Source organism: Oncorhynchus mykiss, chromosome 13 (genome assembly GCF_013265735.2).
Source record: "Oncorhynchus mykiss isolate Arlee chromosome 13, USDA_OmykA_1.1, whole genome shotgun sequence".
Taxonomy (NCBI): Eukaryota; Metazoa; Chordata; class Actinopteri; order Salmoniformes; family Salmonidae; genus Oncorhynchus; species Oncorhynchus mykiss.
In genome coordinates this window covers 57,244,152-57,498,337 of record NC_048577.1, presented here as the reverse complement: position 1 = coordinate 57,498,337, position 254,186 = coordinate 57,244,152, and the positions used below count along the sequence as shown (strand labels likewise).

The window sequence follows — 254,186 nt, the reverse complement described above, 5'->3', positions numbered from 1 at the left end:
TCTAAATCAGGAACACGATAAACAGTTAAACTGTCTCCATCAGGAACACTATGAACAGTTAAACTGTCTCCATCAGGAACACAATAAACAGTTAAACTGTCTCCATCAGGAACACTATGAACAGTTAAACTGTCTCCATCAGGAACACAATAAACAGTTAAACTGTCTCCATCAGGAACATGATAAACAGTTAAACTGTCTCCATCAGGAACACAATAAACAGTTAAACTGTCTCCATCAGGAACACTATGAAGAGTTAAACTGTCTCCATCAGGAACACTATGAAGAGTTAAACTGTCTCCATCAGGAACACTGTGAAGAGTTAAACTGTCTCCATCAGGAACACTATGAACAGTTAAACTGTCTCCATCAGGAACATGATAAACAGTTGAACTGTCTCCATCAGGAACATGATAAGCAGTTAAACTGTCTCCATCAGGAACACTATGAACAGTTAAACTGTCTCCATCAGGAACACGATAAACAGTTCAACTGTCTCCATCAGGAACACTATGAACAGTTAAACTGTCTCCATCAGGAACACTATGAAGAGTTAAACTGTCTCCATCAGGAACACTATGAAGAGTTAAACTGTCTCCATCAGGAACACTGTGAAGAGTTAAACTGTCTCCATCAGGAACACTATGAACAGTTAAACTGTCTCCATCAGGAACATGATAAACAGTTGAACTGTCTCCATCAGGAACATGATAAGCAGTTAAACTGTCTCCATCAGGAACACTATGAACAGTTAAACTGTCTCCATCAGGAACACTATGAACAGTTAAACTGTCTCCATCAGGAACACGATAAACAGTTAAACTGTCTCCATCAGGAACACTATGAACAGTTAAACTGTCTCCATCAGGAACACGATAAACAGTTAAACTGTCTCCATCAGGAACACTATGAACAGTTAAACTGTCTCCATCAGGAACACAATAAACAGTTAAACTGTCTCCATCAGGAACACTATGAACAGTTAAACTGTCTCCATCAGGAACACAATAAACAGTTAAACTGTCTCCATCAGGAACATGATAAACAGTTAAACTGTCTCCATCAGGAACACAATAAACAGTTAAACTGTCTCCATCAGGAACACTATGAAGAGTTAAACTGTCTCCATCAGGAACACTATGAAGAGTTAAACTGTCTCCATCAGGAACACTGTGAAGAGTTAAACTGTCTCCATCAGGAACACTATGAACAGTTAAACTGTCTCCATCAGGAACATGATAAACAGTTGAACTGTCTCCATCAGGAACATGATAAGCAGTTAAACTGTCTCCATCAGGAACACTATGAACAGTTAAACTGTCTCCATCAGGAACACGATAAACAGTTCAACTGTCTCCATCAGGAACACTATGAACAGTTAAACTGTCTCCATCAGGAACACTATGAACAGTTAAACTGTCTCCATCAGGAACACTATGAAGAGTTAAACTGTCTCCATCAGGAACACTGTGAAGAGTTAAACTGTCTCCATCAGGAACACTATGAACAGTTAAACTGTCTCCATCAGGAACATGATAAACAGTTGAACTGTCTCCATCAGGAACATGATAAGCAGTTAAACTGTCTCCATCAGGAACACTATGAACAGTTAAACTGTCTCCATCAGGAACACTATGAACAGTTAAACTGTCTCCATCAGGAACACGATAAACAGTTAAACTGTCTCAATCAGGAACACAATAAACAGTTAAACTGTCTCAATCAGGAACACGATAAACAGTTAAACTGTCTCCATCAGGAACACGATGGACAGTTAAACTGTCTCCATCAGGAACATGATAAACAGTTAAACTGTCTCCATCAGGAACACGATAAACAGTTAAACTGTCTCAATCAGGAACACGATAAACAGTTAAACTGTCTCCATCAGGAACACTATGAACAGTTAAACTGTCTCCATCAGGAACACGATGAACAGTTAAACTGTCTCCATCAGGAACATGATAAACAGTTAAACTGTCTCCATCAGGAACACAATAAACAGTTAAACTGTCTCCATCAGGAACACTATGAACAGTTAAACTGTCTCCATCAGGAACACGATGAACAGTTAAACTGTCTCCATACGGAACATGATAAACAGTTAAACTGTCTCCATCAGGAACACAATAAACAGTTAAACTGTCTCCATCAGGAACACTATGAACAGTTAAACTGTCTCCATCAGGAACACGATAAACAGTTCAACTGTCTCCATCAGGAACACTATGAAGAGTTAAACTGTCTCCATCAGGAACACGATAAACAGTTAAACTGTCTCCATCAGGAACACTATGAACAGTTAAACTGTCTCCATCAGGAACACTATGAACAGTTAAACTGTCTCCATCAGGAACACGATAAACACTTAAACTTTCTCCATCAGGAACACGATAAACACTTAAACTTTCTCCATCAGGAACACGATAAACAGTTAAACTGTCTCCATCAGGAACACGATAAACAGTTAAACTGTCTCAATCAGGAACACAATAAACAGTTAAACTGTCTCCACCAGGAACACGATAAACAGATAAACTGTCTCCACTCGGAACACGATAAACAGTTAAACTGTCTCCATCAGGAACACGATAAACAGTTAAACTGTCTCAATCAGGAACACAATAAACAGTTAAACTGTCTCCACCAGGAACACGATAAACAGATAAACTGTCTCCACTCGGAACACGATAAACAGTTAAACTGTCTCCATCAGGAACACTATGAACAGTTAAACTGTATCCATCAGGAACACAATAAAAACAGTTAAACACAGGAGGTCTCCCATTCATTAACCTTCAGCCCACTCAATACCACTCAAAGTGGATCTAATTCAGCTAAAACAAAAGATGGCAAAGATTTCACTTGAAGAGGAGGGAAGTGGGAGAAGATTGTAAAAACAAAATAAGATATTCATTTAATAACCATTAAAATATCTCATTAGAATAACCATTTGCCTAAAATAACAGTAAACAGATGTATTGTAGCAAGAACTGAATATTTTGGTATTTGCATATTTTTGTTCACCGCTCAGTGGCTCACCGGGCAATAATGAATGAATCCCAAATTGAATTAAGGCGTTATTACTGGCTACGGGCGATCTGATTATGTGGCTTATTAAATCTGCTGTAAAAGGCCCACTGTGCTTCTGTCAGGCTTGGAGCGGGCAGCCGACTAGACGGCCCGGCCCACAGGGCAACTCGCTCACTCCACCAGCTGAGGCCCGCACCGATCGTTACCAAGGCAACGGCATAGCAAGAAGATATAGGGCCTGCCAAATGGAAAATGTCAATGACAGTAGATATGTTGATAGAGTGTTGTAGTGTTAAGGCAGGGGGCAAACAGGCTGGGAAAGAGGAGGAGGGGGGGAGAAAGGGGGATAGGAGAGGGGAGGGGAGAGGAGGGTGTTCAGTGTGTGTGTGTATGAGTGCGTGTGTGTGTGTGAGACAAGTTAAATGCGAGGCTGACTGTAATCCGGCAGAGCTGACAGGGAGAGACTGTCTGCCTTCATTAGAGTACAATTCCTTTGGACGCAGTCAGTGTGTGATGGACACTCGACACCTCTCCCAACCTCCCTTCACACCAGTCATCCAACCCCTAGTCTCCCCTGGTAGACAGTGTGATTGTGGTTAGGTGATATTGGGGAGGAGTGAGACATGGAGTGTAGTGGAGGTAGTGGTGAGAGGTACTCTGTTCTAATCCACATATTGATCCCCCTGCACGGGCAGACTGACGATCGATGCAGGCAATAAAACCAAGCTGTACCGCCTCTAGGGAGAGGTAGAGCTCTGACCCGCAGGCAGACTGATAGGCTTGAAGAGTTTGTGGGAGGGAGGGGGGAGGGTGGGTGGGTCTGTCTGTCTGTCTCTGTCTCTCTCTGTGTGTGTGTGTGTGTGTGTGTGTGTGTGTGTGTGTGTGTGTGTGTGTGTGTGTGTGGTAGAGCCAAAGTGAGGGGTAGAGGGAGATCAGACAAAATCAGTGTGGACATCCCCATGGCTGTCATACACACCTCCCTTCAGGGACTCTGTACCATTGAACTAATGTTGCCATTCATGATCTCAAATAGTACATTGACCAGTCATATTAAAAGTACATCTACAGTACACTAACTGTACGCAGGCAGAAAGACAGACAGACAAACAGAAGGAGGATGGGTCTACATGCAGCAGTAGAGTAGAGAATGGCGGAGTGGTACAGGGGAGGGTCTACATGCAGCAGTAGAGTAGAGAATGGTGGAGTGGTGCAGGGGAGGGTCTACATGCAGCAGTAGAGTAGAGAATGGTGGAGTGGTACAGGGGAGGGTCTACATGCAGCAGTAGAGTAGAGAATGGTGGAGTGGTGCAGGGGAGGGTCTACATGCAGCAGTAGAGGAGAGAATGGTGGAGTGGTACAGGGGAGGGTCTACATGCAGCAGTAGAGTAGAGAATGGCGGAGTGGTACAGGGGAGGGTCTACATGCAGCAGTAGAGTAGAGAATGGTGGAGTGGTACAGGGAGGGTCTACATGCAGCAGTAGAGTAGAGAATGGTGGAGTGGTACAGAGGAGGGTCTACATGCAGCAGTAGAGTAGAGAATGGCGGAGTGGTACAGGGGAGGGTCTACACGTAGCAGTCAAGCCAGGGTGAATAAATCTCATTCAGTATGAGGGAGAGAGTGGGTGATGCCAACCACCGCAGGCAGACAGGCCAGCCCCAATCTTTCAGTTTTAGGAAGAGTAGGCGATGCCAACCACCGCAGGCAGACAGGCCAGCCCCAATCTTTCAGTTTTAGGAAGAGTAGGCGATGCCAACCACCGCAGGCAGACAGGCCAGCCCCGATCGTTTAATCACATCCCAATATGTATAATTCCAGTGTATGATTCACAAGTTGGTTTATATGAGTAGGGATGTTAAGCTACTGCTAAAGAAGTCTCTAGATTTTGCTCGCCTGAAGTAGAGTACATTGTGATAAATTGCAGGCCACACTATTTGCCTAGAGAGTTTTCAGCTATACTTTTCGTGGCTGTTTATTTACCACCTCAGAAAGATGCTGGCACTAAGACCGGACTCAGTCAGCTGTATAAGGGAATAAGCAAACAGTAAACCACTCACCCAGAGGCGCCGCTCCTAGTGGCCGGAGACTTTAATGCAGGAAAACTTATATCAGTTCTACCAAATTTCCATCAACATGTTAAATGTGCAACCAGAAAAATTCTAGATCACCTTTACTCCACACACAGAGACGCGTACAAAGCTCTCCCTCGCCCTCCATTTGGTAAATCCGCCCACAACTCTATCCTCCTGATTCCTGCTTACAAGCAAAAATTAAAGCAGGAAGCACCAGTGATTCGGTCAATAAAAAAGTGATCAGATGAAGCAGATGCTCAACTACCAGACTGTTTTGCTAGCACAGACTGGAACATGTTCCGGGATTCTTCCGATGACATTGAGGAATACACCACATCAGTCACTGGCTTTATCAATAAGTGCATCGAGGACGTCGTCCCAACAGTGACTGTACGTACATACCCCAACCAGAAGCCATGGATTACAGGCAACATTCGCACTGAGCTAAAGGGTAGAGCTGCCGCATTCAAGGTGCGGGACTCTAACCCGGAAGCTTACAAGGAATCCTGCTATGCCCTTAGACGAACCATCAAACAGGCAAAGCGTCAATACAGGGCTATGATTGAATCATACTACACCGGCTCCGAAGCTCGTCTTATGTGGCAGGGCTTGCAAATTATTACAGACTACAAAGGGAAGCACAGCTGAGAGCTGCCCAGTGACACAAGCCTACCAGACGAGCTAAATCACTTCTATGCTCGCTTCGAGGCAAGCAACACTGAGGCATGCATGAGCATCATCTGTTCCAGGCAACTGTGTGATCACGCTCTCTGTAGCCGATGTGAGTAAGACTTTTAAACAGGTACACAAGGCTGCGGGGCCAGACGGATTTCCAGGATGTGTGCTCCGGGCATGTGCTGACCAACTGGCAGGTGTCTTCACTGACATTTTCAACATGTCCCTGATTAAGTCTGTAATACCAACATGTTTCAAGCAGACCACCATAGTCCCTGTGCCCAAGAACACAAAGGCAACCTGCATAAATGACTATAGACCCGTAGCACTCACGTCTGTAGCCATGAAGTGCTTTGAAAGGTTGGTAATGGCTCACATCAACTCCATTATCCCAGAAACCCTAGACCCACTCTAATTTGCATACCACCCCAAACAGATCCACAGATGATGGAATCTCTATTGCACTCCACACCCTTTCCCACCTGGACAAAAGGAACACTTACGTGAGAATGCTATTCATTGACTACAGCTCAGCGTTCAACACCATAGTACCCTCAAAGCTCATCACTAAGCTAAGGATCCTGGGACGAAACTCCTCCCTCTGCAACTGGATCCTGGACTTCCTGACGGGCCGCCCCCAGGTTGTGAGGGTAGGTAGCAACACATCTGCCACGCTGATCCTCAACACTGGAGCTCCCCAGGGGTGCGTGCTCAGTCCCCTCCTGTTCACCCACGACTGCATGGCCAGGCACGACTCCAACACCATCATTAAGTTTGCAGACGACACAACAGTGGTAGGCCTGATCACCGACAACGACGACACAGCCTATAGGGAGGAAGTCAGAGACCTGGCCGGGTGATGCCAGAATAACAACCAATCCCTCAACGTAACCAAGACTAAGGAGATTATTGTGGACTATAGGAAAAGGAGGACCAAGCATGCCCCCATTCTCATCGACGAGGCTGTAGTGGAGCAGGTTGAGAGCGTCAAGTTCCTTGGTGTCCACATCACCAACAAACTAGAATGGTCCAAACACACCAAGACAGACGTGAAGCGGGCACGACAAAGCCTATTCCCCCTGAGGAAACTAAAAAGATTTGGCATGGGTCCTGAGATCCTCAAAAGGTTCTACAGCTGCAACATCGAGAGCATCACTGCCTGGTACGGCAACTGCTCGTCCTCTGACTGCAAGGCACTACAGATGGTAGTGCGTACGGCCCAGTACATCACTGGGGTTAAGCTGCCTGCCATCCAGGACCTCTATACCAGGTGGTGTTAGATGCCCTAAACATTGTCAAAGACCCCAGACACCCCAGTCATAGACTGTTCTCTCTACTACTGCATGGCAAGCGGTACCAGAGTGCCAAGTCTAGGTCCAAGAGGCTTTTAAACAGTTTTTACCCCCAAGCCATAAGACTGGCTACCCGGACAATTGCATTGTGTGCCCCCCCCCCCAACCCCTATTTTTACGCTGCTGCTACTCTCTGTCTATCATATATGCATAGTCACTTTAACTATACATTCATGTACATACTACCTCAATTGGGCCGACCAACCAGTGCTCCCGCACATTGGCTACCCGCACTATCTGCATTGTGTCCCGCCACCCACCACCCGCCAACCCCTCTTTTATGCTACTGCTACTCTCTGTTCATCATATATGCATAGTCACTTTAACCATATCTACATGTGCATACTACCTCAATCAGCCCGACCAACCGGTGTCTGTATTTAGCCTCGCTACTTTTATAGCCGCACTACTGTATATAACCTGTCTTTCTACTGTTGTTTTATTTCTTTACATACCTATTGTTCAGCTAATACCTTTTTTGCACTACTGGTTAGAGCCTGTAAGTAGGCATTTCACTGTAAGGTCTACTACACCTGTTGTATACGGCGCACGTGACAAATAAACTTGGATTTGATTTGAAGTAAATCTAATCAGCATCACATAAGATTCAGTAGGCCCCCAGGTGTGTGAGTGAGTATTCTAGCCAGATCCCAGATCAGTTTGTGTTCTCAGTTTGTGTTCTCTTGTCACCAACAGATCTGGGATCAGGCTAGCTACAGTGTCATCCATCTGCCATGTGTGAACAATATAGACACAAGGGGTGTGTTCTATTGGAGTGAATAGAACCTTGAGCACAACAACGTGTATCTTTCCAACAAGAACTAACTAACCTGATAGTGTGGTCCACTCCTTCAAAAGTGACTCTCACATGTGGTAACTGCAGAGAGGGAGAGGGGGAAAGAGAGAGAGATAGATTAAGAGAGAATGAAAGAAAGAAAGAAAGAATGAATGAAAGAGGAGAGAAGAAAGAATGAATGAACGAAAGAAAGAGGAGAGAGAGAGAAGATAGAAAGAGGGGACGAAAAAACATAAAAAGAGAAGTGTTTAGATAAATGAAAAGGTCTTTGGGACTCCGTACTTCACAGACACTAGGCTAGGTAGTAACACATGCTCAGGCTTCTGCTCTTAAGAGGATTTGAGTTCATTAATAGATAAGGACAGTGGGAGACGGGGGAGAGAGATAAAAGCAATGGTGGCCCTTCACTCTTTCTTCTCTGGGATAAAGGTATGGAGTCATTCAACAGCAGGGACTCTTTTCTTTAGGCTGCTTGTTACCAGACATGGTGGCATCGCTTCAAATCATTCGAGGACAATAATAATTTGACCTAAAACATCAGTTTGAGCACAATGCATCTAAATTAAATATACTTTTTTCCATCCTTCTCCCTGTCACCTCACACACTGTCCATGAGTCACTGTCCACACTGTATTCCACATGGCCACAGAGAGCTTATGCTAACGATGTCCAACAATCCATTTAGCAGAGAATCTGGCGAACGAGATAAGACTAGCTAGCTAACTGCGGCGATAGAGAGGGGATGAGGCCTGAGAGGATAATCGGACCACTTCCTTAACACATTTTCTCTTAACCCTTGTGTAGTCTTAACATTCTGTATACTCCCCTTGTCCTAAGGGTCAAAAATGACCGCCTTCACTAAACCCCTAAAGTAAAGAAGCGTAATTGAATTTTAAACCCCAAATCTATTTTGCATTTATAAACAACCTGTCATTCATCACAAACTTTGTGAATATCTGGGTTTTCCCTCTTCACAATGCAGAAAGACTGCATTTAATCAGTGGACACCACTCATTTTATTACAACACACCTGTCATAGTTGTTTTCTTTACTAAAATAGAGGTTTGTTATTATTTTTGCTAAAAGGTACTACATTGGTGTAAGCATACATTTTTTTTAGCAAGAGATAGCACTTGTATAGCCTAAGAAAGTAGCAGAAAAGTGCAGAAAGTAGTTTTGAATGCCTTTTATTGAAGGGAAACAATGACATTCTTGAACGTTTTTGGCAGCATAGGGATATATTCTTATATACTGTACAATGAAGAATTCAACTACAAAATACTAGACTTCTCCCATTTTTTTTTAAACCATTGCCCCCACCCACAAGGTGTATGAACAACAACAATAAATAAGAATAAAATAAGATAATAGATACAAAACAAAAATGTGAAGAACATAAATAAATTAACTCTAATTAGCAGATGTAGGACAGTATGTAAGTGTGTGTGCATGGACGGACTTTACAGATGTATTTCTCACATGTGCAGCACATCGTATTTGTTTTACAGTCCTTCTTTGGAGGGCAGAATTGGCATCTCCTCCTCTTGCCTGCCCCAGGTACAGCCTCAGGTGGATCAGGACAAGATTCAGCCCCCTGAACAGCTTTCACAAGCGCTGCAGAGGCTGCTGTGCGGGGGAGGTGCTCCCTTCTTTGAATGTGTGGGGTTACAAGTGCCTTTCCCGTCTCTTGTTCCGCTTATCAGGCATCCAGGTAGGGTTGATCTTGTTCCATATCACAAAGGCATTGTATGAGGACACATCAATTATGTTATGGAAGATGACCAGGGGCCAGCGGGCAGTCAATCTCCTGCAGCTGTAAGTTCCAATCACCTTGTCCAGGTTGTCCACACCTCCTTTGTTGTGGTTGTAGTCCAGGATGATGACTGGCTTCCTGTCCTCATGATCACTGATCTCAGCCGTTTTGCGCAATGTGCTCAGGAGGACCACATTCTTGTTTCTCTTTGGGAGGTAAGAAAATAGAGTGGTGGTGGGGGTGAAGGCAAACTTTGATGAGAAGGCCTCTCTCCCCCTTGTTGTGAGGAGTGTAGGGTTGAGAACTCAGGCTTGTTTTTTCTAACTGTGCCAACCATGGTGATCTTCCTCTTCAGGAGCTGCTGGCTGAGTTCAATCAGTAGCACACATAATCTCAATTTCCCATTGTATGTGTGTGTGTTTTAGTGTTTTTTGTGGTGTGTAAATTATTTTATAACTGCCAGGTCAAAAATGACCCTAAGACAATCTTTGTACCCTGGTGGTGTAAGGCTTTCATGGAAATATGAACAAAGGCGATGTTTCACTTTTCATCAAATTTCAAGTTGAAAAAATATAATTTAGGCGGTTTTCTCTGCTAAACAGTGGCGGGTCATTTTTTACCCTTAAGACAACACAAGGGTTAATATCTTTCCTCCCCCTTCTTGTCTCTCCCCAGCGCTCTGTTCCCCCACCCCCCCCCTCCCTCTCTGACAGTCCAGTCGTTAGCTTCTATCGCTGACACGTCTCACCTCCAACACAGACTCCCCAGGGAGTACTAACAGATGTCAGAGATTAGGGGTCATGGTCTCAGGCAGGCCAACCCAGACAGGGCTTATCACCGTTTCACCCCATCAATGACTGCATTCTGACCAATAACCAGCCAACAGATAGAACTTTAATGGTAGAAGGCTGATGTGGCCTCTAGAAAACTGATTCAGGGTCAGTATTGTTTTCAGGTTCAGCTTCTCTGCCCTTATAGGAAAACAGATCTTTCAAAATACAGAAATCATTCCCGTATGATGTGTTGTGCAAGATGTGGTGCAAAACACAGAATAATATCATGCAAAATGCATCACATGCAGTTGATTTCTGCATTTTGAAAGTTACTTGTCTTGAAAACTTGATTGCTGACAAGCAAAACATTTTTGGGACTATGTCCAAAACCAATGAAACAAATACCAAAAGTTAGTTTTTGGGTGAAGTTTTCCTTTAATGTTATGGTTAGTATTTGGGGAAAGTAGGCTATGCAAAACTGACTTTAGAGCAGTGTGATGCTGTCCTTTAATACTGATATGACACCCAGACAATGCACCGGGTGGAAGGAAAAGGATGGAGGACATTTAAAATAGACAATACCATCTTCTCTTCTGTACACGTAGAGGCTGCAGAGAAGACAAATGGACTGGCCTGAAGAAGCAGTCCAAGCTTCAATGATTTCATTAAATATATAAAGCTGTATTTAAAAACACATTTATGAGAAGGCACACTATTTGATCTCACCAGCAAACATGTTTTGATTACTTCAAGCCAAGGAAAGCACATTCAACTTTGACAACCAAGTCTTCTTTTATTTTGCAAGGATAAAGCATGCTGTGTTGCTTAATTCTTCTCCTCATGGGTCCATGTGTGTGTGAGAGAGAGAGAGAATACACACGCCACCCTCTGTGTTAATGAGCAGCATGGCTGAGGCTGTACAGCCCTTATTGATAGGGATTAATGGGAGGTTGAGGCCCTTTATTAAATCAGACCTGAGATGAATTAGAGCTCGAAAGAGGAGATTTAGATTTATATCACAGCTCTGCCATTAGGGGACTGGAGCACAGTCACATCTGCTAAGTCACTCTCTACAGGCAAGTCACTGACGGTCCTCTTCTATTCTCTCCATTTATCTCAAACTCTCTCCTTCTCTCCACCTGGATTTACCGTTCTCTGTGACAGGGTCTATTCCCTCCTCATCACAGAGGTGTAAAATAGTTTCTGTGAGGTTCAGAGAGAGATTCATAAAGATTTGTTTCCAGAACCTGTTGTTGTGACACCAATAGAGTGGCATTGGTAGCATGATCCAAGGAGAGGAGGATGAGTGAAAGGAGAGACAGAGGGATGAAGAGAGACGGAATGAGATGGGGACAGAAATATGATCAACAAAACTCATACGCACGCACACACGACAACACACACACACGACAACACGCACACACACACACAACAACACGCACACACGACAACACGCACACACGACAACACACACACATGACAACACGCACACACGACAACAGACACACACGACAACACACACACACGACAACACGCACACACGACAACACACACACACGACAACACACACACACGACAACACACACACACGACAACACACACACACGACAACACACACACACACACAACAGCACATATTCACATAATGTTCTCCTCAGGAATCTAATTTCAAATGTAAATCATTAGAGCACAGGGGTCTGACATTGGAATGATTCCTCTGTGTCTAAATCCACCATTAAAACCACATTCCCCCTGCCAACACTGTGCAACACAAAGACAGACCCCCAGAAACAAGATTAGGAACCAACGAGTTCTCAGACGCCCATGATCCTCTCTGCTCCATCAAACCTCCAGTGAGATGTATTTGTGGTCGAGCTGAGGAAGGGACTGTTTCCAGGGCAACCAGCCTTGCCAGTACACACGGTCAGTTGTCCTGGGCAGGGCTGAGTTTTCCAAAACTTTTATTACCACTTAGATCATCTGAAGTCCATTGGTAGGCAATGGATGAACAACAGGTTTGGGCTGTTCGATGTGTTACATGTTTGTTATCTTTCAATTGTCCCTGATGGGCGTAACAACTGCTACGCATCTTGTGGTTGGAAAGAACCTAGCAGTCTGAGGCCCTCAGCTCCCCAGTGGTTTACACTCAGTGAGATAGAATTTGTGACAGACAGTTGTTATCTAGTAGGCAGAGAGAGTGACTGACAGCTACAGTGTATATAGTGTTTATCACTGAACCCTCCTCTCTCTCTCTCTCTCTCTCTCTCTCTCTCTCTCTCTATTTATTTATTTTATTTTACCTTTATTTAACTAGGTAAGTCAGTTAAGAACAAAATTCTTATTTTCAATGACGGCCTAGGAACAGTGTGTTAACTACCTTGTTCAGGGACAGAACGACAGATAACACTGTCCTATAGTCAGAATACAACAATGACTTATAACACTGTCCTATAGTCAGAATACAACAATGACTTATAACACTGTCCTATAGTCAGAATACAACAATGACTTATAACACTGTCCTATAGTCAGAATACAACAATGACTTATAACACTGTCCTATAGTCAGAATACAACAATGACTTATAACACTGTCCTATAGTCAAATTACAACAATGACTTATAACGCTGTCCTACTGTTAGAATACAACACTGTCCTACTGTCAGAATACAACACTGTCCTATAGTCAGAATACAACAATGACTTATAACACTGTCCTATAGTCAGAATACAACGCTGTCCTACAGTCAGAATACAACAATGACTTATAACACTGTCCTATAGTCAGAATACAACACTGTCCTATGATCAGAATACAACAATGACTTATAACACTGTCCTATAGTCAGAATACAACAATGACTTATAACACTGTCCTATAGTCAGAATACAACAATGACTTATGACTTATAACACTGTCCTATAGTCAGAATACAACAATGACTTATAACACTGTCCTATAGTCAGAATACAACAATGACTTATAACACTGTCCTATAGTCAGAATACAACAATGACTTATAACACTGTCCTATAGTCAAATTACAACAATGACTTATAACGCTGTCCTACTGTTAGAATACAACACTGTCCTACTGTCAGAATACAACACTGTCCTATAGTCAGAATACAACAATGACTTATAACACTGTCCTATAGTCAGAATACAACGCTGTCCTACAGTCAGAATACAACAATGACTTATAACACTGTCCTATAGTCAGAATACAACACTGTCCTATGATCAGAATACAACAATGACTTATAACACTGTCCTATAGTCAGAATACAACAATGACTTATAACACTGTCCTATAGTCAGAATACAACAATGACTTATAACACTGTCCTATGGTCAGAACACAACAATGACTTATAACACTGTCCTATAGTCAGAATACAACAATGACTTATAACACTGTCCTAGAGTCAGAATACAACAATGACTTATAACACTGTCCTATAGTCAGAATACAACAATGACTTATAACGCTGTCCTACTGTCAGAATACAACAATGACTTATAACACTGTCCTATAGTCAGAATACAACAATGACTTATAACACTGTCCTATAGTCAGAATACAACAATGACTTATAACACTGTCCTATAGTCAGAATACAACAATGACTTATAACACTGTCCTATGGTCAGAACACAACAATGACTTATAACACTGTCCTAGAGTCAGAATACAACAATGACTTATAACACCGTCCTACTGTCAGAATACAACACGGTCCTACTGTCAGAATACAACAATGACTTATAACACTGTCCTATAGTCAGAATACAACAATGACTTATAACACTGTCCTATAGTCAAATTACAACAATGACTTATAACGCTGTCCTACTGTCAGAATACAACACTGTCCTATAGTCAGAATACAACAATGACTTATAACACTGTCCTACAGTCAGAATACAACAATGACTTATAACACTGTCCTATAGTCAGAATACAACACTGTCCTATGATCAGAATACAACAATGACTTATAACACTGTCCTATAGTCAGAATACAACAATGACTTATAACACTGTCCTATAGTCAGAATACAACACTGTCCTATGATCAGAATACAACAATGACTTATAACACTGTCCTATGGTCAGAACACAACAATGACTTATAACACTGTCCTATAGTCAGAATACAACAATGACTTATAACACTGTCCTAGAGTCAGAATACAACAATGACTTATAACACTGTCCTATAGTCAGAATACAACAATGACTTATAACGCTGTCCTATAGTCAGAATACAACACTGTCCTACTGTAAGAATACAACACTGTCCTATAGTCAGAATACAACAATGACTTATAACACTGTCCTATAGTCAGAATACAACAATGACTTATAACACTGTCCTATAGTCAGAATACAACAATGACTTATAACACTGTCCTATGGTCAGAACACAACAATGACTTATAACACTGTCCTATAGTCAGAATACAACAATGACTTATAACACTGTCCTAGAGTCAGAATACAACAATGACTTATAACACTGTCCTATAGTCAGAATACAACAATGACTTATAACGCTGTCCTATAGTCAGAATACAACACTGTCCTACTGTCAGAATACAACACTGTCCTATAGTCAGAATACAACAATGACTTTTAACACTGTCCTACAGTCAGAATACAACACTGTCCTATAGTCAGAATATAACACTGTCCTATAGTCAGAATAAAACAATGACTTATAACACTGTCCTATACTCAGAATACAACAATGACTTATAACACTGTCCTATAGTCAGAATACAACAATGACTTATAACACTGTCCTATAGTCAGAATACAACAATGACTTATAACGCTGTCCTATAGTCAGAATACAACAATGACTTATAAACACTGTCCCACTGTCAGAATACAACAATGACTTATAACACTGTCCTATAGTCAGAATACAACAATGACTTATAACACTGTCCTATAGTCAGAATACAACAATGACTTATAACACTGTCCTATAGTCAGAATACAACAATGACTTATAACGCTGTCCTATAGTCAGAATACAACAATGACTTATAAACACTGTCCCACTGTCAGAATACAACAATGACTTATAACGCTGTCCTATAGTCAGAATACAACAATGACGGACAGAGAGACCGCAAGACAGAGAGCAAAGGAATTTCTTGTCATTCCTACTACAGAGTAGACATATTGCTATTCCTACCACAGAGTAGACATATTGTCATTCCTACCACAGAGTAGACATATTGTCATTCCTACCACAGAGTAGACATATTGTCATTCCTACCACAGAGTAGACATATTGTCATTCCTACCACAGAGTAGACATATTGCTATTCCTACCACAGAGTAGACATATTGCTATTCCTACCACAGAGTAGACATATTGCTATTCCTACCACAGAGTAGACATATTGTCATTCCTACCACAGAGTAGACATATTGTCATTCCTACCACAGAGTAGACATATTGCTATTCCTACCACAGAGTAGACATATTGTCATTCCTACTACAGAGTAGACATATTGTTATTCCTACCACAGAGTAGACATATTACCATTCTTACCACAGAGTAGACATATTGTCATTCCTACCACAGAGTAGTCATATTGTCATTCCTACCACAGAGTAGACATATTGCTATTCCTACCACAGAGTAGACATATTGTCATTCCTACTACAGAGTAGACATATTGTTATTCCTACCACAGAGTAGACATATTGCTATTCCTGACACAGAGTAGACATATTGTCATTCCTACCAAAGAGTAGACATATTGTCATTCCTACCACAGAGTAGACATATTACCATTCCTACCACAGAGTAGACATATTACCATTCCTACCACAAAGTAGACATATTGCCATTCCTGCCACAGAGTAGACATAATGTCATTCCTACCACAGAGTAGACATATTACCATTCCTACCACAGTGTAGACATATTACCATTCCTACCACAGAGTAGACATATTGCAATTTTTTCACAGAGTAGACATATTGTCATTCCTACCACAGAGTAGACATATTGTTATTCCTACCACAGAGTAGACATATTGTCATTCCTACCACAGAGTAGACATATTGCTATTCCTACCACAGAGTAGACATATTGTCATTCCTACCACAGAGTAGACATATTGTCATTCCTACCACAGAGTAGACATATTGCTATTCCTGCCACAGAGTAGACATATTGTCATTCCTACCAAAGAGTAGACATATTGTCATTCCTACCACAGAGTAGACATATTACCATTCCTACCACAGAGTAGACATATTGTCATTCCTACCACAGAGTAGACATATTACCATTCCTACCACAGAGTAGACATATTACCATTCCTACCACAGAGTAGACATATTACCATTCCTACCACAGAGTAGACATATTGCAATTTTTCACAGAGTAGACATATTGCCATTCCTACCACAGATTAGACATATTGTCATTCCTATCACAGAGTAGACATATTACCATTCCTACCACAGAGTAGACATATTACCATTCCTACCACAGAGTAGACATATTGCAATTTTTTCACAGAGTAGACATATTGCCATTCCTACCACAGAGTATACATATTGCCATTCCTGCCACAGAGTAGACATAATGTCATTCCTACCACAGAGTAGACATATTACCATTCCTACCACAGAGTAGACATATTACCATTCCTACCACAGAGTAGACATATTGTCATTCCTGTGGCGTAGCAGCAGCATCCATACAGGATAGGGTCATCTGTCTCCATTTCCTCTTCCTGTCTCTCTGTCTCCAACGCCAGCTCAGCTCTAATCAATTTAATTAGTCAACCACCACAAAATAACTCCCTGTCTACCCCCTTCCCCTGAGGTAGTTAAGGGTATAGAGGGAAGGGCTAGAGAGGGGTATAGAGGGAAGGGGTATGAAGGGGTATAGAAGGAAGGGGTAGAGAGGGGTATAGAGGGAAGGGGTAGAGAGGGGTATAGAGGGAAGGGGTATGAAGGGGTATAGAAGGAAGGGGTAGAGAGGGGTATAGAGGGAAGGGGTATGAAGGGGTAAAGAGGGAAGGGGTATGAAGGGGTATAGAGGGAGGGGGTATAGATGGAAGGGGTATGAAGGGGTAGAGAGGGAAGGGGTATAGAGGGAAGGGGTATAGATGGAAGGGGTATTAAGGGGTAGAGAGGGAAGGGGTAGAGAGGGGTATAGAGGGAAGGGGTAGAGAGGGGTATAGATGGAAGGGGTATGAAGGGGTAGAGAGGGTTATAGATGGAAGGGGTATGAAGGGGTAGAGAGGGTTAAAGTGTTGCACAGCATGAAAAGACAAGAGGTCTATGAATTCTGTACATCTCTTCCACAATCCTCTCTGTCTGACAAAAGGCACCCTAATTAAAACAGCAGAATCTCTGCTTCAGGACTTCTTAGTTTAACGACAGGACAGCTTTGGAGTGGGCTGGTTACTAATTAAACACAAGCAATCAAGTAGCATCTTAGCGGTGGAAAAGGTAGCATCTTAGTGGTGAAAGTGGGGAGTGTGTCTGTGTGTGTACACATGCTACAGTATGTCTATATCTCTAAAATATGTCTAGCCTCTGTCAAATCTAGAAAATAACCCAACGAGGTCACCCTACTGTCTGTTCAGAGATGGGGAAATACAAATGCCACATTCTGCATTCACACGCACCCTCCTCTCTTTCTCCTTCCGTCTCATGTACTTAGAAGAGGAGAACAGCTTCATCTGCAACCCTGGCCAGTGTCCTGCCTCCCTGCCTCCCCCCCAGGATCAGACCTGAATGGTTGTTCAGCTCAGCTGTAGAACTGCTGTAAGTCTGGTGTGTGTAGCGAAGAGAATGTGAAGCGTTGTTTTAACTGGTCCCCCAGGCAGGACCCAATATGGCCATTAAACATGAAAGTTACTCAGCAGGCTAAACAGCCAGCTAATTAGAGGAGTGTCCCCCAGGGGCCCCAGGCCTTATATGTTTACTGGGAGAAGAGAGAAAGAAGAGCTCCCCAAGGTGAGGTTTATAGTAGCTTACCTTCAAGAGCTATGGCTCATACCTCTTTCTTTAATGGCAGCACTCACTGTCTCTCACTGTGAGCATCTTTCTTTAATGGCAGCACTCACTGTCTCTCGTTGTGAGCATCTTTCTTTAATGGCAGCACTCACTGTCTCTCGCTGTGAGCATCTTTCTTTAATGGCAGCACTCACTGTCTCTCACTGTGAGCATCTTTCTTTAATGGCAGCACTCACTTTCTCTCGCTGTGAGCATCTTTCTTTAATGGCAGCACTCACTTTCTCTATCTGTGAGCATCTTTCTTTAATGGCAGCACTCACTGTCTCTCACTGTGAGCATCTTTCTTTAATGGCAGAACTCACTGTCTCTATCTGTGAGCATCTTTCTTTAATGGCAGCACTCACTTTCTCTCGCTGTGAGCATCTTTCTTTAATGGCAGCACTCACTTTCTCTATCTGTGAGCATCTTTCTTTAATGGCAGCACTCACTGTCTCTCACTGTGAGCATCTTTCTTTAATGGCAGAACTCACTGTCTCTATCTGTGAGCATCTTTCTTTAATGGCAGCACTCACTGTCTCTATCTGTGAGCATCTTTCTTTAATGGCAGCACTCACTGTCTCTCACTGTGAGCATCTTTCTTTAATGGCAGCACTCACTGTCTCTATCTGTGAGCATCTTTCTTTAATGGCAGCACTCACTGTCTCTCACTGTGAGCATCTTTCTTTAATGGCAGCACTCACTGTCTCTATCTGTGAGCATCTTTCTTTAATGGCAGCACTCACTGTCTCTCACTGTGAGCATCTTTCTTTAATGGCAGAACTCACTTTCTCTCACTGTGAGCATCTTTCTTTAATGGCAGCACTCACTGTCTCTATCTGTGAGCATCTTTCTTTAATGGCAGCACTCACTGTCTCTCACTGTGAGCATCTTTCTTTAATGGCAGCACTCACTTTCTCTCGCTGTGAGCATCTTTCTTTAATGGCAGCACTCACTTTCTCTCACTGTGAGCATCTTTCTCAAATTGTTTGTCGATCTACCTCTCCTTTCTTCATTTCAATTAACACACTGGTCTGCCTTTCCTCCATCTTGTTGTCCCTCCCTCCCTCCCTCCCTCCCTCCCTCCCTCCCTCCCTCCCTCCCTCCCTCCCTCTTCAGATCATTGCTTATTGTATGCTAATCTGGCCATTTAATATGAGTGGGATAAATGGTCATTTGATGATTTAGTAAACCAATGAGAATTCCCCAACGGCTGGGGACGACGACTCCACTGTTATGATCTGGATGTGGATGTCTGGATATCTGTGGGAGTGTGTCTGTGTGATCTGGATGTGGATATCTGTGGGAGTGTGTCTGTGTGATCTGGATGTGGATGTCTGGATATCTGTGGGAGTGTGTCTGTGTGATCTGGATGTCTGGATATCTGTGGGAGTGTGTCTGTGTGATCTGGATGTGGATGTCTGGATATCTGTGGGAGTGTGTCTGTGTGATCTGGATGTGGATATCTGTGGGAGTGTGTCTGTGTGATCTGGATGTGGATATCTGTGGGAGTGTGTCTGTGTGATCTGGATGTGGATATCTGTGGGAGTGTGTCTGTGTGATCTGGATGTGGATGTCTGGATATCTGTGGGAGTGTGTCTGTGTGATCTGGATGTGGATGTCTGGATATCTGTGGGAGTGTGTGTGTGATCTGGATGTGGATATCTGTGGGAGTGTGTCTGTGTGATCTGGATGTGGATATCTGTGGGAGTGTGTCTGTGTGATCTGGATGTGGATATCTGTGGGAGTGTGTCTGTGTGATGTGGATGTCTGGATATCTGTGGGAGTGTGTCTGTGTGATCTGGATGTGGATATCTGTGGGAGTGTGTCTGTGTGATCTGGATGTGGATATCTGTGGGAGTGTGTCTGTGTGATCTGGATGTGGATGTCTGGATATCTGTGGGAGTGTGTCTGTGTGATCTGGATGTGGATATCTGTGGGAGTGTGTCTGTGTGATCTGGATGTGGATATCTGTGGGAGTGTGTCTGTGTGATCTGGATGTCTGGATATCTGTGGGAGTGTGTCTGTGTGATCTGGATGTGGATGTCTGGATATCTGTGGGAGTGTGTCTGTGTGATCTGGATGTGGATATCTGTGGGAGTGTGTCTGTGTGATCTGGATGTGGATATCTGTGGGAGTGTGTCTGTGTGATCTGGATGTGGATATCTGTGGGAGTGTGTCTGTGTGATCTGGATGTGGATGTCTGGATATCTGTGGGAGTGTGTCTGTGTGATCTGGATGTGGATGTCTGGATATCTGTGGGAGTGTGTGTGTGATCTGGATGTGGATATCTGTGGGAGTGTGTCTGTGTGATCTGGATGTGGATATCTGTGGGAGTGTGTCTGTGTGATCTGGATGTGGATATCTGTGGGAGTGTGTCTGTGTGATGTGGATGTCTGGATATCTGTGGGAGTGTGTCTGTGTGATCTGGATGTGGATATCTGTGGGAGTGTGTCTGTGTGATCTGGATGTGGATATCTGTGGGAGTGTGTCTGTGTGATCTGGATGTGGATGTCTGGATATCTGTGGGAGTGTGTCTGTGTGATCTGGATGTGGATATCTGTGGGAGTGTGTCTGTGTGATCTGGATGTGGATATCTGTGGGAGTGTGTCTGTGTGATCTGGATGTGGATATATGTGGGAGTGTGTCTGTGTGATCTGGATGTGGATGTCTGGATATCTGTGGGAGTGTGTCTGTGTGATCTGGATGTGGATGTCTGGATATCTTTGGGAATGTGTCTGTGTGATCTGGATGTGGATGTCTGGATATCTGTGGGAGTGTGTCTGTGTGATCTGGATGTGGATGTCTGGATATCTGTGGGAGTGTGTCTGTGTGATCTGGATGTGGATGTCTGGATATCTGTGGGAGTGTGTCTGTGTGATCTGGATGTGGATGTCTGGATATCTGTGGGAGTGTGTCTGTGTGATCTGAGTGAGGAGGGGAGAGGAAACAGGAGAAGAAAAGGGAAGAGAAGGAGAAGGGAAAGAGATGCCAGAGAGGACATGAGAACGGGGAAACTTCTAACAAACCAGATACTGCTGCTTCCCAATCCCACTCTTCCCATCTCTAATCCCACGGTAACCTAACTGGAAAATCCTCTCTCGATCCTTTCTAGATTCCCACAATCCTGATAAATCCACAGCTGAACTTGATCAGAACTTTAAAAGCATATTAAATGTCTTGTGTCTGGGTGGAAATGCTCTCACCGGAGACTCATTGTGCCCAGGGGTTTATGGGTGAGCATTGGGATCTATCTGCTAGTTCAAAGATTTTCAACATCCACACATATTGTTGACTAAATGAAGCACTGTAACAGATTGCTAACGTGACTGAATAGACTGTGAACACGGGCCTCTTCCGTGCCACACGACTGTGTTAACCCGCTCAGCGAGAGACATTAGCTATGTGGGAGCTAACGCAAGTCTTCAGGTCTCAGGCAAGATTACTTATCTAATAAGCATTGTTCACCAACCACCTCCGTTACACTAATGCCAAATTAGTCATCCACATTTTCACTATGGCTTATACCCTCGCTCTCTTTTCTCTCTGAAAAGGTCCTAAATTCAGGGCCCCACCTTAAAGGAAACATAACTTTTAAGGCTTAAAGAAGCCTTTATGAAACCTTTATCAGGGCTATATAAATAGAAGCTACAGGTTGTCAACTCCCTCTCTCTTGTTCTCTCTTAGTGAAGCACACTTGGGTTCATTCATCTCCATTTTCCTTTACAGCAGCATTCTATCCTGTTGCTCCTCTTTGAACTCAAGCCTCCTCGTTCATTTATGAAAGACAAGCATCAAGCAATGTGGGGCGTGAATTAAAACACCTACACAAGTCAATATTTTATCCTGTTCTGTTCTGATGCCCCCCCCCCCCCCCATAGTCATGGGGTAGAGGGAAGTTTTCACCATTTCCTACACCAGTCCATTACTTTAAAATCCCGGAGGGGGTGTGAACAGATATGTCAACTAGCCGTGTACATGACTGAGCATCTACAGACACCAGATTCCCACTATATGAGTACAGCTTGGGGGTTGGACTCGGTACAGGCATGAATAAAATAATATTATTATTGCAGTTCCAAACACTTCAGTCTCTTTCTCTCTCTGTGTGTTTGTGAAGGTTGCCATCCATCAGAGGGTCTGTCTGCCAGGGTCTAGTCCAGTTGTCTGCAGTAGCAGCAGAGTAATGGTTGCTGTGTTAAGATTGGCTGTCCCTACTCCCTGCAGCACATATGGGTGAGTGTCAGGCTCCATGAGAGATAATGCACACACACACACACACACTTCCGTTTGATCTCTCCAGAAGGACACCTATAAAAACAGACAGGGACAAAAAGATAAAAACACTCAAATGTCTGGATAAATACAGAATCCACAATTTCCTTGTTAATTTTCACTTTTGTTTATTATCTACTTCACTTGCTTTGGCAGTGTTAACATGTGTTTCCCATGCCAATAAAGCCTTTGAATTGAATTGAAATAGAAATAGAGGGAGGATGACTGGGTGGGTTGAAATCACCTTGTGCAGAGAGCAGTGTAATTTGCATGGTGCCTAATCTCCAAGGCTCTGCCATGCAAATGAGCTGGAAGGCAGAGATGAGAGAGATGGGCAGGAGGGAAGAGATAGAGATGGAGAGAGGAAGTAAAGAAGAGAGGGATGGGCAGGAGGGAAGAGATAAAGATGGAGAGAGGAAGCTGAGAAGAGAGAGATGGGCAGGAGGGAAGAGATAGAGATGGAGAGAGGAAGTAGAGATGAGAGAGATGGGCAGGAGGGAAGAGAGATGAGAGGGATGGGCAGGAGGGAAGAGATAGAGATGGAGAGAGGAAGCAGAGAAGAGAGGAAGGGTGGGAGAAAGGGAGACAGAGAGAGAAAAGGGGGGTAGAGGGAGAAGTGGAGACTTGGGGAATGGATGGCTGTCAGAGGAGGATGTATTCGTGGACAACCAGGTGGCACAGATCCAGTAAATCACTTAACACCACCAGACACTTCCAATCCAAGTTACAGAGCCCCGACTGAGAGCTCTACCAGTCTACCAATCAAGACCCTCACAGTTACAGACACACACAGAGAGCTCAGCCTGTCTGATAGGGAGTTGGAATACAAACTGTTTCAGGGACACATAAGGCTGTGTTTTACAGGCAGCCCAAGTCAGATCTTTTTTTCAACGAAGTCTGATCTTTTGACAAATCAGATCAGCTTTTTTTGCTTTGACAATAATTGGGCAAAATATCAGAATTGTGCTGCCTGTGTAAAGTAGAGTGTATGACCCTGATATCATCCTTTACCCTCCTTTCTTGGATTACTTCAACCTTCCACCCACACACTGTGGAAATAGCTCTTTCTGACCCGAGAGAATGAGGGTTTTCCACATGCCCACACAGATCAGGCGTTCACCAAAAGCTCTAGAGAGCGCTCTCTATTGTTGAGATTGAGAACATTGACAATTGAAATCCAACACAGCTTCAAAGCTTTCTAGGAATCAGGAAACATACTGCTCTTCAGAAATATTCAATATGTATCATATATGTTGTGCAGCTCCTTTATACAGTTGAAGTCAGAAGTTTACATACACCTTAGCCAAACACATTTAACTCAGTTTTTCACAATTCCTGACAATTAATCCAGGTAAAAATTCCCTCTCTCTTAGATCAGTTAGGATCATCACTTTATTTTAAGAATGTGAAATGTCAGAATATTAGTAGAGAGAATTATTTATTTCAGCTTTTATTTCTTTCATCACATTCCCAGTGGGTCAGAAGTTTACATACACTCAATTAATATTTGGTAGCATTGCCTTCAAATTGTTTAACTTGGGTCAAACGTTGCAAACCGTAGTCTGGCTTTTTATTATGGCGGTTTTGGAGCAGTGGCTTCTTCCTTGCTGAGTGGCCTTTCAGGTTATGTCGTTATAGGACTTGTTTTACTGTGGATATAGATACTTTTGTACCTGTTTCTTCCAGCATCTTCACAAGGTCCTTTGCTGTTGTTCTGGGACTGATTTGCACTTTTCGCACCAAAGTACAAACATCTCTAGGAGGCAGAACGCATCTCCTTCCTGAGCGGTATGACGGCTGCGTGGTCCCATGGTGTTTATACTTGTGTACTATTGTTTGTACAGATGAACGTGGTACCTTCAGGTGTTTGGAAATTGCTCCCATGGAAGAACCAGACTTGTGGAGGTCTTGGCTGATTTCTTTAGATTTTTCCACGATGTCAAGCAAAGTGGCACTGAGTTTGAGGGTAGGCCTTGAAATACATCCACAGGTACACCTCCAATTGACTCAAATGATGTCAATTAGCCTATAAGAAGCTTCTAAAGCATTTTCTGGAATTTTCCAAGCTGTTTAAAGGCACAGTCAATTTAGTGTATGTACACTTCTGACTCACTGGAATTGTGATACAGTGAATTATAAATGAAATAATCTGTCTGTAAACAATTTTTGGAAAAATGACTTGTGTCATGCACGAAGTAGATGTCCTAACCGACTTGTCAAAACTATAGTTTGTTAACAAGACATTTGTGGAGTGGTTGAAAAACAAGTTATAATGATTCCAACCTAACTGTATGTTAACTTCCGACTTCAACTGTATATCAGGAGACTAGTGGGTTAACTTCTTTGGGGTACCCCCCCTTCTTCTCAATTTCCACCTAAAGACATACCCTAATCTAACTGCCTGTGGCTCAGGCCCAGAGGCAAGGATATGCATATTCTTGGAATAATTTGAAAGGAAACACTCTGAATGTTGTGGAAATGTGAATTGAATGTAGGATAATATAACACAAAAGATCTGGTAGAAGAAAATACAAGGAAATAAAATTGCTGCATCATCTTTCAAATGACCAAGAACATCCAAACATACAGATAGGATGCTGGGGATGATTTGAATGAAGAACATAAGATGGAAACAATAGCTGAGCAAAGTTTTAGACAGATAACTTCAAAAATGAGCGAGCTACATGACATTGAGCATGAAGTCACTCAGGTGTCCCACACAAATGTACCCACATGTACCCAAGTGGCCGAATTGGTTCAGTGATACATTTTGAAGGAAAGAACTATATGCAAAATACATAAGTGCTATTCTAACACCCCCCCCCCCCCCCCCCCCAAAAAATATATATACATTTTTTTTTCTTAAAACAAAAAAACAAGGGTAACTATTTACTCGGTCTTGCTTTCTCTATCAATTTCCTCTATAATGTGGGTTAAATCTGTATACCTAGACTTTGTTTTAGCTTTTCCTGATTTATTTGCCATAATTTAAATATATAAACTTGCTGAAAATGTTATTGACTATGTACTGCTATGGGTAACACTTGTGGCTCCGTCAAGTAGGATTTGCAATGGCGAATTAACCTCTTTTACGCCAGAGTTTACGACAAAGGCTGGTCTTCAAACGTATAACCATTACATATTGCCATTTACCTCAGCTCATTGGCTATCTTCCAAGCTAGATTTCAAGATGATCAGTGGTCATTGGGCCAAAATACAGTCAATCAACAATAGACCGATCCTACCATTGGTGCGCAATGAGGTCATTGATTGGAAAAGAACCATCACGTATGGTTGTGTTAGTAACAACCAGAGGATTGCAATGAAACCAACCATGACTGGATAAACGTTTGTTTAGTGTGTGTAATTACCATGAACGCTTCGTCCAAAGTTGAATGAGACAGAAATCACGACGCAAGCGGTTTACAAATGTTTCGTGTTAGGCTATAAAAATTGATTTTATCAAACAAAATGAACATTTACTGTGTAGTTAGGACACTTGGCATTGCCACCAGAAGAAGATCTTCAAAGGTAAGCCATTTTTTTTTCTTTTTTTTTCTGACTTTCGTGATGCTAATGCTTGGTTGGAAAATGCTAGTAATACTTGTGTGTGTGTGGGGAGCTGTCCTCAGAAAATCACATGGTTTGCTTTCGCAGTAAAGCCTTTTTGAAATCTGACAGCGGCTGGATTAATAAGATGTTAATCTTTTAAATGATGGAAGATACATGTATTTACAAGAATGTTTACTATAACAAATGGTGTATTTAGAATGTTAGCGCTCTGCAGTTTCACCGGATGTTGGCCTGGTGGGACGTTAGCGTCTCACCTACCCTAGAGAGGTTAATAATATACACTGAGTATATCAAACATTTACAACACCTTCTCTTTCCATGACATAGACTGAACAGGTGAAAGCTCTGATCACTTATTGATGTCAATTGTTAAATCAACTTCAATCAGTGTAGATGATGTTCCTACCTGGACAAAAGGAACACCTTTGTGAGAATGCTGTTCATTGGCTACAGCTCAGCGTTTAACACCATAGTGCCCACAAAGCTCAACACTAAGCTAAGGACCCTAGGCCTAAACACCTCCCTCTGCAACTGGATCCTGGACTTCCTGACAGGCCGCCCCCAGATGGTAAGGGTAGGCAACAACACATCTGCCACCCCTCAGGGGGGCGTGCTTCGTCCCCTCCTGTACTCCCTGTTTACCCACTACTGCGTGGCAAAACACGACTCAAACACCATCATTAGGTTTGCTGTCGACACAATAGTGGTAGGCCTGATCACCAACAGCGATGAGACAGCCTACAGGGAGGAGGTCAAAAACCTGGTAGTGTGGTGCCAGGACAACAACCTCTCCCTTAATGTGAGCAAGACAAAGGAGCTGATTGTGGACTACAGTAAAAGGCAGGCCGAACAGGCCCCCATTAACATCGACGTGGCTGTAGTGAAGCGGGTCGAGAGTTTCAAGTTCCTTGGTGTCCACATCACCAAATAACTGTCATGGTCCAAACACACCTATTCCCCTCAGGAGAGTGAAAAGATTTGGCATGCTCCTCAGATCCTCAAAAAGTTCTACAGCTGCACCATCCTGACCTGTTGCATCACCGCCTGGTATGGCAACTGCTCGGCATCTGACTGTAAGGCGCTACAAAGGGTAGTGCGTACGGCCCAGTACATCACTGGGGCCAAGCTTCCTGCCATCCAGGACCTCTATACTAGGCGTGTCAGAGGATGGCCCCAAAAATTGTCAAAGAGTCCAGTCACCCAAGTCATAGACTGTTCTCTCTGCTTCCCCAAGTCATACTGTTCTCTCTGCTTCCCCAAGTCATACTGTTCTCTCTGCTTCCCCAAGTCATAGACTGTTCTCTCTGCTTCCCCAAGTCATACTGTTCTCTCTGCTTCCCCAAGTCATACTGTTCTCTCTGCTTCCCCAATTCATACTGTTTTCTCTGCTTCCCCAATTCATACTGTTCTCTGTGCTTCCCCAAGTCATAGATTGTTCTCTCTGCTTCCCCAAGTCATAGACTGTTCTCTCTGCTACTGCACGTTACCGGAGCGCCAAGTCTAGAACCAAAAGGATCCTTAACAGGTGAATGGGCAAGACAAAATATTTAAGTGCCTTTGAAAGGGTTATGGTAATAGACACACCGGGTTGAGTGTGGGTTTCCTGTGTGTATCAAGAATGGTCAACCACCCAAAGGACATCCAGCCAACTTCACACAACTGAGTCAACATGGGCCAGCATCCCTGTGGAATGCTTTTGACACCTTGCAGAGTCCATGCTCTGACGAATTGAGGCTGTTCTGAGGGCAAATGGAGAGGGGGTTCTTAACGTTTGTTATTCTCAGTGTATATCATATAGTAAATTATGTATTGCTCCTTATGTATCAGGAGACTAGTGGGTTAACTATATGGGTCAAATCAATCCTGGAAGGTTTCCTAGACAGACTCAGGACCAACGCCGACACAAACACACAGCAGGGGAAACTAGAAAAGAAAGACATTTAAACTTGCAAGGGAGAGTAAACAGAGGACAGAAATAGAGGCACAAACATACAGTAATGGAACTCAGAGAGCAGCATTTACCAAGGGACATAGCTCTCCTATTCTCCTTTAATAAACAGCAAGTCTCTGCAGGCTACAGCGGGGCTGCCTTTCTAGTTTAATATCAGGGAGCTAAAGCTGCTTGACAGATCCCAGGAGAGGAGGGAGGGAGAAAGGGAGAGAGAGGAGGAAAGAGAGAGGGACAGAGAGGGGGTGAGAGGGAGAGGAGATTCAGAGAGAGAGAGAAAGAGAATGTCAGACACAGAGAGAAAGAGATGGAGAGTCACAGGAGATTGAAAGAAGAGAGCGCAACAGAGCGACCCATCAGAAAATTCAGTTACAGATTAATTTAAAGTCCCAGTAAAAAAGTCTTAATCTTCTGAACATTCAGATATCATTAAGGCCTAGAGGGGGGCAGCAGAGTTCAGTGCTGTCCCCAATCAATACTTGTATTATCGGAATAATTTAATATAGTGGGGTTCCATATCACACCATTTATTACAATAATATAGAATGCCATTCATGACCGTCTCTTTTCATTAGGAGAGGATGCACATGGATGTACCCTAGAAATACACTGAAATAACTGAAAATACACCGTAATAACTGAAAATACACTGTAATAACTGAAAATACACCGGAATAACTGAAAATACACCGGAATAACTGAAAATACACGTCATGAAATCCCATATACTATTTCATTAGGTGGTAGGTCTTTGATTATTGCTCAATAGCTTACCTTTGTGTTCAAGGTGGTCTCTCTGTCCTCAGTGGCTTTGTAGACCCCTGATGGCAGTTCCATAGCCTGCAGATCAGACAGGAGGAGAACTGAAGCAATCAACCAGTTGGTTCCAGAATAATACATTCATAGCATCTCCGAAGGGACACATCTGTGACTATTTAAAAAAATATATTTTGATTGAAAAATTCCTATTTTGATCAAATGTTGTCATTGAAGATTAATACTACTTCCTTGATTAATTTTCAAATGATCCACAATTCAAACTCAAACAAACAGACAAGTAAATTAAGTGTATGCAACAAAACACTCACAACCCCTGCTCACTTACTGTAGGCTACAGCACTGTCTCTTTGGCGTAATTGTACTAAAAAGCATTTAAATGTAAATGAAAAATGTTCTGATTGATTCACCCCCAACATCTGCCTGGATACCATATCTCCATGGAGACCATTAGGACACCTTTCCAGTCTGTTTGTCCAATGAGTTTGTTTTCCTGTTTATGCCTGAATGACAGAGGCTATACATGTACCATTACCAGAGTGCTAGAAGAAATGGTGCAACACTACAGTACATAGAACTAAAGGGTTGGATGCAAAGCACCATTATTTCACCAGTGTAGCCGACACAATGTGTCAGTGGATCAGAAGCATGTTCACTGCTGCTGAGGTAAGAATCACAGTGGAGAAATAACGCCTCGGGAACAAAGATTGTAAATGGCAGGGAAAGGATGATGGTGTGAGAATGGTGTGTGTATATGTGGTGGTGGGAATGTGAGCAGGTAAGCATGTGTGTGTGTGTCAGTGGAGGCTCCTCAGAAGAGGAAGGGGAGGACCATCCTACTCAGTGAATACAAATAAAATGAAAAAAATTTACATAAAAAAAACAATTTTTAGATAGAACTATACAAAATACATACACATCACCAAATACTTGATTAAAACACACTGTTTTACAATGGTCTACAGTAGCTTCAACAGAACGCTCTAGGGTAGCACTATGGTGTAGCCGGAGGACAGCTAGTTTCCGTCCTCCTCGTGCTCCTCACCTCCTTCCATTAACCTACAAGGTGATTATGACAACTTCCAGAGGACGTCTTCCAACCAATCAAAGCTTTTGCGGTATGAACTTACACGTTGTCCATCCAATCAAAGGATCAGAGAATTAACCTAGTACTACACACGTGTGATTTAGAAAGTGGTTCAGACTCATAGACATCACCCCCCATCCCTCTTTCTCCTCTCTTTGGCCCCCGACCCCTCCCAAACCTATTTTCAATCATCTGAAAGTCACGCTTGAGTAGCACACAGCCAGATGACTGCTTTCAAATAAACCAGACCTGATTGAGTACATCAAGCCATCTTTAAAATCCTTCTCAATCTGACTGGTGGTCGCTGCAGGTTATGAGAAGAGGGTTCAGGAGTGTGTGTTTGTGTGTGTGGTGAGGGTCTGCAGAAATATGACTGTCCCTCGTTGCAACGCCTGGAGTCCATGTCTATAAGGTCTGGGCATTATTCAAAATCCCCTTTTCTCTAACCTCAGATAGGATTTACAGTCTGTCAAGATTGTTCAAGTGGGAAACACCAGCCTAGCATCCATGTCCCCTTTAAAGAAACACGTGTAGATTTTCCTCAGGGAGTCACAGATAAGATCTTCAGCTCAACATTAAATTCACTGTGCAGGAAAAACACATATGCAGGCAGGTAGGCACTCACACACACACAGACACAAACACACAGTGCTTGGCTCTGTGATGAGGCTCCCTCCCTCTCCAGCCCCCCAGGGGTACACCCACCCATACACCACAGCATGAAGACCCACCTGGAGAGTACGACCCCCCCGTCACACTCCTCCATCACCCACCTGGAGAGTTTTACCCCCCCGTCACACTCCTCCATCACCCACCTGGAGAGTACGACCCCCCCGTCACACTCCTCCATCACCCACCTGGAGAGTACGACCCCCCATCACACTCCTCCATCACCCACCTGGAGAGTATGACCCCCCGTCACACTCCTCCATCACCCACCTGGAGAGTACGACCCCCCCCGTCACACTCCTCCATCACCCACCTGGAGAGTACGACCCCCCCCGTCACACTCCTCCATCACCCACCTGGAGAGTACAACCCCCCCCGTCACACTCCTCCATCACCCACCTGGAGAGTACGACCCCCCATCACACTCCTCCATCACCCACCTGGAGAGTACGACCCCCCGTCACACTCCTCCATCACCCACCTGGAGAGTACGACCCCCCATCACACTCCTCCATCACCCACCTGGAGAGTACGACACCATGTCACACTTCCCCATCCCTCATTTTCTTGAGGGTGCCAGCGTAGTGCAGTATTTCCCAAACCAACCGGTCCTTAGGACCCCCAGCTGTACCACATACTGCATTGATCTGTTTGCGTAATTATGTCAATGTTTGGCATGACAAGGAGTTGGCATGATAGCACAAACAGGGACAGGGCTAAATTGATCTATTCCATTTCCAAAACCAGCACACCTGATTAAATGAGTTGTGATTAGTGGGTTAAAACCCTGCCTCGGTGGCACAAAGCAGGGGAGAACAGACAGCCCGCTTGCATTGAGGATTTCAAGTTAAAGGCCGACCGCAGTATTGCAGGCATTGTTTCCAGTAAACAGGATCCCCTGTTATACTGAATAGGGAATTGGCGATCTTCGTGGTCAATATATGTGGATATATTAATTTTTCTCAAACACAACCATGATATCAATAATTGCTTTTCTTTCACCAGATGTATGTCCTTGAACCGACTACTTTAAAATCACACACAGATGAAGTTATAAGGATAAATGAGTTGCTAATGGCAGCCTGCAATACCGCTGTCGGCATTTCAATTTGAGATACTCAGTGAGAGGGGGCAGCACTGAACTAGCCTGCAATGTCACTTCCTAGAGGAGCTGTGCAAGCAATGTTTCCAAAAACTTCTCAATGTAGCATGACTCCTTCATGTAGCAAGATGGCGACACAATGAAATGACACTTCCTGATCATCAAATGCGCAACTGAGCATTCTCATAGGAAACAATGGGGTGATGTCATCGATGGCTTTTTCACAGTTTATGGCACAAACCCTAGGTAAAACAAGTCAAATACACAATGCATACAATATACATGTATCTGCAAACTGTACTTTCACACACCCATATATGCATGATTAAACACACACATACACACACAGCATTGCTACAGACACACACACACACACACCTTCTCCCTCCCCGTCGTCCCCCTAAAGGCGGAGTCTCTGGTTGGTTTAATTACTCACAGTGATCAGCCTGATGAGAAACCATCACACCGGGGAGAACGAAAAACACCTCTCTTTCTCTCTCTGTGTCTACAGTATCTGTGTCTACAGTATCTGTATCTACAGTATCTGTGTCTACAGTATCTGTGTCTACAGTATCTCTTTCCTTTCTTTCTAGATGTCTGCTTCTCTTTCTCACAACAGTCTCTCTCTCTAGCTCCAGTGCTTTGTGATAACTGGTGTGCCCGCACAATGTTAAAGCATCACTCTCTCTCAGCCTCCCTCCTCCGTGACCATACAGACTGGCATTGTTCTATCCCCCTGAAGGAGTACCCCTCGCCCCCAAAAGTGACCCTGTACGACCTCCGTTATCTTTTCTTCTCCTAAACAGAGATCACCAGCCGCTGATCGACAGACTTCTATCCTGTGCCAAATCTCTTCCTGTGAACACATCCATCCCTCTATCCTTGTTTCCGATCTAATTGACTTTACAGCCGTCTTTTAATTAACAGAGGACCTGATTTGCATATGTCTGGGTTAATTTGCATACAGCCAGCGGAGATTTGAATATGGCTGTAGCGCCCCTCCCCTTGCATGTCTAAATACTTGACACAGAGCCAGGAGCAGCGAGGAATCTGACGTCAGAGGCTAGAGGGAGAGAGGGAGAGAGGAGACGGCAGGGAAGGAGGGAGAGAGGTGGGGAGGAGGGGGGAAGAAAGGATGGAGTTAAGGTGGCTGAAAAACAGCTAAACAATAGGGAGGATAAGAAGCAGAAGGTAGAGGAGGAGCTGGAGACAAACACCTTGAGATGTGGGGGTACACACACAAACATGCACACACACACACGCACACACACACACACACAAACATGCACACACACACACACACACACACAAACATGCACACACACACAAACAAGGCGAGTGGACAACTGGCACATAATACCTGCACAGATTTCGCCATCAAACGCTAATTAACAGCGATAACAGGATAAAGAGATGCATGCTAAATATTTGTACTCATCCTACAAACAGTCACTCATTGGAGACACATAGGCTCTATGCAGATGAGCTGGGCGGGATTGATAAATGAGACGCTGTAACGAGACGCAGTAACCTAACAAGATGCAGTAGACTAACAAGATCCAGTAACGAGATGCAGTAATGAGACCCACAGACTAACGAGATGCAGTAATGAGACTCACAGACTAACGAGATGCAGTAGACTAACAAGATCCAGTAACGAGATGCAGTAATGAGACCCACAGACTAACGAGATGCAGCAATGAGACCCACAGACTAACGAGATGCAGTAGACTAACAAGATCCAGTAACGAGATGCAGTAATGAGACCCACAGACTAACGAGATGCAGTAATGAGACCCACAGACTAACGAGATGCAGCAATGAGACCCACAGACTAACGAGATGCTATAATGAGACCCACAGACTAACGAGAAGCAGTAATGAGACCCACAGACTAACGAGATGCAGCAGCCTAACAAGATGCAGTAGACTAAGAAGATCCAGTAACGAGATGCAGTAATGAGACCCACAGACTAACGAGATGCAGTAATGAGCCCCACAGACTAACGAGATGCAGTAATGAGACCCACAGACTAACGAGATGCAGTAACCTAACGAGATGCAGTAGACTAACAAGATCCAGTAACGAGATGCAGTAATGAGACCCACAGACTGAAGAGATGCAGTAATGAGACCCACAGACTAACGAGATGCAGTAATGAGACCCACAGACTAACGAGATGCAGTAATGAGACCCGCAGACTAATGAGATGCAGCAATGAGACCCACAGACTAACGAGATGCAGTAATGAGACCCACAGACTAACGAGATGCAGCAATGAGACCCACAGACTAACGAGATGCAGCAATGAGACCCACAGACTAACGAGATGCAGTAATGAGACCCACAGACTAACGCGATGCAGTAATGAGACCCACAGACTAACGAGATGCAGCAATGAGACCCACAGACTAACGAGATGCAGTAATGAGACCCACAGACTAACGAGATGCAGTAATGAGACCCACAGACTAACGAGATGCAGCAATGAGACCCACAGACTAACGAGATGCAGTAATGAGACCCACAGACTAACGAGATGCAGTAATGAGACCCACAGACTAACGAGATGCAGTAATGAGACCCACAGACTAACGAGATGCAGTAATGAGACCCACAGACTAACGAGATGCAGTAATGAGACCCACAGACTAACGAGATGCAGCAGCCAAACAAGATGCAGTAGCGATTCAATTCCAGCCATTACATTGAGCCCGTCCTTATATAGCTCCTCCCACCAGCCTCCTCTTACATTTAGTGTATCTACATATCAACCACTGATGCTACAGAAAATGGGTTCAATATAGGGAAGTTCATCTTGATAGACACATTCTGATCAGTCACAGGAGCCAGTCTGACCAATGACATTGAGAAATGGCACCCTATTCCCTATGAAGTGCACTACTTTTGACAACCAGTGCCCACTAAGAGGTGCCAGTCCAACTAATGACATTGAGAAGTGACACCCTTTTCATTATGTGCACTACTTTTCTCTCTGCCCACTGTAATTCAGTTAATTGCCTTTAAATGGTTTAACTTGGGTCAAACGTTTCGGGTACCCATCCACAAGCTTCGCTTTTTCAGTTCTACCCACAAATTCTCTATAGGATTGAGATCAGGGCTTTGTGATGGCCACTCCAATACTTTGACTTTGTTGTCCTTAAGCCATTTTGCCACAACTTTGGAAGTATGGTTGGGGTCATTGTCCATTCGGAAGAACCATTTGCGACCAAGCTTTAACTTCCTGACTGATGTCGCTTCAATATATCCACATCATTTTCCTGCCTCATGATGCCATATATTTTGTGAAGTGCACCAGTCCCTCCTGCAGCAAAGCACCCCCACAACATGATGCTGCCACCTCCGTGCTTCACGGGTGGGATGGTGTTCTTCAGCTTGCAAGCCTCCCCCCTTTTTCCTCCAAACATAACGATGGTCATTATGGCAAAACAGTTCTATTTTTGTTTCATCAGACCAGAGGACATTTCTCCAAAAAGTACGATCTTTGTCCCCATGTGCAGTTGCAAACTGTAGTCTGGCTTTTTTTATGGCAGTTTTGGAGCAGTGGCGTCTTCCTTGCTGAGCGGCCTTTCAGGTTATGTCGATATAGGACTAGTTTTACTGTGGATATAATAGATACTTTTGTACCTGTTTCCTCCAGCATCTTCACAAGGTGCTTTGCTGTTGTTCTGGGACTGATTTGCACTTTTCGCATCAAAGTACGTTCATCTCTACGCGTCTCCTTCCTGAGCGGTATGACGGCTGCGTGGTCCCATGGTGTTTATACTTGCGTACTATTTTTTGTACAGATGAACGTGGTACCTTCAGACGTTTGGAATTGGTCACAAGGATGAACCAGACTTGTGGAGGTCTATAATATTTTTTCGGAGGTCTTGGCTGATTTCTTTTGATTTTCCCATGATGTCAAGAAAAGAGGCACTGAGTTTGAAGGTAGGCCTTGAAATACATCCACAGGTTCACCTCCAATTGACTCAAATTATGTCAATTAGCCTATCAGAAGCTTCTAAAGCCATGACATCATTTTCTGGAATTTTCCAAGCTGTTTAAAGGCACAGTGAACTTAGTGTATGTAAACTTCTGACCCACTGGAATTGTGATACAGTGAATTATAAGTGAAATAATCTGTCTGTAAACAATTGTTGGAAAAAGTACTTGTGTCATGCACAAAGTAGATGTCCTAACCGACTTGCCAAAACTATAGTTTGTTAACAAGAAATTTGTGGAGTGGTTGAAAAACGAGTTTTAATGACTTCAAACTAAGTTTATGTAAACTTCCAACTTCAACTGTACACAGCTGGCATGTTCTGGAACTAACTTACAGCACTGACACATTGTCATACTGCTCTAACACCATTATGCTGACTGCACCTATTCGATACACACAGATATTCACACACCAACCCTACACACACTCTTCCCAGGCACGTGAACCACATTCTGACCAGTAACCAAGACAGACAGTTGTGCCGTTTAGGTTGCAAAATAGTTGGGAAGAGATTTTCGATGTACTGATTTCATGGCACGTGGTTTATGACTTGACACACAAAATGACACTGGATTCAAAACGTAAAGTTTTTTTTAATTTGAATTATTATACACACACACACACACACACACACACACAGCTTCACTAGAGATTACACAGACACAGTTTCATTAGATAGTACAGAGACACGCTTGCTTCATTAGTTAGCACACAGAAACACAGCTTTATTAGATAGCACACACACACAGCTTCATTAGATAGTACACACACACACACACAGCTTCATTAGATAGTACACACACACACACAGCTTCATTAGATAGTACACACACAGCTTCATTAGATAGTACACACACACAGCTTCATTAGTTAGTACACACACACAGCTTCATTAGATAGTATGCACACACACAGCTTCATTAGATAGCACACACACACACACACACACACACACACAGCTTAATTAGTTAGCACACAGACACACAGCTTCATTAGATAGCACACAGACACACAGCTTCATTAGATAGTACACACACACACACACACACACAGCTTCATTAGTTAGCCCACAGACACACAGCTTCATTAGATAGTACAGACACACTTGCTTCATTAGATAGCACACACACAGCCTCATTAGTTAGTACACAGACACAGCTTCATTAGATAGCACACACACAGCCTCATTAGTTAGTACACCGACACAGCTTCATTAGATAGCACACACACAGCTTAATTAGTTAGTAGACAGACACACAGCTTTATTGGATAGCACAGACACACTTCATTAGAGAGTATACAGACACACTTGCTTCATTAATGAAGGTCATTTCTCATTAGACCTGGGCTGCACAATGCTGGACGTCTGCCAAGAAGACCAGTGAAGGATGAGAGAGACGAAGGGGGAAGGTTGGTGAAGGATTGCAGCTGCTCTACCCCTCTCCCTTTCACTTTATTTCTTGCTCTCTTTGCTCGTTTGCTGTTTAGGGAGAGTCTGACAGGGGTGTGTGAGTACAATACTGTATGTGGGGGTCTGGATCTTAAACTAGTGGGTCGGTTGGGGGTGGCCGGGCGAGGTTTGCAATGGTCGCGGGCAACGGGTACTGGCATGTTGCATCTGTCTGCTAATGCCAAGGGGAGGCGCCATTTTGAATAAGAAGTCTCCCTCTCTCCATTTTGAAGACTGGGGGAAAGAGGGGGAATTGCACTCACTCTCTCGTGCACACACACAATCAAATATACATATAGTGATGGAACCATGTGTTTTTTGGAGTCTCAGAAGTAGGAGATATTTACCTTGTAAACCTGGAGGAAAATAGATGTTTAGACCTATGGGTTAACATGATTTACATTCTATTTACGTTCAATTAACACCACTGTGAAACACAGCCCTGATGTAGCAGCACGGTTCACCAGCTCTCATTAGAAAGTGTGATAAATTGTGGGTGAGTTGCTGAGGGATTAGCACCTGTTACCTCTGTCCTTCTGCAGCCACTAACGCTAACATGCTAGCCACTCCTTTTCTGCCACTTCCATTAGCATCTCCTCTTAGCCTCACAGACCCGACGTCTGCAGCTCCTCTACAGATCGATCCGGGGGCAGGCTTGTCAGTAACGCTGGGCCGCTCAGTAACTGTGGGCCCTTCATTGGCTCCTTCATTTCATTGTGGGTAACATGCACTCTTAGGACTTCTGGTAATTAGTGTAAATGCAATTCAGCCCTGCAACACGAGGCAGCGACATCGCTTACTACTGGCTATCAAAAACAGGCTAATGACTTGGCAATTAAAAGGCTCCTATGTGTGAATTAAATCTGTGGCTAGATGGTACTAGATCAGTAATGCAGTCAATAGTTCTATACAACTTTTCATATAAACAACTTACCAGTTTCATCAAGTTTGAAAATCAAACTTTTTCTCACGTGTACCATGAGGAATAAGCGTGATCAGAAAATGGCTGACTGCCAGACACCTGATAGATTCTGCTATCATTCAAACCCACAACACCATAGAAGTCTCATTAAAATGTATATTGATGGTTGACATCTAGTGGAACCCCTAGGCAGTGCAACATCATTAATATCTCAAGGGGATTTCATTGGGGACTCATTGGTGAATACATACAAAGCTCAGATATCTGTTTTGATTTCTGCTCAGGATTTTGCTTGCCATATGAGTTCTCACAGACATCATTCAAACAGTTTTAGAAACTTTAGAGTGTTTTCTATCCAATACTAATAATACTATGCATATATTAGCAACTAAGACTGAGGAGCAGGCCGTTTACTTTGGGAAACTTATTCATCCAAGCTACTCAATACTGCCCCCCAGCCATAAGTTAAGAGCATAAAAATATATACAAATCTTTTAAAGTATGCAAAAAATATAAAGGTCTAATTTAACGACGTAACAGTTGGAAAAGGAGGAGAAATTGACAAGGAAATGACTATATACAACTTTCATCTTTATTTCTTGAAAATAACACGATATCAAAAGGTAAATTCTGTTATTATTAATACCAGTACAAACATGTATCTGACAATGAATATACAGGACAGAGCATGATGACGATGATGTTTGGAAGCTGAGGATTATAGTTTGAAACTGAAACACATAAAACCTTTAAACACCACATATTACTGTTACTGGTTGATATCCAAGAAACGGCAGAAGAGAAGAAGAGAAAAGAAAGTGGGAGAAAGAGAGAGAACTTAGAGTTTTTAAGGAGGACTTTAGTTTCAGGGTGCACAGTCTGATATAAAGAGACTTGATAACAATGAAATGTCTTCTGCTGTGGTGATTGGCACCAGCTAGCACATCAGTAATAGGACAAGGAGTTTTCCAGACTATTTGGCCTGACCAGGAAAAACTCAGGTCCCTGGTTATAGGCTATGGAGGTTTATCCTGGTCAGGTCACATGGTCTGGAAAAACCCAGGGACTTAATTGTCACGGTTGTCCTTCCAGTTTAAAAGCATGTGCTAGCGGACAGTCTCCAATAAATAAAAGGCAATAGTGTTGTCCAAGGCACAGAGACATGGCACATAGCTAGGACCAGGAGTTTTTCCCAAACACTTGACATGGGCAGTAGAAACTGATTTAGTGTTCTCTGCTCAGGACAACGATCATGTGTGGATGAGTGGGTGGGTGGTACACTTCTTATCTTTCTAATGTGCATAAATACTATTTATTTTAAATCACTCTTTAAACATCTGTATATAAAAACACCCCAAAATGACATCTATTATTTGGAATTGAAAAGGCACTGAGGGCATTTTGACATTTATTTTCTGACAGTAATACCTGTACGACGACGCAGCCATATAAAAATAACAATTACCACAATAGTATGAGGGATATGTATCGCTGTACTGTCACCAGCCCAAGGCTTAAAGCACTGGCTCCTCAAAGACAACAGGAGAGTGTTCCCCTCACTCTGCATCATACACGTGTAGGACCAGGAGTTTCCTGACCATGTGACTTTACCAGGAAAAACTCATGGTCCTAGTTACAGTCTATAACAACGATTCAGAGAAGACCCTAGTTACAGCCTATAACAACGACTCAAATACCCTAGTTACAGTCTATAACGACGACTCAGAGAATACTGTAGTTACAGCCGATAACAACGACTCAAAGACCCTAGTTACAGCCTATAACAACGACTCAAAAACCCTAGTTACAGTCTATAACGACGACTCAGAGAAGACTGTAGTTACAGTCTATAACGACAACTCAGAGAAGACCCTAGTTACAGTCTATAACTATGACTGAGAACGTCCTAGTTACAGGCTGTTACAAGGGCCCAAGGTTTTTTCTGGTCAGTTCAAGTTATGGGGAAAAACTCCTGGCCCTACAGATGTGTCGACGATGTCCACTAGACTCAAAACCTCCAGTCCACCCCCGACATTATGTAACCCTGACATTATGCAATCCTGACCAATCCAACAGCATTATCAACTTCCATCACAATGAAACACTCCCCATTCACCATCTTCAACTGACCCCCCTCGGACATCATCAAACAGAACTCTGACAAATGAATCAACTGACATAGAATGAATAGATTTTATTTCTGTGTGTCATACTTCTAAATACTTAGCTGAATATCTGTCCTGTGCCTCTGCTGCTGTCGCGATGGATCCAGTACCACAGCTCTGGGGCCGAGTGTATAAAGCGCCTCAGAGTAGGAGTGCTGATCTAGGCTCAGGTCTCTCTGTCCATGTAATCTTTTACCTAAAAGGTAAAACTGATCCCAAATCAGCACTCCTACTGGGAATTAGAGTCCCTGAAGGCTAAACTACTCCCTCTCAAAGGGAACAGAAATAAATGTTGTAGAACCTTCAGATAGCAGGTCAAATGAACAATGAATGAAGGATGTATTACAGGGGCTATATTAAAACGGATGAGAAATCAATATTTTACCCAAACAAAGGGCACTTCTGTCACTGCTTGTATGTAATGGGACTGAAAACAGAGCGTTATTTTGTTAACCAACCCGACAGATGAGGGAACTAAAGAACGACAGAATAACTGAAAACACACAGATTAAGGTTGCAGTACATTAATAGTGTTTACTTAGCCTGGTTAAACCTGAATGAATGCAAGTGATAGCTAGCATTTACCCCCCCACCCCCCTTCATGTAGACGTTAGTCAGAGAGACCGGGTGATCATCGAGGGGCAATGCATTGGCATCAACAGTCCATTCTATGCGTCTGTATTTGGCCATTTGGGGGCGCTAAGACTACACTCTCAGTCCCCCCAGTGTGGGTCTTCTCCCTTCTGTAGAAGGGTTTGGCATTGAGAGTGAGTGGAGGGGAGAGAGGGATGGAAGGATAACGGGATGGAAGGATCGAAGCTGCTTTGGAAGGAAGTGAGGGCTCATGGGACACGATGGGCAGGGCTCTACATCTCATGGGAGGTCATGTGGTGTTGGGGGAGGCCGTTGGCATGGGCGACGGCGGTGTTGTTTTCGTTGAGGCGGCGGACGCGGTACACCTCATAGTGGATGCTGCTGGTGATGTCCTTGATGTTCTCCATGTGGGTCCTGACAGAGGAGAGATGGGGCTAGTTAGACATCAGCTGAGGTCAACAGAGAGATAGTTAGACATCAGGTCAATATAAGGGGTTGTAATGATAAATGACACACAGACTGATTTACAGACAAACATACACACACAGACTGAAAGACACATTGTTCAGAAACACATTATCATACTCATACTCACACACATACAACACACACGTAGATATTTACCTAATCAGTAGATCCCGCAAATAGGCAAACTCACAATGAGCAATGTTCTCAACTGCAGAAAGGAGAGAGAAGACACATGGTAAGCACCTCACGAGGTCAAATCAGACACCAACACACACTGATGCAGTTCTCCACTACCCCACTACATAGAACTAGTGAAAACAGTAGAGAGAGAGAGAGAGAGAGAGAGAGAGAACTCGTGAAAACAGTGGAGAGAGAGAGAAACTAGTTAATGCTGACGACTGAACAAATCCTGTCTGTCTGACAAGACAGTCAGACGCCGCCGGCCACTGGATGATGCGTGTCTGAATTCTAGATAATATCACAGGTCTATAGGCCAACATCAGAACCTGCCACTGCAGACACTCTAGGCTTCCTTTGCAGGAAATGAAGGTTTCCTTTAGGGAGGTTTTAATAGAAGTGGAGAAGTAGTCACCTGTCTCAGTTTGATGGTGATGTAATTAAATACATGGTTGAAATTAGATCATTTGAAGTGTGTGAAGACATTTTGAAATGGTTTGCATATAGTACTGGTAGTGATGCTGGAAATCACATCTACTACTGAGAGAGACAAGTGAACATCTATGGTTCTAGAAGTATCTGTCCAATAAAAGCCACCAGACAACACCCCCACTGAGTTTTAGGATTAGGGGTGTATCTAGTTGTTGACCCCTGGTTCAGACCGATGCTAACCAGGTAACCAGGGGTGTGTGAGTGGAGCACAGTGGAACCCCTCAGACAACACGCCACCAATCCAATGAGTGGCACTTTCAGTGGGGACAGATAGATCTGTCCTGTAGCCTCCCCTCCACCCCTCTGTCACTATGAGACCAGAGGCCTGTACACACTGCAGACACATTGTAGAGCGGTAGTCTCAGCCAGCTGTATGACACAGTCTGTGTCTCTCTGTCTGTCTGGGTTGGGGACGAGTGAAATCATCCGAGGACTAGTCCTCCCCCTCTACTCCTCCCCAAAGCTTCCTTTGTAAATCGGGAGGTGTGGGAACAAAAAGTGAGAGTGAGAAGGGGCTGACCTGGGGAGCTCTGAGGTATCAGAACACACTATATATATTTGTGTAACCTTTATTATAAAGCATTGAATGCATATCATCGTATTGCATCTGCGTAGTGGCATAGAGCAGTATAGTAGATGCACTTGTTGAGTAGCCAAGGGTCCAGGAAAAATATGGTCTTTTAGAAACTTGTTTCACGCAATTCCATATCAATTTACATAGCTGCATCTTTTAACACCGCACAAATGATAGAAATGACAGGCTGTACTTTGACAGTGACTAACTGAGAATCTGATAGCAATAAAAATCAATAGCTCAGGCCTAGGTCTGTGGAGACATATATTGTCCAATACGAGGAGGAAATTATAGCCCTAAAAATTCTTTACAGTTTCAGCGACTCACCCAATGATGCACAGATCACTCACTGGTGATGACCGATGCTCTGGTGCCAAAAGCCACGCCTCTCTCTCTTGTTTTACTTGGACAGATTAGAGTCTGCTCTTTTTAGCAGGAGCCATTTGCATTCCAACCTGTGTTTTTGCAGAAGGCTTGTTTTGTCTGCATGCTGTTTATTCACTTAGATTGGCAGCGTCTTCCCAACTGTACGTTATGCTTTGTTATTGGTCTACGCACAATCCACAGCGAGGCAATAAAAAATAAAAGCTTTTCATCCTCTGTGGCTAAAGTACAGACCTTCTAATTTTATTTTATTTATTTATTTTATTTTACCTTTATTTAACCAGGTAGGCAAGTTGAGAACAAGTTCTCATTTACAATTGCGACCTGGCCAAGATAAAGCAAAGCAGTTCGACAGATACAACAACACAGAGTTACACATGGAGTAAAACAAACATACAGTCAATAATAAAGTATAAACAAGTCTATATACAATGTGAGCAAATGAGGTGAGAAGGGAGGTAAAGGCAAAAAAAGGCCTTGGTGGCAAGGTAAATACAATATAGCAAGTAAAACACTGGAATGGTAGTTTTGCAATGGAAGAATGTGCAAAGTAGAAATAAAAATAATGGGGTGCAAAGGAGCAAAATAAATAAATAAATTAAATACAGTTGGGAAAGAGGTAGTTGATAGGGCTAAATTATATGTGGGCTATGTACAGGTGCAGTAATCTGTGAGCTGCTCTGACAGTTGGTGCTTAAAGCTAGTGAGGGAGATAAGAGTTTCCAGTTTCAGAGATTTTTGTAGTTCGTTCCAGTCATTGGCAGCAGAGAACTGGAAAGAGAGGCGGCCAAAGAAAGAATTGGTTTTGGGGGTGACTAGAGAGATATACCTGCTGGAGCGTGTGCTACAGGTGGGAGATGCTATGGTGACCAGCGAGCTGAGATAAGGGGGGACTTTACCTAGCAGGGTCTTGTAGATGACATGGAGCCAGTGGGTTTGGCGACGAGTATGAAGCGAGGGCCAGCCAACGAGAGCGTACAGGTCGCAATGGTGGGTAGTGTATGGGGCTTTGGTGACAAAACGGATTGCACTGTGATAGACTGCATCCAGTTTGTTGAGTAGGGTATTGGAGGCTATTTTGTAAATTACATCGCCAAAGTCGAGGATTGGTAGGATGGTCAGTTTTACAAGGGTATGTTTGGCAGCATGAGTGAAGGATGCTTTGTTGCGAAATAGGAAGCCAATTCTAGATTTAACTTTGGATTGGAGATGTTTGATATGGGTCTGGAAGGAGAGTTTACAGTCTAACCAGACACCTAAGTATTTGTAGTTGTCCACGTATTCTAAGTCAGAGCCGTCCAGAGTAGTGATGTTGGACAGGCGGGTAGGTGCAGGTAGTGATCGGTTGAAGAGCATGCATTTAGTTTTACTTGTATTTAAGAGCAGTTGGAGGCCACGGAAGGAGAGTTGTATGGCATTGAAGCTTGCCTGGAGGGTTGTTAACACAGTGTCCAAAGAAGGGCCGGAAGTATACAGAATGGTGTCGTCTGCGTAGAGGTGGATCAGAGACTCACCAGCAGCAAGAGCGACCTCATTGATGTATACAGAGAAGAGAGTCGGTCCAAGAATTGAACCCTGTGGCACCCCCATAGAGACTGCCAGAGGTCCGGACAACAGACCCTCAGATTTGACACACTGAACTCTATCAGAGAAGTAGTTGGTGAACCAGGCGAGGCAATCATTTGAGAAACCAAGGCTGTTGAGTCTGCCGATGAGGATGTGGTGATTGACAGAGTCGAAAGCCTTGGCCAGATCAATGAATACGGCTGCACAGTAATGTTTCTTATCGATGGCGGTTAAGATATCGTTTAGGACCTTGAGCGTGGCTGAGGTGCACCCATGACCAGCTCTGAAACCAGATTGCATAGCAGAGAAGGTATGGTGAGATTCAAAATGGTCGGTAATCTGTTTGTTGACTTGGCTTTCGAAGACCTTAGAAAGGCATGGTAGGATAGATATAGGTCTGTAGCAGTTTGGGTCAAGAGTGTCCCCCCCTTTGAAGAGGGGGATGACCGCAGCTGCTTTCCAATCTTTGGGAATCTCAGACGACACGAAAGAGAGGTTGAACAGGCTAGTAATAGGGGTGGCAACAATTTCGGCAGATAATTTTAGAAAGAAAGGGTCCAGATTGTCTAGCCCGGCTGATTTGTAGGGGTCCAGATTTTGCAGCTCTTTCAGAACATCAGCTGAATGGATTTGGGAGAAGGAGAAATGGGGAAGGCTTGGGCGAGTTGCTGTTGGGGGTGCAGTGCTGTTGACAGGGGTAGGAGTAGCCAGGTGGAAAGCATGGCCAGCAGTAGAAAAATGCTTATTGAAATTTTCAATTATGGTGGATTTATCAGTGGTGACAGTGTTTCCTATCTTCAGTGCAGTGGGCAGCTGGGAGGAGGTGTTCTTATTCTCCATGGACTTTACAGTGTCCCAGAACTTTTTTGAGTTAGTGTTGCAAGAAGCAAATTTCTGCTTGAAAAAGCTAGCCTTGGCTTTTCTAACTGCCTGTGTATAATGGTTTCTAGCTTCCCTGAACAGCTGCATATCACGGGGGCTGTTCGATGCTAATGCAGAACGCCATAGGACGTTTTTGTGTTGATTAAGGGCAGTCAGGTCTGGGGAGAACCAAGGGCTATATCTGTTCCTGGTTCTAAATTTCTTGAATGGGGCATGTTTATTTAAGATGGTTAGGAAGGCATTTTTAAAAAATATCCAGGCATCCTCTACTGACGGGATGAGGTCAATATCCTTCCAGGATACCCCGGCCAGGTCGATTAGAAAGGCCTGCTCGCTGAAGTGTTTCAGGGAGCGTTTTACAGTGATGAGAGGAGGTCGTTTGACCGCTGACCCATTACGGATGCAGGCAATGAGGCAGTGATCGCTGAGATCTTGGTTGAAGACAGCAGAGGTGTATTTAGAGGGGAAGTTGGTTAGGATGATATCTATGAGGGTGCCCGTGTTTAAGGCTTTGGGGAGGTACCTGGTAGGTTCATTGATAATTTGTGTGAGATTGAGGGCATCAAGTTTCGATTGTAGGATGGCTGGGGTGTTAAGCATGTTCCAGTTTAGGTCGCCTAGCAGCACGAGCTCTGAAGATAGATGGGGGGCAATCAGTTCACATATGGTGTCCAGAGCACAGCTGGGGGCAGAGGGTGGTCTATAGCAGGCGGCAACGGTGAGAGACTTGTTTTTAGAAAGGTGGATTTTTAAAAGTAGAAGTTCAAATTGTTTGGGTACAGACCTGGATAGTAGGACAGAACTCTGCAGGCTATCTTTGCAGTAAATTGCAACACCGCCCCCTTTGGCAGTTCTATCTTGTCTGAAAATGTTGTAGTTTGGAATTAAAATGTCTGAATTTTTGGTGGTCTTCCTAAGCCAGGATTCAGACACAGCTAGAACATCCGGGTTGGCAGAGTGTGCTAAAGCAGTGAAAAGAACAAACTTAGGGAGGAGGCTTCTAATGTTAACATGCATGAAACCAAGGCTATTACGGTTACAGAAGTCGTCAAAAGAGAGCGCCTGGGGAATAGGAGTGGAGCTAGGCACTGCAGGGCCTGGATTCACCTCTACATCGCCAGAGGAACATAGGAGGAGTAGAATAAGGGTGCGACTGAAAGCAATAAGAATTGGTCGTCTAGAACGTCTGGAACAGAGAGTAAATGGAGGTTTCTGGGGGCGATAAAATAGCATCAAGGTATAATGTACAGACAAAGGTAAGGTAGGATGTGAATACAGTGGAGGTAAACCTAGGTATTGAGTGATGAAGAGAGAGATATTGTCTCTAGAAACATCATTGAAACCAGGAGATGTCATTGCATATGTGGGTGGTGGAACTAATAGGTTGGATAAGGTATAGTGAGCAGGACTAGAGGCTCTACAGTGAAATAAGCCAATAAACACTAACCAGAACAGCAATGGACAAGACATATTGACATTAAGGAGAGGCATGCTTAGTCGAGTGATCAAAAGGGTCCAGTGAGTGGAGAGGTTGGTTTAGGGTCACGGCGATTTAGACAGCTAGCCAAGCCAACCGGTAGCAAGCTAGCATAGGATGGAGTCTGTTGTTAGCCACCTCTTGCGTTCGGTCAGTAGATTAGTGGGGTTCCGTGTGGTAGAGGGGATTAATCCAAATCACACAACAACAAAAATAAGAACAATAGATATAGTTATAGAGGCCCGAGAAGAAAACATAATAATTCAAATAAATAAATTGTAATGGTGTAGTAGGCAGCAGAATTAACGAAGAGGGAACTCAAATTAACTTTGATCGGTTTTATTCACATTTTTACATTGCAAAAAATAAATAAAAAATCATGCCACAAAAAGTACAGTCCAAAACGGAGAGGTGCCACACTGCCCCTCCCCCCTCAACTCCTTCCGCTCATCTCCTCTGTCTTGTTTAGTCTTAACTGGCCGGTGTACATTAATCAAGAAAGGAAAACTAAAAGAGTTCTTCATAACGTTAGCCTTCATACTGTTAAGGAGAGAGACCACTGCTCAAAGATAAAAGACAAAAAGTGCTAAAGCAAAAATGAGAAGAGAAGCAGGAGGCCATCTACCTTCTATGGTTCCCCACTTTGTCTTCCTTCCCAGAAGCCTCCTGCCGTTGACCTGGTACTCCTGGTCGCTGCCCACCACAGCAAACGGGATCATCTCCTACAGGACAGAAAGAACAGGGACAGACAGGAGGAACAAAGAGACATACCATGAAGAGTCAAATAAACAGATATTTGATATATATTGCAGCAGAGGGACCTAAGTGTATTTAACCAGGTTATCAACATGGATCAACAGGGACCTAAGTGTAATTTAACCAGGTTATCAACATGGATCAACAGGGACCTAAGTGTATTTAACCAGGTTATCAACATGGATCAACAGGGACCTAAGTGTAATTTAACCAGGTTATCAACATGGATCAACAGGGACCTAAGTGTAATTTAACCAGGTTATCAACATGGATCAACAGGGACCTAAGTGTAATTTAACCAGGTTATCAACATGGATCAACAGGGACCTAAGTGTAATTTAACCAGGTTATCAACATGGATCAACAGGGACCTAAGTGTATTTAACCAGGTTATCAACATGGATCAACAGGGACCTAAGTGTAATTAAACCAGGTTATCAACATGGATCAACAGGGACCTAAGTGTAATTAAACCAGGTTATCAACATGGATCAACAGGGACCTAAGTGTAATTTAACCAGGTTATCAACATGGATCAACAGGGACCTAAGTGTAATTTAACCAGGTTATCAACATGGATCAACAGGGACCTAAGTGTAATTAAACCAGGTTATCAACATGGATCAACAGGGACCTAAGTGTAATTTAACCAGGTTATCAACATGGATCAACAGGGACCTAAGTGTAATTTAACCAGGTTATCAACATGGATCAACAGGGACCTAAGTGTATTTAACCAGGTTATCAACATGGATCAACAGGGACCTAAGTGTAATTTAACCAGGTTATCAACATGGATCAACAGGAACCTAAGTGTAATTTAACCAGGTTATCAACATGGATCAACAGGGACCTAAGTGTCATTTAACCAGGTTATCAACATGGATCAACAGGGACCTAAGTGTAATTTAACCAGGTTATCAACATGGATCAACAGGGACCTAAGTGTAATTTAACCAGGTTATCAACATGGATCAACAGGGACCTAAGTGTAATTTAACCAGGTTATCAACATGGATCAACAGGGACCTAAGTGTATTTAACCAGGTTATCAACATGGATCAACAGGGACCTAAGTGTAATTAAACCAGGTTATCAACATGGATCAACAGGGACCTAAGTGTAATTTAACCAGGTTATCAACATGGATCAACAGGGACCTAAGTGTAATTTAACCAGGTTATCAACATGGATCAACAGGGACCTAAGTGTAATTTAACCAGGTTATCAACATGGATCAACAGGGACCTAAGTGTAATTAAACCAGGTTATCAACATGGATCAACAGGGACCTAAGTGTAATTTAACCAGGTTATCAACATGGATCAACAGGGACCTAAGTGTAATTTAACCAGGTTATCAACATGGATCAACAGGGACCTAAGTGTATTTAACCAGGTTATCAACATGGATCAACAGGGACCTAAGTGTAATTTAACCAGGTTATCAACATGGATCAACAGGAACCTAAGTGTAATTTAACCAGGTTATCAACATGGATCAACAGGGACCTAAGTGTCATTTAACCAGGTTATCAACATGGATCAACAGGGACCTAAGTGTAATTTAACCAGGTTATCAACATGGATCAACAGGGACCTAAGTGTAATTTAACCAGGTTATCAACATGGATCAACAGGGACCTAAGTGTAATTTAACCAGGTTATCAACATGGATCAACAGGGACCTAAGTGTAATTTAACCAGGTTATCAACATGGATCAACAGGGACCTAAGTGTAATTTAACCAGGTTATCAACATGGATCAACAGGGACCTAAGTGTAATTTAACCAGGTTATCAACATGGATCAACAGGGACCTAAGTGTATTTAACCAGGTTATCAACATGGATCAACAGGGACCTAAGTGTAATTTAACCAGGTTATCAACATGGATCAACAGGGACCTAAGTGTAATTTAACCAGGTTATCAACATGGATCAACAGGGACCTAAGTGTATTTAACCAGGTTATCAACATGGATCAACAGGGACCTAAGTGTATTTAACCAGGTTATCAACATGGATCAACAGGGACCTAAGTGTAATTTAACCAGGTTATCAACATGGATCAACAGGGACCTAAGTGTAATTTAACCAGGTTATCAACATGGATCAACAGGGACCTACGTGTAATTTAACCAGGTTATCAACATGGATCAACAGGGACCTAAGTGTAATTTAACCAGGTTATCAACAGGGACCTAAGTGTATTTAACCAGGTTATCAACATGGATCAACAGGGACCTAAGTGTAATTTAACCAGGTTATCAACATGGATCAACAGGGACCTAAGTGTAATTTAACCAGGTTATCAACATGGATCAACAGGGACCTAAGTGTAATTTAACCAGGTTATCAACATGGATCAACAGGGACCTAAGTGTAATTTAACCAGGTTATCAACATGGATCAACAGGGACCTAAGTGTAATTTAACCAGGTTATCAACATGGATCAACAGGGACCTAAGTGTAATTAACCAGGTTATCAACATGGATCAACAGGGACCTAAGTGTAATTTAACCAGGTTATCAACATGGATCAACAGGGACCTAAGTGTATTTAACCAGGTTATCAACATGGATCAACAGGGACCTAAGTGTATTTAACCAGGTTATCAACATGGATCAACAGGAACCTAAGTGTAATTTAACCAGGTTATCAACATGGATCAACAGGGACCTAACTGTAATTAAACCAGGTTATCAACATGGATCAACAGGGACCTAAGTGTATTTAACCAGGTTATCAACATGGATCAACAGGGACCTAAGTGTATTTAACCAGGTTATCAACATGGATCAACAGGGACCTAAGTGTATTTAACCAGGTTATCAACATGGATCAACAGGGACCTAAGTGTAATTTAACCAGGTTATCAACATGGATGAACAGGGATGTAGCACAGGTGAGTGGAGCTATAAGCGGTAATGTGAGGGCTTATGGGTAGGGGCAAGTGGGTAAAGCTGTGGACAGATGTGTCAACTCAAATCACCCTGATCTTGTCATTAATCATCCGGTCCTCTGCGTCCTCGTCAAACTCCTTCTGGGGGTACACGTCGATCCCATTGGCCCGTAGCTCTTCCCTGATCTGGGGACACAAAAACAGTTCTGGGTGAGAGGTGAGTGTGAGACTGGCCTGGTAACACAGCCTCCCCATACAGATGGCTTCCTTCTGGAGCTGAAGGAGCAGGGTTAGGGGAGTGACCTCCATGAAGAGGGGAGAGGTTAGGGTAGCTCTGTGACTAGGGTGGAGACTGAAGAATTCACTGAAGTGTGTTTCTCATCCTCCACCGTGGAAAAGCCCCAGTCCATGGGATGTTGCTGGCTGGTCCATGAGCTGGTTAACTGACTCTCATTTAGTCACTTCTACAGTGATAGTTTTGTCGTCAGCGGCCTTACAATAAAACACCTAGCCTGCTGGTCCCTGCTGTAAAGAAAAAAGGTTGAGAAACACGACAAATGCATTATACACTCTTGCAGAGACTTGAATACATGAATTAAAAAGGTTATGGGAACACACAAGCAAAGGCCTAACAACCGCAATTAGCCAGGCATGTCTGACAAATCCTTTGGATACATCACAGTATCTTGTGAGAAATCGAGACCATCTGCACACTGCGTTACCCACAGATTTAGGTGGTGTTAACGTAAATCCCTTCACTAATCTCCCCCAAAATGTTCTGTTGAAACCAATGGCCCATCACTGCCCGTGTACACGTTTACAAACAGACAAGCACACACACACAAACACACCACCCCCTCACACACGTTAAACTTTTTCTATCCGTTCGTACAGAGCTTCCCTAATGAGAGGGACACTGGTGGGGATCTGTGAGCATGGCTGCTATAATTACCTTGAAATAAATGCCTGCCTTTTTACTACTTTTTCTACTACAACAACCTGCCATTCCCCTACTTCTAATACTACTGCTGCATCTACTACTAATACTACTACAACAACCTGCCATTCCCCTACTTCTAATACTACTGCTGCATCTACTACTAATACTACTACAACAACCTGCCATTCCCCTACTTCTAATACTACTACTGCATCTACTACTAATACTACTACAACAACCTGCCATTCCCCTACTTCTAATACTACTGCTGCATCTACTACTAATACTGCTACAACAACCTGCCATTCCCCTACTTCTAATACTACTGCTGCATCAACTACTAATACTACTACAACAACCTGCCATTCCCCTACTTCTAATACTACTTCTGCATCTACTACTACAACCTGCCATTCCCCTACTTCTAATACTGCTACAACAACCTGCCATTCCCCTACTTCTAATACTACTGCTGCATCTACTACTAATACTACTACAACCTGCCATTCCCCTACTTCTAATACTACTGCTGCATCTACTACTACAACCTGCCATTCCCCTACTTCTAATACTACTACTGCATCTACTACTAATACTACAACCTGCCATTCTCCTACTTCTAATACTACATCTACTACTAATACTACTACTACAACCTTCCATTCCCCTACTTCTAATACTGCATCTACTACTAATACTACAACCTGCCATTCTCCTACTTCTAATACTACATCTACTACTAATACTACTACTACAACCTTCCATTCCCCTACTTCTAATACTACATCTACTACTAATACTACTACAACAACCTGCCATTCCCCTACTTCTAATACTACTGCTGCATCAACTACTAATACTACTACTACAACCTGCCATTCCCCTACTTCTAATACTACTGCTGCATCTACTACTAATACTACTACTACAACCTGCCATTCCCCTACTTCTAATACTACTGCTGCATCTACTACTAATACTACTACAACAACCTGCCATTCCCCTACTTCTAATACTACTGCTGCATCTACTACTAAAACAACCTTCCATTCCCCTACTTCTAATACTACTGCTGCATCTACTACTAATACTACAACAACCTGCCATTCCCCTACTTCTAATACTACTACTGCATCTACTACTAATACTACTACTACAACCTGCCATTCTCCTACTTCTAATACTACTGCTGCATCTACTACTACAACCTGCCATTCCCCTACTTCTAATACTACTGCTGCATCTACTACTAATACTACTACAACAACCTTCCATTCCCCTACTTCTAATACTACTGCTGCATCTACTACTAATACTACTACAACAACCTGCAATTCCCCTACTTCTAATACTACTGCTGCATCTACTACTACAACCTGCCATTCCCCTACTTCTAATACTACTGCTGCATCTACTACTACAACCTGCCATTCCCCTACTTCTAATACTACTGCTGCATCTACTACTAATACTACTACAACAACCTGCCATTCCCCTACTTCTAATACTACTGCTGCATCTACTACTAATACTACTACAACAACCTTCCATTCCCCTACTTCTAATACTACTACTGCATCTACTACTAATACTACTACAACAACCTGCCATTCCCCTACTTCTAATACTACTGCTGCATCTACTACTAATACAACAACCTTCCATTCCCCTACTTCTAATACTACTGCTGCATCTACTACTAATACTACTACTACAACCTGCCATTCCCCTACTTCTAATACTACTTCTGCATCTACTACTAATACTACAACAACCTGCCATTCCCCTACTTCTAATACTACTGCTGCATCTACTACTACAACCTGCCATTCTCCTACTTCTAATACTACTACTGCATCTACTACTAATACTACTACAACAACCTGCCATTCTCCTACTTCTAATACTACTGCTGCATCTACTACTACAACCTTCCATTCCCCTACTTCTAATACTACTGCTGCATCTACTACTACTACAACAACCTGCCATTCCCCTACTTCTAATACTACTGCTGCATCTACTACTACAACCTGCCATTCCCCTACTTCTAATACTACTGCTGCATCTACTACTACAACCTGCAATTCCCCTACTTCTAATACTACTGCTGCATCTACTACTAATACTACTACAACAACCTGCCATTCCCCTACTTCTAATACTACTGCTGCATCTACTACTAATACTACTACAACAACCTTCCATTCCCCTACTTCTAATACTACTGCTGCATCTACTACTAATACTACTACAACAACCTGCCATTCCCCTACTTCTAATACTACTACTGCATCTACTACTAATGCTACAACCTGCCATTCTCCTACTTCTAATACTACTGCTGCATCTACTACTAATACTACTACAACAACCTGCCATTCCCCTACTTCTAATACTACTGCTGCATCTACTACAACAACCTGCCATTCCCCTACTTCTAATACTACTACTGCATCTACTACTAATACTACAACCTGCCATTCTCCTACTTCTAATACTACTGCTGCATCTACTACTAATACTACTACAACAACCTGCCATTCCCCTACTTCTAATACTACTGCTGCATCTACTACAACAACCTGCCATTCCCCTACTTCTAATACCACTACTGCATCTACTACTAATACTACTACAACAACCTGCCATTCCCCTACTTCTAATACTACTGCTGCATCTACTACAACAACCTGCCATTCCCCTACTTCTAATACTACTGCTGCATCTACTACTAATACTGCTACAACAACCTGCCATTCCCCTACTTCTAATACTACTGCTGCATCAACTACTAATACTACTACAACAACCTGCCATTCCCCTACTTCTAATACTACTGCTGCATCTACTACTAATACTACTACTACAACCTGCCATTCCCCTACTTCTAATACTACTGCTGCATCTACTACTACAACCTGCCATTCCCCTACTTCTAATACTACTGCTGCATCTACTACTAATACTACTACTACAACCTGCCATTCCCCTACTTCTAATACTACTGCTGCATCTACTACTACAACCTGCCATTCCCCTACTTCTAATACTACTGCTGCATCTACTACAACAACCTGCCATTCCCCTACTTCTAATACTACTGCTGCATCTACTACTAATACTACTACAACAACCTGCCATTCCCCTACTTCTAATACTACATCTACTACTAATACTACAACCTGCCATTCTCCTACATCTAATACTACTGCTGCATCTACTACAACAACCTGCCATTCTCCTACTTCTAATACTACTGCTGCATCTACTACTAATACTACAACAACCTGCTATTCCCCTACTTCTAATACTACTGCTGCATCTACTACTAATACTACTACAACAACCTGCCATTCCCCTACTTCTAATACTACTACTGCATCTACTACTACTGCATCTACTACTACTACTACTACAGCTGCATCTACTACTACTACTACTACTACTACTACTACTACTACTACTACTACTACTACTACTACTACTACTGCTGCTGCTGCTACTACTACTACTACTACTACTACTACTACTACTACTACTACTACTACTACTACTACTACTACTACTACTACTGCTGCTACTACTACTACTACTACTACTACTACTACTACTACTACTACTACTACTACTACTACTACTACTACTACTACTACTACTGCTGCTGCTACTACTACTACTACTACTACTACTACTACTACTACTACTACTACTACTACTACTGCTACTACTACTACTACTACTACTACTACTACTACTACTACTACTACTACTACTGCTGCTGCATCTACTACTACTTTCCCTCTTGGGGTCTGTGATCAAATTATTTTTTTACGTTTCAGATCCACACCACATAGGAGGAAGTGATGTAATGGAGTCCACTGTGACCACATCAGCAGTAAGGGGAGAGGGGGAAGGAGGGGAGGGAAGGAGACGGGAGAAGTTGGACAGAACTTACCTCTAGCCAATTCAAAATTGGGCGAGAGACAGAAAAGGAGAGAAAGACAGAAAAGGAGGGACAGACAGAAAAGGAGAGAAAGACAGAAAAGGAGGGAGAGACAGAAAAGGAAGGAGACAGAAAATGAGAGAGAGAGAGGATGACTCCCACAGAACTCCTCTCCAATCCAGAGCCTGGCTTTATAGGTCCTGACCTCACAAGTACTCTATACACACAAAACATCCTCAGTGTTCTCTCATTGGACAGTGACCGAACGGGCGGCAGTGGCCAAACAACTTAAGAAACATTTCCTGTTGCTGCAGAGAACACAAAATATGCGAGAGAGAGAGAGAGACAGCATGCAACAAAAAAAGAGGAATTGGAGACAGATAAAGATGGAAGAAGAGAGAGAGAGCTCACCTTCTGTTTAAAGAAGTCCCTCTCCTCCAGGGTGAGTGTGTCTGCCTTGGCAATGACAGGAACAATGTTGACCACCTTACTGAGACGCCTCATAAACTCCACATCCAGAGGTCGCAGACTGGAAGTGAGAGAAGGTGGGGGGGGGGGGGGGGGATTGAGAGAGGGGCTTCATTTCACCTGTAGCTATAGCAGACCTGGGTTCAAAATGTCTCAAATACTTTGAGTATTTGCTGAAGCGCCAGGGTTTTCACTTTTGAGACTTTATTGGTTCCGTTGCAACAGGCTAGCTCAATCAAGCCTGGCAAATGTATTATGAATGATCTCAAATAGTATTAGAACCCAGGTCTGTTTTATAGTTCTTGTTCAACGTTTTAGTGTTTATTTGGGTCGACAGTGTGATACATCCTAGAACCACCAGAGGGCGGTATCCTCCAATAAATATACCCATAGCGCAGCTGTCTGAGGGCGACAAGCAGACATACAGTACTGTAGATTCACATACATACTCTATGTACAAGCTAAACCTACTGTATATCTGAGACCCACATCAGTCAGTGCGTGTCTGTCACTGTCAATTGAACCACACTGAGCCTTGAACTGAGCTGAGCCTTATCCGCCATTGAGCAGTTGGTTGGAGAAACCCAGTCTTCCATAAGTGTGAAACTCATCCGTCTGTGGTTTGTGCAGCTGACGCTGGCTCAGATCACTGCACTATAAACAACTGCCCATTGTTGTTAAAGACCTTTGGGTCAGACAGATGAGCATGTGCATACACACACACAACACACACACGACACACAACCTCTGTTCTCATATCGCTCCCATTATAGTATTAAACATTAGATTAGAACAGTTGTTGGACATGTGACAGACATCCGCAATGCTGGAAGAACATGAAACGCTGCTCAGGCTATATCGGAGGGGGGGGCACAATATGTTAAAGCTCTCGCTCTTGTACATCACAACCACAGAAATGAGGGCAAAGCCAGCAGTCCACCACAGCACTGGACCCCAGACCATTGCAACAAATCGTAGAACCATCATGGGGTAGATGCAGAGGAGGAGCAGACATAACACAGGAGGGAAATTCAATTAAAGGGTAATAAGTTGTATACCGTAGCAACATTATTTTTTTTGGGGGGGGGGGTAGCTCTATATGAATCTCAAATCAGGCCCAGATGTGTGAGCAGCAGAAACACCAGACAGAAACTTGGAGCAGGGAGGCAAACACAGGCGTTTGTTTCAAGTCCTGGCGACAGAGAGCGAGAAATAAATTTTTTCCAGTCATGGAAAACGGGTGTTATGGGACGTGTTGCAACTCGCTGCCTGTGAAACAGGAAATGGATGGGGGTCTGGAAGAGTAAGTGTTTCCACATCTGTGTGTCCCTCTGAGCTGCAGGAGCAGAGGAGGATCCACTACAGGTCAACCCAGAGCGGTGGTGAGGTAGTAGAACATGAGCTGTACGTTCAGACAGACACTCCGAGACTAAAAAACATACTCAGAGAATCCCCATTCTGTCCGGGAATCTGGCCCATACATAGGCTGTATATGTTACACAGAAGGGCACAGTATGACGTTGGACATCATATCTGATATTTGAATGGCAGAGCACGGGGCATTAGATTGTTGTTATAACTAATGTGTATCAGAAAGTCATGCCAAACTCACTGTGTCCTCCTCCTCTGTTTTCTGTTCTGATGATTCAGGGCTATTTGAGTAGGACTCTCCCTATGACTCACTGTTTATCTAACATAAATCACTTCACTCCTTCTCTCACTCTCTCTCTCTCCTTTTTAAATCTCCCAGTTGCATATTCTCTACTGTTCAGGGACAGCAGGGGGCAGCAGCACTGTTGCACTGACACTGTGCATGTGTGTGTATGGCAATTATTGGGATTGATTACATGCCATTTTTGATCACTCAAAAGGCATGACAACTGTATAGGACGATAAAAAGTGGAAAATCCAAAGAATGAAGTTTAGCTAATAATCAGCTTGACACTCTCCCAGCCATATCTAAACATTCACCTGGAACATTCCACACATTCATACCCTTCACAAGGTGTGCGAGTGTGAGTGAGTGTGTGTGTGTGTGTGTGTGAGTGAGTGAGTGTGTGTGTGTACGCATTCCTGGCCTCACCAGTGTCCAGTAGGGGGTATGAAGTAAATACAGCAGTGAACCCTTGAGTCTGGAATCCTCTTCTTCCTGTTGATGTTGATCTCCTCCTGAAGGTACTGCTCATACTGGGCATTAATGAACTTCATGATGGGCTGCCAACTGTGGAGGGAGGGAGGGAGGGGAAGAAGACAGGAAGTGGAAGGAAGGGGAGAGGCAGATTAAAAGAGAAAGGGGGAGTTTTGGGGGATGGATAGGGGGAGACAAGTGAGAAAGACAGGAAGAGGGCGAGAAAGAGGATGGATGAGGTCATACACAGTACTGTGTACACTAGTCATCTAGATGAGATGTATGGGGTAAGCGTTTATATTAACGAGAGAGAGCGACAGTACTACTCAAAAGTTTGGACATACTTATTTATTCAAGGGCTTTTCTTTATTTACTATTTTCTACATTGTAGAATAATGGTAAAGATATCAAAACTATGAAATAACACATACGGGATCCTGTCGGAAACACAAACTTTTTAAACAAATCAAAATATATTTTATAGTTGAGATTCTTCAAAGTAGCCACCTTCTGCCTTGATGACAGCTTTACATTTATTTATTTTTTGGTTACTACATGATTCCATGTGTGCTACTACATAGTTTTGATGTCTACACTATTATTATACACTATTAATTCTTACATACACCTTAGCCAAATACATTTAAACTCCGTTTTCAACAATTCCTGACATTTAATCCTCTTAAAAATTCCCTCTCTTAGGTCAGTTAGGATCACCACTTTATTTAAGAATGTGAAAAAAACTAGTTTTAATTGGTACAACTTACGTGTATGTAAAGTTCTGACTTCAACTGTGTGTGTGGTGTCTTTTATACTGATAACAAGTTCAAACAGGTACCATTAATACAGGTAACGAGTGGAGGACAGAGGAGCCTCTTAAAGAAGAAGTTACAGGTCTGTGAGAGCCAGAAATCTTGCTTGTTTGTAGGTGACCAAATACTTATTTTCCACCATAATTTGAAAATAAATTAATTAAAAATCCTACAATATGATTTTCTGGATTTTGTACCTATGATGAAAATTACAGGCCTCTCTCATCTTTTTAAGTGGGAGAACTTGCACAATTGGTGGCGGACTAAATACTTTTTTCCCCCACTGTATATAGACCTCCACAAGTCTGGTTCATCCTTGGGAGCAATTTCCAAAAGCCTGAAGGTACCACGTTCATCTGTACAAACAATAGTACGCAGGTATAAACACCATGGGACCATGCAACCGTCATACCGCTCAGGAAGGAGACGCGTTCTAGATAGATAGGATATATCTACGCACATAGAAATATAAGCACATTATAAATATAACATTTCAGCTATGGATTGTACTGTTACTGTACCAGTTCTCGTTGTTGATCTGATCCCCGAAGCCGGGTGTGTCGATAACAGTTAGTTTCATCCTCACCCCCTTCTCCTCAATGTCTGAACAGAGACAGACACAATTAGACTGAATACAAGCACCTCAGAGGCCAAATGTACCTCAGACTGTAGTCACAACACAGGGTAGACTGAGTAGAGGGTGAGATGGATAAAGTGAAAGATGTAGCTAGAGGTGCAGAAAAGAAAGAGTGAAATTAACAGTATGAGTGATATTTTCCTCCTCTCACCGTGACTGACAGACTTGATATGGATGGTCTTGGGGATCTTCTCCTGGGACGTGGCCTGCACTGACTTACGGCTCACCTTGGACTTGAACAGAGTGTTCATCAGAGTGGACTTCCCTAGGCCGCTCTGCCCTACACACACACACACACACACACACACCTGAATGTCAAACACATTGGTAATGCAAATAAACAAAGCCACAATTGAGATTTTAGTCATCTAGCAGACCATCTTATTTAGAGTGACTTACAGTAATGAGTACATACATTTTCATACTTTTGATTGGTACTGGTCCCGTGGGAAACAAGCCCACAACCCTGGAGCTGCAAGCACCATGCTCTACCAACTGGGCTAAACACAATAACGTAGAAACTCTACAATGAAGGTAAAACAGTAGCCCAGGCCTCAATTTAAACCAATACCCTCTCATCTAGTGTGACTGTAGGGAATAGACTACTCTCACAATGGTGGACTTCCTCTCACCTTTCTCCAGAACATTCTTCCGTCACTCTTCCCACTAACAGGTTCATTCCAGTGGTGTAATGACTGACGGGCCTCATTATTTCACACTGAGACAAACAGAGTTCAACACCAGAGCTGTTCCAGCCGGTCACAGACACTCAGGGGAGAAAGAGGCTATTTCACAAGGTTTTGGCTGCAGTGGAGGAAAAGTTACAGGTGTCTTCAGTAAGGCCTCCCCGCCGAACACACACGTTACGTCAGTGCCCTTTTCACCATTCTCTCCCTCCCACTCTCTCTCCCGTCCATTAAAGTTGGCCTAAAGGAAATGCATGTCCTTTCGGGGCTCAGACCTGCAGTCTGGGGAAGAGCTCTGCTGTCAATTAAACCACACTGAGCCTTGAACTGAGCTGAGCCTTATCCGCCATTGAGCAGTTGGTTGGAGAAACCCAGTCTTCCATAAGTGTGAAACTCATCCGTCTGTGGTTTGTGCAGCTGACGCTGGCTCAGATCACTGCACTATAAAACTGGCCATTGTTGATAAAGACCTTTGGGTCAGACACGCACCATAAGTCTATGACTCACACACACCTCCCCATGTTCTCTTATCTCTCCTAATACAGCAGGGTTCCCCAACTGTAAACTATGTTTAATTATTGGACATAAGATAAAACACAGTCTTCTGTCCAGCTCCAAGTTATTTTTTTTTTGGGGGGGGGGGGGGGGGTCTGTTCCAAAGTCTTCCCACGCATAATAGAGAGATGTATGTGATCGTATACAAATGTAAGCAAGGTTTGAAATGATTCTGTTTTAGTCCAATATTATATCACTTTGGGCTTCTTGCTGTCCATTTACAGTCTACAAATGATTTATAATGATGTTCCGGACCCCATGACCATCCGCTCAAGAAACAAAAGTCCGACGGCTGAATCTAGTTGATGATCCCTGCAATAGAGTATTAAACAGACTGGAACAGCTGTTGGCAGGACATGTGACCGTCATCTGCAACGCTGGGTAGACATGTAACCCTGCAGTCTGGAGAAGAGCTCTGCTCTATCAGCACTAGAGAGGAACCAGCTGGAGAGGTGTGTGTGTGTGTGGGTCAGAAGATAGAGGACATGGGAGAGATAGATTGAAAAGCTGGACTACATTCTAGAATTAGGGAAGAACATACTGTGCATGGACCCAAAAGATTGCCTGTAGCAGCTGACTACCGCCAACATCACTTTTGGCCCCTGGGATCAACTGTGGGTTAACGAGGGAGAGTGTAGTGTTTATGACCCCTGGACAGGTAACACACACAGTTTAGTTCACTGTCTGGTTAAGTCAACACAGACTGGAGGTCAGGGCCTCTGGTGTTCTTAGTAAGTGTTCACGCACGCACGCACGCACGCACGCACACACACACACACAAAATAATGGAGGTTTATATGTTGAAACTTCATTTGGGATTTATAAGGCTTCAAACAACTGATTAATGACCGGGCCCTCAGTGTCTTGACTTCTGACCTCTAACATTATGGGAAGTAGTACAGCATCGTCCCTTTACAACACATCTGTGTTTGCTTCGGACCTGAAGAATCAAAGCTTTCCAGAGAGCCTCTCCAGTGTTTCCACCAAGTACACGAATTAACCACTTACTGTACTCCAATCAAAAACCATTGCCATACAATACATTTTTGATTATTAATCTGTTATGAAAACCCAAATTGCCCGGTCGGGGACCGATGTGATTGTTAAAGTAGAGATGTGCACTATCCAGGCCAATACCAACCCTGTGCTCATGCTGTTGAAGTCCCATACCAGAGGCACTGTATCACATTTTTTAGGGGTCTAGAATTCCCCTGAACGGTTGGTATGAGTGGCTGAGCCTGAAGAGGGGAATCCTGTGAGCTACGGGGCCAAGGTCAGGGTTCAGTGGGATGGGCTGTAGACATGCTACAGTGTTGATACCCCTAGCTGAAAGGCTGGACCCAAAGACCAGCCAGATTGTGAGAGGAAGGACAGGGTATCAATACAACAATACAGGTGTATTAAACATTAGTAACCATCTCAGAGTAGGAGTGCTGATCTAGGATACATTCTGCATTTGAGATAATGAATCAGATTGTTATAGACAGGGAGGACCTGATCCTAGATCAGCCCTTCTACTCTTAGATTCTTGTATCTTTAGATTAGTAGTGTTTGACTGAGGGTCACGGCTGGTTATCATAAGGAGTGTGGAGGTCTGCCCAGCAGAATCAGCTTCCATACACGCACACACACACACACACACCACACACACGCACACGCACACACGCACACGCACACACACTACAGTTCAAAAGTTTGGGGTCACTTAGAAATGTCCTTGTTTTCCATGAAAACACATGAAATGAGTTGCAAAATGAATAGGAAATATAGTCAAGACGTTGACAAGGTTATAAATAATGACTTTTTATTGATATAATAATTGTGCCCTTCAAAATGGAGTGATAGCCTACCTTCTTCAAGATCCCTTTTACCCTGTACAAATCTCCCACTTTATCACCCCCAGACCATCTCATTGCCTCCACCATGCTTGACAGATGGTGTTAAGCACTCCATCCAGCATCTTTTCATTTTTTCTGCGTCTCATGAATGTTCTTTGTGATCCGAACACCTCAAACTTAGATTTGTCTGATCATAACAACCTTTTCCAATCTTCCTCTGTCCAGTGTCTGTGTTCTTTTGCCTATCTTAATATTTTATTTTTATTGGCCAGTCTGAGATATGGCTTTTTCTTTGCAACTCTGCCTGGAAGGCCAGCATCCTGGAGTCACCTCTTCACTCTTGATGTTGAGACTGGTGTTTTGCAGGTACTATTTAATGAAGCTGCCAGTTGAGGATTTGTGAGGCGTCTATTACCAAAACTAGACACTCTAATGTACTTGTCCTCTTGCTCAGTTATGCACCGGGGCCTCCCACTCCTCTTTCTATTCTGGTTAGAGCCAGTTTGCGCTGTTCTGTGAAGGGAGTCGTACACAGCGTTGAACGAGATCTTCAGTTACTTGGCAATTTCTCGCATGGAATAGCCTTCATTTCTCAGAACAAGAATAGACTCACAAGTTTCAGAAGAAAGGTCTTTATTTCTGGCCATTTTGAGCCTGTAATCAAACCCACAAATGCTGATGCTCCAGACACTCAACTAGTCTAAAGAAGGCCAGTTTAATTGCTTCTTTAATCAGAACAACAGTTTTCAGCTGTGCTAACATAATTGCAAAAGGGTTTTCTAATGATCAATTAGCCTTTTAAAATGTTAAACTTGGATTAGCTAATACAACCATTGGATCACAGGAGTGATTGTTGCTGATAATGGGCCTCTGTACGCCTATGTAGATATTCCATTACAAATCTGTCATTTCCAGCTACAATAGTCATTTACAACATTAACAATGTCTACACTGTATTTCTGATCAGTTTGTTATTTTAATGGACATTTTCTTTTGGCTTTTCTTTCAAAAACAAGGACATTTCTAAGTGACTCCAAACTTTTGAACGGTAGAATATACACACACACACAGAGCTGGAGTCAGAAGTTAAAACAAGTCATTAAAACTAGTTTTTCAACCACTCCACAAATTTACATACACTAAGTTGACTGTGCCTTTAAACAGCTTGGAAAATTCCAGAAAATGTCATGGCTTTAGAATCGTCTGATAGGCTAATTAACATAATTTGAGTCAATTGGAGGTGTACCTGTGGATGTATTTCAAGGCCTACCTTCAAACTCAGTGCCTCTTTGCTTGACATCATGAGAAAATCAAAAGAAATCAGCCAAGACCTCAGAAAATAAATTGTAGATCTCTGCAAGTCTGGTTCATCCTTGGGAGCAATTTCCAAGCGCCTGAAGGTACCACGTTCATCTCTATAAATAATAGTACGCAAGTATAAACACCATGGGACCACGCAGCCGTCATACCGTTCAGGAAGGAGAGGCGTTCTGTCTCCTAGAGATTAACATACTTTGGTACGAAAAGTGCAAATCAGTCCAAGAACAGCAAAGCACCTTGTGAAGACGCTGGAGGAAACAGGTACAAAAGTATCAATACCAACAGTAAAACGAGTCCAATATCGACATAACCTGAAAGGCCGCTCAGCAAGGAAGAAGCCACTGCTCCAAAACCGCCATAAAAAAGCCAGACTACGGTTTGCAATTGCACATGGGGACAAAGATCGTACTTTTTGGAGAAATGTCCTCTGGTCTGATCAAACAAAAATAGAACTGTTTGGCCATAATGACCATCGTTATGTTTGGAGGAAAAAGGGGGAGGAAGCACGGGGGTGGCAGCATCATGTTGTGGGGTTGGCAGCATCATGTTGTGGGGGTGCTTTGTTGCAGGAGGGACTGGTGCACTTCACAAAATAGATGGCATCATGAGGCAGCAAAATTACATGGATATATTGAAGCAACATCTCAAGACATCAGTTAAAGCTTGGTCGCAAATGGGTCTTCCAAATGGACAATGACCCCAAGCATACTTCCAAAGTTGTGGCAAAATGGCTTAAGGACAACAAAGTCAAAGTATTGGAGTGGCCATCACAAAGCCCTGACCTTAATCACATAGAAAATCTGGCCTACAAACCTGACTCAGTTACACCAGCTCTGTCAGAAGGAATGGGCCAAAATTCACCCAACTTATTGTGGGAAGCTTGTGGGAGGCTACCCAAAACGTTTGACCCAAGTTAAACAATTTAAAGGCAATGCTACCAAATATGAATTGAGTGTATGTAAACGTCTGATTCTCTGGGAATGTGATGAAAGAAGTAAAAGCTGAAATAAATACATCTACAATTATTCTGACATTTCACATTCTTAAAATAAAGTGGTGATCCTAAATTACCTAAGACAGGGAATTTTTTACTTGGATTAAATGTCAGGAATTGTGAAAAACTGAGTTTAAATGTATTTGGCTAAGGTGTATGTAAACTTCCGACTTCAACTGTGTGTGTGTATATATATATATACACACACATACAGTGGGGAGAACAAGTATTTGATACACTGCCGATTTTGCAGGTTTTCCAACTTCAAAGCATGTAGAGGTCTGTAATTTTTTATCATAGGTACACTTCAACTGTATATATAGCTCAGTGGGATTTTGACAGCCCATCCCACTGAGCCCTGACCATGTATACACACACACACACACACGATGGCGTAGCCTACAGTCAGCCCTGAGCTGAATGGGTGGCAGGTTGCCGAGCTCTGTATCCAGGACACCAGGGCCAACCACAGGGGAATGTGAGAGGAATGTAGATTTTGTCAGCAGACTCCACATCACAGAGAGAGAGAACAGACACTAACCCTGGGCACTGCCTCACCCCTCAACCCCCTCATGACCCCACCCACACACCCACACACCCTCTCACCCACTTCCAGTACAGAAAAGTAGTTATTCAGACATGTAGATGTGTCCCACTCAGTGGAACTACTGTATACTGACACACCACTATATAGTATGGAGGATTATTATGAGACAGTTCTATATAGGACACACACACCACTATATAGTATGGAGGATTATTATGAGACAGTTCTATATAGGACACACCACTATACAGTATGGAGGATTATTATGAGACAGTTCTATATAGGACACACCACTATACAGTATGGAGGATTATTATGAGACAGTTCTATATAGGACACACCACTATACAGTATGGAGGATTATTATGAGACAGTTCTATATAGGACACACCACTATACAGTATGGAGGATTATTATGAGACAGTTCTATATAGGACACACCACTATACAGTATGGAGGATTATTATGAGACAGTTCTATATAGGACACACCACTATACAGTATGGAGGATTATTATGAGACAGTTCTATATAGGACACACCACTATACAGTATGGAGGATTATTATGAGACAGTTCTATATAGGACACACCACTATACAGTATGGAGGATTATTATGAGACAGTTCTATATAGGACACACCACTATACAGTATGGAGGATTATTATGAGACATGAATGATGTGAGAGGAGTGTAGTGTACTTTTCTTTTCCTTTCTATATATCCTCTGTATAAAACACACTGAACAAAAATCTAACATTTTCCATTCGCACAAAAAAGCTTATTTCTCTCAAATTTTGTGCACAAATTTGTTTACATCCCTGTTAGTGAGAATTTCTCCTTTACCAAGATAATTCATCCACCTGACAGGTGTGGCATATCAAGAAGCTGATTAAAAAGCATGATCATTACACATGTGCACCTTGTGCTGGGGACAACGAAAGGCCACTATAAAATGTGCAGTTTTGTCACACAACACAATGCCACAGATGTCTCAAGTTGAGGGGAGCGTGCCATTGGCATGCTGACTGCAGGAATGTTCACCAGAGCTGTTGCCAGAGAATTGAATGTTCATTTCTCTACCATAAGCTGCAACTGATGTCATTTTTGAGAATTTGGCAATACGTTCAACCGGTCTCACAACCACAGACCACAAGTAACCACGCCAGCCCAGAACCTCCACATCCGGCTTCTTCACCTGCGGGATTGGTGCTGAGGAGTATTTCTGTCAGTAATAAAGCCCTTTTGTGGAGAAAAACTAATTCTGATTGGCTGGGGCTGGCTCCCCAGTGAGTGGGCCTACGCCCCACAAGGCCCAACCATGGCTGTGCCCCTGCCCAGTCGTGAAATCCATAGATTAGGGCCTAATGAATTTATTTCAATTGACTGATCTCCTTATATGAACTGTAACTCAGTAAAATCGTAGAAATTGTTGCATTTATATTTTTGTTCAGTACACTTATTATATACCAGAGTAGTCTGTAGCAGAGAAATTCAAACATTAACCTAACGTCCTGTGTTCTGTCTCCTTCCCTACAGCTCTGTTCTCACAGGCAGACTTAAATGACAAATTACACCTGAGTGCACATTAACACTGCAGGAGACTAAGTGGTCGTTTTGGGGGTTTTCTTTTCCATGGATGAGTCTGCATCCTCCTTCCTTGAAGTACCCCTGTAGGCTGTAGTGTGAGCCGTTTTATCCACGGAAAGAACCCACAGAGCAGACTGACAGTCGCGACATCATCAAATGGAGACGTGGTGTGGAGACAGCATGGCAAAGGGGTTTTATAGGGGCTGGTCTCTGGTGAAGGAAGGAGTGTGTGTTGTAAAAAATATACCGTTTTAAAAAGGAGCCATCACACACTGATGAGGGAGTGTCAGTATGGTGGGAGTGTCAAAAGGCTGTGTGTGTGTGTGTGGGGGGGGTAAATGTGTGTGTGTGTGAAAATGAGAGCGTTCTTAATTAGAGAGATCCTCTTGTTAAATTAGAGATATATCCTCCTTGAATAACCCAGGAGAGGATAACATTAACTCAGCCTCTCACCGTAAACACAGCCTGGTCCCTATCACACACCACCACCTTCTGGCCTGTGTTTCTTCAGGCTGGATAACAGCAGACCAGGATCTTGAGCTCATTTGATGTAAACCTATGATCATATACAGTACACATGCATTCGTCTCTCACCATGTTAACTCACCCACTATCGTGATGTTGTGCTGTGTGCTGTGTGCTGTGTGTGTGTGTATATGTGTGTGTATGTGTGTGTATGTGTGTGTGTGTGTGTGTGTGTGTGTGTGTCTGTATGGCATTTGCATTGCTTGCTCGTTGGGGTTTTAAGCAGGGTATTTGTAAAGCACAGCTGACGTAAAAAGGGCTTTATAAAATAAATGTGATTGATTGAATTTGATCTGTTTGTGTGGGTGTGTTCTCTCTTCATGTTAACTCACCCACTACCATGATGTTGATCTGTTTGTGTGGGTGTGTTCTCTCTCTTCATGTTAACTCACCCACTACCATGATGTTGATCTGTTTGTGTGGGTGTGTTCTCTCTCTCCATGTTAACTCACCCACTACCATGATGTTGATCTGTTTGTGTGGGTGTGTTCTCTCTCTTCATGTTAACTCACCCACTACCATGATGTTGATGTGTTTGTGTGGGTGTGTTCTCTCTCTTCATGTTAACTCACCCACTACCATGATGTTGATCTGTTTGTGTGGGTGTGTTCTCTCTTCATGTTAACTCACCCACTACCATGATGTTGATCTGTTTGTGTGGGTGTGTTCTCTCTCTTCATGTTAACTCACCCACTACCATGATGTTGATGTGTTTGTGTGGGTGTGTTCTCTCTCTCCATGTTAACTCACCCACTACCATGATGTTGATCTGTTTCTGTGGGTGTGTTCTCTCTCTTCATGTTAACTCACCCACTACCATGATGTTGATCTGTTTGTGTGGGTGTGTTCTCTCTTCATGTTAACTCACCCACTACCATGATGTTGATGTGTTTGTGTGGGTGTGTTCTCTCTCTTCATGTTAACTCACCCACTACCATGATGTTGATCTGTTTGTGTGGGTGTGTTCTCTCTCTTCATGTTAACTCACCCACTACCATGATGTTGATCTGTTTGTGTGGGTGTGTTCTCTCTCTTCATGTTAACTCACCCACTACCATGATGTTGATCTGTTTGTGTGGGTGTGCTCTCTCTCTTCATGTTAACTCACCCACTACCATGATGTTGATCTGTTTGTGTGGGTGTGTTCTCTCTCTTCATGTTAACTCACCCACTACCATGATGTTGATCTGTTTGTGTGGGTGTGTTCTCTCTCTTCATGTTAACTCACCCACTACCATGATGTTGATCTGTTTGTGTGGGTGTGTTCTCTCTCTTCATGTTAACTCACCCACTACCATGATGTTGATCTGTTTGTGTGGGTGTGTTCTCTCTCTTCATGTTAACTCACCCACTACCATGATGTTGATCTGTTTGTGTGGGTGTGTTCTCTCTTCATGTTAACTCACCCACTACCATGATGTTGATCTGTTTGTGTGGGTGTGTTCTCTCTCTTCATGTTAACTCACCCACTACCATGATGTTGATCTGTTTGTGTGGGTGTGTTCTCTCTCTTCATGTTAACTCACCCACTACCATGATGTTGATCTGTTTGTGTGGGTGTGTTCTCTCTCTTCATGTTAACTCACCCACTACCATGATGTTGATCTGTTTGTGTGGGTGTGTTCTCTCTCTTCATGTTAACTCACCCACTACCATGATGTTGATCTGTTTGTGTGGGTGTGTTCTCTCTCTTCATGTTAACTCACCCACTACCATGATGTTGATGTGTTTGTGTGGGTATGTTCTCTCTTCATGTTAACTCACCCACTACCATGATGTTGATCTGTTTGTGTGGGTGTGTTCTCTCTCTTCATGTTAACTCACCCACTACCATGATGTTGATGTGTTTGTGTGGGTGTGTTCTCTCTCTCCATGTTAACTCACCCACTACCATGATGTTGATGTGTTTGTGTGGGTGTGTTCTCTCTCTCCATGTTAACTCACCCACTACCATGATGTTGATCTGTTTGTGTGGGTGTGTTCTCTCTTCATGTTAACTCACCCACTACCATGATGTTGATCTGTTTGTGTGGGTGTGTTCTCTCTTCATGTTAACTCACCCACTACCATGATGTTGATCTGTTTGTGTGGGTGTGTTCTCTCTCTTCATGTTAACTCACCCACTACCATGATGTTGATCTGTTTGTGTGGGTGTGTTCTCTCTCTCCATGTTAACTCACCCACTACCATGATGTTGATGTGTTTGTGTGTTCTCTCTCTCCATGTTAACTCACCCACTACCATGATGTTGATCTGTTTGTGTGGGTGTGTTCTCTCTCTTCATGTTAACTCACCCACTACCATGATGTTGATGTGTTTGTGTGGGTGTGTTCTCTCTCTCCATGTTAACTCACCCACTACCATGATGTTGATCTGTTTGTGTGGGTGTGTTCTCTCTCTTCATGTTAACTCACCCACTACCATGATGTTGATGTGTTTGTGTGGGTGTGTTCTCTCTCTCCATGTTAACTCACCCACTACCATGATGTTGATCTGTTTGTGTGGGTGTGTTCTCTCTCTTCATGTTAACTCACCCACTACCATGATGTTGATCTGTTTGTGTGGGTGTGTTCTCTCTCTCCATGTTAACTCACCCACTACCATGATGTTGAGCTCGAAGCCCTGTTTCATGGCCTTTCTCCGCATCTGTTCCAGGATGGCATCGATGCCCACATAGCTGAAGTCCCCCATGCCAGGACCTGGCACAGTCTTCTCCACCTGGCACGCTGCGGGCACCGCCGGGGTCGGCATCATCATCTCGGGCACAGCCACCTCAGACATGGCTCTACTGCTGTAGCTGGTAGTGACCTCTGACTCTGAGGAGAGAGGGAGAGAGAAATACATGTCAGTACAAGTGGATAAACCATTTATTTCCTCTCGTGTGATCATGTATCTTTGAAATATACTGGACACATTACATGAGCTTCCTACTGTGAAATAAAGAAAATAATTTAAAGTAGCAAGATAACAAAAACCTGACACATTCAAGTAACCAACTTATACAGTTAGTATACTACACTAAACATATAGCAGAACCATATTGCTGTGTCATCAGAAACAAGTGAAGGAGTTGGAAGGATGGTTTTCTACACAGCTGTGAGGAGCTAGTTACTAGCTAGACATAACTTAGCTAGACCCGGGCTAGAGCCACACAGTAGTCTGAACAAACCGTGTTTGTTCAACCGTGTTTCAGCCCCACCCGGGGCCTTCTGAAGTACTGAACCAACTGTGTTTCAGCACCACCCAGAGCCTTTTGAAGTACTGAACCAACTGTGTTTCAGCACCACCCAGAGCCTTTTGAAGTACTGAACCAACTGTGTTTCAGCACCACCCGGGGCCTTCTGAAGTACTGAACCAACCGTGTTTCAGCACCACCCAGAGCCTTCTGCAGTCACACACTTACTCAACAGTCATATTGAAGTAAACAGTCTCTACTGAGGGTTAGATACACAGTACATGTTTGTCTGACCACCGCAGGACTCATATACATTCATAGAATAATATTCTGTATATTTTCCTGAGTTACAGGAGGACCCCCCTGCAGATTCTAACTCAAGTTAACTATGTATGCTGGGTGGTGTCTGATCACCAGGCATATTGTTTAATATGGTGTGTCCTGCTGATGATGAGAGAGTGAAAACCTGAAACCTGACCTACTCACAACTCTGGAATCAACAGTGCTATTAAGGATGACTGACAAACACACACACACACACACACACACGAGGAGGACAGTCAGATCCTCGCTTGGAGCCACAAGGGCAGGCTGCCAAGAATTTTACAGCCATCAAGATTCCATCCCCCCTCCCTCCAGCTAGTTACAACTCCGATAACAACAACACTGAAGAGAGAAACTCAGGAAAATCCCAGAGTTCACTGTAAAGACTACTACACCAGGTTCTGGTAGGAAGATAATATGCTGGTATATCTTGTTCACGGAACACTTGATACCAGTCTGTTTTCAAAAGAAAAGTCTTGTGAATTGAGTATGATGTCAAAGTAAATGTTTCTATAGAAACGGGCAGAGTTAGAGACACACCTAGCCTATAGGGAACTAGCTCCAACTGGCCTCCACACCACTTCCCCATCCTGGTCCAGACACCAGTCACCCTCTCCTCTAGTAGTTTCCACTGCAACAGGTACAGAATAATACTGATCAACATGTCACTATTGTAACTTCCAATACCTGGCTCTACCCTGTGCTTACTGTTCTTGACTGGCGTATAGGAGTGTGGTTGGTCATAGATAGATCTGGTGACCAGAATGTTTGTGCTTCAGCCAACTCTTCTGTCATGTGTGTTGTCATGGCATACAGTAGAAGAGAGGATGACTGAGGAGTTGGCTGAAGCACAAACAGACCTGGTCACCAGGCTATCTACAGTACAGTACAGGGTTTTTCTTTATTTGGACTATTTTCTACATTGTAGAATAATAGTGAAGACATCAAAACTATGAAACACCACATACGGAATCATGTAGTAACCAAAAAAGTGTTTAACAAATCAGAATATATTTGAGATTCTTCAAAGTAGCCACCCTTTGCCTTGATGACAGCTTTGTGCACTCTGGGCACTCTCAACCAGGAACCAATTCTTCACCTGGAATGCTTTTCCAACAGTCTTGAAGGAGTTCCCACATATGCTGAGCACTTGTTGGCTGCTTTTCCTTCACTCCGCGGTCCAACCCATTCCAAACCATCTCAATTGGGTTGAGGTCGGGTGATTGTGGAGGCCAGGTCATCTGATGCAGCACTCCATCACTCCCCTTCTTGGTCAAATAGCACGTACACAGCCTGGAGGTGTGTTTTGGGTTATTGTCCTGTTGAAAATCAAATGATAGTCCCACTAAGCGCAAACCAGATGGGTTAGCTACTCTGCCTCTCACAAAGACACGGTGGTTGGAACCAAAAATCTAAAATTTGGACTCTGACCAAAGGACAGATTTCCACTGGTCTAAAGTATATTGCTCGTGTTTCTTGGCCCAAGCAAGTCTCTTCTTCTTATTGGTGTCCTTTAATAGTGGTTTCTTTGCAGCAATTCAACCATGAAGGCCTGATTCACTCAGTCTCCTCTGAACAGTTGACAATGAGTTATGTCTGTTACTTGAACTCTGTGAAGCATTTATTTGGGCTGCATTTTCTGAGGCTGGTAACTCTTATGAACTTATCCTCTGTAGCAGAGGTAACTCTGGGTCTTCCTTTCCTGTGGCGGTCCTCATGAGAGCCAGTTTCATCATAGCGCCTGATGGTTTTTGTGACTGCACTTAAAGAAACGTTCAAAGTTCTTGACATTTTCCGGATAGACTGACCTTAATGTCAAAGTAATGATGTACTGTCGTTTCTCTTTGCTTATTTGAGCAGTTCTTGCCATAATATGGACTTGGTCTTTTACCAAATAGGGCTATTTTCTGTATACCACCCCTACCATGTCACAACACAACTGATTGACTCAAACACATTAAGGAAAGAAATTCCACAAAATAACTTAAGGCACACCTGTTAATTGAAATGCATTCCAGGTGACTACCTCATGAAGCTGGTTGAGAGAATGCCAAGAGTGTGCAAAGCTGTCATCAAGGCAAAGGGTGGCTACTTTGAAGAATTTCAAATCTAAAATATTTGTTTAACACTTTTTTGGTTACAACATTATTGTGTTATTTGTTATTTCATAGTTTTGATGTCTTCACTATTATTCTACAATGCAGAAAATAGTGAAATAAAGAAAAACCCTTGAATGAGTAGGTGTGTCCAAACTTTTGACTGGTACTATATATCCAGCTAACCTCACATGCCAGTCACGTACTGTAAACAGAGTTACTTACAAAAGGCTCTGACTGATGTAAAAGACTCATTGAGTGAGGTGAAGTGCAATGGCTCATCTCCATGGTTACAGAGACAAGACGATGCAGTGTCCATCCCAAATAGAGTCACTGCTCAGCCCTTTCCCTTAGCATCAGGGGACACTGCAGAACCCCTTTGGAGAGGATGGGGCATAACTATCTGACCATGGTACAGAACTGCTATGATGAGTGTTACAACATGCTCTGCAAGGTGAGGAGTGAAGGATCATGGTTAACAAGGTGACAGTGTCTCGACCCTCCCTTCGTTAAATAAGAGTCACAGATTGTCTCTTTTTCCTTCCCTCTTCAGGGGACACTGCAGCACCCCTTTGGGAGGATGGGCCATACATGTGTAACGGATGTGAAACAGCTAGCTAGTTAGCGGTGGTCCGCGCTAAATAGCGTTTCAATCGGTGACGTCACTTGCTCTGAGACCTTGAAGTAGTGGTTCCCCTTGCTCTGCAAGGGCTGCAGCTTTTGTGGAGCGATGGGTAACGATGCTTCGTGGGTAACTGTTGTTGATGTGTGCAGAGGGTCCCTGGTTCGCGCTCGGGTATGGGCGAGGGGACGGTCTAAAGTTATACTGTTACACATGTACCCGTCTGTTCCCTCTACAGGGAGCCAGAGAGCTGGGTACGTCTTGGCTGTGTTTGGGCCTGTTTAACAAGAAGTAAATAGAAACACACACTAATCTCCCATTCCTGGTTGTTAAGAAACGTCTAGTTTTGAGGGTTTAGAGGGTGACACTATACGAACGATGCAGGGATTAGGGCTGGGACGATACCAGTATCACGATTCAAAGGATTCTAACAACCCTAGCTTTGTACGTTGACAGCTCATGAACCCGATGACACTAGGTACACTACCAACCAACAGCACATACAAGAGGGCCAGACAACCTTTCTGTCTGACTACACTGCTAAAACGTTGTGCAACTTTGTGAAGTAAATGTAGCCTTTTTGTTTAACCACGATCAAATCCCTAGAGGTTAAAACCTTACTACAAGGAGACCTGGAAATGAAGTAAACTAACTCTAAAAACTCGATAGCAGGGGTATTCAACTCTTACCCTATGATGTCCGGGGCCTGCTGGTTTTCTGTTCTACCTGATAATTAAATGCACATACCTGGTGTTCCAGGTCTAAATCAGTCCCTGGTTAGAGGGGAACAAAAAGCAGTGAAACTGGCTTCGAGGTCCAGAGTTGAGTTTGAGGGCTCTACAGTATGTCAGCCAATATGTCTTGCCAAAGTGCATAACATGGAACTGATTGGATGTCGTTATTATTATTCAGGGATGCCTTGGCCTGCTGTGCAGCGCCGAAACATAGGTGTCTGAGTGCTTTTTGGAAAATGACCCTATAAATCTGAAATGACCCTTGACCCTTTCATTAGTTAGAACGTCTGGTTGGCCATTTCACCTAAACAGCTGGGAGACATTAGCAGCACATTATCACACGGGGACAGGGAGAGAAGGACCAGTTAACCAGACAAGAAAAACAGAGGAATGGATGAGGGTTGTGTGTGTCTCAACTTTACAAACATGTCATTCATTGAGTATGGTTCCAGTCGGTTTCCCAGAATGTGGACAACATCCACATTATCACTGTGTTTGCTAGCTGACAACAAAACCACCTTCAGGATAAAACCAAACCTAATAAGCCACAAACTGTCAGCCAAGCAGATTGTAGATATGAGTCCAAGTGAAGATGATCCTGTTTCATCTCTACCTCTCCAATTATAAAATGGTTATGAACAGTCTATGTAGTTATTAAGCATTATGCATGGCACATGAAGCTTTATGTGATTGTAATGCATTATAAACAGGGTATTCGTAGGGAGAGTTATCAATGTTTCAGAGTAGAACAGATGTCAGTTGAATAGTAACAGTCAGCAGCAATCAGTGGGACCACAAGGTTCACTGTGGAGGCAATATGTTGTCATGGATGGATCCCTCTAATGATCATTTCCTGGAATTGAGTGGATTACATTACATAGGCTACATTCCTCTTTAGAATGGGATGTGCAGTCTTTCAGATGGCAGTCTTTCAGATGACAGTCTTTTGGATGGCAGTCTTTCGGATGGCAGTCTTTCCCGAGTGGCGCAGCAGTCTAAGGCATTGTGTCTCAGTGCTAGAGGCGTCACTACAGACACCCTGGTTCGAATCCAGGTTGTATCACAACCGGCCGTGATTGTGAATCCCATAGGGCGGCGCACAATTGGAACAGCGTCGTCCGGGTTTGGCCGGTGTAGGCCATCATTGTAAATAAGAATTTGTTCTTAACTGACTTGCCGAGATAAAGTTTTTTTTAATAAAATAAAAAATGTTAACCAGATGGCCTGACTCACTGTGGTTATTAAAGATCTCATGGCACTGCAAAGAGAAGAGGACATGTCATTAAAATGACTTTATTTAGGTGACACTCATTGTAAGAGTAAGGGTGTTAACCCTGATGTCATGGCTAAATTCCCAACCTGGCCCTCATCATTTTATCATGGAAAGGGGGATACCTAGTCAGTTGTACAACTGAATGCATTCAACTGAAATGTGTCTTCTCCATTTATGGGCATCTAATCATCCCCAGATTCCAACTCCAGTGGGCTCTCCTATCCCTTGAAACTCTTCAACCAGGTTGTTGCTGTGAAGGGGTGTGTCAACCTGAAATTAAATAGAGATTTCCTTCATTTCGATATGAAATTGGCATGAAAAATGCATTTCGTAAGAATCCACAGAAAAAGGCTTTTAGAATTCCCACAAAAAAATAAAAATACTTTTCCAGATTTACTGGAATTGTTGTGCTCCTGGTTTCAATTATGGCCCATAAAGAATGTTGTTTTGTCTGTCATTGCAGAGTATGCAGTTCCTTTGCTCTGTAAATAAAGACAGAAGTCCCAATACCAGAGAGAGGAGAGGAATAGACAGGAGAAGAGCGGAGAGGGGAATAGATGTGATTTACTCTCTCCATGCATAGCTTGGGGCATTCCCACTTAACAGCCAGCTAACTACAAACAGGCCCTAAAATATTCCCAAAAAGTGTGTTATGCCCCCCCGCAGGCCAGATCCATATGTTTGACACCTGTCCTACACCGTCTATAATCTAGCCCTGCATCTACTGCACATTGTGTCTTCAGGAGGGAGAACATGTTGTAAAACAGGAAATAACTACATTACCTAAACTAGTCCAATTGGTGCAAACACTAATTATTTCAGTTTTTAAACCCAATGTGATATGTTCACCATTTGTCAGATGATGTTAATCAAAAGGTTAGGGCTGCGGTTAGTTGATATGTTGACAGTTAGTTGAACATCAACAAACCATCTATTTGGGACTATGTAAATGAAGTGCTGACTATGCAAATTAAGTTATATGTTTATGACATCATTCCTCCCCTAACTGATATGACATGGGGGGAGGAGGGGGGGGGGGGGGGTACTCATAAAAAGTGTACTGAGTGTACTTTTTCTCCACATTCCGAGACCCATGAGAGAGAGAACAAGAGAAAGAAAGAGGGATCCATAAAGAGGGCAGAAGATAGTTCGCCTGTCGTCTACAGCTTTATGGTAATAGCCAGAGTGAGTAGCCATCTCTCAGTCTACATGTTCACAATGACATTTTGTCCATAAGCTCCTTTCTAAAGCAAATTGAATACGCTACTCCAAACTATTATTAATCAAGAAATCAGAAAACAGACTTCCTCTAACAGTCGAAAGTCCAACTAGTTGTGACCGAGTCCTGGTTTCATTCTTCCTATGAATTTCTCAGGTCAAGAACCTGGGAGGAAAGAGAGGAAAGAAGGGAAGAGATGACAATGCATGTGAAGAATAAAAGAAAGCCTGGCATCATCAACACTGCATATGAGCCATCAAATCCTGGGACAGAGAAGCCATTGTCAGGTACAGTGCACACATGATGAGTCACCGTCATATGACAGAGGCTGACACAGCAGTACGGAGGCCAGCCAGTAAGACCAGGCATTACTCTGCATTATGGTACAAATACCCCCTAGCCAGACCCAAAGCGAAGCCCCAAAATGAACCGGGGAAGTGTTGTGCTTATATGCGGGTGTGTTTGTGTAGCCAAGCCCGTTTCCCAGGGTCCTCTCCATTTCTGGTCTCCTGAGAATGTGGCCTACGACCCCACAGGGCTGTGAAAGCAGATGTTGTCACCTGATGCTGGGGATATGTACTGCTGTGTGTGTAGAGTTGTTTACCAAACACATCTGTATGCCCAAAACACGACACAATCTCAGACACTCATTTAAAAATGTATGGACAATAAAGACATAAAACGACGAAGAGAGCATGTTCTAACACTCCAACATATTTTCAAGGTGTAATCGTCTTCAGATTGTAACAATGTGCATCGACCTGATAAAACCTACATCAAAACATGTAACTTGACAAACGGCACCCCATACCTACCACAGACTCCCAGTGATAGAGTCAGAGTGTTTCAGAGGGATGTTAGACAGACAGAGGGGTTCATTCAGTCATGCTGCAGTGCTGTTATCTGTCTCATTATCTGACCCGTCACTGTTTCTGACAGAAAACAGACAACGCAACGACCCCTAACTGCCTACACAACACAGGGACATTATCTACCTGTGTAACATAAACACACATAAACACACATCGATGCAGAGTCAGGTCAGATATGCAGCATAGTCTGGTGAAAGTATGCATAGGACCATTTCCTCATTATGTTGAGCAGGATCTTTTTACACCAACTGTAGATTCCTCCTGCGACACCAGCTCTTAGCCTGTTCCCAGATCAGTCTGTGCTGTGTAGCTAACTACTATGGCCATTGTCATGCCAATCATGTTTGACTATGGGAGTTAGCAAGACAGCTTCAAATGGAAGTGAAAGAGTCCACTTCAAAATTAAAATCTTTACATTTTCAGTTAAGACGCGTCTTTAGCCCGAACCTACACAATTGTAACCTGCCTGACTGTTTACCATTCTGTTTCCACCTAGTTACCATTCTGTTTCTGCCTTTTCTGCCTAGTTACCATTCTGTTTCCACGTAGTTACCATTCTGTTTCTGCCTTTTCTGCCTAGTTACCATTCTGTTTCTGCCTCAGTCATTATTAGACTAATGTTAATTGTAACAAGGTCCATCTAATGATATTATCTATGAGCCTTTTTCAGAGAAGCTAAGAGAACGAGCCATTAGCCAGCAGCATTAACTGTGTTGACTGTGTTAACAACCCTCCAGACAAACTTCAATGCCATACAACTCTCCTTCCGTGGCCTCCAACTGCTCTTAAATGCAGGGAAAACTAAATGCATGATCTTCTACCGATCGCTGCCTGCACCTGCCCGCCTGTCCAACATCACTACTCTGGACGGCTCTGACTTAGAATATGTGGACAACTACAAATACCTAGGTGTCTGGTTAACCTGTAAACTCTCCTTCCAGACTCACATTAAGCATCTCCTATCGTAAATTAAATCTAGAATTGGCTTCCTATATCGCAACAAAGCATCCTTCACTCATGCTGCCAAACATACCCTCGTAAAACTGACCATCCTACCGATCCTCGACTTCGGTGATGTCATCTATAAAATAGCCTCCAACACTCTACTCAACAAACTGGATGCAGTCTATCACAGTGCCATCCGTTTTGACACCAAAGCCCCATATACTACCCACCATTGCAACCTGTATGCTCTCGTTGGCTGGCCCTCGCTTCATACTCGTCGCCAAATCCACTGGCTACAGGTCATCTACAAGTCTCTGCTAGGTAAAGCCCCGCCTTATCTCAGCTCACTGGTCACCATAGCAGCACCCACTCGTAGCACACGCTCCAGCAGGAATATCTCACTGGTCACCCCCAAAGCCAATTCCTCCTTTGGTCGTCTTTCCTTCCAGTTCTCTGCTGCCAATGACTGGAACGAACTGCACAAAACTCTGAAGTTGGAGACTCATATCTCCCTCACTAGCTTTAAGCACCAGCTGTCAGAGAAGCTCACAGATCACTGCACCTGTACATAGCCCATCTGTAAACAGCCCATCTATCTACCTACCTAATCCTCATACAGTATTCATTTATTTATCTTGCTCCTTTGCACCCCAGTATCTCTATTTGCACATTCATCTTCTGCACATCTACCATTCCAGTGTTTAATTGCTATATTGTAATTATTTCGCCACCATGGCCTATTTATTGCCTTAACTCCCTTATTTGACCTAATTTGCACTCACTGTATATATACTTTATGTTTTATTTTTTCGACTGTATTATTGACTATATGTTTTATTTATTCCATGTGTAACTCTGTGTTGTTGTATGTGTAGAATTGCTATGCTTTATCTTGGCCAGGTCACAGTTGCAAATGAGAACTTGTTCTCAACTAGCCTACCTGGTTAAATAAAGGTGAAAAAAATAAAAATAATTAGCAGTAGCCTATTACAGGTCATGCTATTGCCGGTTGTTTGTTTTGCTGAGGTCTTAGTGTATCAGTGTGGAATTGTTCTCTGACAGCTAGTGTTGGGGCGCAGGGTTCCAGAATCTGACCTTTGACTGACCTCTCTGCCCGAGTCACTGGTACGACTACAGAGAGAAATAACCTCGGGGAGAGAATTAGGGAGAGGACTGCTTTCAACAGAGTTGTGCTAAAACACCTTAGCAACCCAAATCATGCAGCTTGGTGTATTATGACACGCTACCTCTGGACTGGACTTTAATTTCCATCACTGATCAACACATGTTCTCATGGCTCTCTTGTCCCTCAGCAGACATATGGTGAGCAATATGTTTGGAACACGCAATCATAATTGAATCGCAATATATACTGAATGGAGAGAATCGCAATACATACTGAATGGAGAGAATCGAATACATACTGAATGGAGAGAATCGGAATACATACTGAATGGAGAGAATCGCAATATATACTGAATGGAGAGAATCGGAATACATACTGAATGGAGAGAATCGGAATACATACTGAATGGAGAGAATCGGAATACATACTGAATGGAGAGAATCAGAATACATACTGAATGGAGAGAATCAGAATACATACTGAATGGAGAGAATCGCAATACATACTGAATGGAGAGAATCGCAATACATACTGAATGGAGAGAATCGCAATACATACTGAATGGAGAGAATCAGAATACATACTGAATGGAGAGAATCGGAATACATACTGAATGGAGAGAATCAGAATACATACTGAATGGAGAGAATCAGAATACATACTGAATGGAGAGAATCAGAATACATACTGAATGGAGAGAATCAGAATACATACTGAATGGAGAGAATCAGAATACATACTGAATGGAGAGAATCAGAATACATACTGAATGGAGAGAATCAGAATACATACTGAATAGAGAGAATCAGAATACATACTGAATGGAGAGAATCAGAATACATACTGAATGGAGAGAATCAGAATACATACTGAATGGAGAGAATCGGAATACATACTGAATGGAGAGAATCAGAATACATACTGAATGGAGAGAATCGAAATACATACTGAATGGAGAGAATCAGAATACATACTGAATGGAGAGAATCAGAATACATATTGTACTGGCACATAAGTTTCATGATAATATCGTATGGTGAGGTCCCTGGCAATTCCCAGCCCTAGTATGTGTTATGGAGGTGATGTCAACGGTGAATAAATAAGGCTTCAGACAGATGTCATCTAGATGTCATCTAGATGTGTTACATGGATCTCATGACAGTCTGGTCAGAGTAAAGTGATACTGGGAAGATGTCAATACCAGTCAAAGTGACGTTGGTGCTACATGTCTACAGACACTCAGTCTCTCAGTGTGAGGACCTCTACACATCCACTGTGCTGTCGATCATTCCTTTAATACAGTGGGCCCTAGTCAACACACACACACACACACACAGCAGATCATCATTCCTTTAATACAGTGGGCCCTAGTCAACACACACACACAGCAGTTCATCATTCCATCAGCACAGTGATCAACAGTAGACCCCAATCTATCCATCACTGCAGACAGAAAGAGATGACCAACCCCTCAACTCTCCCTAAACCTGCTATTCTGCACCCCTCCTTAATCCGCATCAAGTCCCTTCTACCCCTCCTTATACACACACATATATCCCAGAAGTACTAGAGCTGGGAGAGAGACACAAATCCATATCACGCTACATTTACTGAATTATTCCGATAATGCTAAATTCATAACAATGTGCATCAGTTACTTGTTTATATTGGCCTTTAAACTACTACTATTTTTAAATGTTGTCCGGTTAGAAATCGCCCATATTTGTTGACATAATTCATTTCAAAACTTCACATTCCTCTTGTAAAGGCTATTTATAGCTGTAAAATGCCCTCGATAAATGGTTGGTTGGGTCGGTACCAGTAATGTTAGTTGCATCGTCCTTGCTCTATGAAATACACACCAGTCTGCACCCCTTCCCTTCTTCCTTCCTAGACCCACTGTCCTTCACTGGAACTAAAACCACAGACCTCATTATCTCATACATACCATTTCAGAACTAAAACCACAGACCTCATCATCTCACACATACCATTTCAGAACTAAAACCACAGACCTCATCATCTCATACATACCATTTCAGAACTAAAACCACAGACCTCATCATCTCATACATACCATTTCAGAACTAAAACCACAGACCTCATCATCTCATACATACCATTTCAGAACTAAAACCACAGACCTCATTATCTCATACATACCATTTCAGAACTAAAACCACAGACCTCATTATCTCATACATACCATTTCAGAACTAAAACCACTGACTTCATTATCTCATACATACCATTTCAGAACTAAAACCACAGACCTCATCATCTCATACATACCATTTCAGAACTAAAACCACTGACTTCATTATCTCATACATACCATTTCAGAACTAAAACCACAGACCTCATTATCTCATACATACCATTTCAGAACTAAAACCACTGACTTCATTATCTCATACATACCATTTCAGAACTAAAACCACAGACCTCATACATACCATTTCAGAACTAAAACCACAGACCTCATTATCTCATACATACCATTTCAGAACTAAAACCACAGACCTCATACATACCATTTCAGAACTAAAACCACAGACCTCATTATCTCATACATACCATTTCAGAACTATAACCACAGACCTCATTATCTCATACATACCATTTCAGAACTAAAACCACAGACCTCATTATCTCATACATACCATTTCAGAACTAAAACCACTGACTTCATTATCTCATACATACCATTTCAGAACTAAAACCACAGACCTCATTATCTCATACATACCATTTCAGAACTAAAACCACAGACCTCATCATCTCATACATACCATTTCAGAACTAAAACCACAGACCTCATCATCTCATACATACCATTTCAGAACTAAAACCACTGACTTCATTATCTCATACATACCATTTCAGAACTAAAACCACAGACCTCATCATCTCATACATACCATTTCAGAACTAAAACCACTGACCTCATACATACCATTTCAGGAGACAAGGACATACATTACATGGCTACATGTCATACTCCACCCGTCATAATGGTATGTAAACGCATGACCAAGGAGAAGTGAAGAAATAATATGTAATAGTAGATAATAGTAGACCCACTTAACGGATGACTACAGACAGAACCATACCTCTGGGGATCTAACACTCACACGAGAATGCAGAGGTAATGTCAGCAGCTGTTGAAGAGCCAAGGTGTCTGTTCTCGCCTTGCAATGCACCAGAGCCCCTAACTGTCCAGAAAACAGAGCTCCTTTGAACTAGTGTGTGTGTGAATCAGATCTGACTGACTCAAAAGGTGAAGAGCGGTTGCGTTATTCTGTTTATTTTTAACTGTCTGATATCAGTGAGCTATGCCTATGTAAAATAGCTGGGGTCAAACATATTTAAACAAAACATAGGTTGAGGGAAGCCATTGTCAGAGCAGTGCCATAGTTCTGCTTTTACTGTGACAGCCAATAAGAACAGCAATATGCAATCAAAGAAGAGCGAGAGGATGAAAGAGATAGAGTCATCCATCTCCACCTTCCAGACACATCACTCCATCATTTTAACTACAGGGACTACTTTTCATTTTGAACAGGCTGCCGGAGACGACTTCACAGCAGGTCTCACACCCTATACTAAAAGTATCTGCCTCTTTCCACATGTTTCCACGTCTGGAAATCCCTCCATGTACTGTACTGCTCTGCACTGCCTCTCTCCATGTTCTGTACCTGGTCTGCACTGCCTCTCTCCATGTTCTGTACCTGGTCTGTATGCAATACAGCAATGTCATGGATCAATGTCCAGCACTACACAGCCCCATGTGTGGATCATGTCGTTAGAGGAAAGTTAGAGAAAAGACGGAACGAGGGGAAAGGAGAGCTGAAACTAACCAGAGCAGAAACAGAGGAACATAATGAAACATGGCAGCAGCAGAGAAGCAGTGGTTTATGCAAACAGCCCCCTCACCTCCCAGGATTGATTACAGGGCCCTGGAGCTGCAGACGCCATGTTAGAGACACACACAAAATTAATATCCTCGAACCCCCCCCACGTCCCTCCACTCTGTGCTCCCCTGCTCCGCCCCCAAACCCCCAAGAGCTCAGAACAACAGAGAAAAACTAGAGGATGAACCAGCAACAATGCCGGGTTTCAGGAGTACAGTACAACAGAGAAACTTCACAAAAAGCCTATTCCCCTCTACAGTCATACCTCAGTACATCTGAGTGGAACTTTCTATCAAGACAAACAAATACACACTAACATAAACACAGAAAGAGGCACACTCACACACAGTAGTGGTGCTCCGCGGCAGCAGAGTAAAGAGCGAGCTAGTACTGTACCACAGACAAACAGGAAACTAGAAGAGACGAAGGGAGAAAAACAAAAGCAGAGAAAAAGAGAGGGGAGAACAAGGAAACCACACACACAGTACACACTGCGAGGGAGGCAGAACCGCAAACTCACCGTGTGTGTTGTCCCGTGCTGAAGAGCAGCCCCCTAGTGAGAGCCAGTCCAGTCACCGAGGAACCCCACGGCCCCTCCCACCTCACCCCGTCATGTGACACTGGACCACAGGCATGCCACACCCCCCTCTCACTCACACCACCCTCCCCTCAACATGAAACGTCTTCAGAGAGGATAAACGCTTCTCATGCTTCCCATCTGAAACAGTTGGGAATAGTTTGTGCATACAGTATCAGTCAAAAAACACACCTACTCATTCAAGGGTTTTTATTTATTTGTTTCTATTTTCTACATTGTAGAATAGTGAAGACATCAAAACTATGAAATAATGAAAATAAAGAAAAACCCTTGAATGAGTAGGTCTGTCCAAACTTTTGACTGGTACTGTATATTATGATGACATTTTGTGATGTTTTTGTTGATTTTGGTCTTTGGCAAGGTTTTTTTCTGCTGTTCGTGCACACAATATTATCTCGAGGCAAGCTGAAGGCCGTGAGCCGAAATCTACGCACATTCGTCGGTTATTGGTCAACAGTAGGGATTCTTCAATTAAGTGTTTGTTGTCATTCAACGCTAGACAACTCGTTTTCATGCTCCATTTTTTTACTTCAAATACTGTACCAAACATATTAGTTAGATGTACAAATACGCAACAAAAATCTAAATCATCTTAGATTAATTCTGACCATTTTGAGGAAGTGTATACTGGCTACGGCATCTCAAGATGGACAAACAGTACTATTGCCACTTTTTTCTTGTTTGTTTTTCAAGCAAAGTTCTTTTAAGGGAGTATGAGAGCACACTCATTCTTAAGGCTTCCACATGCTTTGGTTTGGCTGGCGCTTAGCCATTTGTGTGTGTGTGTGTGTGTGTGTGTGTGTGTGTGTGTGTGTGTAGACACACCGTCCATGCTCCTCTACCCCTCATCCTTCCCCCTAGCCTCTGGCCACAGGTTTGAGAGAAGCCAGCCTGTCCACCCCCCTGGTCCTCCTGTCTACCCCCCTGGTCCTCCTGTCTGTCCCTGATTTACAACCCTCCAATGACCTGCTCCAGCCCTTTGTTCCTGGAATTCAGAGGATCCCAATCATTCCACAACACATACCAGAGGACTAGCGGGCCCAAATAAACATGATGACACGTGTTTACTTGCTATTGTGGGAGCTACAGCCAACAATGGATGAGGAGGATTGAGAAGTAGGTTAAATATTTAGTAATGTAACTGTGTAGCAGGTTGATGTGTTGCAACACTGTGTCCATACCGAGAAAGGGATAACATCTTGTCATTCTTTTTGACCACAATTTGACCACCATAGCCCCATCGCTCAGCTTTATGGCATTGACAAACCACTCAGTGGGGCTGCTGTTCGGCTAAAACAAACATTCAGGAGTATGGCTTTAATCCTTGATCATTAAAGATTAAAGGAGATTTTCTCCCTTTAAATCCCAGTTCTACAGTGGTTCTAGTTTCTACTGCAGTGGGTCTAGTTTCTCCTGCAGTGGTTCTAGTTTCTACTGCAGTGGTTCTAGTTTCTACTGCAGTGGTTCTAGTTTCTACTGCGGTTCTAGTTTCTACTGCGGTTCTAGTTTCTATGTGGTTTCTAGTTTCTACGGGGGTTCTAGTTTCTACGGCGGTTCTAGTTTCTACGGGGGTTCTAGTTTCTACAGGGGTTCTAGTTTCTACTGCAGTGGTGTACATACTGCTCCAGGGAGAGGTATGTCTCAGTAGGTTCTAGTTTCTACTGCAGTGGTGAACATACTGCTCCAGGGAGAGGTATGTCTCAGTAGGTTCCAGTTTCTACTGCAGTGGTGTACATACTGCTCCAGGGAGAGGTATGTCTCAGTAGGTTCCAGTTTCTACTGCAGTGGTGTACATACTGCTCCAGGGAGAGGTATGTCTCAGTAGGTTCTAGTTTCTACTGCAGTGGTGTACATACTGCTCCAGGGAGAGGTATGTCTCAGTAGGTTCTAGTTTCTACTGCAGTGGTGTACATACTGCACCAGGGAGAGGTATGTCTCAGTAGGTTCTAGTTTCTACTGCAGTGGTGAACATACTGCTCCAGGGAGAGGTATGTCTCAGTAGGTTCTAGTTTCTACTGCAGTGGTGTACATACTGCTCCAGGGAGAGGTATGTCTCAGTAGGTTCTAGTTTCTACTGCAGTGGTGTACATACTGCTCCAGGGAGAGGTATGTCTCAGTAGGTTCTAGTTTCTACTGCAGTGGTGAACATACTGCTCCAGGGAGAGGTATGTCTCAGTAGGTTCTAGTTTCTACTGCAGTGGTGAACATACTGCTCCAGGGAGAGGTATGTCTCAGTAGGTTCCAGTTTCTACTGCAGTGGTGTACATACTGCACCAGGGAGAGGTATGTCTCAGTAGGTTCTAGTTTCTACTGCAGTGGTGTACATACTGCTCCAGGGAGAGGTATGTCTCAGTAGTTTCTAGTTTCTACTGCGGTGGTGTACATACTGTTCCAGGGAGAGGTATGTCTCAGTAGGTTCTAGTTTATACTGCAGTGGTGTACATACTGCTCCAGGGAGAGGTATGTCTCAGTAGGTTCTAGTTTCTACTGCAGTGGTGTACATACTGCTCCAGGGAGAGGTATGTCTCAGTAGGTTCTAGTTTCTACTGCAGTGGTGTACATACTGCTCCAGGGAGAGGTATGTCTCAGTAGGTTCTAGTTTCTACTGCAGTGGTGTACATACTGCTCCAGGGAGAGGTATGTCTCAGTAGGTTCTAGTTTCTACTGCAGTGGTGTACATACTGTTCCAGGGAGAGGTATGTCTCAGTAGGTTCTAGTTTATACTGCAGTGGTGTACATACTGCTCCAGGGAGAGGTATGTCTCAGTAGGTTCTAGTTTCTACTGCAGTGGTGAACATACTGCTCCAGGGAGAGGTATGTCTCAGTAGGTTCTAGTTTCTACTGCGGTGGTGTACATACTGCTCCAGGGAGAGGTATGTCTCAGTAGGTTCTAGTTTCTACTGCGGTGGTGTACATAATGCTCCAGGGAGAGGTATGTCTCAGTAGGTTCTAGTTTCTACTGCAGTGGTGTACATACTGCACCAGGGAGAGGTATGTCTCAGTAGGTTCTAGTTTCTACTGCAGTGGTGTACATACTGCTCCAGGGAGAGGTATGTCTCAGTAGGTTCTAGTTTCTACTGCAGTGGTGTACATACTGCTCCAGGGAGAGGTATGTCTCAGTAGGTTCTAGTTTGTACTGCAGTGGTGTACATACTGCTCCAGGGAGAGGTATGTCTCAGTAGGTTCTAGTTTCTACTGCAGTGGTGTACATACTGCTCCAGGGAGAGGTATGTCTCAGTAGGTTCTAGTTTCTACTGCAGTGGTGTACATACTGCTCCAGGGAGAGGTATGTCTCAGTAGGTTCTAGTTTCTACTGCAGTGGTGTACATACTGCTCCAGGGAGAGGTATGTCTCAGTAGGTTCTAGTTTCTACTGCAGTGGTGTACATACTGTTCCAGGGAGAGGTATGTCTCAGTAGGTTCTAGTTTATACTGCAGTGGTGTACATACTGCTCCAGGGAGAGGTATGTCTCAGTAGGTTCTAGTTTCTACTGCAGTGGTGAACATACTGCTCCAGGGAGAGGTATGTCTCAGTAGGTTCTAGTTTCTACTGCAGTGGTGTACATACTGCTCCAGGGAGAGGTATGTCTCAGTAGGTTCTAGTTTCTACTGCGGTGGTGTACATACTGCTCCAGGGAGAGGTATGTCTCAGTAGGTTCTAGTTTCTACTGCAGTGGTGTACATACTGCACCAGGGAGAGGTATGTCTCAGTAGGTTCTAGTTTCTACTGCAGTGGTGTACATACTGCTCCAGGGAGAGGTATGTCTCAGTAGGTTCTAGTTTCTACTGCAGTGGTGTACATACTGCTCCAGGGAGAGGTATGTCTCAGTAGGTTCTAGTTTCTACTGCAGTGGTGTACATACTGCTCCAGGGAGAGGTATGTCTCAGTAGGTTCTAGTTTCTACTGCAGTGGTGTACATACTGCTCCAGGGAGAGGTATGTCTCAGTAGGTTCCAGTTTCTACTGCAGTGGTGTACATACTGCTCCAGGGAGAGGTATGTCTCAGTAGGTTCTAGTTTCTACTGCAGTGGTGAACATACTGCTCCAGGGAGAGGTATGTCTCAGTAGGTTCTAGTTTCTACTGCAGTGGTGTACATACTGTTCCAGGGAGAGGTATGTCTCAGTAGGTTCTAGTTTATACTGCAGTGGTGTACATACTGCTCCAGGGAGAGGTATGTCTCAGTAGGTTCTAGTTTCTACTGCAGTGGTGAACATACTGCTCCAGGGAGAGGTATGTCTCAGTAGGTTCTAGTTTCTACTGCAGTGGTGTACATACTGCTCCAGGGAGAGGTATGTCTCAGTAGGTTCTAGTTTCTACTGCGGTGGTGTACATACTGCTCCAGGGAGAGGTATGTCTCAGTAGGTTCTAGTTTCTACTGCAGTGGTGTACATACTGCACCAGGGAGAGGTATGTCTCAGTAGGTTCTAGTTTCTACTGCAGTGGTGTACATACTGCTCCAGGGAGAGGTATGTCTCAGTAGGTTCTAGTTTCTACTGCAGTGGTGTACATACTGCTCCAGGGAGAGGTATGTCTCAGTAGGTTCTAGTTTCTACTGCAGTGGTGTACATACTGCTCCAGGGAGAGGTATGTCTCAGTAGGTTCTAGTTTCTACTGCAGTGGTGTACATACTGCTCCAGGGAGAGGTATGTCTCAGTAGGTTCCAGTTTCTACTGCAGTGGTGTACATACTGCTCCAGGGAGAGGTATGTCTCAGTAGGTTCTAGTTTCTACTGCAGTGGTGAACATACTGCTCCAGGGAGAGGTATGTCTCAGTAGGTTCTAGTTTCTACTGCAGTGGTGTACATACTGCTCCAGGGAGAGGTATGTCTCAGTAGGTTCTAGTTTCTACTGCAGTGGTGTACATACTGCTCCAGGGAGAGGTATGTCTCAGTAGGTTCTAGTTTCTACTGCAGTGGTGTACATACTGCTCCAGGGAGAGGTATGTCTCAGTAGGTTCTAGTTTCTACTGCGGTGGTGTACATACTGCTCCAGGGAGAGGTATGTCTCAGTAGGTTCTAGTTTCTACTGCAGTGGTGTACATACTGCTCCAGGGAGAGGTATGTCTCAGTAGGTTCTAGTTTCTACTGCAGTGGTGTACATACTGCACCAGGGAGAGGTATGTCTCAGTAGGTTCTAGTTTCTACTGCAGTGGTGAACATACTGCTCCAGGGAGAGGTATGTCTCAGTAGGTTCTAGTTTCTACTGCAGTGGTGTACATACTGCTCCAGGGAGAGGTATGTCTCAGTAGGTTCTAGTTTCTATTGCAGTGGTGAACATACTGCTCCAGGGAGAGGTATGTCTCAGTAGGTTCTAGTTTCTACTGCAGTGGTGTACATACTGCACCAGGGAGAGGTATGTCTCAGTAGGTTCTAGTTTCTACTGCAGTGGTGTACATACTGCTCCAGGGAGAGGTATGTCTCAGTAGGTTCTAGTTTCTACTGCAGTGGTGTACATACTGCTCCAGGGAGAGGTATGTCTCAGTAGGTTCTAGTTTCTACTGCGGTGGTGTACATACTGCTCCAGGGAGAGGTATGTCTCAGTAGGTTCTAGTTTCTACTGCAGTGGCGAACATACTGCTCCAGGGAGAGGTATGTCTCAGTAGGTTCTTTGATACAACTGGTTGTCTGTGATTAAAGAGCGAAGGAAACAGCTGTGTTTCTGGCCACACAGGAAGTGAAATTATATACCTACCAGGGGCTAAAGCACCACATGTCTAACACACACGCACACCTGCAATCCATCACCTGAGTTTTTTGGGGATGAAAGGGATCACGTTTTCACATTTACCTCATTCGTTTTTACAGCAACTACTGTTTCTGGATGGATGGCTTTATTTGGTTTCATTCGTCACAAACCTTGCTGGTCGAGGGAAATTATTGAGTCTGTACTTTGTGAAAAGTCTTTGGGTAATTTATGTAAGAAGCTCAATGTTTTCTCTGAACAGGAGGAGAAAGTGAGCAACTGGAAAAAGTAACCTTGGACAGATTACCAGAATCTCCCCCCAAAATGCCATGGTTGTAGATTCATGACAGGTCCCAGTATATGTGCAACCCTCACACACCAGCCCTGAAGAAGCCACATCCACTTAACAATTAGACAGTATGCCAAATGGCACCCAATTCCCATAGGGCTCTGGTCAAAAGTAGTGCACTACATAGGAAATAAGGTGCCATTAGGGAGGCAGATTTACACAATGCCTTACTCTAGCCTAATACTCCCTCAACACACACCCAGCCAGCTCCCCACTTCCTGCTCGGGGTCAGAGGTGCGATCACGTATCAACATCAACTGGGAGTAAAAATAAATCCTGGGTGTATTTAGTCCGTTTTACAATGTTTATAAGAAGCCCTGAATTCTCTAACTCAGGCGCCCTATTTCAAAGCCCTGTATTGTGTGTGTGTGTGTGTGTGTGTGTGTGTGTGTGTAAAATCAGTAAATGCAGAAAAACTATGTTTAAAGAGGGGACCACTAAGTAGATAAACCGTCAGAGAGTTCTGTGGTTTTCAGAGCACAAGTTTGACTTCATCACAGAGTCGCTGTCTTTTCTGAGAGTTTTAGAGCCACCTATTCGCTGAAGCTTTCCCAGCTGTGTTGCTAAGCGCTGTGCCAGATTGATCCGGTCAGTACCAGGGTAGTGTAGACTGAGCATGTGCAGATTGAAGATTCCTCCGTAACCAGAGCCGCCTGGGTCCCTCCAACACAACAGTAACTCTCATCACTATCCATTAGACAGGACAAGTCAAAGAGAGGGAGAGAGAGCACTATACAACTTTTACAGGATAACAAAAACGCTGTGGAGCGAGAGAGTACTGGAGCAAGAGGGAGAGAGAGTACTGGAGCAAGAGGGAGAGAGAGTACTGGAGCAAGAGGGAGAGAGAGTACTGGAGCAAGAGGGAGAGAGAGTACTGGAGCAAGAGGGAGAGAGTGTACTGGAGCAAGAGAGTTCTTCCCTCCCTGTCAGCCGAGAGGCCTTACTTTAGGTAAACATGGTAACATGCCATCAGAATTACAGGAAGAGTTTTGACTTGGCTCTAATGAAGACCATTTGCTAGGCAGAGTCGCACGCACAAGCACGCACAAACCCACACACACACACACACACAGGAGTACTTACAAAACTCAGTGTGTCCTGGTCTTGTTTGCCAGGAGCTGCTCCGTGTTGTCCTGCTGTAAAGTTCTGAGAAGACTGAATCTTAAAGACAAAATGTTGTACTGTACAACCCTCCCCTCACTTCTCGAAGTCTAGCTTTCCACTCAAAACTTGGCCCCTCTTTCTAGGCTTGTCTCTTTTTCATTCCTCTGTTCTCTCCCTCCATCTCTCCCCTCTCTGTCATCTCTGTCATCTCTTCATAGCTGAGCATCTAGCAGGGGTCCCTGGGGCCCAGAGGACTGTGGAAGGATTGGCTTTATTCTGTACATTACTACACCCTCAACATTGATAACACACTGTATTTCTGCAGTGGGAACAAGGCTAATGCACTGCTCTTCCACCCCCCACCACCATTCCTCCTCCGACCTCCCCAGAGATTCACCAGTCCCTAATTCACCCCAGCCAAGCCTACTGAAGTCACAGTCACTAAATATCAAACCAGCTATATCCTAACCAAACCTGGTCCAAGATCTGTTTGTGCAGTCTCGTCTACTTCAAAGGCCATAGTTGGCAAGACAGCACAAGCTGATCTGGGACCAGGCTAGCTGTATCCTGTCTGAAAGCAGATATGTCAGCAGAGAGGCCCAACTGAAGGACATAGTAGAGGGACATCATCTTATTGTATGATCAGACATTGAACGACACGTGTTTTTCTCATTGGCAAAAACTGCATCACAAAATAAGTCCAACAGTCTCTCCTAAACAACTTTGACTCCAAACTGACTGTGAACACAGAGTGATGCCAGAGCTAAAGACAACCATAATTTGTTTGATCGGCACAACTTGGCTCGTGCCTTTAGTATCGACTCCATTTGAGTGGCTGCCCTGCGGAGAACATGGGCTTTCCAAGATGAAAGATCTTCGTTTGACGGAGACGCAGTGCCAGAAACCCAATAGCAGGGGCCCTGTGGGCTGATGTTACTGGGCTAGATGGAGACAGGTCTTGGCAGGGACAGTGGAGAGCTGCTTGGCTGACCTCCCCGTGCGTGTGCAGCAGTGGGGCTTTCAGACCATAGAAACACAATGTATAGATTGAAGAAACATGGCCTTTTCAATGTTACAAATCACATTTGGTTTGTTCAACTATGGTTCCAATCAGAAATGTTCAGCTAAATATCAGATTACATGCATCTTATTACCGGTGACTGAATTTCAAGCAAATGTTCCGCAATCATACACATCTGAAATGCACAGAGAGCAGATAGAGGAACAGGGCCACATCATAGGAGTAGGAAACCAGTTCCAGACCATTTCTCCAGTCTGTGTAGGTGGGATGTACAGACAGAGAGGAGAGGAGTGTGAGAAAGCACAAAGTGAATAGCCTGATTGAGGTGTGTGTGTGTGTGTACAGGAGTGTGTGTGTTTGTGGAGAGAGATTGAGAGGAGAAAAGGACCGACGTGAATAGCCAACTTGTGTCCCACAGGTTTCCAGACTGAAGGCTGAGTATTCAGTGGGCCGCCTCAGGAGGACGGAGAGAGAAGGAGAGAAAGGAGAAGACCGAGAGACCAAACAGGACCACTATTGTTCCCATACAGTATACGGGGAAACCCAAAATAAGGGCATGTGAAGGCTGGCTCACGCAAATTTTAGTGGGAAAAGCAGTTCTGTCGAGTCCTGTCTGCATTGTAGTCATTCTACACCTTCACTACATTCTTTAACACTAACAATCCCTTTCGAAGAGAGAAGTCAAGTTCCAATGTAGTTGGGCCCGTAAGTGTCTGAGTATAAGTGCTGATCTAGCATCAGTTTTGAGTTTTAGATGATAATGAAAAAGGTTGGAGAGTTTCTAGAAAACACTAGGCCTACGTTAGAAAGTATAATGTTTAGTGTACAGTGGGAACAGAATCAGCCAATGCCCTCTATTGTCGTCAATGTGAAAGATGTGGGAGTTGAATTAATCACCAGAAATACAAAGCTTCCTGGGGTTCATTTTGAACTAAAACACTTATTTTACCTCAGCAGTATATCCTTCTGGGCCCTCCTGTCAGAAAAGACAAGAAAAGACAGGAAATCGTGTGTGTGTGCGTGTATAGGGGTGTCATATGGGCGCAGAGCTCTGGGAAAGGAGGAAGTACTTCCTCTAACATGCTGATATAAACCCAGCAGAGCACTACAGTGAATCATCCATAGAGTGGAGTTACGTAAAGCAGACCACTGAACTAGAATGACATTAACGTCAACGGGAAGGTCTGTTCTAGTTACTCCAGACCTTACCTCACTGACTTTCCCTCTGCATAAAAACACTACTGCCTGGCTCAGGCTTGCTGCTGGTCCCAAACCATCTTGCTGCTGGTCCCACACCTTTAGTCAAGTATGTATACATTACCAAAGTAGTGGAAGTAAAGAACAAACTCACAGATGCTGGGGACAAGAAACGAAACAAGAAACAAAATACTGGGTCTCCCGAGTGGCGCAGGGGTCTGAGGCACTGCAACGCAGTTCTAGAGGCGTCTCTACAGATCCGGGTTCGATCCCGGGCTGTGTTGCAGCTGGCCATGACCGGGAGACCCATGAGGCGGTACACAATAGGACCAGCGTCGTCCGGGTTAGGTGAGGGTTTGCCAGCTGGGATGTCCTTGTCCCATCTCGCTCAAGTTTTCATAACAATCGGTAATCAGCATTTTTGGACACCGATTATGGCCGATTACATTGCAATCCACGAGGAGACTGCGTGGCAGGCTGACCACTTGTTACGTGAGTGCAGCAAGGAGCCAAGGTAAGTTGCTAGCTAACATTAAACTTATCTTATAAAAAAACAATCAATCTTCACATAATTACTAGTTAACTACACATGGTTGATGATATTACTAGTTTAACTAGCTTGTTCAGCGTTGCATTTAATCAACGTGGTTTCTGTTAATTTATCAATGAATCACAGACTACATGGCCAAACGGGTGGTGATTTAACAAAAACGGATTCGCAAAAAATATCACCATCGTTGCACCAATGTACCTAACCATAAACATCAATGCCTTTCTTAAAATCAATACACAAGTATATATATATTTTTAAACCTGTATATTTAGTTAAAAGAAGTTCATGTTAGCAGGCAATATTAACTTGGGAAATTGTGTCACTTCTCTTGAGTTCAGTGCATGCAGAGTCAGGCTATATGCAGCAGTTTGGGCCGCCTGGCTCGTTGCAAACTGTGTGAAGACCATTTCTTCCTAACATACATAATTATGACATAACATTGACGGGTGTGCAATGTAACAGCAATATTTAGACTTAGGGATGCCACCCGTTAGATAAAATATGGAACGGTCGCGTATTTCACTGAAATAATAAACATTTTGTTTTCAAAATGAGTTTCCGGATTTGACCATATTAATGACCTAAGGCTCGTATTTCTGTGTATATTATATGATAATTAAGTCTATGATTTGATATTTGATAGAGCAGTCTGACTGAGCGGTGGTAGGCAGCAGCAGGCTCGTAAGCATTCATTCAAACTTTACTGCGTTTGCCAGCAGCTCTTAGCAATGCTTGAGGCACAGCGCTGTTTATGACTTCAAGCCTATCAACTCCCGAGATTAGGCTGGCAATACTATAGTGCCTATAAGAACATCCAATAGTCAAAGGAATATGAAATACAAATGATATAGAAAGAAAGTCCTATAATTCCTAAAATAACTACAACCGAAAACTTCTTACCTGGGAATATTGAAGTCTCATGTTAAAAGGAACCACCAGCTTTCAAATGTTCTCATGTTCTGAGCAAGGAACTTAAACGTTAGCTTTTTACATGGCACATATTGCACTTTTACTTTCTTCTCCAACACTGCTTTTTTGCATTATTTAAACCAAATTGAACATGTTTCATTATTTATTTGAGACTAAATGTTTTGTATTTTTGTATTATATTAAGTTAAAACAAAAAGTGTTCATTCAGTATTGCTGTAATTGTCATTATTACAAATATATATATATATATATATATATATATATATATAAACACAATAAAAAAAACACACTGATTAATCGGTATCGTCTTTTTTGGTATCGGCGCTGAAAAATCAGAATTGGTCGACCTCTACTCTCGACCTCCGCATCTTCCGAGTCTGTACGGTAGTTGCAACAATGGGACAAGACTAACAACCAATTGGATATCAAGAAATTGCGAAGAAAAAGGGTTAAACAGTACCAAAAAAGTATTATTATTATATAATAATAAATTGTAATAGAAATCCCCACACCTTGTCTGTTTGCTCCTGTATTTCTATTACCAACATAGATGAAGTATGTACTGTATGTACATAGATGAAGTATGTACCGAATGTACATAGATGAAGTATGTACTGTATGTACATAGATTATGTACTGTATGTACATAGATGAAGTATGTACTGTATGTACATAGATTATGTACTGTATATACATAGATGAAGTATGTACTGTACTGTATATACATAGCCAGCACAGTCTAATAAAAAGAATGAGCTGGCACACACCCATAGAAAATGATTTAGTGTAGAGGTGCTGACTAACTGAGAATAAACTGGAAGCTATAAAAACAAAGAGTCACACACTCCATATCTATTACCTCCCAGTCATTTATTCTGTAAAAAAAAGGCCAGCACAGTGGTATAACTGATCCACAATCTGACCACATGTTTACTGACAAAGCAGATGGAGTGGACAGGGGATGTCCTACACTGAGATATCTATACAGTGGGATGGCAATATTGTGAGCCATCTTATTTCTATGACAACATCAAGACAACAGGGCTACGCTGCGATACGATCAGGACGTCCCTAGTGAAACAAAGCTGTTGACATAAATCTAACAGGACAGGACATATACGCCTTTGTCAAGTCATGTATAAGAAGTGTAATGGAATCTCTTACAGACAGTGGGGAATACCTGCCTGGTTACCCGAGTGTGGGAGAGATAACCACCTGTGGAAAATACCTACCTAGTTACCTGAGTCTGGAAGAGATAAAGACCTGTGCGGAATACCTACCTATTTACCTGAATCTGGAAGAGATAAAGACCTGTGTGGAATACCTACCTATTTACCTGAGTCTGGAAGAGATAAAGACCTGTGTGGAATACCTACCTATTTACCTGAATCTGGAAGAGATAACCACCTGTGGAAAATACCTACCTAGTTACCTGAATCTGGAAGAGATAAAGACCTGTGTGGAATACCTACCTATTTACCTGAATCTGGAAGAGATAAAGACCTGTGTGGAATACCTACCTATTTACCTGAGTCTGGAAGAGATAAAGACCTGTGTGGAATACCTACCTATTTACCTGAATCTGGAAGAGATAAAGACCTGTGTGGAATACCTACCTATTTACCTGAGTCTGGAAGAGATAAATACCTGTGTGGAATACCTACCTATTTACCTGAGTCTGGAAGAGATAAAGACCTGTGTGGAATACCTACCTATTTACCTGAGTCTGGAAGAGATAAAGACCTGTGTGGAATACCTCCCTAGTTACCTGAGTCTGGGAGAGAACCACCTGGGTAACAGCATCTCCTACTGGTTGTTGTTAGAGCTGCACCAATGGGATGCTGTTTTGTTGAGGTGTTAATGTCACTGGAGAAACCAACAGGTACTGTATGTGGGGGGTGTATCAACAGTCTAAAGTGTTATTTTCTTCTCTACCAGTTGTCTTTGTCTGTGGCGATGCTATCTGTAGAAGTGTCTATTATTTTTCTGGTAGTGTTTTAGGTTTCATTTATTTGCACCAAAGAAAACAAGTGAAATACATAAACCGTACTACTAAAAGAAACTGGTAAAAACATGGTGCAGGTAAGGTTGGAAGCCCAAAAGGGCTTATATGAAAACCAGCACCAAAACATGTTTTTTCTTCATTAGTATACTTTGTTTATGTGTGTACATACGTGTGTGAGTTAGGCTACATGGAGGGGATTACTGGGCTGTTTGCTTCATCAGGCTGACCCCTAGTCTACTACTGGGTAGCTTGGTTTATCATGCTGAAACCTAGTCTACTACTGGGTAGCTTGGTTCATCATGCTGACCCCTAGTCTACTACTGGGTAGCTTGGTTCATCAGGCTGACCCCTAGTCTACTACTGGGTAGTTTGGTTCATCAGGCTGACCCCTAGTCTACTACTGGGTAGCTTGGTTCATCAGGCTGACCCCTAGTCTACTACTGGGTAGCTTGGTTCATCAGGCTGACCCCTAGTCTACTACTGGGTAGCTTGGTTCATCATGCTGACCCCTAGTCTACTACTGGGTAGCTTGGTTCATCAGGCTGACCCCTAGTCTACTACTGGGTAGCTTGGTTCATCAGGCTGACCCCTAGTCTACTACTGGGTAGTTTGGTTCATCAGGCTGACCCCTAGTCTACTACTGGGTAGCTTGGTTCATCAGGCTGACCCCTAGTCTACTACTGGGTAGCTTGGTTCATCATGCTGACCCCTAGTCTACTACTGGGTAGTTTGGTTCATCATGCTGACCCCTAGTCTACTACTGGGTAGCTTGGTTCATCATGCTGACCCCTAGTCTACTACTGGGTAGCTTGGTTCATCATGCTGACCCCTAGTCTACTACTGGGTAGCTTGGTTCATCAGGCTGACCCCTAGTCTACTACTGGGTAGTTTGGTTCATCAGGCTGACCCATAGTCTACTACTGGGTAGCTTGGTTCATCAGGCTGACCCCTAGTCTACTACTGGGTAGCTTGGTTCATCATGCTGACCCCTAGTCTACTACTGGGTAGCTTGGTTTATCAGGCTGACCCCTAGTCTACTACTGGGTAGCTTGGTTCATCCGGCTGACCCTCAGTCTACTACTGGGTAGCTTGGTTCATCCGGCTGACCCTTAGTCTACCACTGGGTAGTGTGGTTCATCAGGCTGACTGACCCCTAGTCTACTACTGGGTAGTGTGGTTCATCAGGCTGACCCCTAGTCTACTACTGGGTAGTGTGGTTCATCAGGCTGACCCCTAGTCTACTACTGGGTAGCTTGGTTCATCAGGCTGACCCCTAGTCTACTACTGGGTAGCTTGGTTCATCATGCTGACCCATAGTCTACTACTGGGTAGCTTGGTTCATCAGGCTGACCCCTAGTCTACTACTGGGTAGCTTGGTTCATCAGTCTGACCCCTAGTCTACTACTGGGTAGCTTGGTTCATCAGTCTGACCCCTAGTCTACTACTGGGTAGCTTGGTTCATCAGGCTGACCCCTAGTCTACTACTGGGTAGTTTGGTTAATCAAGCTGACCCCTAGTCTACTACTGGGTAGCTTGGTTCATCAGGCTGACCCCTAGTCTACTACTGGGTAGTTTGGTTCATCAGGCTGACCCCTAGTCTACTACTGGGTAGCTTGGTTCATCAGGCTGACCCCTAGTCTACTACTGGGTAGCTTGGTTCATCAGGCTGACCCCTAGTCTACTACTGGGTAGCTTGGTTCATCATGCTGACCCCTAGTCTACTACTGGGTAGCTTGGTTCATCAGGCTGACCCCTAGTCTACTACTGGGTAGCTTGGTTCATCAGGCTGACCCCTAGTCTACTACTGGGTAGTTTGGTTCATCAGGCTGACCCCTAGTCTACTACTGGGTAGCTTGGTTCATCAGGCTGACCCCTAGTCTACTACTGGGTAGCTTGGTTCATCATGCTGACCCCTAGTCTACTACTGGGTAGTTTGGTTCATCATGCTGACCCCTAGTCTACTACTGGGTATCTTGGTTCATCATGCTGACGCCTAGTCTACTACTGGGTAGCTTGGTTCATCATGCTGACCCCTAGTCTACTACTGGGTAGCTTGGTTCATCAGGCTGACCCCTAGTCTACTACTGGGTAGTTTGGTTCATCAGGCTGACCCATAGTCTACTACTGGGTAGCTTGGTTCATCAGGCTGACCCCTAGTCTACTACTGGGTAGCTTGGTTCATCATGCTGACCCCTAGTCTACTACTGGGTAGCTTGGTTCATCAGGCTGACCCCTAGTCTACTACTGGGTAGCTTGGTTCATCAGGCTGACCCCTAGTCTACTACTGGGTAGTTTGGTTCATCAGGCTGACCCATAGTCTACTACTGGGTAGCTTGGTTTATCAGGCTGACCCCTAGTCTACTACTGGGTAGCTTGGTTCATCCGGCTGACCCTCAGTCTACTACTGGGTAGCTTGGTTCATCCGGCTGACCCTTAGTCTACCACTGGGTAGTGTGGTTCATCAGGCTGACTGACCCCTAGTCTACTACTGGGTAGTGTGGTTCATCAGGCTGACCCCTAGTCTACTACTGGGTAGTGTGGTTCATCAGGCTGACCCCTAGTCTACTACTGGGTAGCTTGGTTCATCAGGCTGACCCCTAGTCTACTACTGGGTAGCTTGGTTCATCATGCTGACCCATAGTCTACTACTGGGTAGCTTGGTTCATCAGGCTGACCCCTAGTCTACTACTGGGTAGCTTGGTTCATCAGTCTGACCCCTAGTCTACTACTGGGTAGCTTGGTTCATCAGTCTGACCCCTAGTCTACTACTGGGTAGCTTGGTTCATCAGGCTGACCCCTAGTCTACTACTGGGTAGCTTGGTTCATCATGCTGACCCCTAGTCTACTACTGGGTAGCTTGGTTCATCAGTCTGACCCCTAGTCTACTACTGGGTAGCTTGGTTCATCAGGCTGACCCCTAGTCTACTACTGGGTAGCTTGGTTCATCATGCTGACCCCTAGTCTACTACTGGGTAGCTTGGTTCATCAGGCTGACCCCTAGTCTACTACTGGGTAGCTTGGTTCATCATGCTGACCCCTAGTCTACTACTGGGTAGCTTGGTTCATCATGCTGACCCCTAGTCTACTACTGGGTAGCTTGGTTCATCAGGCTGACCCCTAGTCTACTACTGGGTAGCTTGGTTCATCAGGCTGACCCCTAGTCTACTACTGGGTAGCTTGATTCATCAGGCTGACCCCTAGTCTACTACTGGGTAGCTTGGTTCATCAGGCTGACCCCTAGTCTACTACTGGGTAGCTTGGTTCATCAGGCTGACCCTAGTCTACTACTGGGTAGTTTGGTTAATCAAGCTGACCCCTAGTCTACTACTGGGTAGCTTGGTTTATCAGGCTGACCCCTAGTCTACTACTGGGTAGCTTGGTTCATCCGGCTGACCCTTAGTCTACTACTGGGTAGCTTGGTTCATCCGGCTGACCCTTAGTCTACCACTGGGTAGTGTGGTTCATCAGGCTGACTGACCCCTAGTCTACTACTGGGTAGTGTGGTTCATCAGGCTGACCCCTAGTCTACTACTGGGTAGTGTGGTTCATCAGGCTGACCCCTAGTCTACTACTGGGTAGTGTGGTTCATCAGGCTGACCCCTAGTCTACTACTGGGTAGTTTGGTTCATCAAGCTGACCCCTAGTCTACTACTGGGTAGTGTGGTTCATCAGGCTGACCCCTAGTCTACTACTGGGCTGTTTGGTTCATCAGGCTGACCCCTAGTCTACTACTGAGTAGTGTGGTTCATCAGGCTGACCCCTAGTCTACTACTGGGTAGTGTGGTTCATCAGGCTGACCCCTAGTCTACTACTGGGTAGTTTGGTTCATCAGGCTGACCCATAGTCTACTACTGGGTAGTTTGGTTCATCAGGCTGACCCTTAGTCTACTACTGGGTAGTTTGGTTCATCAGGCTGACTCATAGTCTACTACTGGGTAGTTTGGTTCATCAGGCTGACCCATAGTCTACTACTGGGTATTGTGGTTCATCAGGCTGACCCCTAGTCTACTACTGGGTAGTTTGGTTCATCAGGCTGACCCATAGTCTACTACTGGGTAGTTTGGTTCATCAGGCTGACCCATAGTCTACTACTGGGTATTGTGGTTCATCAGGCTGACCCCTAGTCTACTACTGGGTAGTTTGGTTCATCAGGCTGACCCATAGTCTACTACTGGGTAGTTTGGTTCATCAGGCTGACCCATAGTCTACTACTGGGTAGTTTGGTTCATCAGGCTGACCCTTAGTCTACACTTGAAGTTATTGAGGGATAATAAATTGACATTGTGAAGATATGAATTCCAGAGTATGGTACCTCTGTATCTGATAATATATTGACATGTGAAGATATGAATTCCAGAGTATGGTACCTCTGTATCTGATAGTAAATTGACATGTGAAGATATGAATTCCAGAGTATGGTACCTCTGTATCTGATAGTATATTGACATGTGAAGATATGAATTCCAGAGTATGGTACCTCTGTATCTGATAGTAAATTGACAATGTGAAGATATGAATTCCAGAGTATGGTACCTCTGTATCTGATAGTATATTGACATGTGAGGTGAGGCAGTGGGGAGGGTAAAAGGTAATGGCAGTATCTTGTGTTGTATGCATGGATTTAGTATCAACCAGAGTCTCTATTCAGTCCCTTTTATTACTCTTCTGAGAAACACAAAGCAAAAAAAATGGAAAAATATTTTGTGTGGCCAGAGGAATAAAAGACAGCTTTTCATTCCTGTCTTCTCTCTCAAGCCGGAGCGGAACGGCACACACACACCCGTCATAAACAACACACACACTTCCCATCTGTAAATTATTCATCACTGAAGACATTTCCGTGCCTTGTGACATGCACAAGTCCAGCTCCTCAGCCATCCCTTCTCCTTGCCATCAATAGCTCTTTATGTGGGAAAGAGGGAAATAAACACCATCTTAGGAGGTTGTGACTGCAGCCTGAGAGAACGCTCCCCCAGTCAGCACATGACCCTACTGCTCCCCTCGGGGAGATACGGAGTCACCCAGAACTATCACTAATTCTGAACAGAAGTCACCCCATTAGCCTCAAGCTAATCTTCATCAAAATGACTTTGCGGTGTTAGCATAGCCTGAAGCTAATTCCCATGATAAGCAACAATTGTACTATTCTGTACTACTCACATTAGCCTGGAGGCTAACTTCGATCTGCAGCTAAAGCTTTCCTAGCTAAAAGGGTCAATCTGCAGTTGCTACATATATTTCTTGACTTTATGATATGCACCCATTTACTCTTGAACGATCGTACCCTATCAGAACCCAACATGTAAGCCTGTGCTAGTCCACTGTATAGCCTCAAAACTTGGTTCAAACGTTGATATCATGAATGGTCAGTCACTGCATCCGTATCTCTTTTGATGCATTTCAGAGTGGTTATATTTCTCCAGCCACATCCCTCAGCTTTTTACTGAAACATAGGCAGGACGATCGTTTTGTTATTGTTTCAACTACCCCTTTAAGGTTCATTTTGAACATACAGGCCAGCTAACTAAAATGTTTCTCCACAGCAGCATAAAAGGGAGTCTGATCAATGTGTCATTAGAACTCACAAGGCTCCTGAGGGCTTTTTGCCCCGATGGCTTGACCTTTGCTCTTACAGGATGTCCATCATGTGACCAGAGAGGAATGTGAGTGGACCAAATTAATGAAAAGGACAGAAGTACTGCCTGGTCTTATTCCTCTCTCCTCTCCACAGGAATGTCCTCCTACTCGGCTAACACACAGGACACATACAGTATGTGGTGTGCGCGTGCACACAGACACACATTACCCTAGCAGACCTCTGACAATGAAAAGGCCTCACAACACAACAAGAGACTACAAGCTTGCGGTCAGACTAATGATTTCTCTTTCTTTTTCTAAATGTCTATTTGCTGTGTGTCACCCTGCATGACCACATCTCACAGTGGAGGGCTAGCCTACCAACCAAGATCCTCACCAGTCCAGTCCAGGGCTAACTAGCTACAGTCATCCACAGTGGAGGGCTATCCTACCAACCAAGATCCTCCCCAGTCTAGTTCAGGGCTAACTAGCTACAGTCATCCACAGTGGAGGGCTATCCTTCCAACCAAGATCCTCACCAGTCTAGTCCAGGGCTAACTAGCTACAGTCATCTCACAGTGGAGGGCTATCCTTCCAACCAAGATCCTCACCAGTCCAGTCCAGGGCTAACAAGCTACAGTCATCCACAGTGGATGGCTAGCCTACCAACCAAGATCCTCACCAGTCCAGAACTAACTAGTTACAGTCATCCACAGTGGAGGGCTAGCCTAACAACCAAGATCCTCACCAGTCCAGTCCAGGACTAACTAGCTACAGTCATCTCACAGTGGAGGGCTAGCCTACCAACCAAGATCCTCACCAGTCCAGTCCAGGGCTAACTAGCTACAGTCATCTCACAGTGGAGGGCTAGCCTACCAACCAAGATCCTCACCAGTCCAGTCCAGGGCTAACTAGCTACAGTCATCCACAGTGGAGGGCTATCCTTCCAACCAAGATCCTCAGCAGTCCAGTCCAGGGTTAACTAGCTACAGTCATCTCACAGTGGAGGGCTATCCTACCAACCAAGATCCTCACCAGTCCAGTCCAGGGCTAACTAGCTACAGTCATCCACAGTGGAGGGCTATCCTTCCAACCAAGATCCTCACCAGTCCAGTCCAGGGCTAACTAGCTACAGTCATCCACAGTGGAGGGCTATCCTTCCAACCAAGATCCTCACCAGTCCAGTCCAGGGCTAACTAGCTACAGTCATCCACAGAGCCCATCAGCATGTAATCAAGGCTCTACTTCCTCACTTGCAGTAAGGTACTCCTTGCCTGGCTATTTTTTCTCAAAAAGACAGTATTGTTCCAGAGCCATGTATTTAGATAATAAATACGTATATATATATATATAGGTTCTATAGCAGAGCTGTACATGTAGAAATATAGTCTATATGTGGCTCCTATCAGTTCTAGAACTAGTATTCCCACTCCATTCTCCCAATTCTTAGCTTCCATCACACAACCTCAGAGAACAGATTAAGCAACTCATGCTATAGAGAGGCTCCCATCTTCAACCAACAAAACATAAGTAAACACTTAAATGGCTTCCTGTGGTCAGGGAAAGGTCACGCTACAGTAACGAGAGGGGTCAGTGACATCAGAGGGGTGTTTACCGTCGTCCTGTCTTTGGTGTTAAGTCACCTTCTAATAGTCACCTCGTTCCTTCACTTTACGTTTCCCTCCCTCATCCATCAAACAGAGCATTAGCAGCAACAAACACCCGACAATATGGTGCCAGTTAGTTGGTCTAACAGTTGACATTCCACAGATACACAGTGAGGTCAACGGTATAAACCAGGGTCGTATACATTAGAGCACACCGTAGCAAAAGGTTTTACAATGGAAAACAAAAATGAGCGTTTCTTATTGGTTCAGTCTGTTTTCCTCCGTTTGGTGCCTAAAGAATACAAGCCAGTTCTTATGATTAGTACTACTGCACATAGACTTCATGTGTGTGGTTTTCTAAATACTTCCCTTGACACGCTCAGTAATACTGTCCTTAGGGAGGCTGTCACCACTGGCTGCTTTACCCCACCTGAGAGGCAGTGTGTGTGTTTGTGTGTTTACTGTGGCTTGGTTCTGCTCAGTCCTTCAGTTGACAGCCAAGAGAAACTTGAACAAAAGTCATACAGCTGGAAGCCAGAAGGATGGAGAGAGAGAGGGGGAGGGATGGAGAGAGAGGGGGATCAAAAGAGGGAGGGAAGGAGCGAGAGAGGGATCAAAAGAGGGAGGGATGGAGAGAGAGTGGGATTAAAAGAGCGAGGGAAGGAGCGAGAGAGGGATCAAAAGAGGGAGGGATGGAGAGAGAGGGGGATCAAAAGAGGGAGGGATGGAAAGAGAGGGGGATCAAAAGAAGGAGGGATGGAGAGAAAGAGGGATCAAAAGAGGGAGGGATGGAGAGAGAGAGGGATCAAAAGAGGGAGGGATGGAGAGAGAGAGGGATCAAAAGAGGGAGGGATGGAGAGAGAGAGGGATCAAAAGAGGGAGGGATGGAAAGAGAGGGGGATCAAAAGAGGGAGGGATGAGAGAGAGGGGGATCAAAAGAGGGAGGGATGGAGAGAGAGGGGGATCAAAAGAGGGAGGGATGGAAAGAGAGGGGGATCAAAAGAGGGAGGGATGAAAGAGAGGGGGATCAAAAGAGGGAGGGATGGAGAGAGAAGGATCAAAAGAGGGATGGATGGAGAGAGAGAGGGATCAAAAGAGGGAGGGAAGGACAGAGAGAAGGATCAAAAGAGGGAGGGATGGAGAGAGAGGGGGATCGAAAGAGGGAGGGAAGGGGAGAGAGGGGGATCGAAAGAGGGAGGGAAGGAGAGAGAGAGGGATCGAAAGAGGGAGGGAAGGAGAAAGACAAATGGAGAGCAAGAGAGAGTATGCATACAGGCTCACTATGCAGTTACGTCCAAGCCAGGCATAGTCAGCTGTGTGCGTGTGCATGAGATCATTTCCTGTGGAAGCATCAGCCCTACAGTAACGTCTTCCAACATTTTACAGCAACACATTTCAAGGCTTTGAAATCCAATTGAAAACGTTCAATCACATACTAAATGTAATGTTTCACATGTCCATGCCACACACTGACAATGAAGCATTTCACTGTGGACCTTTAAAGTTATCACACCGTAAAGTCCACTGTAACATGGAGCAGACGGACATTTGACACATTTTGTACTTGCTGTTGAATTAAAATGCCCAATGGAATAAAATTGGCCATTGCAAATAGTTAACTATTAATGGAAGATTGCAAAAACAAATCCCTCTCTACTCTGTTAAAGCATTTTTACTGTGGTAAATTAAACACACCTTAACGTAACACTGTAATACATTTGACTACCTCGTGTTTAACACCACCCCCATAAAGGTACCTTACCCTTGTAACAGTAGTTCATCTCTATCACCTGTCCCCTAGGCCAGACACCCTTAATACATGTCACAGGGGCACATAGCGTGCGCACACACACACCTGAAATACTATCCGACAGACGGTGTGGCCTGAGGCACCCAGGCAGGTTGGTAACACTCAAATAGAGGGGAGAAGGGACATGACGAAACCTACTGTCCCTGCAGGCCTCACACACACACACACACACACACACACACACACACACACACACACACACACACACACCAGGGGAAAGGAGAGAAGGTCCTACTGGACTGCCCTCTCACAGTGCTGTACACTGGGGGTGCCAGAGGTAGAAGATGTGGATGGAAACTCACTGATACTTCCCAAACATTACCTCATGTGTCTGCAAACACACTCCTCCTACACAGGGCTTAAATGTCTGAGTTCACACACTTCCCAACATTGTGGAAGTTGAATTAGCGATGCATAGCTGTGTTGAAAATAAAGCAACGTTGTCACTCAGACCAGAGAGATACATTTATCAAATAAATCTAACGTCTAAAACGTCTAATGGTTTAATCACTCTGTTTCTCAGCCCTCTAACTATCTGACAGAGGGGGGCACTAGTAGCCAACACACCTCGTTCAGAGGAATGCTTTCATCCCTAGTTCACAATGACGGTCCTCTGATTCATTTCTGGAATATGGGTTTAAACCACCGTCTTAGTCCCAAACACAATGTTAAAGCAGAGAAGTAAAACATGTAGTCAACCACAGCAGCAAGCCCCTTCAGCACGTAGTCAACCACAGCAGCTATCTACTTCAACACGTAGTCAACCACAGCAGCAAGCCCCTTCAACACGTAGTCAACCACAGCAGCTATCTACTTCAACACGTAGTCAACCACAGCAGCAAGCCCCTTCAGCATGTAGTCAACCACAGCAGCAAGCCCCTTCAACACGTAGTCAACCACAGCAGCAAGCCCCTTCAGCACGTAGTCAACCACAGCAGCAAGCCCCTTCAGCATGTAGTCAACCACAGCAGCAAGCCCCTTCAACACGTAGTCAACCACAGCAGCAAGCCCCCTTCAACACGTAGTCAACCACAGCAGCTATCCACTTCAACACGTAGTCAACCACAGCAGCTATCCACTTCAACACATAGTCAACCACAGCAGCAATCCACTTCAACACATAGTCAACCACAGCAGCAATCCCCTTCAACACGTAGTCAACCACAGCAGCAAGCCCCTTCAACACGTAGTCAACCACAGCAGCTATCTACTTCAACACGTAGTCAACAACAGCAGCAAGCCCCTCCAACACGTAGTCAACCACAGCAGCTATCCACTTCAGCATGTAGTCAACCACAGCAGCAAGCCCCTTCAACACGTAGTCAACCACAGCAGCTACCCCTTCAACACGTAGTCAACCACAGCAGCAAGCCCCTTCAACACGTAGTCAACCACAGCAGCAAGCCCCTTCAACACGTAGTCAACCACAGCAGCAAGCCCCTTCAGCACTTAGTCAACCACAGCAGCTATCCACTTCAACACGTAGTCAACCACAACAGCTATCTATTTCAACACATAGTCAACCACAGCAGCAAGCCCCTTCAACACGTAGTCAACCACAGCAGCAAGCCTCTTCAACACGTAGTCAACCACAGCAGCAATCCCCTTCAGCATGTAGTCAACCACAGCAGCTATCCACTTCAACACGTAGTCAACCACAGCAGCAAGCCCCTTCAACACGTAGTCAACCACAGCAGCAAGCCCCTCCAACAAATAGTCAACCACAGCAGCAAGCCCCTTCAACACGTAGTCAACCACAGCAGCTATCTACTTCAACACGTAGTCAACCACAGCAGCTATCTACTTCAACACGTAGTCAACCACAGCAGCTATCTACTTCAACATGTAGTCAACCACAGCAGCTATCTACTTCAACACGTAATCAACCACAGCAGCTATCTACTTCAACATGTAGTCAACCACAGCAGCTATCTACTTCAACACGTAGTCAACCACAGCAGCTATCTACTTCAACACGTAGTCAACCACAGCAGCAACCCCTTCAACACGTAGTCAACCACAGCAGCTATCTACTTCAACACGTAGTCAACCACAGCAGCTATCTACTTCAACACGTAGTCAACCACAGCAGCAAGCCCCTTCAGCACGTAGTCAACCACAGCAGCAAGCCCCTTCAGCATGTAGTCAACCACAGCAGCAATCCCCTTCAACACGTAGTCAACCACAGCAGCATTCCCCTTCAACACGTAGTCAACCACAGCAGCTATCTACTTCAACACGTAGTCAACCACAGCAGCAATCCCCTTCAACACGTAGTCAACCACAGCAGCTATCTACTTCAACACGTAGTCAACCACAGCAGCAAGCCCCTTCAACACGTAGTCAACCACAGCAGCAATTCCCTTCAACACGTAGTCAACCACAGCAGCCAACTACTTCAACACGTAGTCAACCACAGCAGCTATCTACTTCAACACGTAGTCAACCACAGCAGCAATCCCCTTCAACACGTAGTCAACCACAGCAGCTATCTACTTCAACACGTAGTCAACCACAGCAGCAATCCCCTTCAACACGTAGTCAACCACAGCAGCTATCTACTTCAACACGTAGTCAACCACAGCAGCTATCTACTTCAACACGTAGTCAACCACAGCAGCTATCTACTTCAACACGTAGTCAACAACAGCAGCAAGCCCCTCCAACACGTAGTCAACCACAGCAGCTATCCACTTCAGCATGTAGTCAACCACAGCAGCAAGCCCCTTCAACACGTAGTCAACCACAGCAGCTACCCCTTCAACACGTAGTCAACCACAGCAGCAAGCCCCTTCAACACGTAGTCAACCATAGCAGCAAGCCCCTTCAACACGTAGTCAACCACAGCAGCAAGCCCCTTCAGCACTTAGTCAACCACAGCAGCTATCCACTTCAACACGTAGTCAACCACAGCAGCTATCTATTTCAACACATAGTCAACCACAGCAGCAAGCCCCTTCAACACGTAGTCAACCACAGCAGCAAGCCTCTTCAACACGTAGTCAACCACAGCAGCAATCCCCTTCAGCATGTAGTCAACCACAGCAGCTATCCACTTCAACACGTAGTCAACCACAGCAGCAAGCCCCTTCAACACGTAGTCAACCACAGCAGCAAGCCCCTCCAACAAATAGTCAACCACAGCAGCAAGCCCCTTCAACACGTAGTCAACCACAGCAGCTATCTACTTCAACACGTAGTCAACCACAGCAGCTATCTACTTCAACATGTAGTCAACCACAGCAGCTATCTACTTCAACACGTAGTCAACCACAGCAGCTATCTACTTCAACATGTAGTCAACCACAGCAGCTATCTACTTCAACACGTAATCAACCACAGCAGCTATCTACTTCAACATGTAGTCAACCACAGCAGCTATCTACTTCAACACGTAGTCAACCACAGCAGCTATCTACTTCAACACGTAGTCAACCACAGCAGCAAACCCTTCAACACGTAGTCAACCACAGCAGCTATCTACTTCAACACGTAGTCAACCACAGCAGCTATCTACTTCAACACGTAGTCAACCACAGCAGCAAGCCCCTTCAGCACGTAGTCAACCACAGCAGCAAGCCCCTTCAGCATGTAGTCAACCACAGCAGCAATCCCCTTCAACACGTAGTCAACCACAGCAGCATTCCCCTTCAACACGTAGTCAACCACAGCAGCTATCTACTTCAACACGTAGTCAACCACAGCAGCAATCCCCTTCAACACGTAGTCAACCACAGCAGCTATCTACTTCAACACGTAGTCAACCACAGCAGCAAGCCCCTTCAACACGTAGTCAACCACAGCAGCAAGTCCCTTCAACACGTAGTCAACCACAGCAGCCAACTACTTCAACACGTAGTCAACCACAGCAGCTATCTACTTCAACACGTAGTCAACCACAGCAGCAATCCCCTTCAACACGTAGTCAACCACAGCAGCTATCTACTTCAACACGTAGTCAACCACAGCAGCAATCCCCTTCAACACGTAGTCAACCACAGCAGCTATCTACTTCAACACGTAGTCAACCACAGCAGCTATCTACTTCAACACGTAGTCAACCACAGCAGCAAGCCCCTTCAGCACGTAGTCAACCACAGCAGCAAGCCCCTTCAGCATGTAGTCAACCACAGCAGCTATCTACTTCAACACGTAGTCAACCACAGCAGCTATCTACTTCAACACGTAGTCAACCACAGCAGCTATCTACTTCAACACGTAGTCAACCACAGCAGCAATCCCCTTCAACACGTAGTCAACCACAGCAGCTATCTACTTCAACACGTAGTCAACCACAGCAGCAATCCCCTTCAACACGTAGTCAACCACAGCAGCTATCTACTTCAACACGTAGTCAACCACAGCAGCTATCTACTTCAACATGTAGTCAACCACAGCAGCAAGCCCCTTCAGCACGTAGTCAACCACAGCAGCAAGCCCCTTCAGCATGTAGTCAACCACAGCAGCTATCCCCTTCAACACGTAGTCAACCACAGCAGCAATCACCTTCAACACGTAGTCAACCACAGCAGCAAGCCCCTTCAGCACGTAGTCAACCACAGCAGCAAGCCCCTTCAACACGTAGTCAACCACAGCAGCAAGCCCCTTCAGCACGTAGTCAACCACAGCAGCAAGCCCCTTCAGCACGTAGTCAACCACAGCAGCTATCTACTTCAACACGTAGTCAACCACAGCAGCAAGCCCCTTCAACACGTAGTCAACCACAGCAGCAAGCCCCTTCAGCATGTAGTCAACCACAGCAGCAAGCCCCTTCAGCATGTAGTCAACCACAGCAGCTATCCACTTCAGCATGTAGTCAACCACAGCAGCTATCTACTTCAACATGTAGTCAACCACAGCAGCTATCTACTTCAACATGTAGTCAACCACAGCAGCAAGCCCCTTCAGCATTCAGTCAACCACAGCAGCAAGCCCCTTCAGCACTTATTCAACCACTCTTCATAACATTCTGGAGTATACGCAAATTGCCATCATACCAACGGAGGCAGCAGACTTGGTGAAAATTAATATTAGTGTCATTCTCAAAACTTTTGGCCACGACTGTATGTGTTTACTCTAAGCTGACTATAGGGGTCAAAGGTGAGTTTCCAGTTTATTCCCTCTCCCTAATAACATTTACAGGAAACCAGGGATCCATTTCGCCCACATCGGCACACTTCTCCCTTGGCTCAACGCCCCCTCTCACTCTAAAGGGGGTTTCTCTCTCGCTCACTACAGGAGGAACTTAACCCTTTTCCTATCAAAACAATCTTTGGGATTCTCTCTCTCAGTTCATGGGGCTTTATTGGCATGGGAAACGTGTTAACATTGCCAAAACAAGTGAAATAGATAATAAACTAAATCTCTCTTTCTTTCATGACCAGTCAGGTCTGCGTTCTCTCCTCTCCTCATAATACCTCCAGAGGAAAACATTAGTCAATGATGCAGGTCAAAGGTTGATTCCTGGACTGGTTCCATCTTACTTCACCACCCACACACCACTAGTCCTCAGACCACCTTTCTCAAGATGTTCTTCCCTTCTTGTGATTAGATCAGTATCAGATGTTTTTCCTCTAAACTCAAGCAAAGACTTTTGGTGCTGTGATATTCAGTACAATAACCATGATGAATACTCATAAACAGAACCAACACAAAATGCAGGACTTCCCCTGTTTGGTGCCATTCATTGGTCCCTAGGTGCAAACCCTGCCTACCTGGCGAGCTAAATCAAGTGCACCTATATATTACAGCCCTAGGAGGCCATGGTAGATTGGCAGAGAGTTATTTCAGCCATCGGAGAGGCTGTTTGTAACAGTGATGAAACAGCCAATAAGGAGCAGTCAACAAAGAAGCAACAGCAGCAGAAAAAGCTGGAAATTGAAGGGTTTCTATTTTTATGCTGCACGTTTATGGACTCCAGATTTGGAATGTCACACCTACCAGTTGCCTGCGTCTCCCTCGGACCAGACTACACAGACAGCATGAACACAACCACCTTATAGGAGCTCCACTCACAATAACACCACCATACTGCCTCACAGGAGCTTCACAATAACACCACCATACTGCCTCACAGGGGCTTCACAATAACACCACCATACTGCCTCACAGGAGCTTCACAATAACACCACCATACTGCCTCACAGGGGCTTCACAATAACACCACCATACTGCCTCACAGGAGCTTCACAATAACACCACCATACTGCCTCACAGGAGCTTCACAATAGCACCACCATACTGCCTCACAGGGGCTTCACAATAACACCACCATACTGCCTCACAGGAGCTTCACAATAACACCACCATACTGCCTCACAGGGGCTTCACAATAACACCACCATACTGCCTCACAGGGGCTTCACAATAACACCACCATACTGCCTCACAGGGGCTTCACAATAACACCACCATACTGCCTCACAGGAGCTTCACAATAACACCACCATACTGCTTCACAATAGCACCACCATACTGCCTCACAGGAGCTTCACAATAACACCACCATACTGCCTCACAGGAGCTTCACAATAACACCACCATACTGCCTCACAATAACACCACCATACTGCCTCACAGGGGCTTCACAATAACACCACCATACTGCCTCATAGGGGCTTCACAATAACACCACCATACTGCCTCATAGGGGCTTCACAATAACACCACCATACTGCCTCACAGGGGCTTCACAATAACACCACCATACTGCCTCACAGGGGCTTCACAATAACACCACCATACTGCCTCACAGGAGCTTCACAATAACACCACCATACTGCCTCACAATAACACCACCATACTGCCTCACAGGAGCTTCACAATAACACCACCATACTGCCTCACAATAACACCACAATACTGCCTCACAGGAGCTTCACAATAACACCACCATACTGCCTCACAGGGGCTTCACAATAACACCACCATACTGCCTCACAGAGGCTTCACAATAATACCACCATACTGCCTCACAGAAGCTTCACAATAACACCACCATACTGCCTCACATGGGCTTCACAATAACACCACCATACTGCCTCACAGAGGCTTCACAATAACACCACCATACTGCCTCACAGGAGCTTCACAATAACACCACCATACTGCCTCACAGGAGCTTCACAATAACACCACCATACTGCCTCACAATAACACCACCACACTGCCTCATAGGGCCCTCACAATAACACCACCACACTGCCTCACAGGAGCTTCACAATAACACCACCATACTGCCTCACAATAACACCACCACACTGCCTCACAGGGGCTTCACAATAACACCACCATACGGCCTCACAGGGGCTTCACAATAACGGCACCATACGGCCTCACAGGGGCTTCACAATAACGCCTCCATACTGCCTCACAGGAGCTTCACAATAACACCACCATACTGCCTCACAGGGGCTTCACAATAACACCACCATACGGCCTCACAGAGGCTTCACAATAATACCACCATACTGCCTCACAGGGGCTTCACAATAACACCACCATACTGCCTCACAGGAGCTTCACAATAACACCACCATACTGCCTCACAATAACACCACCATACTGCCTCACAGGAGCTTCACAATAACACCACCATACTGCCTCACAATAACACCACAATACTGCCTCACAGGAGCTTCACAATAACACCACCATACTGCCTCACAGGGGCTTCACAATAACACCACCATACTGCCTCACAGAGGCTTCACAATAATACCACCATACTGCCTCACAGAAGCTTCACAATAACACCACCATACTGCCTCACATGGGCTTCACAATAACACCACCATACTGCCTCACAGAGGCTTCACAATAACACCACCATACTGCCTCACAGGAGCTTCACAATAACACCACCATACTGCCTCACAGGAGCTTCACAATAACACCACCATACTGCCTCACAATAACACCACCACACTGCCTCATAGGGCCCTCACAATAACACCACCACACTGCCTCACAGGAGCTTCACAATAACACCACCATACTGCCTCACAATAACACCACCACACTGCCTCACAGGGGCTTCACAATAACACCACCATACGGCCTCACAGGGGCTTCACAATAACGGCACCATACGGCCTCACAGGGGCTTCACAATAACGCCTCCATACTGCCTCACAGGAGCTTCACAATAACACCACCATACTGCCTCACAGGGGCTTCACAATAACACCACCATACGGCCTCACAGGGGCTTCACAATAACACCACCATACTGCCTCACAGGGGCTTCACAATAACACCACCATACTGCCTCACAGGAGCTTCACAATAACACCACCATACTGCCTCACAGGGGCCTCACAATAACACCACCATACTGCCTCACAGGAGCTTCACAATAACACCACCATACTGCCTCATAGGAGCTTCACAATAACACCACCATACTGCCTCACAGGAGCTTCACAATAACACCACCATACTGCCTCACAGGAGCTTCCCAATAACACCACCATACTGCCTCACAGGGGCCTCACAATAACACCGCCATACTGCCTCACAGGAGCTTCACAATAACACCACCATACTGCCTCATAGGAGCTTCACAATAACACCACCATACTGCCTCACAGGAGCTTCACAATAACACCACCATACTGCCTCACAGGAGCTTCACAATAACACCACCATACTGCCTCACAGGGGCTTCACAATAACACCACCATACTGCCTCACAGGGGCTTCACAATAACACCACCATACTGCCTCACAGGAGCTTCACAATAACACCACCATACTGCCTCACAATAGCACCACCATACTGCCTCACAGGAGCTTCACAATAACACCACCATACTGCCTCACAGGAGCTTCACAATAACACCACCATACTGCCTCACAATAACACCACCATACTGCCTCACAGGGGCTTCACAATAACACCACCATACTGCCTCATAGGGGCTTCACAATAACACCACCATACTGCCTCATAGGGGCTTCACAATAACACCACCATACTGCCTCACAGGGGCTTCACAATAACACCACCATACTGCCTCACAGGGGCTTCACAATAACACCACCATACTGCCTCACAGGAGCTTCACAATAACACCACCATACTGCCTCACAATAACACCACCATACTGCCTCACAGGAGCTTCACAATAACACCACCATACTGCCTCACAATAACACCACAATACTGCCTCACAGGAGCTTCACAATAACACCACCATACTGCCTCACAGGGGCTTCACAATAACACCACCATACTGCCTCACAGAGGCTTCACAATAATACCACCATACTGCCTCACAGAAGCTTCACAATAACACCACCATACTGCCTCACATGGGCTTCACAATAACACCACCATACTGCCTCACAGAGGCTTCACAATAACACCACCATACTGCCTCACAGGAGCTTCACAATAACACCACCATACTGCCTCACAGGAGCTTCACAATAACACCACCATACTGCCTCACAATAACACCACCACACTGCCTCATAGGGCCCTCACAATAACACCACCACACTGCCTCACAGGAGCTTCACAATAACACCACCATACTGCCTCACAATAACACCACCACACTGCCTCACAGGGGCTTCACAATAACACCACCATACGGCCTCACAGGGGCTTCACAATAACGGCACCATACGGCCTCACAGGGGCTTCACAATAACGCCTCCATACTGCCTCACAGGAGCTTCACAATAACACCACCATACTGCCTCACAGGGGCTTCACAATAACACCACCATACGGCCTCACAGGGGCTTCACAATAACACCACCATACTGCCTCACAGGGGCTTCACAATAACACCACCATACTGCCTCACAGGAGCTTCACAATAACACCACCATACTGCCTCACAGGGGCCTCACAATAACACCACCATACTGCCTCACAGGAGCTTCACAATAACACCACCATACTGCCTCATAGGAGCTTCACAATAACACCACCATACTGCCTCACAGGAGCTTCACAATAACACCACCATACTGCCTCACAGGAGCTTCACAATAACACCACCATACTGCCTCACAGGGGCCTCACAATAACACCACCATACTGCCTCACAGGAGCTTCACAATAACACCACCATACTGCCTCATAGGAGCTTCACAATAACACCACCATACTGCCTCACAGGAGCTTCACAATAACACCACCATACTGCCTCACAGGAGCTTCACAATAACACCACCATACTGCCTCACAGGAGCTTCACAATAACACCACCATACTGCCTCACAGGGGCCTCACAATAACACCACCATACTGCCTCACAGGGGCTTCACAATAACGCCACCATACTGCCTCACATGAGCTTCACAATAATGCCACCATACTGCCTCATAGGGGCCTCACAATAACACCACCATACTGCCTTATAGGGGCCTCACAATAACGCCACCATACTGCCTCATAGGGGCCTCACAATAACACCACCACACTGCCTCATAGGGGCCTCACAATAACACCACCACACTGCCTCACAGGGGCCTCACAATAACACCACCAAATGTATCTAATATTCTGAATTCTGTTTTTGTAACTTTATTTTCATCATCAGTACAGTAAGGGTTCATAGTGGATGGAGTTACTATGGCATCACCTGGGTCTGTTCATTATAACAAATTATACTTCAGAATGAGGTCATCAGGTCAACGCCAAGTCTGACATCACACTTAAAGGGGCACTTCAACACTTTTGAACCTCATATTCATTACCACAACACACTGGTACAGTATATGCTGGAGATAACGAATGAGATTAAAAAGTGGTGAAGTGGCCCTTTAAACTTCCCCCACAATAAACTAAGACCTCTCTAAGACCTCTCCCACGAGGAGACAGGAATACGTCAAGGCTACTTAGACCTTTAAACTTCCCCCCACAATAAACTAAGACCTCTCCCACGAGGAGACAGGAATACGTCAAGGCTACTTAGACCTTTAATGAGAGAGGTAGGCCTACATATAGGAAGCCTTCAAGCCCCCACAATGTCAACATTGCATCATCTGTATTCATACACTCATGACCTCACTCATACCTCCCTGACCCTTCAAGTTGAAACGGTCCCATCCTTTGAGGCTTTTCTGGTGGTTTGAGAAAAGGCACATCGGAAGCCGAAATAACATTCACTCCATTGCCCTTTTCATCTTTAAAACAGATGGGCTGAAGGTTTGGCATGCCTGAATCATGAGTCATAGTTCTTACTGACAGCTCCTAGCCACCGTAGGATGACAGGTACTTTTCCAGAAAAATATACAATTATGACACATGACTTAGGAAAAAACACCACAGAATGATCTTCCTTTATCTCAAGGCTTTGCTAACCATGGCTGTGTCACAAGTGACACCCTACTATGGTCATTTGTGCACTACTTTTGAGCTGGGCCCACAGGGCTCGTCAAAACTAGTGCACTTCACAGGGAATTAGGGTGCCATTTGGGACGCACACCAACCCTTCACTCCACAGCATAGTTCCACCATTAGTCACTGTGCTTCAAAGTTCCAACTACAGCTGGGACGATAAACCAACAATGATTAACACCAACCACTTCTCGTGGGCATTTCACTAATATCGTTCATTACGATAAATAAACTACAACGTAGGGCCTTGCTAGAGAAATGTGAAGTTTGAAATAAAATCACTTGGCTAATATGGGTGATTGTTAATGGGACAATTGATGGCTACAACCATCAAACTAGTAGTAGTAGTTTAAAGGGATACTTCGGGGTTGTATCTAGTATATTGTATCTAGTATATTGTATCTAGTATGTTGTATCTAGTATATTGTATCTAGTATGTTGTATCTAGTATATTGTATCTAGTATATTGTATCTAGTATATTGTATCTAGTTCCCCAGAGTCAGATGAATTTGTGAATACCATTTTTATGCCTCTGTGTCCAATATAAAATAAGTTAGAGGTAGGTTTGCAAGAAAATGCAGATACCCATAGACTTCCAGTCATTGCGCTAGTGCCAGTTAGCAACTTCCATCAACTTACACGCAGAGACATAAAAATGTTATCCAGCATTCACCTGACTCTGGGGAAGTAGATTAAGGATCTCATTGCCAAAATCTCAAAGTCTACCGTGAAAGAGTCATTTAAAAAAGCAGTGGTTCACATTCATGTTATAAATGTATCTTTCAATGTAGCATTATCCTATTCATTCAGTCAATTTAGGGCTGGGTGGTATACCGTATTTTACTATACACACCGGGAATGATGCACGGACCGGTTTGAGTGTCTTGACTTTCTATAACAGTATGTTTGGTTTGTTAAACATGATATGCAACTCCTATGGGTATAATGTGTGTTTTTATAGTTTACTCCATCAGCTACTAGAGTCACAGTGGGGAAATTATAGTAAAAAGTGCAGAAATGGATGAAAATGCTAAAAAGTATTTTTGTTTAGAGTATAAATGGAGAAAGCCATTTAAATCACATGTATGTGTTGTCACCCTGGAGTCATGAATTACCCATGAAGCATATTTACAACTTGTATTATTCAAAAACATAAAATAGCTTCAAATACTGTCAAAAATACTGTGATGTGATATTTTGGCCATATCACCCAGCCCTAAGTCAATTTAAAGCGATATAAATGTGTCCATATCACTCATCTCTAGTTCAAACCCCAAAAAGCTCAAGGTCAGGTTAGACGGAGGAAAGGAAGGCTATCTATCACTCTGGTTTTGAATGATCCATCTTTATGGAAGAACTTTACTGTATGTTTACACAGGACACAGCTGAAGTATAGACCAGCAACTATGAAACACAACCACTACTTTACCTTATGTTTACACAGGACACAGCTGAAGGATGGACCAGCAACTATGAAACACAACCACTACTTTACCTTATGTTTACACAGGACACAGCTGAAGTATAGACCAGCAACTATGAAACACAACCACAACTTTACTGTATGTTTACACAGGACACAGCTGAAGGATGGACCAGCAACTATGAAACACAACCACTACTTTACTGTATGTTTACACAGGACACAGCTGAAGTATAGACCAGCAACTATGAAACACAACCACTACTTTACACAGGACACAGCTGAAGTATGGACCAGCCACTATGAAACACAACCACTACTTTACTGTATGTTTACACAGGACACAGCTGAAGTATGGACCAGCCACTATGAAACACAACCACTACTTTACTGCATTCTTAACACCGGAGTCGACCCTGTAAAAACATCACTTCCAGGAATATCTGAAATGAAAACCAAGAGAGTACCACATCATACATAGTTCAGTTTCACAATTCACTGCTATGTCAACCTCTGTCTGCTTCCATTAAGTCCTTCATAAGGGCCTGACGTAATGGTTAGAGTACACTCAACTTGGCTGGCTGGCTAGCTGACTGACTGGCTGGCTGACTGACTGACTGACTGGCTAGCTGACTGACTGACTGGCTGACTGACTGGCTAGCTGGCTGGCTGACTGGCTGGCTGACTGGCTGGGTGAGCCCATTCTTACTGCTGGGCCTCAGCTGGGATCCTCATCATTACTCTGACCTATATTCCCAGTCAGACATCCAGACAGCACAGCAGCAAGAGCTCATGAGAAACCATCTGTACTGGTACTGTCACTGTTGCCTTGCAGAGTTAGGCTGCACTTTGTCTGAGTGAAAGGTGACTATTCACATGTCAAATAAGACAGCTTGTGTATCTAAACTGTCTTGAAATGGTGCGAACACTGAAAACAAATGCAACTGACATTCTACAACACAAATGATTCTGATCAAAGCAAAGGATCAACCCCTGAACTTTAAAAAACAACTTTCTCTACATTCTCTCTCAGCAGAGAGCAGTTGTGAAATACTGTCCACAGACAGAGAGAGCGCACAGAGGTGAAATGAACAAGCATTAGAGACTAATGCATATGTCAGACATAGAATTAGATTGACTTACTCTCTATAGGTCTGACGACGGGCGTCTCGCTGACCGGAGGCTGTGTCCTCTCGCTCCTGGGCTCCACCAGGCTGGGCAGGGGGCCACTGGGCACTGGGGGGTGGCTGTTGTTCTCCACCACCCTGACCGGAGGTGGTGCTGCCATCTCTGGCTGTCGGAAGACAGGCATCTCGGGTCTCCTGGAAGTAAAGCCCTCCACAGGGCTGACCATGGTGGGGTCGGTCCTCCTCTGAGGGGGGTCAGGGATCCGGGTGGCTGAGGGAGGCTGGGAGTCCCCCCTCCTGGGTGCCCCGGGGGGCTCGTGGGGCCGAGAGAGGGAGATCTCTGCCCGTCTGTGTGCCGAGCTGGAGGAGCTCTCTGAGACGGCTCCGGCTCGAGAACCAAGGCTCTGGGCCTCAGGCCTCTTCAGGCCGAAGCGGGCGATACCCGGGCTGGGCGAGCTGTCAATCTGCTTGGATGACACCTCAATAGAGATCTCGGTCCGGCGGGTGGAGGCTGTATCCAGGGCACGGCCTCCTACCACTCCCCCGGACAGCTCCATGCGTCTCAGGCTGGTTTTGGGGGAGCAAGGGTTGGAGTCAGAAGGCGAGGTTCTGGAGGGGTTGTCAGAGTTGCGGGCTTCGTGGAAGCTTCGCTGGCTGGAGGTGGAGGAGCGGAGGTTGGTCCTACGGGACAGAGGGGAGGGGTTGATGGAGATGTCAGACTCCTCCACCTCAAACGACCTCTTTAGTGCTGGAAAAGAGAAGACATGTTGTGGTCAGTCAACAGATCAACACAGACGAATTGTGTTGCCTTGTACATTAATTAAGTAATATAATGAATGGATTAATAAACATCAATATATGCATCAGTATATATCACAATTTCATAATTTAGCTGAGTAGCCTACTGCTATAGCCTAACTAGGCTACCAAAATACAAGAGGGGAAAGCGTTTCAGATTTGGAATAATCTCTTGGAGAAGATTGTAGGCCTACAATTTGATTTCTAACGTGTTTGGGGAACACCATTCAAAAATCAAGTTGAAAACTATGTCACAAAAAACAAAAACCCTACGGAATCCCGATGTAACTAAAATATTAACAGGGAAAGTCCGTTCATTACCGGATTTAATACGCTTCACATATTTTTTCATCATTGCGATGTAGTTATTTCGCATTCCCTCAATGAAAACGTGAATGACTCACAACAAACCGATGCGCACAAACTGATCAAACACAACCAAAGCGCGCGCTATTGTGGTGTATTCATTATCTCTTACGACGGAAACCGTTTACAAGTTAAGAACCAAATGGAAGCAAACGGAACGAAACATGGCGGGACCTAACTGAATTTGTCCAATAGAAACTCTAGTTTTCGTTGCAAAACTTTTGGTTTCTGTTGTTAAATATTACAAAACATTTTACAACAGAATCGGCGTAATGAATACACCCCTGCGCTCGCCATGCCCATAAATTGTGACGAATTAGCATGTATCCTATAAAAAAATACTCAAATTCTGTTCAATTCTGCCCATTGAATAAAAACGCGGTTCTATCAACAAATAACATAGATAAGCAGCAACAGGTTGGCTAATGGTGTTACCTTTATATATACCTCTATGGGTGTTACCTTTATATATACCATCTATGGGTGTGACTTTTATATATACCATCTATGGGTATGATCTTTATATATACCATCTATGGGTGTTACCTTTATATATACCATCTATGGGTGTTACCTTTATATATACCATCTATGGGTGTGATCTTTATTTATACCATCTATGGGTGTGATCTTTATATATACCATCTATGGGTGTTACCTTTATATATACCATCTATGGGTGTGACCTTTATATATACCTCTATGGGTGTTACCTTTATATATACCTCTATGGGTGTGACCTTTATATATACCATCTATGGGTGTTACCTTTATATATACCATCTATGGGTGTGACCTTTATATATACCTCTATGGGTGTGACCTTTATATATACCATCTATGGGTGTTACCTTTATATATACCATCTATGGGTGTGACCTTTATATATACCTCTATGGGTGTGACCTTTATATATACCATCTATGGGTGTGACCTTTATATATACCATCTATGGGTGTGATCTTTATTTATACCATCTATGGGTGTTACCTTTATATATACATCTATGGGTGTTACCTTTATATATACCTCTTTGAGTGTGACCTTTATATATACCATCTATGGGTGTTACCTTTATATATACCTCTATGGGTGTGACCTTTATATATACCACTATGGGTGTTACCTTTATATATACCTCTATGGGTGTGACCTTTATATATACCATCTATGGGTGTTACCTTTATTTATACCATCTATGGGTGTTACCTTTATATATACCATCTATGGGTGTTACCTTTATATATACCATCTATGGGTGTTACCTTTATTTATACCATCTATGGGTGTTACCTTTATATATACCTCTATGGGTGTGGCCTTTATATATACCATCTATGGGTGTGGCCTTTATATATACCATCTATGGGTGTTACCTTTATATATACCATCTATTTCTGTGACGTGCGTCATTTGTTGATCACGTGACCCACTTACATTTATAGTAAAACCCAAGCTGATTATAATATATCTTTAGTAATTTCTTTAGTAATCTCTTTAGTAATGAAGTTTCTACAATAGAAGGACAAATATTAGTCTAGCCCAGCTCACTAGAAATAGTATCATACACACTCTTCAGCATTTTTATTTTCTAGTGAAATATCTTCAAGCTTCAAATAAATGAAGCATCATCACACACCCAACCACCCCCATTTGCACACACAGATGCACACAGACACACACAGACACACACACACACACACACACACGCATACACGCACGCATGCACACAGACGCACACAGACACACGCACGCACACAGATGCACACAGACACACGCACGCACACAGAAGCACACAGACACACACACACAGACACACACAGGGCTTTTGCCCAGACAGTTTCTTGCTATAATCTTCATAAAGTTATCCTTGAAAGCTAGCTATAGTTACAGCATTCTTATGCTATTTAAGTGTCAGCCATGTCAAATTCAATGTATTATTCCATTAGCAAACATTGAGTTCTGCAAATCACCAGGATGCCTTAACTAACCAAGGTAGACAGGGGAGTTGACAGAGGACTGGCAGATCTGGAACCAGGCTAGTAGTGCAATGAGTCCCAGGTAAAAAGATTTGGGACCTGGGGCTTATTGTTTCCAGTTGTTGTTGTTGTTATGTTTCCGTTGGGTTTCTAAGTTGGCCTTACAGCCTTACAGTCAGGGTTAGGTAGGTTACTTTCTAAATGTAATCCATTACAGTTACTAGTTACCTGTCCAAAAGTGGAATCAGTAACGTAACTTTTGGATTACCGAAAATCAGTCATGTAATCTGATTACATTACTTTTAGATTACTTTCAGATTACTTTCGCCTTAAAATGCATTAGAAGAAGACAAACATGTACGTTACCAATTGAACAACATCTATTTCAGGATAAATCAATGTTAAAGTTTACATAGCTGGCCATATATGGATGTAAAATGTTACTTTATGGGTTGGTTATGTAGGCTTCTTCTAACCCATCGCTTTCTACTACATATAATAATAATATGATTAAATGATATCCTTACATTACATTACATTAAAAACCAAAGTCTATCAGTTTAGATTAGCCACATTGTTTTACCTGAGCATAACCCCAACACTAAGGACATATTAGCCAGCTCTACTCTGTTGTTTATGATTTTGTTGTAATGAAGGACTGATTGGGCTCATTGATTCGAGTTGAATAATAAATGCTGCGCTTGTGGAATGGCATGCATTGATCAATAATAATAAGTGATATCCGTATCACCGTAGACTAAACCGCTGCTGTCATCCTTACCTCCAAGCGTTTATTCAAGTTGGATAATCTTTGGATGCCGACAACAGTCACATCATTGGAAGAGATATCTTGAACTGTAGCCTACAAAAGCCTATTTCTGCTCTTTTCCCGCGATGCATCAAACACATTTGGTGAGTCATCATAGTGGTCTCTGACTTGTGGTCAGACTCGCTCAGGTGGAACAAACTTAAATTTGCGCCTTTTTTCAATGCTGATTTGAATATCATTGTGAAAACAGAGTGTGTCAAAGTGTCAAAGATTTTCTTTCTGAATTTAAAAGTAATCCTCAAAGTAATCATCTAGTTTTTCAAAAGTATCTGTAATCTGATTACAATATTTTTGCTGGTAACGTAATGGATTACAGTTACCGTTTTTGTAATCCCTTACATGTAACGGATTACATGTAATGACTTACTCCCCAACCCTGCGTAACGTATGGGGTTCCATTGGTTCCGTGTCAGTTTGGAGGTTGCGACACCTAGCTAACCTCTGCTCTTCCAGACTAGGGCCCTGGAGCTCCCAAATAAACAACCCAGCCAGCGCCAGCATCTTCCCCGCTCAGAAGGCCCCGAGCCAGGGAGCAGCATGGGGGTAATAGACCCCCTTATGGAGCACACTATTTTCACACACTTGGTTCTTTTCATCAGGTTTTTGTGTCGTATTACTGAATAAAAGCCATGCTGGCTGCAGTTTAGGCAGGGCTACCTAAAGATTTAAAGATGTGTGAGTAGATACATGACAAATGCTGTGCTATTGAGGTGTTTGACACAGAATTCTGGGTGTAATAGCTGATCTTGGCAACAGTTCAGAAATAGTTTAGTTTCACTGAGGAAAGAGACCAAAATCAGGAGTAACATTTTTCAGGATGCATTATGGATATTTCTGTGACTGCTTAAACAAGGCTGAGTCTCACTGGCCTAATGCTCCTCTAAACTCTCTCGAATCTGCTGTACAGATACAGGAAATCTCAGCTTGGTTGACGGTTATCGACAGATTGGCATTCCAGTTCTGTCAGCACTCCGGGCCCTCTAGGTACTTTGGACCCATGGTCCTGGACAATGGCTGGCTTTATCCCAGCGCTCCCTGGCTAATAGTGGTCTGCCAGCGAGGTGAGGCCAGGTGACTGATGTCCAACTGTTACAAACAGGGATTAGGTTTCCTCCCTGAGACAGGAAGAGGGATCTGGCCCACTGTCAGCAGAACCGTGTTTACATTTACATTTGACATTTTGGTCGTTTAGCAGACGCTCTTCTCCAGTGCATTAATTCAGCCAAGACAACCACATCACAATCACTGTAAGTAAAACTCTCCTCAAGCTATCAGCAAAATCAATGCTAGTTACTATTTGTTCATTGGGGCACAGCGTTAGAATATTTTTTTTGCCATGGGGAACAAATATGAGCGCTTCATATTGGACAAGTCTAGGTAGTCCCTCAATGTTTCAATAGGTTTTCTACCGTTTGGTGATTAATGAACTCAACCCAAGATAGTGGCCTGATGATGAGTGTGATAGAGAGTGCTGTGTTGTTAAGGCTGTATCTCAATACTATAAAATGGCCTCAGTCTCTCCATCTGTTTTCCTCCATCTGCACTAACATTAAAGAACTGGTCTTTTGAACGTGAGTTCCTGGAAAGAATCCCCCCATACCAGTTTGGGAAGCCAATAAGATGTTCAATCACATAGTAGTACACCTGGAATCCGGAGGAGTGGAGATAACTAACCCGGTGCACCACATGAATAACAGCTTCCAGCCTATATTCATAAAGTGTCTTAGAGTAGAAACGCTGATCTAGAATAAGTTCAGCCTTTTACATTACAATACAATTAATGTATCCCCCATACATTAATTGTATTGTAATGTAAAAGGCTGAACTTATTCTAGATCAGCGTTTCTACTCTAAGACACTTTATGAATATAGGCTGTAACTGATCCTAGACCAGCACTCCTATTCTGAGACGCTTCATGAATACAAACCCAATGGTCTCAGCTGATCCATACAATTCTGACCAGCTTTGAGGAGAGACAGAGGCTGTCCTGATGTGCCTACAGTGTATTACAGTTCACTGACAGCCATGCTAGTGGTAAAGGGATACCTAGTCAGTTGCACAACTGAACCCATTCAACTGAAATGTGTCTTCTGCATTTAATCCATCAGAGTGGTGCAGGGGGCTGCCTTAATCTACAGCCACGTCATCGGCGAAGTTGTTGGGGGTTAACTGCCTTGCACAAGGGTAGAACAGCAGATTTCTCCACCTTGCTGGCTTGGGAATTCAAACCACTCCTAACCCGCTAGGCTACCTGCCGCCCCGTGATAAGGAGAGTCATGCATCTGGATAGAGATAAGGACTAAGCCATGTGACCCCTGCTACAAACAGACATATACCAGATCTGCTACCACAGCTGACTAACCACCTGATGCAACGGCTGATCCTGCATAACAGATCTAGACAAACACAGATCTAGACCAGTGATGTCACAAAGAACACTTTTGAGACAAAATGTCATGAACAAAATGGGCCATGAAATGCACTACCTGTAGATATGGCTGATATAATGCCTATAATGCTGAGACATATAAAGGCGTTTAGATACAGTGATTCAACAGGAAATAAGGAAGAGCCTAAAACAACATCCCTGATGAAGTCATTCTCACACAGCAGAAATAACAGGAATTACTTGAAGCAAGGATGAATAGTTACAGTAGTTAGTCCCATAGAGATCCTATTAAATTATTAGCATTCTAATTCCTAATTCTATGGTTAGTCTTGTGTAGCATCTTTCAGTCCACTTAACAGCAAAAAGAGGAATCATCTCAGCTCAAAGAATATAGTAGCTTCCATAACACAAAAGTGCCATTTAAAGGGACACTTAACCACTTTTTAACCTCATATTCATTATCTCCAGCACCATACCTGTGTCTACATTTGTTGCGACAGTCTTCACAGTGTTGAGGAACCAACCAACAGATATTGTGATTGATGTAATGACCAGTCTGGGTGTAGTGATGTTAGGGGAGGACAAAAGAGAAGGGAGCTGTGTGTGTGTGAGTGTGTGTCGGATCTGTGGTAAGAGAGGCACCAGCTGTCTGGAGGAGACAGACAGGAGACACAGGCACTCTCAGCTCTGTGTGTGTGTGCGTGCGTGCGTGTGTGTGTGTGTGTGTGCGTGTGTGTGTGCGTGCGTGTGGCCCCTTCCCCCTGTGTAGTAAGGTAAACACTGAGGGGTTGGAGCCTGGCTCACTGAGGCTCTGACGCACATCTCAGACACTGGCCCCTAAATCACTAATGTGTTATACTCACACAATACTGCAGGAGGTGAACTGGGTGTGTGTGTGTGTGTGTGTGTGTGTGTGTGTGTGTGTGTGTGTGTGAGAGAGAGAGAGAGGGAGAGAGAGAGAGAGAGAGAGAGAGAGAGAGAGAGAGAGAGAGAGAGAGAGAGAGAGAGAGACTGTGTAAAGTATGTGTTTATGTGTTTGCATGCCAGTGTGTGTATGGTGCCTCCATTTCAGCTTGTCTGTATGTTTCCCAGCACAAGGACAAAGGCGTGTGAAGCCTCAAAGAGTCTTTATCAGGAGCTGTACAGTATCAATGAGATAACAGTGATCACAAGCCTCCTAGCAACAGCTAGATAATTATAATGAGGACCAAATGTCAACTCTGTTCTTTATTTTATTCACCTCCTTATCTTCCTCTACCTCTCTCTACCTCCACCTCCACCTCTCTCTCTCTCCCACCTCCCCATTTCCACTTCTCTCAATTCAATTTCCATTTTATTTAAGGTCTTTATTGCCATGGGAAACATATGTTAACATCTCCAAAGAAAGTGAAGAAGATAATAAACAAAAGTGAAATAAAAAATACAAATGAACATTACACTCACAAAAGTTCAAAAATAATATTATGTGCAAATAGTTCAAGTACAAAAGGGAAGATAAATAAACATAAATATAGGTTGTATTTACATTGGTGTTTGTTCTTCACTGGTTGCCCTTTTCTTGTGGCAACGGGTCACACATTTTGCTGCTGTGATGGCACACTGTGGTATTTCACCCAGTAGATATGTGAGTTTATCAAAATTAGATTGGTTTTCGAATTCTTGGTGGGTCTGTGTAATCTGAGGGAAATATGTGTCTCTAATATGGTCATACATTTGGCAGGAGGTTAGGATGTGCAGCTCAGTTTCCACCTCATTTTGTGGGCAGTGTGCACATAGCCTGTCTTCTCTTGAGAGCCAGGTCTGCCTATGGCGGCCTTTCTCAATAGCAAGGCTATGCTCACTAAGTATGTACACAGACAAAGCTTTCCTTAAGTGTGGGTCAGTCACAGTGGTCAGGTATTCTGCCACTGTGTATTCTCTGTTCAAGGCCAAATAGCATTCCAGTTTGCTCTGTTTTTTGTAAATTCTTTCCAATGTGTTATTTGGTGTTTTACGTTGTACACTGAGGATATTTTTGCAGAATTCTGCATGCAAAGTCTCAATTTGGTGTTTGTCCCATTTTGTGAATCCTTGGTTGGTGAGCGGACCCCAGACCTCACAACCATAAAGGGCAATGTGTTCTATAACTGATTCAAGTATTTTTAGCCAGATCCTAATTGGTATGAGAAGACTTTGCCTATGTTTGGTTTTGTTAGTCAATCTCTCTCTCTCTCTCTCTCTCTCTCTCTCTCTCTTTCTCTTTCTCTTTCTCTTTCTCTCTCTCTCTCTCTCTCTCTCTCTCTCTCTCTCTCTCTCTCTCTCTCTCTCTCTCTCTCTCTCTCTCTTTCTCTCTCTCTCGCTCTTATCCTCTCCCGACTCTTCTCTCTTAGCCTGTCTTAAAACTTGTTTTCCAGGGCCTCCCGAGTGGCACAGCGATCGATCTAAGGCACTGCAGTGTTTGAGGCGTCACTACAGATCTCGGTTTGATCCTGGGCTGTGTCGGAGCCGGCCACGACCAGGAGACCCATGAGGCGGCGCACAATTGGCCCAGCATCACCCGGGTTAGGGTAGGATTTGGCCAGCTGGGATGTCCTTGTCCCATCATGCTCTAGTGACTGCTGTGGCGGCCGGGGTGCATGCACACTGACTTCGGTCGCCAGCTGTACGGTGTTTCCTCCGACACATTGGCTTCCAGGTTAAATAAGCAGTGTGTCAAGAAGCAGTGCTTCTTTGGAGGATGCATGGCTCTCGAACTTCGCCTCTCCTGAGTACGTACGGGAGTTGCAGCGATGGGACAAGACTGTAACTACCAATTGGATATCACGAAAAAGGGGTAAAAAAGTACCAAAAAATGAAATAATAACTTGTTGCCCAAACACACTAAGACAGTCGGGAAGAGGGCACAACAAAACCTATTCCACCTCAGGAAAATAAAAAGATTTGGCATGGGTCCTCAGATCCAGCTGCATCATCGAGAGCATCCTGACTGGTTGCATCACTGCCTGGTAGGGCAACTGCTCGGCCTCCGACCGCAAGACACTACAGAGGGTAGTGCGTACGGCCCAGTACATCACTGGGACCAAGCTTCCTGACATCCAGGACCTCTATACTAGGCGGTGTCAGAGGAAGGTCCTAAAAATTGTCAAAGACTCCAGCCACCCTAGTCATGGACTGTTCTCTCTGCTACCGCACGGCAAGTGGTACCGGAGCACCAAGTCTACGTTCGAGAGGCTTCTAAACAGCTTCTACCTCCAAGCCATAAGACTCCTGAACAGCTATTTTTTCCTTAACACTTTTTTTCCTTCAAACTTTTTAAAGCGTTGTTGGTTAAGGGCTTGTCAGTAAGCATTTCACTGTAAGGTCTGCACCTGTTGTATTCGGTGCATGTGACAAATAACATTTGATTTGATTTGATAAAGGCACCCACCACGTGATCAGCTGATTGTCAACCAGAAGGAACAGAAGAGAACAGTTAAAGTCCTCATGACCAATGTGCTCCTCACAGTTTATCAGAAATATTGAGGCAAATTCAGGGGGTGTGAATGATCAGTAGATGTTCCACGACCTGTAGATTCTGATCTGTGATTGGCCAATTGTGCCCTTTTTACAGCTGAGAGTGTCAGAGAAGACAATGGTGTGTGACCCTTGACCCTCAACAAAGTGGACAGGTCGGTGCGTGTGAGAACTCCTACTCTCAGCCCAGATCAGTACTGATCCTGATACCTGTTGAATTCACACAGGATCCAGTGAAATAAGGCCAACTCTTTTTATGAGACACATACACATAACAGAGAGGAAAAGAAGGGCCTCAACCAGCGAGAGATGAGGTACAACCCAAAATATTGTATAAGCATGAGTGAGAGTTGTGCCTATTCCTTCTCAATGCACACACACATATAATGCCTTATAAGTGCTTTTCTAATGCGTTGTGATAGCCCTCATAGAAAATGTTACCGGCCAAACTCACCTCATCAAGGCTACTTAACATCCCTCTCCAAAAGGTGTCCATTACAGTCGTCAAACACACTCTCCAACCCTCGCAGGAAAAGTTCATGTTAGCTAAAAGAAAAGGGAAGTCTTTCATTGCTTTGTCGTATGATGAAGGCTGGTGATAACTCAAAGGGCCTTGGCTTGGGTGGGCGTGTGTGTGTGTGTGTGTGTGTGTGTGTGTGTGTGTGTGTGTGTGTGTGTGTGTGTGTGTGTGTGTGTGTGTGTGTGTGTGTGTGTGTGTGTATATATGTGTGTGTGTGTGTGTGTGTGTGTGTGTGTGTGTGTGTGTGTGTGTGTGTGTGTGTGTGTGTGTGTGTGTGTGTGTGTGTCTACGTGCATTGGTGCCTGTGTGTGTGTCTGTGTGTGTATGTGGGCAGAGTATAAGTTACACTCCACATGTTCTACAGGGAGAATAACAAAGAGCGGTAGCTGAAAACATACAAAGGTCCGCTATGTTCTCGCTGCCTGGGAGTGACCCCAGCAGTTGGTTCCAGTAGCCTCCAGCTACAACACACACAGCATGGCGGCAGAGGCAGGACACCTGTGTTAGTCGTGAGAGGTGAACTGATAGGGCAGATAAGGACGGAGACGGCTGGTTGACCTTTCAGCTCCTGGCAGGGGACACTTCCTGTGCTGTCCTCCAATGGGGTTCTCTAATAGAGTGGGGTCAGGGAAGCTACTGTGCAGAACAATGACAGATTGGCACAAAATGTAATAGTTAAGTTGAGAAACCAGTTATTTGAGTGGGCTTGTATTATAATGTATTGTACAGGTCAGATTCAAAATGCCAGATGAAATGCCTTGGGAAGCAGTTGAAAAGATTGAGCAATCAATCAAAACCACATTAACAAAACGTTTTAAATGTGTTTTTACTGGACATGATTGGCCATCCCATTAACGTGAATCATCATAGAGCACAACTGTTTAATTCCACTTCATTTTGTGTCCTGAAAAGCTGTCTGATTAGACAGTCTCAGACACCTTCTCCCTGTTGAAAACCACCCAGAATGTGTGAATTCTGTAGCTCCCATACAGTCTAATGATCCCCTCTAGATATGGTCTGTTCAGATGACACGTTTTAGCTTATACAACGTGCACTAACCAATTGAGGGGTATTCAGAAAAAACAACCACAGCTAAATCACAGTTTGCTTAATTCTGGTTTTCTACAGTATGTGAAAGACTTGTTGTATGTCCCAATTGGCACCCTATTCCCTATGAGTCCCGGTCAAAAGTAGTGCACTAAATAGCAAATAGGAGGATGCCATATGGGACACAACCTTGAATCTCTACCTCTGGTCTGATTTCTGCCCTGCCTGTCAAAAACTGAGCATCTAAAAAGAGGCTGACACTTCATTTAGTTGTCACGGTAGCATTGGCTTGTACTGCAGGCTGAGGGAAGATACTCACTGAGGGGAGGGGATAGCCCAAAGCATAACATAGCTGAGAACTGACTGTTATATGATGACAAAGTAAACACTTGTGTTATTCATATCAACCATTAGTGTAACATAAAATAAGTACTTAAAGAATGATCAAAGATCAGATTGTTTTACCGCCAATACTGGCCTGAACCTTTAATGGAGATAAGAGTATATCTGACCCTGAATCAGTGGTTAAAGGCAACTTCTTCTACATTGGCAGTGAGGAGAGGGTTTAAGCTGAGAGCAGGGCAGGCATTGAAGCTCCTCTCCTCCCCTGTAAAGAGAAGAGAGGACAGGCTGTGTGGATATCCTCTCCTACTCTGTAAAGAGAAGAGAGGACAGGCTGTGTGGATATCTACTCCTCCTCTGTAAAGAGAAGAGAGGCCAGGCTGTGTGGATATCTACTCCTCCTCTGTAAAGAGAAGAGAGGCCAGGCTGTGTGGATATCTACTCCTCCTCTGTAAAGAGAAGAGAGGCCAGGCTGTGTGGATATCTACTCCTCCTCTGTAAAGAGAAGAGAGACCAGGCTGTGTGGATATCCACTCCTCCTCTGTAAAGAGAAGAGAGACCAGGCTGTGTGGATATCCACTCCTCCTCTGTAAAGAGAAGAGAGGCCAGGCTGTGTGGATATCTACTCCTCCTCTGTAAAGAGAAGAGAGACCAGGCTGTGTGGATATCCACTCCTCCTCTGTAAAGAGAAGAGAGGCCAGGCTGTGTGGATATCTACTCCTCCTCTGTAAAGAGAAGAGGGGACAGACTGTGTGGATATCTACTCCTCCTCTGTAAAGAGAAGAGAGGCCAGGCTATGTGGATATCTACTCCTCCTCTGTAAAGAGAAGAGAGGCCAGGCTGTGTGGATATCCACTCCTCCTCTGTAAAGAGAAGAGAGGCCAGGCTGTGTGGATATCCACTCCTCCTCTGTAAAGAGAAGAGAGGCCAGGCTGTGTTGATATCTACTCCTCCTCTGTAAAGAGAAGAGAGGCCAGGCTATGTGGATATCTACTCCTCCTCTGTAAAGAGAAGAGAGGCCAGGCTGTGTGGATATCCACTCCTCCTCTGTAAAGAGAAGAGAGGCCAGGCTGTGTGGATATCCACTCCTCCTCTGTAAAGAGAAGAGAGGCCAGGCTGTGTGTGGATATCCACTCCTCCTCTGTAAAGAGAAGAGAGGCCAGGCTGTGTGGATATCCACTCCTCTGTAAAGAGAAGAGAGACCAGGCTGTGTGGATATCCACTCCTCCTCTATAAAGAGAAGAGAGGCCAGGCTGTGTGGATATCTACTCCTCCTCTGTAAAGAGAAGAGAGGCCAGGCTGTGTGGATATCCACTCCTCTGTAAAGAGAAGAGAGACCAGGCTGTGTGGATATCCACTCCTCCTCTGTAAAGAGAAGAGAGGACAGGCTGTGTGGATATCCACTCCTCCTCTGTAAAGAGAAGAGAGACCAGGCTGTGTGGATATCTACTCCTCCTCTGTAAAGAGAAGAGAGGACAGGCTGTATGTGGATATCTACTCCTCCTCTGTAAAGAGAAGAGAGGCCAGGCTGTGTGGATATCCTCTCCTCCTCTGTAAAGAGAAGAGAGACCAGGCTGTGTGTGGATATCCTCTCCTCCTCTGTAAAGAGAAGAGAGGCCAGGCTGTGTGGATATCCTCTCCTCCTCTGTAAAGAGAAGAGAGGTCAGGCTGTGTGGATATCCACTCCTCCTCTGTCTACCAAACAATTTCACCCACCACAGAAATCTGCTCTCTCTCTGGAATTTCCTCTCACTGCCTAAACGCCCTCAGAATGTAAAAGACTGTAAGAAAGAGAGAGAATGTAAAAGACAGAAAGAAAGAGAGTATGTGTGTGTGTGTGTGTGTGTGTGTGTGTGTGTGTGTGTGTGTGTGTGTGTGTGTGTGTTTGTGTGTGTGTGTGTGTGTGTGTGTATGTGCGTGCGTGTGTGCGTGCGTGTGGGTGGGTGCGTGTGTGCGTGGGTGTGTGTGTGTGTGTGGGGAGGGGGGAGGACTACTTCACTCCATGGCTCTGGAGCAGTGGGACCTTGCCTGACCCCTCACCCTCCATGGATTCCTCTGCTCTATCGATCACGACATACATTCAGTCTGAAACTGGCAGCCTAGAGGTCGTTTGTGTCACTTCAAAATGTACAAATCAAATTCATCACGGATTGGATCGTCTCTAACAAATCTAACCAGTCAGAGTATCAACGTTAATAACGTCATCATGTAGGCCGGCTCTGGTCCAACCACTCGGTTTCTGGGACCAATCAGAACGTCCAGAAAGTGTTCGCATTCTAGAGATTGTAGTGGAAGGAAGCAAATCCAGACTCATAGTGAAGAAGAAAGGTCAGTTTGGCTGGAGTGATGTAAATGGGTAGCCAGGCAAAGTGGGACCTACATTAACTCTAGTTTGTTCACGTAGACTATTCCTAAATCATTGCTGTTCTCCTGAGGTGGCTGCCATCTTCAGCAGCAGTACTACAGGACATCAGAGCATAATATCAACCTAAGAGCCCCTTCAATAGAGCACAAACTCACATATTCAGACATTGGCTGGTCCTAGCTTCATACTCGTCGCCAAACCCACTGGCTCCAGGTCATCTACAAGTCTCTGCTAGGTAAAGCCCCACCTTATCTCAGCTCACTGGTCATCATAGCAGCACCCACCCAGAGCACGCGCTCCAGCAGGTATATCTCACTGGTCACTCCCAAAGCCAATTCTTCCTTTGGCCGCTTCTCCTTCCAGTTCTCTGCTGCCAATGACTGACTAGCCTACCTGGTTAAATAAGTAGAATACATTCTAATTCACAATGTCTGCCACTTAGCAGACATTTTTATCCAAAGCGACATACAGTAATGCATGCAAACATTTTCGTAAGGGTGGCCACAGCGGGAATCCAACCCACCACCAATGATCTACCAACTGAGTCACACCGGACCACTTTTATCAAACAAAGCAGGACACACTAGTTTGAGCTGAGAACAGCTGAAGGCCCCAGTGGCCTGGTCAGTAGACCCAGGGTTGTGTCAGGATGAGGTCATAGCTGAGGTCATGTCATAGCTGAGGTCATAGCTGAGGTCATGTCATAGCTGAGGTCATCACCAGACTGTGGGAGCTCCCTGTCCTCTGAGTCTCCTACTAGCACCCTGTCCTCTGGGTCTCATACTACCACAGCACCCTGTCCTCTGAGACCCCTACTACCACAGTACCCTGTCCTCTGAGTCTCCTACTACCACAGCACCCTGTCCTCTGAGTCCCCTACTACCACAGTACCCTGTCCTCTGAGTCCCCTACTACCACAGCACCCTGTCCTCTGAGTCTCCTACTACCACAGCACCCTGTCCTCTGAGTCTCCTACTACCACAGCACCCTGTCCTCTGAATCTCCTACTATCACAGCACCCTGTCCTCTGAGTCTCCTACTACCACAGCACCCTGTCCTCTGAGTCTCCTACTACCACAGTACCCTGTCCTCTGAGTCTCCTACTACCACAGTACCCTGTCCTCTGAGTCTACTACTACCACAGCACCCTGTCCTCTGAGTCCCCTACAACCACAGTACCCTGTCCTCTGAGTCCCCTACTACCACAGCACCCTGTCCTCTGAGTCTCCTACTACCACAGCACCCTGTCCTCTGAGTCTCCTACTACACACACACACACACACACACACAGATATGTTCTGCATAATTGAGTTGTGACACAAAAGACAGTAGCTCATTAGCTTTGACAACAACAGAAAGAACAATGCTTTTAACACAGACTTATACGAGCGCTTTGACAGCATTCCAGTCAGCATCTGACAGCTTTTCTTCACTTTCCTCATCATTTCTTCTCCTCTTCCTGTATTCCTTTCTTTCATCTCAACTATCAGTATGCCACTGGTTGCAGCAGGCAGTTCCAGGAAGTGAGCAGTGAGCACATACCACTAGATACCTGGCGTTGACAGGGATCAGCTCTGGACAAGTGTGGATGCGTGCCTAATGGGCATGTGCTTGTGAAGTACGCAGGCAGACACGGACATGGGAGAGGTGTCAGCCTGTCAGTAAAGCCCACGGCTGGAGACGTACAGAGGATGGACGAGGCGCTGAGAGACGAAGAGAAGGAGGAGAAGGAGGAGAGGAGGAGAGGGATGACAGAGGGCATCTGTGCCAGGGGCAGAGAGATGAAATGGGGAAGAAAGCCCCTAAAAAGGAGGGAGGGACGTTGGGAAAGAGAGAGGTGGAGACGGTGGTGGTAGGATGGGGGAGGGAGAAGAGAGCCAGGTGTTACTCTCACAGCCGTGGTCAGTTGCTGAGTTTCTTCTAGAGGGATCTCTCTCTTTCCCTCTCCTTCTCTCTTGCTAGGGGTGGAGGGAGGTTTCACTGGAGGTACTATTGTGTCTCCCCTGTATAAATAGTTTGATTTGTGTTTTTGTAGTGAGGATGTCTCAATAAAGAGCAGTAAAAAGTCAAGTCTCTCTCTCTCTCTCTCTCTCTCTCTCCCTCCCTCCCTCCCTCCCTCCCTCCCTCCCTCCCTCCCTCCCTCCCTCCCTCCCTCCCTCTCTCTGAGTTCCCCTGCCAGTCGTCCAGTGCCTTTAGAGAGCCTTATAAAGAGCTTATAAATCAATAGCACACTGTGCTCTGAACTGAACACTCTCTCACACACCATATGCCCACATGACCTCCATGGCTGACACACACGCAGCTCACAGCAGCTACAGAAAGAGAGTGAGAGAGAATAGTTGACCTGAAGAAGCAGTTGAAAAGTTGAAAAGGCAGCATTCCAAATGTAATGTTCCATTTCAATACCCACGTTCAACATATATAACTCTCAATGAAAAATACCCTCTATTTAAAAATATATATAATAGAAAGTTTGGATATGATGTGTCCTCATGCAGGACTGAAGATGTTCCCTAAAAGAGCAGTAAAGAAAAGACAGAAGACAGAAAAAGAGGAGAAGAAGAGTCCAAAAGAGAAGACCAACCTTCAAAGTCTGATAGGATTCCTTCCAAGTGAGCATTGACAGTGGAATCAGACATTTTGTGGTTGAATCTGAGGGAGCAGGAATCCCTTATTCCCAAGCAAGTCAAAGTCTCCCAGACGCTGTCTCCCGCTTTAAACAAATCCCAAATTAGGAGCCCATGCGGGGGGTGGGGGGTGGGGGGCAGACAGAGGTATCAGCTCACTGATCCAAGAGCCCCTTTTTTAAATCCACCAACTTTTTTCCTCCCTCTCTTCTCGTCCTCCTCCTCCCTCTTCCACTTTCAGAGCTGCTGTTGTTGCTGCAGAGCTTGGAATGAGAGAGCGATGACAACCCCCCACGCCCTCTCTCTCACTCTCTCCAGTTCTCTCCCGCTCTCTCTTTCTTCCTCCCTCCTTCCCTCCCTCCCTACTCCTTCCCTTTCCCTCTCTTGCTTTTCTTCCAGTGGTCTCTGCCTGTATTTACTCCTGTGTTATTCCTGCTCGTGAAGATGTATCACAACCACTCTTCATGCAGATGCACGCTCACACACATTAGAAGGCATGCACATTCACCAGTCACATGTGCACACACCCATGAGCAAAGACGATCCCTCACACGTGTGCGCATACTCATGGGTAGACTCACTTGTTTTATCGTTCACAAATATATACTAACTGTAAATATGCACAACTTTGAAGCAAGGAACACAACTTTGAAGCAAGGAACACAACTTTGAAGCAAGGAACACAACTTTGAAGCAAGGAACACAACTTTGAAGCAAGGAACACAACTTTGAAGCAATACAGATTCTCTGTATGCAATGCTGTGAGGAAAATAAAAACCTTTGATGGAAAAATACAGTGCCTTCAGAAAGTATTCAACACATTTTGTTGTGTAAAAAGTGGGATTAAAATGGATTTAATTGTCATTTTTTTGTCAACGATCTAAACAAAATACTCTGTAATGTCAAAGTGGGAAAAAATTCTAACATTTGTAAAAAATGTATTAAAAATAAAAACACTAATATATCTTGATTAGATAAGTATTCAACCCCCTGTTCATTTGATCTCCACTGTAAAAAGCATCTAGACATTATCTCACATTTCTTTTAGATTAACATTTAGTTTTCAACAGAGGAGATTTGTATAAACCTTACTGTCCGTTTCTCCGACATATGCAACATATTTTCAATATTCAAATTCGATCTCCAACTGTCCCATAGTAATAAATGTGTAGGGGTCGGGAGTCGGGAGTAGAGAGACAGGCAGCGTTCTCAGCCAAATGAAATCATGAATCAGCTGGCATCATTTTTATGGATATATACAAAGAAATGTCAATTGAAAAAAGGTCAAATGAAACAAAGTGTAGCTACTTTGCAGTCTTTCCAGCTTTAGTTTGAAGTTATTGTGTTTTCTGTGTTGTTGTCTAGCTCCTCTAAAAAACAGTGTCCTAACGAGAGAGCACATTTTCTATGCCAGGCGAAATTGTGCCTCATTAGCTTCTTGTTATGGATGTATCCAAATACATGTCACTAGAAAACAGCTTAAACAAATGCAGCTACTGTTGTTATTATTTGCACTGTTTGACATAATTGGCTAGCTAGCAAGCAAGGTAAAAGAATGTTGCAGCCAGAATGGCAATGGAACATTTAGAACGAACGACTGGGTCGTGTCCATAAATACAGAACCAAAAGACTGAACGACTGGGTCGTGTCCATAAATACAGAACCAAAAGACTGAACGACTGAGTCGTGTCCACAAATACAGAACCAAAAGACTGAACGACTGGGTCGTGTCCATAAATACAGAACTAAAAGACTGAAAGACTGGGTTGTGTCCATAAATACAGAACCAAAAGACTGAACGACTGGGTCGTGTCCATAAATACAGAACCAAAAGACTGAACGACTGGGTCGTGTCCATAAATACAGAACCAAAAGACTGAACGACTGGGTTGTGTCCATAAATACAGAACCAAAAGACTGAACGACTGGGTCGTGTCCATAAATACAGAACCAAAAGACTGAACGACTGGGTCGTGTCCATAAATACAGAACCAAAAGACTGAACGACTGGGTCGTGTCCATAAATACAGAACCAAAAGACAGAACGACTGGGTCGTGTCCATAAATACAGAACCAAAAGACTGAACGACTGGGTTGTGTCCATAAATACAGAACCAAAAGACTGAACGACTTTGTCGTGTCCATAAATACAGAACCAAAAGACAGAACGACTGGGTCGTGTCCATAAATACAGAACCAAAAGACTGAACGACTGGGTCGTGTCCATAAATACAGAACCAAAAGACTGAAAGACTGGGTCGTGTCCACAAATACAGAACCAAAAGACTGAACGACTTTGTCGTGTACATAAATACAGAACCAAAAGACTGAACGACTGGGTCGTGTCCATAAATACAGAACCAAAAGACTGAACGACTGGGTCGTGTCCATAAATACAGAACCAAAAGACTGAACGACTGGGTCGTGTCCATAAATACAGAACCAAAAGACTGAACGACTGGGTCGTGTCCATAAATACAGAACCAAAAGACTGAACGACTAGGTCGTGTCCATAAATACAGAACCAAAAGACTGAACGACTAGGTCGCGTCTCTGGCAACCAAACCAATAGAACGAACGACCAGCTTGGGTAGCAACCCTAGATTTGTTTTGGGACTATATCCTGTGGAACGATGAAATAGTATGAATAAATTCATCAAAATACATTTTTTTATTAAAATATGTCAATCATTATTTGAATATGTTGGTAACCCGTTGTGTAAAAGTGATAATGCCCTAGAAGCCGGAGTTTGGAGGAGATATTGGCACGGTTTGCCAACCCTCGACTTCGTCTCGGGCCTAACAACACCCGTGCCAATATATCCTCCAAACACCGGCTTCTCCGGCATTATCACTTATTCTACACCTGCATTGTGCAACATTTGCCCATTATTCTTTATAAAATTCTTCAAGCTCTGTCAAATTGGTTGTTGATCATTGTTAGACAACCGTTTTCAGGTCTTGCCATATATTATCAAACAGATTTAAGTCAAAGTGCAACTCGGCCACTCATTCCCTGTCTTGGTAAGCAACTCCAGTGTAGATTTGACCTTGTGTTTTAGGTTATTGTCCTGCTGAAAGGTACATTAATCTCCCAGTGTCTGGTGGAAAGCAGACTGAACCAAGTTTTCCTCTAGGATTTTGCCTGTGCTTAGTTCTATTACATGTATTTTTTTATACTGAAAAACTCCCCATAGCATACCCATAACATGATGCAGCCACCACTATGCATGAAAATATGGAGAGTGGTACTCAGTAATGTGTTGTATTGGATTTGCACCAAACATAAAACATTGTATTCAGGACAAAAAGTTATTTGATTTGCCACATGTTTATCAGTGTTACTTTTTGTGCCTTGTTGTAAACAGCATGTATATTTTGGAATATTTTTATTCTGTACAGGCTTCTTTCTTTTCACTCTGTCATTTATGTTCGTATTGTGGAGTAACTACAATGTTGTTGATCCATCCTCAGTTTTCTCTTATCACAGCCATTAAACTGTAAAACTGTTTTACAGTCACCATTTGCTTCATGATGAAATCCCTGAGCGGTTTCCTTCTTCTCCAGCAACTGAGAACGCCCGTATCTTTGTAGTGACTGACTGTATTGATATACCATCCAGAGTGTAATTAATAACTTCCCCATGCTCAAAGGGATATTCAATGGCTGCTTTTTTTACCCCTCTGTCAATAGGTGCCCTTCTTTGCAATGCATTGGAAAACCTTAAATAAAAAATAAAAAGATTTCACCTTTATTTAACCAGGTAGGCTAGTTGAGAACAAGTTCTCATTTACAACTGTGACCTGGCCAAGACAAAGCATAGCAGTTCGACACATACAACAACACAGAGTTACACATGGAATAAACAAGTCAATAATACAGTAGAAAAAAGAAAACAAAAAGTATATATACAGTGAGTGCAAATGAGGTAAGATAAGGGAGTTAAAGGCAATAAATAGGCCATTGTGGCGAAGTAATTACAATATAGCAATTAAACACTGGAATGGTAGATGTGCATAAGATGAATGTGCAAGTAGAGATCCTGGGGTGGAAAGGAGCAAGATAAATAAATAAATACAGTATGGGGATGAGGTAGTTGGATGGGCTGTTTAAAGATGGGCTATATACAGGTGCAGTGATCTGTGAGCTGCTTTGACAGGTGCTTCTTAAAGCTATTGAGGGAGATATGAGTCTCCAGCTTCAGTGATTTTTGCAGTTCATTCCAGTCATTGGCAGCAGAGAAATGGAAGGAAAGGCGGCCAAAGTAGGAATTGGCTTTGGGGGTGACCAGTGAGATATACCTGCTGGAGCGAGTGCTACGAGTGGGTGCTGCTATGGTGACCAGTGAGCTGAGATAAGGCGGGGCTTTACCTAGCAGAGACTTGTAGATGACCTGGAGCCAGTGGGTTTGGCGACGAGTATGAAGCGAGGGCCAGCCAACGAGAGCATACAGGTCGCAATGGTGGGTAGTATATATGGGGCTTTGGTGACAAAACGGATGGCACTGTGATAGACTGCATCCAATATGTTGAGTAGAGTGTTGGAGGCTATTTTATAGATGACATCACCGAAGTCGAGGATCGGTAGGATGGTCAGTTTTACGAGGGTATGTTTGGCAGCATGAGTGAAGGATGCTTTGTTGTGAAATAGGAAGCAGATTCTAGATTTAATTTTGAATTGGAGATGCTTGATGTGAGTCTGGAAGGAGAGTTTACAGTCTAACCAGACACCTAGGTTTTTGTAGCTATCCACATATTCTAAGTTGGAGCCATCCAGAGTAGTGATTCATCTGTGTTTGAAATTCACGGCTCAACTGAGGGATCTTACATATTATTGTAATTGTATGTGTGTGGTACAGAGATGAGGAAGCAAGGGTACATCCTCACTGTCAGAGCGGGAGTGTGTTAGTGTGTATGAGGGTACATCCTCTCTGTCAGAGTGGGAGTGTGTTAGTGTGTGTGAGGGTACATCCTCTCTGTCAGAGTGGGAGTGTGTTAGTGTGTATGAGGGTACATCCTCTCTGTCAGAGTGGGAGTGTGTTAGTGTGTGTGAGGGTACATCCTCTCTGTCAGAGTGGGAGTGTGTTAGTGTGTGTGAGGGTACATCCTCTCTGTCAGAGTGGGAGTGTGTTAGTGTGTATGTGAAGGTACATCCTCTCTGTCGGAGTGGGAGTGTGTTAGTGTGTGTGAAGGTACATCCTCACTGTCAGAGCGGGAGTGTGTTAGTGTGTATGAGGGTACATCCTCTCTGTCAGAGTGGGAGTGTGTTAGTGTGTATGAGGGTACATCCTCTCTGTCAGAGCGGGAGTGTGTGTGAGGGTACATCCTCTCTGTCAGAGTGGGAGTGTGTTAGTGAGTGTGAAGGTACATCCTCTCTGTCAGAGTGGGAGTGTGTTAGTGTGTATGAGGGTACATCCTCTCTGTCAGAGTGGGAGTGTGTTAGTGTGTGTGAAGGTACATCCTCTCTGTCAGAGTGGGAGTGTGTTCGTGTGTATGAGGGTACATCCTCTCTGTCAGAGTGGGAGTGTGTTAGTGAGTGTGAAGGTACATCCTCTCTGTCAGAGTGGGAGTGTGTTAGTGTGTATGAGGGTACATCCTCTCTGTCAGAGTGGGAGTGTGTTAGTGTGTGTGAAGGTACATCCTCTCTATCAGAGTGGGAGTGTGTATGAGGGTACATCCTCTCTGTCAGAGTGGGAGTGTGTTAGTGTGTGTGAAGGTACATCCTCTCTGTCAGAGTGGGAGTGTGTTAGTGAGTGTGAAGGTACATCCTCTCTGTCAGAGTGGGAGTGTGTTAGTGTGTGTGAGGGTACATCCTCTCTGTCAGAGTGGGAGTGTGTTAGTGTGTGTGAGGGTACATCCTCTCTGTCAGACGGGGAGTGTGTTAGTGTGTGTGAGGGTACATCCTCTCTGTCAGAGTGGGAGTGTGTTAGTGTGTATGTGAAGGTACATCCTCTCTGTCGGAGTGGGAGTGTGTTAGTGTGTGTGAAGGTACATCCTCACTGTCAGAGCGGGAGTGTGTTAGTGTGTATGAGGGTACATCCTCTCTGTCAGAGTGGGAGTGTGTTAGTGTGTATGAGGGTACATCCTCTCTGTCAGAGCGGGAGTGTGTGTGAGGGTACATCCTCTCTGTCAGAGTGGGAGTGTGTTAGTGAGTGTGAAGGTACATCCTCTCTGTCAGAGTGGGAGTGTGTTAGTGTGTATGAGGGTACATCCTCTCTGTCAGAGTGGGAGTGTGTTAGTGTGTGTGAAGGTACATCCTCTCTGTCAGAGTGGGAGTGTGTTCGTGTGTATGAGGGTACATCCTCTCTGTCAGAGTGGGAGTGTGTTAGTGAGTGTGAAGGTACATCCTCTCTGTCAGAGTGGGAGTGTGTTAGTGTGTATGAGGGTACATCCTCTCTGTCAGAGTGGGAGTGTGTTAGTGTGTGTGAAGGTACATCCTCTCTGTCAGAGTGGGAGTGTGTATGAGGGTACATCCTCTCTGTCAGAGTGGGAGTGTGTTAGTGTGTGTGAAGGTACATCCTCTCTGTCAGAGTGGGAGTGTGTTAGTGTGTGTGAGGGTACATCCTCTCTGTCAGAGTGGGAGTGTGTTAGTGTGTGTGAGGGTACATCCTCTCTGTCAGAGTGGGAGTGTGTTAGTGTGTGTGAGGGTACATCCTCTCTGTCAGAGGGGGAGTGTGTTAGTGTGTGTGAGGGTACATCCTCTCTGTCAGAGTGGGAGTGTGTTAGTGTGTATGTGAAGGTACATCCTCTCTGTCGGAGTGGGAGTGTGTTAGTGTGTGTGAAGGTACATCCTCACTGTCAGAGCGGGAGTGTGTTAGTGTGTATGAGGGTACATCCTCTCTGTCAGAGTGAGAGTGTGTTAGTGTGTATGAGGGTACATCCTCTCTGTCAGAGCGGGAGTGTGTGTGAGGGTACATCCTCTCTGTCAGAGTGGGAGTGTGTTAGTGAGTGTGAAGGTACATCCTCTCTGTCAGAGTGGGAGTGTGTTAGTGTGTATGAGGGTACATCCTCTCTGTCAGAGTGGGAGTGTGTTAGTGTGTGTGAAGGTACATCCTCTCTGTCAGAGTGGGAGTGTGTTCGTGTGTATGAGGGTACATCCTCTCTGTCAGAGTGGGAGTGTGTTAGTGAGTGTGAAGGTACATCCTCTCTGTCAGAGTGGGAGTGTGTTAGTGTGTATGAGGGTACATCCTCTCTGTCAGAGTGGGAGTGTGTTAGTGTGTGTGAAGGTACATCCTCTCTGTCAGAGTGGGAGTGTGTATGAGGGTACATCCTCTCTGTCAGAGTGGGAGTGTGTTAGTGTGTGTGAAGGTACATCCTCTCTGTCAGAGTGGGAGTGTGTTAGTGTGTGTGAGGGTACATCCTCTCTGTCAGAGTGGGAGTGTGTTAGTGTGTGTGAGGGTACATCCTCTCTGTCAGAGTGGGAGTGTGTTAGTGTGTATGAGGGTACATCCTCTCTGTCAGAGTGGGAGTGTGTTAGTGTGTATGAGGGTACATCCTCTCTGTCAGAGTGGGAGTGTGTTAGTGTGTGTGAAGGTACATCCTCTCTGTCAGAGTGGGAGTGTGTTAGTGTGTGTGAGGGTACATCCTCTCTGTCAGAGTGGGAGTGTGTTAGTGTGTATGAGGGTACATCCTCTCTGTCAGAGTGGGAGTGTGTTAGTGTGTATGAGGGTACATCCTCTCTGTCAGAGTGGGAGTGTGTTAGTGTGTGTGAGGGTACATCCTCTCTGTCAGAGTGGGAGTGTGTTAGTGTGTATGTGAAGGTACATCCTCTCTGTCAGAGTGGGAGTGTGTTAGTGTGTGTGAGGGTACATCCTCTCTGTCAGAGTGGGAGTGTGTTAGTGTGTATGAGGGTACATCCTCTCTGTCAGAGTGGGAGTGTGTTAGTGTGTATGAGGGTACATCCTCTCTGTCAGAGTGGGAGTGTGTTAGTGTGTATGAGGGTACATCCTCTCTGTCAGAGTGGGAGTGTGTTAGTGTGTGTGAGGGTACATCCTCTCTGTCAGAGTGGGAGTGTGTTAGTGTGTGTGAGGGTACATCCTCTCTGTCAGAGTGGGAGTGTGTTAGTGAGTGTGAAGGTACATCCTCTCTGTCAGAGTGGGAGTGTGTTTGAGTTTGAGTTTATTTTCTTTTTACAGGGACAGTGCACATTAATAACGTTTCAGTAAAAGTGGCGGTTTTAGCCAGCCGGCTCATTTTCAACCGCAGTCCCTGGGCAGGTTATTAAAAACAATTACAATATAGACAATCATTGAGCAGTGAGCATACTCCGAGCAACATAGGACAAGCAAGACATAGCATACAGACAGAGCAACATAGGACAAGCAAGATGTAGCATACAGACAGAGCAACATAGTACAAGCAAGATGTAGCATACAGACAGAGCAACATAGTACAAGCAAGACGTAGCATACAGACAGAGCAACATAGGACAAGCAAGACGTAGCATACAGACAGAGCAACATAGGACAAGCAAGATGTAGCATACAGACAGAGCAACATAGTACAAGCAAGACGTAGCATACAGACAGAGCAACATAGTACAAGCAAGACGTAGCATACAGACAGAGCAACATAGGACAAGCAAGACGTAGCATACAGACAGAGCAACATAGGACAAGCAAGATGTAGCATACAGACAGAGCAACATAGAACAAAAACCAGCAAGACAAAATTCATAAAAGCAACAGTGTTTCCACACCTCACAAGCTACAGACAACAGACAACATGGAAAGCAGAAATACACAGCTATGGATTATGATCACAAATCTGATTGACCGTTTAGCCATGTATTCATACATTTTGTGAAAGTGTGGTAGGTGGTGCAGTTATGTGTGTCTGATGGCAGTGTACTCCAGACATGGGAAGCTCTCACAGAGAATGCAGATTTACTAAAGGTGCTTTTCCTTAAGGGAACTATACAGTCACCTCTCATGGCGGACCTTGTGGATCTGCTGCCATTTGTTTGGGTTTTCTGTTTAACAAAAATACTGAGTGGAGGGGGAGCCAGGCCATTAAGGATCTTGAATACAAGACATGCGTCGGTGTATTGCACAAGCTCCCAACTCAGGAGCTCATGCTTTCTGAGGATGTAACAGAGGATGGCTATTGGGCTTCCTATCAAGCACTTTGAGAGCCTGTTTGTAGACAGACTGAATAGGTTTTAATGTTGTACAGCAAGCTTGGGCCCAACTAGTCAAGCAGTATGTTAAGTGGGGGAGTATCATAGATTTGAAGTACAGTTTTGCTACCTCTGTAGTCAAACAATTTCGTATAAATCGGAAATTAGCTAGGTTGAATTTGAATGACCTTTTTCAAATGCTTTTTAAAAGAGAGGTTGGAATCAAGTATGATGCCAAGGTACTTAGTTAGTGTGTGTGTGTCGCTTGTGGCAAAGAGTCAAAGAAAGAATGATCAACTACTATAGATGTTAGAAGATAGAAGCTAAAACTTTACATTCAGGCTATTTAAAAAAAACAAAAAAAAAACATTTCAATAAACCTAATTATAATATAACACATAACACATATTGCAAAAATGTACCTTAGTACGCTAATGACAGAATGTGGAACATGTATTATGTATGTGGCCGTATGAGAAGTGTACAATGTTTACGACAGGAGGGCAATGTACGTACTATGTTGGGTATCTCATGACCAGTGTCTATTTTCTATACAGCAGTACTGTGTGTCTGAGACAATTTCCCCCTCGGGACACTAAAGTTCATCCTATCCTAATGAATATGTCAGTTACTTCCTGTTGCATGCATTGTTCTGGATTAGTAACATCCTGAGTGAGTACGACCTCAGCATTCAAAAACCTCTTTCTATATGTACAACCTGTTTACAGTGAAAAGAGATGAAGTAGAATTGAACAAGGACAATCTTGTCCAGCAGTGAGACTAAGCTGTATTTCAGAATAGGAGTATAGCTGATCATCTCTGAGTGTGTTGTGTTCTCAGTGGAAACCTGTCAACACCAATAAACACTGTAGTTAATGGCTCAAACTGGCTCAAAGTTACAACAGCAGCATTCCTCCTACACACACACACACACACACACACACACACACACACACACACACACACACACACACACACACACACACACACACACACACACACACACACACACACACACACACACACACACACACACACACACACACACACACACACACACACACACACACACACACACACACACACACACACACACCTCTATCAGTAATGAGACACTTCATCCACCAGATGTCAGTGTTCTATCTATAAAACTAGGGCTGTTGCACCAACAGTGACAGAAGTTGTGGCCCAATAGTGAGATGTGTAACTAGATAACCATGGAGACATGTGGAGAATCGCTCTGCAGACCTTCTGGCTGTGACACACCCTCCTCCACACCTACTCTTCTGCCACATGTCTCACATTCCCTGGCACACACACACACCACAACTCCAAACACAACAAACACAAGCTCCAAGCCCACCATGGGGCTGGAACATACCCACTCCTGTCCTCATCCCCTTTAGGCAGCAGTTGACAGAGAGGGCTGTCTTTACCAACAGGATGATATGGATCACATATCTATCAAGGTTGTTGTGCTGCCAAACATAACCACACACATACAATCCCATATGGGATTTAAAGGAGACATCCTTTGGTGTGGTTATGTGTCCTGTACAGGTCATGACAGTACCATACACCATTTAGCAGACACTTCTATCCTCTTACAGTCATGCATACATGTTTCATATTGGTGGTCCCCCACGGGAATCAAACCCACAACCCTTGGCCTTGCAAGTACCATACACCACCAACTATGTCACACAGGAGGGCACTGGTCCCTCGGGTCATTAAGGGCCAGCACAGATACAGCTGAGGTCTATTAACCTTCTCATTGTACCCCTGGGTTACATTACCATCTCAGGTGGCTCTATGTGCCAGTGGGTACTGACCATGGCTTGACCATCCCACCCCAACCCTCCCTCTAACCCACTGACCTGACCATCCTAACCCTCCCTCTAACCTACTGACCTGACCATCCCAACCCTCCCTCTAACCTACTGACCTGACCATCCCAACCCTCCCTCTAACCTACTGACCTGACCACCCCAACCCTCCCTCTAACCCACTGACCTGACCATCCCATCCCAACCCTCCCTCTAACCTACTGACCTGACCATCCCAACCCTCCCTCTAACCTACTGACCTGACCATCCCAACCCTCCCTCTAACCCACTGACCATCCCACCCCAACCCTCCCTCTAACCCACTGACCTGACCATCCCAACCCTCCCTCTAACCTACTGACCTGACCTGACCATCCCATCCCTCCCTCTAACCCACTGACCTGACCATCCCAACCCTCCCTCTAACCTACTGACCTGACCATCCCAACCCTCCCTCTAACCTACTGACCTGACCATCCCAACCCTCCCTCTAACCTACTGACCTGACCATCCCAACCCTCCATCTAACCTACTGACCTGACCTGACCATCCCAACCCTCCCTCTAACCTACTGACCTGACCATCCCAACCCTCCCTCTAACCTACTGATCAGACCATCCCAACCCTCCCTCTAACCCACTGACCTGACCTGACCATCCCAACCCTCCCTCTAACCTACTGACCTGACCATCCCAACCCTCCCTCTAACCCACTGACCTGACCATCCCAACTCTCCCTCTAACCCACTGACCTGACCATCCCAACCTTCCCTCTAACCTACTGACCTGACCATCCCACCCCAACCCTCCCTCTAACCTACTGACCTGACCTGATCATACCACCCCAACCTTCCCTCTAACCTACTGACCTGACCATCCCAACCCTCCCTCTAACCCACTGACCTGACCATCCCAACATTCCCTCTAACCTACTGACCTGACCATCCCATCCCTCCCTCTAACCCACTGACCTGACCATCCCAACCCTCCCACTGACCTGACCTGACCTGACCATCCCATCCCTCCCTCTAACCCACTGATCTGACCATCCCAACCCTCCATCTAACCTACTGACCTGACCATCCCAACCCTCCCTCTAACCCACTGACCTGACCATCCCAACCCTCCCTCTAACCTACTGACCTGACCTGACCATCCCATCCCTCCCTCTAACCCACTGACCTGACCATCCCAACCCTCCCTCTAACCCACTGACCTGACCATCCCAACCCTCCCTCTAACCTACTGACCTGACCATCCCAACCCTCCCTCTAACCTACTGACCTGACCATCCCAACCCTCCCTCTAACCCACTGACCTGACCTGACCATCCCACCCCTCCCTCTAACCTACTGACCTGACCATCCCAACCCTCCCTCTAACCCACTGACCTGACCTGACCATCCCACCCCTCCCTCTAACCTACTGACCTGACCATCCCAACCCTCCCTCTAACCTACTGACCTGACCATCCCACCCCTCCCTCTAACCTACTGACCTGACCATCCCAACCCTCCCTCTAACCCACTGACCTGACCTGACCATCCCACCCCTCCCTCTAACCTACTGACCTGACCATCCCAACCCTCCCTCTAACCCACTGACCTGACCATCCCAACCCTCCCTCTAACCTACTGACCTGACCATCCCAACCCTCCCTCTAACCCACTGACCTGACCTGACCATCCCACCCCTCCCTCTAACCTACTGACCTGACCATTTGCTTCAACGTGTCCCTGATGTTTGGTGACACATTGAAAGTACAGTGAGCTGATCCTAGAACAGAAAATATTAGTCAAATACCACTTTGATCACGAGGCTTAAAAAATGGTCAATGGGAGTGTACTGTACAGTGCATTCAAAAGGTATTCAGACACCCTTCACTTTTTCCACATGTTGTTATGTTACAGCCTTATTCAAAAATGTATCAAATAAAAAATGTTCCTCATCAATCTACACACAATACCCCATAATGACATCACAATACCCCATAATGACATCACAATACCCCATAATGACAAAGACAAAACAGGTTTTTAGAAAAAAAAAACAGAAATATCTTATTTAAACAAGTATTCAGACCCTTTGCTATAAGACTCGAAATTGAGCTCAGGTGTATCCTGTTTCATTTGATAGTCCTTGAGATGTTTTAACATCTTGATTGGAGTCCACCTGTGGTAAATTCAATTGATTGGACATTTGGAAAGGCACACACTTGTCTTTATAAGTTCCCAGTTGAAAGTGCATGTCAGAGCAAAAACCAAGATAAAACATTTCTGCAGCTTTGAAGGTCCCCAAGAACACAGTGGGCTCCATCATTCTTAAATGGAAGAAGTTTGGAACCACCAAGACTCTTCCTAGAGCTGTCCGCCCAGACAAACTGAGCAATCGAGGGAGAAGGGCATTCGTCAGGAAGGTGACCAAGAACCTGATGGTCACTCTGACAGAGCTCCATAGTTCCTCTGTGGAGATGGGAGAACCTTCTCTGCAGCACTCCACCAATCATGTCTTTTTGGTAGAGTGGCCAGACGGAAGCCACTCCTCAGTATAAGGCACATGACAGCCTGCTTGGAGTTTGCCAAAAGCACCTAAAGGACTCTCAGACCATTAGAAACAACATTCTCTGGCTGATGAAACCAAGATCGAACTATTTGGCTTGCCAAGCATCACATCTGGAGGAAACCTGGCACCATCCCTACAGTGAAGCATGGTGGTGGAAGCATCTTGCTGTGTGGATGTTTTTCAGCGGCGGGGACTGTGAGACTAGTCAGGATCGAGGCAAAAATGTCTAAAAAACTGTTTTTGCTTTGTCATTATGGGGGAAAAAACTATTTAATACATTTTAGAATAAGGTTGTAACATAACAAAATGTGTGAAAAGTCAAGGGGTCTGAATACTTTCTGAATGCACATGTTGTGTTTTACTCTGTACTGTAGAGTTTTATAGATTGCCAGTTGGTGTGAATGTTATAATGTTATAGACACCCTCAAGAATCTGGGACACGTGTCTGTCTATAGGAAATGTTTAGAACAGTAACAAACGTCAAGCCATACTAGGTTTCTACTCTCTCTCTCTCTCTCTCTCTCTCTCTCTCTCTCTCTCTCTCTCTCTCTCTCTCTCTCTCTCTCTCTCTCTCTCTCTCTCTCTCTCTCTCTCTCTCTCTCTCTCTCTCTCTCTCTCTCTCTCTCTCTCTCTCTCTCTCTCTCTCTCTCTCTCTCTCTCTCTCTCTCTCTCTCTCTCTCTCTCTCTCTCTCTCTCTCTCTCTCTCTCTCTCTCTCTCTCTCTCTCTCTCTATTGGCATGGGAAACGTATGTTTACATTGCCAAAGCAAGTGAAATAGATAAACAAAAAGTTAAATAAACAATAACAAATGTACAGTAAACATTACACTTACAAAAGTATAAAGACATTTCAAATGTCATATTATGTATATACAGTGCCTTGCGAAAGTATTCGGCCCCCTTGAACTTTGCGACCTTTTGCCACATTTCAGGCTTCAAACATAAAGATATAAAACTGTATTTTTTTTGTGAAGAATCAACAACAAGTGGGACACAATCATGAAGTGGAACGACATTTATTGGATATTTCAAACTTTTTTAACAAATCAAAAACTGAAAAATTGGGCGTGCAAAATTATTCAGCCCCTTTACTTTCAGTGCAGCAAACTCTCTCCAGAAGTTCAGTGAGGATCTCTGAATGATCCAATGTTGACCTAAATGACTAATGATGATAAATACAATCCACCTGTGTGTAATCAAGTCTCTGTATAAATGCACCTGCACTGTGATAGTCTCAGAGGTCCGTTAAAAGCGCAGAGAGCATCATGAAGAACAAGGAACACACCAGGCAGGTCCGAGATACTGTTGTGAAGAAGTTTAAAGCCGGATTTGGATACAAAAAGATTTCCCAAGCTTTAAACATCCCAAGGAGCACTGTGCAAGCGATAATATTGAAATGGAAGGAGTATCAGACCACTGCAAATCTACCAAGACCTGGCCGTCCCTCTAAACTTTCAGCTCATACAAGGAGAAGACTGATCAGAGATGCAGCCAAGAGGCCCATGATCACTCTGGATGAACTGCAGAGATCTACAGCTGAGGTGGGAGACTCTGTCCATAGGACAACAATCAGTCGTATATTGCACAAATTTGGCCTTTATGGAAGAGTGGAAAGAAGAAAGCCATTTCTTAAAGATATCCATAAAAAGTGTTGTTTAAAGTTTGCCACAAACCACCTGGGAGACACACCAAACATGTGGAAGAAGGTGCTCTGGTCAGATGAAACCAAAATTGAACTTTTTGGCAACAATGCAAAACGTTATGTTTGGCGTAAAAGCAACACAGCTGAACACACCATCCCCACTGTCAAACATGGTGGTGGCAGCATCATGGTTTGGGCCTGCTTTTCTTCAGCAGGGACAGGGAAGATGGTTAAAATTGATGGGAAGATGGATGGAGCCAAATACAGGACCATTCTGGAAGAAAACCTGATGGAGTCTGCAAAAGACCTGAGACTGGGACGGAGATTTGTCTTCCAACAAGACAATGATCCAAAACATAAAGCAAAATCTACAATGGAATGGTTCAAAAATAAACATATCCAGGTGTTAGAATGGCCAAGTCAAAGTCCAGACCTGAATCCAATCGAGAATCTGTGGAAAGAACTGAAAACTGCTGTTCACAAATGCTCTCCATCCAACCTCACTGAGTTCGAGCTGTTTTGCAAGGAGGAATGGGAAAAAATGTCAGTCTCTCGATGTGCAAAACTGATAGAGACATACCCCAAGCGACTTACAGCTGTAATCGCAGCAAAAGGTGGCGCTACAAAGTATTAACTTAAGGGGGCTGAATAATTTTGCACGCCCAATTCTTCAGTTTTTGATTTGTTAAAAAAGTTTGAAATATCCAATAAATGTCGTTCCACTTCATGATTGTGTCCCACTTGTTGTTGATTCTTCACAAAAAAATACAGTTTTATATCTTTATGTTTGAAGCCTGAAATGTGGCAAAAGGTCGCAAAGTTCAAGGGGGCCGAATACTTTCGCAAGGCACTGTATATATATATACAGTGTTGTAATGATGTGCAAATAGTTAAAGTACGAAAGGGAAAATAAACATAAACATAAATATTTTTCTCTCTCTCTGTCTTGCTCTCAGTCTCTCTTTCTCTCTCTCTCCGTCTCTCTCTCTTTCTGATCACACCTCACACACAACGCTGTGTATGTACTCTGGACTCCACTCGTTGGTTACCGTGGTGCTACAGAGCTCTGTTTACATGACAACCCATATTAATCAGGTCTACAGTACCTGTCTGAGGCTGCTGCTGCAGAGAGGGGGAGGGAGAACGGAGGGAAGGAAGAGGAAGAGGAAGACATAGGTGTGCCAGTTCTCTACCACAATGTAAACACATGGTTCACATGCCAATAAAGCCATTTGAATTTAATTGAAAGAGAGAGAGAGAGCAAGATATATATACATAAAAGAGAGAGAGGAAATCCCAAACATGGTTTTGATAGGAAAAGAATAGGGGTGAGAGTTCATCCTGTAGTGAGCTTGTGAGTCGTAGCCCAGCATTACTATGACTAATGGCATCAGCAGCTTTTAGAAACAGAACCAGACCAGTCTACTCCCTACAGTACAGAATAGAACCAGACCAGTCTACTCCCTACAGTACAGAATAGAACCAGACCAGTCTACTCCCTACAGTACAGAATAGAACCAGACCAGTCTACTCCCTACAGTACAGAATAGAACCAGACCAGTCTACTCCCTACAGTACAGAATAGAACCAGACCAGTCTACTCCCTACAGTACAGAATAGAATCAGACCAGTCTACTCCCTACTTACAGAATAGAACCAGACCAGTCTACTCCATACAGTACAGAAAAGAACCAGACCAGTCTACTCCCTACAGTACAGAATAGAACCAGACCAGTCTACTCCATACAGTACAGAATAGAACCAGACCAGTCTACTCCCTACAGTACAGAATAGAACCAGACCAGTCTACTCCCTACAGTACAGAATAGAATCAGACCAGTCTACTCCCTACTTACAGAATAGAACCAGACCAGTCTACTCCATACAGTACAGAATAGAACCAGACCAGTCTACTCCCTACTTACAGAATAGAACCAGACCAGTCTACTCCATACAGTACAGAATAGAACCAGACCAGTCTACTCCCTACAGTACAGAATAGAACCAGACCAGTCTACTCCCTACAGTTACAGAGTAAAACCAGACCAGTCTACTCCCTACAGTACAGAATAGAACCAGACCAGTCTACTCCCTACAGTACAGAATAGAACCAGACCAGTCTACTCCCTACTTACAGAATAGAACCAGACCAGTCTACTCCCTACTTACAGAATAGAACCAGACCAGTCTACTCCCTACTTACAGAATAGAACCAGACCAGTCTACTCCCTACAGTACAGAATAGAACCAGACCAGTCTACTCCCTACAGTTACAGAGTAAAACCAGACCAGTCTACTCCCTACAGTACAGAATAGAACCAGACCAGTCTACTCCCTACAGTTACATAATAGAACCAGACCAGTCTACTCCCTACAGTACAGAATAGGAACTTTGATTATTGAGATTATGTGTGTGAGTGTGTGGAATACAGAGTAAAATAGGCCAATTGGGCACTATAGAATGTGCAGGACCTGACTCAGCCAGCCACGCCCTGTGGGTTTAACATGGAACATTCACTCACACAAACAGGCACGCAAGCACACACACACACATATACATACAAGCAGCTGTGGTCACAGCTGTCCTTAAGCAAATGCATAGCAAGAGGTTAAGGCTTACAAAGGAAACTTTAATCACAAACACCTGTTGGAAAGAGGTGCCCTCATACAGTGTACAGTCACACAAAGCCTTGGTAGTGGGTACTGGGTGCATGGTATTATGGTGTGTGTGTGTGTGTGTGTGTGTGTGTGTGTGTGTGTGTGTGTCTAGTTAGCCCCCTCACACATGGGGATGGAATGACTCAATAAATAGACAGAGCAGCTGTCCTCCATCAGGAATAGATCTTTATTTTTCTTTCTTTCTTTCTGTCTTCCTTTCTTTCTTTCTTTCTTTCTTTCTTTCTTTCTTTCTTTCTGTATCTCCTCCTTTCGTCATCCTCCATCTCTCTCTCTCTTCAATAGTACTATCTTTATCATGTTAACAAACTAGCATTATAATCACAAACCCCAATCAGCTTCACAGCAGCTACACAGCCATGTCTCCATGGTAACCCAGGCAAAACACCAGACACAGAGTACAAGGAAGTATCTCTGACCAGTTTCATCCAATAACACAAGCCGAAATCTGCCTAGGCAGAGATACTGTAGAATAGACAGATACTCAGCTACAGACCAGTGTGTCAGTCTGTCCCCTTTAAAAACACCACAGACCCCAGAGTTGCCCCTACTACCGCTCTGAGCTTCTCTTATTACACACGATCCATCATCATTGAAAGAAATGGGCCAAAGCCAGTGTAATGGAAAACAACAGTTTTACCACAGTTCCTCCACAGAGGAGAGTGCCTGAAACTCAACATCACCACCTTGTGGTGATCCACTTTTGGATACCGTCCAGTCCAACCCAAACAGCATTAATGTTATATTTAAGCAGCAAACCAAAGAGCATATTCCAAGAATTATGTACTGCAACAACAGAGTTCATATTGTTGTGTGTTCTGTATGGATACTGTAGTAAGATGATATAGCAGCCTGTTTCTCTCTATTGAGAGGGAAGCGACTGGGAGAGGTTAAGGGAGAGTTTAAGGGAGAGGTTAAGGGAGAGGTTAAGGGAGAGGTTAAGGGAGAGGTTAAGGGAGAGCTTTTTTTAATTCAAGTTTTTACATATTTTTATTTATTTAACTAGGAAAGTCAGTTAAGAACACATTCTTATTTACAATGACAGCCTAGGAACAGTGTGTTAACTGCCTTGTTCAGGGGAAGAACAACACATTTTTACCTCGTCACCTTGGGGATTTGATCTAGATCTCTACCTTTCAGTTACTGGCCCAACACTCTAACCTCTAGGCTACCTGCCGCCCCAAGGTTAAGGGATGGCTGGGAGCTATTCACTAGAGGTTAGGGGATGGATGGAGGATGTTCACTAGAGGTTAAGGGATGGCTGGGACCTATTCACTAGAGGTTAGGGGATGGTTGGAGGCTGTTCAGTAGTGGTTAGGGGATGGCTGGAGGCTGTTCACTAGAGGTTAGGGGATGGCTACCTGCCACCCCAAGGTTAAGGGATGGCTGGGAGCTATTCACTAGAGGTTAGGGGATGGATGGAGGCTGTTCACTAGAGGTTAGGGGATGGCTGGAGGCTGTTCAGTAGAGGTTAGGGGATGGCTGGAGGCTGTTCAGTGGAGGTTAAGGGATGGCTGGAGGCTGTTCAGTAGAGGTTAGGGGATGGCTGGAGGCTGTTCACTAGAGGTTAGGGGATGGCTGGAGGCTGTTCACTAGAGGTTAGGGGATGGCTGGAGGCTGTTCAGTAGAGGTTAAGGGATGGCTGGAGGCTGTTCAGTAGAGGTTAAGGGATGGCTGGAGGCTGTTCAGTAGAGGTTAAGGGATGGCTGGAGGCTGTTCAGTAGAGGTTAGGGGATGGCTGGAGGCTGTTCAGTAGAGGTTAGGGGATGGATGGAGGCTGTTCAGTAGAGGTTAGGGGATGGCTGGAGGCTGTTCAGTGGAGGTTAAGGGATGGCTGGAGGCTGTTCAGTAGAGGTTAGGGGATGGCTGGAGGCTGTTCACTAGAGGTTAGGGGATGGTTGGAGGCTGTTCAGTAGTGGTTAGGGGATGGCTGGAGGCTGTTCACTAGAGGTTATGGGATGGCTGGAGGCTGTTCAGTAGAGGTTAGGGGATGGATGGAGGCTGTTCAGTAGAGGTTAGGGGATGGCTGGAGGCTGTTCAGTGGAGGTTAAGGGATGGCTGGAGGCTGTTCAGTAGAGGTTAGGGGATGGCTGGAGGCTGTTCACTAGAGGTTAGGGGATGGTTGGAGGCTGTTCAGTAGTGGTTAGGGGATGGCTGGAGGCTGTTCACTAGAGGTTATGGGATGGCTGGAGGCTGTTCAGTAGAGGTTAGGGGATGGCTGGAGGTTGTTCAGTAGAGGTTAGGGGATGGCTGGAGGCTGTTCAGTAGAGGTTAGGGGATGGCTGGAGGTTGTTTAGTAGAGGTTAGGGGATGGCTGGAGGCTGTTCAGTAGAGGTTATGGGATGGCTGGAGGCTGTTCAGTAGAGATTAGGGGATGGCTTCACTATGTTAGTCGTGTGTCTTAGAAAGGTCTCAGTCAGGTCACTGTGTGAGTGTCACAGTCATTAACTGTTCATCAGCTGTTATCATCGTGCTGAATACAGCACCTGTTGTACATGTCCCTCTATAGTGACAGTTATCAGTTGTTATCATCGTGCTGAATACAGCATCTGTTGTACATGTCCCTCTATAGTGACAGTTATCAGTTGTTATCATCATGCTGAATACAGCATCTGCTGTACATGTCCCTCTATAGTGACAGTTATCAGTTGTTATCATCGTGCTGAATACAGCATCAGCTGTACATGTCCCTCTATAGTGACAGTTATCAGTTGTTATCATCATGCTGAATACAGCATCTGCTGTACATCCCTCTATTTAAATTTTTTTTTTTTACCTTTATTTAACTAGGCAAGTCAGTTAAGAACAAATTCTTACTTTCAATGACGGCCTAGGAACAGTGGGTTAACTGGCCTAGGAACAGTGGGTTAACTGGCCTAGGAACAGTGGGTTAACTGCCTGTTCAGGGGCAGAACTTGCAACCTTTCGGTTACTAGTCCAACGCTCTAACCACTAAGCTACCCTGCCGCCCCGCTATAGTGACAGTTATCAGCTGTTTAAGACTAAGTATGTGTTTTTCTCCTAGAAAAATGACAAATCACTCCCACAAACAAAGGAAGCAAACTTTAAAGTGTGTGATATTCCACTGTATTCAAGTACATTTACACAGTGGTTAGATAAGATACTATCATTCAGCATAGTATACAGTTATTTGAGATTGAAGGTGCATGGTTGTGATCCCTGATGTGTGCGGTCAAAACACAGTGTGACCAGTCAGTGGATGGTCAGATATCGTGTACACATACACATGATCACACGCACACATGCATGAACACACACAAACACACACACACTCCTGCAGAAGCCATTACAGCTCCCTGAAGGAAGCACCTGGAAACGGGGGCCTCGTTGGTGATCTCACCCTGGTCCAGGCTTCATCCCAAATGGCACCGTATTCCCTATATAGTGCACTACTTTTGACCAGGGCCCATAGGGCACTATATAGGGAATAGGGTGCCATTTGGGATGCATTCCCAGACTTTAAACAGTAGGTGCTACAGGACAAGGAAGGGCACTTGTGTTGTCTGCCCCCCATTCTCTGTTTTCTACTTTTTTACAGAGTTTTTACAATACTCCACAAACACTCATAAAAGCACCATTAAGGGACGGTGTTTCTCCACTGATGATTTTAACATCCACACGCATTCACAGACAAACTGAAGCCTAATGCGTTCTCTATGGACACTGATGATTTTAACATCCACACGCATTCACAGACAAACTGAAGCCTAATGCGTTCTCTATGGACACTGATGATTTTAACATACACACACAGTCACAGACAAACTGAAGCCTAATGCGTTCTCTATGGACACTGATGATTTTAACATCCACACACATTCACAGACAAACTGAAGCCTAATGCGTTCTCTATGGACACTGATGACAGATGCACTTTATGAGGAAAATCACAGCAACTTCAGGAACTACAACAAAGTGAGAATAGTGTGGAAAAACCATCCCCCTGCCAATAGAGAGTATCTCTACCCACACTGACGGTCGGTCGCCACCGGAGCCACGGGGGACAGAAGTAGTACTGTTCAAACATCACTTTTCCTGTTTTCACACCACAGACGAACATGAGAGGAGGACTACGGACCTACAGATGGAAATTAGCTTCATAGCTAGCTTTAACACATTTACATTGTGAACACTGAAATGTTGATTCGTGTGCACTGTCCCTGTCAAGCTAATTCAATTAAACAATAGATAACTGAGTAAGTAAGTCACCCAGAGAAAGAGAAAGAATCAAGGAGCTGCACAGCTCTGTCCCACTGTCCTGGCTGTCACCCAGATTAGATGACTCTGTGCCGGTCAGTCTCACACACGAAACCCTAGCTACTGGAACTCATTGAGCAGACAGCCAGAGAGAAAGAGAGAGACAGAAAGACAAAGAGACAGACAGACACATGGCAAAGGACAGGTCCTAAAACCCTCTACGCTGTATCTGCAAACTGCAGCTAAGCTAAAGCTTTAAAACCAGAAAATACAGAGAGGAAAAGACCCAGACTCTGGGTGTTTCAATAGATAGTTCAATGAAGAGCTGAAAAGTACTATTCCCCTGTGAGGAGAGTCCAGTTTGGCTGAGTTCCTGTGTCATACCTGAGAATCTGTCCCCCTCCATATCCAGATCACTCCCTCCACAGCCTCATGAAGTGTCTGCTTTCTTCCTCTCTCCTTCTGGACTTCCCCTTTCTCTCCCCCCCTTGCTAGCTCGCTCGCTCGCGCCCTCTCTTCCTCTCTTTTCCTCTCCCCAGTCTTTCCCTCCCTCCCTCCCTCCCTCCCTCTGTCTCTTTCTCTCCCTCTTTCTCTTCCTCTCTCTCTCTGTCTTTTTCTCTCCCCTGTTAGATTTTTCAGTCTGTTCTGCTAATGAATGCGTTCAGAATTACGGCATGCCCATGTGCTGATCATATGGAGCTCTTGTTATTCTTTCTTTTCATTCCCACCCTCCATTCCCCCTCCTCTTCTCTCTCCCTGTCTCACTCTCTCTATCTCTCTCTCTCTCTCCTCTTCTCTCTCCCTGTCTCACTCTCTCTCTCTATCTCTCTCTATCTCTCTCTCTCACTCTATTTCTCTGTTTCTTTCTTTCTTTCCTTCTTTCTCTGCCTTGCCATAAGACTGTAGCAGCATTGTCTCAGAAACCCTGAAGGACCATGTGATGTGAGCTCCTTAGATTTAGTTTAAAATAACCCTCTCCTCTCCATGGCCCCAATAACCAACTGTCTGATAGACCCGTCTGTACAGCAACAGAGACCATAGAGTCTTGGCATGTCTATCTATGCAGAGATAGGATTTGGGTTTTATAAACTGGGTGGTTCGAGCCCTGAATGCTGATTGGCTGACAGCCGTGGTATATTATACCATATACCACAGGTACGACAAAACATTTATTTTTACTGCTCTAATTAAGTTGGTAACCAGTTCATAATAACAATAAGGCACCTCAGGTGTGGTATATGGCCAATATACCACGGCTAAGGTTTGTATCCAGGCACTCCGTGTTGCGTTGTGCTTAATAGCAGCTCTTGGCCTTGCTATATTGGCCATATACCACACCCCCTCAGGCATTATTGCTTAAGTATGCTGTATCACTACTATACAATGGAAAAACTATATAAAACAGTAGCAGGGGAAGTCCCTCCCTCCCTCCCTCCCTCCCTCTCTTTCTCTCTCTCTCTCTGTAAAATGTGCTTGACATCCATCCACCTCTTTGTTCAAGAAACACAGGTGAACCCTAACCTTTGGCACGTCCCTCACACTTGCCTGGGGGTCATTTGGCGTGTGGGTGTGTGTGAGAGGGAGAGGGAGAGATCAAACACACCCAGGCGTTAAAAAAAGCAGATATCAGGCTGCAGTGTTGCACAATGCAACCCTCACCTTCCTAAAGCAACCAGGAGTGTGTGTGTGGGGGGCAGTCAGGGTCACTTCAGCCAGGGCTGTCTAAAGCATTGCGCAACAGGAGAGGACAGTGGACCAGAGTTTGGGTCTAAGTGCCTATCAAAACACAATAGTAATCTGAATCACAGATCAACTAGCAGCTTCACAATGAATGGCTGATATAGTTACTGAACTACATGATCTAGATCACAGGCTGTCCCAAATTGCACCTTGTTTCCTATGTACTAGTGCCCTACTTTTGACCAGGGTCCATAGGTAAAAAGGTGCCATTTGGGACACAGGCTCAGTGAACATAATGGAGTGAGCCATGCTAGTAACACAGTGTGATTGCTTCCTCCCCTATAGAGATCAGTCTCATGACTACTAACTGAAGACAATCACCCAGAGGGCATGGCCATGGACAATACAGCCACTGTCAGAGACACTATTCAAACACTACAGATAGACTTCTACCAGTCCTGTGTGTGTGTGCATTGGTGTGTTTTTGGTTTTACTATCCTTGTGGGGACCAGAAGACCTCACAAGGTTAAACAAGGACATTTTGCCGCTTCCCTCAAGGAAAAAGCTATTTTAGGCTTAGGGGTTAGGTTTAGGGTTAGGGTTACAATTAGGGTTAGGTTAGGGGTTAATAAGAATGTGAATCCTTGTGTGTGTGTGTGTGTGTGTGTGTGTGTGTGTGTGTGTGTGTGTGTGTGTGTGTGTGTGTGTGTGTGTGTGTGTGTGTGTGTGTGTGTGTGTGTGTGTGTGTGCCTGCACATGTGTGTATTCTTAAGGTTACTGTGAAACAGCACTCTCCTCCTAAGGCCCATCTACCTCCTGTCTGCTCATAACTCCGCCCCACCAGGAGAGGCTTTGTGTGGGACATCTCAACCCACCCAGCCCCCTCCCTCACATCCGGGCACAGGGCACACACCCCCTGCCAGCCTCCATAGTCTCCCCCACCCCACCCTGCTCCCCTGCTCTGACACACATGCCCTGCAGAGACAGCATCAGGGGGGTCTGCTGACAGGATGGGTTTCATTCACACCCCTAAGCACCTCCCATAACCCAGTCTGCCTGTCTACCTGTTAGCTCTGCCTGTCTGTCAGTCTGCCTGTCACACACGCACACCTGAGAACTCAAACACACGCAAGCACGCACACACATAAACACACACACACACTGCTAATAATAAAAATTCCTGTGTATATCCCTATAACCCTGTCTGTCAGTGTGTGTATCCTAGCCTGTCTGTTAGCCTGCATAGTACAGTATCTGGCTGCCTCATTGCCTGTCAGATTCCTGTGGCTTGAGTGCACATCCTGCAAGGACATGTGCTCATACACAGGCTGTGTGTGTGTCCCTTTCCCCAACTCGGTGCTCCAGGCGCTACCCCCCCCCCCCCCCCCCCCCCCCCGCCCTCTGAATTGCTGATGCTGCAGAAGCAGTTTGTTCTTCCCACTGAGAGGAGGAGGCCTCAGTGGTGAGCCACAGCCACAGCCTGCAACCTCATGCCAGCGCTTGGCAGTTACCCACACACGTGCACACACACACACATTAACACACACACACATGAACACATACACAAACACACGCACAAACACCCACCTACGCACGCATATGCACACACAGTAGTAGTAGTAAATAGTGAGTGCTCATTTCGATCATTATCTCAATCTATCTCACTGTCATACCCATGCTCTTTCAATCTTTCCCACTGAAACCCAGTGCTCACAGTCAGTATCTAAATAGTATGTGTGAAATGCTTGATATTGTATGTGATGTAAACCGAGAGGTCTACTTTCTTGGGAATCTGAATAGTGACTGGTTTTCATCAAGCTGTCCGCTCAAGAGGAAGCTTCTCAATGTAACCAGTGCCTGTAATCTGGTTCAGGTTATTAATCAACCTACCAGGGTGTTTACAAACACTACAGGAACAAGATCATCCACATGTATCAATCACATTTGAACTAATACTGTAGAACTTTGTACTAAAGCTGTATCCGTACCCATTGGATGCAGTGATCACAATATAGTGGCTATATCCAGGAAATCCAAAGTTCCAAAAACTGGGCCTAAAATATTATATAAGAGATCATACAACAGATTTAGCTGTTACTATTATGTGGTTGTTAAAAATATTTGTTGGTCTGATGTCTTTAATAAGGAGCATCCAGATGCTGCACTTCATACATTTATGAAATTGCTTCTTCTAGTTATTGATAAACATGCACCTGTTAAGAAACTGACTGTTAGAACTGTTAAGGTTCCATGGATTGATGAGGAAAAACTGTATGGTTGAAAGAGATGAGGCTAAAGGAGTGGCTAATAAGTCTGACTTCACATCTGACTGGCTGACTTACTGCACATCTGACTGGCTGACTTACTGCACATCTGACTGGCTGACTTACTGCACATCTGACTGGCTGACTTACTGCACATCTGACTGGCTGACTTACTGCACATCTGACTGGCTGACTTACTGCACATCTGACTGGCTGACTTACTGCACATCTGACTGGCTGACTTACTGCAAATCGAGAAATTATGTGACTAAACACAACAAAAAGAAAAATAAACTGTATTATGAAGCCAGGATCAATGATATAAAGAAACTTTAAATGAAATTATGGGCAGAAAGACAAATTCAACTCCATCATTCATTGAATCAGATGGCTTATTCATCACAAAAGCATTTAATATTGCCAAATATTTTTATGGTTACTTCATTGTCAAAGTGGGCAAACTTAGGCAGAAAATGCCAACAACGAACAGTGAGCCATCGTACACATGCATACAAAAAACAATACTGAAAGAAAAGCATTGTAAGTTTGAATTTTGTAAAGTTAGTGTGGGAGAGGTGGAAAAATGATTGTCATCGATCAATAATGTCAAACCTCTTGGCATTGACAACTTAGATGGAAAGCTACTGAGCTATCTGTCATATCTTTAATCTGAGCCTAGAGTATAGTCTTCAGGCCTGGAGGGAAGACAAAGTCATTCAGCTACCCAAGAGTGGTAAAGCGGCCTTTAATGGTTCTAACAGCAGACCTATCAGGTTTCTGCCAGCTCTTAGCAAACTGTTAGAAAAAAATGGTGTTTGACCAAATACAATGCTATTTCTCTGTAAACAAACTAACAACAGACTTTCAGCATACTTATAGAGAGGGGCACTCAACATGTACTCCACTGACACAAATGACTGATGATTGGTTTAAATAAATTGATAATAAGAAGATTGTGGGAGCTATACTGTTAGATTTCAGTGCAGCCTTCGATATTACTGACCATAACCTGTTGTTGATAAAGCGTTATGTCTTTTCAACCTCTGCGATATTGTGGATTCAGAGCTATCGATCTAATAGAACTCAAAGGGTTTTCTTTAATGGAAGTTTCTCTAATGTCAAACATGTAAAGTGTGGTGTACTGCAGGGCAGCTCTCTGGGTCCTCTACTCTTTTCTATTTTTACCAATGACCTGCCACTGGCATTAAACAAAGCATGTGTGTCCATGTATGCTGATGATTCATCAGCAACCACAGCTAATTAAGTCACTGAAAGTCTTAACAAAGTATTGCAGTCTGTTTTGGAATGGGTGGCCAGTAATAAACTGGTCCTGAACATCTCTAAAACTAAGAGCACTGTATTTAGTACAAATTATTCCCTAAGTTCTAGACCTCGGCTGAATCTGGAAATGAATGGTGTGACTGTTGAAGAAGTTGAGGAGAGTAAATTACTTGGCATTTCCTTAGATTGTAAACTGTCATGATCAAAACATATAGATTCAATGGTTGTAAAGCTGGGGAGAGGTCTGTCTGTAATAAAGAGATGCTGTGATTTTTTGACACCACACTCCAAAAAGAAAGTCCTGCAGGCTCTAGTTTTGTCTTATCTTGATTATTGTCCAGACATGTGGTCAAGTGCTGCAAGGAGAGACCTAGTTAAACTGCAGCTGGACCAGAACAGAGCAGCATGTCTTGCTCTTCATGGTAATCAGAGGGCTGATATAAATACTATACATGCCAGTCTCTCTTGGCTAAGAGTTGAAGACTGACTGCATCACTTATTTTTTAAAGAAACATTAATGTGTTGAAAATCCAGAATTGTTTGCAAAGTCAATTTATACACAACTCTGACACACACACTTACGCCACCAGAAATGCCACCAGTGGTCTTTTCACAGTCCCCAAATCCAGAATAAATTCAATAAAATGTACATTACTGTATAGAGCCATTATTGCATGGAACTCTGTTCCATCTCATATTACTCAAATAAACAGCAAACCTGGTTTCAAAAGACAAATAAAGCAACATCACCTCTGTGTATGTATTGATATGTAGGCTATGCGTGCTTCAAAACCATTTTTTGGTGTAGTTCTGTTCTATTCATGTTCTGTATTATGTCATGTTTCATGTTTTGTGTGGACCCCAGGAAGAGTAGCTGCTGCTTTTGCAACAGCTAATGGGGATCCTAATAAAATACCAAATATCTAAATCTCTCTCCATCTCACCCTCACCGAGTCTGTCTTAATCATCTCTCTCTCCATCTCACCCTCACTGAGTCTGTCTTAATCATCTCTCTCTCCATCTCACCCTCACTGAGTCTGTCTTAATCATCTCTCTCTCCATCTCACCCTCACTGAGTCTGTCTTAATCAACTCTCTCTCCATCTCACCCTCACTGAGTCTGTCTTAATCATCTCTCTCTCCATCTCACCCTCACTGAGTCTGTCTTAATCATCTCTCTCTCCATCTCACCCTCACTGAGTCTGTCTTAATCATCTCTCTCTCCATCTCACCCTCACTGAGTCTGTCTTAATCATCTCTCTCTCCATCTCACCCTCACTGAGTCTGTCTTAATCATCTCTCTCCATCTCACCCTCACTGAGTCTGTCTTAATCATCTCTCTCTCCATCTCACCCTCGCTGAGTCTGTCTTAATCATCTCTCTCTCCTCTCTCAAGGGGAATATTTGTGATTCATTCCTACCTGCTTACTGTAACATATCGGTCCATCTGTGCTACAGTACCTGTTTCGTGGCTCACTTCTCAGAAACCCTGATAAAGTCTGCTTGCTGACGAAATACAGTTTGTTACTTTCACTAAATCCAGTGAAAAGTGTGAAGGGCAGTATACAGTGCCTTGTCAACCCGCACTTCACCAATTCAGCTGTGCATTTTGCTCAGCCCACAACATGAACTCAGTAGCATTAATCAAAGTCCTTGTGTTGAGGCCAACAGATGTATGTAAGTAATAATGCGTGTGCCTGGTGGATTCCTCAGATAGAAACAGTATGACTTACTGGGACTGGTGATGGAAGAAGAACCTTCTCTGTCTGTCCTCCTCAGTCTCCCACTGGTGGACCTGGCAATACCTGTCACCCAGAGGAAGATAGAGAGAGAGGAGGGAGGGCGATCAATAAAGGTCATACATTCTATGTTGCATAATACCATTATAACATAACACTACATATGCCTGCAAGTTAACAACACTAAAACCCACACGGCTGATAAGCTGACAACAGAGAACCCAGTGACAGTCATCACAGATCCTAGGTGACACTGAGCAGCTCTGGAATCACTGGGATGCCTTCTGGCGTTCCACTACAGCTTTCCTTCAATGCTGACCGGGAGAGACCTATTCCATTCCAGATCGATACAGGGTGTGTTCCGTTGTGCTCTGTTCTGATCATTCCTTATTCCAGTCCAGGAGAGTTGAGGTGTGTGTGTGTGTGTGTGTGTGTGTGTGTGTGTGTGGACTGTAAAGTAGATCCTATGTAGACTGTTGGTCTCTCTGTAGAATGAGAGGTCGTCAGAGGTCACAGAGTTCAAAGGTCAACTTGGTCAACCAAGTTGGTAGAGGAGAGGAGTGGTAGAGGAGACGAGTGACAGGAGACGAGAGGGAGAGGGTGCTGAAATTGTTGTGGGACAGATTCAAACCAATGCTGGAGTGGTATACAGTATGTCTTCCAGGGGCAGCAGCTTAGACTGCTAGACCACCCTAGGCAACAGTAAGTATCTATTTCTAAAGAGCTGGTGATGATGTGATGATGGCCACGGAATCATTGTTTGATCTGATTTATAGCTTGGTGATTCAAAGGGGTCACACATGCCACAGGGGCAACCATCGTAAGAGATCAGGGATTTAACCCAGTCAGTACTATTCAGATGAAATGACTCCAACTTGTGGTTACTGAGTCAACTGACCCATCCTGTTCTGGCTCCTCCTTTAATTGAGACACTTCCTTTCTCAGTTCTGTCCTGTATGACATCGTTCACCATCATGACCAAGAGATGTGGATTCCTCTCTGAAGTGTCACCACTGTCTTTAGAGCGACATAGACAGCTGAGGGACAGGAAGGAAGACTAAAGGAGTTCTGACTGTAGGTTACTGAATACTGTGGGAGGAGGTCTAAAGGAGTTCTGACTGTATGTTACTGAATACTGTGGGAGGAGGTCTAAAGGAGTTCTGACTGTAGGTTACTGAATACTGTGGGAGGAAGTCTAAAGGAGTTCTGACTGTATGTTACTGAATACTGTGGGAGGAGGTCTAAAGGAGTTCTGACTGTATGTTACTGAATACTGTGGGAGGAGGTCTAAAGGAGTTCTGACTGTATGTTACTGAATACTGTGGGAGGAGGTCTAAAGGAGTTCTGACTGTATGTTACTGAATACTGTGGGAGGAAGTCTAAAGGGGTTCTGACTGTATGTTACTGAATACTGAGGGAGGAAGTCTAAAGAAGTTCTGACTGTATGTTACTGAATACTGTGGGAGGAGGTCTAAAGGAGTTCTGACTGTATGTTACTGAATACTGTGGGAGGAAGTCTAAAAGAGTTCTGACTGTATGTTACTGAATACTGTGGGAGGAGGTCTAAAGGAGTTCTGACTGTATGTTACTGAATACTGTGGGAGGAAGTCTAAAGGGGTTCTGACTGTATGTTACTGAATACTGTGGGAGGAAGTCTAAAGGAGTTCTGACTGTATGTTACTGAATACTGTGGGAGGAAGTCTAAAGGGGTCTGACTGTATGTTACTGAATACTGTGGGAGGAAGTCTAAAGGAGTTCTGACTGTATGTTACTGAATACTGTGGGAGGAAGTCTAAAGGGGTTCTGACTGTATGTTACTGAATACTGTGGGAGGAAGTCTAAAGGAGTTCTGACTGTATGTTACTGAATACTGTGGGAGGAGGTCTAAAGGAGTTCTGACTGTATGTTACTGAATACTGTGGGAGGAGGTCTAAAGGAGTTCTGACTGTATGTTACTGAATACTGTGGGAGGAAGTCTAAAGGGGTTCTGACTGTATGTTACTGAATACTGTGGGAGGAAGTCTAAAGGGGTTCTGACTGTATGTTACTGAATACTGTGGGAGGAAGTCTAAAGGAGTTCTGACTGTATGTTACTGAATACTGTGGGAGGAGGTCTAAAGGAGTTCTGACTGTATGTTCCTGAATACTGTGGGAGGAAGTCTAAAGGAGTTCTGACTGTATGTTACTGAATACTGTGGGAGGAGGTCTAAAGGAGTTCTGACTGTATGTTACTGAATACTGTGGGAGGAGGAGACTGTGAGACGGGTCTGTGTGTGTGTGTGTGTGTGTGTGTGTGTGTGTGTGTGTGTGTGTGTGTGTGTGTGTGTGTGCGCGTGCGTGTGTGCGTGTGTGCGTGTGTGTGTGTGTGTGTGTATACATGTGGGAGTTATAGGATGCGTAACATGTGAGCTCATCCCTAACAGTGTTACATACAGGTCTCTTTGTTATGTCCTTCTCAATGTCTATGTGTGAGAGAGCAAATCAAAATGAGGAAGAAAACTAACATCCACTGGATCCCACAGACTGCTGTTTGCTCTGGAATTTGTCTCTGTGGCCACAGAAAGCAATGCCTGACTCTCCCAGACTGACCGACATCAGAGAGAAATCAACAGTCCAGTAACTTCAGAGAAACAGCAGCAGCACAGCCAGCCATGCTCTAATTCCTCCTCCAACTGACCAAACAACAGACTGGCCAGAGAGAGGCTACCAGACCAGACTAGCTGAGCCCAGAGCCATTCACTCCTCCTGCCAGAGAGATACAACTAACATTCAGAGAACCAGTGAAGCTACCAGTACCAGACCAGACCAGCTAAACCCAGAGAAAACACCCTCACTCAGCTAAACAGAGCCCGGTAACATTGTACTGAAGCAGGGTTGGATGAGAGCTCGACAGAGCGACTACTCTCCCCTGCCACTAACCAAATGTGCCTCTCCTCCCTGCTCCTCTAGACCACAAATGGCCCAGTCACCATAGCAACAGTAGCAACAGGTCTGTTTTTTTCAGGGACGTGGTGGTAGTGTTGTAACAGGAGGATGAAACTATGCGGCACACACATACACACACACACACACACACACACACACACACACACACACACACACACACACACACACACACACACACACACACACACACACACACACACCTCTGCTAGCTCAGACAACAGATTATTTATTTACTGTAATCCCTCACTTAGACTTAGTTTACTTCCCAAATGGCACCCTATTCCCTACATAGCCATTAGGATCCCGGTCAAAAGTAGTGCACTATAAAGGGAATATGGGTGCCTTTTGGGACGTATCATAGATTGACTCACCATTCACTGTCACTGTAAGTAATGGGGATTAATGATTTAAATTGGGAATTGATCATTGTTTTCTAAACTGTGGCTTGGCAGAGAGCTTTAGACTGGGGCTTTGAATCAAAATGATGTTCAGTCCTGGAGAGGCTATGGTTGTTATAGAACAATGTTCAGTCCTGGAAAGGCTATGGTTGTTATAGAACAATGTTCAGTCCTGGAGAGGCTATGGTTGTTATAGAACAATGTTCAGTCCTGGAGAGGCTATGGTTGTCATAGAACAATGTTCAGTCCTGGAGAGGCTATGGTTGTTATAGAACCATGTTCAGTCCTGGAGAGGCTATGGTTGTCATAGAACAATGTTCAGTCCTGGAGAGGCTATGGTTGTCATAGAACAATGTTCAGTCCTGGAGAAGCTATGGTTTTTATAGAACAATGTTCAGTCCTGGAGAGGCTATGGTTGTTATAGAACAATGTTCAGTCCTGGAGAGGCTATGGTTGTTATAGAACAATGTTCAGTCCTGGAGAGGCTATGGTTTTTATAGAACAATGTTCAGTCCTGGAGAGGCTATGGTTGTCATAGAACAATGTTCAGTCCTGGAGAGGCTATGGTTGTTATAGAACAATGTTCAGTCCTGGAGAGGCTATGGTTGTTATAGAACAATGTTCAGTCCTGGAGAGGCTATGGTTGTCATAGAACAATGTTCAGTCCTGGAGAGGCTATGGTTGTCATAGAACAATGTTCAGTCCTGGAGAGGCTATGGTTGTTATAGAACAATGTTCAGTCCTGGAGAGGCTATGGTTGTCATAGAACAATGTTCAGTCCTGGAGAGGCTATGGTTTTTATAGAACAATGTTCAGTCCTGGAGAGGCTATGGTTGTCATAGAACAATGTTCAGTCCTGGAGAAGCTATGGTTGTCATAGAACAATGTTCAGTCCTGGAGAGGCTATGGTTGTCATAGAACAATGTTCAGTCCTGGAGAGGCTATGGTTGTCATAGAACAATGTTCAGTCCTGGAGAGGCTATGGTTGTTATAGAACAATGTCCAGTCCTGGAGAGGCTATGGTTGTCATAGAACAATGTTCAGTCCTGGAGAGGCTATGGTTGTTATAGAACAATGTTCAGTCCTGGAGAGGCTATGGTTGTCATAGAACAATGTTCAGTCCTGGAGAGGCTATGGTTGTTATAGAACAATGTTCAGTCCTGGAGAGGCTATGGTTGTTATAGAACAATGTTCAGTCCTGGAGAGGCTATGGTTGTCATAGAACAATGTTCAGTCCTGGAGAAGCTATGGTTGTCATAGAACAATGTTCAGTCCTGGAGAGGCTATGGTTGTTATAGAACAATGTTCAGTCCTGGAGAGGCTATGGTTGTTATAGAACAATGTTCAGTCCTGGAGAGGCTATGGTTGTCATAGAACAATGTTCAGTCCTGGAGAGGCTATGGTTGTCATAGAACAATGTTCAGTCCTGGAGAGGCTATGGTTGTTATAGAACAATGTTCAGTCCTGGAGAGGCTATGGTTGTCATAGAACAATGTTCAGTCCTGGAGAGGCTATGGTTGTCATAGAACAATGTTCAGTCCTGGAGAGGCTATGGTTGTCATAGAACAATGTTCAGTCCTGGAGAGGCTATGGTTGTTATAGAACAATGTTCAGTCCTGGAGAGGCTATGGTTGTCATAGAACAATGTTCAGTCCTGGAGAGGCTATGGTTGTCATAGAACAATGTTCAGTCCTGGAGAGGCTATGGTTGTCATAGAACAATGTTCAGTCCTGGAGAGGCTATGGTTTTTATAGAACAATGTTCAGTCCTGGAGAGGCTATGGTTGTCATAGAACAATGTTCAGTCCTGGAGAGGCTATGGTTGTCATAGAACAATGTTCAGTCCTGGAGAGGCTATGGTTGTTATAGAACCATGTTCAGTCCTGGAGAGGCTATGGTTGTCATAGAACAATGTTCAGTCCTGGAGAGGCTATGGTTGTCATAGAACAATGTTCAGTCCTGGAGAGGCTATGGTTGTTATAGAACAATGTTCAGTCCTGGAGAGGCTATGGTTGTCATAGAACAATGTTCAGTCCTGGAGAAGCTATGGTTGTCATAGAACAATGTTCAGTCCTGGAGAGGCTATGGTTGTCATAGAACAATGTTCAGTCCTGGAGAGGCTATGGTTGTCATAGAACAATGTTCAGTCCTGGAGAGGCTATGGTTGTCATAGAACAATGTTCAGTCCTGGAGAGGCTATGGTTGTCATAGAACAATGTTCAGTCCTGGAGAGGCTATGGTTTTTATAGAACAATGTTCAGTCCTGGAGAGGCTATGGTTGTCATAGAACAATGTTCAGTCCTGGAGAGGCTATGGTTGTCATAGAACAATGTTCAGTCCTGGAGAGGCTATGGTTGTTATAGAACAATGTTCAGTCCTGGAGAGGCTATGGTTGTCATAGAACAATGTTCAGTCCTGGAGAGGCTATGGTTGTTATAGAACAATGTTCAGTCCTGGAGAGGCTATGGTTGTTATAGAACAATGTTCAGTCCTGGAGAGGCTATGGTTGTCATAGAACAATGTTCAGTCCTGGAGAGGCTATGGTTGTTATAGAACAATGTTCAGTCCTGGAGAGGCTATGGTTGTCATAGAACAATGTTCAGTCCTGGAGAGGCTATGGTTGTCATAGAACAATGTTCAGTCCTGGAGAGGCTATGGTTGTCATAGAACAATGTTCAGTCCTGGAGAGGCTATGGTTGTCATAGAACAATGTTCAGTCCTGGAGAGGCTATGGTTGTTATAGAACAATGTTCAGTCCTGGAGAGGCTATGGTTGTCATAGAACAATGTTCAGTCCTGGAGAGAATATGGTTGTCATAGAACAATGTTCAGTCCTGGAGAGGCTATGGTTGTTATAGAACAATGTTCAGTCCTGGAGAGGCTATGGTTGTTATAGAACAATGTTCAGTCCTGGAGAGGCTATGGTTGTCATAGAACAATGTTCAGTCCTGGAGAGGCTATGGTTGTTATAGAACAATGTTCAGTCCTGGAGAGGCTATGGTTGTCATAGAACAATGTTCAGTCCTGGAGAGGCTATGGTTGTTATAGAACAATGTTCAGTCCTGGAGAGGCTATGGTTGTTATAGAACAATGTTCAGTCCTGGAGAGGCTATGGTTGTTATAGAACCATGTTCAGTCCTGGAGAGGCTATGGTTGTTATAGAACAATGTTCAGTCCTGGAGAGGCTATGGTTGTTATAGAACAATGTTCAGTCCTGGAGAGGCTATGGTTGTTATAGAACCATGTTCAGTCCTGGAGAGGCTATGGTTGTCATAGAACAATGTTCAGTCCTGGAGAGGCTATGGTTGTTATAGAACAATGTTCAGTCCTGGAGAGGCTATGGTTGTCATAGAACAATGTTCAGTCCTGGAGAGGCTATGGTTGTCATAGAACAATGTTCAGTCCTGGAGAGGCTATGGTTGTTATAGAACAATGTTCAGTCCTGGAGAGGCTATGGTTGTTATAGAACAATGTTCAGTCCTGGAGAGGCTATGGTTGTTATAGAAAAATGTTCAGTCCTGGAGAGGCTATGGTTGTCATAGAACAATGTTCAGTCCTGGAGAGGCTATGGTTGTTATAGAACAATGTTCAGTCCTGGAGAGGCTATGGTTGTTATAGAACAATGTTCAGTCCTGGAGAGGCTATGGTTGTCATAGAACAATGTTCAGTCCTGGAGAGGCTATGGTTGTTATAGAACAATGTTCAGTCCTGGAGAGGCTATGGTTGTCATAGAACAATGTTCAGTCCTGGAGAGGCTATGGTTGTTATAGAACAATGTTCAGTCCTGGAGAGGCTATGGTTGTTATAGAACAATGTTCAGTCCTGGAGAGGCTATGGTTGTCATAGAACAATGTTCAGTCCTGGAGAGGCTATGGTTGTCATAGAACAATGTTCAGTCCTGGAGAAGCTATGGTTGTCATAGAACAATGTTCAGTCCTGGAGAGGCTATGGTTGTTATAGAACAATGTTCAGTCCTGGAGAGGCTATGGTTGTCATAGAACAATGTTCAGTCCTGGAGAGGCTATGGTTGTTATAGAACAATGTTCAGTCCTGGAGAGGCTATGGTTGTCATAGAACAATGTTCAGTCCTGGAGAGGCTATGGTTGTCATAGAACAATGTTCAGTCCTGGAGAGGCTATGGTTGTCATAGAACAATGTTCAGTCCTGGAGAGGCTATGGTTGTTATAGAACAATGTTCAGTCCTGGAGAGGCTATGGTTGTTATAGAACAATGTTCAGTCCTGGAGAGGCTATGGTTGTCATAGAACAATGTTCAGTCCTGGAGAGGCTATGGTTGTTATAGAACAATGTTCAGTCCTGGAGAGGCTATGGTTGTCATAGAACAATGTTCAGTCCTGGAGAGGCTATGGTTGTTATAGAACAATGTTCAGTCCTGGAGAGGCTATGGTTGTTATAGAACAATGTTCAGTCCTGGAGAGGCTATGGTTGTCATAGAACAATGTTCAGTCCTGGAGAGGCTATGGTTGTTATAGAACCATGTTCAGTCCTGGAGAGGCTATGGTTGTCATAGAACAATGTTCAGTCCTGGAGAGGCTATGGTTGTTATATAACCATGTTCAGTCCTGGAGAGGCTATGGTTGTCATAGAACAATGTTCAGTCCTGGAGAGGCTATGGTTGTTATAGAACAATGTTCAGTCCTGGAGAGGCTATGGTTGTCATAGAACAATGTTCAGTCCTGGAGAGGCTATGGTTGTCATAGAACAATGTTCAGTCCTGGAGAGGCTATGGTTGTTATAGAACAATGTTCAGTCCTGGAGAGGCTATGGTTGTTATAGAACAATGTTCAATCCTGGAGAGGCTATGGTTGTTATAGAACAATGTTCAGTCCTGGAGAGGCTATGGTTGTTATAGAACAATGTTCAGTCCTGGAGAGGCTATGGTTGTCATAGAACAATGTTCAGTCCTGGAGAGGCTATGGTTGTTATAGAACAATGTTCAGTCCTGGAGAGGCTATGGTTTTTATAGAACAATGTTCAGTCCTGGAGAGGCTATGGTTGTCATAGAACAATGTTCAGTCCTGGAGAGGCTATGGTTGTCATAGAACAATGTTCAGTCCTGGAGAGGCTATGGTTGTTATAGAACAATGTTCAGTCCTGGAGAGGCTATGGTTGTCATAGAACAATGTTCAGTCCTGGAGAGGCTATGGTTGTTATAGAACAATGTTCAGTCCTGGAGAGGCTATGGTTGTTATAGAACAATGTTCAGTCCTGGAGAGGCTATGGTTGTCATAGAACAATGTTCAGTCCTGGAGAGGCTATGGTTGTTATAGAACCATGTTCAGTCCTGGAGAGGCTATGGTTGTTATAGAACAATGTTCAGTCCTGGAGAGGCTATGGTTGTTATAGAACAATGTTCAGTCCTGGAGAGGCTATGGTTGTTATAGAACAATGTTCAGTCCTGGAGAGGCTATGGTTGTTATAGAACAATGTTCAGTCCTGGAGAGGCTATGGTTGTTATAGAACAATGTTCAGTCCTGGAGAGGCTATGGTTGTCATAGAACAATGTTCAGTCCTGGAGAGGCTATGGTTGTCATAGAACAATGTTCAGTCCTGGAGAGGCTATGGTTGTTATAGAACAATGTTCAGTCCTGGAGAGGCTATGGTTGTCATAGAACAATGTTCAGTCCTGGAGAGGCTATGGTTGTTATAGAACAATGTTCAGTCCTGGAGAGGCTATGGTTGTTATAGAACAATGTTCAGTCCTGGAGAGGCTATGGTTGTCATAGAACAATGTTCAGTCCTGGAGAGGCTATGGTTGTCATAGAACAATGTTCAGTCCTGGAGAGGCTATGGTTGTTATAGAACAATGTTCAGTCCTGGAGAGGCTATGGTTGTCATAGAACAATGTTCAGTCCTGGAGAGGCTATGGTTGTTATAGAACAATGTTCAGTCCTGGAGAGGCTATGGTTGTTATAGAACAATGTTCAGTCCTGGAGAGGCTATGGTTGTTATAGAACCATGTTCAGTCCTGGAGAGGCTATGGTTGTTATAGAACAATGTTCAGTCCTGGAGAGGCTATGGTTGTTATAGAACAATGTTCAGTCCTGGAGAGGCTATGGTTGTCATAGAACAATGTTCAGTCCTGGAGAGGCTATGGTTGTTATAGAACAATGTTCAGTCCTGGAGAGGCTATGGTTGTTATAGAACAATGTTCAGTCCTGGAGAGGCTATGGTTGTTATAGAACCATGTTCAGTCCTGGAGAGGCTATGGTTGTTATAGAACAATGTTCAGTCCTGGAGAGGCTATGGTTGTTATAGAACAATGTTCAGTCCTGGAGAGGCTATGGTTGTTATAGAACAATGTTCAGTCCTGGAGAGGCTATGGTTGTCATAGAACAATGTTCAGTCCTGGAGAGGCTATGGTTGTTATAGAACAATGTTCAGTCCTGGAGAGGCTATGGTTGTCATAGAACAATGTTCAGTCCTGGAGAGGCTATGGTTGTCATAGAACAATGTTCAGTCCTGGAGAGGCTATGGTTGTTATAGAACAATGTTCAGTCCTGGAGAGGCTATGGTTTTTATAGAACAATGTTCAGTCCTGGAGAGGCTATGGTTGTCATAGAACAATGTTCAGTCCTGGAGAGGCTATGGTTGTTATAGAACAATGTTCAGTCCTGGAGAGGCTATGGTTTTTATAGAACAATGTTCAGTCCTGGAGAGGCTATGGTTGTCATAGAACAATGTTCAGTCCTGGAGAGGCTATGGTTGTCATAGAACAATGTTCAGTCCTGGAGAGGCTATGGTTGTCATAGAACAATGTTCAGTCCTGGAGAGGCTATGGTTGTTATAGAACAATGTTCAAACCACCTGAGAATAAGGACATGAACTGAACAGCTGTGAGTCAATGCAGGATGTTGACATGTCAGTAAAGTACACACACCTGACCTGGGACAGGCAGCACATATATTTACAGTTATGAATGATGAGCAAGGCAGAGAAGCAAATCCATGCGTTTACCTTATTCTGTGACTAATGCTGGAGAGCCACAGAGAGCCACAGCTCGTGAAAGGTGAATGGTGAGTAGAGTCTCTAGCACAACAACAGAAAGGCAGGGGAGGTGCTACATAAACACAACATAGCTGACACTGCAGAATCTCAATGGGAAACTAACAGACGCTAACTAGAGACAGCTAAATATGTACTACAACAACAACCAAATAGATAAGACATTAATAAAACATGTGTGCAGTACAAAAACCATCAAATAGATAAATATTGCATCCAAACTCTGTGAGACAGAGTAACACATGTAGGCCTAAGGACTACAAAACAATATACAGCATCAATTTGACATTCAGAATATGTTAAACAGAAAAAAACATGCAACAACCAAACCGATATGGCATAATTTGGCATTTAGTCAATGCTGCCAGTAGCTATAGGAGTCACACTGAGTTTAGGGAGTGGCCAGACAGATCATAGGTACACTGGCAGAGTACAAAAGTGTTTGAGCCAATCATCAACTCCTGTAAAGCCTGAATGGAAAATAAAAGTGTGAGCAACCCCAGAGCGGAACCCACAGTGTTGTCGGAACAAAGGAGATGTGTGTGTGAGAGAGTGTGTGTTGTTGAAAAGCCCGGGACAAGACTGAACAGGTGAGTGGAGCGCTACAGGGCCCTCTACAGCTCCACACACAAAACAACCACACAGAAAGACAGGTGTGGCCTTCTCCACAACCACACACAGAGACAGCTGTGGCCTTCTCCACAACCACACACAGAGACAGCTGTGGCCTTCTCCACAACCACACAGAGAGGCAGGTGTGGCCTTCTCCACAACCACACACAGAGACAGCTGTGGCCTTCTCCACAACCACACAGAGAGACAGGTGTGGCCTTCTCCACAACCACACAGAGAGACAGCTGTGGCCTTCTCCACAACCACACAGAGAGACAGGTGTGGCCTTCTCCACAACTCTACTCAGAGACAGGTGTGGCCTTCTCCACAACCACACAGAGAGGCAGGTGTGGCCTTCTCCACAACAACACACAGAGACAGCAGTGGCCTTCTCCACAACCACACACAGAGACAGCTGTGGCCTTCTCCACAACCACACAGAGAGACAGGTGTGGCCTTCTCTACAACCACACACAGAGACAGCTGTGGCCTTCTCCACAACTCTACTCAGAGACAGGTGTGGCCTTCTCCACAACCACACAGAGAGACAGCTGTGGCCTTCTCCACAACTCTACTCAGAGACAGGTGTGGCCTTCTCCACAACCACACAGAGAGACAGCTGTGGCCTTCTCCACAACCACACAGAGAGACAGGTGTGGCCTTCTCTACAACCACACACAGAGACAGCTGTGGCCTTCTCCACAACCACACAGAGAGACAGGTGTGGCCTTCTCTACAACCACACACAGAGACAGCTGTGGCCTTCTCCACAACTCTACTCAGAGACAGGTGTGGCCTTCTCCACAACCACACAGCGAGACAGCTGTGGCCTTCTCCACAACTCTACTCAGAGACAGGTGTGGCCTTCTCCACAACCACACAGAGAGACAGCTGTGGCCTTCTCCACAACCACACAGAGAGACAGGTGTGGCCTTCTCTACAACCACACACAGAGACAGCTGTGTCCTTCTCCACAACTCTACTCAGAGACAGGTGTGGCCTTCTCCACAACCACACAGAGAGGCAGGTGTGGCCTTCTCTACAACCACACAGAGAGACAGGTGTGGCCTTCTCCACAACCACACAGAGAGACAGCTGTGGCCTTCTCCACAACTCTACTCAGAGACAGGTGTGGCCTTCTCCACAACCACACAGAGAGACAGCTGTGGCCTTCTCCACAACCACACAGAGAGACAGGTGTGGCCTTCTCTACAACCACACACAGAGACAGCTGTGTCCTTCTCCACAACTCTACTCAGAGACAGGTGTGGCCTTCTCCACAACCACACAGAGAGGCAGGTGTGGCCTTCTCTACAACCACACAGAGAGACAGGTGTGGCCTTCTCCACAACCACACAGATAGACAGGTGTGGCCTTCTCCACAACTCTACTCAGAGACAGGTGTGGCCTTCTCCACAACTCTACTCAGAGACAGGTGTGGCCTTCTCCACAACTCTACTCAGAGACAGGTGTGGCCTTCTCCACAACTCTACTCAGAGACAGGTGTGGCCTTCTCCACAACTCTACTCAGAGACAGGTGTGGCCTTCTCCACAACTCTACTCAGAGACAGGTGTGGCCTTCTCCACAACTCTACTCAGAGACCGGTGTGGCCTTCTCCACAACTCTACTCAGAGACAGGTGTGGCCTTCTCCACAACTCTACTCAGAGACAGGTGTGGCCTTCTCCACAACTCTACTCAGAGACAGGTGTGGCCTCATACAGGTGTCATGTGAATCTCCTCACACAAAGCTAGAATGGCCCTTTTAACTCTGAGGGACTGCTACAAATCAGTTATAATATGTCAGGTTTATGATGGTGGTATGTAGGTTTCATGGTGGTAAATAGCCCTGTCACATGGCTGTTGACTCCCTCTTAGACGTCACATAGGATTCAACAGCCATGTATCAGGGCTAGGTGGTCAAATTTAACACACAAATACCACACACTGTTTCACAACAGCTTAACCACATGTTTTCCCCTGACGGTTATACAGGTGAAGTATTTTCATGTTTTCATATGAACAATAAAGCTTCCTTTGGTGCTTCCCCAGTCCTTTGTTATTAGTGAACTGAAGTGTCTGAACCGCCGTGCTTCAGAACAATCAGTGTGTCATGTAGTGTGATTGAGTGATCTGACCGGTCAAGTGCAGGCCTCGGCAAACATGTGAAATGATGAGTTATTGGTTCTAGAGGACTGAGGAGAGAATACAAGAGGATTGGGGGGAGAGGGCCGTCTCCTGCACTTTAAACCCTGTGACCCTGTAGTACACGCTCACACTAGTGCGTGTGCACACAAGCACACACATACAAACACACACACACAAACACACACACACACCTCAATGGTCCTTGATCCTTCTTGACTATATTTGTAAAGGAGGCTAGTCACTGTTTGAGCAGGAGGGCAGAGTTGAGCACGATCCATCCCCCTTCCCCATCCCCCTCCATCCTCCCTTCCTTCTCCCCCCAACCCTTCCTCTCCCCAACTCATCCATCTGACCCATTGTGTTTTTATGGCCCTCATTACACATGTTCAGAGTATGCTGCAAACACCACGCAGAGTTTACACAGTTTCACAACTGGCCTGTGAAACAGAGGCTGGGAATGGACAACCAGGGGGGAATTGACTGGAGAGATGGTAATTTTTCATGTGTTTTCACAGCCCACAGAGCCCAGATAAGGTCTTTACCTGGAAGTCTCCTACCTTGAGTAATGACTTCACAGAATGGTACTGACCGTGAGTAGACTGTGTACTGTACTGTGAATAGTACTGTGAATAGTACTTACCGTGAGTAGACTGTGAAGAGTACTGTGAATAGTACTCTGAATAGTACTATGAATAGTACTGTGACTAGTACTGACCGTGAATAGACTGTGAACAGTACTGTGAATAGTACTGACCGTGAGTAGACTGTGAACAGTACTGTGAATAGTACTGACCGTGAGTAGACTGTGAACAGTACTGTGAATAGTACTTACCGTGAGTAGACTGTGAACTGTACTGTGAATAGTACTGACCGTGAGTAGACTGTGAACAGTACTGTGAATAGTACTGACCGTGAGTAGACTGTGAACTGTACTGTGAATAGTATTGACCGTGAGTAGACTGTGAACAGTACTGTGAATAGTACTGACCGTGAGTAGACTGTGAACAGTACTGTGAATAGTATTGACCGTGAGTAGACTGTGAACAGTACTGTGAATAGTATTGGCCGTGAGTAGACTGTGAACAGTACTGTGAATAGTACTGACCGTGAGTAGACTGTGAACAGTACTGTGAATAGTATTGACCGTGAGTAGACTATGAACTGTACTGTGAATAGTACTGACCGTGAGTAGACTGTGAACAGTACTGTGAATAGTAGTGACCGTGAGTAGACTGTGAACTGTACTGTGAATAGTACTGACCGTGACCCTGGACCGCACCAGGCACAGATTAATTTCTAAATGGCAATAAGACCGGTGAGCACTGGTAAAGCTCATGCTGTTAAAGGTACATTCCACTTCACAATCTACATTTGTCAGATGTTTTCATAACCCAAAATTGGTGTTCTGTCGGGATAAATTGACATCCAGGCTTTCTGTTGTGTAGATTGAGCTACATGCCACAATCTAAAATGAATGGAAAAGATAAGCCCCTTGTAGGTCTAGTTTCCTGGTTTGTGGTGCTCATACTTTCCATTCATTTGGTGTTGAGGCATATACAGTAGTTGGGTCGACACAGTCGTTGGCATGGGATGTGGACGCATCTGGACATTAGAAAACATCAAACAAACTTTTAATGCCCCTTTTAACTTGAAAACCGGTTTTATGAAAACTGAAAAATGTAACACAAGCCTTTCTCTCACTCATCAAAACTCACCCAGGAGTTTATCACCACTACTGACACAGGTGTGTTTAGTCACGATAAACTATCACAATCACACCAAAAACAGTAAATAACATATCAGTTAAGCAACCTGATGGAAACAGATTTTTAAAGCCAGTTTTTATGATCTCAATAGGGAAACAGCCTGGAAGTAAGAGCAGTGAATAAAACAATGGCTTGTAGTGTAACAGATATGGATCGGCCTTCCATCTTGGCAGGTAGAGTAGAGATCAGTAACTAAAATTAACTCAGACTGTGTCCCTAATGGCACCATATTCTCTATGTAGTACACTACTTTTAACCAGGGCCATAGGGCTCTGCACTATTATAGGGAATAGGGTGCTATTTGGGACCCAACCTCAGATAAAAAAGTCCATTGAGTTTCTGGGTTTGAAATTCTCTCTGGAACACTTGGTTCCTAGCCTGGAATCCGTGCTGATATGAGAAAATAAATAGCCTTGCTATAGAGAAAGGTCACCGTAGGCAGACCTGGCTCTCAAGAGAAGACAGGCTATGTGCACACTGCCCACAAAATGAGGTGGAAATTGAGCTGCACATCCTAACCTCCTGCCAAATGTACGACCATATTAGAGACACATATTTCCCTCAGATTACACAGACCCACAAAGAATTCGAAAACATATCCAAATTTGATAAACTCCCATATCTATTGGGTGAAATACCACTGTGTGCCATCACAGCAGCAAGATTTGTGATCTGTTGCCACAAGAAAAGGACAACCAGTGAAGAACAAACACCATACAACCCATATTCATTTATTTTCCCTTTAGTACTTTAACTATTTGCACATCGCTACAACACCGTAATATAGACATAATATGACATTTATTTTCCCTTTAGTACTTTAACTATTTGCACATCGCTACAACACCGTAATATAGACATAATATGACATTTATTTTCCCTTTAGTACTTTAACTATTTGCACATCGCTACAACACCGTAATATAGACATAATATGACATTTATTTTCCCTTTAGTACTTTAACTATTTGCACATCGCTACAACACCGTAATATAGACATAATATGACATTTATTTTCCCTTTAGTACTTTAACTATTTGCACATCGCTACAACACCGTAATATAGACATAATATGACATTTATTTTCCCTTTAGTACTTTAACTATTTGCACATCGCTACAACACCGTAATATAGACATAATATGACATTTATTTTCCCTTTAGTACTTTAACTATTTGCACATCGCTACAACACCGTAATATAGACATAATATGACATTTATTTTCCCTTTAGTACTTTAACTATTTGCACATCGCTACAACACCGTAATATAGACATAATATGACATTTATTTTCCCTTTAGTACTTTAACTTTTTGCACATCGCTACAACACCGTAATATAGACATAATATGACATTTATTTTCCCTTTAGTACTTTAACTTTTTGCACATCGCTACAACACCGTAATATAGACATAATATGACATTTATTTTCCCTTTAGTACTTTAACTTTTTGCACATCGCTACAACACCGTAATATAGACATAATATGACATTTATTTTCCCTTTAGTACTTTAACTATTTGCACATCGCTACAACACCGTAATATAGACATAATATGACATTTATTTTCCCTTTAGTACTTTAACTATTTGCACATCGCTACAACACCGTAATATAGACATAATATGACATTTATTTTCCCTTTAGTACTTTAACTATTTGCACATCGCTACAACACCGTAATATAGACATAATATGACATTTATTTTCCCTTTAGTACTTTAACTATTTGCACATCGCTACAACACCGTAATATAGACATAATATGACATTTATTTTGGAACGTATTTTGGAGTGTAATATTTACTGTTCACAATAAACTTTTGATTGTTTATTTCACTTTTGTTTAATATCTATTTCACTTGCTTCAGAATAAAGCTTCCAATAAAGCCCTTTAAATTGAATTGAGAGAGAGGGGGTCTATCTACAGTATATAAACTACAGGGTCATCTAGCGCTTAAGGGTAACATATTTGTTTGTGTTTGTGTTGGCTTGTTTTTTTTCCCTGAATATTTTTTTTGGAAACAATTCACTCCAATCCTGGTCTTGAAAAAACCTTAAGGGTGTGTGTGTGTGTGTGTGTGTGTGTGTGTGTGTGTGTGTGTGTGTGTGTGTGTATGCATGCACGCGTGCGACACCACGAGAGATATGTGAGACACAGAGAGCGAGACAAAAAGACAGACAGACGGACAAAGCTCTTTGGCCTCATACAGTATGTATCACTATGTACTATAGAAGACACTAACATAATCTGTTACAGCTCTTCCTCAGTCAACCCCTCCCCTGGCATCATCTCACACCCCTGACAGACAGCTATCATCACAGAGCTGCATTCCTGTCTGGAGTCCCAGATAAACACAGAGTGGACACTTCAGACCTGGCTCCATACAGTATAGAGCACGGTATATGGTAGGAAATGGAGACCAGGGCCTGTACTGTGTGTAGAGCAGATCACATTACCAGGGGGAAAGGGAGGACACTATAGATATAGATAGAGATAGAGATGCAGCATTTAAAGGCAATGTTTACACATTTACGGTAAACGGTGCAGATGTCAGCCCAAAAAAGGAAATTACATGTAAATGTCAAGTGATCTACAACACGATTGGGATTGAATCCTGGCTGAAGTCTAGAAGAGATTCCCTCTGTCTCTCAGAGTGGGAGAATGAGATTCCCTCTGTCTTTCAGAGTGGGAGAATGAGATTCCCTCTGTCTTTCAGAGTGGGAGAATGAGATTCCCTCTGTCTTTCAGAGTGGGAGAATGAGATTCCTTCTGTCTCAGAGTGGGAGAATGAAAAACGGATTGTAGCTCAGCTGTCGTCTATTCTTCTCCATACAAGACTCAACATCCAGAAGAAGTGGGAAAACAAAGCTGCTGTCTTTATCTTAAAGCTGACCAGGCCTTCTGACGTGATGATAAACCACGTCATTAAACCCTGTCCATGTCTGGGCTCCCATGGACATCTCATCAGCATAATAACAACATCCCGGTCAACATCCGTCTGTTAAAGCTGACCAGGCCTTCTGACGTGATGATAAACCACGTCCTTAAACCCTGTCCATGTCTGGGCTCCCACGGACATCTCATCAGTATAATAACAACATCCCGGTCAACATCCGTCTGTTAAAGCTGATCAGGCCTTCTGACGTGATGATAAACCACGTCATTAAACCCTGTCCATGTCTGGGCTCCCACGGACATCTCATCAGTATAATAACAACATCCCGGTCAACATCCGTCTGTTAAAGCTGACCAGGCCTTCTGACGTGATGATAAACCACGTCATTAAACCCTGTCCATGTCTGGGCTCCCACGGACATCTCATCAGTATAATAACAACATCCCGGTCAACATCCGTCTGTTAAAGCTGACCAGGCCTTCTGACGTGATGATAAACCACGTCATTAAACCCTGTCCATGTCTGGGCTCCCACGGACATCTCATCAGCATAATAACAACATCCCGGTCAACATCCGTCTGTTAAAGCTGACCAGGCCTTCTGACGTGATGATAAATCACGTCATTAAACCCTGTCCATGTCTGGGCTCCCACGGACATCTCATCAGTATAATAACAACATCCCCGTCAACATCCGTCTGTTAAAGCTGACCAGGCCTTCTGACGTGATGATAAACCACGTCATTAAACCCTGTCCATGTCTGGGCTCCCACGGACATCTCATCAGCATAATAACAACATCCCGGTCAACATCCGTCTGTTAAAGCTGACCAGGCCTTCTGACGTGATGATAAATCACGTCATTAAACCCTGTCCATGTCTGGGCTCCCACGGACATCTCATCAGCATAATAGATTCTACAAATAGCCACCACTTGCCTTGATGACAGCTTTGCACACTTTTGACCGATAGTCTACATATGGAAGTAGTTTATTGTAAAATATGGGTAAAAAAATATCAATAAATAAATGACTGATTTATTTATTTTTTGACTATCTGTTGTTCCATGTCTGAATCTGTTATTCAATGTGTTTCTACTGGCTAATAGCAGTAAGGACTATCTGTTATTCAATGTGTTTCTACTGGCTAATAGCAGTAAGGACTATCTGTTATTCAATGTGTTTCTACTGGCTAATAGCAGTAAGGACTATCTGTTATTCAATGTGTTTCTACTGGCTAATAGCAGTAAGGCCAAATGATTTTTGATTTTTTTTATACCTAAAGGAGTCCTAAAATGTGTGTGTGTGGGGGGGGGACAGACAGACAGAAGAGCACCAACGACACATGCGTAACATGTGAGCTCATCCCTCACCCTGTTACATACAGTGCCTATAATCAATTAAAGCACAGGCCTCTCTCACACAGGCCTCTCTCACACAGGCCTCTCTCACACAGGCCTCTCTCACACAGGCCTCTCTCACACAGGCCTCTCTCACACACAAATTGATGGTTTGGACATCCTAGGCATACTTGACAAGATGACAGGGCAAATAGTGTGTCTCAACAGAGTTTATAGGTTGACTTTCAAGTTCCATCTAATAATATCTTTACACACAGCAAATCAAAGCCTGTCTGTGGATATAAACAATGTTAAAAGCCATAATGCAGAGCGGTGCTTGCAATAAGTCAGAGAGGTAGTAGTAGTGTGTTTGGGGTTGGACTTGAAAGCGCATACCAGACCCAGCGATACCCTATTATGAGTAAATCAGTGATGTGGGCTCTGTAAATTATGAGCGTGTGTGTGTGTGTGTGTGTGTGTGTGTGTGTGTGTGTGTGTGTGTGTGTGTGTCCTAGCCTCTTCTTTGTGTGGTTGTTATTCATGTGCAGGTTACTGATTGATCCGCCACGCTGAGGGAGTGGCGTACAAGGCAGAGAGCAGCTCCACATACAGGGCTCAGCTACCAGGGTCAGACACACACTGACACTAGCATGTGTGAAGTGAGCACCCTAATTTGCCGTCTATGATGAATACAGTCAGACAAACACGCACTCTCTCAAATACACACACACACACACACTCTGAAATACTGTAAAATAATACTGAGCGAAACATACAGCTCACAGTGTGTGTATATACAGTATGCACACACACACACACACCATCTATATCCCATCCCCACACAGACCCATATCCCTGTACAGTATCTCCACACACAGTTTCAGTTCTGATGTCAAAACCCCCATCTCTGATAGTAGCCCACTCCAAACCCCCCCACGCTGATCATGAAGACAACCTTCTCCAAACCCCCCCACACTGATCATGAAGACGACCTTCTCCAAACACCCCCACACTGATCATGAAGACAACCTTCTGCAAACACCCCCACACTGATCATGAAGACAACCTTCTCCAAACACCCCCACACTGATCATGAAGACAACCTTCTCCAAACACCCCCACACTGATCATGAAGACAACCTTCTCCAAACCCCCCCACACTGATCATGAAGACAACCTTCTCCAAACCCCCCCACACTGATCATGAAGACAACCTTCTCCAAACACCCCCACACTGATCATGAAGACAACCTTCTCCAAACACCCCCACACTGATCATGAAGACAACCTTCTCCAAACACCCCCACACTGATCATTAAGACAACCTTCTCCAAACACCCCCACACTGATCATTAAGACAACCTTCTCTGTCTCCAGAGCTGAACAAATATGCCCAGAATGTGACAGCAGCTCCGCACACGTTCCGGCGGGAGACAAACAGGACAGATGACGACGACATGACCAGACATGCACTCCCTGCTCCGATGCAAACTGTGGGAAAGGAGACATTCAATGGGAATGGGTTGTGTACACTACACAGAGCAGCACAGAGCCAAGGGCTTAGGGTTGGAGACTCAGGTTGTGCCCCAAATGGCCTAGCCCCTATGGGCCCCTGTCAAAAGTAGTGCACTATATAGGGAATAGGGTACCATTTGGGACGCAACCTCAGAGAAAGGAAGCTGTAGGTTAAAGCAAATAGAGTGGGTTCTAGGAGTGGGTGAGTGAGTGAGACACCATTCAGGGTGAAAGAGTGGGTGAATGACTGAAAAACCGTTAAGGGTGAAAGAGTGGCTGAGTGAGTAAGTGAGCCACCATTAAGGGTGAAAGAATGGGTGTGAGTGAACCACCATTAGGGGTGAAACGTGATGCTGGATACAGGCTACGTACAGATACAGGCTAGAGGCAGGTGTTCACACATGGAGGTTAAACATAGTCAGGAGGGGAGAGAGACAACACAGGGAGAATGATGGATGGATACAACACCTTTTCTCCATGCTGAGTATCATAGATGGATGGATATAGCACCTTTTCTCCATGCTGAGTATCATAGATGGATGGATATAGCACCTTTTCTCCATGCTGAGTATCATAGATGGATGGATGAATGAATATAGCGCCTCGTCTCCATGCTGAGTATCATGGATGGATGGATGAATGACTATAGCACCTTGTCTCCATGCTGAGTATTATGGATGGATGGATGGATGAATGAATATAGCACCTCGTCTCCATGCTGAGTATTATGGATGGATGGATGGATGAATATAGCACCTCGTCTCCATGCTGAGTATTATGGATGGATGGATGGATGGATGGATGGATGGATGGATGGATGAATATAGCACCTTGTCTCCATGCTGAGTATCATGGATGGATGGATGGATGAATGAATATAGCACCTCGTCTCCATGCTGAGTATCATGGATGGATGAATGAATATAGCACCTTGTCTCCATACTGAGTATCATGGATGGATGAATGAATATAGCACCTTGTCTCCATGCTGAGTATCATGGATGGATGGATGAATGAATATAGCACCTCATCTCCATGCTGAGTATCATGGATGGATGAATGAATATAGCACCTCGTCTCCATGCTGAGTATCATGGATGGATGAATGAATATAGCACCACTTCCACATGCTGAGTATCATGGATGGATGGATGAATGAATATAGCACCTCGTCTCCATTCTGAGTATCAATGATGAATGGATGAATGAATATAGCACCGTGTCTCCATGCTGAGTATCATGGATGGATGGATGAATGAATTAAGCACCTCATCTCCATGCTGAGTATTATGGATGGATGGATGAATGAATATAGCACCTCGTCTCCATGCTGAGTATCATGGATGGAAGGATGAATGAATATAGCACCTCGTCTCCATGCTGAGTATTCTGGATGGATGGATGAATGAATATAGCACCTCGTCTCCATGCTGAGTATCATGGATGGAAGGATGAATGAATATAGCACCTCGTCTCCATGCTGAGTATTCTGGATGGATGGATGAATGAATATAGCACCTCGTCTCCATGCTGAGTATCATGGATGGATGGATGAATGAATATAGCACCTCGTCTCCATGCTGAGTATCATGGATGGAAGGATGAATGAATATAGCACCTCGTCTCCATGCTGAGTATTCTGGATGGATGGATGAATGAATATAGCACCTCGTCTCCATGCTGAGTATCATGGATGGAAGGATGAATGAATATAGCACCTCGTCTCCATGCTGAGTATTCTGGATGGATGGATGAATGAATATAGCACCTCGTCTCCATGCTGAGTATCATGGATGGATGGATGAATGAATATAGCACCTCGTCTCCATGCTGAGTATCATGGATGGAAGGATGAATGAATATAGCACCTCGTCTCCATGCTGAGTATTCTGGATGGATGGATGAATGAATATAGCACCTTGTCTCCATGCTGAGTATCATGGATGGATTTTTAAAATATTTTTTTAATTTAACCTTTAACCTATTTAACCTGGTAGGCTAGTTGAGAACAAGTTCTCATTTGCAACTGCGACCTGGCCAAGATAAAGCAAAGCAGTGTGACACAGACAACAACACAGAGTTACACATGGAATAAACAATAAACAAGCCAATAACACAAGCAAGTCAATGACACAGTAGAGAAAATAAAGTATATATACAGTGTGTGCATAAGGCATGAGGAGGTAGGCAATAAATAGGCCATAGGAACGAATAATTACAATTTAGCAGATTAACACCGAAGTGATAAATGAGCAGATGATGATGTGCAAGTAGAGATACTGGTGTGCAAAAGAGCAGAAAAGTAAATAAAATAAAAACAGTATGGGGCTGAGGTAGGTAGATAAGGTGGGCTATTTACAGATGGACTATGTACAGCTGCAGTGATCGGTTAGCTGCTCAGATAGTTGATGTTTAAAGCTGGTGAGGGAAATAAAAGTCTCCAACTTCAGCGATTTTTGCAATTCGTTCCAGTCACTGGCAGCAGATAACTGGAAGGAAAGGCGGCCAAATGAGCTGTTGGCTTTGGGGATGATCAGTGAGATATACCTGCTGGAACGTGTGCTACAGGTGGGTGTTGTTATCGTGACCAGTGAACTGAGATAAGGCGGAGCTTTACCTAGCATAGACTTATAGATGACCTGGAGCCAGTGGGTCTGGCGATGAATATGTAGCGAGGGCCAGCCGACTAGAGCATACAGGTCGCAGTGGTGGATGGTATAAGGTGATTTTGTAACAAAACGGATGGCACTGTGATAGACTGCATCCAGTTTGCTGAGTAGAGTGTTGGAAGCTATTTTGTAGATGACATCGCCGAAGTCGAGGATCGGTAGGATAGTCAGTTTTACTAGGGTAAGTTTGGCGGTGTGAGTGAAGGAGGCTTTGTTGCGGAATAGAAAGACGATTCTAGATTTTATTTTGGATTGGAGATGTTTAATATGAGTCTGGAAGGAGAGTTTACAGTCTAGCCAGACACCTAGGTATTTATGGTTGTCCACATATTATAGCTCGGAACCGTCCATGGTCGTGATGCTAGTCGGGCGGGCGGGTGCGGTCAGCGAATGGTTGAAAAGCATGAGTTTGGCTTTACTAGCGTTTAAGAGCAGTTGGAGGCCACGGAAGGAGTGCTGTATGGCATTGAAGCTCGTTTGGAGGTTCGTTAGCACAGTGTCCAGGGAAGGGCCAGAAGAATGGTGTCGTCTGCGTAGAGGTGGATCAGGGAATCGCCCGCAGCAAGAGCAACATCATTGATATATACAGAGAAAAGAGTCGGCCCGAGAATTGAACCCTGTGGATGGATGGAATATAACACCTCGTCTCCATGCTGAGTATCATTGATGGATAGATGAATGAATATAGCACCTTGTCTCTATGCTGAGTATCGTGGATGGATGGATGAATGAATGAATATAACACCTTGTCTCTATGCTGAGTATCATTGATGGATGGATGAATATAGCACCATGTTTACATGCTGAGTATCATTGATGGATGGATGAATGAATATAGAACCTTGTCTCCATGCTGAGTATCATGGATAGATGGATGGAATTAATATAGCACCTCGTCTCCATGCTGAGTATCATTGATGGATGGAATGAATGAATATGGCACCTCGTCTCCATGCTGAGTATCGTGGATGGATGGATGGATGAATGAATATAGCACCTTGTCTATATGCTGAGTATCATTGATGGATGGATGAATGAAAATAGCACCTTGTCTCCATGCTGAGTATCATGGATGGATGGATGAATATAGCACCATGTTTACATGCTGAGTATCATGGATGGATGGATGAATTAATATAGCACCTCATCTCCATGCTGAGTATCATTGATGGATGGATGAATGAATACAACACCTCGTCTCCATGCTGAGTATCATGGATAGATGGATGGAATTAATATAGCACCTCGTCTCCATGCTGAGTATCATTGATGGATGGAATGAATTAATATGGCACCTCATCTCCATGCTGAGTATCGTGGATGGATGGATGGATGAATGAATATAGCACCTTGTCTCTATGCTGAGTATCATGGATGGATGGATGAATGAATATAGCACATTGTCTCCATGCTGAGTATCATGGATGGAAGGATGGATGGTTGGATATAACACCTTGTCTCCAAGGCTCTTCGAGAGTAACTTTCCTAATTCACCACTCATGTATGGCATCTCACTGGCACACATTCAGATGGCAGACATTTAGGACCAGAGCAGACAATCTGTTAGCCAATCATCATCACCTATAGACCAGATATTAAGTAATCTGATGAGGCCTGTATATTGTATACCACATTACATTTACATTAGTCATGTTATTCATTTAGCAGACACTCTTGTCTAGAGTGACTTACAGTTAGTACGTTCATGTTAAATAGTTAGTTGGGCCGACCATGTATCACAATCACAGTAAGTACATGGAGAAGATGACATGTACACATCCGTCCATTGGCGAAACAAATAAATAGTGTTGTAGGACATAACCCTTGTTGTAGGACATAAACCTTGTCTTGCTGCAGGGCAGTGGAGATGAAGCAGTGTTGTAGGACATAACCCTTGTCTTGCTGCAGGGCAGTGGAGATGAAGCAGTGTTGTAGGACATAACCCTTGTCTTGCTGCAGGGCAGTAGAGATGAAGCAGTGTTGTAGGACATAACCCTTGTCTTGCTGCAGGGCAGTGGAGATGAAGCAGTGTTGTAGGACATAACCCTTGTCTTGCTGCAGGGCAGTGGAGATGAAGCAGTGTTGCAGGACATAACCCTTGTCTTGCTGCAGGGCAGTGGAGATGAAGCAGTGTTGTAGGACATAACCCTTGTCTTGCTGCAGGGCAGTGGAGATGAAGCAGTGTTGTAGGACATAACCCTTGTCTTGCTGCAGGGCAGTGGAGATGAAGCAGTGTTGTAGGACATAACCCTTGTCTTGCTGCAGGGCAGTGGAGATGAAGCAGTGTTGTAGGACATAACCCTAGTCTTGCTGCAGGGCAGTGGAGATGAAGCCGTGGTGAGAGGTCCATCAACCTGTCAATCAACTGTATTTGCAACCAAACTGTCAAGAGACAACATTGTCTCAAATGGAAACACACTCTACCACATCAATGTATTATTCATCTCTAATCTACATACAATGATACATAGAGACCATACTGCAAGTAAACATCATATTCTTCTTGAGGTTTTCATTAGGTATCTTTGGCCATTGTGTGACCTCCAGACCTTGAAAAGCACCTCTCATTATACCAACAGATTAGAGGTCAGGTGAGTTCACTAATGACTATTGTTGGTACTTTGCCATTCTAGACAAAGTTTTCAAACATCTTGTGAATTATTTGACAGCAAGAATACAGTCAGACTTAACTATTGTCAATAGTCAGACATTGTTTAGTCAAAGACTAACAGAAATTGCCACGCCTGGCTTCATGTGAGGCTCTTTGAAAGGGGAAATTCACAACAAGGGTAACTTGATGATCAACTACCTTTAAGTAATAAGCACCTCGGGGTTTGTGGTATTTGGCCAATATACCACGGCTAAGGGCTGTATCCAGGCACTCCACGTTGTGTCGTGCCAAGAATAGCCCTTAGCTGTGGTATATTGGCCATAATATACCACAAACCCAGAGGTGCCTGATTGCTGTTATAAACGGGTTACCAACATAATTACAGCAGTACAAATACAGTGCCTTGCGAAAGTATTCGGCCCCCTTGAACTTTGCGACCTTTTGCCACATTTCAGGCTTCAAACATAAAGATATAAAACTGTATTTGTTTGTGAAGAATCAACAACAAGTGGGACACAATCATGAAGTGGAACGACATTTATTGGATATTTCAAACTTTTTTAACAAATCAAAAACTGAAAAATTGGGCGTGCAAAATTATTCAGCCCCTTTACTTTCAGTGCAGCAAACTCTCTCCAGAAGTTCAGTGAGGATCTCTGAATGATCCAATGTTGACCTAAATGACTAATGATGATAAATACAATCCACCTGTGTGTAATCCAGTCTCCGTATAAATGCACCTGCACTGTGATAGTCTCAGAGGTCCGTCAAATGCGCAGAGAGCATCATGAAGAACAAGGAACACACCAGGCAGGTCCGAGATACTGTTGTGAAGAAGTTTAAAGCCGGATTTGGATACAAAAAGATTTCCCAAGCTTTAAACATCCCAAGGAGCACTGTGCAAGCGATAATATTGAAATGGAAGGAGTATCAGACCACTGCAAATCTACTAAGACCTGGCCGTCCCTCTAAACTTTCAGCTCATACAAGGAGAAGACTGATCAGAGATGCAGCCAAGAGGCCCATGATCACTCTGGATGAACTGCAGAGATCTACAGCTGAGGTGGGAGACTCTGTCCATAGGACAACAATCAGTCGTATATTGCACAAATCTGGCCTTTATGGAAGAGTGGCAAGAAGAAAGCCATTTCTTAAAGATATCCATAAAAAGTGTTGTTTAAAGTTTGCCACAAGCCACCTGGGAGACACACCAAACATGTGGAAGAAGGTGCTCTGGTCAGATGAAACCAAAATTGAACTTTTTGGCAACAATGCAAAACGTTATGTTTGGCGTAAAAGCAACACAGCTGAACACACCATCCCCACTGTCAAACATGGTGGTGGCAGCATCATGGTTTGGGCCTGCTTTTCTTCAGCAGGGACAGGGAAGATGGTTAAAATTGATGGGAAGATGGATGGAGCCAAATACAGGACCATTCTGGAAGAAAACCTGATGGAGTCTGCAAAAGACCTGAGACTGGGACGGAGATTTGTCTTCCAACAAGACAATGATCCAAAACATAAAGCAAAATCTACAATGGAATGGTTCAAAAATAAACATATCAAGGTGTTAGAATGGCCAAGTCAAAATCCAGACCTGAATCCAATCGAGAATCTGTGGAAAGAACTGAAAACTGCTGTTCACAAATGCTCTCCATCCAACCTCACTGAGCTCGAGCTGTTTTGCAAGGAGGAATGGGAAAAAATGTCAGTCTCTCGATGTGCAAAACTGATAGAGACATACCCCAAGCGACTTACAGCTGTAATCGCAGCAAAAGGTGGCGCTACAAAGTATTAACTTAAGGGGGCTGAATAATTTTGCACGCCCAATTCTTCAGTTTTTGCAATGTTAAAAAAGTTTGAAATATTCAATAAATGTCGTTCCACTTCATGATTGTGTCCCACTTGTTGTTGATTCTTCACAAAAAATTACAGTTTTATATCTTTATGTTTGAAGCCTGAAATGTGGCAAAAGGTCGCAAAGTTCAAGGGGGCCGAATACTTTCGCAAGGCACTGTACATTTCTGTCATACCGATTGAATTTCAGGGCTCGAATCACCCAGTTTATAATATCTAATAACTCATCACAATCAACAGAACAGCAAGATGTGTTGAAACAGTATATCACTCAATAGTTAGACGATGAAGGTGGGATGGTGGGATACTGTGAAGTGGTTGGAGCTTAGTGACTCAGTCAGGGACCATGGTGCCAATCATAACTGACCTTTAGAGTACAGGAAAATAAATCATTATCTCGTGTCCATGTGCATGTATCTCTCTGGGGCACGTTCACTTTCACTCAACACAGATAACCTACGCGCCCGCGCGCTTACACGTAACCTAAAGTTACATATTTACAAGTAACCTAAAGTTACATAATTGAAGCTGATACTGTGCACATATAGATGGACAACTGTAAAATAACAATGTAAAGTATTATAATAACATTACAGCAAAGTAATAACAACAACAGGAGTATCCATAATAAATATCCTATCAAATGGTACACCTACCTGAATATCCTGATTTCTTCATGATGATCCTTCGTACAGAAACGACTTGCTTTAAGCCTTGATATGAGTTGTTATTTTAGCCAGGCAATGTCTCAGACGTGTTCGATGTCCGTGGCAATCAGATCCTCATTTACAACCGTAGTTTCACAGGTTTCACAGGTATCTCGGTGCGCGCTCTTCTCCCTATTCCTCCCAATCCTGGAACGTTGAGCTTTCCGAACACACCTGGCTGCGGGGAAAATCACGGGAACCGCTACTTCGTGGACTTGAAGTAAATTAGTGAATGATTTAATTTATCAGGATCGAACGCGAACGCTGAGGGAGTTCACCTCAGGAGTTCACCTCAGGGCCAGGCTATCTCTAGATACGTAGAATGGATACAAGCACACCTGCGCTACCAACGCACGCCCAATCTGAAGGCGGGACTTGGAGCAATATACTGTACACAGTAATCAGAGGAAGTTATGTCAAAGTTCACGGTGATGACACTGTGGGCTAACCCATTGAGAAAATATACATTTAGAAATCACAGCATGTCAACAAACAATTGCTTATGGCAGTAGGGTGGATCATTGCTTACTTTAAAATGAGAATCCACATCCGTGTTTGATTGTAAATAGGCTACAGTTGTAATATCCTTTTCATGTACAGTATCACTTTAGTATGAAAAGACTTCGGCAAAGACGTTTTGCTAAAGTCAAAATTCTAGTGCTTATGCTACAACAGATGTGTGAAAAGACCCAATTAACAGGTGATTAATGAAGGATGCAGCCAGTAGCTCATTCAACCACGGGAATCCTGTTATGTCAATCATATCAAAGTGTACAACTGTCAGAGTCCTTCAAACATGCAAATAAGACTTGATGAAAATGATTATCCTCGACCTCATACAACGTGCTGATATTCTGATCTGAGAAGACCTCTTGTGGACGTTTCTTGAAGGACAAACATCCTGTTTACTTATTCTAAAACCTAGGTGAATAGAAGCAAGTATGTAAAAAAATACATGTAAAAATAAGAAGCAAGTATGTAAAAAATATATATTAAATGTAAAAATAAGAAGCAAGTATGTGTAGCTGCTGTCCAATATGTCGACCTTCGTATAGGTTACTGGGTGTGTCGAAAGGAGTGGGTGTATGTGCCTGCTGACCTGGCTGAGGTGCTTCCCACTGGGCAGCTCTATCACGATGTCGCCGGCGGTAGCTAACATTGCGACCAGTGCACCAGTGTTGTGTCAAGGTGCCTGCTGACCTGAGGTGTTTCCCTCTGGGCAGCTCTATCACGATGTCGCCGGCGGTAGCTAACATTGCGACCAGTGCACCAGTGTTGTGTCAAGGTGCCTGCTGACCTGAGGTGTTTCCCTCTGGGCAGCTGTATCACCCCTACAAGCTCTCACAGGCTCATGTCGGAATTAGACGTTCATCCATGTTTCTCAAACGTCAACTTTTGAAGTTGTTCAAAACACCATATTTAGTGTTTCAGGTTAAGTTTAGACAACTCACTAAAGGCTTCAGTCATACAAAAGTTATACTTAAATCCGAACTGGTTCTCTAGCAGATTAGTAAGAGTGTCTCACCTCATGTTCAAGAATGGCCTTTTTGCCTTTATTCAGATTACAACCTCTCAATTTCAGGTATTTGAAAAAGAAATAAACTCCAAAATATGGTTATTTTTAAAACAAGCCATACAAGGTTGGTTGCAATTTCACTTTAATCCATCAGGAAAAAACAGAACAAATATTACAACAAATATTATGGTTAAACTCAAATATACTAATTGATCATTTTAAAAATATACAGTACCAGTCAAAAGTTTGGACACACCTACTCATTCAAGGGTTTTTCATTATTTTTACTATTTTCTACATTGTAGAATAATAGTGAAGACATCAAACTATGAAATAACACATACGGAATCATGTAGTAACCAAAACAGTCTTAAAAAAATATATAAATATAAATACAAATATCAAAATATATTTTATATTTGAGGTTCTTCAAAGTAGCCACTCTTTGCCTTGATGACAGCTTTGCACACACTTGGCATTCTCTCAAACAGCTTCATGAGGTAGTCACCTGAAATGCATTTCAATTAACAGGTGTGCCTTGTTAAAAGTTAATTTGTGGAATTTATTTCCTCCTTAATGCGTTTGAGCCAATCAGTTGTGTTGTAACAAGGTAGGGGTGGTATGCAGATTATAGCCCTATTTGGTAAAAGACCAAGTCCATATTATGGCAAGAACAGCTCAAATAAGCAAAGAGAAACGGCAGTCCATCATTACATTAAGACATGAAGGTCAGTCAATACGGAACATTTCAAGAACTTTCACATTTTCTTCAAGTGCAGTCGCAAAAACCATCAAGCACTATGATGGAAACTGGCTCTCATGAGGATCACCACAGGAAAGGAAGATCCAGAGTTACCTCTGCTACAGAGGATAAGTTCATTAGAGTTACCAGCCTTAGATTGCAGCCCAAATAAATGTTTTACAGAATTCAAGTAACAGACACAACTCAACATCAACCGTTCAGCGGAGACAGTGTGAATCAGGCCTTCATGGTCGAATTGCTGCAAAGAAACCACTACTAAAGGACAGAAATACGAATAAGAGAATAAGATACTTGCTTGGGCCAAGAAACAATGGACATTAGACCGGTGGAAATCTGTCCTTTGGTCTGATGAGTCCAAATTTGAGATTTTTGGTTCGAACCTCCGTGTCTGTGAGAGGTGATTTAGGTTAGTGATTTATTTAGAATTCGAGGCACACTTAACCAGCATGGCTACCACATCATTCTGAAGCGATACGTCATCCCATCTGGTTTGCGCTTAGGGGGACTATAATTTGTTTTCATTGGTCAATGACCCAACACACCTCCAGGCTGTGTAAGGGCTATTTGACCAAGGAGAGTGATGGAGTGCTGCATCAGATGACCTGGCCTCCACAATAACCCGACCTCAACCCAATTGAGATAGTTTGGGATGAGTTGGACCACAGAGTGAAGGAAAAGCACCCAACAAGTGCTCAGCATATGTAGGTACTCCTTCAAGACTTTTGGAAAATAATTCCAGGTGAAGCTGGTTGAGAGAATGCCAAGCGTGTGGAAAGCTGTCATCAAGGCAAAGGGTGTTTACTTTGAAGAATCTCAAATCTAAAATATATTTTGACTTTTTTGGTTACACTTTTTTGGTTACTACATTATTCCATGTGTGTTATTTCATAGTTTTGATGTCTTCACTATTCTACAATGTAGAAAATAGTACAAATAAAGAAAAACACTTGAATGAGTAGGTGTGTCCAAACTTTTGACTGGTACTTTATATATACAACCTATTCGCAATATTAACGCTGATCTACCCCCTAAAATACATTTAAAAGAACACAATAAAAGTTTAGACATGAACTCCGAATTTTTTAAGTTAGGGTTAAGTTTAGGCATTAACTCAAAATGGTTAAGGTAAGGGTTAAGTTTAGGCATTAATTCTGAATTCTTAAGGTTAGGCATTAACTCAAAATGGTTAAGGTAAGGGTTAAGTTTAGGCATTAATTCTGAATTCTTTATGTTAGGCATTAACTCAAAATGGTTAAGGTAAGGGTTAAGTTTAGGCATTAATTCTGAATTCTTAAGGTTAGGCATTAACTCAAAATGGTTAAGGTAAGGATTAAGTTTAGGCTTTAACTCTGAAATCTTAAGGTTAGGCATTAACTCAAAATGGTTAAGGTAAGGGTTAAGGTTTGGGATAGGCTTAAAACCAAAATATCAAAAACAACTTTTGTCGCTGGATTCGAACATGCAACCTTTAGCATTAGATTCAGATGCTTCCACAACACCCTAGCAAAAACAGAACCTACTTGAAGGTAACAGTACTCATAATTGCCCCTAGTGGCTGGTATAAACGTCGTCTCGGGACGCTAGAGTATGTGGGCGGAGTTGAGCGTTCTGAAATCCCGCTCATCACTCAATGTCCTTTACAACCGCTCCACTAAAAAACACTCCTCGCTCAAAGAATAAAAAACACAGCTCCAAATTCGCTCCATTCATTAAAATCACAACCACCATCTATTTTTTTGTGTGACTACCTGGGCCTACCATTTGTTTTTTTAGTATTGAAACCAAACCATATGATTTGAATGGAAAGTATTTTAATAAACAACTGTAAAACGTCACTATAAGAAGCGCTCATCATTTAAATTAGGCTGCATGTTGAACTGTATTTTAAGACAGTTAAATGCTCTACTAACAAAAAAGCTGTTAGAATTGTAAGTATGTCCCTTACGGACCTTGTGTAATTGTAATGTGATATTGTACCCCCTAGCTCGATTGTCTATTGTTTGTAATCTATGTATGTTTGTGTTCTCTCATGTGCTTTATGTATTGATTTGAAATTAATTAAAAAAATAATAATACAAAATATTAGGCTGCATGTCATATCAACAGCATTTACAGTAAACACTAAATAGGTCCAAATCCAGACAGGGAACGAAAATGAATTATTTGGGCTATATTATTTCAAATATGTCAAGGCTATAGCCTATAAATAAACAAATGTGAAGCAAGTGCCAGACAGTGACATTAAGCACTCAGGATTTAAACAACATTTATTTGTATTAAATCATTATAGTCTACAAATTGCACACATGACTTACTAAGAACCAAATACAAAATAAACGAAATATGCCTTATTACGCTCAATCTACAGTGCCTTTGAATTCGTTTTTAGAAACATGAGTTTGCCAGTCTGTGGCTTCAGGTTCATGCGATGGTGCCTTGAGAGCAGGCCAGCGGCGGAGAATACACTCTCTGCGCTTGTAGAGTCAATGGGGATGCTAAACACCCTTCGGGACACTTTTTTTTAATAGCGCCCTTGTGTAGACATAGCCCCACCCAGATCCGTTCCACGCATCGAATGGGGTTGGAGTCAAGAGAAAACAAACAAGTTCTACCAAATATAACAATGTGCATTTCCTAAATATTAGAATAAAGTGCGTACATAAAACGTATTAAACACGTCTGTAAAACCACATCGACCTACCAAGCAAGTTTTCATAAATCCTTGGGTACAGCACAAGAAAAACGTCACCGAGTCATCTGAAAAGGGGGCATAATTCATGTTCACATTTATAACATAACATGCATGGGCATTTCATCATTAAAACCTCTTGGGAATAATGTCTGGAGTGTGAAAATCCAAAAACATTATCTTATGCTCAGAGTATTATTTATATAACCTCTCCTGTCTGATATCTTCACTTTCTCAATGCCACAAAATCTAAATGTAGAGATGTCATGTTTTAGGTCATTATAATATACTGCGACTGGATAATCCTCGTCCTTTCTCCTGATTGAACTTTTATGTGCACACATTCTGTTTGAGAGAACGAGAGGCTTAAACGTAATAATGTAATTTATTTGGTAACCGTTTTCCTTTATGTGGGTGGCAGAAATATTCACACTTCATCATTATTATTGCACTGTGCGCCACCTCTGCATTTATAGCTACCGTTCGATAGGGGGCGTAAAAAAAGCCTTGTTTTCTTTTGTGGCTGGCAGTTGGCACGGGCCAATTTATCGCGTACATTGCAACCTCTCCTACATACAATAAGTGGTGGATTCTTAAATTCAGCTGGCAGAGCTGGTTCCGATGATAAAACATTATAGTGTTTCTTGACAGCATCTTCCAATTTTCGCAAGTTCAACGCATGTGTGGTGGTGAACATTACAGAGTGTTCTTTAACTCTAGTGGGTTATTTTGTAGCAGTTCATTTTGTGTTTCCCCCAATACCATATCAAGAGCTTCATCCACACATTGTGGAGAGTAGCCTGTTAGAAACCTATTGCGTATCTTTGCTGCTTTTTCTAGATAGTCCTCTGTGGAGTGGCATATACTGCGCAGTCTGAATAACTGGCTTCTTGGAAGTCCTCTTTTTAATGGCTCAGGGTGGAAGCTGTCCCCCTTTAACAGAGTACTTATGTCAGTTTATTTTCTGTACAGAGTTGTAAACAGGGTTCCATTTGATTTCTCAATCCACATATTGAGGTAATGAACATGTTTAATGTCATATTCAACAGTGAATTTGAGAATGGGGCCAATGTCATTGAGTAATGCCTTAAATGTCACATCTGCTCCTGCCACGCCCTCTACTCATCCTGTGTCTCCTTGACCTGTCACCATTCCCCCAGTGCTCTTTCCCACTCTCTCTCTCTGTGTGTGTGTGATGGTGTGGGTGGAGACAGGTGTGCTGGAGTCAGAGCAGATCCCCACCAGTTGCAACCTGTTCCATAATCAAGACCTCTACAAATACTCAGCCCTGCCACTTCCACGCTGCCAGATCGTAATCTCTGCTCAGTCAGTCTACAGTTCTAGCCGTTTGTTACTGTTTAGATCCTGTTATGCCTGTTTTCCTTGCCTGACTCTGTTTTCCTCTCCGCTACAGTTCTGCCCGCTCTGACTCTAGTAACACGTCTCATCATCCTGCTACTCTGTTCTGGAGTTCCCACTCAACTACTCACTTGGATTCCTCTCTCGGCCTGCTTACCCAGTCCCAACCCCTGTTGCTCCAGCCTCAGCCTCCACAACGGGTTTCCTGCAACCCGCCCGAGCTTCCCCTGACCTGCACTCCATCTTCCCCCTGTGCTTCAATAAATACCTTGGTTACTTCATCCCAGTCTCCTCACCTGAGTCTGCTCTTGGGTTCCCCTGTTCCATTCCGGGTAACAAAGTCTGACAGATCTTCTCCCATTCCTCCCCATATGCAAAACGTTGTCAATATATCGATACCCCTTCAGGATTTTATATATTTTTTTATTTTGTTTTCATTGTTAACAAAACGTTCTTCAAAAAGACCCACGTAAAGGTTAATTAACATAGTTTGGAGCGAAAGTGGAGCCAATCGATGTTCCATTCGCTTGGAGGTAGTATTCGTCATCAAACTTGAAATATATGTCAAAACATATTCAGTCAGCTCTAGAATAAAGTTTGTCGGTGGATATTCGTTAGTATCTCTGTCTCTCAAATAGTGAGCTCGGGCTGTCAGCCCCCATATGGGGAAATGCTGGTATATAGATTCTCAACATCTAATGTGACCAAAATGCAGTTTTATGTTAATCCTGTTATTGGTGAGATCTTGTTTATGAAGTTTTGTATCTTTCACTTATGATGGTAATGCTTGCGCATGAGATTTAATAAGAGTCTACGAAGGTCGAAAATGGCTCTAGCATTTAGCCTATTCTTGCAATCACTGGTCTGCCTGGATAATTGCCTTGTTTTAGGTTTGTGTAATTTTGGCAAAATGTACAGGCATGCACATATGGCACATTTGCAGCAAAGGTATTAATATTCAGGTTTTGAGATAAGGTTATTTAATAGGGCTCCAGATTAGAGTGTATATCCCTTTGGAACACCTGTGTGGGATCAACAATCCATTTTCTATAGAAACGTTCATTACTGAGTTGTCTCTGAATCTCTTAGTATTTTTCCATAGTCTAAAATGACCACAGCACCACAGCCCTTGTCTACAGGTTTGATAACCAAAGATTAGTCTTTCATTAGTTCGTTAAGTGCCTGTTCTTCTGGTCTTGTGAGGTTTTTCTGAACGTGGTTTGTTTTTCTCCTATATGCTGACATGGCTTCTTGTCCGACTAATCTACAATAGGTAATAATCGAGTTGTTAACTATAGGACAGAATTTGTTATTGGGCTTAAAACGGGTACCAGGTCTTTGTTGGGTTTCTAGACCCGAAACAGTCTTCTGAGAAAACGTGCTTAAGTTTAAGGCCGTGAGGCCGATATATAAAGGTTATTAAAGAACAGCGATACCATCAAGAGCGGTGTGCGGGTTTCTTATTTTTTCTCATTTTATTCAACCGTTACCATGCACCTGCAAAAAAGATAGCTGAGATGTGCCATGCCTTTTGAATTTTCTAGAAAATAGAACAAAAATGGACAGAACCTTTAAGAGATCAGATTTTTTTTGTTTGTAAATGCTTTGCTACAATGACACACTTAGCTCGCTACCCACCTCGTTCCTTTCTGTTAGCATGTGCACGTATTAAGTACACCATCATGCTTTAGGGATACCTGTCTTTTCAGATTCCACAATGATTCTTTAGTTGTGGACACTACATCACTGCACTCCCTTTCTGGCTATTGGTCCTCATCTTTGTAAGTCACCTTTATTTTTCACCTGTGTGTTTTATCAGTTTCTTTGTGAAAAATGTAGCATAGTAGACGAGTCGCTAAAGCAAGGAGCTATAGCAGCACACAAGTAGACTACAGATGCATGCTGGTCCGGGCCCTGAGCTGGTGAAGTGAGCGCTACTGGAGTGAAATTGGAGCAGCGAGAAGCAGCCGATGCTCCAGCCTTTGGGAAAGTTGCTCCACGCTCTAGTCAAATTGGGCACGCTCAGCTCCTCGCTCCAGCTCAGCTCCTCGCTCCAGCTCAGCTCCTCGCTCCAGCTCTGCTCCTCACTCCAGCGCTGCTCCTCGCTCCAGCTCTGCTCCTCGCTCCAGCTCAGCTCCTCGCTCCAGCTCTGCTCCTCGCTCCAGCTCAGCTCCCGAAGTCCTCAGACATAGATGGATGTTGAATACTGACTTGTATCAGGGGAGACCTGCCTGCTCAGCCATGATCAGTACTTTCAATACAAAACAATCAGTTGCAAACTTAACTGATGATCCTATCAATTCTTTCTTATCTATGTTTTGAAATTACTGTATGTAGGTTACTGCATCTAGTATGAAATGTAGGCTGTTATAACCACATCCTCTCAGTCAGATGCAGCACCATGTATACTGATTCAAAATATAAACGCAACATGCACACATTTCAAAGATGTTACTGAGTTACACTTCATATAAGTAAATCAGTCAATTTAAATAAATAAATAATGCCCTAATCTATGGATTTCACATGACTGGGCAGGGGTGCAGCCATGAGTGGGCATGGGAGGGCATAGGCCCACCCACTGGGGAGCCAGGCACAGCCAATCAGAATGAGTTTTTCCCCACAAAAGGGCTTTACTACAGACAGATATACTCCTTTTTTATTTCAGGTCATGAAAAACAGGACCAACACTTTACATGTTGGGTTTATATTTTTGTTCAGTATACAGTAGTTCAGCTCAGCCTTCCCCCTTTCAGTGTCAGACTGACACATCAACTGACTAGTGTTGTCAGCCAAGCTATTCATTCTGTATGTGCCAGTTCAATGTGGACCCCAAGAGAGCCAATGGACAGGAGAAAGGAGAAAAACATTACATAATGGCCATGTTGAGACCCAGACCAGATATCGGAAGGTATCATTGAAGGTCATCTTGACTCATTGGAGGACAACTACAGTGTAATAATAATGTAGAGTACTTTACATTGAGGAATCTTTGGGACTTTTCTTCCATCAGTCCAGGGTTAAGGTTCTATGAGACATCACAAGAAAGTAGGTGAAATGTTGTGGGTGCTGCAGCCTCGTTGAAACAACGTTTCCACGATGAGCTGTGACAATCTCTCGACAAAGCACGTTCTTATTTCACAGTATCTCGCACACCCGTGTTTTGTCCTCCTGAGAATGTCTTCTGGGTCGTTCCATATGATTTCAATCCCTTTCTGTCTGCACCCCTTTGAACACAACGTTTCATACATGTTTGGCCATGGTGGAAGTGGTCAGAATGGGACAGTTTGGACCTGAATGCCAAAACATTCATGATAGAGGTGCTCAAAGTAGACCCATTTTTTTACAGTTTGACAAGCCTGTTCGTAAGCTTTCAAATGATGTCAAACTCAACCGTTCAGTGATGAAGACATGGATGTCTCATGGTAGGGTGTGGGAATGCAAAATGGGTCAACTTTTAATGTTTTGGCATTCAGGTCCAAAAAGTCCCTTTCTGAGCCCTTACTCTATGGGCAAACATGGAAAGTTGTGTTCAAATGAAAGGAGTGCAGGCAGAAAGTGATTGAAGTCATATGGAACTTCTTTTGAATTGACGTACAGGCCCATACTTCAGAATCAGCAATGTTACAGCTAAACAGGAAATGACTGGCTGTGAGTGTAACACATAACATAAAGTATGTTTGTTTTTTCAGAAATTGAAGTATGTGAAAATGTCCTGAGAAATATGATGGATTGAAATCACTGTAAACATCAGCAGGGACTGAGTGAAAACTACTTGGCCAGTTTGTGGTGAAGGTTATGACTATTGACCTTTAATCAAGCTAGTCAACATCATGGTCGTGTGGGTAAGTAAGCGTAACCCATGTTGTATTCCTGTAAACGGGGGTCTTGACTTCCTCTCTGCTTGCAGTTTCGACCACCCGCTGCACCAACTCACGTGCACAAAGACAGGAAGTCTCGTCTCTATGCCATCTCAATGCGCACACAAACACACACATATCACTAGCATCACACAAAGACACACACACACACCACTACCATCACACAAAGACACACACACATACCACTACCATCACACAAAGACACACACACACACACACACACACACACACACATACCACCACACAAACACACACACACACACATACCACTACCATCACACAAAGACACACACACACACACAAACACACCCATACCACTACCATCACACAAAGACACACACACACATACCACCACACAAACACACACACAAACACACACATACCACTACCATCACACAAAGACACACACACACACACATACACACACACAAACACACCCATACCACTACCATCACACAAAGGCACACACACACACACACACACACAAACACAACACTACCATCACACAAAGACACACACACCTCTGTACATACACTGTACCCTTGCTGCACTATATACAAATACCCGGGTCCACAGCGGGAGAAGAAAGTCACAGCTTTAACCAAACTTTCACCACACGTAAGTGATGTGTGCAATGAAAACAACATGCACCTCCACTGTGGTCTGGTGTTGTGCATGCTTTAGTGACAAACAGTGTGACATTTAGGCCCTTGCCTTTTTACTCATGGAAAGACTGCCTTGCAAGGCTTTAGATATAACGAATCTCTAGATGTAACGATTCTGAACCTTTTTGCCTCAGAGACTGAGCAAGCAATGGCTCCTCTCCCCATCCAAAAATGCTTTGATTAACACAAACTAGGTCAAACTTAATTTGTGTCAGCCAACCATCTGAGGGACCAGTCACTAACATCTCAGGGAACAGTGGTGGTCCACAGACCAGGGGTTGAGGACCACTGCTCTATTGGAAACCCTGAACACAGCTATTAAGTTGTTGTAGAATGACACTCCACTGGAAAATGATTCTGCAATAACACACATTAGTATAATCGGAATGCAGTATAACACTTGTATTAATGAGTCAGTAGGTGGACTTATTAACTGATAGTCCTTCAGGCTTTCAGAATACTGTTTTTTTAAGGAGAGTGTGTTTCCACTCCTTTTCATATTTGTGTGATTTAATGAGAGAGACAGGAGTAAATGGAAGGGGAACACAGTATTCAGTAAAGCAGTAGACCTGTGATTGGATCCCAGCTAGTTAGTGGGCCATACAGTAAGTGCTGTAAGGTGACAGCAGGTGATTTAATGAGAGAGACAGGAGTACATGGAAGGGGAACACAGTAGACCTGTGATTGGATCCCAGCTAGTTAGTGGGCCATACAGTAAGTGCTGTAAGGTGACAGCAGGTGATTTAATGAGAGAGACAGGAGTAAATGGAAGGGGAACACAGTAGACCTGTGATTGGATCCCAGCTAGTTAGTGGGCCATACAGTAAGTGCTGTAAGGTGACAGCAGGACCGACCAACCCCAGCCTGTCCAGCAAATATAAAAAATACACTCCTTTTCCTTTAGAGAGACGAGCCCTGCTGATGTGGGTTCTTCAAATAAAAACATCACAAAACTGTTGTGAAAAACATGAGATGGCACAATGACCACAGAAAGGGAACTGGAAGTCTTATGACTCATTTATTATAAAAAATAGACTATCATTACAGGAACAACATGATCAGTACAGGAACTAAAGAATGCAAAAGTATTACAATAAAATAGCAGTAAAAGTTGCCTGGCGCCTGAAAAATAGGCATAGGCCCAATGCCATCAAATATGTAAAAACATATATATACAATAGAGAATCAATTCAACATTTAAAAGTTGTTAAAAAATATATATTGTCAATCTATAAAGAAAAATAGAATGTACAGCTAAAGACAATGAAATTCCATGCACAGCAATCAGTGCTATTTTCAAGTTAAATTGTGGTTGTAATTACAAGACTCAAATTCTCCCTGCTACGTCAGGGTCAAGGACTATAACGAACCTCTGTATGAACAACCATTTACAATGTGTGATGTCAGTCACATACAATGCTGTGTACTTAAGTAGCTACAGTATATAGGTAGCTTACCTTGAGGTTGAATGACTGACATAAGAGTACATCATTGATGCAAACCCTTGCTACTTAACACAACCTGAGAATATATCTTTCAAAGTCCTTCGTTGACATCATGTATTACAGTATGTTTACATAATTGTCTCTTAGTCAGCTGACATGAGCTTCCATTTGGACCCAAATTAAAGATGGCTGCCGTACATCATCAGTAACAAGCTGTCCGAAGGTCGTGCCCAAAGTAAAGATGGCTGCTGTGCAACACCCGTAGCAACCTGTCTTAGGTTGGTGCCCAAAGTAAAGATGGCTGCCGTGCAACATCACTAATAACCCATCTGGGGGGGGTGTGCACGTCTAATGGTGGTGCGCATGTCTTCATAGACATCGCTACTCTTGCTCTGTGTTGGTCTAATCGTTGCACGCCATGCCTTTAACTGGGAAGACAAGAGATCTTGGTCAGAAAAGGTACTATTAGTACGCTATGTTATTAACATTTAACTGACACTCTTATCCAGAGCGACTTACAGGAGCAATTAGGGTTAAGTGCCTTGCTCAAAAGCACAGCAACACATTTTTCACCAAGTGTGCTCGGGGATTCTAACCAGCGCCTTTTCTGTTACTGGCTCAACGCTCTTAACCTCTAGGCTTCCTGTCGCCGTGTCTTTAGAAGGGGGGGGGGGGGGGGGGTCAGAAGGGGTCGTGTGTTTCAGTAAATACCTTTTGTATGGAATTGAAATTAATTGAACTACCATTATCATCAACACATTGCAAATGTCAAAAATTTACATGTATACTATACACACACACACACACACACACACACACGCGAGATAGATGAGACGGAATATGCAGGGGCAGAATTTGCGCAATTCCCCAGAAGCAGGTCATAACTCATGAAATACGATCAATGTAGATGAAATCAAACAATACCACTGAACATGTCTAGTATACGGAGCTATATCCTGTCAAATATGTTGTGACAGTACTGATAATAGAACTTCCCCAACAGATTCCATCAGGTCTACATATATGAGTCAAAGCAAAAGGCTGAAGTTAAAAACTGTGCATTTCCCTACCAAAGACAGGTCAGTGGAGACAGTGCTGAGGTGGCAATCTTGCCACCCGACACACACACTCAAACATCTACACACAGATTCACAAGTTTAAACACCTACACACAGATTCACAAGCTTAAACACCTACACACAGATTCACAAGCTTAAACAAATACACACACACACACACAAAAAATACTATAGTATACTATGATATAAATACTGTGGTATTCACTGTAGTGTTTTTGTGGAGTAAAGTAGTATTTACTGTAGTATTTACAGTTAACTATAGTATAAATACTGTAGTAAAAGAAAACTGTATTTTATACTATAGTATTTACTGTAGTGTTTTTGCGGACTGTAATATACTGTAGTATATACAGTAGTGTTTCTGCGTACTAAAGTAGTATTTACTGTATTATACTTTAGTATCTGCAGTTAACTATAGTAAAAATAATGATGTAAATTAACTGTATTATATAATCAAGTATTTAATTAAGTGTTTTTGAAGAGTGTAGTATTTACTGTAGTATACTGTAGTATTTACTGCAGTGTGCTTGCGGATTGTATACTGTAGTATTTACTGTCGTGTTTTTGCGGACTGTAATATACTGTAGTATTTACTGTTGTGCCATTGCGGACATTACTGTAGTATTTACTATAGTATTTTAGTTTTATTATCTTTGACATAGAAGTGGAGGCTTTTTCCTTGAGGAAACCTACTGGGGAAATACTAAAAGAGAACATTTTCCATAACCTGTAGTTAGGTAGGTAGGACTGGGGTCTGAGAAGATATAGAAAAAAGCAGAAGCTCTGAACTAACCTAGCACAAATGTGGATATGGGGAGGGGAATGGTTAGGGGTTATGCAAATTAAATACTGTAGTATTTACTATCATTAAAGTCTAGTATTTTTGCAGACTGTAGTGTTTTTGGGGACAATACTGTAGAATTTACTCAGGTTTTTTTCATATAATACTGCAGTATACTACAACATTAAGTACTACACATGATCGAGGGATACTACAGTGTATAGTATTGTACAGTATACTACAATTTACTACAGAATTCTATAGTCACTACTGTAGTATTCTATAGTAAACTGCAGTATTTTTTAATGTGGGCACACACACACACACTTTACTGTAGTACTTACCCTGGGGATGACCCAGATGAAGAGGATGAGCAGACTCAGGAGAAGCACAGAGCCAGCAGTGACAGCTGAGACCAGGACCAGATACCAGGACATTCCTAGCCCTGAGGATGCATCATTCTGGTCACACTCCTCATCTGTGGCACAGCAACACACCAGGGTAGCACACGTTTTAATTCAGTTCAGTCCAATTAAACTCAACAAACTGACCAGTCTGAACTTGTTTAGAAGTTACAGCCTGGTAGCTCAAGTTAGGATTAGTTCCTATGAGACTGTGCTGCTCAGAGATCACATTAAGACAATGGTCCTGAATCATTCCCTAACCCTCCTCTTGACCCCATTAACATTCAATATTTGCAGATCTGAAGGATCTGGATAGGTATAACCAGTGGAGCAGCTTCCAACGTACAGATCTGTATCCAGGACATACATGCCAGGCTGTGAAAGGCCAGAAAAATTGCCGTCCAGCAGACGGTACCGGTCCATAAAGGCTCAGACCAACAGGCTCCTAAACAGCTTCTGTCCCCTGACCATAAGACTGTTAAATGGTTCATAACTACTGCTCCCCCTTTGTATTAGATGTATCACTACCACTACACTGCTGTTCATGGATTACTGATTACCATTCATATCCATTTATCCAGCTCCTTATCTTATTTCTCATGTTGTTTTCTATTTAATTGCTTATTAGTTATACTATTTTGATATTGAATGCTGCACTGTAGGGTAAGGCTTGCAAGTTAAGCATTTCACTGTGCTTGAGCATATGACCACAAAAAATGACCACAAAAAACTTGAACATTGAAGGGTGCAGTAAGTGCCAAATGGAAGGTTAGGGAACGAATCAGGACTGGCTGAGACACTCACCATTCACCACCAGCAAAACAGCTCCTTCCCCCTCAGTCTTCTCAATCTTGTTTTTCTTATAAACACTGTACACACACCAGAAGGCCCCAGAGTCTTCTATGGTCAGGTTTGTGATGGTGATGTCCATTTTGTTGAGACTTCCGTTAGTCGTCAATCTGAGTTTGAACCTCTCGTGGAGGGTTAATTTTTTTGTTTCCTGGTGAAAGTAGAGGACTAGAATCTCTTTTGTTAGGCGCATGTACACACTCAGGTTTTCTTGGTCTGGCAGAGAGGTGCTGCAGTGGATGGTCATAGTGTCTCCCTCCTGCTTTCGTACCAGCAGTCCCTTGCTCCCTTTCATGAGCAGATGGGAGAATGGAAGAAAAACACACACAACACGTGTCAGATCTTTTGTTTTAAGGATAAGCCAATACCAACCAGTTAAGGAGATCTTTACTACCCAAAACTAGTTTCACACAAGTCTGGGTCTATTTTTGGAAATGGATTATGAATACAAGGAATCATCTACTACTCTCATTTGAATATTACGCTTGAAAAGTAAATGACTTGAAAACAGCATCTGTATATCTATGATATTGCAACTCTAGATTACAGTGGACTCTAGATTACAGTGGACTCTAGATTACAGTGGACTCTAGATTACAGTGGACTCCTGAAAAAGGCAATGTCTTGGGACTGTCATGCCAGAGCATGCAGTTATCAGGAGCAAGCTATTGAAAATCATGTCATTGAAATGAGACTGGAAACTGTATTGTACTTATTCAGGAGTCGAATGTACATAATATATTTTAAAGTGTAAAACTGACTAGATGAAATGTTAAATCAAAAACCACCCCTTTCCATGAACTCAAAAGGATGTCCACCTCCCAATAGAAAACTAAAATAAACACCACTCACCTTTCTCAGCCAAGGTGCAGCAAAGAAGGCAGAGGAAGATTGCACAACAGAGACAGAGTGCAGACATCCTGCTAATACAAGACCTTCACATCACAACTAAACTGAGCCTTCAAATAACAGGAAATATACAGTATGTCTTTACCACAGTGGTGTCTGCTCTAGAACCTCTCCACCAATAGGAACACGAAGTAGGCCTAATTGTGTGTGATAGAGTCATAGGTTAGGGATAAATGAGGTTAAACAACAAAACACAATTATTTTCAGAGCATTAATTTGTGGGTTTGTCATTCAAAGACAGTCACTTCAAGTACAACTGGAATGGTACGCTACAACAACCACTTCAAATGGAAACACGCCATCAACTTTTCAAAGTTAGTCCACACTGTTGTGACCTGTTATTAGGGAGACTATAGGCAGGTAAATATAACAAACCAGAGTGTGTGACAACAATGACTTCTAACTCTACTGATGCTTTCTATGTGCAACCTGGGTTCAGGTGATGTGCGTAACACTAGACTCCCTACTCCCAGAATGGTTCACTACATACATACATAACATATCCTCTACTCTCAGACATGATAGAGGTGAATGGTTCACTACATAACATATCCTCTACTCTCAGACATGATAGAGGTGAATGGTTCAGTACATAACATATCCTCTACTCTCAGACATGATAGAGGTGAATGGTTCACTACATAACATATCCTCTACTCTCAGACATGATAGAGGTGAATGGTTCAGTACATAACATATCCTCTACTCTCAGACATGATAGAGGTGAATGGTTCACTACATAACATATCCTCTACTCTCAGACATGATAGAGGTGAATGGTTCACTACATAACATATCCTCTACTCTCAGACATGATAGAGGTGAATGGTTCACTACCTAACATATCCTCTACTCCCAGACATGATAGAGGTGAATGGTTCACCACATAACATATCCTCTACTCTCAGAATGATTCACTACATAACATATTCTCTACTCTCAGACATGATAGAGGTGAATGGTTCACTACATAACATATCCTCTACTCTCAGACATGATAGAGGTGAATGGTTCAGTACATAACATATCCTCTACTCTCAGACATGATAGAGGTGAATGGTTCACTACATAACATATCCTCTACTCCCAGACATGATAGAGGTGAATGGTTCACTACATAACATATCCTCTACTCTCAGACATGATAGAGGTGAATGGTTCACTACATAACATATCCTCTACTCCCAGACATGATAGAGGTGAATGGTTCACCACATAACATATCCTCTACTCTCAGAATGGTTCACTACATAACATATCCTCTACTCTCAGACATGATAGAGGTGAATGGTTCACTACATAACATATCCTCTACTCTCAGACATAGAGGTGAATGGTTCACTACATAACATATCCTCTACTCTCAGACATGATAGAGGTGAATGGTTCAGTACATAACATATCCTCTACTCTCAGACATGATAGAGGTGAATGGTTCACTACATAACATATCCTCTACTCCCAGACATGATAGAGGTGAATGGTTCACTACATAACATATCCTCTACTCTCAGACATAATAGAGGTGAATGGTTCAGTACATAACATATCCTCTACTCTCAGACATGATAGAGGTGAATGGTTCACTACATAACATATCCTCTACTCCCAGACATGATAGAGGTGAATGGTTCAGTACATAACATATCCTCTACTCTCAGACATGATAGAGGTGAATGGTTCACTACATAACATATCCTCTACTCTCAGACATGATAGAGGTGAATGGTTCACTACATAACATATCCTCTACTCTCAGACATGATAGAGGTGAATGGTTCACTACATAACATATCCTCTACTCTCAGACATGATAGAGGTGAATGGTTCACTACAAACATATCCTCTACTCTCAGACATGATAGAGGTGAATGGTTCAGTACATAACATATCCTCTACTCTCAGAATGGTTCACTACATAACATATCCTCTACTCCCAGACATAGAGGTGAATGGTTCACTACATAACATATCCTCTACTCTCAGACATGATAGAGGTGAATGGTTCAGTACATAACATATCCTCTACTCTCAGACATGATAGAGGTGAATGGTTCACTACATAACATATCCTCTACTCTCAGACATGATAGAGGTGAATGGTTCAGTACATAACATATCCTCTACTCTCAGACATGATAGAGGTGAATGGTTCAGTACATAACATATCCTCTACTCCCAGACATGATAGAGGTGAATGGTTCAGTACATAACATATCCTCTACTCCCAGACATGATAGAGGTGAATGGTTCAGTACATAACATATCCTCTACTCCCAGACATGATAGAGGTGAATGGTTCACTACATACATACATAACATATCCTCTACTCCCAGACATGATAGAGGTGAATGGTTCACTACATAACATATCCTCTACTCCCAGACATGATAGAGGTGAATGGTTCAGTACATAACATATCCTCTACTCTCAGACATGATAGAGGTGAATGGTTCACTACATAACATATCCTCTACTCTCAGAATGGTTCACTACATAACATATCCTCTACTCCCAGACATGATAGAGGTGAATGGTTCAGTACATAACATATCCTCTACTCTCAGACATGATAGAGGTGAATGGTTCAGTACATAACATATCCTCTACTCTCAGACATGATAGAGGTGAATGGTTCACTACATAACATATCCTCTACTCTCAGACATGATAGAGGTGAATGGTTCACTACATAACATATCCTCTACTCTCAGACATGATAGAGGTGAATGGTTCACTACCTAACATATCCTCTACTCCCAGACATGATAGAGGTGAATGGTTCACCACATAACATATCCTCTACTCTCAGAATGATTCACTACATAACATATTCTCTACTCTCAGACATGATAGAGGTGAATGGTTCACTACATAACATATCCTCTACTCTCAGACATGATAGAGGTGAATGGTTCAGTACATAACATATCCTCTACTCTCAGACATGATAGAGGTGAATGGTTCACTACATAACATATCCTCTACTCCCAGACATGATAGAGGTGAATGGTTCACTACATAACATATCCTCTACTCTCAGACATGATAGAGGTGAATGGTTCACTACATAACATATCCTCTACTCCCAGACATGATAGAGGTGAATGGTTCACCACATAACATATCCTCTACTCTCAGAATGGTTCACTACATAACATATCCTCTACTCTCAGACATGATAGAGGTGAATGGTTCACTACATAACATATCCTCTACTCTCAGACATAGAGGTGAATGGTTCACTACATAACATATCCTCTACTCTCAGACATGATAGAGGTGAATGGTTCAGTACATAACATATCCTCTACTCTCAGACATGATAGAGGTGAATGGTTCACTACATAACATATCCTCTACTCCCAGACATGATAGAGGTGAATGGTTCACTACATAACATATCCTCTACTCTCAGACATAATAGAGGTGAATGGTTCAGTACATAACATATCCTCTACTCTCAGACATGATAGAGGTGAATGGTTCACTACATAACATATCCTCTACTCCCAGACATGATAGAGGTGAATGGTTCAGTACATAACATATCCTCTACTCTCAGACATGATAGAGGTGAATGGTTCACTACATAACATATCCTCTACTCTCAGACATGATAGAGGTGAATGGTTCACTACATAACATATCCTCTACTCTCAGACATGATAGAGGTGAATGGTTCACTACATAACATATCCTCTACTCTCAGACATGATAGAGGTGAATGGTTCACTACAAACATATCCTCTACTCTCAGACATGATAGAGGTGAATGGTTCAGTACATAACATATCCTCTACTCTCAGAATGGTTCACTACATAACATATCCTCTACTCCCAGACATAGAGGTGAATGGTTCACTACATAACATATCCTCTACTCTCAGACATGATAGAGGTGAATGGTTCAGTACATAACATATCCTCTACTCTCAGACATGATAGAGGTGAATGGTTCACTACATAACATATCCTCTACTCTCAGACATGATAGAGGTGAATGGTTCAGTACATAACATATCCTCTACTCTCAGACATGATAGAGGTGAATGGTTCAGTACATAACATATCCTCTACTCCCAGACATGATAGAGGTGAATGGTTCAGTACATAACATATCCTCTACTCCCAGACATGATAGAGGTGAATGGTTCAGTACATAACATATCCTCTACTCCCAGACATGATAGAGGTGAATGGTTCACTACATACATACATAACATATCCTCTACTCCCAGACATGATAGAGGTGAATGGTTCACTACATAACATATCCTCTACTCCCAGACATGATAGAGGTGAATGGTTCAGTACATAACATATCCTCTACTCTCAGACATGATAGAGGTGAATGGTTCACTACATAACATATCCTCTACTCTCAGAATGGTTCACTATATAACATATCCTCTACTCCCAGACATGATAGAGGTGAATGGTTCAGTACATAACATATCCTCTACTCTCAGACATGATAGAGGTGAATGGTTCAGTACATAACATATCCTCTACTCTCAGACATGATAGAGGTGAATGGTTCAGTACATAACATATCCTCTACTCTCAGACATGATAGAGGTGAATGGTTCAGTACATAACATATCCTCTACTCTCAGACATGATAGAGGTGAATGGTTCACTACATAACATATCCTCTACTCTCAGAATGGTTCACTACATAACATATCCTCTACTCTCAGACATGATAGAGGTGAATGGTTCAGTACATAACATATCCTCTACTCTCAGACATGATAGAGGTGAATGGTTCAGTACATAACATATCCTCTACTCTCAGAATGGTTCACTACATAACATATCCTCTACTCTCAGACATAATAGAGGTGAATGGTTCACTACATAACATATCCTCTACTCTCAGACATGATAGAGGTGAATGGTTCAGTACATAACATATCCTCTACTCTCAGAATGGTTCACTACATAACATATCCTCTACTCTCAGACATGATAGAGGTGAATGGTTCACTACATAACATATCCTCTACTCTCAGACATGATAGAGGTGAATGGTTCACTACATAACATATCCTCTACTCCCAGACATGATAGAGGTGAATGGTTCAGTACATAACATATCCTCTACTCCCAGACATGATAGAGGTGAATGGTTCACAACATAACATATCCTCTACTCTCAGACATGATAGAGGTGAATGGTTCACTACATAACATATCCTCTACTCTCAGACATGATAGAGGTGAATGGTTAACTACATACATACATAACATATCCTCTACTCTCAGACATGATAGAGGTGAATGGTTCACTACATAACATATCCTCTACTCTCAGACATGATAGAGGTGAATGGTTCACTACATACATACATAACATATCCTCTACTCTCAGACATGATAGAGGTGAATGGTTCACTACATAACATATCCTCTACTCTCAGACATGATAGAGGTGAATGGTTCACTACATACATACATAACATATCCTCTACTCTCAGACATGATAGAGGTGAATGGTTCACTACATAACATATCCTCTACTCCCAGACATGATAGAGGTGAATGGTTCACTACATAACATATCCTCTACTCTCAGACATGATAGAGGTGAATGGTTCACTACATACATACATAACATATCCTCTACTCTCAGACATGATAGAGGTGAATGGTTCACTACATAACATATCCTCTACTCTCAGACATGATAGAGGTGAATGGTTCACTACATAACATATCCTCTACTCTCAGAATGGTTCACTACATAACATATCCTCTACTCTCAGACATGATAGAGGTGAATGGTTCACTACATAACATATCCTCTACTCCCAGACATGATAGAGGTGAATGGTTCAGTACATAACATATCCTCTACTCTCAGACATAGAGGTGAATGGTTCACTACATAACATATCCTCTACTCTCAGACATGATAGAGGTGAATGGTTCACTACATAACATATCCTCTACTCCCAGACATGATAGAGGTGAATGGTTCACTACATAACATATCCTCTACTCTCAGACATGATAGAGGTGAATGGTTCACTACATAACATATCCTCTACTCCCAGACATGATAGAGGTGAATGGTTCACTACATAACATATCCTCTACTCTCAGACATGATAGAGGTGAATGGTTCAGTACATAACATATCCTCTACTCTCAGACATGATAGAGGTGAACGGTTCACAACATAACATATCCTCTACTCCCAGACATAGAGGTGAATGGTTCACTACATAACATATCCTCTACTCTCAGAATGGTTCACTACATAACATATCCTCTACTCTCAGACATGATAGAGGTGAATGGTTCACTACATAACATATCCTCTACTCTCAGACATAATAGAGGTGAATGGTTCACTACATAACATATCCTCTACTCTCAGACATGATAGAGGTGAATGGTTCACTACATAACATATCCTCTACTCTCAGACATGATAGAGGTGAATGGTTCACTACATAACATATCCTCTACTCTCAGACATGATAGAGGTGAATGGTTCACTACATAACATATCCTCTACTCTCAGACATAATAGAGGTGAATGGTTCACTACATAACATATCCTCTACTCTCAGACATGATAGAGGTGAATGGTTCACTACATAACATATCCTCTACTCCCAGACATGATAGAGGTGAATGGTTCACTACATAACATATCCTCTACTCTCAGACATGATAGAGGTGAATGGTTCACTACATAACATATCCTCTACTCCCAGACATGATAGAGGTGAATGGTTCACTACATAACATATCCTCTACTCTCAGACATGATAGAGGTGAATGGTTCAGTACATAACATATCCTCTACTCTCAGACATGATAGAGGTGAACGGTTCACAACATAACATATCCTCTACTCCCAGACATAGAGGTGAATGGTTCACTACATAACATATCCTCTACTCTCAGAATGGTTCACTACATAACATATCCTCTACTCTCAGACATGATAGAGGTGAATGGTTCACTACATAACATATCCTCTACTCTCAGACATAATAGAGGTGAATGGTTCACTACATAACATATCCTCTACTCTCAGACATGATAGAGGTGAATGGTTCACTACATAACATATCCTCTACTCTCAGACATGATAGAGGTGAATGGTTCACTACATAACATAACCTCTACTCCCAGACATGATAGAGGTGAATGGTTCAGTACATAACATATCCTCTACTCTCAGAATGGTTCAGTACATAACATATCCTCTACTCCCAGACATAGAGGTGAATGGTTCACTACATAACATATCCTCTACTCCCAGACATGATAGAGGTGAATGGTTCACTACATAACATAACCTCTACTCCCAGACATGATAGAGGTGAATGGTTCACTACATAACATATCCTCTACTCTCAGAATGGTTCACTACATAACATATCCTCTACTCCCAGACATGATAGAGGTGAATGGTTCACTACATAACATAACCTCTACTCCCAGACATGATAGAGGTGAATGGTTCAGTACATAACATATCCTCTACTCTCAGACATGATAGAGGTGAATGGTTCACTACATAACATATCCTCTACTCTCAGAATGGTTCACTACATAACATATCCTCTACTCCCAGACATAGAGGTGAATGGTTCACTACATAACATATCCTCTACTCTCAGACATGATAGAGGTGAATGGTTCAATACATAACATATCCTCTACTCCCAGACATGATAGAGGTGAATGGTTCACTACATAACATATCCTCTACTCTCAGAATGGTTCACTACATAACATATCCTCTACTCTCAGACATGATAGAGGTGAATGGTTCAGTACATAACATATCCTCTACTCTCAGAATGGTTCACTACATAACATATCCTCTACTCTCAGACATGATAGAGGTGAATGGTTCACTACATAACATATCCTCTACTCTCAGACATGATAGAGGTGAATGGTTCACTACATAACATATCCTCTACTCTCAGACATGATAGAGGTGAATGGTTCAGTACATAACATATCCTCTACTCCCAGACATGATAGAGGTGAATGGTTCACTACATAACATATCCTCTACTCTCAGAATGGTTCACTACATAACATATCCTCTACTCTCAGACATGATAGAGTTGAATGGTTCAGTACATAACATATCCTCTACTCTCAGACATGATAGAGGTGAATGGTTCACTACATAACACATCCTCTACTCTCAGACATGATAGAGGTGAATGGTTCAGTACATAACATATCCTCTACTCTCAGAATGGTTCACTACATAACATATCCTCTACTCCCAGACATAGAGGTGAATGGTTCACTACATAACATATCCTCTACTCTCAGACATGATAGAGGTGAATGGTTCACTACATAACATATCCTCTACTCTCAGACATGATAGAGGTGAATGGTTCACTACATAACATATCCTCTACTCCCAGACATGATAGAGGTGAATGGTTCACTACATAACATATCCTCTACTCTCAGACATGATAGAGGTGAATGGTTCACTACATAACATATCCTCTACTCTCAGACATGATAGAGGTGAACGGTTCACAACATACAGTGGCGGAAAAAGTACCCAACTGTCATACTTGAGTAAAAGTAAAGATACCTTAATAGAAAATGACTCAAGTAAAAGTAGTCACCCAGTAAAGTTCTACTTTAATAAAAGTCTAAAAGTATTTGGTTTAAAATATACTTAAGTATGAAAAATAAAAGTAGAAATCATTTAAAATTCCTTATATTAAGCAAACCAGATGGCGCCATTTTCTTGTTTTTTTAATGTTTTTTTAATGGTTCTCTACCAGTGGTGTAAAGTGCTTAAGTAAACATACTTTAAAGTACTACTTAAGTAGTTATTTTTAGTTATTTGTACTTTACTCTTTATATTTTTGATTACTTTTACTTCACTACATTCCTAAAGAAAATAATGTACTTTTTACTCCATACATTTTCCCTGACACCCAAAAGTACTTAAATTGTACCGTCTGGTTTGCTTAATATAAGGAATGTGAAATTACTTATATTTTAGCAATTACATTTACCTTTGATAAATAAGTATACTTAAAACAAAATACTTTTAGACTTTTACTCAAATAGTATTTTACTGGTTGGCTTTCACCTTGACTTGAGTCATTTTCTATTAGGGTATCTTTACTTTTACTCAAGTATGACAGTTGGGTATTTGTTCCACCACTGTTCACCACATAACATATCCTCTACTCCCAGACATAGAGGTGAATGGTTCACCACATAACATATCCTCTACTCCCAGACATAGAGGTGAATGGTTCACCACATAACATATCCTCTACTCCCAGACATAGAGGTGAATGGTTCACCACATAACATAACCTCTACTCTCAGACATGATAGAGGTGAATGGTTCAGTACATAACATATCCTCTACTCCCAGACATGATAGAGGTGAATGGTTCACTACATAACATATCCTCTACTCTCAGACATGATAGAGGTGAATGGTTCACTACATAACATATCCTCTACTCTCAGACATGATAGAGGTGAATGGTTCACTACATAACATATCCTCTACTCTCAGACATGATAGAGGTGAATGGTTCACTACATAACATATCCTCTACTCTCAGACATGATAGAGGTGAATGGTTCAGTACATAACATATCCTCTACTCCCAGACATAGAGGTGAATGGTTCACCACATAACATATCCTCTACTCCCAGACATGATAGAGGTGAATGGTTCACTACATAACATATCCTCTACTCTCAGACATGATAGAGGTGAATGGTTCACTACATAACATATCCTCTACTCCCAGACATGATAGAGGTGAATGGTTCACTACATAACATATCCTCTACTCTCAGACATGATAGAGGTGAATGGTTCACTACATAACATATCCTCTACTCTCAGACATGATAGAGGTGAATGGTTCACTACATAACATATCCTCTACTCTCAGACATAGAGGTGAATGGTTCACTACATAACATAACCTCACCACAACATATTTAACAGCAAATTATATAACATGACATCTCCCTTAGAAAGCTACACTGTGGAGGAAGTGTGTATACACACCTGATTCAATAATTATGGTCTAAATTGAAGACCATGGTAAATTGCTTATTGAATCAGGTTAGAGTGGGTCTGGTCAATTGCTTATTGAATCAGGTTAGAGTGTGTCTGGTCAATTGCTTATTGAATCAGGTTAGAGTGGGTCTGGTCAATTGCTTGTTGAATCAGGTTAGAGTGGGTCTGGTCAATTGCTTATTGAATCAGGTTAGAGTGGGTCTGGTCAGTTGCTTGTTGAATCAGGTTAGAGTGGGTCTGGTCAGTTGCTTGTTGAATCAGGTTAGAGTGGGTCTGGTCAATTGCTTATTGAATCAGGTTAGAGTGGGTCTGGTCAGTTGCTTGTTGAATCAGGTTAGTGTGGGTCTGGTCAGATGCTTGTTGAATCAGGTTAGAGTGGGTCTGGTCAATTGCTTATTGAATCAGGTTAGAATGGGTCTGGAACTAAAGACAGTGCACACAGCACCTACTGTTGGTAAACTTCAAGTCAGGGTGTGAGAAGAACTCTCTCTAGTGGGGGGGAGAGGTGTCTGCATAAAGCCAACAATTTGGGTACTTTTGAGGGCCAGGCCTCAGAGAGCTGGAAACACAAAAGGAAACATTTCTGGGCCAAACACTGGAGCTAAACCTGATACAGGAAATATCCTATTAGAAAACAGTTCATCACTGATCTCAAGTGAGGTACCCATACATAAAAGTTGTATATTGAGATACTGTATATGGTGGTACATTAAAAATGCTTTTCTATATTTTTTGTAATGCACGTTCATATATTAATAAAATATTGATTTACATATTGTACATCTGTACAGTATGTAACATATAGCAACTATAAATGATGATAGAACATACAGCATATTAGATGAATGTGAACATCAAGACATGAAGTAGAGAGGGATACTTTTTTCAATCGTTTTTCTATGCTGAAGTCTGAAATATTCATGTGTGGATATGGTCCCTCTGGGCAAATGGCCTGTGAGACTAAATGAAAAACAGTGCTGCTACTTCAACCACTTGCTATGCAACTGTAAAAAGCTCCGTTTATGAAATCAATTAACTTTGGAAGGATTCATACCAAAGTAGGGTAGAGTTCCAGGGGCAAGTTTCTGTCATCTGTGCCACGAAGGTGGAGTGTTGGGCAGGGAACTGTCAACGGAGCTGGCTTGATGGTGTTGAGGTGGTCCCATCAGAGTAGAGCATCCTGGGATATGTTTCCCATAGACCTGCTGTTAGACTAGAGGAAAGATGTTAGCAGGCAGGAGATCACCAGAGAAAGCGATAATTGGCTGGCACAGCATTTCAATTAAACCATATTCACCTGCTTTCCTGAAGTAAGGATTATGGTCCTCATCTTTGTAAGTCACCTTTATTTTTCACCTGTGTGTTTTATCAGTTTCTTTGTGAAAAATGTAGCATAGTAGATGAGTCGCTAAAGCAAGGAGCTATAGCAGCACACAAGTAGACTACAGATGCATGCTGGTCCGGGCCCTGAGCTGGTGAAGTGAGCGCTACTGGAGTGAAATTGGAGCAGCGAGAAGCAGCCGATGCTCCAGCCTTTGGGAAAGTTGCTCCACGCTACAGTCAAATTGGGCACGCTCAGCTCCTCGCTCCAGTCAAATTGGGCACGCTCAGCTCCTCGCTCCAGTCAAATTGGGCACGCTCAGCTCCTCCCTCCTGCTCTGCTCTACGCTCCAGTCAAATTGGGCACGCTCAGCTCCTCGCTCCAGTCAAATTGGGCACGCTCAGCTCCTCGCTCCAGTCAAATTGGGCACGCTCAGCTCCACGCTCCAGTCAAATTGGGCACGCTCAGCTCCTCGCTCCAGCTCTGCTCTACGCTCCAGTCAAATTGGGCACGCTCAGCTCCTCGCTCCAGCTCAGCTCCTCGCTCCAGCTCAGCTCCTCGCTCCAGCTCAGCTCCTCGCTCCAGCTCAGCTCCTAGCTCCAGCTCAGCTCCTCGCTCCAGCTCTGCTCCTCGCTCCAGCTCAGCTCCTCGCTCCAGCTCAGCTCCTCGCTCCAGCTCAGCTCCTCGCTCCAGCTCAGCTCCTCGCTCCAGCTCAGCTCCTCGCTCCAGCTCAGCTCCCGAAGTCCTCAGACATAGATGGATGTTGAATACTGACTTGTATCAGGGGAGACCTGCCTGCTCAGCCATGATCAGTACTTTCAATACAAAACAATCAGTTGCAAACTTAACTGATGATCCTATCAATTCTTTCTTATCTATGTTTTGAAATTACTGTATGTAGGTTACTGCATCTAGTATGAAATGTAGGATGTTATAACCACATCCTCTCAGTCAGATGCAGCACCATGTATACTGATTCAAAATATGAACGCAACATGCACACATTTCAAAGATGTTACTGAGTTACACTTCATATAAGTAAATCAGTCAATTTAAATAAATAAATAATGCCCTAATCTATGGATTTCACATGACTGGGCAGAGGTGCAGCCATGAGTGGGCATGGGAGAGCATAGGCCCACCCACTGGGGAGCCAGGCACAGCCAATCAGAATGAGTTTTTCCCCACAAAAGGGCTTTACTACAGACAGATATACTCCTTTTTTATTTCAGGTCATGAAAAACAGGACCAACACTTTACATGTTGCGTTTATATTTTTGTTCAGTATACAGTAGTTCAGCTCAGCCTTCCCCCTTTCAGTGTCAGACTGACACATCAACTGACTAGTGTTATCAGCCAAGCTATTCATTCTGTATGTGCCAGTTCAATGTGGACCCCAAGAGAGCCAATGGACAGGAGAAAGGAGAAAAACATTACATAATGGCCATGTTGAGACCCAGACCAGATATCGGAAGGTATCATTGAAGGTCATCTTGACTCATTGGAGGACAACTACAGTGTAATAATAATGTAGAGTACTTTACATTGAGGAATCTTTGGGACTTTTCTTCCATAAGTCCAGGGTTAAGGTTCTATGAGACATCACAAGAAAGTAGGTGAAATGTTGTGGGTGCTGCAGCCTCGTTGAAACAACGTTTCCACGATGAGCTGTGACAATGTCTCAACAAAGCACGTTCTTATTTCACAGTATCTCGCACACCCGTGTTTTGTCCTCCTGAGAATGTCTTCTGGGTCGTTCCATATGATTTCAATCCCTTTCTGTCTGCACCCCTTTGAACACAACGTTTCATACATGTTTGGCCATGGTGCAAGTGGTCAGAATGGGACAGTTTGGACCTGAATGCCAAAACATTCATGATAGAGGTGCTCAAAGTAGACCCATTTTTTTACAGTTTGACAAGCCTGTTCGTAAGCTTTCAAATGATGTCAAACTCAACCGTTCAGTGATGAAGACATGGATGTCTCATGGTAGGGTGTGGGAATGCAAAATGGGTCAACTTTTAATGTTTTGGCATTCAGGTCCAAAAAGTCCCTTTCTGAGCCCTTACTCTATGGGCAAACATGGAAAGTTGTGTTCAAATGAAAGGAGTGCAGGCAGAAAGTGATTGAAGTCATATGGAACTTCTTTTGAATTGACGTACAGGCCCATACTTCAGAATCAGCAATGTTGCAGCTAAACAGGAAATGGCTGGCTGTGAGTGTAACACATAACATAAAGTATGTTTGTTTTTTCAGAAATTGAAGTATGTGAAAATGTCCTGAGAAATGTGATGGATTGAAATCACTGTAAACATCAGCAGGGACTGAGTGAAAACTACTTGGCCAGTTAGTGGTGAAGGTTATGACTATTGACCTTTAATCAAGCTAGTCAACATCATGGTTGTGTGGGTAAGTAAGCGTAACCCATGTTGTATTCCTGTAAATGGGGGTCTTGACTTCCTCTATGCTTGCAGTTTCCACCACCCGCTGCACCAACACACGTGCACAAAGACAGGAAGTCTTAGTCTCGTCTCTAAGCCATCTCCATGCGCACACAAACACACACATACCACTACCATCACACAAAGACACACACACACACACACACATACCACCACACAAACACACACACAAACACACACATACCACTACCATCACACAAAGGCACACACACACACACACAAACACAACACTACCATCACACAAAGACACACACACCTCTGTACATACACTGTACCCTTGCTGCACTATATAAAAATACCCGGGTCCACAGCGGGAGAAGAAATTCACAGCTTTAACCAAACTTTCACCACACGTAAGTGATGTGTGCAATGAAAACAACATGCACCTCCACTGTGGTCTGGTGTTGTGCATGCTTTAGTGACAAACAGTGTGACATTTAGGCCCTTGCCTTTTGACTCATGGAAAGACTGCCTTGCAAGGCTTTAGATATAACGAATCTCTAGATGTAACGATTCTGAACCTTTTTGCCTCAGAGACTGAGCAAGCAATGGCTCCTCTCCCCATCCAAAAATGCTTTGATTAACACAAACTAGGTCAAACTTAATTTGTGTCAGCCAACCATCTGAGGGACCAGTCACTAACATCTCAGGGAACAGTGGTGGTCCACAGACCAGGGGTTGAGGACCACTGCTCTATTGGAAACCCTGAACACAGCTATTAAGTTGTTGTAGAATGACACTCCACTGGAAAATGATTCTGCAATAACACACATTAGTATAATCGGAATGCAGTATAACACTTGTATTAATGAGTCAGTAGGTGGACTTATTAACTGATAGTCCTTCAGGCTTTCAGAATACTGTTTTTTTAAGGAGAGTGTGTTTCCACTCCTTTTCATATTTGTGTGATTTAATGAGAGAGACAGGAGTAAATGGAAGGGGAACACAGTATTCAGTAAAGCAGTAGACCTGTGATTGGATCCCAGCTAGTTAGTGGGCCATACAGTAAGTGCTGTAAGGTGACAGCAGGTGATTTAATGAGAGAGACAGGAGTACATGGAAGGGGAACACAGTAGACCTGTGATTGGATCCCAGCTAGTTAGTGGGCCATACAGTAAGTGCTGTAAGGTGACAGCAGGTGATTTAATGAGAGAGACAGGAGTACATGGAAGGGGAACACAGTAGACCTGTGATTGGATCCCAGCTAGTTAGTGGGCCATACAGTAAGTGCTGTAAGGTGACAGCAGGACTGAACAACCCCAGCCTGTCCAGCAAATATAAAAAATACACTAGTTTTCCTTTAGAGAGACGAGCCCTGCTGATGTGGGTTCTTCAAATGCAAACATCACAAAACTGTTGTGAAAAACATGAGATGGCACAATGACCACAGAAACGGAACTGGAAGTCTTATGACTCATTTATTATAAAAATAGACTATCATTACAGGAACAACATGATCAGTACAGGAACTAAAGAATGCAAAAGTATTACAATAAAATAGCAGTAAAAGTTGCCTGGCGCCTGAAAAATAGGCATAGGCCCAATGCCATCAAATATGTAAAAACATATATATACAATAGAGAATCAATTCAACATTTAAAAGTTGTTAAAAAATATATATTGTCAATCTATAAAGAAAAATAGAATGTACAGCTAAAGACAATGAAATTCCATGCACAGCAATCAGTGCTATTTTCAAGTTAAATTGTGGTTGTAATTACAAGACTCAAATTCTCCCTGCTACGTCAGGGTCAAGGACTATAACGAACCTCTGTATGAACAACCATTTACAATGTGTGATGTCAGTCACATACAATGCTGTGTACTTAAGTAGCTACAGTATATAGGTAGCTTACCTTGAGGTTGAATGACTGACATAAGAGTACATCATTGATGCAAACCCTTGCTACTTAACACAACCTGAGAATATATCTTTCAAAGTCCTTCGTTGACATCATGTATTACAGTATGTTTACATAATTGTCTCTTAGTCAGCTGACATGAGCTTCCATTTGGACCCAAATTAAAGATGGCTGCCGTACATCATCAGTAACAAGCTGTCCGAAGGTCGTGCCCAAAGTAAAGATGGCTGCTGTGCAACACCCGTAGCAACCTGTCTTAGGTTGGTGCCCAAAGTAAAGATGGCTGCCGTGCAACATCACTAATAACCCATCTGGGGGGGGTGTGCACGTCTAATGGTGGTGCGCATGTCTTCATAGACATCGCTACTCTTGCTCTGTGTTGGTCTAATCGTTGCACGCCATGCCTTTAACTGGGAAGACAAGAGATCTTGGTCAGAAAAGGTACTATTAGTACGCTATGTTATTAACATTTAACTGACACTCTTATCCAGAGCGACTTACAGGAGCAATTAGGGTTAAGTGCCGTGCTCAAAAGCACAGCAACACATTTTTTACCAAGTCTGCTCGGGGATTCTAACCAGCGCCTTTTCTGTTACTGGCTCAACGCTCTTAACCTCTAGGCTTCCTGTCGCCGTGTCTTTAGAAGGGGGGGGGGGGATCAGAAGGGGTCGTGTGTTTCAGTAAATACCTTATGTATGGAATTGAAATTAATTGAACTAACATTATCATCAACACATTGCAAATGTCAAAAATGTGCATGTATACTGTACACACACACGCACGCACGCACACACACACACACACACACACACACACACACACGCACACGCGAGATAGATGAGACGGAATATGCAGGGGCAGAATTTGCGCAATTCCCCAGAAGCAGGTCATAACTCATGAAATACGATCAATGTAGATGAAATCAAACAATACCACTGAACATGTCTAGTATACGGAGCTATATCCTGTCAAATATGTTGTGACAGTACTGATAATAGAACTTCCCCAACAGATTCCATCAGTCAAAGCAAAAGGCTGAAGTTAAAAACTGTGCATTTCCCTACCAAAGACAGGTCAGTGGAGACAGTGCTGAGGTGGCAATCTTGCCACCCGACACACACACTCAAACATCTACACACAGATTCACAAGTTTAAACACCTACACACAGATTCACAAGCTTAAACACCTACACACAGATTCACAAGCTTAAACAAATACACACACACACACACAAAAAATACTATAGTATACTATGATATAAATACTGTGGTATTCACTGTAGTGTTTTTGTGGAGTAAAGTAGTATTTACTGTAGTATTTACAGTTAACTATAGTATAAATACTGTAGTAAAAGAAAACTGTATTTTATACTATAGTATTTACTGTAGTGTTTTTGCGGACTGTAATATACTGTAGTATATACAGTAGTGTTTCTGCGTACTAAAGTAGTATTTACTGTATTATACTTTAGTATCTGCAGTTAACTATAGTAAAAATAATGATGTAAATTAACTGTATTATATAATCAAGTATTTAATTAAGTGTTTTTGCAGAGTGTAGTATTTACTGTAGTATACTGTAGTATTTACTGCAGTGTGCTTGCGGATTGTATACTGTAGTATTTACTGTCGTGTTTTTGCGGACTGTAATATACTGTAGTATTTACTGTTGTGCCATTGCGGACATTACTGTAGTATTTACTATAGTATTTTAGTTTTATTATCTTTGACATAGAAGTGGAGGCTTTTTCCTTGAGGAAACCTACTGGGGAAATACTAAAAGAGAACATTTTCCATAACCTGTAGTTAGGTAGGTAGGACTGGGGTCTGAGAAGATATAGAAAAAAGCAGAAGCTCTGAACTAACCTAGCACAAATGTGGATATGGGGAGGGGAATGGTTAGGGGTTATGCAAATTAAATACTGTAGTATTTACTATCATTAAAGTCTAGTATTTTTGCAGACTGTAGTGTTTTTGGGGACAATACTGTAGAATTTACTCAGGTTTTTTTCATATAATACTGCAGTATACTACAACATTAAGTACTACACATGATCGAGGGATACTACAGTGTATAGTATTGTACAGTATACTACAATTTACTACAGAATTCTATAGTCACTACTGTAGTATTCTATAGTAAACTGCAGTATTTTTTAATGTGGGCACACACACACACACTTTACTGTAGTACTTACCCTGGGGATGACCCAGATGAAGAGGATGAGCAGACTCAGGAGAAGCACAGAGCCAGCAGTGACAGCTGAGACCAGGACTAGATACCAGGACATTCCTAGCCCTGAGGATGCGTCATTCTGGTCACACTCCTCATCTGTGGCACAGCAACACACCAAGGTAGCACACATTTTAATTCAGTTCAGTCCAATTAAACTCAACAAACTGACCAGTCTGAACTTGTTTAGAAGTTACAGCCTGGTAGCTCAAATTAGGATTAGTTCCTATGAGACTGTGCTGCTCAGAGATCACATTAAGACAATGGTCCTGAATCATTCCCTAACCCTCCTCTTGACCCCATTAACATTCAATATTTGCAGATCTGTAGGATCTGGATAGGTATAACCAGTGGAGCAGCTTCCAACGTACAGATCTGTATCCAGGACATACATGCCAGGCTGTGAAAGGCCAGAAAAATTGCCGTCCAGATGACGGTACCGGTCCATAAAGGCTCAGACCAACAGGCTCCTAAAGAGCTTCTGTCCCCTGACCATAAGACTGTTAAATGGTTCATAACTACTGCTCCCCCTTTGTATTAGATGTATCACTACCACTACACTGCTGTTCATGGATTACTGATTACCATTCATATCCATTTATCCAGCTCCTTATCTTATTTCTCATGTTGTTTTCTATTTAATTGCTTATTAGTTATACTATTTTGATATTGAATGCTGCATTGTAGGGTAAGGCTTGCAAGTTAAGCATTTCACTGTGCTTGAGCATATGACCACAAAAAACTTGAACATTGAAGGGTGCAGTAAGTGCCAAATGGAATGTTAGGGAACGAATCAGGACTGGCTGAGACACTCACCATTTACCACCAGCAAAACAGCTCCTTCCCCCTCAGTCTTCTCAATCTTGTTTTTCTTATAAACACTGTACACACACCAGTAGGCCCCAGAGTCTTCTATGGTCAGGTTTGTGATGGTGATGCCCATTTTGTTGAGTCTTCCGTTAGTCGTCAATCTGAGTTTGAACCTCTCGTGGTTCAAACCTCTTAATTTTTCTGTTTCCTGGTCTAGGACTAGAATCTCTTTTGTTAGGCGCATGTACACACTCAGGTTTTCTTGGTCTGGCAGAGAGGTGCTGCAGTGGATGGTCATAGTGTCTCCCTCCTGCTTTTGGACCAGCAGTCCCTTGCTCCCTTTCATGAGCAGATGGGAGAATGGAAGAAAAACACACACAACATGAATATTACGCTTGAAAAGTAAATGACTTGAAAACAGCATCTGTATATCTATGATATTGCAACTCTAGATTACAGTGGACTCTAGATTACAGTGGACTCTAGATTACAGTGGACTCTAGATTACAGTGGACTCCTGAAAAAGGCAATGTCTTGGGACTGTTGTGCCAGATATGCAGTTATCAGGAGCAAGCTATTAAAAATCATGTCATTGAAATGAGACTGGAAACTGTATTGTACTTATTCAGGAGTCGAATGTACATAATATATTTTAAAGTGTAAAACTGACTAGATGAAATGTTAAATCAAAAACCACCCCTTTCCATGAACTCAAAAGGATGTCCACCTCCCAATAGAAAACTAAAATAAACACCACTCACCTTTCTCAGCCAAGGTGCAGCAAAGAAGGCAGAGGAAGATTGCACAACAGAGACAGAGTGCAGACATCGTGCTAAAACAACATGAGCTTCACATCACAACTAAACTGAGCCTTCAAATAACAGGAAATATACAGTATGTCTTTACCACAGTGGTGTCTACTCTAGAACCTCTCCACCAATAGGAACACGAAGTAGGCCGACTTGTGTGTGATACAGTCATAGGTTAGGGATAAATGAGGTTAAACAACAAAACACAATTATTTTCAGAGCATTCATTTGTGGGTTTGTCATTCAAAGACAGTCACTTCCAGTACAACTGGAATGGTACGCTACAACAACCACTTCAAATGGACACACGCCATCAACTTTTCAAAGTTAGTCCACACTGTTGTGACCTGTTATTAGGGAGACTATAGGCAGGTAAATATAACAAACCAGAGTGTGTGACAACAATGACTTCTAACTCTACTGATGCTTTCTATGTGCAACCTGGGTTCAGGTGATGTGCGTAACACTAGACTCCCTACTCCCAGAATGGTTCACGACATAACATATCCTCTACTCTCAGACATGATAGAGGTGAATGGTTCACTACATAACATATCCTCTACTCTCAGACAGGATAGAGGTGAATGGTTCACTACATAACATATCCTCTACTCTCAGACATGATAGAGGTGAATGGTTCACTACATAACATATCCTCTACTCTCAGACATGATAGAGGTGAATGGTTCAGTACATAACATATCCTCTACTCTCAGACATGATAGAGGTGAATGGTTCACTACATAACATATCCTCTACTCTCAGACATGATAGAGGTGAATGGTTCACTACATAACATATCCTCTACTCTCAGACATGATAGAGGTGAATGGTTCACTACATAACATATCCTCTACTCCCAGACATGATAGAGGTGAATGGTTCACTACATAACATATCCTCTACTCTCAGACATGATAGAGGTGAATGGTTCACTACATAACATATCCTCTACTCCCAGACATGATAGAGGTGAATGGTTCACTACATAACATATCCTCTACTCTCAGACATGATAGAGGTGAATGGTTCACTACATAACATATCCTCTACTCTCAGACATGATAGAGGTGAATGGTTCACTACATAACATATCCTCTACTCTCAGACATGATAGAGGTGAATGGTTCACTACATAACATATCCTCTACTCTCAGACATGATAGAGGTGAATGGTTCACCACATAACATATCCTCTACTCCCAGACATAATAGAGGTGAATGGTTCACTACATAACATATCCTCTACTCTCAGACATGATAGAGGTGAATGGTTCACTACATAACATATCCTCTACTCTCAGACATGATAGAGGTGAATGGTTCACTACATAACATATCCTCTACTCTCAGACATGATAGAGGTGAATGGTTCACCACATAACATATCCTCTACTCCCAGACATAATAGAGGTGAATGGTTCACTACATAACATATCCTCTACTCTCAGACATGATAGAGGTGAATGGTTCACTACATAACATATCCTCTACTCTCAGACATGATAGAGGTGAATGGTTCACTACATAACATATCCTCTACTCTCAGACATGATAGAGGTGAATGGTTCACTACATAACATATCCTCTACTCTCAGACATGATAGAGGTGAATGGTTCACTACATAACATATCCTCTACTCTCAGACATGATAGAGGTGAATGGTTCACTACATAACATATCCTCTACTCTCAGACATGATAGAGGTGAATGGTTCACTACATAACATATCCTCTACTCTCAGACATGATAGAGGTGAATGGTTCACTACATAACATATCCTCTACTCTCAGACATGATAGAGGTGAATGGTTCACTACATAACATATCCTCTACTCTCAGACATGATAGAGGTGAATGGTTCACTACATAACATATCCTCTACTCTCAGACATGATAGAGGTGAATGGTTCACTACATAACATATCCTCTACTCTCAGACATGATAGAGGTGAATGGTTCACTACATAACATATCCTCTACTCTCAGACATGATAGAGGTGAATGGTTCACTACATAACATATCCTCTACTCTCAGACATGATAGAGGTGAATGGTTCACTACATAACATATCCTCTACTCTCAGACATGATAGAGGTGAATGGTTCACTACATAACATATCCTCTACTCTCAGACATGATAGAGGTGAATGGTTCAGTACATAACATATCCTCTACTCTCAGACATGATAGAGGTGAATGGTTCACTACATAACATATCCTCTACTCTCAGACATGATAGAGGTGAATGGTTCACCACATAACATATCCTCTACTCTCAGACATAATAGAGGTGAATGGTTCAGTACATAACATATCCTCTACTCTCAGACATGATAGAGGTGAATGGTTCAGTACATAACATATCCTCTACTCTCAGACATGATAGAGGTGAATGGTTCACTACATAACATATCCTCTACTCTCAGACATAATAGAGGTGAATGGTTCACTACATAACATATCCTCTACTCTCAGACATGATAGAGGTGAATGGTTCAGTACATAACATATCCTCTACTCTCAGACATGATAGAGGTGAATGGTTCACTACATAACATATCCTCTACTCTCAGACATAATAGAGGTGAATGGTTCAGTACATAACAAATCCTCTACTCTCAGACATGATAGAGGTGAATGGTTCAGTACATAACATATCCTCTACTCTCAGACATGATGGAGGTGAATGGTTCACTACATAACATATCCTCTACTCTCAGAATGGTTCACTACATAACATATCCTCTACTCTCAGAATGGTTCACTACATAACATATCCTCTACTCCCGGACATGATAGAGGTGAATGGTTCACTACATAACATATCCTCTACTCTCAGACATGATAGAGGTGAATGGTTCACTACATAACATATCCTCTACTCTCAGACATGATAGAGGTGAATGGTTCACTACATAACATATCCTCTACTCTCAGACATGATAGAGGTGAATGGTTCACTACATAACATATCCTCTACTCTCAGACATGATAGAGGTGAATGGTTCACTACATAACATATCCTCTACTCTCAGACATGATAGAGGTGAATGGTTCACTACATAACATATCCTCTACTCTCAGACATGATAGAGGTGAATGGTTCACTACATAACATATCCTCTACTCCCAGACATGATAGAGGTGAATGGTTCACTACATAACATATCCTCTACTCTCAGACATGATAGAGGTGAATGGTTCACTACATAACATATCCTCTACTCCCAGACATGATAGAGGTGAATGGTTCACTACATAACATATCCTCTACTCTCAGACATGATAGAGGTGAATGGTTCACTACATAACATATCCTCTACTCTCAGACATGATAGAGGTGAATGGTTCACTACATAACATATCCTCTACTCTCAGACATGATAGAGGTGAATGGTTCACTACATAACATATCCTCTACTCTCAGACATGATAGAGGTGAATGGTTCACTACATAACATATCCTCTACTCTCAGACATGATAGAGGTGAATGGTTCACTACATAACATATCCTCTACTCCCAGACATGATAGAGGTGAATGGTTCACTACATAACATATCCTCTACTCCCAGACATGATAGAGGTGAATGGTTCACTACATAACATATCCTCTACTCTCAGACATAGAGGTGAATGGTTCACTACATAACATATCCTCTACTCTCAGACATGATAGAGGTGAATGGTTCACTACATAACATATCCTCTACTCTCAGACATGATAGAGGTGAATGGTTCACTACATAACATATCCTCTACTCTCAGACATGATAGAGGTGAATGGTTCACTACATAACATATCCTCTACTCTCAGACATGATAGAGGTGAATGGTTCACTACATAACATATCCTCTAGTCCCATACATGAAAGGGGTGAATGGTTCTCTACCAGTGGTGTAAAGTACTTAAGTAAACATACTTTAAAGTACTACTTAAGTAGTTATTTTTAGTTATTTGTACTTTACTATTTATATTTTTGATTACTTTTACTTCACTACATTCCTAAAGAAAATAATGTACTTTTTACTCCATACATTTTCCCTGACACCCAAAAGTACTTAAATCGTACCGTCTGGTTTGCTTAATATAAGGAATGTGAAATTACTTATATTTTAGCAATTACATTTACCTTTGATAAATAAGTATACTTAAAACAAAATACTTTTAAACTTTTACTCAAATAGTATTTTACTGGTTGGCTTTCACCTTGACTTGAGTCATTTTCTATTAGGGTATCTTTACTTTTACTCAAGTATGACAGTTGGGTATTTGTTCCACCACTGTGGAGGTGAATGGTTCACTACATAACATATCTTCTACTCTCAGACATGATAGAGGTGAATGGTTCACTACATAACATATCCTCTACTCCCAGACATAATAGAGGTGAATGGTTCACTACATAACATATCCTCTACTCCCAGACATGATAGAGGTGAATGGTTCACTACATAACATATCCTCTACTCTCAGACATGATAGAGGTGAATGGTTCACTACATAACATATCCTCTACTCTCAGACATGATAGAGGTGAATGGTTCACTACATAACATATCCTCTACTCTCAGACATAATAGAGGTGAATGGTTCACTACATAACATATCCTCTACTCTCAGACATGATAGAGGTGAATGGTTCACTACATAACATATCCTCTACTCTCAGACATAATAGAGGTGAATGGTTCACTACATAACATATCCTCTACTCTCAGACATAGAGGTGAATGGTTCACTACATAACATATCCTCTACTCTCAGACATAGAGGTGAATGGTTCACTACATAACATATCCTCTACTCCCAGACATGATAGAGGTGAATGGTTCACTACATAACATATCCTCTACTCTCAGACATGATAGAGGTGAATGGTTCACTACATAACATATCCTCTACTCTCAGACATGATAGAGGTGAATGGTTCACTACATAACATATCCTCTACTCTCAGACATGATAGAGGTGAATGGTTCACTACATAACATATCCTCTACTCCCAGACATGATAGAGGTGAATGGTTCACTACATAACATATCCTCTACTCTCAGACATAATAGAGGTGAATGGTTCACTACATAACATATCCTCTACTCTCAGACATAATAGAGGTGAATGGTTCACTACATAACATATCCTCTACTCTCAGACATGATAGAGGTGAATGGTTCACCACATAACATATCCTCTACTCCCAGACATAGAGGTGAATGGTTCACCACATAACATAACCTCACCACAACATATTTAACAGCAAATTATATAACATGACATCTCCCTTAGAAAGCTACACTGTGGAGGAAGTGTGTATACACACCTGATTCAATAATTATGGTCTAAATTGAAGACCATGGGTCTGGTCAGTTGCTTGTTGAATCAGGTTAGAGTGTGTCTGGTCAGTTGCTTGTGGAATCCGGTGAGAGTGGGTCTGGTCAGTTGCTTGTGGAATCCGGTGAGAGTGGGTCTGGTCAGTTGCTTGTGGAATCCGGTGAGAGTGGGTCTGGTCAGTTGCTTGTTGAATCAGGTTAGAGTGGGTCTGGTCAATTGCTTGTTGAATCAGGTTAGAGTGGGTCTGGTCAATTGCTTGTTGAATCAGGTTAGAGTGGGTCTGGTCAATTGCTTGTTGAATCAGGTTAGTGTGGGTCTGGTCAATTGCTTGTTGAATCAGGTTAGTGTGGGTCTGGTCAATTGCTTGTTGAATCAGGTTAGAGTGGGTCTGGTCAATTGCTTATTGAATCAGGTTAGAATGGGTCTGGAACTAAAGACAGTGCACACAGCACCTACTGTTGGTAAACCTCAAGTCAGGGTGTGAGAACAACTCTCTCTAGTGGGGGGGAGAGGTGTCTGCATAAAGCCAACAATTTGGGTACTTTTGAGGGCCAGGCCTCAGAGAGCTGGAAACACAAAAGGAAATATTTCTGGGCCAAACACTGGAGCTAAACCTGATTTAGGAAATATCCTATTAGAAAACAGTTCATCACTGATCTCAAGTGAGGTACCCATACATAAAAGTTGTATATTGAGATGCTGTATATGGTGGTACATTAAAAATGGATATGGTCCCTCTGGGCAAATGGCCTGTGAGACTAAATGAAAAACAGTGCTGCTACTTCAACCACTTGCTATGCAACTGTAAAAAGCTCCGTTTATGAAATCAATTAACTTTGGAAGGATTCATACCAAAGTAGGGTAGAGTTCCAGGGGCAAGTTTCTGTCATCTGTGCCACGAAGGTGGAGTGTTGGGCAGGGAACTGTCAACGGAGCTGGCTTGATGGTGTTGAGGTGGTCCCATCAGAGTAGAGCATCCTGGGATATTTTTCCCATAGACCTGCTGTTAGACTAGAGGAAAGATGTTAGCAGGCAGGAGATCACCAGAGAAAGCGATAATTGGCTGGCACAGCATTTCAATTAAACCATATTCACCTGCTTTCCTGAAGTAAGGATTCCCCCCTTTGGGAAGACCAGAGTTCCCCAGATACATTCCCATCGGGGGAGGTGGTGGTACAGGCTTGTTCTGTAAACCACATCAACAAATTCTCCAAATGATTAGTACCATTCTCACAGTTAAAATACAATGATCAGGCGCTATTTTTAACTGACATGATTTAAAGTGAATACCTCAGCCTTGGGGTCAGTTTTGTGTCTACAAAGAATATTTAAACAGGTTCCTTAAGGAGTGGTCTTTCTCATCAGATAGATGAATCTACTTCCCTCTCCTGAAGATCCATCATCCACTGTTCTGAAGCGCTACAGCAGGTGTCTCAGGCTCAGCCCCCGGCCGGCTGCCAGTCTGGCTCTGAGGGTTGGCCTCGGTGATGGTCATTATGGAACAATGCACCACATCTACTCCAGGTATCTGTGACAAGTGGGAGAAGTCAGTCCACTCTACTCATGTCACCATACAGAACAACCACTAATTACATTTTTTATGTATTTTTATTTAACCTTTATTTAACTAGGCAAGTCAGTTAAGAACAAATTCTCATTTACGATGACGGCCTACACCGGCCAAACCCGGACGACACTGGGCCAATTGTGCGCCGCCCTATGGGACTCCCAATCACGGCCGGTTGTGATACAGCCTGGATTCGAACCAGGGTGTCTGTAGTGACGCCTCTAGCACTGAGATGCAGTGCCTTAGACCGCTTCACCACTCGGGAGTAGCAATTTCCTTACTCATAAAAGAAAGCTTAAATTACCCTTTCTCTTGCAGTAGAAATCTCCACATGTGGTATTCACTCCATCATTCCACGTTGGTCCCACCATGGTGGTGATTGGAGATGGTGTTGGAGCATTGCATTGGTCGCAGGGACGCTGACTGTTGGGAGGGTGGTAGGGATGCCCACCCTCTGCGCAGGGATGATATCCTGGTATTGAGCTACCCCTGCATGTACTTCATCTCCTGCTGCAAGTTGTTCAGCAGGACCTGAATCTCACCCTAGAGGACATCAGGAGATTTAGCAGACTGACACAAAGAGAGAGGCTTCACACCATGCCCATTGGACCATCTTTAGGATTCTTTCTCACCCAACTCCAATTTCATAAGGACAAACCTTACCTTGTGAGATGCTTCATGACTGACGGGACATGTCCCTGCTCCTGTGAGCTCTGATGGGACGTGTTCCTGCTCCTGTGAGCTCTGATGGGACGTGTTCCTGCTCCTGTGACCTCTGATGGGAAGTGTTCCTGCTCCTGTGAGCTCTGATGGGACGTGTTCCTGCTCCTGTGAGCTCTGACGGGATGTGTTCCTGCTCCTATGAGCTCTGATGGGACGTGTTCCTGCTCCTGTGAGCTCTGATGGGATGTGTTCCTGCTCCTGTGAGCTCTGATGGGACGTGTTCCTGCTCCTGTGAGCTCTGACGGGATGTGTTCCTGCTCCTGTGAGCTCTGATGGGACGTGTTCCTGCTCCTATGAGCTCTGATGGGACGTGTTCCTGCTCCTGTGAGCTCTGATGGGATGTGTTCCTGCTCCTGTGAGCTCTGATGGGATGTGTTCCTGCTCCTGTGAGCTCTGACGGGATGTGTTCCTGCTCCTGTGAGCTCTGATGGGACTTGTTCCTGCTCCTGTGAGCTCTGACGGAACGTGTTCCTGCTCCTGTGAGCTCTGATGGGACGTGTTCCTGCTCCTGTGAGCTCTGATGGGATGTGTCCCTGCTCCTGTGAGCTCTGACGGGACGTGTTCCTGCTCCTGTGAGCTCTGATGGGACGTGTTCCTGCTCCTGTGAGCTCTGACGGGAAGTGTTCCTGCTCCTGTGAGCTCTGATGGGACGTGTTCCTGCTCCTATGAGCTCTGATGGGATGGGTCCCTGTGAGCTCTGACAGGATGGGTCCCTGCGAGCTCTGATGGGATGTGTCCCTGCGAGCTTTGATGGGATGTGTCCCTGCTCCTGTGATCTATGATAGAGGAAAGTGAGCCAGATTAGAGCTCTATGATTCAGCAATTAAACATTCAGCACCCCATGACTATTGAAATGTACTAAAGTCGAACCTTGCTCCATTGCTAATTATTTACAGGGGTCCCCATCATTTTCCATTGCCCATATTGTGATTCCTATAAAAGCTGGAGAATTTGGTCAAGTTACCAGAATTTTGCAATCAAAGAGTCTAAGAGTAGCCGTTCAGTCCATATAATCTTATTCATATCAGCACTTCTCCTCTGGAACTCTTTGCTTTATGAGATGCAATACGATACAGTATCACAAAATTCCATGCCAGCAGATTGGATAATTGTTAAGATATTTTATCAAGGTTTAAGATAAATGATTAAATAATTCTACCCAGAAACTTAACCATTAGGATTAGAGGTTATGTAGCATGAACAAGGAGTAATTAAAAATAATAAACACAGCTCCAACTGGGTTGGAGGGGGGACGAGAGGAATGCATGTGTGTGCCTAACAAAAACAAAGAGGATCCTTAAACTATGTTTGAACCGACTCAGCTATAACTCTGTGGATATAAAATAAGAGAGCGAGAACCCCTCCAGGTTTTCCGTATCTGGGGGGGACTGGAACTGTCAGCTAAGTGGTAATAAACTGTGATGAGACTTCAGGAGATAATCCAGATTTAGTGTGTAATGTATGTGCATTAAGGGGTTGGAATGGACTTTTGAAGCTGCTTTTTCTTTGTCGGAGAAGAGGAGGGACATCTAAAAAGCTATTGGACAACATGTGAGGTACATAAACCAATGTACATGGTATTATGACCAGAGCTCTCGGGAATAAACGCTATTGGCTAATTTTGGTTGACTGGTCTCTGTCTATTTTATGCAAATAAGGATCTTACAAATTCTCAGAAACGGACAGAGTGTTTTAAATTGAATTGCATGACTGGTAATGTAAGTCATTCTAGAGTTCCAAATTGGCCTACAATCCCAGCATGAATGCTCACTGTCATTGGTGCACGCGAAAGTCTAATAGCGCGAGGCCACCATGTGTCCAGGTCAGAATGTAAAGTTATAATTTCATTCATCTCAAGTTAAATCAGATAGAAACCACAAATGCAATAGTTCTGATAACACGTATATACCATTTAAAACACTAGAGGTTTCATGATGCTGGTTTCTAAACCAAAGTAGATCATTTTAAGATTGTTCTACACATCTGTTGAGGTCTCTATAAGCTTCAATATGAGGTCGTAAACCTAGCATGAAAGTGCATCCTTGTAGCTGTGTGGGCTAATTTAGTCAACATGTTTGCCTTGAGTAAGTTGAGCCAATGGCCATGGGGTAAGTTGAGCCAATGGCCATGGGGTAAGTTGAGCCAATGGTTGAACCAATGGCAAGTTGAGCAAATGTTTCTTCCCAGGCGTAATGCAAGGCATAATCGCTGGGATATGAGGTAACAAGGAGCTCCAGCCTTAGAATTGGGGATGACGTACTGTCCTTTGAGTGACAGAAAACTGAGCCAATCATGACAGAAAACTGAGCCAATCAGGCACAACGCTCTGTATTTTCCACTGGCTGCCCCACCACCACAGAAAGCACTGAGCTAGGCTGAAACACCTGCATTTTGGAGCTGCCTTACTCAAGAAAGCAAAAAAGAGATCATGTTTTTATGCGGATTTATTAACTCAATTACTTATTTTTTTACATTGTTTGCAAACTGATATGTGTCACGTATTAATGCCCAAATAACATACAAAACAGGCAAGACCCTCACCCCCCCAAAAAAGTGTGGGCCCTGCCCCACCTGCCCTGAATGACGGGTCTCCACTGGTTGACATCATGTTTGAATGACTACCCTTTCCTCTGTCCATATCTGTAAGATCCCTCAGTCAAGTAGGGAGTTTCAAGCAGAGATTCAACTAGAACGACCACGAGGGTTTCTAAAGCCTCATAAAGGGCAGTGATTGGTAGATGGCTAACAATAACAAATCAGACGTTTAATATCTCGTTAAGCATGGTCAAGTTAATAAATGCTGTGGATGATGTATTAAACCACCCAGACCAGTGGAGGCTGATGAGGGGAGGATGACTCATAGTAATGTCTGGAATGGAGTAAATGGAATGGTATCAAACACATCAAAGACATGGTCCCCTCAGCAGTCTTTACTGGCCCAGACACACCAAAGATACAGTCGTCCTTCTGAACTGGAGGATAGGGAGGGAACTGCTTAGGGATGTCACCATCAACAGTGACAAGCCACGGGGGTCTGACAACTTGGATGGAAAATGACTGAAAATAATAGCAGACCATATTGCCACTCCTATTTGTCATATCTTCAATCTAAGCTTACTAGAAAGTGTGTGCCCTCAGGTCTGGAGGGAAGCAAAAGTAATTCCCCTACTCAAGAATAGTAAAGCCCTCTTTACCGCTCAAATAGCTGACCAATCAGCCTGTTACCAACAATAAGAATATTTCGAAGATAAATACACAATGCAGAGACAGAGGACGAGAAGTCAATAGAGTAACAACGATCAATGGAAATAGTGGTTTTTCTGTAATAGGGAATTATCTATGGAAATAGTTGGTTTTCAGTTCAACATCTGTTAGGAATGTCAGTCCTGAACTTACGGTGTGGCACGTTCCCATTGGTCCAACCTGAAATAGGACACCGTTTTATTGCAAGTAATTCTAATTGGTCAACCACAGGATAGGGCTGAGTTATAAACTACACCCTGTCCCTTTGTTCTGTGGAGAACCACAGGAGAGAATCACTGGGAGAGCATCACTGAGGACAGGGGAGAATCACTGGGAGAGCATCACTGAGGACAGGGGAGAATCACTGGGAGAGCATCACTGAGGACAGGGGGAATCACTGGGAGAGCATCACTGAGGACAGGGGAGAATCACTGGGAGAGCATCACTGAGGACAGGGGAGAATCACTGGGACAGCATCACTGAGGACAGGGGAGAATCACTGGGAGAGCATCACTGAGGACAGGGGAGAATCACTGGGAGAGCATCACTGAGGACAGGGGAGAATCACTGGGAGAGCATCACTGAGGACAGGGGAGAATCACTGGGAGAGCATCACTGAGGACAGGGGAGAATCACTGGGAGAGCATCACTGAGGACAGGGGAGAATCACTGGGAGAGCATCACTGAGGACAGGGGAGAATGACCATCTACCTCCCCGTATGATTTGTTCTCTTCGAATAAACCTATTTTCCTCCCCCTGATTTACTTGGGGTCTGTGTTAATAAAGAATAACATCAACTGCTAACACAACCCTTAATAAACTTTTAGAAACATGTGTTTTTGACCAGATACAATGCTGTTTTACAGTTAACAAATTGACAAAAGACTTTCAGCATGCTTATAGGGAAGAGCATTCAACATGCACGGCACTTACACAAATGACTGACGATTGGCTGACTGAAATTGATGATAAAAAGATTGTGGGAGCTGTTTTGCTAGACTTCAGTACGGCTTTTGACATTATCGATCATAGTCAGCTGCTGGCTTTACACTTGCTATATTGTGGATAAAGAGTTACCTGTCTAACAGTACACAGGTAATCAGGTAATATTAATTAGAGAATTAATTTGATAAAATAGCATGTCATATCATATAATTCATAGTAAAGACACAACAATATGCATGTAAATCTCTCGTGGCACAAAGTGGAGGAGAGATTTGTTGTGCTTGTTTCAGTAAGAAGTGTTGACATGCTGAATGCACCGAGGTGTCTGTTTAAAGTACTGAGACACAGCTCGGACACCCATGCATACCCCACAAGACATGCCACCAAGGGTCTTTTTACAATCCAGAACAGACTATGGGAGCCGCACAGTACTTCATGGAGCCATGACTACATGGAACTCTATTCCACATCCGGTAACTGATGCAAGCAGTAGAAATCAGACAAAAATACACCTGATGGAACAGTGGAGTGTGAAGATACACAGGCACAGACACACATACTGTACACATGATAAGACACGCACTCTGCACACACGTACACATAGATTTTGTATTGTAGATATGTGGTAGTGAGTAGTGGCCTGAGGGAACACACTTAATGTGTTGTGAAAAGTGGTATGAAATGTAATATTTTAAATTGTATATAACTGCCTTAATGTTCCTGGACCCCAGGAAGAGCAGCTGCTGCCTTGGCAGGAACTAATGGGGATCTTTATTAAATACAAATACCATGAGCCCATTGGTGTTTTTATAACACAGCTACAGAGTTCAATGGCTGTGATGGGAGAAAACTGAGGATGGATCGACAACAATGGAGTGACTCCACATAAATAACCTAATTGACAGCGAAAATATGAATAAAATATATTCCAAAACATGCATTGTGTATGCAACAAGGCGTTAAAGTAATACTGCAAAAAAAAAAAACTTATTTTCAAGCATGTAGGTGGCTGGTTCATGGTACGGGTATGCTTGACATCGGCAAATACTAGTTAAAAAGAAACGGGATGGAGCTCGGCACAGGTACAATCCTGGAGGAAAACCTGTCTGCTTTACACCAGACACTGGGAGAGGAATTCTCCTTTCAGCAGGACAATAACCTAAAACACAAGGCCAAATCTACACTGGAGTAGCTTACCTAGAAGACAGTGAACGTTCCTGACTGGCCAAGTTACAGTTTTGTACTTAAATCAGCTTGAAAATCTATGGCAAGACTTGAAAATTGCTGTTTAGCCAAGATCCCAAAAACCTGAAGAATTATGAAAATAATAAGGGACCAATATTGCACAATACAGGTGTGCAAAGCTCTTATTTACCCAGGAAGACCCACAGCTGGTGTTTCTACTATGTATCGACTCAGGGGTTTGAATACTTAAAGGTATTGTAATGACCTGGCTAGATCATAAAGATACAATTGTCCAGACAGAGGGTTGAGTTGACGAATTCACGGTTTATTAACCCAACTCCACACAGGCTACTGTTCGGCCATAGCCCACGCCAAATAAATGAAGGATATCCATATAAACAACCGTGACCATCTCTTGTGAAGACCAGAAGTAAGAGAGAACAATGGCTAAACATGGCCTTAAACCTGCGATGCTCCACCCCCCTGCTGCTCCACCAGCCACCAGGATGCCCGGCACAAGAACATTCCAGGCATTCCCGTGGTTGGCAGATAGCAGATTGACTGGCATGTTGGACCCCGCGAACACTGCGTACTGGTAAGTACAACAACACCAACAGCATAATACATAACACAGCTGTTTGGGTCGCTACAGTATTTTTATGTTATTTTTTCTTCCACTTTGACAGAGTATTTTATGTAGATTGTTTACAAAAAAATGACAATTAAATACATTTGAATCCCACTTTGTAACAATAAAAAACATGGCATTTGTCAACTCAAATGAACTAAAACACAATATTGGCTTCTGAATAAATGACTTCTTCAAATTGTGATGCACAAAGTAAAGGTGTTCTGTCAAGATCAATTTCACACACTGCTACTGTATCACACTAGTGTCTTCACTGTCAAATCAATGTCCACTAAATATGTGCATTTGTTTTATATCAGGTTTTAGTTACAATATATAAAACAATTATGAAAGAATAGTCTGGTGTGATTAACAACTACAGACAATGCTGCTAACAATTAGCTTGGTAGCAGGACAATGCGTGCACTCCATTTCTCCTGCAGAGGGGGAACAGAATAGTGTTGAGCCAGATTGCTCCCTCCTCCAGGCAAAGCATTCACATTCAGTTAGCGATGTGACGTGAGAGACAGAGCAGACATGACATCGACAGAGAAGAGAGCCCATGGCACCCCTGATAATACATCTGTCGCTACGGAAACGGTCCTGTCCTGGTGCTGGGGTTGTGCTCTGCTGGGACTGCTGTATCCTGAGGCTCTGGTTCCACAGGGGACAATAGGAACACTGTTATTTTTTCAATTTAACTAGGCAAGTCAGTTAAGAACAAATTCGTATTTACAATGATGGCCTACCCCGGACGACGCTGGGCCAATTGTGCGCCGCCCTATGGGACTACCAATCACAGCCGGATGTGATGCAGCCTGCCAACCACGAGAATGCCCGGAATTTTAAAAATGTTTAACCTTTATTTAACTAGGCAAGTCAACAAATTCTTATTTTCAATAACGGCCTAGGAACAGTGGGTTAACTGCCTGTTCAGGTGCAGAACAACAGATTTGTACCTTGTCAGCTTGGGGATTCGATCTTGCAACCTTTCAGTTATTATTTGTTAGAATTTCAGTTAGAATTTGTTCTTAACTGACTTGCCTAGTCAAATAAAAATATCATGGCATTTAGCTAGGACAGGAAGTACTTAACTAATCTTCCCAGACCTCCACATTCTTTCTGTGGAGACTGTGAAAAGCAGGGTCATGTTCACTAGGCATGAACTGGAAAGAAGCAGTCTGAAATGGGGAGGAACTATCTTAATAACTTCTTGAAGCGTTTTGCAACAGTGTGCCCTAATGGACATGACCCTGGGTGCTCACCTTGTCTGAGTCTTCTGGCTTGAAACAGCTTGAGAAGCAGCAGTCCAATGGCAAGAGAGCCTACTACCACACATACAGCAGCCACACTCATGTAACTGTTCTTTGGAATCTCCTTTTCAGTGCTGGGCTCGTACTGTAACACTAACACACAAAATCAGAATCATTATAAATGAAAATCACATCACATTCAGGTATGCAATCAATTAGGTCATGTTTGTAGGGTATGTCAATTTATATTGGATACTAACAGAGGTTAATGTGAGAAAAGCAATAATTCTTGATGGATCCTCTGCACAGTGGAAATCATGATGCAAAAAGGAGAATACTAAATGGTCAGTGTTAGGGTGTGAGGAAGGCACTTTGAATTCAAAACTGTGTAAAGCCCTTAGTTTTTCCTGACTGGGAAATACTCAGGGCCCTACCTATAAACATTTGAGTCCAAAAGCTTTGAGCTGACCTGTGAGGTTACCTGTGAGCTTACCTGTGACCTTCAGCATGAAGTTACAATGTGTGATTCCACTGTCAGTGTTCACCACACACTCATACGGACCCTCGTCTTCAGGCTGGGTTTCTTTGACCAACAGGGACACAACTTTGTCTTTCTCATTGGCAGGTGGCATGGGAAGCTGATATTTTGGGTTCAGCTGCAACCTGGGATTGGAGGATTGTTGATTGAATATGTTGCATTTGAACACAGGTCCACCTTTGTGAAGACCATTCTGGTCCAGCCTCCACCACACGACCTTCTCTATGTTTACATTACCAGTGGATTTCTCACTGATGTTCACAGAGCACTCTAGGACTGCATCCTTCCCAGAGTCCACCTGGACGACCTGCTTCAACTCTGGGCCCTGACTTAGACCTGTTTAAGCAGTAGATAGAAAAACAAAATTAAACAGGACTGTAGTACAGAAAATGTTACAACTGACAAGTGTAGTTTGGATAAAACAAAACTCCTAGACCATTCGGTGTGAGCATTTTGGAAGTTATGTTGGTAGAAGTACTACAAATTGTGCCTGCAGAATGCCTTACTTTTGGATGTCTCCATCCCAGTGATGAGGAGAAACATGAGAGTGGACAAGCTGAAGACCAACGCCATGTTAAGGCCTTTCTCCTTAGTAGAAAAACAAACAGGGGTTCTGTGAAACAGTGGTCTCTCCACAGGAAAGGGTTCACACCTGACAATCAGTGGTTGAGCCAAATTAAAATCTGAGAGCAACAGTGGATAGCCTGAATAATATGCATTGACTAATACAAGCATTGCCTCAACATGCTATTTTTGCTTACTAAAAGCGAGCAGGGTCAATGTACAAAAAATAAAGTCTCACACTATATACACTCCCAACAATTTAAAGAGTAAACCTAACAACCAACGTTTTGGCAAAAATCACATTTTATTTGTCAAATAATACTTGTCGACTAACAGTGACAGGCTTACTTACGGGCACTAATCAACAATGCAGAAAACGAAATTACAGAACAAATTAAGACAGGCAATACAGTGAGTTAAAAAAAAAAACCACTGCATTGCAGAAATTATTGTTCTTGGGTTGACCCATTCAATTTTTGGGAGCATATAGTGTGATTTTACTGTTAGTCAACACCTCTACAAACATGTAGGTGTGTCATGCGTTTTTCTAGACTGTTCAGTTACGACCAAAAGTTACAGCAGCAATAAACAAAATACTTACAATTTGATTCCAATCTCCCTATAGTCCAGTCCTCGTGGCAAATCTTACGAGCTAAGAAAATACTTTCACTTTGTGGTTCAGCCTAGTTTTGACTGTTCCCAGCAATGGGAAGGAGGGGGTAACTCATTCCCACGCCGAATGTGTTCCAGACGGTATCAGCCCCCCCATGTGGACATTATTATAAAAGTGCTTTGGAAGTGTCTTAACATGTAAAATGGGATTTATCTGTAAAAAACAGGCTGACCAAATCGTTACTCAGATCTTTCACTTATGGCTTCAAATAGTTGGCTTACAGTAAATTATCCATGTGGTATAACATGCATAACTAAAAACATTTGAGAGCCACAAAATACATATTTCCTCCAATAAAAATTAAACCAGGAGCAAAATGAACAAATTCATATCAATCTTTATTGTATTTAGAAATTCACGCATCAAATCTTTTTTGAATACTTTTCTTTACAATTTACAAAAGGGCGAGAATGAGACAAGCAAAAACATGCCCTTTCCATCAGGCGCAATATAGGCACACTACAGAATGGACTGAAATGGGGGGAGGGGAAAAAGAGATACATAAAGTGCTTCTGTCAACGGTTCTCTTTAATTAGGAAAAAAGTAAAAACATGAGGGGGTTGGCAGGTAGGGGGGAAATTCCATGGCTCAGAGGGGACGTGGTGGATTGTATCAGACAGTGGGGAAGAACAGTGGGACTGAGGTGGGGAAGGGGGAAATTGGGGCAATTCTTCAAAAATAAAAACGTTCCAACAAAACCAGACCTCAACCCAGGCTGAGGCTGGACATGCCCCCTGGGGGGTTTCTTCGGCAGGAGGAGGCGGCTGCGTTGGCGGCAGCTCCCGAGGGGGCAGAGGGCTGTGGTCCTCCATCTCTTCAGGTTCCTCGAGGCAGTCAACTTTACCACACAACACAGAGTAGACGACACTATCAGGGTCATCACTACCTGGCCCACTGATCAGAGATCTGATCCATATGATATGACTCAGGTTGCGTTTACACAGGCAGCTGAACTGATCTTTGGCCCAATTATTGGCAAGAGAGCAGATCTGATTGCCCAAAAGGACAATTGTGGTAATACTTTTTTTTAAATTAATAAAATCAGTATTGGGCTGCCTGTGTGTAAACAGCCTATGATCTAGCCATGCTAGACTGGAGAGAGGCACAGCACTTCCTCACTACAAACACATATCTTCAACAAAAAATATAAAATGCTGCATGAAACAATTGTAAAGAATATACTGAGTTAAATTTCATATGACCTAAAATCAGTCAATTTAAATATATTATTTAGGCCCTAATCTGGGAATACAGATATGCATCTGTTGGTCACAGATACCTTCAAAAGAAATGGGCCTTGGGATCTCGCCATCTAAGCATTACAATTGTGTTCGTTGTCCTTAGCTTATCTGCCTATAACATAACCTCGCCGCCACAAACAGGGCACATTGTTCACAACATTGACATCAGCAAACCACTTGCCCACAAGACACCATACACATGCTCAGCGGTCAGACACTGCCACATTCCCTAAAACTACATTGGAGGCAGCTTATGGTAGAGAAATGACCATTAAATTATCTGGCTACAGCTCTAGTGGAGATTTCCTCAACTTGAGACATCTGAGGCATAGTGACAAAACTGGCCTTTTACTGTCCCCAGCACAAGGTGCACCTGTGTAATGAGCAGGCTGTTTAAATCAGCTTCTTGATATGCTACACCTGTCAGGTGGATGGGTTCTCGTCAAAGGATAAATGCTCACAAGGGATGTAAACAAAGTTGTTCACAATGAGAGAAGACATTTCTTCATATGGAACACTTCTGGGATGTTATATTTCAGGTCATGAAACAAACACTTGACATGTTGCATTTATATTTATGTTCAGTGTAAATATCATCCAAACCTTGAATTGATAGGATGTCTGATAACAGTAGCACTTTGGTTGTAGCAAGGATAACCTGATGGGTCCTGCTACCACTTTCCAAATGACAGCTAAACAGATAACCAATAGCAAGGGATACAGTGCCTTGCGAAAGTATTCGGCCCCCTTGAACTTTGCGACCTTTTGCCACATTTCAGGCTTCAACCATAAAGATATAAAACTGTATTTTTTGTGAAGAATCAACAACAAGTGGGACACAATCATGAAGTGGAACGACATTTATTGGATATTTCAAACTTTTTTAACAAATCAAAAACTGAAAAATTGGGCGTGCAAAATTATTCAGCCCCCTTAAGTTAATACTTTGTAGCGCCACCTTTTGCTGCGATTACAGCTGTAAGTCGCTTGGGGTATGTCTCTATCAGTTTTGCACATCGAGAGACTGACATTTTTTCCCATTCCTCCTTGCAAAACAGCTCGAGCTCAGTGAGGTTGGATGGAGAGCATTTGTGAACAGCAGTTTTCAGTTCTTTCCACAGATTCTCGATTGGATTCAGGTCTGGACTTTGACTTGGCCATTCTAACACCTGGATATGTTTATTTTTGAACCATTCCATTGTAGATTTTGCTATATGTTTTGGATCGTTGTCTTGTTGGAAGACAAATCTCCGTCCCAGTCTCAGGTCTTTTGCAGACTCCATCAGGTTTTCTTCCAGAATGGTCCTGTATTTGGCTCCATCCATCTTCCCATCAATTTTAACCATCTTCCCTGTCCCTGCTGAAGAAAAGCAGGCCCAAACCATGATGCTGCCACCACCATGTTTGACAGTGGGGATGGTGTGTTCAGCTGTGTTGCTTTTACGCCAAACATAACGTTTTGCATTGTTGCCAAAAAGTTCAATTTGGGTTTCATCTGACCAGAGCACCTTCTTACACATGTTTGGTGTGTCTCCCAGGTGGCTTGTGGCAAACTTTAACCGACACTTTTTATGGATATCTTTAAGAAATGTCTTTCTTCTTGCCACTCTTCCATAAAGGCCAGATTTGTGCAATATACGACTGATTGTTGTCCTATGGACAGAGTCTCCCACCTCAGCTGTATATCTCTGCAGTTCATCCAGAGTGATCATGGGCCTCTTGGCTGCATCTCTGATCAGTCTTCTCCTTGTATGAGCTGAAAGTTTAGAGGGACGGCCAGGTCTTGGTAGATTTGCAGTGGTCTGATACTCCTTCCATTTCAATATTATCGCTTGTACAGTGCTCCTTGGGATGTTTAAAGCTTGGGAAATCTTTTTGTATCCAAATCCGGCTTTAAACTTCTTCACAACAGTATCTCGGACCTGCCTGGTGTGTTCCTTGTTCTTCATGATGCTCTCTGCGCTTTTAACGGACCTCTGAGACTATCACAGTGCAGGTGCATTTATACAGAGACTTGATTACACACAGGTGGATTGTATTTATCATCATTAGTCATTTAGGTCAACATTGGATCATTCAGAGATCCCCACTGAACTTCTGGAGAGAGTTTGCTGCACTGAAAGTAAAGGGGCTGAATAATTTTGCACACCCAATTTTTCAGTTTTTGATTTGTTAAAAAAGTTTGAAATATCCAATAAATGTCGTTCCACTTCATGATTGTGTCCCACTTGTTGTTGATTCTTCACAAAAAAAATACAGTTTTATATCTTTATGTTTGAAGCCTGAAATGTGGCAAAAGGTCCCAAAGTTCAAGGGGGCCGAATACTTTCGCAAGGCACTGTAGATTCAGAAAAATGTGTTGCTTTCAGTAAAATGTGCATAAATGTACTAGCATAACTCAAATCAAAGCAGATGCAATAAATTGAGCTCAACACTCCTCCATGAGGCAAATCTCATCTGGAATGAAATCACACTGGTGGAGAAACAGGCTGTCAATTGCCCATTAGTGATATAGAATCTCAAAGTCAAATTTCCTGAGAGCCATTACAGTATGGAGTCGGTAGGGGCTTACAGCAGCACGTAGGCAAAGTGTGTTAAGACAGTGTTTCTAAGCCTATTTTGGTATCAAGGAACATAAAGCTGTGTTTTTTCCTTCAGAAAACTGCTTGGATTACATTTTACACCTGAAAATTGTACAACATCAGTGTCAGTCAAACACTTGGAGGGATCAGACAAGATCCTCCCAGGGTCCGCTGCCAGTCCAGTACCATTTCAAGCCCCCGTCTACAGTGCTTAGACAAGACCATAACAGTGGAATGCCTTAACCCTTCATTATCCAAAGAACACACTATCACTAATGTTTGCAGCACCTGGAAGTTAATAAATATCCTTGCTCCTCATAGGAACAGCATTATATCATTACAGAACAGATGACTGACCACAGACATTATGAAAGAGCACAACTGGATCAAAGAGAATCTGAGTTGTGACTACAAGGTGTTCCCTAAAAATAAAAAGCCTTAATAAAAGCCCTCTATGAGTCATGTGTTGTATAACTGGGACACCAGAGTTTCTCCTGGTTAGATCAACAAGGTCAGGACAAACTTCCCAGGTATGACAAATGTCATTGTTGAAAACAAAAGGAGAGACATGACCATGTTTAAAAAAGGCTGGAATTATCAGAGCTGCCACGGTCGACCATGATGCCATTCATTGTGGCCATTTGTAACTAATGGGAGTCATGCACTGCTGTTTACAGACAGCTGAGAGAACGAGGAATGTGGAATCTTTCCTTCCAGTCTGGTAGGGACTTCTTTTAAGTGGTGTCTCTTCAAAAGACTTCAATGAGATTCATCATTGGAATCTAAATTATTTTAGTAGCAGTCAAAGGTTTGAACACCTACTCATTCAAGGGTTCCTTTATTTTCACTATAGTAAGTAAATAGTAATGGTAAAGACAAACTATTAAATGGCATATGAAATCATGTAGTTAAAAAGTATATTTTTCAGGACCCCGTCTTTCAAAAATAATTTGTAAAAATCCAAATAACTTCACAGATCTTAATTGTAAATGGTTACAACACTTTCCCATGCTTGTTCAATGAACCATTAACAATTCATGAACATGCACCTGTGGAACGTTTGTTAAAACACTAACAGCTTACAGACGGAAGAAAATTAAGGTCACAGTTATGAAAGCTTAGGACACTAAAGAGGCCTTTCTACTGATTCTGGAAAAACACCAAAAGAAAGATGGCCAGGGTCACTGCTCATCTGCGTGATAGTGCCGTAGGCATGCTGCAAGGAGGCATGTGGCCTGCAGATGTGGCCAGGGCAATAAATTGCAATGTCCATACTGTGACGCCTAAGACAGCACTACAGGGAGACAGGACGGACAGCTGAACGTCCTCGCAGTAGCAGACCACGTGTAACAACACCTGCACAGGATCGGTAAATCTGAACATCACACCTGCGGGACAGGTACAGGATGGCAACAACAACTGCCCGAGTTACACCAGGAACGCACAATCCCTCTATCAGTGCTCAAACTGTCCTCAATAGGCTGAGAGAGGCTGGACTGAGCGCTTGTAGGCCTGTTGTAAGGCAGGTCCTCACCAGACATCACCGGCAACAATGTCACCTATGGGCACAAACCCACCGTCGCTGGACCAGACAGGACTGGCAAAAAGCGCTCTTCACTGACGAGCTGCGGTTTTGTCTCACATGGGGTGATGGTCGGATTTGCGTTTATCGTCGAAGGAATGAGCACTACACCGAGGCCTGTACTCTGGAGCGGGATTGATTTGGAGGTGGAGGGTCCGTCATGGTCTGGGACGGTGTGTCACAGCATCATCGGACTGAGCTTGTCGTCATTGCAGGCAATCTCTACGCTGTGCATTACAGAGAAGACATCCTCCTCCCTCACGTGGTACCCTTCCTGCAGGCTCATCCTGACATGACCCTCCAGCATGACAAGGCCACCAGACATACTGCTCATTCTGTGCGTTATTTCCTGCAAGATCGGAATGTTAGTGTCCTGCCATGGCCAGCGAAGAGCCCAGATCTCAATCCCATTGAGCACGTCTGGGACCTATTGGATCGGAGGGTGAGGGCTAGGGCCATTCCCCCCAGAAATGTCCAGGAACTTGCAGGTGCCTTGGTGGAAGAGTGGGGTAACATCTCACAGCAAAAACTGGCAAATCTGATGCAGTCCATGAGGAGATGCACTGCAGTACTTTATGCAGCTGGTGGCCACACCAGATACTGACTTTATTTCAGAGACACATTATTCAATTTAGGTTAGTCACATGTCTGTGGAACTTGTTCAGTTTGTGTCTCAGTTGTTGAATCTTTGTTCATACAAATATTTACATGTTATGACATCTCACAGCAAGAACTGGCAAATCTGATGCAGTCCATGAGGAGATGCACTGCAGTACTTTATGCAGCTGGTACTGACAGTTAATTTTGACGCCCCCTTTATTTCAGGGACACATTATTCAATTTAGGTTAGTCACATGTCTGTGGAACTTGTTCAGTTTGTGTCTCAGTTGTTGAATCTTATGTTCATACAAATATTTACATGTTAAGCTTGCTGAAAATAAAAATGCGTTGACAGTGAGAGGACAATTCTTTTTTTGCTGAGTTTTAGATACTTCAAATTAGCAACCCTTTGCCTTGATGACAGCGTTGCACACTTGACATTCTCTCAACCAGCTTCACCCGGTATGCTTTTCCCAACAGTCTTAAAGGAGTTCCCACATCTGCTCAGCACTTGTTGGCTGCTTTTCCTTCACTCCGCAGTCCAACTCATCCCAAACCATCTCAATTGGGTTGAGGTCAAGTGATTGTGGAGGCTAGGTCATCTGATGCAACACTCCATCACTCTCCTTCTTGGTCAAATAGCCCTTACACAGCCTGGAGGTGTGTTGGGTTATTGTCCTGTTGAAAAACAAATGATAGTCCCACTAAGCACAAACCAGATGGGATGGCGTATTGCTGTAGAATTCTGTGGTAGCCATGCTGATTAAGTGTGCCTTGAATTTGAAATAAATCAGACAGTGTCAGCAGCAAAGCGCCTCCACGCTTCATGCTGTGAACCACACATGCGGAGAAGCTCTTAATTTTCCAGATTAACACATGAAGGTCAGTCAAAGTAATGGACTGTCGTTTCTCTTTGCTTATTTGAGCTGTTCTTGTCATAATATGGACTTGGTATTTTACCAAATAGGGCCATCTTCTGTATACC

The 254,186-nt window shown here is 43.4% G+C and overlaps 4 protein-coding genes across 14 annotated transcripts; all 4 read right to left on the bottom strand.

Annotated features, from left to right (window-relative positions):
• Positions 1-38,876: 38,876 nt before the first annotated feature.
• Positions 38,877-194,893, bottom strand: LOC110516540 (septin-9). Of its 8 annotated transcripts, XM_036941638.1 has the most exons (12): positions 194,578-194,893; positions 166,125-166,196; positions 120,390-121,121; positions 70,326-70,547; positions 59,829-59,957; positions 59,562-59,643; positions 58,184-58,321; positions 56,044-56,161; positions 50,837-50,932; positions 47,711-47,807; positions 41,690-41,741; positions 38,877-41,479 (listed from the first exon to the last, which is right to left on the bottom strand). In XM_036941638.1, exons 1-12 carry the CDS (start codon positions 194,597-194,599, stop codon positions 41,338-41,340), a joined length of 1,902 nt encoding a protein of 633 aa, XP_036797533.1. In that variant the 5' UTR covers positions 194,600-194,893; the 3' UTR covers positions 38,877-41,337. The 8 variants fall into 8 exon arrangements, with proteins under 8 accessions (XP_036797533.1, XP_036797538.1, XP_036797537.1 ...); XM_036941643.1 differs by lacking the exons at positions 166,125-166,196; positions 194,578-194,893 and adding an exon at positions 159,552-159,683; XM_036941642.1 differs by lacking the exons at positions 166,125-166,196; positions 194,578-194,893 and adding an exon at positions 137,086-137,288.
• Positions 194,894-206,500: 11,607 nt separating this feature from the next.
• Positions 206,501-222,222, bottom strand: LOC110486905. Of its 2 annotated transcripts, none has more exons than XM_036941636.1 (4): positions 222,094-222,222; positions 210,015-210,347; positions 209,151-209,284; positions 206,501-207,374 (listed from the first exon to the last, which is right to left on the bottom strand). In XM_036941636.1, the coding sequence occupies exons 2-4, from the start codon at positions 210,304-210,306 to the stop codon at positions 207,264-207,266; spliced, it is 537 nt and encodes a 178-aa protein (XP_036797531.1). In that variant the 5' UTR covers positions 210,307-210,347; positions 222,094-222,222; the 3' UTR covers positions 206,501-207,263. The 2 variants fall into 2 exon arrangements, with proteins under 2 accessions (XP_036797531.1, XP_036797530.1); XM_036941635.1 differs by lacking the exon at positions 222,094-222,222 and adding an exon at positions 210,912-211,525.
• Positions 222,223-226,227: 4,005 nt separating this feature from the next.
• LOC118936426 lies at positions 226,228-231,132 on the bottom strand. Its single transcript, XM_036941637.1, has 4 exons — positions 230,489-231,132; positions 229,734-230,066; positions 228,883-229,016; positions 226,228-227,094 (listed from the first exon to the last, which is right to left on the bottom strand). The coding sequence occupies exons 1-4, from the start codon at positions 230,553-230,555 to the stop codon at positions 226,984-226,986; spliced, it is 645 nt and encodes a 214-aa protein (XP_036797532.1). The 5' UTR covers positions 230,556-231,132; the 3' UTR covers positions 226,228-226,983.
• A 5,464-nt stretch (positions 231,133-236,596) lies between these two features.
• On the bottom strand, positions 236,597-247,435 carry LOC110486898. 3 transcript variants are annotated; one of them, XR_005035613.1, is made up of 10 exons: positions 247,125-247,435; positions 246,466-246,547; positions 245,915-246,295; positions 245,434-245,574; positions 243,731-244,822; positions 238,107-238,942; positions 237,748-237,986; positions 236,972-237,404; positions 236,729-236,887; positions 236,597-236,626 (listed from the first exon to the last, which is right to left on the bottom strand). XR_005035613.1 is itself a non-coding variant. In XM_036941630.1 (5 exons), exons 2-5 carry the CDS (start codon positions 246,530-246,532, stop codon positions 244,758-244,760), a joined length of 666 nt encoding a protein of 221 aa, XP_036797525.1. In that variant the 5' UTR covers positions 246,533-246,547; positions 247,125-247,270; the 3' UTR covers positions 243,848-244,757. The 3 variants fall into 3 exon arrangements, 2 of the variants coding, with proteins under 2 accessions (XP_036797525.1, XP_036797526.1); XM_036941630.1 differs by lacking the exons at positions 236,597-236,626; positions 236,729-236,887; positions 236,972-237,404; positions 237,748-237,986; positions 238,107-238,942 and having other exon boundaries at positions 243,848-244,822; positions 245,903-246,295; positions 247,125-247,270; XM_036941631.1 differs by lacking the exons at positions 236,597-236,626; positions 236,729-236,887; positions 236,972-237,404; positions 237,748-237,986; positions 238,107-238,942 and having other exon boundaries at positions 243,848-244,822; positions 247,125-247,270.
• Between the last annotated feature and the right edge of the window lie 6,751 nt (positions 247,436-254,186).

What these genes read in the sequence shown, in the direction of transcription:
- LOC110516540 (XM_036941638.1), bottom strand. Translation starts at nt 194,599, where the DNA reads ATGAAGAAATCAGGATATTCAG. An exon ending in AAAGTGGGGAACCATAGAAG is followed by an intron (nt 41,742 to 47,710) that starts GTAGATGGCCTC and finishes TCCTTTCTGCAG; the next exon opens with TTGAGAACATTGCTCATTGT. An exon ending in TTGCGGGATCTACTGATTAG is followed by an intron (nt 41,480 to 41,689) that starts GTAAATATCTAC and finishes CTCCTCTGTCAG; the next exon opens with GACCCACATGGAGAACATCA.
- LOC110486905 (XM_036941635.1), bottom strand. Translation starts at nt 210,978, where the DNA reads ATGTCTGCACTCTGTCTCTGTTGTGCAATCTTCCTCTGCCTTCTTTGC. An exon ending in TGTTTTGCTGGTGGTGAATG is followed by an intron (nt 209,285 to 210,014) that starts GTGAGTGTCTCA and finishes GCTGTGCCACAG; the next exon opens with ATGAGGAGTGTGACCAGAAT. An exon ending in TCATCTGGGTCATCCCCAGG is followed by an intron (nt 207,375 to 209,150) that starts GTAAGTACTACA and finishes TTGTCTTCCCAG; the next exon opens with TTAAAGGCATGGCGTGCAAC.
- LOC118936426 (XM_036941637.1), bottom strand. Translation starts at nt 230,555, where the DNA reads ATGTCTGCACTCTGTCTCTGTTGTGCAATCTTCCTCTGCCTTCTTTGC. An exon ending in TGTTTTGCTGGTGGTAAATG is followed by an intron (nt 229,017 to 229,733) that starts GTGAGTGTCTCA and finishes GCTGTGCCACAG; the next exon opens with ATGAGGAGTGTGACCAGAAT. An exon ending in TCATCTGGGTCATCCCCAGG is followed by an intron (nt 227,095 to 228,882) that starts GTAAGTACTACA and finishes TTGTCTTCCCAG; the next exon opens with TTAAAGGCATGGCGTGCAAC.
- LOC110486898 (XM_036941630.1), bottom strand. Translation starts at nt 246,532, where the DNA reads ATGGCGTTGGTCTTCAGCTTGTCCACTCTCATGTTTCTCCTCATCACT. An exon ending in TGGGATGGAGACATCCAAAA is followed by an intron (nt 246,296 to 246,465) that starts GTAAGGCATTCT and finishes CTGCTTAAACAG; the next exon opens with GTCTAAGTCAGGGCCCAGAG. An exon ending in GGTCACAGGTAAGCTCACAG is followed by an intron (nt 245,575 to 245,902) that starts GTAACCTCACAG and finishes TTTGTGTGTTAG; the next exon opens with TGTTACAGTACGAGCCCAGC.